This window comes from Bufo bufo, chromosome 2 (genome assembly GCF_905171765.1).
Source record: "Bufo bufo chromosome 2, aBufBuf1.1, whole genome shotgun sequence".
Classification (NCBI taxonomy): domain Eukaryota; kingdom Metazoa; phylum Chordata; class Amphibia; order Anura; family Bufonidae; genus Bufo; species Bufo bufo.
Window position 1 is genome coordinate 603,781,482 of NC_053390.1, and position 288,358 is coordinate 604,069,839.

At 42.1% G+C, this 288,358-nt stretch overlaps 1 protein-coding gene across 1 annotated transcript; it reads left to right on the forward strand.

Annotated features, from left to right (window-relative positions):
• Positions 1 to 59,053: 59,053 nt before the first annotated feature.
• On the forward strand, positions 59,054 to 228,665 carry COL25A1 (collagen type XXV alpha 1 chain). The gene is made up of 34 exons (XM_040419876.1): positions 59,054 to 59,107; positions 59,484 to 59,501; positions 64,825 to 64,851; positions 75,161 to 75,220; positions 77,419 to 77,535; positions 79,034 to 79,069; positions 88,038 to 88,064; positions 107,100 to 107,144; positions 109,895 to 109,921; positions 111,368 to 111,412; positions 116,645 to 116,677; positions 118,451 to 118,486; positions 125,522 to 125,566; positions 157,456 to 157,518; positions 158,686 to 158,754; positions 165,101 to 165,145; positions 169,236 to 169,280; positions 170,399 to 170,476; positions 171,026 to 171,049; positions 173,375 to 173,419; positions 175,289 to 175,333; positions 184,280 to 184,360; positions 193,680 to 193,742; positions 194,988 to 195,038; positions 198,748 to 198,774; positions 200,130 to 200,210; positions 202,107 to 202,142; positions 205,509 to 205,562; positions 205,990 to 206,043; positions 209,316 to 209,342; positions 209,879 to 209,932; positions 214,600 to 214,686; positions 220,335 to 220,373; positions 222,779 to 228,665. The coding sequence occupies exons 1-34, from the start codon at positions 59,054 to 59,056 to the stop codon at positions 222,779 to 222,781; spliced, it is 1,641 nt and encodes a 546-aa protein (XP_040275810.1). The 3' UTR covers positions 222,782 to 228,665.
• Positions 228,666 to 288,358: the final 59,693 nt, after the last annotated feature.

Genomic DNA, 288,358 nt, shown 5'->3' on the forward strand with positions numbered 1-288,358 from the left:
CTTAGGGCCCACCAGTAAAATTTATTTTGGGGGCCCACCGTACAGATACATTCAAATCTAATAAATAATCTAACAAGTTTTTTATATAAAGCTAGGCTGGTTGAGGTTTTGTATATTGAATATATGTATGTAGTGCAGTAAATCTAATGTTTTATGTGCCATGTGTGCAGGGGGTGGGGGACTAGGGACCCACCTTGCTCAGGGGCCCACCGGGAGATTCCCCTGTACACCTGTGGGCCAGTCCGAGTCTGCCGAGGAGGATCTTCAAATGTGCAGAAAGTAGTGGAATCAGCTTTACTGGTAGGCCAGCAGGATTCAGAGTAAAACTAACCATTTGTCAGGTCATAGCAGATCATATCTATAGTTGAGATGAAGTTTAAGTCCAACATATTAAGATTAGACCACATAGTACATTTGCAGTCATATAATTTAGTGTATTTCCCCAAAGGAGAATTAAGGATGCTGCACAGAACCCACCATAGTGCTGACAGGAATCTACTATAGTACCCTAGTTCTGTCTTTGATAGTGTGGCGGTAGGAGTTGTACTTGAAGCCACTGACTTCTGCACTGTAAAGTCTACTTTTTGTTCTTGTACTCTGTTGAAATCCCCTAGACACCTGTCACTTGGGCCCTCTTGAAATGATATATTTGTTGTTTTAAAGGGACATATGACAAGACTTTGAAGCATATACACAAGCCTAAGGAATGGTCTTAGTGTAAGTAGATAAGCAGCATGTGTTGCGGAGTACTGGCGTTCCTCACATGTAATATGCCGCTCTTAATCTGGTGGGATAGCATTTCCTTCTTGTCCATTCAATGTCGTCACACGTGAAATACAAAACCTAAGCGTTCAGTGAATACTTTCATCTATCATCATAACTCTGAAAGCCTGCCAGAGGAGGAGAGTGTGCAGATTTGCTTTTATGGCGGAAGTAATACTTATAATTTCAAGAACATTTTGCCTTTCCCTGTTGTTTTCACACTCAAACCTGTCAGTGTATTTAGCAGCGGGGAATGCAATTTTGTTTTATTGAAGCTTTTGCAGAATGTAAGGGACCAGGATCAATATTCAGTAAATACAGATACATAATTACTAAATATTAAACATATAAGCCTAAGTAGTGTAATTATGTTTATAGCCAATTATAGGAAGTTAACATTTCAGTGCCGTATAATGCTTTCAATTCTTCCCAATTTATTCCGAACCTCCAGGAAGATAATATAACATAAGTGATTGCTATTGTGGTTTCTTTCTTATTTTTATAGATTAAGTGTTATAGTCTTTGTTTTTTTCTTTATTATAAATAATTTACAATTGTGTTTTGCTTATTATTAACTTGGTAAGGCTGTAACTATACGATGGGGGTGCTGCTGGCCCTGATGGTCTGGGCACCTGGAGTTTGCACCCCAATACTATATATGTTGCCCAAACCTTTGAGAATGTATCTGCCCAGGATGAAGCTTCATCCCCCAGCTAATTGATTGGCCGGTGTTATTTAGCAACAGTGTGGCAGTGTTATTAGTACACTATATGACTCTATTATTTAGGTACTATAGGATACACCATAAGGAGGACATAAATAGAAGGTACTGCACCAGGGGCAGACCCAAGTATGACCCTGAATGTACAGCGTGGGTTTAAAGCTTCTGGAAACAGGGAAAAGTCAGTTGTCAGCTGTCAGTAGATGGCCAAACACCAGGGGGAGAACACAAAAGCAGTTCATTACCCCACGAGACTGATCAGATTGTCCTGTGTTCTTTTTGGTTCTCAATGGCACGTCCATGATTTGCGGGTTTGCATACGCCTCCACTTACAAGCATAATTTTCTTATTGTAATAATTGCTTGATTGTCACCATTGTCCTAATTGTCTTACTCTATTAAATGGGTTTTCCCAAGGTTCAGTCTTATCCTCTATCCACTAATCTTATCAGTGGGGGTCTGGACACCCCACAAGTCACAAGAACAGGTGTCTTCTGCCCCCCCCCCCATTATGAATAGAGCAAGGGTCAAGCATGTGTACTGCCGCTCCATTCATCTCTATGTTGTACTCAGCTATCTTTGGCAGTCCCATATTGAATGCTTAGGGATAGGGGATAAGTTTACCACCCCCTTTACTAAAATGTCCAATAATATGGCTATTTGGCTTGGTTTGGTCGAGGTCTCTCATATTGGGATAATTCTTCACAGTAAGAAAATAGATGTAAAAGTAGCGAATCCAGTCCACACACCAATGCCTTGTAATTTAAGATACCGAACTGTCAAAGCAAAAACAGAATATGTGTTGCAGTATGACAGGGCTTTTCTGCAGCTTTGAATGGGAAGGAAGAAAGAAAGCACACGCTTCCTGCTGTCTTTTATTATATGGTTGGATGATATATTTGCTGTAGGTGCTACTGCTTCTACATACGGTAGAAGAGTTTGAAAAGAGCCAACTACTGTTTCATATCTTTCAGGATGTGCTCAGGCTAATGCATAAAACAGAGCTTACAGCAATCCTTATGGGGAAACTGGTTTCTTTCTCCTTTTGCTTTTTGCCTCAAAACTCACTTAATGTTTTTGTAAATTCTTTTGACCAAAAAATAGAGATTCTGCTCTTCTAAGCTGACATTGGAAACCCTTGTTGAAAGAGTCATTCCAATAGACGTGACCATGTGAGGCAAACTTTCTGTGACATTACACGTACCTATACTTTTCTTACTATGATTAATATTTACAGCGGCCTTCCAAAATCTATCTATCTATCTATCTATCTATCTATCTATCTATCTATCATTTATCTATCTTATCTATCTATCTATCTATCTATCTATCTATCTATCTTTTATCTATCTTATCTATCTATCTATCTATCTATCTATCTATCTATCTATCTATCTATCTATCTATCTATCATCTAACTATTATCTATCTTATCTATCTATCTAAAAGTAAATGATGCGGCAGCACTCCAAATCCATGACATGCTGTTGGACCCGTATATTTCTGGGGAAATAAACATGTTCAACACCCGTTCTCTGGATTTGGAGTGCTGCCTCATCATTTACTTTTGGATCTACCAGCGAATTTTTTGTCTACACTCCCAGAGGGATTGCATCCAACAAAACTATTGACTGTGCTGCTGCTATTTTTTGTTTAATTGACTATCTATCTATCTATCTATCTATCTATCTATCTATCTATCTATCTATCGTCTATCCTTCTATCTATCTATCTATCTATCTATCTATCTATCTCATATCTATCTATCTCCTATCTATCTATCTCATATCTATCTATCTATCTATCTATCTATCTATCTATCTATCTATCTCTATTATCTATCTTCTATCTATCTATCTATCTATCTATCTATCTCATTTCTATCTATCTATCTATCTATCTATCTATCTATCTATCTATCTATCTATCTATCTATCTATCTCAGTTAGCCCGCACTTAGTTATTTCCCATTTATCTTCCCATAGTGCTTGCAGTGCACACAGTTATGCTCAGTCTCTACAGTTTGGATGCTTTCAGCAAAACACAATCTGGAAACAAACTGAGTGTTTGCAGATATTGTTTGCATATATATCATCCACAGTGCCAAGAATCATCTCTCCCACACACATTCTGAGTAATTTCCAAATCTAAAGTTTATATTTTTCATGCCAAGCGATAGAAGTTCTTATCTTGAGGAATGTATAGAAAATGTCACAAAGAATGATACCAGACTATTTTTCTTGCATTATTGTCTAAAATATATACAGAATATTTGCTGCCTGACATTCAGTAGTGAAATGCTATGTACATAGAAACTGCTTTAAAAAATGCAGGGATTTCATAGAGTAGTCATTTTAGAAAATGGTGCAGCACTGATTGAGAAGCTATTGGATGTACGTTTAGTACAGAAAATTGTGGTGGTTATATATGGGAAACAGCATAATAACTGTGGTGATATATTGGGTAATGATTTACAAGGAGCACAGTAAGTGTATGACTGTAACATTCTGTAAAAGTGTTGTCTATAAAAGCCGTTGAAGCCAGCCTGGGGATCTGCTGGTGATTTCCATGGACCCATCTAGAAATTCCAGGCACTGGTGGTCAACTGGATTTCTAAAGCTGTGCAAGTATGCCTGGCCCTACGTATCATTCACATGACACATTTGGCGAGCCATACCTGCACAGTCCACAAAAAGTCCATATAACACGTGCGGATATTGCCCCAGATTTGCAGCAGAATCTAAGAATGTGTTCTGGAATAAAGCAATGACGGACATCTCTGGTGGTGGACTATCATCAGAACAAAAGGGTTGGGTGTGTTGAAATGTAATATGCCCAACCTTTTTTCCCCCAGCCATCTGCTACTGCAGTAAAGTCAGGACACCTCCATACACATTAGGTGCTTGGCTCATTCAACCAACATTCATCTAATGTGTATCACCACCTTAGGTCACAAGAGTAACTAACTAAACTAGCCATTCTGCATCAATAAATTGCCTGAATTGTCTATTTACAGGACTTAAAGGGGTTATCCAGGGTTTGATATTGATCGCCTTTCCTTTGGATAGGCCTGTGATGGCCAACCTCTGGCACTCCAGCTGTGGTAAAACTACAACTCCCAAGAAGCACACTTGCTTGGCTGTTCTCAGAACTCCATAAAAATGAATCGAGCATGCTGGGAGTAGTAGTTTCACCACAGCTGGAGTGCCGGAGGTTACCCATCACTGTGATAGGCCATCAATATCAGATTGGCAGTGGTCCAATATCCCGCACTCCTGGCCATTCAGCTGCTACACTTACAGCCAATGCATTACAATACAGAAGTATTGGAATGCATTGTAAAGGGGATCAGACCCCCAAAAGTTGAAGTCCCAGAGTGGGACAAAAAATAAAGTGAAAAAAAGTAAAAAAAGAAAGTTTAAATTTTTTTTTTCAAGTTTCAAGTAAAAAAAAAAAGCATCCTTTTCCCAAAATAAAGTAAAATTTTTTTTTTTTAAAGCATAGGGAAAAAAAGAAAAGTAGACATCTGAGGTATGTCTTTGTCGACCGTCTCTTTAAAAATATCACATGACCTAACCCTTCAGATGAACACCGTCAAAAAAATAAACAAAAAACTGTGCTAAAAAAACATTTGTTGTCACCTTACATCACTAAAAGTGCAACATCAAGCGATTAAAAAGGCGTATGCCCCCCAATATAGTGCCAATCATCCCGCAAAAAATGAGCCCCTACCTAAGACAATCGCCCAAAAAATAAAAATAAATATGGCTCTCAGACTAAGGAGACACTAAAAAAGATTTTTTTTCAAAAATGCTTTATTATGTAAAACTGAAACAAACCCTTGCTTTATTAGTGGAAAAAAAATTATTAAAATGGAAAATTCAATTATTCATGATTTTTTTTTAATTCAATAATGCTGTTATTGTGTAAAACATAAATAAATTTAAAAAAGTATACATATTAGGTATCGCCGCGTATGTAATAACCCGCTGTATAAAAATATCACATGAACCCCTCAGGTGAATAGCATAAAAAATCTAAACGTGCAAAAAAAGCATTTTTTGTCACCTTACATCACAAAAAGTGCAATAGTGGGCAATCAAAAAGTCACATGCACCCTAAAATAGTACCAATCAAACCGTCATCTCATCCTGCAAAAAATGAGCCCCTAAATAAGACAGTCGCCCAAAAAAAATATAATAATATTGCTTTCAGAATATGGAGACACTAAAAAAATCATTTTTTTCAAAAATGCTTTATTATGTAAAACTGAAACAAACCCTTGCTTTGTTAGTGGAAAAAAAAAAATATTAAAATGGAAAATTCAAGTTTGATTACCTTGAGGGTATAGTTTCTAAAATGGGGTCATTTTTGGGAGGTTTCTATTATGTAAGCCTCACAAAGTGACTTCAGACCTGAACTGGTTGTTAAAAAGTGGGTTTTGGAAATTTCAAGATTTGCTTCTAAGCCATCTAACATCCCCAAAAAATAAAATGGCATTCACAAAATTATCCAAACATGAAGTAGACATATGGGGAATGTAAAGTAATAACTATTTTTGGAGTCATTACTATCTATTATAAAAGTAGAGAAATAGACATTTGCAAATTTGCTTATTTTTCCAAATTTTTGGTAAATTTGATATATTTTTATAATTAAAAATGAAAATTTTTGACTAAATTTTACCACTGTCATGAAGTACAATATGTGACGGAAAAACAATCTCAGAATGGCCTGGATAAGTCAAAGCGTTTTAAAGTTATTACCACATAAAGTGACAGATTTGCAAAAATCGGCCTGGGATTTAAGGTGAAAAGTGGCTTGGTAGTGAAGGGGTTAACGATGGATAAATAAATGATGGAGTGCATTAATATATATTTTATATAATGATTATATATATATATATCTGTAATTAGATTCCTGAAGGCCATGTATTTCATTCAGGGCTGAATTTACACAATGTAAAAAGAAGATATACAATACAGAAAACTCTTCATTATCACAAACAATTTATAAACTGCAAGGACTTTGGGGAAGCAGTAGACTGATAGCGAGTATTAGGAACACATTTTGCAACAAATGTGTCATATTTTACTTGGAACCTTAACAGCCTGACATTTGCCATCTGGAAACAATACTTTACCTTGCCATGGTGAGAGGCCTGTACATGTGCTTGATGAAATTGAAATACCTGTATGAATATAAATCACATTTTTGTGTTCTATTTAATAGTCATGCCATTTACTATACGTACTAGAATGAGGAAGCAATATGTTTTTTTATTTGAAATAGTTATTTTTTTCCGTATTTTCAAGCAATGTTTGTGAATCCATTGAGGCGAGCAGCTGAGATGTGAAGCTTAGGTATAACATAATTCCCTTGCTGTCCATAGTATAACTTGCATTCATTAATCTTTATAGAAACGGTCTATTCCCATTGGAACACAGTTTTTCTTTAACATAAGGGCTTGGAAATTGGAGTAGACACCCAAGGAACAAAATATTTCATAATGAAATGTAAGATTTCAATACTTGGCGCCAAAGGCTGTATCCTTGTCTTAACCGGCACATAAAGCAGTATAGTAGAAATGACATGCTATACTTTGGTAATCACAGAATTCCGGATTATGCTGGTAGTAAATATCATAGGGAAAATATTTGATGGAAGAATAAAGGTTATGTCTCTAACCTTGCTGTAAAAAGCAATGGTAAATGCCATTTTGTTGATTAGAAGTTTTTTTTTTTTTGCTTTCAAATTTACATTATGCAGTAGATGGATCTGAACTGTTAATGTTCTTGTGGTCATAGATCCAGGTTTTCATATCTAAAATGTAAGCATTCATCTTTTGTGTTCCTTAAAACTATGTTTATATCTGTAAGTAGATCTTGCAAGTTAGGTTGTTTATTTTGGACGCCTCTTGGCTGCCCTGGCTTGGGCCGTATTCACATCAAGTTTTAATACTGTGTTTGTCATATACAAAATATATCTGTAGGACTCCATTCACCCAACAGAACCTGGAACATATCCTTTGGCCTCCATCTGTCCAGTATGTATTGGTGCACCTTTTTTGTTTTTGTTTTGCTATTCCATACAAAGGTATTGCTCCCTTCTATCGAAGGTAAATGTTACGAGATTGTCCTACCATATAACTCCAGTCTAGGCACTTAATATGATGTCTTAACGTGAATCTTAACGTGTATTCAAGGATATACCTGTTATGCTGGGTAAACACCAGCATTCACTCCAACCGACGTGAATAGAGCTGAACAGATCCCAATGACTATATTGAGATCCATTTGGTTTCCGTTTGGGTGACTGCATGCAGGACTATTTTCTCCATTCTTTTTGACAGAATTTGCAATGCAGGCCACGAATGAACCCTCAGATGCAGACTTATTATGGAAGGAAGATGATAACTCACAATGTCCTCACATTTTCTTGAATGCTTGTCACCAGCCCTACCTACTATAAAAACTGTGACAGTTACAGGGAGAGAGCTTCAGCAGAAAGGAAATCCCTCTTGAGCTGTAATAAGGAGAGAGCTGCAGCAGAAAGAACACATTCTCTGTGAAAGGGCATGCCTTCTGAGCTGCCAATCTAACAGAGCAATTGAAGCAATGAGTTGAGAGAGCTCTAGAGTACACCCCTCACATTTTTGTTATATCTTTTACAATATTTACAATATTTTATTACATCTTTTCATGGGACAACACTGAAGAGATGACACTTTGATACAATGTAAAGCAGTCAGTGTACAGCTTGTATAACAGTGTAAATTTGGTGTGCCCTCAAAATAACTCAACACATAGCCATTAATGTATAAACCGCTGACAAAAAGAGTGAGTACACCCCTAAGTAAAAATGGCCACATTCTGCCCAATTGTCAATATTTTGTTTGGCCATCATAATTTTCCAGAACTGCCTTAACTATCTTGGACACTAGAGCTTCACAGGTTGCCACTGGAATCCTCTTCCACTCCTCCTTGACGACATCACGGAGCTGGTGGATGTTAGAGACCTTGCTCTCCGCAACAATTCTTTTTTCAGACCCTCAGACAGTTCTTTGCCATGAGGTGCCATGTTGAACTTCCAGTGACCAATATGAGAGAGTGTGAGAGCGATACCACCAAATTTAACCCACCCGCTCCCCATTAACACCTGAGACCCTGTAACATTAACGATTCACATGACATTGGGGAGGGAAAATGGCTAATTGGGCCCAATTTGGCCATATTTTAATTAGGGGTGTACTCACTTTTGTTGCCAGCGGTTTAGACGTTAATGGTTATGTGTTGAGTTATTTTAAGGGGACACCAAATTTACACTGTTATACAAGCTGTACACTGACTGCTTTACATTGTATCAAAGTGTCATCTCTTCAGTGTTGTCCCATGAAAAGATGTAATGACATATTTACAAAAATGTGAATAGTATACCGTATATACTCGAGTATAAGACGAGTTTTTTGGCACATATTTTTGTGCTCAAAAAGCCTCCTCGTCTTATACTCGAGTCTAGTCTAGCTCCGGTAATACAGGCAGTGCGGGGGGCGGCGCTCAATCACTGACGTCACGCGCCTGCGCCGCCTAGTGGGAGAAGGCGCGTGACGTCAGTGAGTGAGCGCCGCTCCCCGCACTGCCTGTATTACCGGAGCAAAGACAAAGTAAGAATACTGCTGTGAGCGTCGGGGAGGGGGATCTGTGTATGGCACTGTAGGGGGATCTGTGTATGGCACTGTAGGGGGATCTGTGGATGGCACTGTAGGGGGATCTGTGGATGGCACTGTAGGGAGATCTGTGCATGGCACTGTAGGGGGATCTGTGGATGGCACTGTAGGGGGATCTGTGGATGGCACTGTAGGGAGATCTGTGGATGGCACTGTAGGGGGATCTGTGGATGGCACTGTAGGGGGATCTGTGGATGGCACTGTAGGGGGATCTGTGGATGGCACTGTAGGGGGATCTGTGGATGGCAGTGCCATCCACAGATCCCCCTACAGTGCAATCCACAGATCCCCCCTCCCCTAAACAGTGCCATCATGGCACTGTTTAGGGGAGGGGGGATCTGTGGATGGCACTGTTTAGGGGGGATCTGTGGATGGCACTGTTTAGGGGGGAGATCTGTGGATGGCTCCCTGTATTTAATGCAGAGTGTGTGTGTATATAATGCACACACTCTGCATTAAATACAGGGAGTCACCCTCTTGCAGATGTGTGTATATACACATACACTCTGCATTATAGCTGCATTTCCCACCCTAGTCTTATACTCGAGTCAATAATTTTTCCCATTTTTTTGGGGTAAAATTAGGGGCTCGGCTTATACTCGGGTCGGCTTATACTCGAGTATATACGGTACTCACTTTTGTGAGATACTGTATGTGAGATACAGGGATGGTTCAAACTTAGAGATAGTCATGTACTACACGATCCCATGATGATTTCCATTTTTTACCTCAATCATGGGATAACCCCTTTACACAACTGAATTTGTATTGACTAATATGCAGAAATGATTATTATGCTTTTCAGTATAACTGGGCAAATCATCCATACATGAACTCAGCGCTTGTATCTCTCTATTGCATTAATTATGGGGGCACATTTTATAGTACAGTGTATGCCTTTGAATCCCATGAGACTAATATGTCATTGTATGGATGACATAGTGACACTGTGCCTTACAATCTTGGCATGTTGTCAAGCCGTGGAAGTGCTACAATGAGTCATTGTCAAGGCAAGTCTATTTTACAAACAGTGCTGCCTCTTGGAAATGATCTTTCTCTAAGCCATTTTGTGTTTGCTGATGGTATCAATCGTTCCTCCACAATAGAAAATTAATGGCATCTTGAAGCTATTTGCAGTAATCGCGGATATGATATCATTATATATATGTGTGTTCATTGAAATAGTCTACAAGAAAAACTACTATATGCAAGTGTGAGGTAGCTAGCCAGTTCATTTCCTCTACTTGTGTTCCTGAAAGGAGAATGACATTTTCAGGAACACGGCAATGAGCAGCCATTACGGAACAGTGTCAACATTGATGAGAGATGCTTAATTCATCTGTCCTTTCGAAAGTTTGCTGCTGTTTTTCTTCGAGAACTAATCCTTTGATTGCCAGAGACAGACTTCATTAGCCCACACACAAACGCAGCTTTGTGACATTTTAGGACCTTTGACAGGATTTTTGTGCGTGAAGCTATATCTGCACAGCTCCCTCAACTGCAAACAGAAGCTGCCTAATCTTTTCAGCAGCGAATGCCAAAACTCCCCGTTTCCACCTTCCACGAGGTGCCCCGTTGTTCCGTTCAACACATTGCTTCCTGTAGACTCAATAAAAATGAAAGCCACAATGAAAGAAGAGTTAGGAAAGGCCGATGGGGAGATAAGAGTAGCAGGGGGATGGGGAGAAGAAGTTCCAGATACAAGAAGGGAAGGAGACTTTCATGAAAACGTTCCCACTAGAAGTAACTGTTTATTTTACTTTTTGGTATATTTTTTTTCCATTTAACATGACACCTTGTAGTGTATGATCAGGGGACAAGCGTGTTGATGGAAGTTCAGGAAATCATAACCTAGAACACATTTACACTTTTCCCTTACCAGCCTCCCTGTTCAATTTTCTAACTTTTTTCTCCTTTTGGACTCTTATAGTAATTCGTTCGTAGATCACAATGTATACAGTTGCAAGAAAAAGTATGTGAACCCTTTGGAATTATATGGATTTCTGCACAAATTGGTCATAAAATGTGATCTGATCTTCATCTAAGTCGCAACGATAGACAATCACAGTCTGCTTAAACTAATAACACACAAAGAATTAAATGTTACCATGTTTTTATTGAACACACCATGTAAACATTAACAGTGCAGGTGGAAAAAGTATGTGAACCCCTAGACTAATGACATCTCCAAGAGCTAATTGGAGTGAAGTGTCAGCCAACTGGAGTCCAATCAATGAGATGAGATTGGAGGTGTTTGTTACAGCTGCCCTGCCCTATATAAAACACACACCAGTTCTGGGTTTGCTTTTCACAAGAAGCATTGCCTGATGTGAATGATGCCTCGCACAAAAGAGCTCTCAGAAGACCTACGATTAAGAATTGTTGACTTGCATAAAGCTGGAAAGGGTTATAAAAGTATCTCCAAAAGCCTTGCTGTTTATCAGTCCATGGTAAGACAAATTGTCTATAAATGGAGAAAGTTCAGCACTGCTGTTACTCTCCCTAGGAGTGGCCTTCCTGTAAAGATGACTGCAAGAGCACAGCGCAGACTGCTCAATGAGGTGAAGAAGAATCCTAGAGTGTCAGCTAAAGACTCACAAAAGTCTGTGGCATATGCTAACATCCCTGTTAGCGAATCTATGATACATAAAACACTAAACAAGAATGGATTTCATAGGAGGATATCACAGAGGAAGCCACTGCTGTCCAAAAAAAACATTGCTGCACATTTACAGTTTGCACAAGAGCACCTGGATGTTCCACAGCAGTACTGGCAAAATATTCTGTGGACAGATGAAACCAAAGTTGAGTTGTTTGGAAGAAACACACAACACTATGTGTGGAGAAAAAGAGGCACAGCACACCAACATCAAAACCTCATCCCAGCTGTGAAGTATGGTGGTGGGGGCATCATGGTTTGGGGCTGCTTTGTTGCGTCAGGGCCTGGACAGATTGCTATCATCGAAGGAAAAATGAATTCCCAAGTTTATCAAGATATTTTGCAGGAGAACTGTCCACCAGCTGAAGCTCAACAGAAGATAGGTGTTGCAACAGGATACCGACCCAAAGCATAGAAGTAAATCAACAACAGAATGGCTTAAACAGAAGAAAATACGATTTCTGGAGTGGCCCAGTCAGAGTCCTGACCTCAACCCAATTGAGATGCTGTGGCATGACCTCAAGAAAGCGATTCACACCAGACATCCTAAAAATATTGCTGAACTGAAACAGTTCTGTAAAGAGGAATGGTCAAGAATTTCTGCTGACCGTTGTGCACGTCTGATCTGCAACTACAGGAAACGTTTGGTTGAAGTTATTGCTGCCAAAGGAGGTTCAACCAGTTATTAAATCCAAGGGTTCACATACTTTTTCCACCTGCACTGTGAATGTTTACATGGTGTGTTCAATAAAAACATGGTAACATTTAATTCTTTGTGTGTTATTAGTTTAAGCAGACTGTAATTGTCTATTGTTGTAACTTAGATTAAGATCAGATCACATTTTATGACCAATTTGTGCAGAAATCCTCTCATTCCAAAGGGTTCACATACTTTTTCTTGCAACTGTATGTGCTGTTCAAACGTAATGGAGAGGACTCGTGGGCGCATGTACAGCAGTCCTGACAATGTATTTCAACGCAGCTCTATGTTTCTGATATCAGGGGAACAGGAGGCAGTAGGAATATAAAAAATAGTGACCTGGACTCCATATCTGCAGTACTACTCATGTATTACTGTAGATGATGGTCCAAAATCAGCGTGACAGATTCCCTTTAAAGGATGTGGACATTTGTAGGCATCTGCATTTCCCGTTTAAGACCCAATTAGTTGGAAGTGAGTGCTCAACTTAGATTCTTAAAAAAATACCATGATGCAACTGTATTACATGTCATAAAGTACCACACATTAAGGCACCATGATATACAGCTACATCATGATGACCATGAGAGCACAGAAACTGTTACCATACAATCAGCAGCAGAAGCCCAGCTGCTGGATCAGAGAAACCTCTAGTCCTGGCTGTTTAAAGGGAACCTGTCACCGGGATTTTGGGTATAGAGCTGAGGACATGGGTTGCTAGATGGCCACTAGCACATCCGCAATACCCAGTCCCCATAGCTCTGTGTGCTTTTATTGTGTATAAAAACCGATTTGATACATATGAAAATTAACCTGAGATGAGTCAGAGCTTGAAAATATGACTTCTCTGGTCACACAAGTAAGATATGACTCTTATGTTAATTTGCATATGTATCAAATCAGTTTTTTTACACAATAAAAGCACACAGAGCTATGGGGACTGGGTATTGCGGATGTGCTAGTGCCCATCTAGCAGCCCATGTCCTCAGCTCTATACCCAAAATCCAGGTGACAGGTTCCCTTTAACCACTTAGATGCAACAGTTTATAGTGAGGTATCAGCACCCCATAACATGGTTGTAGGGTGCTGAATACTGATATATTACCATGGCAACTGTGGGCATAACAAAGCCCCTCAGGTCTGCCATGGTATCAGCCTATTTAGCTAGGCCAGAGGCAAATATACCGAAGAGCAGCAGTATTTGTCCGACCGCTCTTCGCCGGGTCACATTATAATGAATAAGGCCAGATGAAATGCCGACAGCACACGGCTGGGCCCAGTAAGGACGGATCCGACAGGTTGTACCCCAGATCCCATAGGCTGTTTCCGGCCAGAACAGCCTGCCGGATCGGTTTCAATCAAGTGTGAAACAAGCCTAATAAGTGCTAATTAATAAGTCATATGTACCTCAAAGTGATGACCTTGAAAAATACAATTCAGCCCCTAAAAACCAAGCTTCCTTACAGATTTAGAAAAATGTAAAATGTATGGCTCTAAGCAAGCAATGAGGGGCTGGTATACCTATGGAAAATAGCATTAACAGAACATTACATCAATGGCAGTATTTTTAATTAAGCAGGGGTCGGTAAAAAAATGTGATTTTTCACATTCATTGTATACTCGAGTGTACGTACATATTAAGCTAAAAGGACAGATTACAATTTTTTTTTCATATACTTTATGTATTTATGAATATAAATTTTATATGTTTTAAAATGCCAAACTTTAATGGCAGTCTGTCACCTCCAAAATCAGCATGTTTCCGTTATTTTGTTTCCGTGTCCGTTCCGTTTTTTTTTTTTTGTGGATAGGATGCAGACCCATTCATTTCAATGGGTCTGCAAAAAATGCGGACAGCACACTGTGTGCTGTCTGCATCCATATGTCCGTTCCGTAGCCCCGCAAAAAATACTTTTTTTTTGCCCTATTTTGTCCGTTTTGCGGACAAGGAAAGGCATTATTTTTAAAATAGATCTGCAAAAAAAACGGATGCCATAAGGATGTCATCAGTTTTTTTTGCGGATCCGCAATTTACGGACCGCAAAACACATACGGTCGTGTGAATGTAGCCTAATCCTGCTGACAGATGTCATCCGTGTTGTGTCAGTGGTTTTCACGGACCCATAGACTTCAATGAGCATGTTTGGTCCGCATCACTGACCAATGCACTGTATGTCTCTGTTGTTTTTCTTCACAATGAAGTCAACGGATCTGTGTGCTGTCCGTAGAGAACATGGACAGCATATGTCTGTGATTCATTGAAGTGTGAACGAGGCCTGAGCGCGAAAGACAGAGGATAGATCAACTATCACAGGCTCCTAGGTCTCTCCCTAACCTGGCATCTTACTAAAAAAAAGTCAGTCATATGCCTCTTTCCCATTACTAAAGTGCAAGATTGCCGTCACAAGTTTACAATTTGCAGATGCAAATTTCTAATTCATTAACCCCTTTAGCTATTATTTTACTCATGAGATTGACACATTACTTCAAAATTCAGCCAAGGATAAGGGTATTTGCACAATGTTTACTTTAATAACACAAAGTAGCCCATTAGTGTGAGAGAGGTACGGAGGATTAGCTAACCAAGTTTCCCACGTAGACCACATTTCCTGAGGAAAACCTACTAAAAAAATAAAACTTATCATGCTGATTTTAAGGGTGTTACAACTAGTAGTATATACCCTTGGGCATAACTAGATCTGCACCATTGTGTTCTTCCACTGATTACTGCTTTGCACACTGTAAAGGGAGAATATTGGTCACTAAAATTTATGTAAATATCAGTGATTAATATTCATAAATAGGAGGAGCCGTCTATTGATGACTCCGCCTATTTATACCTTTATATAATAAATACAATATTTTCACTATACCGTACGCTAATCACTAAGCTAACTGCATGCGCCTTACTAGACTAACTATCGCCAATAACTACACGCCACACAGATAGTTATAAACCAAACACAGTATTTATTAATATCAAACAATACACTATGCACACAATGCACTAACAATACTAAGGGCTCTTTCACACCTGCGTTCTTGTCTTCCGGCATAGAGTTCCGTCGTCGGGGCTCTATGCCGGAAGAATCCTGATCAGGATTATCCTAATGCATTCTGAATGGAGAGAAATCCGTTCAGGATGCATCAGGATGTCTTCAGTTCCGGAACGGAACGTTTTTTGGCCGGAGAAAATACAGCAGCATGCTGCGCTTTTTGCTCCGGCCAAAAATCCGGAACACTTGCCGCAAGGCCGGATCCGGAATTAATGCCCATTGGAAGGCATTGATCCGGATCCGGCCTTAAGCTAAACGTCGTTTCGGCGCATTGCCGGAGCCGACATTTAGCTTTTTCTGAATGGTTACCATGGCTGCCGGGACGCTAAAGTTCTGGCAGCCATGGTAAAGTGCAGTGGGGAGCGGGGGAGCAGTATACTTACCGTCCGTGCGGCTCCCCGGGCGCTCCAGAGTGACGTCAGGGGGCCCCAAGCGCATGGATCACGTGATCGCATGGATCACGTCATCCATGCGCATGGGGCGCTCTGACGTCATTCTGGAGCGCCCCGAGAGCCGCACGGACTGTAAGTATACTGCTCCCCCGCTCCCCGCTCCTACTATGGCAGCCAGGACTTAAATAGCGTCCTGGGTGCCATAGTAACACTGAAAGCATTTGGAAGACGGTTCCGTCTTCAAATGCTTTCAGTACACTTGCGTTTTTCCGGATCCGGCGGGCACCTCCGGCAACGGAAGTGCATGCCGGATCCCAACAACGCAAGTGTGAAAGAGGCCTAAACTACACTACACGTTCCTAAATTCCACCCACAAACTATCTATACGATACACACATTCAATATTAACAGCCCACCCACCTGGTACTATATACTATCCCTATGAGGTAGACGAAGGTTGACGGTGGTCTTACAGGGGTGTAAGCCGACCACAAAGCACAAATATAGTGCGGGAGGTGATCAGGGATCAGGGCAACAAGGAGTGTAAAGGGTTACCAGGGGTGTAGTATAGGGTTATAGGATTATCAGGGGTAATAGGGCTAATAGGTAGGGATATAGAGGGTTACCAGGGGTATATAGGGTAGGGTTGCCAGGGGTGTGTAGGATTACCAGGGGTGTATAGGGTTACCAGGGGTGATAAGGGGCAATAGGGATAGGGTAGGGTTACCAGGGGTATATAGGGTAGGGTTACCAGGGGTATATAGGGTAGGGTTACCAGGGGTGTGTAGGGTTATACAGATGAGGGGTAATAGGGAACAAGGGGTGTATAGGGTAGGGTTACCAGGGGTAATAGGAGGGTTAATAGGTAGGGATATAGATGATATATATATATATATGTATATATATGTATATATATAGGATACTTAGTTGCTCGTTCGTCCAGGGGTTGCTCGTTCGTCCAAGGGGGTCTCCTTCAGTGGTGGGGGGGGCGGCACGGCTCTTCTACCCTTGTGCTGGGTCCGCCGGATATTTATATCCGGCGGCCCGCACTGCCGTACCGATAACACAGGATAAACCAGGATAACACAGGATAAACCAGGTGCACTAGAGCACTGTGGGTGGGGGCAGTGCTCCAGTGCACCTGGTTTATCCTGTGTTATCGCTACTGGCTCTGAAATCTCAGGAACTAGAAACCAAACAAATGGTGCTAGATGACATTCCTGAGACGTGATGGTGCACCAAACAGAAAAGCCCTGCCCACAGTGCACCGAGAAACGTCTGTGCATAAAAACAAAAAGAAGCATTTGTCAGGATTGGAGGAAAAGCACGGTTATATTTCAAGGGAACCTTTCGTGCTGGCGCTATGCTAATTTTGAAGCCGATTTTGGAGGTGGATATATTTGCTATCTGCACAGATGAAACAAAAAGTTTATGATTACAGTATGTCAAGCTAACATGACTTCATATTGCTTAGTATCAGTGGAAGAACACAATGGTGCAGATCTAGTTATGCCCAAGGGTATATACTATTAGTTGTAACACCCTTAAAATCAGCATGATAAGTTTTATTTTTTTTAGTAGGTTTTCCTCAGGAAATGTGGTCTACGTGGGAAACTTGGTTAGCTAATCCTCCGTACCTCTCTCACACTAATGGGCTACTTTGTGTTATTAAAGTAAACATTGTGCAAATACCCTAATCCTTGGCTGAATTTTGGAGAAATGTGTCAATCTCATGAGTAAAATAATTGCTAAAGGGGTTAATGAATTAGAAATTTGCATTTGCAAATTGTAAACTTGTGACGGCAATCTTGCACTTTAGTAATGGGAAAGAGGCATATGACTGGCTTTTTTTTAGTAAGATGCCAGGTTAGGGAGAGACCTAGGAGCCTGTGATAGTTGATCTATCCTCTGTCTTTCGCGCTCAGGCCTCGTTCACACTTCAATGAATCACAGACATATGCTGTCCATGTTCTCTACGGACAGCACACAGATCCGTTGACTTCATTGTGAAGAAAAACAACAGAGACATGCAGTGCATTGGTCAGTGATGCGGACCAAACATGCTCATTGAAGTCTATGGGTCCGTGAAAACCACTGACACAACACGGATGACATCTGTCAGCAGATTTGTACCTGTGCAACTGGCTGACCTGTGATATGTGCACTTGGCAGCTGATGGCTTCTGTGTTGGTCCCATGTTCTTATGCGCTCACATTGCTGAGAAAAATTATGTTTTTTTATATATGCAAATGAGCCTCTAGGAGCAACGGGGTGTTGTCATTACACCTAGAGGCTCTGCCCTCTCTGCAACTTCCCTGTCCTCTCCACATTGATTGACAGGACCAGGTGTGGTGATGTTTCCCCTGCGTGGCCCTGTCAATCAAAGGGTAGAGGGCGCAGGAGATGCAGAGAGAGCAGAGCCTGTAGGTGTGATGGTAACGCCCCTGTTGCTCCTAGAGGCTCATTTGCATATATTAAAACATCATATTTCTCAGAAATGTGGGCACATATGAACATGGGACCAACACAAGATGCCTTCAGCTGCCAAGCGCACATGTAACAGGTCTGCCAGTGTCATGGGTACAAATCTGCTGACAGATGCCCTAAGCTTACCGTTTGTGCCAGAAATGATTATGTAATAGTGAAAAAACCTACAGTATTTTAAGCAGTATACTAATGAGCTACTGCGTGCGCCTCTCCCTGCCCCTTCCTCTCCTGCATAATTCACAGGGTCATGCATTATGATGAAGCCTGAGTCTGTCAGTCATACAGGAGAAGGAAAGCAGCAGATCTATAGTGCACTGAGGAGCGCGTTCCTGCCCTCAGTGCACTTTACAGCTCATTACTCTAAGGATCAAAAGCATTTTTTTTTAGCTTTACTGCATCGGTTCTGCCCCCAAAAAGATCAATTTATAATATGGGGAGGCAGCCTTAGAAAGCACTGTGGCCAGTTTAGAGCTATGGTGGTGGTCGGCTCCCTTTAAACCCTGGAAATAGTAGCTCAGGATTCAAATCCCTAAGGGTACTTTCACACTAGGGTTTTTCTTTTCTGGCATAGAGTTCCGTCCTAGGGGCTCAATACCGGAAAATAACTGATCTGTTTTATCCTAACGCATTCTGAATGGAGAGCAATCCGTTCAGGATGCATCAGGATGTCTTCAGTTCAGTCTTTTTGCCTTTTCAGGACGGAGATAATCCGGAACACTTGCCGGAATGCCGCATCCGGCATTTTTTTTCCATAGGAATGTATTAGACACTGGAAAGACGGATCCGACATTTCAATGCATTTGTAAGACGGATCAGGATCCTGATCAGTCTTACAAATGCCATCAGTTGGCATACGTTTTGACGGATCCGGCGATGGAACTGCCTGCCAGATTCCTCTGCCTCAAGTGTGAAAGTACCCTTAGTTAATCATGCAAATTTTCATACAGAATTTGATGCAGGTTTTTTTATACACAGATTTCTACATTTAGCTAATTTGCAATGTCCATGCAAATTCAGGCTATTTTCTGCAACATATAAATCAGGTTTTCTATAACCCTTATTCACATGCATTGCACGGTACATTGTTATGACGTTTAACATGGCCTTTTCAAACATGCCTATAGGTAATTGGGCCTAGTGGTCTTGATTGACCTAGTAATGTGACATTGTGAGCACCAGTGGAGACGGCTACCAACGTGAGCGCTTACATCTCCGCTCGGCACTGCACGGTGTGCGGTATAAATAATACAACATATTATTAGTTCTGTGATTAACACGTCCATATGTCCCAGTGTTCTGACATTTAAACAGAAGTGGCTCCTTGACTTTTCACATAGCCGTCCGGTAGTTTGGAGGTTACCTTGACAAGCTTCTCTTATGTGTTTCTGCTGGTTTAAATTTGCTGTGTACTTGTAGCCTGTAGGTCTTATTAAATTGCCTTTGGTATTTCAAAGCAGACTTCAATCTACATTTCATTCATAATGAATAATCCTGTGAATAATTGCTTGTCATGAACATTAAAAGTAAAGTCAAGAAATTACCTTAGAAGTAATTTCTTTGGCTCCGGCCTCTGCTAAAGCTTTGACTATAAGGTCATAAGGTTCAAGAATTGACAAGGTCAGATCATCACATAAAGCAGCCAAAGTTCAGTATGACTGTAGATCTGCGTAGCACAGCAAAATAATCATATATATATATATATATATAGGAAAAAAAGGAAACAATGCGGCAGCACTCTGCAAATCAGACAAAGTACAACAATGCTTACAAAAATTGTGGTGCTAATACTACGCTTAAAAAGCGAGATGCTTGGTCAATGCATTTTGTACAAAACCATCTAAGCCCGTATGCCAAACGTCAAGGCGATCTCTGTTACACGGGTCCTAACACTAAATACTACCTGTTATGCGCCATAATGACCGCCATAAAATTCAGGGAGTGTTGGACCTACATGCATGTTGGATCCACTCTGCCTTTTTCCGTTTTTTGTGCCAAATGGCCTCCATTACAAGGGATGCAGGTACCAACATGCATGCTGAGCCCACTCTATACCCTTCCTGGTGCTAAACAGCTTCCAATGAATGTAGTGAGAGCAGGCCACAGCTTTATACTGAAAATAATTAAAATCAGCCTATGGGGCAGACAGGCTAATCAGGAGTGCACGACTCGCTGGAGTGCCACATCTCCAGCATAGTAAATCTGCAAAAAAAGAGGGTTAGTCAGCACCTCCCAGTGCGCAGGTGCACGCCGCCATGGCAAAGACCTAGAGGAAAAAAAGGAAACAATGCGGCAGCACTCTGCAAATCAGACAAAGTACAACAATGCTTACAAAAATTGTGGTGCTAATACTACGCTTAAAAAGCGAGATGCTTGGTCAATGCATTTTGTACAAAACCATCTAAGTCAGCACTGGGAGGTGCTGACTAACCCTCTTTTTTTGCATATATATATATATATATATATATATATATATACAGGGAGTGCAGAATTATTAGGCAAGTTGTATTTTTGAGGATTAATTTTATTATTGAACAACAACCATGTTCTCAATGAACCCAAAAAACTCATTAATATCAAAGCTGAATATTTTTGGAAGTAGTTTTTAGTTTGTTTTTAGTTTTAGCTATTTTAGGGGGATATCTGTGTGTGCAGGTGACTATTACTGTGCATAATTATTAGGCAACTTAACAAAAAACAAATATATACCCATTTCAATTATTTATTTTTCCAGTGAAACCAATATAACATCTCAACATTCACAAATATACATTTCTGACATTCAAAAACAAAACAAAAACAAATCAGTGACCAATATAGCCACCTTTCTTTGCAAGGACACTCAAAAGCCTGCCATCCATGGATTCTGTCAGTGTTTTGATCTGTTCACCATCAACATTGCGTGCAGCAGCAACCACAGCCTCCCAGACACTGTTCAGAGAGGTGTACTGTTTTCCCTCCTTGTAAATCTCACATTTGATGATGGACCACAGGTTCTCAATGGGGTTCAGATCAGGTGAACAAGGAGGCCATGTCATTAGATTTTCTTCTTTTATACCCTTTCTTGCCAGCCACGCTGTGGAGTACTTGGACGCGTGTGATGGAGCATTGTCCTGCAGGAAAATCATGTTTTTCTTGAAGGATGCAGACTTCTTCCTGTACCACTGCTTGAAGAAGGTGTCTTCCAGAAACTGGCAGTAGGACTGGGAGTTGAGCTTGACTCCATCCTCAACCCGAAAAGGCCCCACAAGCTCATCTTTGATGATACCAGCCCAAACCAGTACTCCACCTCCACCTTGCTGGCGTCTGAGTCGGACTGGAGCTCTCTGCCCTTTACCAATCCAGCCACGGGCCCATCCATCTGGCCCATCAAGACTCACTCTCATTTCATCAGTCCATAAAACCTTAGAAAAATCAGTCTTGAGATATTTCTTGGCCCAGTCTTGACGTTTCAGCTTGTGTGTCTTGTTCAGTGGTGGTCGTCTTTCAGCCTTTCTTACCTTGGCCATGTCTCTGAGTATTGCACACCTTGTGCTTTTGGGCACTCCAGTGATGTTGCAGCTCTGAAATATGGCCAAACTGGTGGCAAGTGGCATCTTGGCAGCTGCACACTTGACTTTTCTCAGTTCATGGGCAGTTATTTTGCGCCTTGGTTTTTCCACACGCTTCTTGCGACCCTGTTGACTATTTTGAATGAAACGCTTGATTGTTCGATGATCACGCTTCAGAAGCTTTGCAATTTTAAGAGTGCTGCATCTCTCTGAAAGATATCTCACTATTTTTGACTTTTCTGAGCCTATCAAGTCCTTCTTTTGACCCATTTTGCCAAAGGAAAGGATGCACACCTAATATAGGGTGTTGATATCATTAGACCACACCCCTTCTCATTACAGAGATGCACATCACCTAATATGCTTAATTGGTAGTAGGCTTTCGAGCCTATACAGCTTGGAGTAAGACAACATGCATAAAGAGGATGATGTGGTCAAAATACTCATTTGCCTAATAATTCTGCACGCAGTGTGTATATATATATATATATATATATATATATATATATATATACACTGCTCAAAAAAATAAAGGGAACACAAAAATAACACATCCTAGATCTGAATTAATTAAATATTCTTTACATAGTTGAATGTGCTGACAACAAAATCACACAAAAATAAAAAAATGGAAATCAAATTTTTCAACCCATGGAGGTCTGGATTTGGAGTCACCCTCAAAATTAAAGTGGAAAAACACACTACAGGCTGATCCAACTTTGATGTAATGTCCTTAAAACAAGTCAAAATGAGGCTCAGTAGTGTGTGTGGCCTCCACATGCCTGTATGACCTCCCTACAACACCTGTGCATGCTCCTGATGAGGTGGCGGACGGTCTCCTGAGGGATCTCTTCCCAGACCTGGACTAAAGCATCTGCCAACTCCTGGACAGTCTGTGGTGCAACGTGACGTTGGTGGATAGAGCGAGACATGATGTCCCAGATGTGCTCAATTGGATTCAGGTCTGGGGAACAGGCGGGCCAGTCCATAGCATCAATGCCTTCGTCTTGCAGGAACTGCTGACACACTCAAGCCACATGAGGTCTAGCATTGTCTTGCATTAGGAGGAACCCAGGGCCAACCGAACCAGCATATGGTCTCAAAAGGGGTCTGAGGATCTCATCTCGGTACCTAATGGCAGTCAGGCTACCTCTGGCGAGCACATGGAGGGCTGTGCGGCCCTCCAAAGAAATGCCACCCACACCATTACTGACCCAATGCCAAACCGGTCATGCTGGAGGATGTTGCAGGCAACAGAACGTTCTCCACGGCGTCTCAAGACTCTGTCACGTCTGTCACATGTGCTCAGTGTGAACCTGCTTTCATCTGTGAAGAGCACAGGGCGCCAGTGGCGAATTTGCCAATATTGGTGTTCTCTGGCAAATGCCAAACGTCCTGCACGGTGTTGGGCTGTAAGCACAACCCCCACCTGTGGACGCCAGGCCCTCATATCACCCTCATGGAGTCTGTTTCTGACCGTTTGAGCAGACACATGCACATTTGTGGCCTGCTGGAGGTCATTTTGCAGGGCTCTGGCAGTGCTCCTCCTGTTCCTCCTTGCACAAAGGCGGAGGTAGCGGTCCTGCTGCTGGGTTGTTGCCCTCCTACGGCCTCCTCCACGTCTCCTGATGTACTGGCCTGTCTCCTGGTAGCGCCTCCATGCTCTGGACACTACGCTGACAGACACAGCAAACCTTCTTGCCACAGCTCGCATTGATGTGCCATCCTGGATAAGCTGCACTACCTGAGCCACTTGTGTGGGTTGTAGACTCCGTCTCATGCTACCACTAGAGTGAAAGCACCGCCAGAATTCAAAAGTGACCAAAACATAAGCCAGGAAGCATAGGAACTGAGAAGTGATCTGTGGTCACCACCTGCAGAACCACTCCTTTATTGGGGGTGTCTTGCTAATTCCCTATAATTTCCACCTGTTGTCTATCCCATTTGCACAACAGCATGTGAAATTGATTGTCACTCAGTGTTGCTTCCTAAGTGGACAGTTTGATTTCACAGAAGTGTGATTGACTTGGAGTTACATTGTGTTGTTTAAGTGTTCCCTCTATTTTTTTGAGCAGTGTATATATATATATATATATATATATACTTACAAGAATTGCAGTTAATAAATTAGGGGCATATAGACCCTGCCCTTGGAACACCTCCAAACCCATATGTGAGTGGGGAGTACAAGCCCTATGCATTTTTAGTCCACGACAGCCCAAATTTGCAGAAAATTAGAGATAGCCTGTTGGCAACTATGATCATATATATACATTATATAGTGTATACATATGTGTATGTGTGTGTATATATATAAATATATATATATATATATATATATATACAGGGCTTTTTTTCTCAAAGAAAAGGTGGTGGAACTCACCCCCCCTCCCCTGGCCATGCCCCTACCCACCCCCTAAAACCGCCCCTTTAGAGAACAGGGATGCAAGTAAAATTTGGGGGGGGCTATAAAAGTCCAGCCCAGCAAAGAAACCCCCCAGATGGGGATGGCACTGTTAATGGGGGATCTGGGGATGGCACTGTTATGGGGTGGAGGATCTGTGGATGGCACTGTTATGGGGGATCTGTGGATGGCACTGTTATGGGGGATCTGTGGATGGCATCCACAGATCCCCCATCCCATAACAGTGCCATCCACAGACCCCCCCACCCCATAACAGTGCCATCCACGGACCCCCCCACCCCATAACAGTGCCATCCACAGACCCCCCCACCCCATAACAGTGCCATCCACAGACCCCCCCACCCCATAACAGTGCCATCCACAGACCCCCCCACCCCATAACAGTGCCATCCACAGACCCCCCCACCCCATAACAGTGCCATCCACAGATTCCCCCCACCCCATAACAGTGCCATCCACAGACCCCCCCACCCCTTAACAGTGCCATCCACAGACCACCCCCACCCCTTAACAGTGCCATCCACAGACCACCCCCACCCCTTAACAGTGCCACCCACAGACCCCCCCCCACCCCTTAACAGTGCCATCCACAGACCACCCCCCCACCCCTTAACAGTGCCATCCACAGACCACCCCCCCCCACCCCTTAACAGTGCCATCCACAGACCCCCCATTGCCGCTCCAGTACAGTTATAAAATGTGTAATTCAATTAATAATGATTCATGCTGCCCCCTCTGTAGTATAACATTTAATATATCCTACTCACAGGGCTACTGTTATATCGTAATGCAGGCCGGCCGGGCAGACGAACGGCAGAGTGACTGACTGACGTTACGTGCCTGTGCCGCCTTCTTCATTCATAAAGTAGGCGGCGCAGGCACGTGACGTCAGTCAGTCACTCTGCCGCTCGTCTGCCCGGCTGGCCTGCATTACGATATAACAGTAGCCCTGTGAGTAGGATATATTGAATGTTATACTACAGAGGGGGCAGCATGAATCATTATTTATTGAATTACACATTTTATAACTGTACTGGAGTGGCGGGGCCGGAGCACAGTGAACGCAGCGGCCCCCAGCTCCTCCTCCCAGTCCCTCCCCGCTGATACATCGCAGCCTGCAATGCTGGAGCATGGCAGGCTGTGATGTGAAAAGGTGGCGGAACGCCGTTCCGGTGCGTTCCGCCAGAAAAAAAGCCCTGTGTATATATATGTATATATATATATATATATATATATATATATATATATATATAGTATTATTCATGCTGTTAATAACAACTGTCAAAAACGGCTTTTACATAGGTACGAAAGTTAACTGAATATTTCAATTTTTTTTTTATTACAGGTCCACCCGGCCAAAGAGGCAAGAGAGGCAGAAGAGGTGAACCAGGTAAGCATTTTTTACCATATTATAAACTATGAAAATATTAGGTTACATGCCCCGGTCTATCAAAAATCACAGAAAAATATGAAAATAATGCCCCTGTCTATCAGAATAGATTTACAGCAGAAAAAGAGGGCATGTATATGCACTATATTTATAAAGCATCCTGCAGTGTTGGTAGATCTTGAAGACCAAGCTTGACCACCACTGGTCTATACATACTTACAGGACCATCTGTTTGAGAGCCTGCATGTTACTGCAGCTATTTTCAGTAGTTCACTCCAAATACAGTGTAAATGCTTTTCAGTGGGCAGGTGAATTGTGGTATTTTTATATCATATATGAAGAATATACACTGTTGTTTTAGAGCTTTCTAGTGTATACTTGTATAATTTAAATATATATATATATATATATATATATATATATATATATACACTGCCTGTCCCAAAAGAAAAGTCACCACCCAAAAAAAAAAATAAGGTCACACACTCTAATATTTTGTTGGACCGCCTTTAGCTTTGATTACGGCACGCATTCGCTTTGGAATTGTTTCGATAAGCTTCTGCAATGTCACAAGATTTATTTCCACCCAATGTTGCATTAAGTTTTCACCAAGATCTTGCATTGATGATGGTGGAGTCTGACCACTGCACAAAGCCTTCTCCAGCACACCCCAAAGATTCTCAATGGGGTTAAGGTCTGGACTCTGTGGTGACCAATCCATGTGTGAAAATGATGTCTCATGCTCCCTGAACCACTCTTTCACAATTTGACCCTGATGAATCCTGGCATTGTCATCTTGGAATATGCCTGTGCCATCGGGGAAGAAAAAAATCCATTGATGGAATAACCTGGTCATTCAGTATGTTCAGGTAGTCAGCTGACCTCATTCTTGGAGCACATACTGTTACTGAACCTAGACCTGACCAACTGCAGCAACCCCAGATCATAGCACTGCCCCCACAGGCTTGTACAGTAGGCATTAGGCATGATGGGTGCATCACTTCATCTGCCTCTCTTCTTACCCTGATGCGCCCATCACTCTGGAACAGGGTAAATCTGGACTCGTCAGACCACATGACCTTCTTCCATTGCTCCAGAGTCCAATCTTTATGCTCCCTAGCAAATTGAAGCCTTTTTTTCTCACTGTTTAGTGGTTTTCTTACAGCTACACAACTGTTCAGTCCCAATCCCTTGAGTTCCCTTCGCATTGTGCGTGTGGAAATGCTCTTACTTTCATTATTAAACATAGCCCTGAGTTCTACTGTTGTTTTTCTTCGATTTGATTTCACTAAACGTTTAAGTGATCGCGGATCACGATCATTCAGGATTTTTTTCCCGCCACATTTCTTCCTCGAATACGACGGGTCCCCACTATCATTCCAGTTTTTAATAATGTGTTGGACAGTTCTTAACCAAATTTTAGTAGTTTCTGCAATCTTCTTAGATGTTTACTCTGCTTGTTGCATGCCAATGATTTGACCCTTCTCAAACAGACTAACATCTTTTCCATGACCACGAGATGTGTCTTTCGACATGGTTGTTTAAGAAATGAGAAGCAACTCATTGCACCAGTTGGGGTTAAATAACTTGTTGCCAGCTGAAAGATAATCGCCCATGCAGTAGTTATCCAATAGGAGGCTCATACCTATTTTCTTAGTTAAATCCAGGTGGCAACTTTTTTTTTGAACATATATATATATTTTCATATTTATCTGCCTGTAAGACCTTACAATGTGATTGCCTCCTTATTGAACTAACAGTAGCATAACCTAGTATTTTACCGCTCATCTGGCAATGCTTTGGAGGATATCAGTACGGATACGAGCTCCGTTTGACGTCAACCCTGCGTTTTTTGTTGTAACATCTGCTCTAGCCCCTACTGTTCATTATTGACTACAGACTCACTCTACTGTGGTCTGCACCTGACAATTTTTGGCAATAAGCTAGCTCTTATAAACCCATCTGCAAAATAATGTGGCATTGATATGCTACACCTTTATAGAAATAGTAATTTGTCCTTTAGCTCTCATAAAACAGATTTCGTGTTGCCGGGTGATATTTCTCCCACAACAACACATTTTACTGCGCTTGAATTAATGTTAGAATTAAGAAATTCAATATGAAAAGTGAATTACGGCTACACCTGTTGGAGATCATTGCACCCTTTTCCTGTCTTTAAAGAACCTAATTGAAAGCAATGACTGAAAGCTTCATTTAAGTGGAATACCCGCAAAACCCCATTCCGTTAGATTGGCACATGTTTTCGCGAGCCACCTATAAATAAGCCTTGTGTTAGAATGAAATACTGCTGCGTGCCAGAGATACAGCTGTTAGATGGCATAGGTATTGATGGGAAGGAATGCATTCTGTGCACAGTGTGGCGGAATATATTATTGCTTTTTATTATTAATGATAACTACTTGTATCACAGGTACAGTCTTCAGTATTGTGATACTTTAGGGATCATTTACACAGTCTCATTAAAATGTATGAAAAATTCATTTTTCAAAATGTAATGTGTTTTTGTTGGCATTTTTTATTTAGTGTAATTTTGTACATTTTCCCTGGCATTTATCATGTCCTAAACCCGTTGAAAAACACAGAAAATACTCCATACCAAGAGCAAGCTGGAATAAACGCTACTGACCTAAAAAAATAATCTAAAACAACACAAAAAAACATGCATCAGATTTTTTATTTTACTATAGATTTAAAAGTAACATATGCGGAACCATTCATTTGATAGGGTTCGTGAAAAAAAACTAAAAACGGAAGTTACTCCGCGTGCACTCCGTTTCTGTATGTCCGCATGTCCGTTCCGCCAAAAAATAGAACATCTCCTATTATTGTCGTATGCATGAGCCCTTATAGAGAGTAGAGCTATCTGCCTCTACTAATTCCAAAACTAAAATTCAAGCCTCTGCTCCAACCATCTTGTAGTTGGAGGCTCTTTACATAACTTATGAATGCTGTAAGTTGTGGTAAGATGATGTTATTCCATTACTAAACACGGACTATATACAGGTATATTAGGAAAATGCTATAACAAAAGATGTTAAAAAAAATATATATTTTAAAGGGGGTTGAATGCGTTTGGGGTAGAAAATCTTCTATTTTTCTAGCAATAGCACCACACTTGTCGAGAGGCTGAGTCAGGTATTACAGGCTATCCCTAATGAAAGAGAACCTAGCACCTCTCCTGACATGGCTTTATTATTAATTTCTGGTGCAGCTTTTGATTATAACCCTATGTTGCGCCATTCCTCTATCATTCCTTCTAGAAATGCATGAAGTAATTGCCAACTGGACGTTACTATTTGGGGTTTGTCCCTGGACAGTCTACCACTGGCATCACTGATTGGACAGAGTCAGACACAACTCCAACTGGTAACACCCAGTTAGAAATTATATCATCAAGAGGAATTAGAGTTAAGGCTAAGTCTACACGACGACATTTGTCGCGCGACAATAAGTTGCGCGACAGATAAGACACAACTACACTGCAACATTTGTCGCGCAACATTTTGTTGCACCAATGTGGCGCAACAATTTTTATAATGGCAGTCTATGTTGTCGCACTGCAACATGCGACATGCTGCGACTGCGACGCGACAGTCGCAGAAAAATTAATCTCGAATGGATTTTCAGCGACTGTCGCAGTCGCAGCATGTCGCATGTTGCAGTGCGACTCCATAGACTGCAATTATAAAAACTGTTGCGTGACATTGGTGCAACAAAATGTCGCGCGACAAATGTCGTCGTGTAGACCTAGCCTAAAGAATTTAGCCAGGACAGTTAATTAGTTCATTTATATTATTTCTGCTATGCAGAACACCAGTAATTAATGAGGCTGCCAAACTAGCAACATTTTAAGGCTCCATTCACACATCCGTGGTGTGTTGCGGACCTGCAAATTGCGCATCCGCAACACACCCGCCCGGCACCCCTATAGAAATTCCTATTCTTGTCCGCAAGCTGCGGACAAGAATAGGACATGTTCTATCTTTTGCGGAGCTGCGGACCTGAAGATCGGGGCCACGCTCCGCAAATGCAAATGCTGACAGCACACTGTGTGCTGTCCGCATCCATTCCGTCCCCATAGAAAATGAATGGGTCCGCACCCGTTCCACAAAATTGCGGAACAGATGCGGATCCATTTGCGGACGTGTGAATGGAGCCTAATTGCTTTGTGAACACAAGTGCATCACAACTGTGCTGTATGGCAGCAGTCTTAACTGACTGAGTTGAGAACTAAATTCCACATATAAATCGGGAGTCATTTTACTAAACCAGGGTTTTTTCACCCTAAGAACGTAATACATTTGTCGCATTTTCTGCTGTTCATGCTCCAGAACAGAATTGTACTTCAGCCGGGAGCTAGAGTAGATTACTGGTGTAGTATTGGCCAGATTTCTGATGCACATATTAGTAAATGAGCTGAGCTCCTTCCCGTGACCTGGCTCTTCCCACCCTCACCCCACCCACCTTTTTGAAAGTGGCAAGGGCAAGGTGCAATGACATTTAAAAAGTCACAAAATAGAAAGTTTGCAACTTTTGTACAATAGAAAACCAGAATAGCAGCATAGTAAAGGGGTTCTCCAGGAATTATTTAAAATGGGCACAGGCAACCTGTCCTACAATTTAAGCAGGACTTGTTGCCATCACTAGCAGAGCTGCTTAGGGGGTGAGGGCCTCACTACACTGCTCTACAATAGATGATAACGTGATCTGGCCTACGATATGCTATCATGGCTGAGCAGCCTGACAGGAACACTCACCAATATGTAGTATATGAAAGAGCCAGAGCGTAGTGTAGGGAGGCTCCATCCCCTTACCACCCTAGGCAGCTCTGCAAGTCCTGTTCACATTGTTGAAGAACCCCTTTAATGACCCCCACTGTGTTGAAGTTTGGTTCTCCTCCAAACAGAGTAGATTGGTTGTTTACATACAGTCAGGTCCATAAATATTGGGACATCGACACAATTCTAACATTTTTGGCTCTATACACCACCACAATGGATTTGAAATGGAACGAACAAGATGTGCTTTAACTGCAGACTGTCAACTTTAATTTGAGGGTATTTACATCCAAATCAGGTGAACGGTGTAGGAATTACAACAGTTTGCATATGTGCCTCCCACTTGTTAAGGAACCAAAAATAATGGGATAATTGGCTTCTCAGCTGTTCCATGGCCAGGTGTGTGTTATTCCCTCATTATCCCAATTACAATGAGCAGATAAAAGGTCCAGAGTTCATTTCAAGTGTGCTATTTGCATTTGGAATCTGTTGCTGTCAACTCTCAAGATGAGATCCAAAGAGCTGTCACTATTAGTGAAGCAAGCCATCATTAGGCTGAAAAAAAAAAAAAAAAACATCAGAGAGAAAGCAAAAACATTAGGCGTGGCCAAAACAGCTGTTTGGAACATTCTTAAAAAGAAGGAACGCACCGGTGAGCTCAGCAACACCAAAAGACCCGGTAGACCACGGAAAACAACTGTGGTGGATGACCGAAGAATTCTTTCCCTGGTGAAGAAAACACCCTTCACAACAGTTGGCCAGATCAAGAACACTCTCCAGGAAGTAGGTGTATGTGTGTCAAAGTCAACAATCAAGAGAAGACTTCACCAGAGTGAATACAGAGGGTTCACCACAAGATGTAAACCATTGGTGAGCCTCAAAAACAGGAAGGCCAGATTAGAGTTTGCCAAACAACATATAAAAAAGCCTTCACAGTTAGTTCTGGAACAACATCCTATGGACAGATGAGATCAAGACTTGTACCAGAGTGATGGGAAGAGAAGAGTATGGAGAAGGAAAGAAACTTCCCATGATCCTAAGCATACCACCTCATCAGTGAAGCATGGTGGTGGTAGTGTCATGGCGTGGGCATGTATGGCTGCCAATGGAACTGGTTCTCTTGTATTTATTGATGATGTGACTGCTGACAAAAGCAGCAGGATGAATTCTGAAGTGTTTCGGACAATATTATCTGCTCATATTCAGCTAAATGCTTCAGAACTCATTGGAGGGCCCTTCACAGTGCAGATGGACAATGACCCAAAGCATACTGCAAAAGCAACCGAAGTATTTTTTAGAGGAAAAAGTGGAATGTTATGCAATGGCCAAGTCAATCACCTGACCTGAATCCGATTAAGCATGCATTTCACTTGCTGAAGACAAAACTGAAGGGAAAATGCCCCAAGAATAAACAGGAACTGAAGACAGTTGCAGTAGAGGCCTGGCAGAGCATCACCAGTGATGAAACCCAGCGTCTGGTGATGTCTATGCGTTCCAGACTTCAGGCTGTTATTGACTGCAAAGAATTTGCAACCAAGTATTAAAAAGAGAAAGTTTCATTTATGATTATTATTCTGTCCCATTACTTTTGGTTCCTTAATAAGTGGGAGGCACATATGCAAACTGTTGTAATTCCTACACCGTTCACCTGATTTGGATGTAAATCAAATTAAAGCTGACAGTCTGCAGTTAAAGCACATCTTGTTCGTTTCATTTCAAATCCATTGTGGTGGTGTATAGAGCCAAAAATGTTACAATTGGGTCGATGTCCCAATATTTATGGACCTGACTGTATGTCTTACCCACAAAGTTGCTCTTTACTGGAAATACATGTACATACTGTATATAGATTTATGTATGTTTTCTGTCTTTTTAATATTCTACCCTGGACAAAATGTACTGTATGTAAAACATCAATGCAATGCTTCCATTGTAGTAAGATTTATGTGCAGCTAAATATATTGTCAAAGGAGTTAACATGATGAAGATGATGCTGTGCAGACGAACACTATTTTGAGTTACAGTATGTGAGGTTGTATATATTTTTTATTCACGGGTTCTCATAAAACATGAGCAATACAGTGCATGAGATGCAGCATGGAAGGCAGCTATAACAGAAGTGATAAAATGCTACACAGATCTTTCAACGTTTGCACCAATCTCTGATATAGCAGCATCACAGGCTTCTTTTGTGCTTATTTAATTTTCTAATTTTCAGTTTGTTTGTTTTTCATTTCCATAGAGTATGGACAAATGACCCTATTTCTAAACGAAATAACCCTAATTTTGATAATCTTTCTGGATACTGTAGTCCACCCATTCCAGTTATTACTTTAGTCGCCTCCTCTGAACCCTCTCCAGCTCTGCTATGTCTGCCTTGTTCACAGAAGCCCAGACCTGTACACAGTACTCAATGTGTGGTCTGACTAGTGATTTGTAAAGAGGCAGAACTATGTTCTTGTCGTGTACATCTATGACCCTTGAGGCAACCCATGATCTTAAAAGCCATGACAGCAGCTGCCTGATGTTGGTTGCTACAGTTAAAGCATACCCATACGTAACCTTTCAACAAATTTAACATTTATTAGTACAGCGTGTATACATGAGGAATAATAACACTGTGTCTGGTTATTATATGACTTGTATCTGCCATTTTTTTAGCAGTTTCCTCCTGTGCATGCTGAATGTTTAGTTTGCAATTCTCCTAGATCTGGTGGGTATAGACTAGCTGCCATCCACTGCGCACAGAAAGAAGAGGAAAGTCTGCTTTCTAACCTTCTCTTACTCAATTAAAAGCAGCCCCAGGATCATGGAAAAAGAAGTACTGACCTGCATGGTTATGAATAAAGCACTTTGGCTGAGATATAAAATTTCTATTTAGTTGCAGTGTTCTCTTGGTTGTCTCTCCTACAGTCCTGTCTCACTCGGTTCCTGCAAGTCCAAAGCAGGGCTGGCCTTAGGTGTTCAGGCGCCCTGTGTGAGCTAATCTTGTGGCGCCCCACTATATTTAAAAGAGAGACCCTTTTAAGTATAGATACAAAAGAAATGCAAGATTCGCAGCAGCAGTGTACAGATAATATGAATTTCCTAAATGTAGTACGCCAACATTTGCGCCAAATAAAGCATAGATAAACAAAATACCAAATAACATAGGGCTGCACTAGATACCACCTAGCGATCAACTGAATAATACATATAACCCTGTACTGCATGTATAGATCAACCCCTTCATCAATCCCTAGGATGCACCCCTTTATCAACCCTTTGCACCCCTTAATCAGACCCCTGCTCTCCTTAATCATACCCTGTCACCTTTACCCAGTCCCCTGCCCTTCTTAATCATACCCAGTGTCACCCTTACCCAGTCCCCTGCCCCCTCAATTAGATCCTGCCCCCTTAATCAAACCCAGTGTCACCCATAACCAGTCTCCTGCCCCCCTTAATCATACCCTGTCACCTTTGCCCAGTCCCCTGCCCCCCTTAATCATACCCAGTGTCACCCAGAGCCAGTCCCCTTCCCCCCTTAATCATACCCTGTCACCTTTACCCAGTCCCCTGCCCTTCTTAATAATACCCAGTGTCACCCTTACCCAGTCCCCTGCCCCCTCAATCAGACCCTGCCCCCCTTAATCATACCCAGTGTCACCCATAGCCAGTCCCCTGCACCCCTTAATCATACCCTGTCACCTTTACCCAGTCCCCTGCCCCCCTTAATCATACCAAGTGTCAACCAAAGCCAGTCCCCTGCCCCTTAATCATACCCAGTGTCACCCTTATCCAGTCCCCTGCCCCCTTAATCATACCCAGTGTCTGTCACCCTTATCCAGCCCCCTGCCCCCTTAATCACTTGGACGCTGCGCCTGCACCCCTAAGCTCCTCCTCCACGCTCCGGAACCTGACCTGGCGGCTGCAGGCTCGCCTTGCGCAATCTCGGGCCGGCCTGCTGTAAGAGACCGACTGCGAGCTGTGTCGGCCGCCGGGCGCCCCTGTTGCCATGGCGCCCTGTGCGGCCGCACAGCTCGCACACCCCAAAGGCCGGCCCTGGTCCAAAGTTAGTGTATTACTTTACACAGTTTAGCTGCGGACTAAAAAGTCGGACATGCAGGACTTTTTAGTCCGGTGGCTTTCGCGTGCACCGCCGTGCTACGACGGAGCTCCGCCCCAGTCCCCATTATAGTCAATGGGGACAGAGCGGTGGCACGGCGAAATAGCGGAATGACGGATCTGACATGGTGAACAGCCTGTCGGATCCGTCCTGCCGCAAGTGTGAAAGTAGCCTTACCCACATACAAACAATCTCCCAGTCCAGGCATTCTCATTTTATATACTAGCCTTTTATGTGGTACATTGTCAAATGCTTTGGAGAAGTCAAGATAGATATTTCAGAATTTACCGTATATCATGTTGCTAACAAAATGTTTCTTTGTTTTCTTTCCATGTCTCTTCGCAGGACCTCCTGTAAGTACCATTTAAATTTTTTTATCATGTTTTTTTGTTCTAGAAAGCTCTCTTGTGATCTTTTGAAATTGTAATTTGCTTTGAAGTGTTCTGCCAGTGAGAATAAATGAATGAGGATCTGCTCTTTGGAATACAATATTAATTTTAAGTCACATTATTTGCAGTGAATATGTGGAATGAGTGACAAACAAAACGTTTTCATTAAAAATGTTCTTTCCTTAACTGATTCCTATCTAGAGTGGGTGCTTTATACAGTTATACACACCACTGAATGTCTATCTCCTACCTTGTTATAAAAACCTTTAGATGTCCATACAAACTGTAGAACTGGAATCTTTTTTTTCGGAACCATTACCACCTTAGCTCCTCCAATGGGCAGGAATGGCAGGGACCATCATTGTCCTCTTGCCTGGCCCTATAATCTTGCAGATGCCCCATTATCAGCACATGTGTAGTACATCAGCTTTTGCTTGCCCAGCAGTGCAGATCAATAATGCACAGGCACCGATAGTCTAATGTACGCTGCAGGCGCTGGATTACAGAACCAGGCAAAAGGACACTAATAATGCCTGAGACTATCTGTCAAGGAGGGGAGTGACCATAGCTGGAAAGCAGAGGAGCTAAGGGGCACCAGAGGTTTGGGTCTGCCCCTTGATGCGCTGAAGACCTCATATGCATAAACATTAAAAGATGAATGTAACAGGTAAAATGCAACAGATCTGCATAAAAACATATACTATTACTCAGCCGGATCAACCCCACTAAGGCTACTTTCACACTTGCGGCAGAGTGATTCGGCAAGCTGTTCCGTCGCCGTAGGTGCCTGCTGGATCCGGCAAAACGTATGTCAACTGATGGCATTAGTAAGACTGATCAGGATCCTGATCAGTCTTAAAAATGTCTGATCAGTCAGAAAAATGCATTGAAATGCCGGATCCGTCTTTCCGGTGTCATCCGGCAAAACAGATCCGGCATTTATTTTTTTCACCTTTTTTTCGGTCTGCGCATGCGCAGAACGGAAGGACGGATCCGGCATTCCGGTATTTTGAATGCTGGATCCGGCACTAATACATTCCTATGGAAAAATCGCAACGCATTCAGGCAAGTCTTCAGTTTTTTTCGCCGGCGATAAAACCGTAGCATGCTGCGGTTTTATCTTTTGCATGATCACTCAAAAAGACTGAACTGAAGACATCCTGATGCATCCTGAACGGATTACTCTCAATTCAGAATGCATGGGGATATACCTGATCAGTTCTTTTCCGGCATTGAGTCCTTTTGACTTAACTCAGTGCCGGAAAATAAAAACGCTAGTGTGAAAGTACCCTAAGCATTGTGTCTGGTTTAATAGGGTTGACCCTGCTGCTAGATGCTCTTTAAGTTATGTCGTTTTCTAATAATTTGGTCCTTATGCATAAAATGCTTTGTGACAAATGTCAGCATTGTCAGTAGCGATCAGTCTGATTCCAGCTTTCATTTCCAAATGTATCAAATTGGAACCTGCTACATAATTCATTTGGCACAAGATGCTGTGCAGCCTCATGGCAATTGCCAGTATTTTGCACAAAAAGTAACAATTTTTATGTATATTTTCTTAATTCTGTTGTACATGTTTCAGAACAAGATACAGCATGAGACATGTCACTTTTTATTTCACACTACCTTTTCTGGTATATTTGATTTGATGAAGGTGTTCCTATGTAATGAGACAGGACTGTAAGCTTTACTTACAAAAAATCTGTAGGATCCCCTTCTATCATATGGTTGGCACATACAGTAAAATCTCATAATTTTATGCTGCTATACTGGCTCTCCATATGTTGTTATATATTTTAGGTATTAGTGTAGTACAGTTCTGGGGTGTTGCCAGGGTCTTGAAAGGTCAGGGGGCAAAAGCCCTAAAACATATACCCTCCTCTCCCCCCCCCCCCCCCCCCCCCCCCCAAAAAAAAAAAAAAAAAAATGTGTGAAGATACAGTAGTATAGCTATATAACAACTTTTCGACCAGGTAGGTTAATATTTGTAGTCTTATCTTATGTATATTAGTTAATCTGCTTTTTGTGTTTTCATTTTTCACTGCCCGCCTTCCCGGAGCCATAACTTTTTTTATTTTTTTTTATTTGCATAGCCATATGAGCACTTATTTTTTTGTAGGACAAGTTGTACTTCCTAATGGCACCATTTGATATTGCATATGATCTAGTTGGAAGCTCTAAAATTTTTTTTTAATAGGGTTGAATTAGAAATAAAAACACTTCAGTTACATTCCGCACCATATGGGATAAATACGTTAATATTTTAATAGTATAGGCATTTTGGGATACGGCAATGCCTGTAGTCTTTATTTTTTTGTTTATTTATTTTATATTAATTATGGGGAAAGGAGAGTGATATGAATATGCAATCTTCAGACTGCTTCTCCCTTAGGCCCCTTTCACGCATTGCACCCGCACTGAATCCGGACCTATTCATTTCTATGGGGCTGTGCACAAGAGCGGTGATTTTCACGCATCACTTGTGCGTTGCGTGAAAATCGCAGCATGCTCCTCTTTGTGCGTTTTTCACGTAACGCAGGCCCCATAGAAATGAATGGGGTTGCGTGAAAATCGCAAGCATCCTCAAGCAAGTGCGGATGCGGTGCGATTTTCACCCACGGTTGCTAGGTGACGATCAGGATGGAGACCCGATCATTATTATTTTCCCTTATAACATGGTTATAAGGGAAAATAATAGCATTCTGAATACAGAATGCTAAGTAAAATAGGGCTGGAGGGGTTAAAAAAAAATGAAAAATTTTAACTCGCCTTAATCCACTTGTTCGCGCAGCCGGCATCTCTTCTGTCTTCATCTGTGAGCAATAGGACCTTTGATGACGTCACTGCATTCATCACATGGTCCGTCACATGATCCATCACCATAGAGATGGATCATGTGACGGACCATGTGATTAGCGTAGTGACGTCATCAAAGGTCCTAGAGATGCCGGCTGCGCGAACAAGTGAATTAAGGTGAGTTAAAAAAAAATAATCTTTTTATTTTAACCCCCTCCAGCCCTATTGTACTATGCATTCTGTATTCAGAATGCTATTATTTTCCCTTATAACCATGTTATAAGGGGAAATAATACAATCTACACTACAACTAACCCAAACCTGAACTTCTGTGGAGAAGTTCGGGTCTGGGTACCACAGTCAGTTTTTTATCACGCGCGTGCAAAACATATTGCACCCGCGTGATAAAAACTGAACATCGGAACGCAATCGCAATCAAAACTGACTGCAATTGGGTACCTACTCGCACGGGTTTGCTGTAACGCATCCGGACCTTATCCGGACAAGCTCGTGTGAAAAAGGCCTTACACTGCAACAAATTAGCATTGCAGTGTATGGATGATTTGCTATGTTCCTAGGGAGCCCTGCCACTTGTAGGCCTCCATAAAAACTACAGCTTTAATAGCCTGGGAATTTACCTAAGGCTTTAGGCTATTACAAAAAACAAATGGCCGTTACACTCCCGACTACACAACATATGAAGGGCTAAATGTCTGCAATCAGTGTTATCGCAGTTCACAGACATTAGCCTCGGGTGTCAGCTTTTTAAAACTGCAGAAACCTGGCAGCTATGGCGCCTGCTGCGCTCTTGAGCAGTCACCATCTTTAAAGACCTGAAAAGCACCATGCATATATGGTGCTGGTCATGAAGAGGTTAAACCATACCTTAGTGAAGGCATATTTTTCCATTAATTCTGGGTTTAATTTTTATACTGAAATGTGTGCTCTAATACCTTTTTAAGGTGCGTTTACATCATGATTTTGCCATCTGTTTAAAGGGGCTCTGCACTTTGTTTAAACTGATGGATAGATCATCAGCTTCTGATCGTGGGGGTCCGACACCCGGGACCCCCGCCAATCAGCTGTTTGAAAAGACATCGGTGCTCCAGCAGCGCCGCGGCCTCCTCACTGTTTACCGCTGGCCCAGTGACGTCACGACTAGTATCAACTGGCCTGGGCACGGCTAAGATTCAGAAGCTGATGATCTATCCAGAGGATAGATCTTCAGTTTAAACAAACTGCAGAACCCCTTTAATGTATAAGTTGGGAAAAACGGATACAAAAGCGCTGTACACCAGTTATGTTAACATAAGCATATTTTTTTTTACAATGGAATTCTATGGTGTATGGATGCCACTGTCAGGCATCTGTCTGTATACATTAAACAGATGGCAAAAACATGATGTCAACCCAGCCTTAGATATATAAGATGTAGTAAAAAATTGACTTTCTCCTGTGACATACAGTGCCTTGCAAAAGTAGTCACCCCCCTTGACTTTTTTAGTATTTTGGTGCCTCACAACCTGGAATTAACATGAATTGTTTGAGGATTTGCATCATTTAATTTACAGAACATGCCCACAACTTTGAAGATATTTTTATTTTTATTGTGAAGCAAACAACAAATAGGACAAAATAACAGAAAACGTCAATGTGCATAACTATTCACCCCCCTAAAGTCAATACTTTGTAGAGCCACCTTTTGCGGCAATCACAGCTCCAAGTCACTTTGGATAAGTCTCTATGAGCTTGCCACATCTTACCACTGGTATTTTTGCCCATTCCTCCTTGCAAAACTGCTCCAGCTCCTTCAAGTTGGATGGTTTGCGCTTGTGAACAGCAATCTTTAAGTCTGACCACAGATTTTCTATTGGATTGAGATCTGGGCTTTGACTAGGCCATTCCAAAACATTTACATGTTTCCCCTTAAACCACTCCAGTGTTGCTTTAGCAGTGTGTTTGGGGTCATTGTCCTGCTGGAAGGTGAACCTCCGTCCTAGCCTCAAATCACGCACAGAGTGGTACAGGTTTTGCTCAAGAATATCCCTGTATTTAGCACCATCCATCTTTCCTTCAACTCTGACCAGTTTCCCAGTCCCATGGTGTTCTTTGGGTGATGTGATGTGTTGGGTTTGCGCCAGACATAGCGTTTATTTGATGGCCAAAAAGTTCAATTTTAGTTTCATCAGACCAGAGCACCTTCCTCTCTACATTTTGGGAGTCTCCCACATGCCTTTCTCGCAAACTCACAACGTGCCTTTTTGTTTTTATCTGAAAGTAATGGCTTTCTTCTGGCCACTCTGCCATAAGGCCTAACTCTATGGAGCGTACGGTTTATTGTCGTCCTATGTACAGATACTCCAGTCCCTGCTGTGGAACTCTGCAGCTCCTCCAGAGTTACCTTAGGTCTCTGTGCTGCCTCTCTGATTAATGCCCTCCTTGCCCGGTCCGTGGGCGGCTATCTCTTGGCAGGTTTGCTGTTGTGCCATGTTCTTTCCATTTGGATATGATAGATTTGATGTTGCTCCTGGGGATCATCAAAGATTTGGATATTTTTTATAACCTAACCCTGACTTGTACTTCTCAACAACATTGTCCCTTACTTGTTTGGAGAGTTCCTTGGTCTTCATGGCAGTGTTTGGTTAGTGATGCCTTTTGCTTAGGTGTTGCAGCCTCTGGGGCCTTTCAAAAAAGGTGTGTATATGTAATGACAGATCATGTGACACTGGTGGACATAATTTCATGAATTATGTGACTACTGAAGGTAATTGGTTGCACCAGAGCTTTTTATGGGCTTCCTAACAAAGGGGGTGAATACATGCGCTCATGCCAATTCTATGTTTTATATTTCTTAATAGTTTTATTTATATATTTTTATCATTTCACTTCACCAACTTAGACTATTGTGTTCTGATCCATCACATAAAATTCAGATTAACCAAAATACGAAAAAATTCAAGGGGGTGAATACTTTTGCAAGGCACTGTACAGGGAGTGCAGAATTATTAGGCAAATGAGTATTTTGACCACATCATCCTCTTTATGCATGTTGTCTTACTCCAAGCTGTATAGGCTCGAAAGCCTACTACCAATTAAGCATATTAGGTGATGTGCATCTCTGTAATGATAAGGGGTGTGGTCTAATGACATCAACACCCTATATTAGGTGTGCATAATTATTAGGCAACTTCCTTTCCTTTGGCAAAATGGGTCAAAAGAAGGACTTGACAGGCTCAGAAAAGTCAAAAATAGTGAGATATCTTGCAGAGGGATGCAGCACTCTTAAAATTGCAAAGCTTCTGAAGCGTGATCATCGAACAATCAAGCGTTTCATTCAAAATAGTCAACAGGATCGCAAGAAGCGTGTGGAAAAACCAAGGCGCAAAATAACTGCCCATGAACTGAGAAAAGTCAAGCGTGCAGTTGCCAAGATGCCACTTGCCACCAGTTTGCCCATATTTCAGAGCTGCAACATCACTGGAGTGCCCAAAAGCACAAGGTGTGCAATACTCAGAGACATGGCCAAGGTAAGAAAGGCTGAAAGACGACCACCACTGAACAAGACACACAAGCTGAAACGTCAAGACTGGGCCAAGAAATATCTCAAGACTGATTTTTCTAAGGTTTTATGGACTGATGAAATGAGAGTGAGTCTTGATGGGCCAGATGGATGGGCCCGTGGCTGGATTGGTAAAGGGCAGAGAGCTCCAGTCCGACTCAGACGCCAGCAAGGTGGAGGTGGAGTACTGGTTTGGGCTGGTATCATCAAAGATGAGCTTGTGAGGCCTTTTCGGGTTGAGGATGGAGTCAAGCTCAACTCCCAGTCCTACTGCCAGTTTCTGGAAGACACCTTCTTCAAGCAGTGGTACAGGAAGAAGTCTGCATCCTTCAAGAAAAACATGATTTTCCTGCAGGACAATGCTCCATCACACGCGTCCAAGTACTCCACAGCGTGGCTGGCAAGAAAGGGTATAAAAGAAGAAAATCTAATGACATGGCCTCCTTGTTCACCTGATCTGAACCCCATTGAGAACCTGTGGTCCATCATCAAATGTGAGATTTACAAGGAGGGAAAACAGTACACCTCTCTGAACAGTGTCTGGGAGGCTGTGGTTGCTGCTGCACGCAATGTTGATGGTGAACAGATCAAAACACTGACGGAATCCATGGATGGCAGGCTTTTGAGTGTCCTTGCAAAGAAAGGTGGCTATATTGGTCACTGATTTGTTTTTGTTTTGTTTTTGAATGTCAGAAATGTATATTTGTGAATGTTGAGATGTTATATTGGTTTCACTGGTAAAAATAAATAATTGAAATGGGTATATATTTGTTTTTTGTTAAGTTGCCTAATAATTATGCACAGTAATAGTCACCTGCACACATAGAATAGCTAAAACTAAAAACAAACTAAAAACTACTTCCAAAAATATTCAGCTTTGATATTGGCAATGAGTTTTTTGGGTTCATTGAGAACATGGTTGTTCAATAATAAAATTAATCCTCAAAAATACAACTTGCCTAATAATTCTGCACTCCCTGTATATACTTGAGGACAGATGTTAGACATGTAACAGCAGAAAGGATTTGGAGAATCCAGGAGTACATAACGTTCTGGGTTTACACTTGAATAGAATGTTCTGCAAAGTTACTAAAACAGTTCTTAAACTGGACAAGTTTAAAACACCAAGTATAGAAAGAAATCTAGATCTCTTTCCAAACTAAAGTATGTATTTTAGCAAGTTTTACATATGAAGCGTAGACAGACCAAGACCATAATGGACTTATAGAGGTTGTCTCATTTCTCAATTTCTAAGGCAAGATGGGACTAAGTGCTGACCACCACATGGCCAGGAAATAGTGGAGCAGGCTGGCACTCTGATGTTTCAGTAACTTTCATTGCAGTGCATAGCAGCTACTGTTTCCCAAACTCGGGCTAACCATACAGTGCAACAGGAGCTACTGAAATTGCAGAGTGTGACGGTTTCCCTGCCACCTGGTGGTCGGCGATTTCCTCCATCTTGCCTTAGTAACTTTGAGATGGGAGAACCCCTTTAATTGCAACACTAATTTTATTATTGGTATAGAAATAATAATAATCCTCTGGATAGATCATCAGCATCTGATCGGCGGGGGTTCGACACCTGGGACCCCCGCCGATCAGCTGTTTGAGAAGGCAGCGACGCTCCAGCAGCGCCGCGGCCTTCTCACTGTTTACCGCTGGCCGAGTGACGTCACGACTTCTATCAACTGGCCTGGGCGGGGCTAAGCTCCATTCAAGTTAGCAGAGCTTAGCCGCGCCCAGGCCAGTGATACTAATCATGACCTCACTGTGCCTGCGGTAAACAGTGAGAAGGCCGTGGAGCTGCTGGAGCTCCGCTGCCTTCTCAAACAGCTGATCGGCGGGGGTCCCGGTTGTCGGACCACCGCCGATCAGAAGCTGATGATCTATCCAGATGATAGATCATCAGTTTAAACAAAGTGCAGAACCCCTTTAAGATGGTTTGTTTACCAGGGGATCCCATCAGATTGGACTGGACGACTAGCACAGCCTGCAGATATATTCTTTTTAAACTGACAGACGGTGGAACCTGTTTTCAACACTGCCGTTCTCCATCATACCATATAACAGGTCCAGCATTCTATTTTGGTGTTTTCTGTGTTTTTTTTCTGTATTTCTCCTCCTTTGACAGAACACAAAATTTGAAGAGATACAGAAATGTGAACATAGGCTTACTTGAAAGTTGTTTCAGTATGTACACACATAAAATGCTTCTTTCCATGCCAACAGACCTATCTATGTCAATTCAGCACCTGCTAGTATAGCCACCCTGTACTTGCCAGCTAGGTATAAAAGGAAATGTATATGGGGAAGTCTGTGTGGATACAACTATGTGGTCACTGCTCTGTATGTGCAATTAGTGTCTTTTCATATGATGTAACACAGTAAGTATAATCTGCTCTAATGTCCTGTCTCGCTCTATTACCATATTTTTGGGTCTATAAGACACATCGAACTATAAGATGCACTCATGATTTAGAGGAAGAAAATACGGAAAAAACTTTTTTTTTTTTTCATCAGACCCCCAATCAGACCCTCATTTTTCATCAAACCTCAGATCAGAGCCTCATCAGACCCCCAAGTTCCATTAGCCTCAGATTAAACCCCCAATCTTTATCAGCCTGAGATCAGACCCCCATGAGCCTGAGATCAGACCCCCACCAGCCTCCAATTTGGCCCTCATGAGCCTCAGATCAGACCACCATGAGCCTCAGTTCAGACCCCCATCAGCCTCAGAGTACTCCAGGCGCACTTCCCTCACCGGTCCCTGCACCTCCTGCATGCTAATGAATGCTTCCAAAATTGATTTTTTTTTTAATAAACTTTTATTTTTTTGTTATATAAGAAACATATACAAAAATCAGACCATCCAAAGATCCATATTACATAATAACATTTTACCCCAAATACCCAGAGAGAGAGAGAGAGAGAGAGAGAGAGAAAATCCGGCCCTAGTGCAACAATTTTTTCAATATTTTATTAGTTTTTCCTGCTCTCTCATTATATCTCTCAGATACCCATTCCAATTTTATCAAATTAGTAACTGCTTCTTGCCATTGTCCCACTGTAGGGGAATCTCCATTTACCCATTTCCGAAGTATAAGAAGTCTGGCTTGAAATAGTACTTTACCTAAAACCAATCGTGTCTCCTTATTCAATTTAAGATGTTTTGTAGCCCCTAATATACAAACTACTGGGTCTTCACAAACTTGAACCCCCAGAAATACTAATATAATATCTGCAATCTCTTTCCAATACCTAAAAAGTTTAGGGCATCTCCAAAAACAATGTATAAGATCTGCCTTCTCTCCTCTACATTTTGGGCACATATCAGAAGTTCTTACCCCCATTTTCTTTAACGCCCAAGGAGATCGATGTAGCCTGTGAATTATAAAAAAATTGAGAGATTTTATGTGAGGCTCTTTCCAACACCATAATATAACTTCCGAGAGCATCGTTCCATTTTTCTTCCGTAAAAAACGGAAGCTCTTTTTTTCCCATTTTCCTCTGGCAAGTATCGTGATCCGTTTTCTTTTTTTCCTCCATCAAGATCCCATATCTTTTTGCCGCTGTTCCTTTTTTTTCTCCTCCGTTAGTAAATTTATGTATTCTATCTGATTGTTCTTTTCTATATTTATCTGAATTCATCGGTACCCTCATAGCATTCTTGAGCTGAAAATATTTATAACTATCCTTCTGGGGGATCCCAAACTCCCTTACCAAGGTGCCAAACTCCTTCAGTTTATCTTCCTCAAATACTTGGCCTAGATATTTCACCCCCTTTTTATCCCAGTCTATATAAGGCCTGATCATTTGCACTTTCTTTAAATTAATATTTTTCCAAATAGGTGTATACTGTAAATAACCTTTAATATCTAGTATTTTTTTAACTTCCACCCATATATATTCCATTGAATTCAATATTCTATTTTTTGTGGTGTTTTTCCCCAGTGTTCCTGACTCCAAAACCTCTAAGTGATTCATTTCCCCACTCCATCCCATTTTCTTTAATTCCTCCCTTCCCACTAAACCCGTTAAACGTCCTTTTATCTGACTATATTGTGTTATTAAATAGTAAAAAAAACAATTAGAACTGCTAATCCACCCTCTCTTACTGGGAGCTGAAGCACTTCTCTCTTTATCCTAGGAATGGACCCTTTCCAAATAAAGTCCCCCATTAAACTGTCTAATAGCCTAAAAATTTTCTTCGCCAACCTCATTGGGGCATTTTGTAAAACATACAGTATTTTTGGGAGAAAAATCATGTTTGTTAAGTTCACCCGACCCTAAATTGACAAAGGTAATCTTTTCCAAATGTGTATTTTAGTTCTAAGTTCTCTTATTAAGGGGAGTACATTTAACTTTTCATATTCTTCTATATTTCTAGAAATTTGTATACCTAAATATTTAAAACTCTCCTGTTGCTCAAGTACATGCACCCTTGAGCCATTCTGTAATTGCCCCTTCCCTTATATCGTCATATGGGATTTCCCCCAATTAATGTTTAAACCAGAAAAAAAAAATAATTATCTATTATATCTATTACTCTATTAAACTCATCCCCAGTGTTGTGCATAAATAATAAAATATCATCGGCATACATTAATAATTTTTCATTTCCTTCCCCGTATTGAAAACCTTTGAGCTCCCTATCATTTCTTATCATACTTGCCAAGGGTTCTATTGCAATAGCAAATAATAATGGGGAGAGAGGGCATCCCTGCCTAGTGCCCCTATGAGGGGCAAAAGGCAGGGACAAGCTCCCATCCACCATCACCCTAGACCTCGGATAGATATATATAAGTTGAATCCATCTTATAAATCCCTCCCCTATACCAACCCTTTTCAAAACTGCCCATAAATACTCCCATTCAATACAATCAAATGCCTTTTGGGCATCCAATGAGAGTATAGCTTTCTCACCATTTTCTGTTTTATTAGCTTCAATATTAAGATACAGCCTTCTTATATTTGAATATATCGTTCTTCCGGGTATAAAGCCTGTCTGATCTTCATGAATTATACCTTTAATCACCTTAGAAAGCCTACCTGCCAAAACCTTTGACAGGATTTTAACATCGGTATTTAACAGAGATATTGGTCTATATGAACCGGGGTCTAGTTGTTCTTTACCCTTTTTTGGAATCAATGTAATAATTGCTTCTTTCATTGAGTCTGGTAAATCACCTATTTTTTGGGCCTCACACAATGTCGCTCTTAATTCTGGTATTAACACCTGCGCGAAGGTCTTATATGTTTCGAAAGGGAGTTCATCACACCCTGGTGATTTTACTGGTTTCACCATACCTAAAACCTCTTCTATTTCTAAAATAGATATTTCTTTTTCCAGGTATTCCTTTTGGGCCTTAGATATCTTACTCAGGGCAACCTGGTCTAAATATTGGTCCAGGTCTTTTACTGTATATTGTACCCTCGACTTATAAAGTTCCTGAAAGTAATCCACAAAAACTTTTTTGATGCCTTCAGGTGAACTAACTATTTCATCCCTATTATCTCTAATCACCCCTATCCATGATTTCCCTTTCAGATTTTTTTACTATACCTGCTAAGATTTTCCCAACCTTTTCTCCCTCTGAGGCTAGCCGAAAGCCTTGGAAGAACAATTCTTTCCTAGTTCTCTCCATATAATATATTTTTAACTTTTCGTGTTCCTCCTCCCATTTCTTCTTATTATTACCAGTGGGGTTCCTTATACATCCTAATCTTGCTTCTTCAAAAAAAATTTCCAATAAATTCCCTTTTTCTTTAGTAGATTTTTTTCCAATAATTCACCTTTTCAAACAGAGATCCTCTTAAATATGCCTTGGCGGTATCCCAAACTATCAATCTATTAGCAGAGTTATTATTCTCCTGAAAGAAATTTTTTAACTCCACCAATATACTTTCTTTATTTGGGATTAACGATAACCAATGGGGATTAAATTTAAACATTGGCAAATTTTGCTTTCTGTTCAAGTCCAATTCCGTTACCACAGCACTATGATCGGATAAGGCCATAGGCAAATACTTTATCCCAATACTATTTTGGGTCATTAAGTTTTTATTTCCCAAGACCATATCTATTCTTGACCACGTTTGATGTGATTTAGAGTAACAAGAATTCATGGTTTCTTCCGGGTTCAAATAGCGCCAAACATCAATCCAGTTAAACTCCAAGGCCAGTTTAAAAAAGTCCACATTTTGTATTCATCCCCCTCTGCTAGACATTCTATCCCTGAGTGGATCCATTACAACATTATAATCTCCTACCGCAATCATTATACAGTACATTCTTGTCTATTCATCATAAATCTATGCAGCTCATACAACACATCTGGCTTATATGGTGGCGGAATATATATATTTGCGATTACCATTTTAACCCCTTCTATATTACATTGTAAGAAGAGGTACCTACCATGGTCGTCCGCCTCATATGCAACACACTCAAATTTAATCTTATCATATACCAGAATTGAAACTCCTCTAGAATAGGTAGTGTATACTGAATGGTAGTAATTGGAAAATGAGCGAGCACTCATACACTTGGCAACCAAATGGACATGTGCAGAAAATATTTATTAAATCCCCATAAAATACAAGTAATACAATTTATAAGAACAATGTAGCAATAATATACAACATTACAGTCACATATATTGTGGTAGATATGATCGCTACTATATTGGGACCACTGAGGAAGGGAGAGTGAATCTACCCGTAACACGTATGGTGAAACAAGTGATGTACCTGCATTGAAAAGCCTCCGATAATACTGTATGGCCATACAGAAGAAAATTTCTACAGTAAAGGATTAACTATTCTTATCGTCGAAAGCTGCACCAAAGGAAATTGCGGAACAGAGTGGCAACTCCCGCGATCTTTGGAACTCCCGCGAAATTTAAACCAGCTTGCTGTATGGAGCGACTGAATAAGCCGGCAAATATTTAAAGCTCCATTGAAGCAACAGGGAGACAACAGACGCTAGACGGTAAGCCAAATATCGATTTAAAGATTTCTTTGATTCAAAGCTCATATCGACCTTAAAAGGATATGCTATAAGAGACTTTTCACATTATCAGGATTCCTGTGGACACTTTATGAACATATTGCACTCCCAGTGAATACACCTACAACATTTTCAGTGACATTCAGTTTCCCAAATTGGGATAGAGCGCTAGAAGATAATACCCCGTCTTTCCCAAATAACAGCATATACTTGAAGTTTTTTGGTGTGATATATATTATTGAATTTATCGACTGAGTGGTATCGAATATTCTGTCGAATATTTCAACATTGAATTTTCTACCACTCAATTTATCGAATATTTCTATCGAATATATTTTTATCGAATATAGTATCGATCATATCTACCACAATATATGTGACTGTAATGTTGTATATTATTGCTACATTGTTCTTATAAATTTTATTACTTGTATTTTATGGGGATTTAATAAATATTTTCTGCACATGTCAATTTGGTTGCCAAGTGTATGAGTGCTCGCTCATTTTCCTATTACTACATTTGCCTTTAAGACAGGGTGGGGTGATTCCCTCTATATGAGCTTGCAGCACCATACCTTAACTACTTGCTAGTGAGCCACCACAACCTACCACTATTTTTTATACTGAATGGTACCCTTCCACTATCCATCTCTTCTCCAGCCACCTTAAGGATTCTTTGTCTAAGTGTGTCTCTTGGAGGCAAACGATGGCTGGCAAAAACCTCCTCATCCACTCAAAGATAGCATATCTCTTTATCCTTTCTTGCAAACCTCTCACATTTAATGAGAGAATCTTAATCATCTAGCAGAGGGGGAAGAAAAAAAAAGAAAAAAACTCTCTCTCCTCCAAGAAACCTCCCTCCCCACCCTTCTGAATAGCTCCCCCTCTGCTGGTCAGCAGTCGAGGCAGCTCCATTACATAGCATAATGGCTCCCTATCCCCCCTCCTACCCCACCCCCTCAAAAACCCATCCTATCCGCCCATTCGTTGGCTTCTATAGGGGTCTGAAAAAATTCAACCCTTCCTTTATATTCCACCCTTAGCTTTGCCAGAAAGAGCAAGCTATACTTCAGGCCTGCTTCCCTTAATCTAATTTTTACAGTTATGAACCCTGCGTGCGTTAGTATCTGCTGAGTAATCTGGAAAAAGTCTTATCTTTACGCCTTGTATCTAGTATTTCTCAGAGGTTCTAGCATCAGACAGTATTGTATCTCGATCCTTAGAAAGTAAACATTTCACCAGCATATGTCTAGGGTAATCCCCTGGCACCCTCTTTTTTGTGGTAACCCTATGTGCTCTTTCAATAGCGAACAGGGGAGAGAGGATATCCTCCTTACAGTTCTCCTTTATCCAATGCTCAATAAATTCTATACAATTATCCCCTTCTTGCCGTTCTGGAATCCCTACACATCTTATATTTGTTCTTCTCGATCTATCTTCTTGACTTATTAATTTTTGTTCCATCTTATTATTTATCTGTTTTAGAGATACAACCTCCTTCTCTAGTTTTTCGACCGTGCTCCAGAGACGGGATCCTTTTTTCCATCTCATGTAACCGCTGTCTTATTTTCTCCAGCTCACCGTGTATTACACTGACATCAGTTTGGACAGCCCCGATCTGTGTCACTATACTCCCCATTACATTTTCCGTTCTAGAGACGGTATGAAATATGTCTTTCATAATTTTTGCATCCATCTCTGCAGCTACCACAGGTGTTCCCTGTTCTCCTGTGACAACCACACTCTCATTCTCCTGTGTCAACGTATATATCTCGGTATCTATAGTTTTTTCTTTCTGTAGAGAACTAGAGACTGGGGAGATAGGGGTCAGGAATTTGTTTAGGCTGTGCTGTTTTTGCCCACTCTCTAACTGATCTCCTACCGCTGGTGGCAGTAAGGCCGCGCTGTTCCTCTTTTTTCTTTGGAGGCATTTTTATACTTTCCTTCCCCTTTTCCCCTCTCTCCTTCCCTTCCCTTCCCCTTCCTTTCTCTTTTTTGACTCTCAACTATTGCAACTATTACCCAGCACTTGTCGCAAAACTATAATTATCTTAATCACAAACATTAAACCAGATATCCTCGACTACTATCTGTAATGCGTTGATGTATTATCAACAAATAGTCCAGTTAAACAAGGCCATAAACTGCGCCTTAGTCCTGATGTTATTGAAGAAAATAAATAAATAAAATTAAGGCGCTCTACAACTTTTCTCCCAGTATGAAAAATACGGTATATGTAAGGATGCATTGCTGATATTCTCTTCCTTGATTACTTTGCCATGAAACTGAATTCTACAGCCAGGTCTACGAAGACATTGGGGGAATAAGAATTTCTGTACATTTGGTGAGAAAACTAAAGATGATCCGGGAGTACTGTATAGTTGTATGATTATCTACTATGTTTGCACAGGCAGAGGAGAATGTTTTAGCTATTGTATACCTTTTAGAGACTAGGGAATCTAATCACCTGGCTTTTCTACAGTTTGTGCACTATAAAACAAAATGTGCTACACCAACAGTACTCGAGGGACATGTAACTGGCTATGTAATAGCGTTAAGCGATCTATAGACCGAGTCAACAATATTTTTCCAGTCTGGTAAATTAACAGGCAATTAAATTTTACTGGTTCATATTGAAATTCACATACCAGAAATGTTAGAAATAGGAATATGAATTGGAATGATAATTTTGGCTCTGAGCTTGCTGGCACGCTGTGAATGTGGACTACTGTTATTGCTGATATCTTATTAGTATATAGTACTCAAATAAAATTTTAATAAACAGATCCACATAACTACAACAGCTCTCTCTAGCAGTGAATGAGTTACTTAATTAAGTTATCTTGGTAGAACACAAGCTTGATTTCCACAAGTGATGACTAATAGCTGCCATTACAGTTCCAACAGGACTTGTCCGCAGCTTTCTAGAGGTGCTGAGTGTTATATAAATCAGTGTAGTGATGTGGAGTTTCTCTCCTCAAAATGATTTAACCTGTCACCATGAAATGCAATGCAATCTGCAGATAGTATGTTATAGAGCAGGAGGGGATGAGAAGATAGATATATAATTTTGCGAGAAAAGATTCTGTAAAACCTATAATTTATACATTTAAAGGGCATCTGTCAGCAGATTTGTACTTATGAAACTAGCTGACCAGTTGTATGTGCACTTGACAGCTTAAAGCATCTGGTCCATGTTCATATGTGCCCGCATTGCTGAGAAATATGATGTTTTAATATACGCAAATGAGCATCTAGGAGCAACAGGGGCATTACCTTTACATCTAGAGACTCTGCTCTAGAGACACTACTATGCCTTCTCCACTTTGATTGACTTTAGAAGTCAGGGCCAGGCGTGATCACATTTACAATACCTGTCAATCAAAGTATAGGGAGCGTGGCAGTTGCAGAGAGAGCTTAGACTCTAGGTGTAATGGCAACACCACCATTGCTATGAGAGGCCTATTTGCATATAGTAAAACATAATTTTTCTCAGCAATATGGGCAACATGCGAACATGGGACTAACACAGATGCCTTCAGCTGCCAAATGCACATGCAACAGGTCAACCAGTTTCATCTGCACAAATCTGCTGAGAGATGCCCTTTAAGTCTCTGCTCCTTCTGAGCTTAGTTGTTCACAGGGTAGATGTTATCAGTGACTGACATCTATCTCTGTATATACACACATAGAATGCTATTAATCACTGATAACACCTCCACCGTGTACAGCTATCAATTATGTCAGCTATCTCTGTATATACACTTACACAGAGAATGCTATCAATCACGGATAACATCTCCCCATGTACAACTATCAATGACTGACCGCTATTTCTGTATACACACTTACCCAGAGAATGCTATCAATCACTGATAACACCTCCCCCATGTATAGCTATTAGTGATCGACAGCTATCTGTCACAGACTTTCCCGCGACAGGTGGCAGGAGATCGGCGAGACTGGCAATACGTGGTTTGATCTGACAGGTTTGCCCTGTGGATCAATAGGCGTCTGTGTTTCTGGTATGACCACACCCCTTGCCTCAGGTGTTGCTAATGTGGTCATTTAACCTTCCTTATTTATAGTTGCTTCTCCCACTATGCTGTGCAGTTTATAGCTTCAATTGCAGTTTTGGATTGCTGGTGTGTGGATTTCGGCGGAGTGCCTGGTGCTTCCATAGATCCTTTTAAGTCTTTCCTTTCCCTTCTTGTATTTTGTTTGGGTTCTGTATGTTGCTTTTCCCTATTGTTTGTATTCGGCCTAAGGAGACTCCTGGTCATCCTTCCATTTGGAGGAATAGGTAGTCTTGTCCCTGCCATTAGTACCATGGTCCTATAGGGCTAGATAGGACTCTAGGTATTCCTGTGTATGAACTCGCCTATCTTTGGGGTCTGTTCATACTGGTAGTCAGTCAGGATCTTGGCTAGGGTTTTACTAGGAGGTGTCCTTCTTCCTTCCCTAGTTCTGTTTCCCCCTTCCTTCTTATGCTCGGTGTGGTGTATCCCTCCCACACTAAAGCGTGACACTATCTCTGTATGCACACTTACACAGAGAATACTATCAATCACTGATAACACCTCCCTCATGTACAACTATCAGTGGCTGACAGCTATCTATGTATAAACACTTACACAGAGAATGCAATCCATCACTGATAGCACCTCCCCTGTGTACAACTCTCAGTAACTGAGCGCTGTCTCTATATACACACTTACACTGAGAATGTTATCAATCACTGATAACACCTCCCTTGTGTACAGTTATCAGTGACTGACAGCTATCTCTGTATACACACTTACAGAGAGAATACTATCAATCACTGATAACACCTCCCTTGTGTACAGTTATCAGTGACTGACAGCTATCTATGTATACACACTTACAGAGAGAATACTATAAATCACTGATAACACCTCCCTTGTGTACAGTTATCAGTGACTGACAGCTATCTCTGTATACACACTTACAGAGAGAATACTATCAATCACTGATAATACCTCCCCTGTGTACAGCTATTAGTGACTGACAGCTGTCAATGTATACACACTTACAGAGAGAATACTATCAATCACTGATAACACCTCCCTTGTGTACAGCTATTAGTGACTGACATCTATCTATGTATACACACTTACAGAGAGAATACTATCAATCACTGATAACACCTCCCTTGTGTACAGTTATCAGTGACTGACAGCTATCTCTGTATACACACTTACAGAGAGAATACTATCAATCACTGATAATACTGTACCTCCCCTGTGTACAGCTATTAGTCACTGACAGCTGTCAATGTATACACACTTACAGAGAGAATACTATCAATCACTGATAACACCTCCCCCATGAACAATGAAATCAGAAATATGTATGAGTACAGAGATATAAATGTATAAATTATACGTTTTACTGAATCTTTTCTCTATAACATGCATGCAACAGATTGCATTGTATTTTAATGGTGACAGGTTCTCTTTGAAAGAAGGAATAATTTATAGTATACCAGCAGAATCACAATATTCGCATTTCTTGATCCAACACATGGACCAAAAGTATTTTTTGTCAAATTTCAAATGTAAGCAGGAATAGAGCAGATGTTTAATTTGTTATAACCTTGCAGAGGTCTATGAGATCCTTTCAAGATTAATCTTCTAACAGTCACATTAAAATTGAAAAAACCCTCCCAAAAATGTCACCTTTTTTATCATAGATTTTTATTATGTGTCTGAAGTAAATCTTGTTGGGGCACAACTCAGGTGACACAATTGCATTTTTAACCCCTTAGTAACATAATAAATTTTAGCCTTAAGGACTAGTAACACTTTCTCCCTTTGTGTTCCAGAAGTCATTACATTTTAATTTTTTCTTCTAATTTTTTATTTTTATTTTGCGGATTTGTTGTAGGTTTTTAAGGAACCATTTTGGGGAATATATTGTGTATAAAATAACTTTTATTATTTTATTTTTAGGTGGAAAAATAAAAAAACTGCAATTTTAACATTATTTTGTGGAACTTGTTTTCATAACTTTATAATGTGACTCAGTACAATGATAATTATTCCAAATTTCTATACATTTTTTATGATTTTTTTTCCTCCTCCTGCAGGCTGTCAGCTCCCCAACTGCCTCGCCCCCACCCTCTTCAGACAGAAGGGGAGAGGGGCAGCTGCTTTAGGTGCTTATATTGCTGGAAAGGTATTGACAATACCAGAATGACAGTATTATCTTCACTACATAGGAAGATATCACTGTTAGAAATCGGCATGCAGTGTATGCAGCTGAAAGTGAAAGCAAAAAGGATTTTTACCACATTTATTCCCGACTCGATTTCTAACAGTGATATCTCCTGCTTATGTTGTGCTATAGTTGTCATTTGTGGAATGCCAGGTTTCAAACAAGACCAAGCCCATGTCCAATCAGGAGATTGGAGGCAGCTAAAGAACCCCCCCCCCCCCTTTCCCCTTCTGACCAAGCTTGGTTAACGCAAAACATTTAAATACTTTTCCCAAAGCCCAAGCTAAGCTCATGCAAAGATGTTAGATGGTTAAGCCGGCCATACACCTTAGAGGGCCTTTGGCCAAAAGATCAGTTTGGCCGAGAATGCCTGTGTTCCCAATCGGGAGAGGGTAGTAAGCAGCCCCCAGTCACTTGTGGCTTATATATCCTGAGAACAAATGAATAGAGAATGTTGAAGTCCGACTGCTCCATCCTTTCTTGGACATCTGGCCTCAGTCATAACACCAGCATACACATTAGACAATGAGCTCATCAGGCTCGCTCAGCATTGATCTTGATATTAAACAAATAAGTATGTCCACCTTTACTCACAGGTGTAACTAATAGGGTAATAGGTATTGCAGTTGCTGGGTGAGGGTCACCTTTCTTCAGATTTAATGGCATTTACCAATTATCAACATCTAGAACAGGGATGGGCAAACTCGGCCCTCCAGCTGTTGTAAAACTACAAATCCCATCATTTCCAGTCTGCCTATAGCTATCAGCCTACAGCAGGGCATGATGGGACTTGTAGTTTTAAAACAGCTGGAGGGCCGAGTTTGCCCATCCCTGATCTAGAACCTGTCCACAGGATAGGCGATAAATATATTATTGCTGGGGGTCCAGCTGCTGGGACCTCCAGCAATCATGAAAACGGGGGTCCCTGAATGGAGCAGTGATGTGCTTGGGTGACCTTCCTTTCACTTCTATGGTACTGCTGAGTACAGCATTCGGCTATCCTCAGGCCCATAGAAGTGAGTGGATCAGTGATCATGTTGTTTGGTTGCTGAGGTCTGGTTCGCCCTCCAGTGATCATATGTTTATTATCTATCTGTTGTTACCCCATGGATACTTCTTACCCCCTTGCCATTACTGCCAGTGCAATGAACATGTACCAAACAAAAAAAATATCACTTAGCAGGTGTTAGTTTTTTTGTAGTAGAACAAGGAACCTGCAACAGTACTACATCAGAGCTAATGATTAAATGGCATACATGTCACTAGGTAATACTGCTAGAACATAGAGCTGGAGCTATTCAGAGCAACCAGTTATACCATCATGGCCCTAACTATCAGAGGAGCAGGCATAGCCGCTGCTATGGGGCCCCAGCTGCACTCTGACATATGTGCAGTTTGTGATGTATATGGGCAATAGAAGAGTACATTACCTTTTGCATTATTTCTGTGCTGTGACATCACCGATTTATTTCTGTACATCATACTATTGGGATATCACTCTGAGCCTTATAGCTGTACCAGGACATCACTGTGAATGTTATTCCTGTGCCATAACTTCACTGTGTAAGTTGTCCCCTCATTGCGACATTACTGTGAACATTATTCCTGTGCATTTGAAAAACCAACATAATCTTAAGCTTCTCATATTCATGCTACTGAAGGTGGTCGTGGTGATATGGGGCCCCATTTTAAGTTTTGCCACAGGGCACCATAGGTCCTTGTTACGCCACTGAATACCATTCAGCTTGGCTGGCTCATTGACAAAAGTCCAGATATTTCCAGATAAGCCTCAATACTTTATACTTTTCACAGCCTGGCTGTCAAAGTCCATTTTTAAACAAATGGTATTTCGGTTAAAGTAAGGCTTTTAGGATCAGATGGTAAGCATGATACATTTCCAAGCCATCTTTGATCTGACACCATGTGGTTACACTGAGAACCGCTATATCATTTCTAGAGCGGGAAGTCATGTTAGCATTTCTCTACTCTTTACATACTGTTTATTGACCTAAGGGTGATGTTTGCACAAGCATGTAAAGTGCAATGACTTAAGAGTAAAAGCATCTGAGCAATAGATCTCATCATTCATCCCTAAAACGTGCGTGGCTTTGGCCTTCGCTGGGCAATTTGTCACTTTTTTCCACGGTCAGTCACATAGATTTCACAGATAATTCCCTGTGGGTAAAATCATGCAGATAGCTATCAAGTTGGAGATTAACAGTAGAGGCTTGAGGATCACCCCTTTGATCAGGCGCAGTATTTTATGTAGGTTCTGTTATCTTTATCAGGATTATGAGCAGGGGTAACAGGTGTCGCATTTCTCTACAGTGTTAACAGAAAGCATTAATACAACATCTCATTACAAGGCACATGCATCTTCTAGTAAGGAGTGCTTAGCCCCAATGCATATGGCACTGAAGACATCTATTCCATCCAAGATGCAACGGTCACAGTTTTATTTGATGTTTTCTTTGACTCTTTCTCTTATACATTCTTCTGCATTTTTATGTTTCCTCTCCATAAAAACTTTGTAATCCCAAGTATTTATGTGTGGGTTGGTAATATATCAAGCATTATTGCATCTATAATGTGTACCTGGCCCACGGCACCCTAAAACACTGTGAGAACTTCTGACTTTTCTCCTTCTTTGCCTTTATTCATGGAAATATTTTTATTCTATACTAGGGCTGCAGTAAACAAATATTTTAGTAATCGAGTATTCTATAGATAATTTTTTACGATCAATCGAGCACTCTAATAAGAAAAACCTTCTTAAAATAACGTACTCCTTAATAAAAAAACAATATTTTTATTTCTCAGAGTGGTATAGCAAATAATTGCACACACATAAGGCTTCTTTCACAGCTGCAATATACATTCTGTCAGAAGAACAGCCGGAATGTACCATATTGGGTATAGCTGGATACTGCCGGCTGCTGCAGCCATTGACTGTAATGGGGTCCGGCCTTGTTACAGCATTCACGCTGGGTTTTGGCCGGACAAAAAAAAAAAAAAGAGCTTTGGACAATACCCAGCATGTATGCCGAAACATTGCCAGATGGCCTTGGACCACATTATAGTCAATGAGAGCATATAGCTGGTTGTATCCGGCTATACCGAATACTGTATACTCCAGCAGGCTGTTCTTCTGCCAGAATGTGTATCTAAGGTTATGTTGTGAACTCCGTCAGTCTGTTCCGGTGGAGGAACAGACTGCTGGAGTTCACTGGCTGCCCCTTCCCCAGTGCCTCCATGCCTCCACCATGTCCCCCACTCCCCCAGATCAGCAGCCCCTCCATGCCAAATCACAGGTTTCCCCATTAACCCCTCTCCCCCCCTGCCAATAACTTAATACATGCCAAATCAGAGGTTCCCCCATTAACCCATCTCCCCCCTGCCAATAACTTTATACATGCCATTGCCAAATCACAGGTGCCCCCATTAACCCCTCTCCACCCCTGCCAATTACTTTATACATGCCAAATCACAGGTGCCCCCATTAACCCCTCCCCCCACCAATTACTTTATACATGCCAAATCAGAGGTGCCCCCATAACCCCTCTCCCCCCAAGCCAATAACTTTATACATGCCATTGCCAAATCACAGGTGCCCCCATTAACCCCTCTCCCCACGCCAATAGCTTTATACATGCCATTGCCAAATCACAGATGCCCCCATTAACCCCTCTCCCCCCTGCCAATAACTTTATAAATGCCATTGCCAAATCATAGGTGCCCCCCATTAACCCCTCACCCCCGCCAATAACTTTATACATGCCATTGCCAAATAACAGGTGCCCCGATTAACCCCTCTCCCCCAAGCCAATAACTTTATACATGCCATTGCCAAATCACAGGTGCCCCTATTAACCCCTCTCCCCCGCCAATAACTTTATACATGCCATTGCCAAATCACAGGTGCCCCCATTAACCCCTCTCCACCCCCCGCCAATAACTTTATACATGCCATTGCCAAATCACAGGTGCCCACATTAACCCCTCTTCCCCCCCGCCAATAACTTTATACATGCCATTGCCAAATCAAAGGTGCCCCCATTAAACCCTCTCCCCGCCTGCCAGCCAGCCAATAACTTTATACATGCCATTGCCAAATCACAGGTGTCCCCATTTCTCCCACCCCGCCCTGCCCCGCCACCGCTGGTGCTGCTAACTTTATACTTACCTTTCCTGGAAGTGCGGCGTGCGTGACACATGGAGTCCGCAGGAGGCGCGTCTTCATCCCAGCATGCACTGGGACCTGACGTCACACACAGCGTCAGCCAAGGCGCTGACGATGTGTGGACGCAAGGCCCTGCAGCGCGGTGCCGAGTCGGGAGGCCACGGAGCGGTGAGTGAGAAGCTTCATTTCACTCACGCTCCGTGGTCATGTGCCTTTAGAAAGTAGAACTTTGTGTCAATGTGAATGGAAAATGTTAAGACTTTTAGAAAGCAGGAATTAAAAAATAGAAACGAAAAATGAACATAGTTTGAGGTAAAAAAAAAAAAGAAGGTATCTGCTGGATAACCACTGTAATGATTGATGATTGCACCCATCGATGAGTACTCTCCAGGTTGCTCTGTATTTTACAAATAATACTGTATACTGTTATATAAACTTGAATAATTACGTTATATGGTTATGGCCATTATTGACAATCTAATTTTCTCTGTTAACTTATATTATCAGAAATTGTAATAACTTTATAATATTTATCACTTTTCAGGGTCAACCAGGACCACAGGTAAGTAGAACCACATACATTATTTCTTTTATGTCTTGATGTTGGCATTTTAGTGAACTCAGCTGTTCCTTTAAGGGTCTCTTTACGCACTGTTTTGTCCCTGTTGTTTTTGGGGCTGAAGAAGACTCAAAAAATGCCTGACTTTGAGGCATATTTACCCATATAGTGTCTTCCCATCTGGCATTTTATAATTGCATTTTTTGCATGGCTTTTTTGCAAAGCTTTATTTTTTTAGCACAAGGTATGTGCCCTTTTTGTCACTGCCTCTGTAGAACTGCATGGGAAGAAAACATTTGTAAAAATATACCGTGCAAAATGACATTAAAACCTCTAACACACAGGGAACATGCATTTTTAAAATCTGTAAAAAAAAAAAAAAAAACTATTGAGGTCTATGGGAAAAAAACACTAGGAAATGGGAGAAAAACGCCAGCAAAAAAAAGCACTGAAAAAAATGCAAAACGCCACACTCTGGATGCAGCACTCTGTTTCTCCCTGCAGCAGGCATGTGCTGAGGGAGATTAGCAGTGGGCTGATTGCTCAGCTGCTCTATTACTGTGTACTAGTGTTTCTGACTAATGGAGTGCCAAGTCAATGGGCCTATCTGATCCAGGGAATGGGGCAATCTATTTAAATCCCGTCCTGGCCATACACCATTGCCAGTGATAGTCTTGTTTAGTTCAGTAGTTAGGTTCCTTGTTCCCTATTCCTGCATTTGCATATTGATTCTTCTGTGCTTTTGACATTAGTCTTCTGAACACCCTCTGTCTCTTAGTTGGTACTGCATAGTCCATCTGGTTCTGACCTATTTCCATATGACTCTGCTTTGGTGTTTGTTCCCTGCCACTAGTGTGAAACTAGCCTTAGTATGAGAAAGATCACGTGGACAAGTCAGAAGGCTATTGGAACAATGTTCCCAGCATAAAAACCTCATCCGATTTATGAAACACAGTGGTGGTAGTATCATGATTTGCGTCTATTTTGCTGCATCTGGACCAGGATGGCTTGCCACCATTGGTGGAACGATGAATTCGGAATTATGCCAGCAAATTCTAAAGGAAAGTGTCTGTCCACGAGCTAACTCTCAAGAGAACGTGGACCATGCAGCAAGACAACGACCCTAAGCACACAAGTCGTTCTGCCAAAGAATATCTCTGGAATTCCATAGAAATTAATCTAGCGGCCTAGCGCATACCAGACCTGCCTATCCATAAATTTTTTGTGGCTCCTCAGCGTACGGGCCCCTGCTCTTATGATCGGTGGGTTTCCCATCGGTAGGACCCCTGCCAATCTAATAGTTATCTTTTATCCTGTAGATAGGGGATAACTTTATATAATCTGAATACCCCTTTAACACTGACTTCATTCTTTTGCTCTAAGACATTAGGCAAGTAAGATTATTTCTGCTTTATAGCACATTTGTATAACGATAAAAATTAAAGTCCTTGAATGATAAATAGACCTTGAAGTAAGCATTGATGTACCTAGTGAAGGACAATAAACAGCCGCTGTAACAGATTTTTTTACTAAATGTGCGTGATCTTCATTTGTTATGCTTTTTATTGAGCTAAATTCTGTATGAACAATAATACAAACATTCATACAAAAAATAGTAGCAGCAATATTCGGGTTCTATTACAACTGAGAATCACCTTGATTCCCATGTTGAAGGTTGTGTTCTTTGAAAAGCCATTAATGGAAGCAACATACTGCAAATAGCTTATTGTGTTCCTTAGATTACCTGATAAGGGTCTACTCCTAACATCAGATCTATAGAGGCCCGTATTGTTTTTTCCCATATTGTAATTTTAAGGTGAACAATGTGTAAATAATATGCGATAATATTACCTGTGTTACCATTGACTCGAGTTGCAGGGTTTGTTAGAGTACTTTCACACTAGCGTTATTCTTTTCTGGCACTGAGTTTCGTCCTAGGGGCTCAATACCAGAAAAGAACTGATCAGTTTTATCCTAACGCATTCTGAATGGAGAGCAATCCGTTCAGGATGCATCAGGATGTCTTCAGTTCAGTCTTTTTGCCTTTTAAGGACGGAGATAATACTGCAGCATGCTGCAGTTTTATCTCCGTCCAAAATTCCAGAACACTTGCTGGAATGCCGGATCCGGCATTTTTTACCATTGACATGCATTTTTACCATTGACATGCTGGAATGCCGGTTCTGGAAAAACGGTTCCGTTTTTGCGGTCTGCACATGCTCAGACCGCGAAAAATGTGAAAAAAATAAATGCTGGAGAGACGGATGTAACCACATATTATATAATAGACATAAGATTGCATAGGAGCTGTACACACAAGATAGCGGTAGATGTTTTTTAAAATCAAGACTATTTGCTAAGTTGCTTCATTTTAAGATGCACTGGATCAATAAACACATACTAGCTGCCACCACAAAGGGGTATATTAGAAATCAATTTTCAATAATCATGGAAAACAATTTTTTTAGAATCTTTGCTGTTTTTCTTTTCCATTTTGTCAGTACAATGCCATTTAAAATGAAATACAATATATTGTCCTTCTGTAGCAGTCAACACAGATAAGACCTTCTATATACATAAGAACCCCATTGTCGGTTTACTGCTGCTGTGATGAGAAGATGTTATCTGCAAGGTATAAATGTAGGTTTATCATTGGGATAACAGTATGACAGCTCTGTTGTTCTCTTGATAGGCTTAAATAAAGATGCCCACAGAAGTGCATTGCATTGATTTGTGAATTACTACAGAGGAGTGCTCTTTGATCTCAGTGATGGTCTGACTGAAAGAGATAATGTCCTTTTACCCAGGCTGACACAGCAGGCAATTATTGGGAATGAACCATCAGTTCCCGATAATTGGCTCATCATCAGAGGAGGTGAAATCTGAATTTACTGCACCCACATCAATCATCCCCTTGGAGACTTACGATCACTGCCCATAGAGATTGGGTGTTTCTGGGCTGCAGATTGCTGTTTGCTCAGCATGATCTTCCGCCCAGAAATGATCATTTACATGACTGCATCAGTGATGCTGCCACCTGATGAACGAAGGTTTGCTTGTTGGTCGGAGGACTGGCAGTTATTGGGAATGATTATTCCTAGGAACACTCCTTTCTGATAATTTCCACAATTTCAGTCCCATGAAAAGGGACCTTTAAGTGAGACTGTTTGCTATTCTAAACATCTAAATAAAGAGGAAGGGAAGTAGAGTACATGGAGTGACTTCAAAAAATAATATACAGTAGACCAACCACCAGTTTTTTTTTTATGACATAGATGATTCACATATAGGCTGTGATGAAGATTTTGATGGAAGTGTCCATTTAACTATATCACAATTTATACATGACTAAAATAGGAAAGTTCTATCTTCCAGAGCATTAGGACACTAGAGTTCTTAGAGGTGACATCAACTTTCATGGGTTGCATGGCTCTTTCCTTATTTCCTTGCATACCCAACATAGGGCCAACAAGCAGATTAGTTAGTTCATTGAAGTAAGAATACACAAAATCTGGGTAAATAAGAACCACCACCACTCAGATTCATCTGTCAACCAATATCTGCATGCAATCAGGACAAGTCTGATTACACAGGGACTATTGGGAGCAGGGCCGGCCTTAGGTGTTCAGGCGCCCTGTGCGAGATAATCTTGTGGCGCCCCCCCCCCCCCCCACCGTTTCACCTAAACATACACAAAGAGGAAAACAATCTTTGTAACAAACAGTTTCCCAGACAGTGACAGTGCCACTTTAATAGTATAATCCACAAGGTCAGTTTATGTATTGTAGAAACAAGAGCAATGTTGTCAGTACACTATATTTAACCATTTTTCAACACTAAGCATGTATAGCCTCTCCCTCATTTCTTCAACCCAAGTCTTTGTTTGGCCCCCTCTAGACAATTTCAGGCACACCATATGCCGCCTTCACCCCCTTCACCAAAACCCTTGGCCACTCCTTCAATAAAACCCCTGCCCCCTTCATCAGACACTGGCCCCCCTTCAACATATACTGCCTCTATTCATCAGACCCTGTCCCCTTCATCAATCCCCAGGCTGCACCCCTTCATCAACCATTTGCACCCCTTAATCAGTCCCCTGCCCCCCTTAATCATACCCAGTGTCAACCAGAGCCAGTCCCCTGCCCCCTTAATCATACCCTGTCACCCTTACTCAGTCCCCTGCCTTTCTTAATCATACCCTGTCACCTTTACCAAGTCCCCTACCCACCTTAATCATACCCAGTGTCAACCAAAGCCACTCCCCTGCCCCTTAATCATACCCAGTGTCACCCTTAGGCCTTATCCAGTCCCCTGCCCCCTTAATCATGCCCAGTGACTGTCACCCTTATCCAGTAGTCCTGCCCGGCTGCCCCCCTTAATTAGACCCTGCCCCCATTTAATGAAAGTCTTTCAAGATATTTGGTTTAAAAAAAAAAACACAATAAGAACAGCCAGGTAGGTACTCACTGACACTGTCTGTCTTCTGCGACTGCTCCCTCCCACCTGTCTGCAGAGGCGCACCGCCGGTCCGGCCGCAGTCACACATTGAGCGGCGGATCATTTCGCGGCTAGTCTCTGTGAAGGCGCAGGCTGCAGCACTTGGACGCTGCGCCTGCGCCCCTAAGCTACTCCTCCACGCTCCAGAACCAGCGGCTCAGCCTCAGCTCGCCACTCACCAGGCCCAGGCTCACCTAGTCGCCTCACCGCTAACACAATCTCGGGTCGGGCCGGCTGGCTGCTGTAGCCTGTGTAAGAGAGAGTAGAGAGTGACCGACTGCGAGCTGTGTCGGCCGCCGGGCGCCCCTGTTGCCATGGCGCCCTGTGCGGCCACACAGCTCGCACACCCCAAAGGCCGGCCCTGATTGGGAGTGTTGTGTTAGTTATTGAATTGTTTATGTGCCTTAGGGTTTTAGCATTATGGATGTGAGCTTATGACCTAAAGGGGATTGTCTCATTTCAGCAAATTACATTTATAATGTAGAGAAAGTTATTACAAGGCCGTTACTAATGTATTGTGAGTGTCCATATTGTCTCTTTTGCTGGTTTGATTCATTTTTCCATCACATTATACACTCCTCGTTTCCATGGTTGTGACCACCCTGCAATCCAGCAGCAGTGGCCATGCTTGCACAATATAGCAAAAAGCACCAACCTCTCTGGTGGCCGGGACTGTGGGAGGCCGCATAGGCCGGTGCTTTTTCCTGGTTGGAATCTATGGGAAATGCAATTTTTTTCATATTATATGATAATACTATTCATGGGAATATTAGGTGTCTAAGAAATCCATGCACTTTGAAAAATCCCATAAGTTTCTTTTGTTTTTCAGGGTCCTCCTGGTCCAAAGGGTGACAAGGTCAGTAGTGAATAATTAAATGTATATATATTTTATACGTGGAATGGCAAATCCATGCTGATGTTCAACTGGAGCATAATAATGCATAATTATATCTGTGACAAACAACCAGCATTTGTGAGAGAGTCACAGGGTAGCACAGAGTCCTTGTTAAAACTATCATCTCATCTTTCCCCTTTGCAGGGAGATCAAGGTGATCAGGGCCCTCGGGTAAGCACTTTCAAAAAATGTTGCACTGCTAAACACATTAGTTAAAATCTTAGCTGAAGCCAGAATTAACACAGTAGCCCCACTCTGTATCTATGTCTAATAACCGCATCTTCGCTGCATGCTCCAGTCACTACCTCAGCAAAGTCAGTGTATTGTCTATCTGTTGTGCACATAACCAACTAATGCTTCGTGTACCACCTACGAAAAGCAGAATGAGGACGATTCGTACAAAGGGCTAGTTAAAAATGGTATATATGTGCTGTAAATGGAAATGACTAAACTTGCATTAGATAAAAACTTCACTAGTGGTTCAGTACGAATCAAAGCATATCATCCAAAGTGCTACGATATTGTCATATTGTCTTTACAGTAGGCACAGGTGACATAAAACCCTACAGCATAGTTGCATATGAGTTAGAAATAACAAAGTCTGCCTTATTATATTAGGGTTATTAAGTATGTTAGCACAACTGGCCTATAGCTTAGAAAACTGTTGGCTAAAATGATTAGTTTTAATTCTATGTATGGAACATCAACAATGCACTGCCAAAGGACAATCTGAAAAAAACATCTACCATCAGACTGTTGTAACGTGCCGTTACATATGAACGACCAACCTGAGGCCAATCACCCGCTATAAAAGACCGTCTATGTTTCCGCTTTTCCCTTTGTCTGTTCATAGTAAAGCACATTTGTATCACTATGCACAGTGGCAGAGCAGGGCCACATGCCCCAGGTCTTTTCTCCAGTCACCACAATCAATTCCATGTGCATCCACGGCCTCTGCTAGTGTCTTCAGACTTTATCAATAACCTCTGACTTTGGGTCAAAAAGACAGTCATAAATTTGATTTATGATTTTCATCTCGTGTCTATTGACAACTTTAGCAACAGCTATTGGAGCTGAAGTATTTAAAGTGAACTCCACTCTATATGATAACTTGTTATTGAGTGCAGAATATTTAGTTAATATACTTGGTGGTGCACTACTTTTTTCTCTGAGTACTTGGTTCTGCTTATTCTTGGTCTCTCCATCGTTGCACTAAAATGGCCACCTGATTCTCAGACTACGGTATGCACATCGTACTTCAGTAGTCTGAGCCACTCCCTACCGCACTAGGATGGAGCAGCTGTGATGACGTCATGTCAGCCCTTTGTCCGTCCTGTATCTTCCCTGCCTGTAGCAACCCTGGCAGAAGCTGCATCCAGACATTGCATCGCAGGAAAAGATGCATACCTGCACGTGAGGACACAGGATGGACACAGGGATGGACACCGTCCTGACGTCAACAGCACTGGTCCATCTCTAGGAGTGTCTGACTACCAAAGCACAGTGTGAGGACGGCGATGAAGATTGTAGATCAATGAAGAGGAGCCAGCGAATAAGAAGAACAATGCCACACAAAATAAAGGGAAGTCACCAAGTAGGAGAGGAGGGAGATAGATTTTTTTTTTTTTTTTTTTTTAAGTGGATGAATTTCAGCTTTGCATGTCACTGACACCATGATTCTCAATATGGCTATGGCTACAGAATGTAAAGATGAAGGATAACAGTCAGTCACATTGAGGGTGATTACCATAGGGTCTTACAGCATACAGTCAGCGATATCGTTCTATATTAAAGACATTTGTTTACAATTAACGGCGCATCACTTTTAAAATAGCCAGTACACATTTCCAGATATCTGAAGATTACAATGTAGCGTAGTGTTATATCGTATTGGTCCAATCTTGAAATATAGCAAATGGGGACAATCCACTTTTAACTCTGTGTCCTGTCTGTATACTAACCATGCAATAACATTGTGTCAGTATATGCATTGTTGTTATAGAATGTAATATTTATACCATGGGCAGTGCAGAAGAATTTACACCGCGCAGTGTACGGTTTACAGTCATCTCCCTGCTACTGTCCAGCACAGGGAGGTGCAACCTGTGGCTCTCCAGCTGTTGCAAAACTACAACTTCCATCATGCCCTACAGCGTACAGCTATCAGGGGCTGCTGGGAGTTGTAGTTTTGCAACAGCTGGAGGGCCACAGGTTTAAAAGCCTCATGGGCAGTGAACATTTATCAGCCATTGATGTAGACAAGACACAGTGTAGATATATTAAGGCATGCAGGACTTTTGTCTCCGCTTAAAAATCATCTTCTGAGCGGAAACATAACGGACCCCATTATAATCTATAGGATCCTAAGGGCTCAGTTTGGCGTCAGTTATGTGCCTTTTCCGTCCTTTCCGTTCTCCTGCTCCTAGACGGAGCAGGAGAACGGAAAGCCAGAACGGTGATGTGAACGAAGCCTAAGACAGGGATGTTTGTAGGTTTCCGTGGGCTTTGTAATTATTTCTAAGTATTTGCATTTCAGCAGGACGTTCCTGATCTATCGCCCTATCTCCTAGGCAAATGTAAGGGAGAGCAATTAAGTATGGCACGTTCATAAACGGCGGTGCTATATTTTAGAAGATCAGCTCCTTAATTAAAATGAAAAGAAAGAGAATAGATCCATGCCCTCAGAACTGTGTGTTTTATATCTGTGGCAAGCGCACCCCTATGGTATAAATAATGTATGTGATGTCACGCAGTGTAATAGGGATTTTGTTATTCATGCTGAGATGGCAACTGCGAATAATCCGCTCATTAGACAAAATCTCTCAGCAGTAATATTAAAATCCAGATTTCACAGTGTGTGTATTGTAATCAATGTTTGTACACCATGCGTAGTAGATGTGTATATCTTCCCAGTACAAAGCATTTTATAACTCCCATTTCCATTTTACGTCTATTGACCAAATAAGAGTTAAAACCTCTCTCTTGTTTTACAATGCACTGGCTGACATTTTACTCTGTCCCAGACAATTGTTATCCTCATTAAATATAAATATCCCACCTCATTAAATCCTATGTTAGCGCAAACACATAGCCACGATATCTACAGTAATCGGAAAATAGAATATCTGTAAATGAGAAATCTATACAGTACAATAGAAGGAAAAACATGGAATTCAACATGATGGTAAATGGCATATTGCAAAAAAACAATATAGGTAATCTATTGCTAAAACAGTGTTCATAATTAGGTGCATATCTGTCAAAAAAACGATTGGCAAGAGAAAATACAGAAGTGCTCATTCATTTATTTCTGCATACATTTGGCGGTTCTCCCTTATCATAACACGTTAATGATATTTTATAAGGATTGATGAATAGAAGCTGTATCTTCTTTCTATTCTTTTAGTTTTTCAAGACAAACTCTAATTTTATATCAAGTCTGAGGTGTACTAAAGGAAAGCAGTCCTAATGTTCATGCAGTCCTATCTGTGGACTGCATATTATAGAGAAGGAGGAACTGAGCCAATTAATATATCGTTTTGTGGGGAAAGAATCAGTATAACTTGTATTTTACACAATTATATCTCTGCTTATTCTATGCTTAAGAGTCCAGTGGGCAGTCCTAATGAGTGATTACCAGCCTTCCCTGTATGAGTGTGAATACAGACTGAGCTGTCAATCACTGGATAGGACCGTCCACCGGACTGCTAAGCATGGAAAATATAGGGATTTTAAATAAAAAATGCAAGTGATATTGAATGTTTTCCCACAGAACTATACATCAGTCTGCTCAGCTCCTCCTGCTCTATAACATGCTACCTGTAGATAGCACTGCTCATTCAACATGACAGGTTCGCTTTAAAGAACCAGTCTAGGAGAAAAAAAAAAAAGATACTGTGTTACAGGCTAGAGCAGGGTCTACAGAGAAGTTTCAAAGAACACCAACGATACTCATGCCTCACCCCTCAGGCCCTGCACTGAAGTAGAGCTTATATGTATCAAACCAGGCAACAATTCATCAAGAGGGAGGGGCTAGCAGAGGAAGCAGGAGGAGCAAGGGTGCACAGAGTGGCTTGGGCCTGCCCTCAGTGCACTTAACTGCTCATCTGCATATTGATTACAAGCACTTTTTCTCCAGACTGAAGTGAAAGTTATCATTACATTCAGCTGAGCTAGCCCTAGAAAGCATTGTGTCTGGCTTAACAGTGAATTCGCTGGTGACAGATTGTCTTTAAGAAGCATCGTCAACTCTCAAGAAATGTCTGTTATACTAAATATATGTATTCTTTATAAAATAACAGTGCTAACTGTAGGGACAAGCATTTTGACTAGGGGAATAGTAAGGCCCAGTTATCAATTTATTCCTAACCTTCTAGGAGGAACAGCACAACACAGACTTAAAAGTAAAGATGTTCCACATTTACTAAAACAGACATATCAGAAGTCATGACTCCTTTAAAGGGATTGTCTTTTGTTATTTGATACAAACTTTTGGGAGTCTGTTATAATAATAATAATAATAATAATAAATAAAAATAAAAACTTATCTTATTTTCCTGAGCTCTCCACTGGGCTGCAATGGACATCCAGTTTACTTGAGACTCCTGAAGCCAGTGATTGGCTGCAACAGTATACAAGAAGTCACTGCTGCGGCCAAAGCAATGCATCGCAGCTGCAGTGCAGCAGAGAGGACAGAACAGCTGCACTGGATTGGAGGGGCCTCAAGAAGATAAAATAAGTTTGTCTAGATCTTCCTTTGCAGAGATGGCCAAACTTACTTTTCACCTACTTTGCATTCTTTTCGAGGAAGCAAGTACATTGCCCTCAAGAGCCTGGAACATAAATGTTACTCAGCATGAAATAAATGCTATATTAATAATTTTCATGTCTCCGACGCGTCAGTCAACAGCTGGTGTGTAATTAGTCTTGGTGTCTTGTTGCTGCAGTAATAGACCACTCAGGACACCCTCATAATCATTTTCATGCAATGATTTCCTCCTCATGGTGTTCTCAGAGTAAGTTACCTAACAGCTGGGACTGTATAGAAACAGATAGCGTCTTAAGAATGTTTTGTCCAGAAGGAATTCATTTACCAAAAAATAAAGAGAGTGTCCAGGAGTTTACTGTATTATCTTAACCTCAGCGAGCTGAGTGTTTCAGCAGATATCTCCCTCTGCTAGAACAGTTAATACTTCATGAACCACCTTCTATTAGTTGAGAAGCTTCCTGTTATTTTATACTTTGATGAACAGTGTACTATTGTGGTTTGTCCTGCAAGAGTCATTGGAGATCATGATTTGTCTTTGTAAACCAGGCTGAAGTTCCTGGCTATAAAGAAGTGTAATATTCTTTTTATGTCACATAGCACATTGCAGAGACCCGTTTTGGAAGCTTTAATGCTGTGTCACTGTCTACAATTGCGTGCTATGTCACGGCAGGTTTTATTCCCCTAACTTTTCACATCGAAAGGTTAATTCATTAAGGTAGTATGAGGTTTTTATATGCAATGTGCTCTAGTGCTCTTGAGGAGTATCATTGTATTGTATAGGCATAGGGATGTTGAGTGTAGTGTGGTCAAGGAGGAGAACCATCAGAGAGGAGACGTAATTATGAAAATACAAACAGTGTTCTGTAATGGACACTATGCTTTAGTGAGAGGCACAAATCTGACGCAATGTTCAACTTGACAAGTCATTACTAGACTGGCGATTCCTTGAAGGGTGAACCAACACTTCTCTCAGGAGCTTGCACTTTGAAATTCTGCAGCATACACTTTGTGGGCTTTTTCCTATGTTGTACTGGGCCCAGCTCAATGCCAGCTGCATGCCCCAGCTCACCAGCCACACAGGGGCAGTCAGCCTATCTAGCCTACTCATGTCACTGGTCTGGAGGAAGAAACCTGTGTTCAGTCCATGTGGACAATCTTCACACCTCAGCATCCTCACACTGGTCAAACTGTGAGGGTTTTCCAATCAATAATGGTGTCTGGGTCCAACACTCCCTAGAGCCATACTGACAGGGTACAAACCCACCCAAACGGATTTTCCACACCTGAAGCCATCCTGCATATATCATTTAAGAGTTACATAAAACATTGCAGCATGAAATAATGCAGTCAAATATTATTCCATACAACTCAATTGGAAGTTTTATGACTTTCTCTACACCACCTTACATGGGATGAGGCTTTTGGGGGGTGTGGAGTTGGTGTCTGAGGCCACATTATCACATAAGAAGACACCAGTTCTATAAATGGCACATGGGAGGTGGGGGGGGGGGGGGGGGGGGGGGGGGGCGCTATTACAGATTTTGCTTCGGGTCAGAAACTTCAAGTTCACCTACAGACAATTTTCACATCACATGATCTGTGCCACCAACTGCTAATGTTCCACCTCACGTGATTAGTTTTCCATTCTGCATCCTGTGACCTACCTACTGTCATCTTTACTACTATGCATTGGCTTTCCACCCAGTAACTTCCATACATTACAGAATGTTTTATGTGTTCCACACCACATATAGCCATGGACTCACACATTATATACTGAGTATTTCACATCAGATTCTCTCCTATACTCTACTTTGAAGTAGTGTCCTTCACTACTCATTTATCAGAGTGTTGCGTTAAGTGTAATCAGACACCATCAGCTTTCCATATTTTGTCTGTCTTCTGTTGTGATACATTTGATATATTAATATATGATACTTCTACAGCTTTGATACTTAGAATGATGTTTCAGGATGCAATTTTGTGTAACATTTCGTTCTGTAACGAGACATTTTTGTTTTTCGAATGGGCCATCCAGTAATTTCCATGCATACAACTCATGTCTCGCTCTCCTGATTTATTCCACCACAAATTATAACCTTGTCATTAATCACCTGTTCTACGACAAACAATACGATGGGTGTACTTACACATCAAAGGCTCTTTGTACTGCTCCATGTTACACTGTCTGTAATTGAATGTCATATTCTAATTATAATGACACATTTTGTATGGCTATAATAAATCTCAAGTAGTCTGCAGCTTGGTCAAAACCGACACGCACTGATCTCATGTATAACCACTGGAGGAACAAGGGTGACATTCCGCAATTAAGAATAAATAGCATGTAATTCACATTAAATCTGCTGTAACTAATAGAATTACCCAGTGTCATCCAGAGTAGAAGAAGTGTTTTTGAGTCTTGACAGTCTGATGTTATGCACGGGTTCCATACATCTCATTTATGAATGAAGCCGACTTGCCAAGTTTTTTCTAAATGACCTTTCACCTTGTACATTGCTTGGTTTTAGAGCTGAAGGGACACAGTGATTACAAAAACTGCTCCTTATGAGGAAATAAGGAAGAAATGGACCACAAGTGGACTTTTTGAGCTGAGACTTGTAACTCTCAGCAGGCAGTAGGACCTGTATAGAAGTATGGGCAGCCACACAGCGTCAGGCTAGCTCTGGCTAGAAGCCTATGTGAGGCAATGTGTAATAGCAGCAGCTGGCTGTAACCTAAGGAAGTGCAAAGGAAGCAGCAGGTGGCGGTTCTTGTCGCCATGCGTTCTTTGCGAGCACATAACCTTATGCACAAACTCTATTGGCAATGCATAAAGGTGAAAAAAGTCTCAAAGAAGCTAAAAAATCCCCAACATATTAGCATCTTTCGCCAACTTGTTATTAAAGGCTGCCTCATGTAATACTCCAGGATCCTGTAGAGATCTCAGAGTTATTGTAACCAGTGGTATATTTTGAAAGCTGGGATTAAATGACTACCAAGCAATTCATATTAATTAAATCATGTCTATAGGGAAACTTTGTTTCCCATTTTCATGTCTAATTAGCCTCCCCAAATGATAACTTCATGAGAAGTGTTTAATAGGCATTAGCAAAAAATAGTCTGGCAGTTGCCTAGCAACAGATATCACCGACAGTAGGTGACACTGTTTGTTGGCTATACTCCTCTGGAAATCCAGCTTTCTGTACTGAGGAAAGGATGGCGGTAGCTATTACATTATTATGGCAGCACCTTTACTCTCAGCTCCAGAGGGGAAGGTTGGCCTCAAGGATAGGCTGTGTGTTTTACTTTTGATCAGTGCGGGTCTGAGTGCTGAGATCCCCACCGATCACTAGAACGAGGAGAGAAAAGTGCTCACATAACATGCACTCTCTCCTCGCTGCAGCAGATGGAATAGACGGGCCTATAAGACTTGCTATTGAGCCCATCACCTGCAGCGAGGAGAGTGCGCTATAAGAGGGCTTCTCTCTCTTCCTTCTGGCAATCAGTGGATGTCTCAGCACTCAGACCCCCACTGATCAAAACCTTTGATATGTTGCTATAACATATCAAAAGTTTTTTTGAAATCTCAGTGACACTTTTAAAGGGTTTTCCAGGATTTTGATATTGATGGCCCATCTGTAGGATAGGCATCAGTATCAGAGCATTGGTAGTTCAACTTTTGGTGCCACAACACTTAAAGGGAATCTGTCACCAGTGACCTTCCTCTCCAGGTGTTTGTATAGACACATTGCTGTAGTTCACCTAATTAAAATACTTTTTTTTTTTTTTTTCATCCGAGGCTCCATTCCCGAATTATGATACTTTTTCTTAATATGCATACTAAGCTGTCGTTGCTCTTGTTGCACCCAAGCTCTACTCCTTTCTGTGGCCAGCCCCTCCCTCATTACTGTTTTTATTTTCAGATTTTTTTTATTTCCTGAAAATGATTATGTGGGCGGCCATCTTGCCTGAGCAGTTTTTAACAGCATTTAGAAAGCATTTAAAGAATTGCTTTACGGCAGCCACATGGTCTGTAGACACAATGGTCAGGAGGGACCTCATTGACTTCTATGGGAGAGTTTTCTAGGCATGCTCTGTGCCCTGTGCAGAGGTCATTGTACAAGCAAGGAGTAGATAAGCTTTGACAATCACCTATTGTCAAGGGTTAATCATGTGTTATCTATACACAGAGGTGATATATGCCATTGTAATCCCATCTGTAATGATAAGGAGATAACTGCAGTAAAGGGATCTATACAGACCAATAAGTGGCACCTATTATTAGGCTTAGTGACCAGTGCGAAAACTCTTTTAAATTAAAAATAACATCAACAATAATTGTTAAAAAAATGTTAATCATAAAAATGTGATTTAAACAATAGGTCATTTTCTTCCTTGTGTACCAGGCTTAGCTTTGTACAGTTTGCAGTGGCTGCTCTAGTATTGCAGCCTAATTCTGTTCACATAGAGCTGTGTATCATCTGGGGTTACTGTGAGTCGGACCCCCCACCCATCGGATATTGGTGCCAGTATAATGTCATCAATATCAAAGTTCTAAAAAACCCCATTAAGAGGCCAATGGGAGGGAGCAACAAGAGGACTGTTGATTTGATCTTATTGTAGCTTAGATACAGTTTGGCTGTATGTATGAAAGCACAGATGTGTTGTGTTACACTTATTTTTTTACATCTACTTAATCATACAATAATCAGCGTGTTGTATTAATATCTGCACATTTTGTGTAATGATAAGAAGGATCTTTTAACTGGATTATCCAACTACTTAAGTGTAAAAACCGCTCTGAATGGTATGAAATAATAAAGGAATTAATACCTTACTGATGCCATTTTTTTACCCTATTGGTGTTATACAGTATTAATATCCACCCCTTAAAATGAGTCAGCAAAATAAAAATGTTTATATCATTTGGATGTCTTTTGGATTCTTAGAGAAAAAAAACATCATACAGACAAGCATATCTGACGGACATTGTGCAAACAGCATAAGCATGAGGATGCACAACATGTATTCCATGTAAAATGAGAGAGGGGTTTTGGGTCTTATCCAAAATATGTTAAATAACGTAAAATGAGAGAGAGGTTTTACTTCTTATCTAAAATGTAATTAATAAAGTAAAACGAGAGAGGGGTTTTACTTCTTATCTAAAATATATTAAAGTAAAATGAGAGAGGGGTTTTAGATGCTATCTAAAATATACTAAATGAAGTAAAGTAGATGGAAAATGATGTTTAAAGTTCCCCAGATTGCAGTTCCCATTGTTTAAAGCTGCACTCAAGTATTCCTAAACCAGGACACATACTAGTAGATACATGCTATGGACAAAAGTTACACAGGGGAGTAGTTACCCACATGTTTCATTTACCATTAACCACACAGTTGCCACAATTGTACTTACTTTTGTTCATAATCCACTGTAAATTGTCTTTGTGTTGTATTTGTGTTGTTCTGTTTTGGTGCTATGTTATGTTGTGTCTCCAGGGTTTGCCAGGCTACCCCACAATGGCCGCTCTCCATAGTAATCAGATCCTCACCGTCAAGGTTTGTGGATGATGTGCCTATGCCCAGTCAGGAGTCCAACAGCATAACAGTGAACACAAGAACCAAACTCACAAAGCCCAGCAGCAAAAATAGCAGATTACAATTGTATGAATATTATAGCACCAAAGTCCCTGCACTCCGAGCATTGCGTAGTGCCAGGTGGAGGGCTTGTAGCACCAAAGCTGTCACCAGTTTTATTCAAACGAGGACAAACTTACCAGATTCTGGAAAATCGTGTCACTTGATGCTGACTGGAGCCTCTGACTGCATGGACAGTACTGCTGGCACTTTGTTCTGGGAATCTGTGCCAACCAAACGTGCTCACTTGGCAGCCTATTAAGAACATACACTTGAACTACTATTGAGCATATCTAATATAGTACAATAGTCAATAGTCATACAAATCCACTTGAAATATGCTATTGAATGAAGGCACAGGTTCCCCTCATGCAAGCTGCCAGTGTGTACTCTGCTGTACATTATATTTCTAATGCTTATGTCTCTATTTCTTTCTACGGGCCTTCTGATGTCTGTCCTTCAACTTTCTCATCTCTGAACTACAACCTTTGACTTCACTTCACTGATCAGATGGTGTTTCCTAAGATCAATCATGGCTTTCTCTCTGCTGATCAGCAGCTCATTAAACGCCGGCTGATTAAGGTAGTGCAAAACCGTTTTGGGAGATTTTGTTTTAATCAAGAGATTTCTCTCAACTTTTTTTTTTTTTTTTACATTTTTCAGCAATACAAATATTAATAGTTTTAAAGGGTTACAAAAACATGGCTGCTTTCTGTCAAAAGCAGTGCCACACCCGCCTACGGGTTGTGTTTGGTATTGCGGCTCAGCTCCATCCAGCTGAGCTGCTCTACCAGGTTGGACAGACGCTACTTCTGGACGAAAGCTGTCATGTTTCTTTCGAGTCATGTACAACACCTTTAATGGTGATATGTGACCTAATTTTATTAGATACGTAGGTAATTTACTAGAATATTTTTCATATACTGTTTAATGAGTCATAAGTAAGGACAGATTGTAGCTGTCCGGAACACTTAGACTGTATCTACCTTGCCTTGCCTTTTAATGGATGAAATAAAGAACACGTTTTATGGACGAAGTGCCGGTTTTGGAACCTTCTTTTGGACTGTTTAAAGGGCATCTGTAAGCACACTTCTACCTATAAAAGTGGATCACCTGTTGCATGTTCGCTTGGCAGCTGAAGGCATCTGTGTTGGTCCCATGTTCATATGCGCCTGGATTGCTGAGAATTAAAATTTTTTATATGCAAATGAGCCTCTAGAAGCAACGGGGGCGTTGCTGTTACACTTGGAGGCTCAGCTCTCTCTGTAACTGCCACCTCCGTCTCCAATTTGATTGACAGGGCCAGGCAGTGAAAACGTCATCACGCCTGGTCCTGTGAAAGTGCAGAGGGTGTGGCAGTTGCAGAGAGAGCGGAGCCTCTAGATGTAATGATAACGCCCCCGTTGCTCCTAGATGCTCATTTGCATATATTAAAACATCATTTTTCTCAGCAATGCGGGCACATATGAACATGGGACCAACACATATGCCTTCAGCTGCCAAGCGCACACGCACCAGGTCAGACAGTTTCTGCAGACAGATGCCCTGTAAATATTGATTAGAGAAGAAATATCTCCCGATCTCGTACGTGGTAAGTTGTTTCATGGAAGATGTTCCAGTTGAATCTTTGTCTTTTGTTACTTCTGCTGAACTTTGCTTATCTTATTGCATTCTTGCGCAGTGCATGCTTTATAATACCTCAGGCAAGCAGAGGTGGGATTGCAGGTGCTCAGAGTTTATCCACTACTTAAACCACAAGCAATAGATACCAAGCTGACAAATCTGTGTAGACCATATTACATTGTTTCTGGGCAGAAAATACAGGCAATATGTTTAGTATGCCTACAGTCTGTGCATTGAATTGAATTATGAGGTTAAGGGTTAACTTGGAATCCCACCTGTCTATATTCTCTCCTTGCCGTGACTGAACTATGGATTGTGATAAACAATACAAGATGCTTATGATAGCACTGCAAGAACCATCATGTTCTTTCTCTCTTATTTTATTTTATGGTATTTACTTGATCATGCGTCTTTCCATAGGCATTCAGTAAAACATTAGGAACCCTATTCTATCCACATATGTTGCTGAACTATAACTCTATCTTCTTCTTATTAAGGGTGATCAAGGACAGGCAGGGCCCCCAGGCCCACCAGGACCTCCTGGACCACCAGGTCCCAGGGGTCCCCCAGGTGACACTGGTAAAGATGGACCAAGAGGATTATCTGGAGTCCCAGTAAGTCAACACCTTTCCACAGGATCACGAAATCTATAAAGAAAATGCAATTAAATGTTTTTTATTGATGTCCAGCATTCATTTTAAGGGACATAAAAGTTAACAGAAAACATAAAAATATAAAATCTGCCACCTTTATGGTACATATTCATTATGTTTTTATTTTTCTGTTTTCTCTTACTTTGTAGTTTGTTTTTAGTTTATAGAAAAAAAATCTGATGCTACCTGAAAACCATCAACATGCATGTTAACTGCTATACTGAAAATTAAATACACAAGGGTGCCATATAATGAATGGCATTTTAACAACTGGGATTACATCATTGATGATCTATCCCCATGATATGTCATCAATATCTGATCAGTGGGGTTATGACACCCGACACCCCCGCCAAGCAGCTGTTTGAAGAGGTGGTGTTGCTCTAGGCAGCATACCAAGCTCAGCACCATTCATTGTATACAGTATTGGCTGTGCTTGATATTGTAGCCCAGGCCCACTCACTTGAATGGATATGAGCTGCACCTAGGCCATGTGATCGATGAACATGACATCACTGGCCTAGGAAGAGGCCACGACACTCAATGGAATGTCGCGGCCTCTTAAAACAGCTGATTGGAGGTGGTGCCAGGAGTCAGACCCCATCAATCTCATATTGGTGACCTTTCCTGAAGGTAGACCATCAATATTTTACCTAGAATATCACTTTATTATCCTTAGCTACCTTGAATTCATGTGCCAAAGAACCAGCCTATACTAGGTGCATTACTAAAGGCCATTCAGAACACTGCATCCTTGTGCACTTACTTTACTTAATAGAGACAATAATGCATATAATATCTGTCTACAGTAACTGGCCTGCTTCTTGACCTTGATGATGATTTCCAGGACTCCAAAGGAGGAAATTGTGCACTACGGATGGTGTAATATGTAAACAAACTGAAAAATAAGTGAAAAGAGCAAAAAGGCTAATGAAAATGTATTACAGATGTTAGATTTTATGTCTGGTGACTTGAATTTAGGTCGTAGTTATTCTGCATAACATAAGTTTCAACCCAATAGACATAATCTATTTACTATAAAAGTAGAAATATGAGTATGTGTTGGATTATCTTTGAATATGTGTTGTGTAACATTTTCTTATCTCTGTTAGCCAAACAGTGTTTAACATAAAGTTGTGATTTGGTTATGTACTATATATATGTTTTTTATACATGGAAAATTCCTTCCTTGGCTTTAAAAAGGCACGTTTTTATGATTTGTTCTTTGTCTGTGCGGAGACAGTAAACTATTCATGACTTCCCTTATAAGCATATAGATATTTGGACAGTAGTTTTCACAACAGAATTTCCGAATTTTTAAACCCATTGTAAAGAATAAAAGTAGGACCCTTAAATGAATGTCTGCTGGAGATTGTTCCCAATTCCTGGGGACTTGCCAGGTTCATACAATAATGAATCAGATGGTCTTATTCCTGTTTTTGTCCTCGTTGTCTTTAAGGGGGAACCAGGAATTCCAGGGGAACAAGGCTTAATTGTAAGTATACTGTTGCATCTGTTCTATTCGTGGTACCTTAGCTTTTAAAGGAGTCCTGTCAGCTTTATTATGTGAGGGAAGTGTAATATAGATAAATAGATAACAGATCTGCTGATTTCAGTGGTTTGTCAGTTACGTGTAAAAGTGCAGTAGTTTTGAGATCTTACATCTTAAAGGGGATTTCCATATTCAAGAATTTTTTGGCCAGGCCTGTGGAGATAAGCATACTTATCTGCTCCCCGCTGCTGGGTTCTGGCTCACTCGCTTCCCTGTCCCCACGTATCAACATCTGGCTTGATGACCACAGAGGTGATGCATCTCCTTTGCATCATGTCAGTGGGTCATGCAATGCAAAGGCATGCTTCACTGCTGGGGCCAGTGATTGGCTGCAGCAACCCTCCACCAGATGATGACACACAGGAACTGGAGTGTTGTGTAGGAGCCAGAACCCAGTGGTGGAAAGCAGTTAAGTATGAACCCCTCTGCAGGTCCAGCCATGTGAGTGGGTCTGCCCAAAAGGTCCCCAAAGGTGGAAAACCCCTATAACACAGTTGCCAGCAGTGCAGCAAGGACTCCAATGTATTCATGATGTGCAGATTCCCACGCCGACAGCTGCTGATTGACAGCTTTCTCCCTATACACAGTAGTAGGAAGAAAGCTGTCAGCTGCAGGGTGTGGGAGCATGCATATCATGAGCACATCTTACTGCTCACAGGTAATGCTGGCCAGATTCTGCAAGGATTAATATGTAAGTTCTTAACAAATACTGCACAAAAATACTGGCAAATCCGAGGGCAGTAGGAAGTGTCTTGGGCAACCAAATGCACAGTTTCCACCATGTAGTCTGAGAAGCAGTGTGACAATTTTGCTTGGCAGAAGAGGAGCTTGGGAATTAGCAGATCTGCAGCTGAAAACATGAAAAAGAGATCACTTTAACATGTGACAGACCTCTGAAATCAGTGGGTCCCATAAGCTAGTCTTGATCCCCTGCACCAGAAGCTGAAGTCCACAACACCCTGGAGCTGCATAGGCACTGCAGTAGGCAGTAACAGTGGCCAGATGGGGACAGATTTGTACAGTAGCATTTACCAGTGGAATCAGCGTACGGCAAGGCAGCCTGTGGTCTACTTTACATCACCGTCACGTGGTCTGTCTCTGTTGAATCATTGGTTTAACCTGTTCTCATTACAGTTATGTATAACCAGGGCAGGAACCTAAAACAAGATAAGGTGACAAAGGTGATGCATTCAATAAAGTCCACTAGTGGTGGTGTATCAGTTTGTAAATTCAACATATTTTTGGAGTTTCTCAGATAAATTATGAGGTATTATGACGATGACGTGAGTTTCTGTGCAGATACCATATGGTTAGGCACCATAGAATGATTGTTTACCGCACTACATTCCAGTGGTCTGATTGTAAGGTGTTAAGCTTCATAAAGCTCTGCAGGTTTAGTATGCTTACACAAGGCCAAAGGATTTTTTTTAGCTTCTACCAAGTGTATATTATTTTAATGGCCTTATTTATTTTGTGCTCTACTTGTTTTAGAACAGCAGAGCATTTAGCTTCTATCCCTTGGCAAGAGATTACAGTTTCCAGGTTTTAATTGATAATGTGTTTTCCTTACAATTCAGGTTAATATTGGCCAACCTCAGTTTCCTCAATGGAAAGGTTTAAAGCTGTTACATCTCAATATAATGTACTATTTGAATAATATTTAGAATATCTGACACTCACACTACTGTACACTGCTTTCTGTGTCCGTTCCTTCATACCAGTTTCCTTACTTTTTGTAGTCTGTAGACCAAAGCAGCTTGGCTTGAGAGCAAACATGTCTTATATGATCATTTAATTATTTGAGTGTTGGCTGGCCATCTTGCGGTAATTAAATGTGTGGTCAGTGGCCAAATTTTATTGATGTTCTCCTCTTTTGATTTATAGTAGATAATGTGAAGAAGCCGTTTTAGTTATAGTACAGCATAGTACATACTTGAAGATTCAAACCAGCACTGAGGATAATATTGAGGCATAAAATAATATGGGCATTAGTGTTATTTTAAAGATCTTTGCAAACTAAAAGCAGGCACCACCAAGAACATGCGTAAGCATATACTAAACATTGAGGGGCATCTGCCATGCCTGATGAAACCTACCATAGGGAAGTAAGCATATATGAAAGCATATATGAACTTCAGCAGTAAGGTAACTGGACCATTAATAATCTCTATTATCCCAAATTAATAATTTATACGTTAAAAATCTTTTTGGTTTGTCAGAACGTTACAGTACATCTGTATGGCATATTAGGCCCTTGTGATCTTTTATTTTGTTCTTGTAAATGGTCATAAAGAATATACTTTTTTTTTTTTTTAAATACTCTTGTTTACCTGTGAACTTTTTTAAAGGATAAACCTAAAGTCTGTATGATAAACCCACTTGGATCTTTTAATTAAAGACTGTGAAAATATATGAAATCTTAATATACCGTAGTTTGGTCCTCAAAGAGTACCTATTTCCATAAGTCAATAATACAAGCCTAGTTAAAGGGATATTCCAGTTATATTAAGTTATCCCCTAACTATTAGATCAGTGGGGATTTGAATGCTGGTACCCATTGATCATGAGAACATTGGCCCTGTAACTCACTGGCCCTCCCAAATGAATGGAGAGGCAGGTCAAACATTCTCATTGTCTTTCCATTTATTCTCTGTGGGACTGCTGGAGATAGTCAGTCTCATAGAGATGAATTGAGCAGTAGTGTGCCTGCCTATGGTATGAGGCCCCACAGGGTATGATTCCCCCACCGAGCTAATATGTATCCTCTATCCTGTGGACAGGGCATAACATGATATAACTGAAAGAGCCATTTTATTGATTTGTGGAAAAAATTGCAATGATAGTCATTCTTTTAGGACTTAATTTTATAAAGGGTCACAGCCCTTAATTAAAAGATCTATGTTGTTTTATCAGAAACCTCTGAAGAGTACTTTAAAAAGTTCACAGGTAAGGCTATTTTCACCCCTGCATTTCCTTTTTGGTTTTGAGATCCGGCAGAGTATCTCAAAACAAGAGGAAAATGCTTCCGTTTTGTCCCCATTCATTGTCAATGGGGACAAAACTGACTAAGGCTACTTTCACACCTGCGTTCAGGTGTCCGCTCGTGAGCTCCGTTTGAAGGGGCTCACGAGCGGTCCTGAACGCAGCCGTCCGGCCCTAATGCATTCTCAGTGGAGGCGGATCCACTGAGAATGCATCCGCCTGCCAGCGCTCAGCCTCCGCTCCGCTCAGTGAGCGGACACCTGAACGCTGCTTGCAGCGTTCGGGTGTCCGCCTGGCCGTGCGGAGGCGAGCGGATCCGTCCAGACTTACAATGTAAGTCAATGGGGACGGATCCGTTTGAAGATGACACCATATGGCTCAATCTTCAAACGGATACGTCCCCCATTGACTTTCAATGTAAAGTCTGGACGGATCCGCTCAGGCTACTTTCACACTTAGAAATTTTTCTAAGTTATAATGCAGACGGATCCGTTCTGAACGGATGCAAACGTCTGCATTATAGGAGAGGATCCGTCTGATGATACATCAGACGGACCCGCTCTGAACGCTAGTGTGAAAGTAGCCTAATCTGGAACGGAGTACACCAGAATGTATTCTGATCAGTTTTTTTGCATTCCCATGCCGGACACGATTTTGTGTGCAGCATGGGAAACTGAACATGCATTAAAAACCTGGTGCCGATTCTGTTTTTTCAGACACGTTGATGGACGCACGATGATATTTAATGCCAGATCCGGCATGTTCATCTTCGATATACTACACCCTGATCCGTTATGAACGGATACAGACTGTTTTATTATTCAAATGGATGTGTTTTCCTGCATTTTTGAGATCCTCTGCCGAATCTCAAAACAGGAAAAGGAAAACACAGAAGGGAAAGTAGCCTAAACAAGAGTATTTAAAAAAATAAATGTATATGCTTTTTGACCATTTACAAGTACAAATGAAAGATCACAAGGGCTTAATATGCCATATAGATGTACAGGTGCATCTCAATAAATTAGAATATCATTGAAAAGTAAATTGATTTCAGTAATTGAATTCAAAAAGTGAAACTGATGTTATATAGATTCATTACACACAGAATGATCTATTTCAAGCATCTATTTCTTTTAATGTTGATGATTATGGCTTACATCTAATTAAAACCCAAAAGTTAGTATCTCATAAATTAAAATATTATATAAAACCTACAAAAAAAAAGATTGTTAATACACAAATGTTGGCCTACTGAAAAGTATGTACGGTATATGCACTCAATACTTTTCATGAATGACTGCATTAATGCGGCGTGACATGGAGGAGATTAGTCTGTTGCATTGCTGAGGTGTTATGGAAGCGCAGGTTGCTTTCATAGTGGCCTTCAGCTCGTCTGCATTGTTGGGTCTGGTGTCTCCCATCTTCCGCTTAACAATATCCCATAGATTGTCTATGGGGTTTAGATCAGGCGAGTTTGCTGGCCAATCAAGAATAGTGATACAGTGGTTATTAAACCAGGTATTGGTACATTTAGCAGTGCGGGCAGGTGCTTAGTCCTGCTGGAAAATAAAACCAGCATATCCATAAAGCTGGTCAGCAGAGGGAAGCATGAAGTGTTCTAAAATTTCCTGGTAGACAGCTGAGCTGACTTTGGACTATAACACAGTGGACTAACATCAGCAGATGACATGGCTCCGCCAAACCATCACTGACTGTAGAAACTTCCCATTGGACCTCAAGCAACTTGGATTGTGTGTGCCTCCACTTTTCTTCCAGACTCTGGGACCTTGATTTCCAAATGAAATGCAAAATTTACTTTCATCTGAAAACAGGACTTTGGACCACTAAGCAACAGTCCAGTCTTTTTCTCCTTATCCCTGTTAAGACTCTTCTCACGTTGTCTCTGGATCATGAGTGGCTTGACACAAATAATGCGACAGTTGTAGTCCATGTCTTGGATATGTTTGTGTGTGGTGGCTCTTGAAGCACTGACTCCACCACAGTGTAATGACCGGCGTCACGTAAAGGGAGGGAAATGGGAAGGCCCTGTCCAAGGGAGAGGGAAAGATGGTGACCCCTGACTCACCTTGCGGCTGGCACCTGACTGCCCTGACGTCCCTAGACGGGTTCCTCACCCGTACGCCGATCACGTACCTAAACCCTGGCTTTCCCTAAGATGAGCCCTATGTAGTGAACGGGGCGGTGGGATCACTAGTCCGCACCACTGACACTAAGAGGAAAACACCAAGGAGAGGACAGACAATACAGACAAACATATAATCCCAGATGGGCGACAACAGCAGACCACCAAGGCCCAACAGGGATCCGGAGGGTAACGTTCTGGAACAACAACCAGGGAACACAGCTACACAGTTCCAGTGGGTCAGTATAGAAGTCCAGGCAGGAAGCTCTATATCTGGCAACCAGAGAAGTGAGAGATGGGAATATAAGGAGGTTGGGATTGCTGGACAAGAAACAGCTGAGGAGGAGAAGCTACGGATCCCTGAGTGAGCCAAAAAGGATTGCAAGGCAAACCCAGAAAGCTACCATTAGTAAACAGCACTGTCTTTAGACATAGAGCGCGCAGCCACCCGCTGCGACTTCCTGACCCCGGGTATAACGGAGTGAGGCGTGGCTCTTTACACCCTCGTGACACACAGTCCACTACTTGTGAATATTCCCCAAATTCTTTAATGGCTTTTTCTTGACAATCCTTACAAGGCTGTGATTATCCCTGTTGCTTCTGCTTTTTTTTCTACCACACCTTCCAGTGACCTTTTGTGGCCTACCCTCAATGTGGAGGGTGTCAATGACTGTCTTTTGGACAGCTGTCAAATCAGCAGTCTAACCCCAGATTGTGTAGCCTTCTGAACCAGACCAAGGAACCATTTAAAGGCTTAGGAAACCTTTTGGGGTATTTTGTGTTGATTAGCTGATTATAGTGTGACGCCATGAGTCTACAATATTGAACCTTATTTCACAATATTTTAATTGTCTGAGATACATACATTTGAGTTTTTCATTAGCGATAAGCCAGAATCATTAACATTAAAATAAATAAACACTTGAAATAGATCACTCTGTAATGAATCTATATAATATATGAGCTTCACTTTTTGAATTAAATTACTGAAATAAATTAACTTTCCAATGATATTCTAATTTATTGAGATGCTCCTGTATGAAAAATTAATATTCATGCCTTAATGGCCATCTCTGCCATTCAATAGCATAGCCTTCTATCATATTAATGTGATATTATTGCACTTACTTCTAAACAGATGTTACTGCAGTATTATATCAGGTCCTACTACATTTTGACAGTGCATTGCCCATTGAAAAACTTGCCAGAACAGACTATCTGCTTCCATCTTTTATCGGCTTCTCTAAATGCATATCCTGTGTTACCAGATACGTATTCTTACCATGCATGCACTGTGTATAGAATATCTTTGCCCACTAACACTTAACAGTGGGAAAGTTCCTGGTTGTTTCCAAGCATGTCATCAGAGGACAGATGAAGGAACCTCACTGGAATCCTTACAAATGAATGGATGCCTTCATCTTTCATGCAGTGCCAGCAAGCCCAACCCTAGACCACATGAAGTTGTTTCTGATGTCCTTCCAGGAGTTGAAGAAGACTAGGGAACCTTTCTATGATCTGTGCCACAGCGATGCCCGAATTTCACGAAACTTACAGTTATTTAGATGAATTATGCTATGTTGATATGTGGAGCTTGTCTCCACTGAAAGCGGTGTGCCTCTACATCCTGGGTCTTCTTTTGTGGCCCATTTGAAGAACAGTCTCTTGTTTGACCACATTGCATGTTTATTTTTTTTATTACACCGTGGTTTACATTGATCTGGAAATGACTTTACATGGTGTTCCTGTAAATTATACTGTTTACCAGAGAAGACAGAACATAGCGTGGCCTTGGTTAAATGTGGAAATATTTCAATGACCTTTACTTGTTTATGACTATGCTTGCACATATTTCAATTGAATAATCTACCTTCAGGTTTTATGCTAAAGGACTCTCACCAAAAGTGGATTATGAAAAGGAAGCATTGCAAAAATTTTAAACATTTTGCATTCTTTAACTAGTAAGCCTGTAACCATCCCTCATCCTTCCTGGCTAGACACATTTTCCATTTTTATATTATACCGTATGTGTCTTTAAGCGGCATAACGTTTTTTCAGTTAGTTAAATAATTTTTGTTCCTTTTCTTGAGGATAAACAGCGCTTTAGTTTTATGTCATTGTTATTTTAGCATTTCTTTTTTTTATTGATTATACCTGGGAAAGTATAAAAAAAGGAAAAATTATCCTTTTCACATTTTCTGTTTTTTTAATAGCAAAAAGAACAACTAAAATATCTATATTTTAAATATATCCTCTTTACAGTATGGTTATTGTGATATAGGGGATATATAGTTTCTAGTTGCTATTGGTCCGCTATAAGCTGCGAACGGGCTAGTGGTGTATTTTTATTTTTTTGTATTTTTTTATTTTGCCTTTGTTTTTGTTTTTCAGTTTGTACCCACTTAAGGTCATACAATACCTTTCTAGAGCATTATACAATATTTTTTTTTTTATTAGAGCTGATTTCTCATATAATTGGGGCTGACATATTAGCCCCAGTTACAGGGGGATACAGCCTGTGGAAGTTTTACAAGACTGTTGAGCCTCACTGCAGAGCAGATCTAGGTCTGCTAAGATCCAGCAGCTTGGACAGTTATCCGGCCCACAGCAATCACATGGTCACAAGGACCATAGCATTGCTGCTACAGCGATAAAGAAGGAATGGATGGTAAATCTGGAGATCTGCCTTCTCTATCAATTTCAGACTGACCGATAGACTATCTATTGAGTCCAGCTAGCTTCCTTTCCTGCAGTGAGGAGTGCGATATACAAACACATCATTCCTCGTTCTAACGACCCCTATCAATCAAAACCTTTGATATGTTTGTATGACATATCAAAAGTTTTGCGAAAAATCAATGGGCCAGATTTATCATTACTCTGACAGCTCACTCCACTTTCACATATGGCTAAAGTCAGTTTTAGCCAAATCAGATTTATGACCGGCCCTTTAAGACTGTAATAAATGGGGTTTGACGGTAGCAGTTTATCCGTCAGTAAGCAGCTTTACGAAAAAGTCGCATGTTCTATTAAAAAGTCTCATAAGATAAGCATGGTCCTCACTGGAGTGAAATTGCGCATTTTTTTGTGACTTTTTAAATAGTCGCAATATTAAATCTGTCTAGAGATTCATTTACATAAGAAAACACACCCACTTTCAGAAAACTGGAGAGCCTAGTGCAGAGCAGAAAAAAGTCGCTAGTTTTAGCGATTGCGCAAACATTTCCGACTTTTTCACTCCATTATTCTGACTTGAGCTAATGATAAATCTGGCCCAATGACTTTTAAATCCTGTGAGGTATCTACAGCACATTAGTCCCACAGATGTTTTCTTGATGAGTAGTCCTTAAAACAAAGATATAAAGTATGCAACTTACTAAATTCTTACATCATAATTAGCCACCTGCCAACTAGGCATGTAAAAGATTACATTCCTAGGTTTTCTGTAGCTGAAGCAAAATTTCTTTGGTTCTGATTGGACTCACTTCCATTTATTTGCCGTGATTGGAAACACGGAGCACAAGCTTAAATTCACACTGGCCTGCTCTATAAATGTGACATAATATAATGTACCATGCAAAGTAAACTACTGAGGAAGGGTTCATAGCTATAGAAAATGTCATTTAATGCAGCAAGTGGATTCATTTACTTTGTAATATGCTGCCATAACAAGTCCATTGTACTTTTGCATTGTATATTGGAAATAATTAGTTGAATATTGCATTTAATGCACATTTTCAGTAAGTTAAGAAATTATTAACCAAGTATACAATATTTCTTTTTTAGGGTCCAATGGGGCCTCCTGGACAAAAGGTAAGATACTAAACTGCAACTTCTGTAGAAGTCATTAGTTCTGTCCTCGCCAAACTAGATCCCAGGAAGGCTGTTCAGGAATGGCTACTGTAGACCACAATCAGGCTGTTAGTTTAGTCTATAAAGTGTGCTTTCCCAAAATGCTGCTGTTTAATGTGAGACTTAAGATTTCTAATTTCCTCCATCATGGGAACCTCAAGCAGCACAGAGCAGACTGTTTTCAATCTGTCTGCTAAACTGGAGGTTAAAAGGTTCCTTTGGTTTTTCAGCTCGACATGACAGGCAACTTGAGGAAATCAAACTCAAAACCTTCTTTTTCCTGTTAGATAAAATGTCTGATTGAAAATGTAATTTATCATTGATATATGATTATGAAAAGAAACCCCAAAAAATAATAGTTTGGCTATAAATGTTCATGATAAATGGAGCCTGCAAGTGTCCTCCTGATTCCAAGGTAACTAGAGAAGCTTCTTCCTGCTGCGCTCAGTGTCATTAGCACTCAGCAGGAACAGTGTCTGCTACATGTTGATGGAGCAGGCCCAGGATTTATTTGATAGCATTATCAATGTGCTACTAAATATACTTTAGTATAAAAACATTGATTTGGCAGTGTAGCAATATCCTATTCAAACAAAGTAAATCTTAAAGGGAATCTTTCAGCTCCAAAACACCCTACAAATTAGAGTAAGCAGTGAATAGTGTAAATGACATAGAGTCCGGTTATGTAATTTTTATCTTCATACTCGCTTGCATTCTGACGTTGTGCTCCCACAAACCAGCAGTAAAATGCATTGAGAGGACTCCTCAGCTCATACACATAATGGAGAGGACTCCTCTGAATGCATTTTAATGCTGGATTGTCGGAGCACAGCATCGGAACGCAAGTGAGTATGAAGATATAAATTTCATAACCGGACTCAGCGTCTCTTACACCCCTTACTCTAGTTTGGTGGGTGTTTGGGAGCTGACAGATTATCTTTAAAGGGCATCTGTCAGCAGATTTGTACCTGTGCAACTGGCTGACCTGTGACATGTGCGCTTGGCAGCTGAAGGCATCTGTGTTGGTCCCATGTTCATATGTGCCCGCATTGCTGAGAATGAGTCTCTAAGAGCAACAGGGGCGTCGCCATTACACCTAGAGGCTTTGCTCTCTCTGCAGCTGCCATGCCCTGTCCACTTTGATTGACAGGACCAGGCAGTGAAAACATCAATCAATCAAATTGTAGGTGGTGCAGCAGTTGCAGAGAGAGCAGAACTTCCAGGTGTAAAGGTAACGCCCCTGTTGCTCCTAGAGGCTGATTTGCATATAATAAAACATCATATTTCTCAGCAATGCGGGCTCATATGAACATGGACCAGATGCTTTCAGCTGTCAAGTGCACATACAACTGGTCAGCCAGTTTCATAGGTACAAATCTGCTGACAGATGCCCTTTAACGAAAATAAATTAGTAGTGCATCATAGTAGCATGAAAATGACACTTGTTAATATTCAGTTATCTTGACCTATTTCACTGATTTGTAAATGCTCTGCTGGGATTTTGGGAAACTTTTACTAAACTAAGCTGATTTATTTCTTAAAGTTTTACACTGCTACCACTTCAATCAGCTGATTGTTGAGGCATCGAGAGTCAGACCCCCAACAATCTAATGTTGATGGACTATTCTAGCCCTTATACAGTAACTCCATACACAATAACATATATATATATATAGATAGATATAGATAGATATAGATACAGGTGAAACTCGGAACATTTGAATATCGTGCAAAGTTCATTTATTTCAGCAATGTAACTTAAAAGGTGAAACTCATTACATGCAAAGCGAGATATTTCAAGCCTTTATTTGTTATAATTTGGATGATTATGGCTTACAGCTCATTAAACCCCAAAGTCACAATCTCAGGTACCCTTTGCTCAGGGGATATGGATTAATTAGCTGACTAGAGTGTGACACTTTGAGCCTAGAATATTGAACCTTTTCACAAAATTCTAATTTTAAGCTGCATTACTGAAATAAATGAACTTTTGCACGATATTCAAATTTTTGGAGTTTCACCTGCATGTTATGTAATTACATAAAATATTGAGTTGGGTGGATCCAAGATCACTTTAATTGATTTCACAACTGTGGTTGGTAAAGCCCAGTTTACAGCTCGGATAACTGATTGCGTGCTTAAAAAGCAGAGCAGAACTGGAGAATCGCTCCGTAATCATTTGTGACTGGCCATTTCTATAGTAAATGTGCTTTCAGTGAATTATTTTCTTAATTGGATTTAACAGTAAGGGTCATTAGTATTCTCCTGTATACAGCTCTGTGTGTACAGGGACCCAGAGGATTTTGGGAAAGTAAACCTGACAGTCCGTCCCATAGCCCTTCAGTTGTGTTTTCATCTCTCATGCTGCAGTGGCAGAGAGACCTAAGTGAAGAGGTGAGAGGAACTCTAACCCCTGTCACCACGGCAGTAATTTATTGGCCAGTTACAATGTGCTACTGTAGTAGAATACTGCCAGACAGGGTCTTCATGCCAAGTCTCTGGTCAGTAAAATCACAGAAGGAACATAGGTCGAGGCTTTTAAATATGTCTGTCTTCCCAGCATGACTGTATTTTTGTTGCTTACATGCCTTATGTTTTAATAATTGGCTATGTAATGTGAGCGTACAGTTACTTCCAGCCATCAGAATGACAATACCGCCACTCTCAGATATTATAATACAGACATTGCCACCTTCATTTCTGGAGGTTCTTATCGTGATAACCTCACTGGTAATATCCCTATGTAATTTTATTTTTAAAGGGAACCTGTCACCTGGATTTTGTGTATAGAGCTGAGGACATGGGTTGCTAGATGGCCGCTAGCACATCCGCAATACCCAGTCCCAATAGCTCTGTGTGCTTTTATTGTGTAAAAAAAAATAATTGATACATATGTAAATTAACATAAAAGTGTCATATCTTACTTGTGTGACCAGAGAAGAGTCATATTTTCAAGCTCTGACTCATCTCAGGTTCATTTGCATATGTATCAAATCGGTTTTTATACACAATAAAAGCACACAGAGCTATGGGGACTGGGTATTGGGGATGTGCTAGCGGCCATCTAACAACCCATGTCCTCTATACACAAAATCCCAGTGACAGGTTCCCTTTAAATTGAGGTTATGTCTATGATAACATTTAATACTGTGCCATCTTTATGCCACTTCTTCAAATGGATTTGGCAGTTATCTGTTTAATGGATCCATTTTTTTAAGGGAAATTATATAATGATGCCACAATGCCCGGACACCTCATATAGGTTATACTTATGTTTATGTAAATAGATCGGCACTCACAAACATGGGGGTCACGCAAATTCAATAAAAAATTCAAATTTATTCAATAAAATTCCATATACATAAAACTTGCACAATACGTATTGGCCAATACTCAAAAACTGATTCAGAAGGATTGTACAATTAATCAATCAAACTGAGTGGTTCTTGAAACAGCTTCTTAAATCAAATCAAAGGCTCATGTACAAAAACTCATGTACAAAAACTCTGGTTGAATCCGAACATACACATATTAATCATAAAGCTGGAGATTCTTCAAACATTATACTGGATATGTCAGTTATTCAGGCATCACACTCCATACATCAATGGCTATGTCTCTTTAAACGAACAGGACCAAAGCAGCTGGATGATATTCAAATAGCTACACAAGTTCGTTATAAGAGCTTAATTAAACATAAGTTTGATAAGGACTTGATAAAACAAAGGTTCAGTGTACACACTTGTTTAAACTCCCCTTATTGAATGATCGTAGTTGTTCATCGATCAAAATTTGCGTGATGTATTTATGCGAACTTTTTGATCCAAAAAATTTGATATAGACACTTAGTGTAGTAACGTTCATGAGGTGCAAAAAATTCTATATAGACACTTAGTGTAGCAACGTTCATGAGGTACTCACAATTTTTCAGCCTTGAGATTCAATTTGTATATTTCAAGGCATCCGAATTACCACATGGTATTGGCGTATGTAGCGTTCTTTTCCCGAATATCCGGGGTGTATTATCGCAAGATTACCTCCGTGTCTCACTTCCTGGTTACTGGATAACCTTAGCGAAAGTTTACTTTACTTTCATATCGAATCGATGCTTTCAAAAATGTTCACTGCCGGCAGTATTCTTAAAGTTTTTTCTTCAGATGGCACTGGAAACCAATTCTTTAAATGAACCAAACGCGTTTCGGAGTATAATTTTTCATCGTACTCCTTCCTCAGTGGTAATTTTATGAACCTCCATGTGCCTCTTTTATATCCTATAAGCTCCACCCAGAAAATGTAGAAAACCCAAAAACTGGGATGGAATTCTATTTAAACATGTTAAACAAATAATGATAAAATTATCCAAATACAATAAAATATATTCCCTATATCATCCTTATCCTCTGATTAGATGTTTCGGCCCATTGGTCACTTCAAAGACAAAAAAACGCATGTGCGATTACCATGCGTTTTTTATGTATGGATGCGTTTTTTTGCCCAATGCTGCAGAACACTTCAGAGAATTACCCCTATGAAGCATTTCTATGATAATGTTTGCCCAAACATAGAAACAAGGATTTCCAGATTAATGCATACTTAATCATAAAAACATGGAAAGCTTTCTCCAATGATGCAACTCAACCTCAGTGTTTCCCATGTCAATGTATTGACACAAGAATAAGGCCCCAGACTCAAGCTAAAACTCTACTTTTTGATTTTTTGTTGTTAAGTTGGTATACGGATGATATAAGGATGGGGCCTCAGAATCAAGGAAGGACCTCGAGGTCGGAAAAACACCTCCGAGGTCCTCCATCAATTCTGGAGCCCCACCCGATTCTTATAAAAATCCAAATACTTCCATATCGGCGTTCAGACCTTTTTGCCTGGGTGTTTCTTCCCAGTCCTTGAGGGCCACCTTATAGAACATAAATTGTCCTCCCTTATGTACCCTCCATGTACCTTTACCCTCATTTGTTGTATGTGTGATGTGGGTTTATGTTCTGGTTTTGTTGGTTGTTACATGTCTGGGCTGTTGTTGGTGTTGGTCCCTGCATGTATGCTATTCGTCACCCGGTATGTTGATGCCTTCGGAAGAGGGCGCAGCATGTGTTGCCTGCCGTTTTCTGGTGCACATGCTTATTCTCCGGAGGTAGGGTGAAAGGGGAATCCTGTTAACAGTGCGGTTCTCTGTATCAGTGGTTGCAATTGGTGTGATCCGGCACTTGTGTTTGGGTCTCCCCTCCTCCATTCCTCAGTGGTTCTGTCGCTTGTGTTGTGGTGGCTGGCTGCATTCCTTGTTCAACTGGGCTTGGTGTATGCTGGTGGGGGATGCATGCTGGCAGCGACTTGGTGTGAGCCGTTTCTGAGTGTGGACGCAGTGATCAATGCGGTCTCTCCTGGCTGTTCGTTTTCTGGCTGCCTGGTTTCTAGGTGGTTCCGGGGGCAGCAGTCCTGGGGAGACTTGATTGCACTGACACTGATTCTGCAACTTTTTTTTTTTATGGTTCACCCCTCCGGGAAACCAACCCCCTTCCGGAGAGACAACACCAACAACATCCCAGACATGTAACAACAAACAAGACGTACAACAAACCCTGACCATTAACCCACACTACACATACAACAAGTGAGGGTGAAGGTACATGAAAGGTACATAAGGAAGGACAATTTATGTTCCATAAGGTGGCCCTCAAGGGCTGGGCAGAAACACCCAGGCAAAGAGCAAAGCTCCAACACCAAGCAACGCTGTAGTACAACTGCACCCAGCCAGCAAGCCACAGGTATATATCAAGCCCACGGCCACACCCAGGAAACACCTAATCCCCACTAGCAAGAAGATTAACACTTTGCAAACTGCCAACAAGACGTTGCCATCGGCAACCAGTCTGCATGGCAACTGCGTCACGGTCAAACAACAATATGACCGTGACAGTCCTTTCCCAAAAACCTGTTGTAATTTTTGTACCATTTATAAGTGCACAAATGAGCGTACCTTAGTGCGTCAATAGCAGTGTATTGTTTGGCAAATTGGCCACTTTGAATTTTTTTTGCCGTTATGCCGTTGTATAAATATTTTTATGTTTTAATAGTGCAGGCATTTTTAGACACAGTGATTCCTGTGATTTTTTTTTTATTGTTTATTTTAATTTTGTGAAAAGGGGGTGATTTGGACTTTTATATATATATTTTTATTTTTTATTTTATTTTTTTGCTTTGTTTTTTACTCCCTTCATACCCTAGGTGGCTATAACAAGCAATGATTAGATTGCCAGTTTTATTCTGTAATGGATATTTATCTGTCATAGAATACAGCATTCAGTATATTCCAATGCAGTGCTGCCACCTGCAGGCCTGTATTGGAATATACAAGTGATAGGCATGGGAGCCTCAAGCAGGCTCCAGCTATCACTGGAATAAAACAGCTTTCCCAATCTCAGGGGGAGGCTGTTACAGTCCATGATGCACTAACATTTGACTAGGGCTGATTTAACAGTCAGTGTTTGATCATTGATTTCCATCCGTAATTGGGAGCCTACACAGAGATACGTTATATTGGAAAGATGTGCATCGTTCTGTGTTTTTGACCCACACCTGGTTTTGGCTCATAATCACTGATGGAAATCTCTGATCAAACACTGACTGTGTGAAAGCAGCCTAATGTCTCATGCTTGGTGTCCACATTCAGGTTTTCTGGTGAAATTTTTTAAGCCAAAACCAGGAGTGGATAAAAGAAAAAAGGCAATTGAAATGTATCAATTGTAAGGTTGATGAGTCTGACAATTTTCAGTGGGTATCTGAGGTTGAAAAATGAAAGGGGGATCCCACCTTATACATATACACAGTATATGTCATAAATATCTGATAGAGCTGTGTTCTACCTCTGGAATGGGGATCCCATCGATCGGATTGGAAGATGATCGGCAAAGTGGCTATGTACTGTATGTGTGTGGCTTTCTCAACTTACTTCTATTGAAGTTATGGAAACAGCTGTTCAGCAACCATTCTTCAGGCGACTGTTCTGAAGATGGAAATGGGTCCCAGAATTAGGACCTGCACCTACCAGATATTCATATCATATTCTGCAAATATGCCATAATTGACTAAGTCTTCTAGATTGTCAATTTTACTGACTCATTTTAGTGCATACGCATGCTAAAGTATAACGGTTCCCGAGGGAGAGTCACTCCCGTCAATTTAGTCTTTTCTGTGTCGTAAAATAATTTTAGTGTGTTCTCCATTGTAATCACAGAGAGACTGCATACAGATCTAACAGTGCTGGCAGCTGTCTTGAAAGTACTCCAGTGTGCCATCTTTTGTAATCTGTAATCTTCTCTTGGGGAGTTTAATCATTTTACAAATCAAGATAGCATCTGATTAGCAGACAAACTGTGCAGAATTTTTGTGAGAATAATAAAAATAATAAAAAACATGTAGCGTTAGAAACATTATATGAAATGTTCCGATTCTTTATAGCAAACTAGCAGAAGGACCCGGCTTCGCACGGGTATATTTCATCTATTTCATTTAATGTTTGTTTGTGTCGTTAAAAGATATCGACAGTATCCACTATAACAGTGACATCTACAGCACCCCGCCCCTGTAACAGTGACCTCCACAGCAGTTTCCCCTTTAATGCTAGGGCTACACGACGACATGTGTCGCGCAACATTTTGTCTCAACAATTTTTATAATAATAGGCTATGGTGTCACACGCCGCTGCCTTAACAGTGACCTCCACAGCAGTTGCCCCTTTAATAGTGGTACCTGCCCCCTTAACAGTGACCTCTACAGCGGCCTGCCCCCTTAATAGTAACATCCACAGTGAACTCCTCTTTAACAGTGACCTCCACAGTGCCCGCCCCTTTAACAGTGACCTCCACAGTGCCCGCCCCTTTAACAGTGACCTCCACAGCGCCCTGCCCCTTTAATGCTAGGGCTACACGACAACATGTGTCACGTGACATTTTGTCTCAACAATTTTTATAATGATAGGCTACAGTGTCGCACTGCGACATGTGACATGCTGCGACTGCGACACGACAGTTGCAAAAAAGCCATCCAAGATGGATTTTTCTGCGACTGTCACATCGCAATTGCAGTGCAACACCATAAACTATCATTATAAAAATTGTCGTGTGACATTGGTGCGACATTAATGTCGCGTGACACATGTAGCAGTGTGGTTGTGCCCTATGTGTCATGCGACTTATTCTCCTCGTGTAGCCCTAGCCTAAAGCTGACCTACAGCAGTGAAGAAAAATGGCTGGGTTGTTATGGAAACCTGGAGTAAAACTGTGTATGTGAAGACTAAGGGCCTGCGAGCTTCTATTGGCTGATAACAGACATGTGCCCGTGGTGTATGTCAGTTGGGATATGAAGAGAAAGACTTGCAGGCTTGTATTGGCTAATGCAGGTCATTTTTTAGGAATATCTCAGGAGTGGTACGTCCTAGGGAGCTGTAACCCCCACAAGATTTATTTCCAGGTAGCAAGGCATGTGTATACCAAGTTTCGTTGAAATTGATGGTTGCGTTTTTGAGTGATCGCGGAACATACATACACACATATATACGTCCTTCTTTATATATATAGATCAGATCAGATTGCAGTATTTCATCTTTATTTGCCCTTGTGACTTTCCATGAGGGCTTATTTTTTGCGGGACAAGTCCTTTATAATGGCACTATTTATTATTGCATATGATGTAGTAGGAAGCTGGGTGGAATTCGGAAGAAAAAGGCAAATTTGCCAGTTTTATGGGGTTTTGTATAGTGTTCCCTTTTCATTAAAATTTATCTGTTACCTTCATTATCCAGGTCAGTACGATTACAACAATGCAACACTTTAGTTTTAGACGCCAGTCTTAATAACCCCTATAGCTAACAGTGTGTAGATATGTAGAGGCATCCGTCTCTACATAACTTTGGGGGATCTACCGCCACTTCTAAATGTAAGCTTCCTTGCGGTCTTACATTTAGACCATTTTCTACTCGTAAACCGGGCGTAGAAAATGATGAATGAGATGGGCCTGTCGGCCCATCCATCTTCCCTGCCCACGCCACACCCACTTTTTTAGACCTGGCATGAGTGGGGAAAAGCCACTGCTCCAGAAATACGCCTGATATAGGCGTATTTCTGGTTAATAAATGACCCCCATCGTTTTTAAAGGGAATCTGTCACCACATATTAACCTTTTAAACTGTCCCCAGTGTCCTGTAGTTGACATACAATGTATCCCAAACAGAACTTTATTTCCTTTTGCTGGTTTTTATATCTTCTGAAAAATTAAAAAAGGTACCACTTGGAACCGAACCTGAGTTCGGGAAATGTTTTTTTACAGTACAAATTAATTTATGAAGTTATTGTCCAAAGTCTTGCGATACTTCGCGAAGCAATAACTTTGGCTCATCGGAGCCAATACATTCTAATACTGTACGGAGCTCCTGGTCCGTAAAGTATTAGAACAAAGTTTTATGTGAATCGACTTCTGATGTTTCATCTGAAGTCAATTCGCTCATCCCTAATCATAACCACTCCCATTGAAACCGTTCCCTGCTTCACATGCTCTGCACCTTTTCTACCCCTTCATCCACTCCCGACATCATCAAGCCTCCTCTTAAAATCTTGTGCCACTCTTTGGCTCACAACTGATGGAAATAACTGACAAAATAACTGATGTGTGAACTGAGCTTTATCTGTGCTACACAGACTAATGGGACATGTGCAGTAGACTTGATGATGTTGCCCACGGACAGAGCAGACATGAAGAGAGCATAGCTTTACCCCCGTGTGCGATTGCAAGAGGTGGCTTCAGGAGTGGAGGGCGTTGGAGAAAAGGCGCAGAGAGGAGGAGCTGGACTCTATTCAAATAGGAGCAGATAGGCTCCATCAGCAATAGGTACAGCGACTTGTGCTCTTTTCTTCTAATTTGCTATAAAAATCAATAAAAGGACATAACGGTAAATTTGGTATGGGATGTACAGTAGGTCATCTACAATTCACCAGTAACAGTTTAAAACATTAATATATGGTGACAGATTCCCTTTAATGCTGAACAAAGACAAGCGCTTCTCTAGTTCAGCCTGTTTTCCGGCAAAGTTAATCCAGATGAAGGCAAACTAAGACCGAAAAACTTAAAGAATATTTCCATCTACGATCACAGCTTCACCAGTTACTTCACTTCCTTAACATAAATTCCCAACTTTGAATCCATTTCTGTGCTGATTCATTTCATAATACATATTTTTATAGTTGGAGCTCCATTTTCTGAAATACATCGCTAAATCCTCTTTTCACATGCAGGCCCCACTGGGAAGAGGCTTACTGGAGAATTGAGGTCAAGGAGGGGGGCTGTAGAAGTCCATACATAGTAAAGTGCCCCTAGTGGCGGCTGAAGGCAGACAGAATTTTTTTTAAATAAAACAACCTTAATGTAAAAATGCAAAGCAACTGTTGTAACAGTCACTTTGCATATGATGTCTGCAGTAGAGGTATTTTCCTCTACCAGTAACACTTTCATTTAAAGGGGTTCTCCGGGAATTAAGAAAAAAAATTAAAATATTTAAATATTCCTTTATGATAAACATATTCCCAAATACCTTTCATGAGTTATAATGACTAGTTTTGTCTAGGGAGCAATCATTAGGAGAAATAAAATGGCCGCCGTCCTATTAGCACACACAGAACCCGTCCTAATCACACAGCAGGACAAGTTACTTCACAACACTGAGGTAAAGATCTGCCTTATCCTCCTCTCAGCCCTACTGGTCAGGTATTATTTTCCTGAATACAGGTGAATCTTTGTGGGAATGGAGATGATGAGGAGACATGAGAGGATTGTGGGGTGTGGCTAATGAGCAGCAGCACTTGTATGCAGTCTCCATTACCACAGCCACAGTCTGCCCTGTCCATCCTCTCTGTACTAAATTCCCCAGAGATTCGGCTAAAGTTCTTATTCACTGTATTTAGGATCATAATCCCTGACCAGTAGGGCAGAGAGGAGGATGAGGCAGCTCAGTGTTGTGAAGTAACTTGTCCTGCTGTGTGATTAGGACAGGTTTTGTGTGAACTAATAGGATGGTGGCCATTTTGTTTCCCCTGATGATTGCTCCCCAGACAAAATGAGCCATTATAAATAATGAAAGGTATTTGGGAATATATTTATAATAAAGTAATATTTAAGTATTTTCATTTTCTTAATTCCCAGAGAACCCCTTTAAGGAATAGGTCATTTTTTTAACAGTAACTACCCTTAAAAAGTGTCTACTGAAAATAGATTAGTGATGTACAAGAAACAAATCTTTACAGAATACAAGCAGTATAAAGTACTAGTATAAAAATGTTTCAATTACTAAATGATTAAAAACAGAAGCTCTCACTTCGTTATTCATTGCTTTGGCAATATCTCCTGTACTAGCCACTTCAATATAGCTCTGGATCACGTTACATATACAGTACATATTGATTACAGCAATCTGTATTGTTCAATACCTAGCAGTTTTCTGTTCCTAAATATTAAATAACTTGATCTAGGGTCTGCTCATGGTAATGACTGTTAGCTATGTAGACATGCCTGACATGTACTGTACTTACATGTTATATTTACATCTTGTTTCATGCATCTATATGGTATTTGCGATTGCTTGCAACCAATGAAAACTTGTCATTACTTCTAGGGTTCTGACGGAGAGTCTGGCGCTCCAGGACTTGACGGCGAGAAGGTAAAAAATAAATTACATGAAACATGTTACACTTTGCTGTCATTGTGTGAGGGTCCATTCACACGTCCACATGAATTGGTCCGCATCCGTTCCGCAATTTTGATTCATTTCAGTGGGGTCGCATAAGATGCGTACAGGACACCGTGTGCTGTCTGCATCTGTAGTTTCATTCCCCGCCCCCGCAAAAAAAGATAGAGCATGTCCTATTCTTGTCCACAGCCACAGACAAGGATAGGTATTTCTATCATAGTGCCCGCCATGTGCAGACCGCAAAATGCGGAACGCACATGGCTGATGTCCATGTTTTGCGGATCCGCAATTTGGGGACCACAAAACACTTGCGGACGTGTTAACGGACCCTAAGATGATGTACTGCCCGTTTATATAATTTATTGAAAGTTGATATTTGTTGAAGACTCAATTGACATTTAAAAGGTAAACACATTTTTCAGGAAGGGATACATTTTTTTTTTCTGTTTTCCATTTTCATATCGTCAGCACTATGCCACTGAAAATTCAATGCTAAGTATTGTCCTTCTGTAGCAGTCAGATGACCAGAACTTCTGCATAGATAAATACTCCATTACCAGTTTATTGCTGCTGTGAGTATAAAATGCTATCTGCAGGGTAAAACTCATAATAGAAGGTGTAGAATTGGGATGACAGTATAGCAGATTAATTGCTCTCTTAATAGGCCTAATTGAGTGACCACTCTGGTTGCAGCAATGGTCTGACTGAAAGAGTCAAGCGAGGCAGTTTGCTGTGCTAAAAGTCCAAACAATGGCAAAGTTACGAGCCAGGATAGGAAGTACAAAACATGGAGCCAATTCAAAAAATTATATTCAAGACACCATCCACAGTTTTTTTTATGAGCAAAATACATAGGATATTCACATAATATATGATAAAAAAGTTGATGAAATTAAATTAAAGAAGTAAGGCTATATCGTTGGGCAGTCCACTTTCATCTATAAGCATTAAAGGGATATTCCCACCTTAGACATTTATGGCATATGTGTAGTACCCCAGACCTTCGGGTACTACAATTGTATATAGTTATTAGTTTATATTGTTCTGCATTGTATGTTATTTGGCCATTTGTACGATTAAGGAATGGTTTGCAGGGAACAGGGCTAACCCTCCCTGTTCCTCCACTTTTGGTGTTGGGATGGTCCTGCTTCCTGCCAGGAGGAGGAGTTTCCTGTCCAGAGACAGAGGAGAAAGTAAGCACACTACAGAGCTCCTTTTCCTAGAAAGGTTCTCCAGAGAGAGATCAGCTATATCAAGTATTCAAGTGAATCCTTGAGAAGACAGACTGCAGAGTGGACAACTGCATCCAGCATCAAAGACACTGCTGTAAGGTTAGGGACTATGGCTAAGACACCAGACTAGACCAGTACAAACCTAGAGCTAAACTGTAGCCAACCAACCTGTCTCCATCACCCTTACTGGTGCCAGAAGATTGCACTTAAAATGAGCTGCTGCTCAATGTATTTGAAGTTCTATGTTGCAGTTAGTAAAAGAGGCTGTTATACATTTAATTCTGGCCTCATTCTTTATTACTACATTTCCACTGCACAGATCCTCAGGGAGCAATGGTCTGAAGGAGTACACCGTTACACAACACTTCATCAGGGCCTCTACCACTCTCATCCTCTGCAGGGGCTCCTGCCATTAATGTCTGATACATTTGGGTTTTACCTTTAGGATCCACACCTATTTCCAGAACTGGTGTCCTCCGACCTCTATCCTGCCTGGTGAGGTGGCCTCTGCATTCAGATAGAGAATAAATGAGAATGTGGTTGGCAGTGGCATACATAGAGAAGTAAGGCCCCAAACCAGGACAGAAGGGTTTCTGCCTAAACCCTTTTCAATGACCCTTAGGCCATTTTTCCTTTCCTTAATTTTGCTAAAAGTTGTTCCTTTAGATGAAGTCCTGTCCGAGTTTTCACCTCCAGTAGAAGAGGAGATAATCCCAACTAAGACTGGGCCCCCTCTTGCCCTGGGCCCCATAGCAGTCACATGGTCTGCTGCTATGGTAGTTACACCCCTGCTCAGTGGTTTACTTGATGTGACTGCTGAGGCCAGTGATTGGCTACAGATGTGTACATGATATTACTGCTGCAGCCAGGGGGAGTACATAGAAATCATGGGGCCCCATAGCAAAACTTAGTATTGGGCCCCAACCCGCCTCACAAATATAAAGTACAACATTTGTAACTAATTTTATCTATCTATCTATCTATCTATCTATCTATATTCTGAATCCAACCCCTCCCCCAGCTCTACTGTTAAAGACATGTGTGGATGGACATTACATACAGCGCACATACCTCTTACATCCAGTGATGTCTCATCTGATGTAGACTTTCTCTTTTGTCATCTTCTACATTCGGACCAGACTGCCATGACAAATTATTCAAGCCGTGTCTTGTCTCTGCAGAGTTTGACAAAAACAACATAGATGCCTCACTTTTCTAGCATCATCTTCCTTCTCCTTGTGCCCCAACATTGTCATTCTGCTGCTACCACAATACTGTGCCCGCTGTGATCCCCAGTGTCCCAAATGCTATACTGCAGAAATAACAGTGCCATACAGATAGTTGACCCCATAGTAATATTGCTCCCAGACTGCCCCAAGTAGTAACTGTGCCCCCTACAGTACCCTAAATAGCAACCCCGTTAGTAGTAATGCCCTCCATATTGTGGTCAATAATAATGGCCACAAAGTACCCACAATATAAAAAATTCCCCCATAGGGCCAGTAGTAGAAATATAGGCCCCAACAGTAGCAAGGTCCCTCTACAATGGACCCCTATAGAGCCCACAATAGTCATAAAGCCCCCTATAGTGCCCCAGTATTTATAAAGCCCTGCTGCAGTGTCCACGGTAGTTATAATGACCCCCTGTAATGACTCCCCAACTTAGTTCTGTGTCAGGCGCTTACTGCCGGAGATAGCGCAGGGACATGCTCAAAGCATATAAGGTGGAGGGGGGCCCAAAGCACAAGGAAAGCAGGGCCCGTCGGAGCCCCAGATAGGGACTCAAGACAGTAGCGCTGGCTGCACCACAGCAGCCATTGTTGTAATAGTGTAATTAGGGGGCGGTGCCTTACATCCACTCCGGGCCCACCCTCCCACGGGCTCCATAGCAGCCGCATACCCAGCCTCTATTGGCGGTACGCCATTGGTGGTTGGGCATGTGGCTATCTCCATTCACTTCTTCATTTACATCTACGGGAGTTAAGGAAAACAGTCAAGCGTGCCACATTGGTATGACAAAATTTCTCCTTCGACACTCTAAGAAAACCTTGTTTTCTTTGAATCCTACTTTATGTCAATAATTATTACTATTATAATACTTTAAGAACTAAGAGGACAGGCATATGTTTTACATTACATCAAGGAATATTTGGTGACAGATGAGACATTTGTGGCTCTTTTACATATCTGTCAGCTCAAGGTTCTCTCAAATCCAGCGTCTCCCTAAAGTGTTCCATTATGTGCCAAATTCAGTTTGAAACCTGATCCAGAAAGCAAACCTCTCCCCTTGCTGACAAGGAAAGGAATAGAGAGTTGATTTGGTATTTAAAGCTACAGACTGAGCCAAAGCTCTGTGGCTACTGTTTAACCACAGAGGAAAAGAGACAAAATGGAGTGAGGGCCAGCAGCCGTAGAAATCATGAGCTGTCTCCAGAAGGTAACACAGAGCAGACTACTGTTCATTTACGAAACAGGTAAAAGCCAATGAATCACTATTCAAACAGAAAACAGAACATAGACAGGGACATACAGATAGTTCAGTTTGTGTATCATCAGTCATTTTATTCAATAAACTGCACTTCTGTGTTTGCAGTCATGTCGTAATTATGAATTTTACAGCCAGTCAAATGTGATCTTCAGTTGTGTCCTATGGGAAGACCAAATTTATGAGGTCCTGTGAGTTTTGATCCTTTCTGATTTGCAAAACAATTGGTCAACAGGACATTAGTCCCTAAAAGGCCCATTGAGTTTTACACCACTGTGTACTTATATAGAGCTATAACTTTTAGAAAAGTATGAGGGTCCAAGTTTTGGATCATCTAAGCTCACACCTTGACTGAGGATATGACATTTTTATTTGCTTATTAGGGATGAGTAATTGGAGATGTCTCATTAGCAAGAGTTCTTCACCTACGAGAGGCTGTCCCCACAGGTGCGAGAGGCTATCTCCACCTGCTTGATGATTGACAGGGCTGAACATCTCGCTTGACCCTAACAATCCCATGCCTGCACGGCTGCTTCAAGTAGTGGCGCAAGTTCAGAGGCTCTGCTGCTGGGGTAGTGACTGAGCATGCGCCATTACACTTCCAGGAGAGCAGCAGCACAGGTGCGAGATGACAACAGGCAGGTGGACTTTTCACCTGTGGCGATAGGTGAAGCACTCTTGCTAATGAGACAAAATCAATTCACTCATCCCTGCTGCACATTAATAAACCTCCATCTAGGAAGATTCCATCATAGTATATTAAGCATAATTATCATGTCCCAGAATTCCCAATGTAAAGCAGCACCTGATACACTAACACTTCAAATAAGAGCATCTGTAAGATGTTAGTGAAGTGTAATATCAGAATTTAGCTCCTCTGGAACAGAATGTGCATGTGCTGGTCAGCACTCCCATGGAAGTATGTGTGGGTGATGGGAAGTCAACCATGTTTGTATTCTGAAAGAAGGATAAAGTTTTAAAAATAATTATATTTTTTACAAATACTAAATATTTGTCCGGCCCATTTCACTTTATGCATTGACTTTTTACCGATATTGTACATACACTTACCAGTGGCTTTATAATATATGTGTACTAACTGTATTTCACCAGTTAGAGATGTTTACTGAGTAAAGTTGCACTTTCTAGTACTTTTTATGGCAAGTAGAGTGTAGTCCACATCTTTGTTCTTGCCGTCAAACATTCAGGAACCCTGACATACCCCACTGAAGTCAATACCCGATCAAAATGGTTTAAATTTAAAGCCATGCCACTAGTGTGTACAGAACTTAAACCTTTTCAATAATCATTGCACACAATGTCTCCTTAGATCTGCTTAACTATGTAGAATAACTGTTGTGACATCTCGGGGTCATTTAGCTCTCCAGGATCGTCGTCTTCTCACCTTAGACGGTTGGCACACCTCAAGAAGCCACTGCAACACTGCAGGTTTGGTGCAAACTGCCGCGACCAGCTTTATTGTCACTTTAACAGCAGACCAAACATAAATCATAAACACAAATCCTAGGCCGTATGGCCACTGACTGCAAAGCAGTTCTCCCTCTCTATCAGAATCTGGGTCTACCACCCAGCTCCCCAAAACACAACACAGTGCTAACCCTACCCAGGGTTAGAGGGTCCTGTCTGTTTCTTCCCCAGACTGGGAGCCATGATTGAGGAGCTCAGCCCACATTTACCTGAGCTCCTCAGATGACTGCTAATTATCTAAATTACCAGCCTAGCTGCTGCAGACAGTGGGAAAAACCTATTTTCCCAGCCTTTCTTGTTCTCACCCAGGCTCCTCTGGGTGAGATACACCATTTCAATGGCCCTCATATGGCCCTTTAGCAGCTCCACTGCCACACTGTATATTAGAGGGAATTTATCAAAACTGGCGTAAAGGAAAACTGGCTTATTTGCCCATAGCAACCAATCAGCTTTCATTTTTCAAAGGAGCTTCGAAAATTGATGGTGGAATCTGATTGGTTGCTATGGGCAAGTTAGACCAGTTTTGATAAATCTCCTGCATTGTATAAAACTTATAAAAGGCTTAAAAATTTTTAAGTTTGATTCTTTTCAATTGGACCCTCGAGCTACTATATCTAGAAGGCCTCCATAATGTGGGAGCTGCACATTCCTCTTGCATAACCTAACTTATAGAAGTTCAATAAATTGTCTATACATTTTTTATGTACAAAAATAATGATTATTCAGTAGTACATTTTACTACATTATACATTATACTATTGCATGTTTGTCAATCCAAGTTGGCATCCTCATACATGCAGCTAAAACCCCAAAGCTGTCTGTTTGGTTTCTTAGTTGATATATTTCTGGCATGTTTGTAACGTATGGAAGAAAGGCCTAATATCTACACAAACGGGTAGGTCGAGTATAGTGAAGTATTACATCCTTGTTTCCCCCACGTGAATAATATATAATTGCGGTATCATGTTACCACAAGGAAAGCATTCACTGAAAGGTAGGGAAGAAACCATCAATGAAGGAAAATGCTCAGACACAATTGTTAGCCAGCTGGGAAATGTTGCTGAGAATTCTTGTCTAATTTCTCTTGGCTCGTAGGTCTATCCCTCCCCCCCCCCCCCCAAAAAAAAAAAAGTAACAAGATCATTTGCTAAAGGTGAAGAGCGGACCAAAGTAAGAATGAAATTAAAACCATAGCTCTTGTCTCCCAGCATTACATGTCCTACAGTCTAAGGGTTTCTGTGTAAACCCTATCAGCAGCAGGCTGTTCAGGCTCCGGTATTTCATCTTCCTGATAATTAATCATTAGCCGTGTCTGAACAATATGACAAACTTTAATCGGCAAGGAACTGCAGAAAGACCCTGAGCTGAGATATCAATTACAAAAATTTATTACGTGCGTACTTTATCGTTGACTTGTTGCAAGCCATCAGAGCATCACCTCATCGTCATCATCGCCATGACACATGGAAAATCAGAAGTTCAGCAAGTATGTTAGCACCACCTTACCTAATAAACTCTGTACGTAATTCTAACCCCTTCATTAGGATCCAGTAGACCGCGGTAACTCTTGTCTATCACCCTATGGCTATGATACCCATGCAGCCTCACAAGTAGAGAGATGCTGTATCGAATTTCCAGCCAAAATAACCCCTCCGTGGGTTCTGATTACAGCACTGATTGTACAGGTACATGCATATAAATCAGGATGACAATTTACACTTTGCTGGTGACCGAGGTAGCAGTTCTTCTGCTGGAGCAAGTTCTCAGGAAGGACATGAGGTTGAATTATGAAAGAAAATATTCGCTATAGTATCACTATGTGACATTTTCTGATGAGGCATTACAGGACATACTTCCATATGCCTCTGATTTCATACAGATTGTTTTGTGTAGGCTTCTATATGAATCTATCAAATGGATCTATTGTAGATGTATTTCTTTGATACTTCCAACTGAGTTGACCTGATTCTAACTTGCCATAATCTTTGTATTTATGGCTTTGGGTTCACACTTCAAAAATGTGCATCTTTTTTCCTTTTCTCTAGGGGGATCAAGGTGCACCTGGTTTAGATGGCATTCAAGGGATGAAGGTGAGCAAATAAGACACAGCCTCCAGCTGAAGAACAGAATATTATAATTACTCTAGCGCTATTGTGCTGTCACTTTTAATCTGCTGGAAGGTTGATTTATTCTTACAGCTCGTTTGACGTTTCTCCTCATGTGCTAGAAATCAATGCAAATACGTGTCCTGTCTTATCATAAATGTTCCGTGTAGAAATACTATACATAACCTGATCTTTCACCTCGATTTTCCTTTCATAAGCTTATATATCCAGGACAATTATTGTTTTTTATGTGTACAATCTGATTTATTTTGCCTTAGTTTATTGGTGTTACAGGCATTTACATTTAAAGGGTTTGTGCCACAAAAACTATTTATTATTTTTCAGCCCAGCATCTGGATCTGAATACTTTTGTAATTAAAATGTTTAAATAGCGACTGACTTATTCAATTAAAAGTATCTGCATAGTGCCATTTGCTGTTTGATCTTCTCCTTATTTCTTGTCCACCTCACTGAGGTGGTTGCACATGCTCAGTTTAAATCTTCAACTGTCACCATCCACAACTTCTGTTAGAAGCGGTGGCAGTTACAGGGAAAGAGCTACAGCACAAAGAACACACGGCCTGAGCATGGACATGCTTCCTGAGCTGCCAGCCTAAAAAGAATCTAGCAGAACAATTGAAGCAATCAGCAATGAATAGGGTTCCAGCTATATCTTCTGTTAGAAGCTGTGGCAGATACCGTAAAAGAGCTGCAGCAGAAAAGACATGCCCCTGAGTTGCCAGCCTGAAATAATCTAGTAGAACAATTGGAGTAATGACTGGCGAGATCTCTGGTTTCATGTGAGGTGCAGAGCTGGTTCTAGCTTTGTTATAAAGGGGTTCTCCGGGAATTAAGAAAATGAAAATACTTACATATTATTTTATTATAAATATATTTCCAAATACCTTTCATTAGTTATAATGGCTCATTTTGTCTAGGGAGCAATAGTCAGAAGAAATAAAATGGCCGCTGTTCTATTAGTACACACAAAACCTTTCCTAATCGCACAGCAGGACAAGTTACTTCACAACACTGAGCTAAAGAGCTGCCTCATCCTCCTCTGTGATCTGCTTGTCAAGGATTATGATCCCGAACATTATGATCTTCAGCTGAGTCTCTGTAGGAATGGAGTTCATGAGGAGACATGAAGTACAGAGGAAGAGGGGATGTGGCTTGTATGCAGCACTTGTATGCAGTCTCCATTCCTACAGGGATTCAGCTGAAGATCTTATCTTTATTCAGGATCATAATCCCTGACAAGCAGAGCAGAGAGGAGGATAAGGCAGCTCTTTACCTCAGTGTTGTGAAGTAACTTGTCCTGTGTGATTAGGACGGGTTCTGTGTGTACTAATAGGACGGCGACCATTTTACTTCTCCTAATGATTGCTCCCGAGACAAAACGAGCCATTATAACTAATGAATGCTATTTGGGAATATATTTACAATAAAGTAATATTTAATTATTTTAATTTTCTTATTTCCCGAAGAACCCCTTTAAAAAAGATTGTCATTAACTATATAATGTCTTATCTTAATTTTTTACATCAATCATGGCACTTTTAAATATAATATGCATTGTAAAGGGGCTGTCTAATTTGGAAAAATCATGTTCATATGCACTATTACTATTTGAGATAATGGGAGACATTTATCAAAACTAGTGTAAAAAAAACTGGCTTTTTTGCCCATAGCAACCAATCAGATCCTACCTTTCATATTTCAAAGCACCTTTGAAAAATGAAAGGTGTGTTAATGGAGTGGGATCCTCTGTTCATACTCTTTATTTCTGGAGCAGAGTGGTAGCAATGAGCGCCTTTCTCTCTCTTTCTGGAAGACCCATTGATTTCAATGGGCAGTGTGTCATCTATGTTGGCAGTGTAGAGAAATTGATCACTTTCTGCCAAATTTCCTCAAAGGAAACATCTAATCTCATGGAATACCAGCAGGGAGACACTTAGGGGGTCAATTACTAACCAGAAATACGCCTATATTAGGCATATTTCTGGAGCAGATTGCAGAGCAAAGATCCATTGCGCTGCAATCTGCGCCTGTTCCTCGCTCACATCAGGTCTAAAAAAGTAGGCGTGCATTGGTCGGGGAACCGGCCCATCTCATTTACCATTTTCTACGCCTGGTTTAGGAGTAGAAAATGGTCTAAATGTAAGGCAGCAAGGAAGCTGTCTTATATTTAGAAGTGGCTGCGGATCCGCCAAAGTTATGTGCAGGCCGGCGCCTTTACATAACTCCGGCGGATCCACCGCCAGCTATAGGGGATATTTAGACCGGCATCTAAAACGCCAGTCTTAATAAATGACCCTATTATTGTCAAAGGACCCATAGGGATTTTCCAAAGCGGATGACTCCCTAAACAAACTTTAGGCATCTTCATAACATGAACTAATAATTTACAAGTCACGACAACCATGGATTTTCCAGTTATTGTCAATTAACAGATCACAGTTTATTTGTACCAAGTTATAAACCGTCACATGTTTAACAATACAATTTCTTAAAATATCTGTACTCAACTGAAAGCCTTCCAAATGATGCAGAAGCCCCAGTGAAGTCAACATTATTCAATACAAGTCTCTACAATTTGTTTGTGCTGACCTTTCTTGGAAATGTTAGAGGGAGGACTGCATCAGAATGTTTTTTAACAATTTTGTACTAGTTTGAACAACTAAATATTGTCTTTATTTTTTATAATAATGGCAGCATATGTTTGCTTTCTATAGGGTGATCAAGGAGAAAGGGGGGAAAGGGTAAGTAGTAGCATGTTCTGATGAGGCTTGATGGAAATGAACAGATATGGTCACAGGCTAATATGTTGGTAAGATGACTATATGGCACTAATATATCCTTTTTTTGATATTCTGTGCCATTTGTTATATTTGATAAGCCATAAACCCTTGTTGGTTATATCCCCTGTGCTGTCCGCATAGAGGTCCTGTCCATAAGATGGCCGCTGATGGAGGGTCATGTGAGCAGAAACTTCACTCAGCCTCCTCCATTCAGACACAATGCACCTGTACTAAACTCCCAACAGTGCAAGTGTAGATGGCAGGTGCAGTTTATTAGAATGGAGGAGATATAACTTCTAGGTGATTTTCCTAGTCACATGACCCTCCATCAGCAGCCATCTTATGGACAGGACCTCTGTGTGGACAGCACCAAAGACTAGGCAAACAAGGGAGCATAGAATATGAAATATAGAAAATGGCAAAGAATTTCAACAAAACATATAAGAGTAAGTGCCATATAGTCATTTTACAAACATATTTGTCAACGGTAACCAGAAAGGGGCCAACCCCTTTAATAATCTTGGTGTTGTGCCAGTGTCAACTACAGGCATCCTATGCTCCCATTTTGTACCCCAGGGTGGCCAGTGATGGCGGCAAATAGGAGAGAAAGATTAGGTGAGCTCATAGCTCCCTATATTCAAGTCTGTGGTAGCTGCAGGATTGCAACTGTCTTGGATTACAAAATGGGTGTCGCAAAATATCTCTTCTTCGGATTGATTATGTTTCAACCCACCGATCACATTTATTTCCACTGTGTTACTTGCTGCTTGCTCTAGGTGTTATATGATTGAAATATTTCCTTTTAGAGTTCACAGCAACAGATAGATAGATAGATAGATAGATAGATAGGATATAGATAGATAGATAGATAGATAGATAGATAGATAGGATATAGATAGATAGATATATCCATGGATGTTTGTTTGAAAAGAAGGCAACATGAAAATGTCATAACTGTCATACCATTGTCTTGACATCATACAGGCTTTGGTTTACTTCTGTGACCTTTTATTAGATGGATTCTATGGTTACCACAAACCGCATGCTGTGAACAATAGAATCATTCTTCTTCATTAATTCTGCAATTCCTAAGTAGCACTGAACCACAGTCATCGACCAGTTTGTTTCTAATAAAACATAACATTTTGGCAAAGAAATTATAGAAGATAATGCACAGAAATAATCTGCCATTGATTACGCTATATACATTGCATTCCGTTAATGTATTAGACTTTCAAATTTAACCCTCAAACTATGTCTGCAAGATCATGCTGACAAATTGCTCGTAATTCAGAACATTGCATATACAGTCTCATCAACTGATTGATCAAAAATATAGCGTCTACAAACTTCAGAATCTCTTGTACCATGAAACAAAACTTAATATATATTGATATTTTCCTGCAGGGTGAGATGGGGGAAAGCGGTCCTACAGGTGGACCAGGAGAAAAGGTAAAGCTCCTACCTGCTTTGAATAAAGTTAAGCTGTGTTCATGTTCAAAAAGATGTACATATTAAATAGTGTAGTTTTTTTCTGGATTCTGCACAAGGGCAGACTGGCCATAGACAAATTTCCCGTTGAACAAATGCCCAGGGGACCGCCTGAACCTTCCTCTTGCCTACCAACTAGGAAAATGACGATTAGATGCTCTCAGCATTAGTTATTCACCTGACTGGTGGCTGCAGGTGCCCTCCTGAATTGAATTATATCGCCTTCCTCAGGACAGTGATAGGGTTAAATACTGTGGTGGGAGCGGCAGTATTTTGTACTGCAGAACTCTGTGAATGTACTTGAGTAGCCCAACTAGAGCCTTGACTCGAACCTAGTCAAATATCTCTGGAGAGACCTGAAAATGGCTGTCCACTGATGGTCCCCATCCAACCAGACTGAGCTTAAGGGGAACTGCAGAGAAGAGTGTCTGAAAATCCCCAAATCCAGATGTGCAAAACTTGTGGCATCATACCCAAGAAGACTGAAGGCTGTAATCTCTGCCAAAGGTGTTTTAACTAAGTACTGAGTAAAGGGTCTGAATACTTATGTCAATTCAAGATTTTCCTTTTTCCTTTTTAATTAATTAGCAAAGATTTCTAACAGTCTGTTTTCACTTTGTCATTATGGGGTAGTGAGTGCAGAATGATGGAGAAAAACTTCAAATTTTTATTTTTATTTGAGCACATGGCCACAACATAACAAAATGTAAAAAAAAAGTGCAAGAGTCTGAAGATTTCCAGAATGCACTGTACATCGATTACTGTATTTAATCACATTAAGCAAATATCACTTTTACATTAGTTACTCACCTCTCCCTTTGGATGGATACCAGATTGTAAACTAAGTTGGCTCTGCTTATAAACATCTAATAATATTTATTTTCAACTATGTTTTTTTTTACAAAATCTGTGATGTGCTCTGCCCCAAACTTTTATTTTATTTCTGTAAGTTATTTGAGAATGGGCTGCAGTTCAGGAAACTGTGGGAGGACAGATAAAAAGACAGAAAATGATTGTAGTAATTATAGTTAATATTTAATTAACCATCCAATTAAGTCATGCAGGGAACCCTGACACCGGAAAAAAGCACTCCATTGCAGCCTTATGTAAGATTTTGGTTCACAAAAACTGTGAACTGATAAAAACAATAAAGTACAGCCCCCACCTATGCTACCTTCACATGTAATAATTTCACAGCATGTGTCATTCGCATTTATTTTTTAAAGAATATCAATTATTATTCAGCAGGAAATTACATCTAATTGCTGGGATATTTCCCACTGAGCATACAAATAAAGTCATCACCTGTTAGGTTACTGTTCAAGCTTCCTAAACAGTGATTGCACTGGATTAGAAAACCAGAACGAGTATAGCGCCATACACACTTGCATGCCTGACCCCTTCTTTATGGGAGCACCATTTACTCTTGTTATTGTTAAGTAATGGACCATAGGACCTTGATGGGCCATTGAGTTTTCATCTACTGGTAAATATTAATCTTATGTTATCAATGAAGCATATATACATAGTCATTGATGCCTGGAACCCTTTACATCTAATGGCCTGTGTATTTTGTCTACACCTGAAACCATTTTTATGTATTTTCAAGCTACCATGCCAGAGTCTGAGCAAGTCAACTTTCTAAAAGAGGCCTCACACATTAAACAGAAGTAGATTGATGGTCGAATAGCTGGAGAACTACCGATCATCTGGTGAATGATCATTATGTAGACGCAACCATGCACATTTTAGGCCATGTTGGCTGTTGTTGGCCAGTCATTCCAACAGGCCATACATGTTCAATGACATGGGGTAAAGGATGAACAATGTTTATGAGTAGGGATGAGTGCGAATATTCGAATAGCGAAATATTCGTACGAATATTTCGAATATATTAAGATATATTCGTTATAACGAATATTCTTTTTTTTTTTTCCATCTGAACCCATTTGTCATATTAGTAATTTACTTTAATATCACTAAATTAGTGCTAGTAATTTACCATCACAAATTTTGTGATAGTAAAAATTACTACTATCACTAATGGGTTGGCTTGGTAGAATTGTCGAATACAGCGCTATATTCTCTATCTTTGTCTATTCGACCAAGCCAACCCAATAGCATATAGTAGCTTAAAGCCCTTATGCGACACGATTCACCCGTATATTTAATTGCCGATTTATCGCATAACATAAACTATCTTACATGAAGAGGAAAATTATAATTTATAATTTTCCTCTTCATGTAAGATAGTTTATGTTATTCGATAAATCGACAATTAAATATGCGAGTGAATCGCTTCGTATAAGGACTGTATGCTATTGGGCTGGCTTGGTCGAATAGACGAAGAAAGAGAATATAGCACTATATTCGCTATATTCCACAATTCTACCAAGCCAACCGTAAGCAACTGTTGTCGGCTTGGTAGAATTCTTGAATGTCGAATATAGCGCTATATTCTCTATCTTCGTCTAATCGGCCAATAGCATACAGCCCTTATTCGACGCGATTCACTCGCATATTTAATTGCCGATTTATCGCATAAAATAAACTGCCTTACATGAAGAGGAAAATTATAAATCAGTAACGATTCTCATTAATATTAGTAATTGTAATGAGAATCGTTACTGATTTATAATTTTCCTCTTTATGTAAGATAGTTTATGTTGCGCGATTCACTCGCATATTTAATTACCGATTTATCGCATAACAAACTATCCAACATGAAGAGGAAAATTATAATTTTCCTCTTCATGCAAGATAGTTTATGTTATGCGATAAATCGGCAATTAAATATGCGAGTGAATCGCTTCGTATAAGGACTGTATGCTATTGGGCTGGCTTGGTCGAATAGACGAAGATAGAGAATATAGCACTATTCGCTATATTCCACAATTCTACCAAGCCAACTGTAAGTAAAAGTAATTGTTGGCTTGGTAGAATTCTTGAATGTCTAATATAGCGAATATTGCGCTATATTCTCTATCTTTGTCTAATCGGCCACTAGCATACAGCTCTTATTCGACGCGATTCACTCGCATATTTAATTGCCGATTTATCGCATAACATAAACTGCCTTACATGAAGAGGAAAATTATAAATCAGTAATTACTAACATAGAAAATAATTTGACGAATATAACACGATAACTTTGTTTTTTGAATATTACGAATATTCTAAAATACTAAGTTATAGCGATATAGCGAACTTTCATATAATACACATAGACAAATAGCGCCATAGCCAACAAAGTGGCCTTTATACCTTATACAGTTAAAATAAAATCGCAATACGCGAAAAATTTAATCGCATATTATTCGCGATAACAAAATAATGTTGAATATTCGATTTCAACGGATAAAAAAAAGAATATTAAATCGAATATTCGCGAAATATCGCGAAATCGAATATGGCACCTCCCGCTCATGACTATTTATGAGAACATTCTTTCAAAGAGTCTTTCACCTGACCATAGGATGAAGACTTAAAATGCAGCCAACTTGTTTTCAGGCAATAACAGGCTGTCATCAGTCAGTTAAAACCAGCATTCATTGTCAAAGTGTCCTTGTGCTTTAAAAAACCCTTTTGATATGTCATAATGATATATCAAAAGTTTTGATTGGTGCAGGTCTGAGTGCCGAGACTCCCACTGTTTGCTTGAATGACTAGAAAGAAGCACTCACGTAGAGCGCTTTCTCTCTTCGTTGCAAAAGATGATCTCAATAAAATGTCTATGAGCTTGTCTCAAATCCGTTTCCTCCTCCTTGTTTTAGCAATTGGCAGGGTTCTCAGCACCCAGACCCCCAAAGATCAAAACTTTTGACATGTCACTATGATGTATGAAGAGTGTGGTTTTTAAGTACAGATATACTTTAAATCAGTCACACGACTAACAATCGTTTTGGTTTGAACAACTTTAGACTGATTTGTATGGCCACGTTTAGATAGGAGCATGTCACAAAATTCACCTCATCTGAATAATGAGCTTATGAGTAAATCATTGAACAATTATACCACTTAAAGTACTTTAGTTAGGGTGGTACATGGTGAATTCTGGCCGCAGGATGGACATGCAGGTTATAGATAACTGCCAGGCGTTACCTGTCTTTGCGTGCTGAATGTGCTAAGTGCTATCTTTTCAAATGGTAATTACAAATGCAGACTGGTAATTAGGGGTAATTCAAATGCAGATCCCGAGGCTGGACCGCACTACCGCTTTCATAGTAGAAGCTACTATGATCATTAAAGTAAGAGGATTAGACATGGATATTCTCTATCCTGTAATTTTATTACAAGCACAAAATGTAGCCAAGATGAGTTTTTCATTTGGCTCAACTTATGTAGACATCACAGTGTGGTTTTATAAGTACTGCATGTAAGGCTGCGATAACTGTTAGCCAAGCAGTAAAACTCTGCATGCAGCAGAACACAGCTTTATACATTAAGACACATGCAAACACTGAATAAATGGTTATTAGCACACAATTTGATCAAATGGTTTGAGCCCACCTACCAACGACAAGGCAACCTCTTCAGATAGGAATCTACACTACCACAGTGGGGTGAGGTTCTGAATAACATCGCCTTTTCACAGTAGCCTCATCAGTTCCATAAGAATACTGAAGTCACTGTAGAATAGATCACTTATACAGTAACTGGTAACACTGTCAACACTGGTGGACAACGTCTGAGTAAGTAGAGGCACAACCTATAGACAAGGAATCCCTTATTAATTAATTATTGCATTTCCAGGAGGAATATCAGAAGATATTGGGATTCATTTATCAATATCGGCGTTTGTTCCACTCCTTTTGACATGCACTGTGCCGCCAGGGATGTGGTTAATTTATGACAAGGGGTATGCCTCATCATAAATTTAATGCATCCTCCTTCATTTCACGTGCATATAATGAAATCTATGCCATCTTGTAGCTGCCATAAATTTCATGAATCATTTACTCCAGAAAACTGGTGTAAATCATGATAAATCTACTGAGGCCGTTGGCCCCACCTTCACTACACTCTGTCTTCGGAAACTGGCTAGAGCTGCATAGAAACAGTTGCAATGTGGTTTGTGACTTTTTTACGCAAGTTTCTGGCATAGGGTTCAATGGCTTTGTCTGCTGATGATGTTCCTCTAACGTTGCATTCTTAACAAATCCTTCATATATTTATTTTATTTTGCATTTTTAGGGTGACCCAGGATCATCTGCTGCTGGCATAAAGGTCAGGTCACTTACTATGTTAACTATTGTATAATGAAGGCCTCTTTATACTATACTAAATCTAATATATAAAGCTGAGTGTATGTGTGTGTGTGTGTGTGTATGTATATCCGCTAAAGGAATCCGCACGTCGCATTTACAATCACGAAAATTTGACACACAGGTACATCAGGTGTCCAGGAAAGTTTTAGACCAGGTCTCAGCTCTGTAGGACGTACCATTCCTGACATGTTCCCAAAAATTGCATTAGCCAATAGAAGCTTGGTCACATGACCCTTATCAGCCAATAGAAGCTCGCAGACCGTTAGCCTCCACATACACAGTTTTACTCCAGGTTTCCATAACAACCCAGCCATTTTTCTTCCTTGCTGTAGGTGAGCTTTAAAGGAAATCTGTCACCAGGATAATCGCTATTGAATTAAAGCCATGGCCTAATAGCACTTAGTACCTTATTTCAAGATGTGCCTTTGTTCCAGCAATAGATGTTTTTATCCTCTTAAAATCCAGTTTATTTGGTATGCAAATGAGCCAGTAAGGTGCCCAGAGGGGCGTCACTCTTGCAGGAAGGATCCCAGACACGCCCCCTGCCACAATGTGTCCACCCTCAAAAGACAAACTTAAAACCCCGCCCCCAGGTCCCGCTAAGCCACACTCCTGACCCGGTTCGGCCACACCCTCTCCCACTCCTCAGCTGACGGGGATTGAAAAAATGAAGGTAAAAATCAACTTCTGTCAGCTGCAGGGGTGGGAGGGAGGGTGACTTTCTCCCTGCAGCTCACACTCAGATAGAACAGTGCTGCTGTCTTAGAGTGAGCTGTTCAAAAGGACATGCCCCTGAACCGGTTAGGCCACGCCCCCTCCCACTCCTCAGCCGACAGAGATTGAAAAAATGAAGTTAAAAATCAACTTCTAGGTCCCGCTAAGCCACGGGCCGATCTGGTTAGGCCAAGCCCCCTCCCACTCCTCAGCTGACAGGGATTGAAAAAATGAAGTTAAAAATCAACTTCATTCAGCTGCAGGGGAGGGAGGGAGGGAGGGTGACTTTCTCCCTGCAGCTCACACTCAGACAGAACAGTGCTGCTGTCTTAGAGTGAGCTGTTCAAAAGGACATGCCCCCGATCCAGTTAGGCCACGCTCCCTCCTACTCAGCCGACAGGGATTGAAAAAATGTCGTTAAAAATTCAACTTCTAGGTCCCGATAAGCCACGCTCCTATCTGGTTAGGCCACACCCCTCCCAGTCTTCGGCCGACAGGGATTGAAAAAATGAAGTTAAAAATCAACTTCTGTCAGCTGCAGGGGTGAGAGGAACGGTAACTTCCTTCCTGCAGCTTACCCTCAGACAGCACAGTGCTGCTGTCTGAGGGTGAGCTGTTCAAAAGGACATCCTTGTGTCCGTCCAGGCCCTGCGCCAGACGGAGGACAGGGAGTCTGAAAGCCGGACTGTCCGGCTAACTGGACCTCTGGCCACCCTAGGGGCAGGCTGCTGTGGAGGTCACAGTTAAGGGGATGGTCCGCTATGGAGGTCAGTGTTAAGGGGCAGATTGCTGTAAAGGCCACTGTGGGGGGCGGGGTCAGTGTTAAGGGGTGGGCGGCTGTGGAGGTGACTGTTAAGCGGGCGGGGTACTGTAGATGTCACTGTTATAGTGGATATTGTTGATATCTTTTAACGACACACACAAACATTAAATGAAATAGATTAAATATACCCGAGCGAAGCCGGGTCCTTCAGCTAGTTATAATTATATAAATGACCTGATGCTATTTCTGTTACAGGGTGAACCAGGAGAATCAGGCCGTCCAGGGCACAAGGTAAACTTTACCAGGACTTTATCTGACAAACAGATGTGTAATGTGGGTAACAAAGTATTAAGTAATAGACATTCAACTAATAAATGTTAATGTAACGAATTATATCATTACTATTACTGTTACATATTTATTCTTTTTATGGTGTGCTCCAGTTCTTTAACAAACTAGCCTATAACATTAGTAGCTGCTATGTTGTTGCGAATGTTAACTCTGCATGTTTAACCAAGAAGCCGTGGTACTGTATCACACTTTGTTGTTTAACATCTTTTTAAGCCAGAGTGAAATGTCTGTGTATCGTGTATAACTGTCCCCAACATCCACCGAGATAGATATCAATAGTAATAGTAGATAAGAAAAGTCTAGTAATTGTATCCATTCATATTAAAATTATATTAATCTATGTAACTACATTTTAACAGCATTGACATATCTGGACTTTTACAAATGAGCCATCCGGGTCTCTAGTATCAAAATTATAATACTGTACCTAGTGACAACAGCATTTCTGAGCATCTCTGACTTGTAATTGTATGTGTTCATTTACATTTTTGACAGAGATATATTGCTCCCCTACTTATTACAGAGTGTCAGCCAAGAGGTTAGCAGTGAAATGTATGTCACGCCATATAAAGAGGGAGATTTATCAAGACTGGCTTTCCCATACACCAGACTTGATCCCCTGAGCACAGGAGTGAGATGCTCCTAATTTATTAAGAGTCAGATGCCTGTAAATAGGCCTGCGTCTCCGGCCCTTCATGCACCAGAAAGCTGAGGGCTGGTGTAACTTATTTTATAGTAAATCCAGTGGGCCACAGAGGCCCTGCCCTATCCTGCTAAGCCCTGGCCCTTTTCTTGCACTTTAAAAAAGTGTCAAAAAAGATCTATATGTTGTAAATTATAGAACAAATAGGGTGAGTGCCATAATTTGCGACTTTTTAACGCCACAAAGCGGTCTTAAAGCATTAATCACCTCCAAACTGTTTTGCAAAAATTAAACTCAACTGTAACATTTCGTCACCTGACCCCCTTCCCCAAGAACGGCCATGTGACTGTGACACATGCTGTTCCTGATCTTCCCTAGCAACCTAGCACGGACCGGAGCACAGGCTGCTGGGTGGAGGGACAGATACCACAGGATCATGGTTAGATACGTTTTAAATACCATCAATATTTCTGCGACTGATCAGGTCCTTTCACCTATATGGGGCTGTTTTGGCGGCAAGCACATGCATTTCTACATGCCTTATTCAGGTGGATGGAACTGAGTTTCAGAAGTTTTCTGCCACAAAATCACACGTCTCCAAAGGTACTTAAGAAGCTCTCAAGTGTCTAGGTCTTCAGGGCACCTGCTGCACATTAGTGTAAAGTTGATCAAAGTGGACAATTTCAACCAAAACGATCATTTATTGGGTGACATTCAGTGGCAAATGATCATTTCAGCTGAACAACTGTAATTACACTGCTTACCTCTGCGATGTCGACAGCGAGCAGGTAAACAATATAGGGAAGGCTGCGCTCGCATGGAGCTCGGCCTCCTCTTCAACCAGCTGACTGGCGGAGGTGTCGATCTGATATTGATGACCTATGCTGAAGATAGGTCATCAATATTAAAATCCTGGAAAACCCCTTTAAGAAATGTTCCTTAATGGCTTTATCCCAGCAGTTCATCAAAACCACAACTAACAATATAGGGTTATATGTATGCTTTCTCTTCTAAAATCTGCTTTCTCTTCTAAAATCCAAAGAATTGTATGTTATTCCTGCACTTTTGTGGGTTTCCACACAATGTAATGTAAAAGGGGAACTCCCAGCTCCCGTATAACTGATGATGTCAAGGAAGAAAAGAATCGGGCTCTTTTAATTTTAATATCTGATTCTTTTGTTCTCCAGGGAGATACACTGCCTCCAGAAGAGTCTGGCCTTCTCTCCTCTCCCCATTGTAAACACATACCCACTTGACCGAACTGAATGTGTATATGTATTGGGGAGTCAGGAGAGATAGTTGTTGGCTGAATGAGCGTTCGACCGACAACTATAGATGGGCACGTTTAAATTTTTTTGCTATAACATTTTTCTTGGACAGTATTGTTAGACCTGTGGTATAGTGTACATATTATAGGAAAGTACAGTCGTGGCCAAAAGTTTTGAGAATGACACAAATATTAGTTTTCACAAAGTTTGCTGCTAAACTGCTTTTAGATCTTTGTTTCAGTTGTTTCTGTGATGTAGTGAAATATAATTACACGCACTTTATACGTTTCAAAGGCTTTTATCGACAATTACATGACATTTATGCAAAGAGTCAGTATTTGCAGTGTTGGCCCTTCTTTTTCAGGACCTCTGCAATTCGACTGGGCATGCTCTCAATCAACTTCTGGGCCAATTCCTGACTGATAGCAACCCATTCTTTCATAATCACTTCTTGGAGTTTGTCAGAATTAGTGGGTTTTTGTTTGTCCACCCGCCTCTTGAGGATTGACCACAAGTTCTCAATGGGATTAAGATCTGTTTTGGTACCATTCTTTATTCATGGCTGTGTTTTTGGGCAAAATTGTGAGTGAGCCCACTCCCTTGGATGAGAAGCAACCCCACACATGAATGGTCTCAGGATGCTTTACTGTTGGCATGACACAGGATTGATGGTAGCACTCACCTTTTCTTCTCCGAACAAGCCTTTTTCCAGATGCCCCAAAAAATCAGAAAGAGGCTTCATCAGAGAATATGACTTTGCCCCAGTCCTCAGCAGTCCATTCACCATACTTTCTGCAGAAGATCAATCTGTCCCTGATGTTTTTTTTGGAGAGAAGTGGCTTCTTTGCTGCCCGTCTTGACACCAGGCCATCTTCCAAAAGTCTTCGCCTCACTGTGCGTGCAGATGTGCTCACATCTGCCTGCTGCCATTCCTGAGCAAGCTTTGCACTGGTGGCACTCCGATCCCACAGCTGAATCCTCTTTAGGAGACGATCCTGGCGCTTGCTGGACTTTCTTGGACGCCCTGAAGCCTCTTTCCTTGAACCTCTTTCCTTGAAGTTCTTGATGATCCTATAAATTGTTGATTGAGGTGCAATCTGATTGAGGTGCAATCCTTGCCTGTGAAGCCATTTTTATGCAACGCAATGATGGCTGCACGCGTTTCTTTGCAGGTCACCATGGTTAACAATGGAAGAACAATGATTTCAAGCATCACCCTCCTTTTAACATGTCAAGTCTGCCATTTTAACCCAATCAGCCTGACATAATGATCTCCAGCCTTGTGCTCGTCAACATTCTCACCTGAGTTAACAAGACGATTACTGAAATGATCTCAGCAGGTCCTTTAATGACAGCAATGAAATGCAGTGGGAAGGTTTTTTGGGATTAAGTTAATTTTCATGGCAAAGAAGGACTATGCAATTCATCTGATCACTCTTCATAACATTCTGGAGTATATGCAAATTGCTATTATGAAAACTTAAGCAGCAACTTTTCCAATTTCCAATATTTATGTAATTCTCAAAACTTTTGGCCACGACTGTACACTTGGGATAATGCACACATTTCCATGATGCTAACAGTTTTCAGTGGGGAAAAAAGTTCATAACATGGGAACTAATATTTGTATTTGCCCCTCTTCCATGGAAATATTGGGGGGGGGGGGGGGGGGGTTATCATTTCCCATATGCCAGTTTTCTGGCATTAAAAAGTCATAATCCCCAGTTTTGAGACTTTTTAAATGCCAGTGCGATTTTTTTTTTTTGTTGCAACTGCCATTTTTACGCTCTCCTCGCTAGTTTATGAAAAGGAGCATGGCGAAGGCGGGGTCCCGTCATTATTATCATTATTTAGGACTGGTGTAAATAATGACTGAAATCTATGACAGCTATGAGTTGGCGCATGGACTGCCAGAGGAAACATTTAATTTATGATGAGGCCTGCGCCTCCGGCAGCGCAGAGTTCATCAAGACCACCGTAGAACATGTGGGTCTTGATAAAAAAAATTAAATACTATTGTCTACTGATTTTCAAAGTTTAAACACCTCCACTATGCCACCTTGTTGATTAGGGTGGCTGAAATACCCAAAAGTATATAAATGGTATGGAAGTATTTTTCAACACTGTACTTACATCAGGGAGAAGCTTCTCCCTGATGAGTGCTAAAACTCCTTTCTAAATCAAGTCCACTTGATTTTAAGATATTGCTTCCAGATACCAGTACCCGAATGCCAACCTACTGTACATGGACACATAAAGGCAGGGTCCTTCATTGGGGAAAAAGGAGCTCTAGGATAGTCGCCCCCTTCTGTAGTCATAGCAGATCACAAGTTGCTATGCTTTGCCAAACAGTTCATTTTGTCAGGAAAAACTAAACAATATTGCCTGTCATTACCTTGGTATCAGTGTACACAGATTACTTTCAAATAACTTATGTTACTTGATGTGAAAATTATATTTGCTCTGCTCTTTGAAGGTGGCAATCACACATCGGGTAATTTTCTAAAATTAAAGCATTTTGAAAGTCATTGTATAGTAAAACAATTGACATGGAAAGCTTTGTTGTAAGGATGAATAGAGAAAGCTTCTGAAGGAAAAATAAAGCAACTAAAATGTTTAGACTGTCACTGCACTGAGGCCCCAAGACTATGACAAACCAACAGTGGTGACATGTATGGACAGCATGGTGGCCCAGTGGTTAGCACTGTTACCTTACAGTTTTGGTGTCCCAGGTTCAAATCTGATCTGCATGGAGTTTGTATGTTCTCCCAGTGAGTGACGACAATGCCTGTAAGGCGCTTCAGAATATGTTGGTATTAAATAAATAAAGTAAATTTAGACATACAGGAAAAGTTAGATGCAGACATGTTCATCTTTTTTCTTGGCAATAAGCTTATGTCAACAACTCCAGGCTCCCTTAAATTGTTTGAGGTTGTACAGTATAAATTATATCCATGCTGGGATTTTTTATCTGCAGCAATAGCCGTGATCTGGTGCTGTAAAAGGATGAAAGTTATACTGTACTTGGTAGAATGATATGAAGACTTGGACAATTATGAATGGGCTTCATTATATTAGGGTTATGAATTTCAGGATGGGTAATAAATTTATGATTTCTGGAGTTTAGACTGCTGGACCCCCTAGCAATCATGAAAATGCTGGTCCCAAATTAGCCTGTGTGAATGGAGCAGTAGTGCACATGTGTGACCACAACTCTATTCACTGCCTATGAAACTCGCAGAGATAGCCAAGAACTGTATTTGGCTATCTTTACCAGTGTCCTATAGACAATGAACGCAGTAGTGGTCTTGCATGAGCACAATCACTCTATTCGCACAGGAAACTTGAGGGCTCCATTTCTCATGATCAGTATTGGTCCCAGATGTCAGATCCCCACTGATCATACATTTTATGTTGCTAGAGAACAGCGAATTATGGGAACCCGGATGGCAGGCAGCTGTTAAATCACATAAATGTCTGCAAAGTGCAGATAGGAAGGGGCAAACATTTGTAAATTTGCAAATAAAACATCTTATATCAGTAAATGCTCAAAGTTATTCAACTATTTATGTAGGTTTTAATGTAAAATATTGTTCATAAGCCGAATCTCTTTTAATACAAGGATTATGTATGAATGTTGATTACATCCATGTGTAAATGTATATTACATTTTAGTAGCTATTACCTGCAAAATGTGGCCATTGGCATCATGTGACAGCCGGAGCATGTAAACCCAGCCTTAATATATTGAGAATGAGAAGTTAGTTGATCTATTAGTAAAGACTGGTTCCCGCTATTTTCAACCATCTTATTACAGCCGTTCCCGAAAATTGAGACTGTTTTTTATTGGGGATGTATGCTTCAGATCTCCGTACTTTTTACTTCTGTAACCACTTTCACAAATAGTTTCTCTTGACAGCCGTAGCCCCACCAGTTCTAATCACAGATTTCTGATCTTTTTTTTACTAAGAAAAACTAGCATTTGAAAAAATTGTGGTAAAGTCCTAAAAAGCAACAAGCTAACATAATTTTGTTTGTTTGAACATTTTGAACCACTGCTTTGAGTGATTTGGAAGGTTGCTTCATATTTAGGCATTTTTTGGACAAGTTGCAATAAAATGTGGACAGGGTTTTGTCCACTTACAGAGCTGTGTCGGGGTGTTAAGGAGGGTTGGGTCTCTGTTCATGAGCACTGCACTCCATTGCCTGCATTCGCTGCTGAGCATTCCTGTTAAGCTGCTCAGCCATGATGGAATATCTATTTATTAAATAGAAGGAACTCTGCTCTACAGTTAGTAATTATATAATCCTACCTACAACATGCCATCATGGCTGAGCAGCCTGACAGGAATGAAGAGCAGGATTGCATCATTCCTGACTATTGTAGAGCAGAGTTCCTGCTCTGTATTGGATAATAATGTTGTAAGCCCCTGTGTGCGATATTCTGTCATTGCTGAGCAGCGTGACTTGTGGGCATGGCCTATATTCCTCTACAACAGCACTGACAAAGGCCCCAAGGAAGTATTTACATTAGGAGGATCCACAGGTACCCCTGTGGGCAGAACTAACATTGCTGCTGCCAGATGTACAGAACAATGGTGGGTAATTACTGAAAGTACACCAAGTTATGAAGCATATCTAAGTTTCTCCTTAACTTCTATAATAGAGAAGAATGGTTGTTTAAGCTGGTAAAAACCTACATATTTAAAGTAATCTACTAATGGAAGTAGTGTAGAAAATTGATGCCTTGATACCTTGGCAGGTATGGCTATGGAGGTTTGTTTAACAGGTTGTGTGGAGAAAAAAATGAAAAGCACTTAAAAATTTCTTTTTGAAAGGCCATTTTTTTACAGAATCATGAAAGTATTTTTTTATTTTGCTAGGAGCACTCAATTGATATGTCTTTCTGCAGCAGGTAGACTTGTGAGTCATAGGTTGATGGCTATTAATACTGAATCCACAGTTTGTATCATCTACAAGTGAGATTCCCCCTAATACTCCATTTTATCTGCAAGTTGCTAACTACAGCATATTTTTCTGTATTGTAATGTAATTCTTCTTTAGGGTGAACCAGGACTGCCTGGGCTACCTGGACTTCCTGGGATAAAGGTAAATACGTGTACATTGTTTTTTAACATCATAGTTTTTAACTACTATGTAGGTTTTCTGTAACGCTTGAAGGATTTACTGATGTCGATATTAAGTATGTGGTTATTATTATTTAAATATTATTATACTAAAATAGTTTACTGTGTTGTCAGTATGTATAATTCCTGTAGCCTCTGACTTTGTGCCTATACCCTCTTGCCTATTCCGCATGACATATCTTTCTTCTTATTCCCGTTTTACTGTTCTTCTTAATTCTTCAATCACATCTGGTCACGATTCTGATCAATACATTTCTTATAGACTGGGGTGAAGTAGCAGGGAAATGTCAGTAGTTGATGATGATCTTCAGCCAACTGCATGTGTGGAAATGTTGAATTGCTCAGGGTCATGCCGTTGTGACTCTTCCACCCTACATTTCCTTTCTAGGCAGCAGTTAAACCAAGGAGAAATATTTTAGCCAACTGTTTCTCTTTAAGGTATCCTAGAACCTTATATACTTGATGTCATACTTACCTCCATTTTCTCCGTTCCTTTTATGTAGTCTCAATATATGCAAAATGTACAGGCTTATGTAAGTCCAACATAGCTAAATGTGATCTCTCTTTAAATAAATGGCTCAAACATGGTCTGAAATTACCCCTTCTTATTTCCATGATTTAGAGCCTCTGTCAATATCGTTATTCATGCTAGATACCAACTTTTCCACAATGGCAATAATGATTTAATTCCTTCCTTCCCTTGAAAGTCTATACAGCAATATCTTCTTGCTGGGTTTAGAACTTTGTTGAAGCAGAAACGTATCTACAGCAATATTGATTAAAACAAAGTAGTCTTGCTGAATCATATTTGTCATTATTCTCAAGCAATTTGGTGTTATTGCTTTTATATCATAAAGCGAGAGAACATTTGATTGTAGAATCGGTTGAGGATCTTTAAAACTGTGCACAATATGCTTTGCAATAAATAAGTTTCACTCAAAATGCAAGTGAAGGGAAATGTTTTTTTTCTCTTAGGACTTAGACAAATACTATTGTTAATAAGAGAACAAACACTTATAGTGAAGATGTCTGAGGAACAGCAAAGAGGATAAAGGAGGCTTGTCTTATGATTCATGGGGATGTATTAATACTGCAACCGTGGGCGATGATAACCATTAGCACTTCCATCGCACCACATTTGCAAGGCCTTCTTTTTGTGACCTTTTCTTCCTTTTCTTCCTTCTTTTCTATATTGACTTGTGTTCTATAAGAGGTTTACCACCTACATGTCTGGACAGTGAGAACAATACTAGCTGTCACTTCAAGTTGATCCTTTAAGCCACACTATTTACTCTTCCTCCCCGATTCGGCATACAGAATTCATTAGAATAGCATATGTGCTGGAAATAGATCAATTAACTCTTGCAGTACTCACTATAAATGGTGGTAGCCTAAAGGATCTACTACTGGGACCTGCACCGGTGACTAGACAGCGTTATATAGTTAGTGGACGAGTGTTATACAGGGTGGGCCATTTATATGGATACACCTTAATAAAATGGGAATGGTTGGTGATATTAACTTCCTGTTTGTGGCACATTAGTATATGTGAGGGGGGAAACTTTTCAAGATGGGTGGTGACCATGGCGGCCTTTTTGAAGTCGGCCATTTTGAATCCAACTTTTGTTTTTTCAATAGGAAGAGGGTCATGTGACACATCAAACTTATTGGAAATTTCACAAGAAAAACAATGGTGTGCTTGGTTTTAACGTAGCTTTATTCTTTCATGAGTTATTTACAAGTTTCTGACCACTTATAAAATGTGTTCAATGTGCTGCCCATTGTGTTGGATTGTCAATGCAACCCTCTTCTCCCACTCTTCACACACTGATAGCAACACCGCAGGAGAAATGCTAGCACAGGCTTCCAGTATCCGTAGTTTCAGGTGCTGCACATCTCGTATCATCTGAAGGCAATCGTCTATGCTGTGAAGATATGAGATGTGCAGCACCTGAAACTACGGTTTCTGGAAGCCTGTGCTAGCATTTCTCCTGCGGTGTTGCTATCAGTGTGTGAAGAGTGGGAGAAGAGGGTTGCATTGACAATCCAACACAATGGGCAGCACATTGAACACATTTTATAAGTGGTCAGAAACTTGTAAATAACTTATGAAAGAATAAAGTTACGTTAAAACCAAGCACACCATTGTTTTTCTTGTGAAATTCTCAATAAGTTTGATGTGTCACATGACCCTCTTCCTATTGAAAAAACAAAAGTTGGATTCAAAATGGCCGACTTCAAAATGGCCACCATGGTCACCACCCATCTTGAAAAGTTTTCCCCCTCACATATACTAATGTGCCACAAACAGGAAGTTAATATCACCAACCATTCCCATTTTATTAAGGTGTATCCATATAAATGGACCACCCTGTACATGGTGTACAGTAAATAATGTATATCAGTTAACTCTTGCAGTAGTCACTATAATTGGTGGTGCCTTAAAGGGGTTATCTTAGACTGAATAACCCCCCTACAATGCCCGGACCGGCAACACTGAGCATACTAACCTGGTCCCCACCGCCGGTTTCCTCCCGGATCGCTCTACAGCCATTTTCACATCTCCCTTGCCTACACCGCCGCGGCCTGCTATTGGCTGCACCCCCTCTGTTGATGGATGATGTTTTCTGCAGGCAGCGGAGATGTGAAGATGGCTGTGGAGCATACTGGGAGGAAACTGGCCTCAGGGACCATGTAAGTATTGTCAATATGGTGGGTCCAGGCATTGTAGGGGGAATTATTCAGTCTTGGATAACCCGTTTAAAGGCGTTGTCCGGAAAGAAGCAGGTGCCAGCAGCCTTTCTCTCCAAGCTGAAGATTCATAATTACCTGCCTCCCACTGCTCTGGTTCTGAACCATGCCTCTGGTGTCTTCATGTTCTGCTCCTGGAGAATTAACATCTGGCACAGCATGGTTATGGTCACATGCTCCACTGCAGCCAGTGAATAGCCTCAGTGGTGGCCATTGGCTGCAGCAGAACATGTGACTATACCCATTGTTTTTTCATGTAAAGTGGGGGTTGCAACTTGGCATTATAAATAAAAGATGTCCTGAGTGCAAGAATGTGATGTTTCTATTCAATATAGGAGATATGAAATCACAGTGCTCACAGAATAGACGTGTACACTAGCAATGCCTATTCTACTGTAGATTCTATGATGATGTAAGAATTTTTATAATTTGCTCCCTCTAGTGGCGCACAGAAAAAGTACAAGTGGAAATGTTGCTACAGTTTCAGTAGATAGGAAATGTTATCCCTCTATTCATGGTTAGGTGTCTGGAAAGAATGGAGATTGCATATCGATTGACAGAAATGAAGTAATTTAAAAACTAAGTGCAAGTAAATAAAATCTTGTATTCAGTCTCTGCAACAAGAAACAGCTATAAATAAAATATGAACTATGTCATTTTTTTTCATGATTGTGTGTCCTCTCTTGGAATTTGCCACTTCTGCAGTCTCTACATTTTTCTCCTTTCTTTTTTATCTCTTCATTGTCTTCTTCATATTGCATCTCACCTTTGCCATCAATATTTGTCATTTTCCATGCGTGACAAAGTTCTGTCTATAAATGATCTTATTAATTGGCCCTTGTTTCGGTGTGATATATAAATAGTCTCCAGGATAATTTAAGATTTCTAGGGTCTTAAAATTATTTTGCTATTTATAACATTTTGTCTATGTTGAGACTAGAGATTAGCGACTTGATTGTACACTATTTGGTCAGAAAACAGAGGAAAAGGTATCTGCTACAAAAAAGGACCATTTTTGGACCGTTTTTTAATTAAAAAAATCTGACAGTGCAGTCAGTTATAAAACAGACTGCTGGGTACCCCCACTGTTTACCTATAGCCATTTTATATGTCACTTCGACATTACTAATGCTGTCTTGGTGTTGAAGAACTTAAAGGGGGTTGGATACAGTCCTAAGAGACCTCAGAGTGTAATACATGACTTTGTATTGGGGCACTTTCAGTTTGAATTGAATTTGTTGGGACTAAAACTAATCTGATGACCGAGTCGATCAAATTCGCTGATCTCTGGCTGAGACTTATCCTTGACAGTTTAGATTAATATTGGACACTGGATGTAAATGGCATTGTATGGTAAAGAAATATCCTGGTGAAAATCTCTTATGCCTGGTTGCCTTCTAATACAGTATATTATCTTATTCATTATTCATATCTGTATAGTATCTTACACATACAGAACAGTCTGTCCCACAGATCATAACTACTCTAAACATGTCTGTTATATGTTACCTGCCACTTTGTTGGCAACCCTTAGTTGTCAGTCTGTGAACGTAAGCTGTGATTAAAAGGCTTCTTTCACATTTGCGTTAACAACCGGCAGGCTGTTCTGGTAGAGAATGAATGTTAGCGCAGTGCCTGCCAACCTCACTGACTATAATGGGATCCGGCAGAGATCCAGCAGCTACCGGCAAATATGCTGGACAAATACCACTATGTACAGCGTTATTTTTTTTTTACCTGAATCCAGGCATATTTCATTGGTAGAGACCGGATCTTCGCTAGATCCCATTATAGTCAAAAGGCCCATCGGGAATTGTGGTAACATCTGGCTATGCTGGATACAGAGGCTTCTCTTAGATCAGCGTGCCAGAGACTAGTAACGCTAGTGTGAAACTAACATAAGCTGGGAAGCTAGAAATTCACATCTTGTTCTTCCATTTGTGTGGTCAATTGAGCATGTCTATATTGTGTGTTGGCTTTGTGGCCATTTGCTTATCCCTTGTGGGAAGTGACTGTATAAGAGAGAGTAGGCTGCGGACACTGAGAAGTCACATCACACATTAGTCATTGCACAGGGCATAATGATGGACAGGTGTCTAAAATGCAAGTTCTTCAAGGGTGACAGTTCACCCCATGGCAGTGGATGCTGCACTGCAGTGACAAGCTCAGTCCATTACAAAGTTGACGGAGTTGTCAGCTTCCCGCGCCATAGCTTTTGCTGAACAGCTGATCAGCGGGAGTGCATGGTATCAGTCCCATACTGATCACCTAGTGATGGCTCATTCTGAAGATAGGCCAGGTGGACAACCCTTTTAATAGAGGAGGTGAAGTCATGCTAGCCATGTTGTAGTCCTAGTAGGAGAACACTTTACAACAGAAATGAGTGAGGGAAGACTATCAGAAAAATTACCAATTTCTAAAGAAAGCCAGCAACCAAGAATTACATGACTTCTCAAAACCCAACGGGTTCCATTTTAGCCCCAGTGCTTGCAAATGTATAACCGAATGCAAAGCAGATAGTTATACTTTCACTTTAAACTGAGAAGTGAGGCCACAACATTACAGATTTGCCAAACATCAATGTTCAAGATGTCTTAAAACAGACCTTAACAAAGCAAAATCCTGTAAAAAGTTTCCGCACTCACCGCACAGCACAGTGCAGTCATTTTCATATAAAGCCGGTCTGAGCGGGATATAATTGCAGGCTTATTTTAATGCAACTATAAATATGCATCCTTTTCTATAAAGCTTTGGCCACTGAGGAAATACTTTAAGAAATGAAAATATTCTTGGTGTTTTCGCTCTCGAAATGTTCCACTTTCCATTATGGAAAGGAAAGCAGTCTCTTTTTACTGCTGGGTTCAGCGTAATCCTCTGAAGCAGGTATCATGCTGATGAGAGCTGCTATTAGTCCTACAGTTGGAAGTAGGATGTAATAATAATACTTGCTGAGCGACGACGGAGCATTAATCTGAATTTTCGCTCGTTCTATTCACAGAAGGATTGACTTGAGTTTTTGATCAAACGAAAGGTAATAAATGTCCAAGAAATAATTGCTTCCCGGTTAATCTCTGTCCTACATTCCTGAGGTAGGGATCATGTCGTGGGGTAGTACCCCTCTAGGAACAGAAAAATATTTAGTATGCACTCGCTGTGATATAGCGCAATAACCATATTTCCTGCCATACTTTAGAACAAGGAGTTTTTTATTGCAGAGTTAAGGCTTATGTGTTTGCGGAGCTATATCTAGACCTCGGTTTTATTTTATATGTAGTATACCAGACACTTCTTTTAGTTTGCGCCCCATGAACATCTGTTAGAAACAAACACTCTTTGTGACCCTGCGGTTTAATTTAAGCAAATTTTGTAGCATTGGCACTGCACACTCCAGATGGAAGGCAAAAGGGACTCGTAAACTCGAGTAATGAGGCAATGAAATTTGCTCCATATTAGTTCTTCCTCCACTGCTAAAAGTGTTTGTTTTTGTCGGTGGGAACTATGGAAAGACGGCCACACATTATATGTGCTGGACTTCACTACTGCATATTACAACCCCAGGAAATGCATCATATACAAGGCAGTAACCTGAGACTTGCACCTGTTGATTCCCAAGATGTTTCCTATTTGTATAGTATTTATTTTCCTAACACCTATTTTCCATTTGTCTTTCTTTAGGAATATGTATGTTCAGTCATAATCATATTTCAAATAGTATTTTCTGATATACTGAAATCCAATATACCCGATCCCTGTGTCATACAATCAGCCGCTTCTATACACATTAGGCTGGGTTCACACGGGCATTGCGGGTGACATGCCGGAAAAGATGCGGGTGCGTTGTGGGAAAATGCGCAATTTTTCTCCACAAGTGCAAAGTGTTTTAATGCGTTTTGCACACGAGTGAGAAAAATCGACATGTTTGGTACCCAAACCCGAACTTGGACTTCTTCACAGAAGTTCGGGATTGGGTTAGGTGTAGATTTTATTATTTTCTCTTATAACATGGTTATAAGGGAAAATAATAGCATTCTTAATACAGAATGCTAAGTAAATTAGGAATGGAGGGGTTAAAAAATAAAATAAAATTTAACTCGCCTTATCCACTTGTTCGCGCTGCTCGGCTTCTTTTCTGTCTTCTTCTTTGATGAGCTGGGAGAAAAGGACCTTTGGTGATGTCACTGCGCACAACACATGGGCCATCACCATGGTGATGGATCATGTGATGGACCATGTCATGAGCGCAGTGACGTCACCACAGGTCCCTTTCTCCCAGCTCATCAAAGAAGAAGACAGAAGAGAAGCCGAGCTGCGCCAACAAGTGGAAAGGGGGGGTTTAATTATTTGTAATTTTTTTTAACCCCTCCATCCCTAATTTACTTAGCATTCTGTATTAAGAATGCTATTATTTTTCCTCATAACCATGTTATAAGGGAAAATAATAATGATCGGGTCCCCATTCCGATCATCTTCTAGCAACCATGCGTGAAAATCGCACCACATCCGCACTTGCTTGCGGAAGCTTGTGATTTTCACGCAGCCCCATTCACTTCTATGGGGCCTGCGTTGCGTGAAAAATGCACAATATAGAGCATGCTGCGATTTTCACGCAACTCACAAGTGATGCGTGAAAATCACCGCTTATGTGCACAAAATGAATGGGTCCGGATTCAGTGCAGGTGCAATGCGTTCACCTCACGCAATGCACCCGCGCGGAATTCTCGCCAGTGTGAAAGGGGCCTTTATTCTGGATCCACGGATATTGTAAATGTTTTAAGGACATATAAAATGTCCTGACCCTTGAAATATTGTTGCCCCCATTATTTATGTGCAGGGATCTGTTTTACAACACACAGAATAACGCTCCCATACTGAATTTATCACTGTAGAACTGATTACTGCACCAATCTTCTAAGAAATAGTTATAACTATGGATCAAATTTTCATGAAACTGATATCACTGTGCAAATAAGTATATTACAAAACCTCCATTTACACTGCAGGGCATAATATAAGTATATTACAAAAGCCTCCACTTACACTGCAGGGTATAATATAAGTATATTACATACCCTCCATTTACACTGCAGGGTATCATATAAGTATATTACAGAACCTTCCATTTACATACAGGGCATAATGGACCACAGTAAAATGCTGTCTACATATCAAACCCAATGTAAAGTAGCAACACGCCGAGATACAGTGGATTCGTACTCCTTAGCAAAAACTGATGGAGCACCAGTCCTTGATTAAATATATTGGAAAGAAAGGATCTAAATCCGTTGTACTGTCATATTATACTGTGATGTTACATAGCTATTGTAACGGATCTCCTAGCACCCCGACCGGGTACCTCCGTCGATAGATGCTCCTACTTGACACCGTAAGCACTTGCACTCCACTTGACACCGTAAGCACTGCAGACCCCACGAACCGCCAAAGCTTGGTTGAGGTCTCACCGTCTCCTACCCACCCTGGACCTATGACAAGGCTCCAGGCTCCAGTGGGTGAAATCCAGAGAGCAGGAACAGCTCTTACAAGAGCTAGTAGTTATGCCAGGGGAGTATAGCAAATCTTCAGCGTATAGCAATCCCCCAGTGTCGATCAGTTACCCAAACACCAGCCTCAACTTGGCAAAGGGTAAAAACAAGAACTCTTTATTGAGGGCTACCCACCCATATTTATGCAGGTCCCCATCTGGTGGACACTCTCCTAGGGGACCAGATGGAATATTGTGACACAGGACAGATATGCAGCAATTCAGGATACACAGACACAATACATTACCCACAATGCATCATGGTTTCTTCCTCTCTGCCCTGGAGACACCCGAGGAGTAATTCAATTATCTCTCAGGACAAAGGGAAATCGCCAATACACATGTGGGGACAACAGGACAGAAATCACCATTTAAACATACAATGTCACAACCCCTACAGTAAACACAGACATTTTACATATCCCCAGATAGCTCAAGTCTGAGTGCATATTATTAGGTGAATGGCACTCAGACTACACGAATACAATAAAATTAGCTATCTGGGTACCCTCACATAACATACAATAAAATTCCAAAGACAGATGGTTCTGTCACACACCTCAAAACCCCACATATCCCCATAATGTATACATCCATGGATAGCTCTGATCTGGGTGAACAACATATCCAAAAATCACCCAGATCCGAGCAGGGGTTCCCGAATTCCATGGAAGTCACATTTGGCCGACTGCAAGCATGGCTTTCCTGCCCAAAACAGTTCCACAGATTTAAGCTGTGCGGCTGGTCTGTCTTCTCCTTTAAAGTTAGTATGGGCCATAATCCTGAGGCAAGAGGCTGGTAGCCAGGCCCCTCCAAAACCCAGTGGCGAGGTTGGTTTCGCCACACCTCTCCCCCTCCCAGGGAAGACTAACCAGATACCTGACCTCATGCCGGTCAGTACCTGAGTTAGTCTGGCAGTCCACCCACAACCCAATACTGGACCTGTTGAATTTTGGGGCCTGGCTCTGTTCTGTATGTCACCAGCTGTTGAGGGGGCATCTGCTACTCCTTGCTTCCTTGGGGTTCTCTAGCTTGGAGCTGTAGGTACTTGGTTGGCAGAGGCCGACTGCGCTCTGCCCAGATGCCAGCTCTTCCGCTGGGGTAGCCTGTGGGAAGTCTGGCTCTGGAGAAGAGGATAGGGGAGGGCAGTGGCCAACTGCACTCTGACCAGATGCCAGCGCTTCAGCTGGGGTAGCCTGTGGGAAGTCTGGCTCTGGAGAAGAGGATAGGGGAGGGCAGAGGCCAACTTCACTCTGACCAGATGCCAGCTCTTCCGCTGGGGAAGCCTGTGTGAAGTCCGGCTCTGGAGAAGAGGATAGGGGAGGGCAGAGGCCAGCGGCGCTCTGCTCTGATGCCAGCTCTTCTGCTGGAGAGGGGTCAGTGGGGTTTAAAGCCTTACCCACTACCCCCAGTATTGGGCTGGGAGAGAGCTGTGGAGAGGGGCTATCACTTACCCCCTCTTCTGGATACCCCATCTGCCGCTGGGGAGAGAGACCAACTGTCTCCTCTCCCTGTAGAGTATACTGCCGCTGGGTAGTGAGACCGACTGTCTCCACTACTAGTGATTCTGGTTGTTGCAGAGATGAGGGACCGACAATCTCTTCTCCCTGTACTCCCAGTGGCAGTTGGGGATCTGGGCCGCCTGCCCAGCCACCCTGTTGGGCAGGTGGAGTGACTACGGTCCCATCTCGACCTGCCGACTGGGGTTCCTCCCAGTACCATTCTATGAAGTCCCCTACCTCCACAGTTGGTGAGGAAGTAGGGGATACCTCAGCTGCGACTTGCCAGGGGTAGGGCTGCAGGTCTGGGCCTGGTATCCAACTGTCTTGTATCTTGCGCTGGGCTTGAATGGAGCGAAACAACTGTTGATAATCTTGCTCCAGCTCCCACTCCCTTTGGACCAGAAAGGTCAGATCTGCCCTCACCCCACTAGTTGTAGGCCAATTGTGCAAGTCCCCCCTGTAGTCAGTAATGTCCCAAAATCTAGACTCTTCTGTGCTCCCAAAGTCAATGTCTTCAAAAGACTCCAACAATAAACCAGGACAGTTATATTCCTCACCCTCGGGCTTGGCGTACTCCTTCATCCATGGAGACTGTCGTACTGTGTCCCACCATAGTGCTTGGTAAGCGTCATCCAGACAGGTTTCCTGCCATACCAGTGTCTCAAGCTCTGACACCCACTCCGTCAAGGGTTGCTCTCCCAGTAGAGTTAGTTGCAGCGCCAATTGCATTCGTAATCTCTGCTCCTCACTGGGAAGACTCTCGCCCCTCCGACGCTGCACGTCCTCCAGGGCCTGGTGCCATACGCCTTTCCGCTCGGCATCCCTGTAATCCGGGTGATCTTCCTCATGGAATGCTGTGCAGGAACCAATGGCATCCATATTGCTGTAGCCAGGGGCGCTTTACGGATACTAGCGTTGCCCTCAATATACTCAACGAACGGTGTCTCCGAGCTGCTTCTCCTCACACTAGGACGCCATCCCACTGCTTGCCACCAATGTAACGGATCTCCTAGCACCCCGACCGGGTACCTCCGTCGATAGATGCTCCTAGTGCTTCCCGAGGACTCCAAGCACTCCACTTGACACCGTAAGCGCTGCAGACCCCACGAACCGCCGAAGCTTGGTTGAGGTCTCACTGTCTCCTACCCACCCTGGACCTATGACAAGGCTCCAGGCTCCAGTGGGTGAAGCTCTCCTTAATCCAGAGAGCAGGAACAGCTCTTACAAGAGCTAGTAGTTATGCCAGGGGAGTATAGCAAATCTTCAGCGTTTAGCAATACCCCAGTGTCTATCAGTTACCCAAACACCAGCCTCAACTTGGTAAAGGGTAAAAACAAGAACTCTTTATTGAGGGCGACCCGCCCGTATTTATGCAGGTCCCCATCTGGTGGACACTCCCCTAGGGGACCAGATGGAAGACTGTGACACAGGACAGATATGCAGCAATTCAGGATACACAGACACAATACATCCCCACAATGCATCATGGTTTCCTCCTCTCTGCCCTGGAGACACCCGAGGAGTAATTCAATTATCTCTCAGGACAAAGGGAAATCGCCAATACACATGTGGGGACAACAGGACAGAAATCACCATTTAAACATACAATGTCACAACCCCTACAGTAAATACAGACATTTTACATATCCCCAGATAGCTCAAGTCTGAGTGCATATTATTAGGTGAATGGCACTCAGACTACACGAATACAATAAAATTAGCTATCTGGGTACCCTCACATAACATACAATAAAATTCCAAAGACAGATGGTTCTGTCACACACCTCAAAACCCCACATATCCCCATAATGTATACATCCATGGATAGCTCTGATCTGGGTGAACAACATATCCAAAAATCACCCAGATCTGAGCAGGGGTTCCTGAATTCCATGGAAGTCACATTTGGCCGACTGCAAGCATGGCTTTCCTGCCCAAACCGGTTCCACAGATTTAAGCTGTGCGGCTGGTCTGTCTTCTGGTCTGTCTTCTCCTTTAAAGTTAGTATGGGCCATAATCCTGAGCCAGGCCCCTCCAAAAGCCAGTGGCGAGGTTGGTTTCGCCACAGCTATTATGATTGAAAAAGGTATATCTTGATCAAGTTCAACCAAGAGATGGGAGAGGATGTCGATAAAGTAAAGGGGGGTGGGTGAACTTTTCCAGTATTGACCTAGAAGAGTCAATCTGAAAAGTTTCCCTCCTATTGGTGATCAGACTTTTAACAGAATTTTATACATTCTATAATCTTTTTTCCCTCACTATGTTTCACTGCACCTTATAAAAGGTAGTACTGTACACGTACATTGCATATTTCGAAAGTCCTATAGTCACTGGAAGAGACTTGTACCTGTGGCATAGGCAGGCTAAAAAAATATAGACTGTGAGCTGTATATGTTTGGGTGATGAGTGTTTTTATCAACTTTTTTTATTACATGGCATCATTGTATAAAATACATAAAACCTAAATATTTATCAGAATCAAGGAATTCAGAAAATTCCACCATCATCATCATTCCCAATATCCTGAACTTTCCCCAAAAATTCCAGTTAGTTCTTTTTTAAGTAGTAAGTTTTCTCAAAATGTTTTAGGCTAGTTTCACAGTAGCATTCAGAGATCCAGCAGGCTGTTCCCTGCCGGAGCTCTCTGGATGCTGCCTGAATGCCTGCATTAACTATGATTCAGAGATCAGAGATCCTTCCGCAACCTGGCAAAACATGTCAATAATCAGTCAGACTAAAACCGTTGCATGTAGTGGTATTTGTCCAGCCAATTCTCAGCATATTTGCTGGGTTGCAGCCGGATCTCCGCTGGTTTCCATTATAGTTAATGGGGCTGGTGGGCATCAGGCAGTGCCCGGTAATGCTAGACCCTGAGGGCTCCGGCAGGGATCTCTGAACGCTACTGTGTGAACCATACTTTCCCTTTTACGTATCAGGGGGTTTTCCCTAACCCACCAAGTCCTCACAATTATTACCCTAGCTATGATGAGAACTTGTAATATCAGCATTATCTTTCCTTTCAGACTAAGCAATGCGCACTCAACCATTAATGGTAAATTATAGTTAATCTTATTCTGAATTATATAAAAAAATACCCTCCCAATATGTTTTCAGTGCTGGACATTTCCATGTATCATCCATAAAATCTAGTATACACTGTGAACAAACAGCCTCTTTTAACTTTAATTTCTGCAGAAAGGCTGGTACTCTGCCAATGTTTGCCAACGTTTTCATATAAATTACAGATTTATCCTTAGTCTGTATCCATGATTATAATAGTTCATAAAAATGAAAATAAGAACTGTGCTTAGTCCCATAGTTTTTGGGTCACGAGTTTTAGAATGTAAAATACAGTAATGGGACGAATTGCAAGGTAATGTAGGAACATACTGTAAATTCCAGTAATCATGTCATTGTAATGGATATGAAAGATGACAACTTATATTATATAGTAAGTGTATGTGTAAAAGTTTAGGTGAGTCAAGGACAGAACATAAAATGAAATTATAAAGTATATTAACCACCTCCGGACCGCCTAACGCAGATTCGCGTTCCGGAGGTGGCAGCGCTGCGCACAGTCACGCATATACGCGTCATCTCGCGAGACGCGAGATTTCGCTCCAAGCCGGCCCGCGCATGCGCATCGCGGGCCGGCAAAAGTTAAAGAACAAGTTAGTCACCAGCCTGCCAGCAACGATCATTGGCTGGCAGGCTGGCGATTTTTAAAAAATCCAATCACAAGCCATATAACAGATCATATTAGTAAATATGATCTGTTATATGGCTTCTCTGCTCCTGTGCTGGTCCTTTTCGTCGGTTGGATCCAGCACAGGAGCAGACTGAACTGTGAGTAGCACCAACACTACACCTTAGCCCCAGATCACCCCCCTGCACCCCAATTAACCCTTTGATCACCCCTTTGATCGCCCCTGTCAATCACCAGTGAAAGGAAAAAAAGTGATCAGTGTAAACTGTCACTTTTTTTTTTTCACTAGTATTGGCTGTTAGGTTTTAGGGATAGTTTAGGCCCCTTGGTTAGGTAGTTAGCGTCAGTTAGCGCCCACCCCACCGCACCGCAGTCACTTTTATTCGCTGAATAGCGTATCGCTAATCAGCATTTGTACTTTTATAGTATCTGTAAGTGATCAAAACTGATCACGGTCAGATCTATAATAGTATTAGTGTCACTTTAGTTCGCCCTCCACCCAAAACGCAGTGTTTGCCCGATCAGGCCTGATCGGTCGCCCACACGTGCGTTCACCCACGCCCGCCCCACCGCAGTGACAAAAAATATATATTTTTTGATCACTGCACATTCATTTTACACGCACTGCGGCGATAAAAAAATCAGTTTTGATATTTTTTATCAACCGCAGCGGCCTCCGGTACTTCGCTAGCCTCCCCTTTGTAAGACAGGTTTGCTTTTTTTCTTGGGTAGTCTCAGGGAATACCCCTAAATTTAGTAGTCCAAAATGTCAAACAGGGGGTATTCTTCTGAAGAGGCCTACAGGATTCTGACCCAGTCGGATGAGGAGTGGGAACCCTCATCTGATGAATCTAGCGGGTCAGAATATGAACCTGTGGAAAGCAGTGGCTCTCTGACCCAAAGTTCGGACGAGGAGGTGGAGGTCCCTGGCAGCACCAGGCGTACCCGGCCCCATGTCGCTAGACCACAGGTTATGCAGGATCCGCTTCAAGAGCAGCAGAGTGGGGCTGTCGCTGCCGGATCACGTGGTGAGGCATACACCAGCAGCGCAGCCCTCCCTGGACCTAGTACCAGCACTGCCGTACAACATGGTGACGTGGCGAGCACCAGAAGGGCAGTTGAAGCTGGTACGGTGGCACGTGCACTAGTTACCCCGTCGCAGCCACCGCAAAGACAGGCCCGTAGAGCCCCTAGAATCCCTGAGGTGCTGGCAAACCCTGATTGGCAGTCACCAACTTCAGCCGCACCTGTAGTTCCCCCTTTCACCGCCCAGTCTGGAGTTCGGGTTGAGACGGCTCAAATCGGTTCGGCCCTGGGATTTTTTGAGCTGTTCTTGACTGCGGAGCTCTTGGACTTAGTCGTGGCAGAGACCAACCAGTATGCCACACAATTTATATCCGCCAACCCGGGAAGCTTTTATGCCCAGCCTTTCCGGTGGAAACCAGTCCAAGTTTCCGAAATTAAAATTTTTTTGGGCCTTCTCCTCAACATGGGCCTGACAAAAAAGCATGAATTGCGGTCATATTGGTCAACGCACCCGATTCATCACATGCCCATGTTCTCTGCTGCTATGTCCAGGGCACGATTTGAGGCCATCCTCCGTTTCCTGCATTTTAGCGACAACACCACCTCCCGTCCCAGAGGCCACCCAGCTTTTGACCGGCTCCACAAAATTCGGCCCCTCATAGACCATTTCAACCAGAAATTTGCAGATTTGTATACCCCCGAGCAAAACATCTGCGTAGACGAGTCCCTAATACATTTTACCGGGCGCCTTGGCTTCAAACAGTACATCCCAAGCAAGCGTGCCCGGTATGGGGTCAAATTGTATAAGCTCTGTGAAAGGGCCACAGGCTATACCCACAAATTTCGTGTCTATGAGGGAAAAGATCAGACCCTGGAGCCGGTCGGTTGCCCTGACTACCTGGGGAGCAGTGGGAAGACAGTCTGGGACTTGGTGTCACCCTTATTCGGCAAGGGGTACCATCTTTATGTGGACAATTTTTACACAAGTGTGGCCCTCTTTAGGCATTTGTTTCTAGAACGGATTTGCGCCTGTGGCACCGCGCGAACTAGTCGCGTGGGCTTCCCCCAACGGCTTGTAACCACCCGTCTTGCAAGGGGGCAGAGGGCTGCCTTGTGTAACGAAGAACTGCTCGCGGTGAAATGGAGAGACAAGCGTGACGTTTACATGCTCTCCTCCATTCACGCAGACACGACAATCCAAATTGAGCGAGCAACCCGTGTCATTGAAAAGCCCCTCTGTGTCCACGACTATAATGCGCTCATGGGAGGGGTGGACTTCAATGACCAGATGTTGTCTCCGTATTTAGTTTCCCGCAGAACCAGACGCTGGTATAAGAAGGTGTCTGTATATTTAATTCAATTGGCGCTGTACAATAGTTTTGTTCTCTACAGTAAGGCTGGGAGAACACGATCTTTCCTCAAATTCCAGGAAGAGATCATCGAGAACCTCCTTTACCCAGGAGGTTCCGTGGCCCCATCCCCCAGTGTAGTTAGCCGTCTACACGAGCGACATTTCCCCAGTGTCGTTCCTGGTACCTCAACCCAACCGTCACCCCGAAAAAGATGTCGTGTCTGTAGCAGGAGTGGAATAAGGCGTGACACCCGCTATTTCTGTCCTGACTGTGCTGACCACCCTGCCCTATGCTATGGAGAGTGTTTCCGGAAGTACCACACACAGGTACACCTAGCATAGGGATTGCATCTCACAGGACAGGCACACAGGGCTATTAGGGCCCTTTTACTCTCAGCTGCTGCAAACCTCTCCTTTCACCTGGGATAAAGTGCATAACGTACTTCGCCACATCTTTGGGCGATTTGCGCTTTGCACATTGTCCCATGGGGAAGGAGAGGTTTGTTCTATAAAGGTAAAAAAAACTAAACAAAAAAAAAATTACCGGTAAGTAAAAAAGTTAAAAAAGTTTAAAAAAGTTAATATGTTCTGTTCTAAAGTTAATAAAGTTATTGCTTTGCGGCCTGGTTTTTTCTTTTTTGTTTTGTTTTTTTTACCTTCCAGGTGGACCAACCGATCGACCAGCTGCAGCACTGATGTGCATTCGGACAGAAGCATTGTGCTGCTGTCAGATTACACGCAAGTCGGTGTATGCGGCGCTGCAAGACGAGATTTCTCCTCTGCAGTAAAAGATATGTTTGCCGAGGCATATGAGCTGAGGAGGTGGCGGTGTTCATATACTTTGGCAAACACTTTGTATATATAAAAAAAAAAATCCCGGCAATGATTTATTCATCCACATCGATTGATGTGAATGGAGAAATCTGGTTTGCCAGGGCATACGAGCTGAAGTGGGTATGGATGTTGGGCGGAGCTCCTATGTCCTGGCAGACGCCTTTCCCCTCCTTTTTCTTTTTTTGGCAGAGATTTTTTCATCCACATTGATCGATGCGAATGAAGAAATCTGTGCCGTTCATTTTTTTCTTTCAGCCCAGAGGCTGAACGGAAAAAAAAAATCTCATTACCCGTATGCTCAATATAAGGAGAATAGCAGAAACTCCTAATGCTGGGCATACATGTAATGATTGCGGAGACCCTCAAATGCCAGGGCAGTACAAACACCCCACAAATAACACCATTTTGGAAAGAAGACACCCCAAGGTATTTGCTGAGGGGCATATTGAGTCCATGAAAGATTGAAATTTTTGTCCCAAGTTAGCGGAAAGGGAGACTTTGTGAGAACAAAATCCAAAAAATCAATTTCCGCTAACTTGTGCCAAAATTTTTTTTTTTCAATGAACTCGCCATGCCCCTCATTGAATACCTTGGGGTGTCTTCTTTCCAAAATGGGGTCACATGTGGGGTATTTATACTGCCCTGGCATTTTAGGGGCCCCAAAGCGTGAGAAGAAGTCTGGTATCCAAATGTCTAAAAATGCCCTCCTAAAAGGAATTTGGGCCCCTTTGCCCACCTAGGCTGCAAAAAAGTGTCACACATGTGGTATCTCCGTATTCAGCAGAAGTTGGGGAATATGTTTTGGGGTGTCATTTTACATATACCCATGCTGGGTGAGATAAATATCTTGGTCAAATGCCAACTTTGTATAAAAAAAATGGGAAAAGTTGTCTTTTGCCAAGATATTTCTCTCACCCAGCATGGGTATATGTAAAATGACACCCCAAAACACATTCCTTACCTTCTCCTGAGTACGGAGATACCAGATGTGTGACACTTTTTTGCAGCCTAGCTGGGCAAAGGGGCCCACATTCCAAAGAGCACCTTTCAGATTTCACAGGTCATTTACCTACTTACCAGACATTAGGGCCCCTGGAAAATGCCAGGGCAGTATAACTGCCCCACAAGTGACCCCATTTTGGAAAGAAGACACCCCAAGGTATTCCGTGAGGGGCATGGCAAGTTCCTAGAATTTTTTATTTTTTGTCACAAGTTAGTGGAAAATGATGATTTTTTTTTTTTTTTTTTTTTTTCATACAAAGTCTCCTATTCCACTAACTTGTGACAAAAAAAAGAAATTTCCATGAACTCACTATGCCCATCAGCGAATACCTTGGGGTCTCTTCTTTCCAAAATGGGGTCACTTGTGGGGTAGTTATACTGCCCTGGCATTCTAGGGGCCCAAATGTGTGGTAAGGAGTTTGAAATCAAATTCAGTAAAAAATGACCTGTGAAATCCAAAAGGTGCTCTTTGGAATATGGGCCCCTTTGCCCACCTAGGCTGCAAAAAAGTGTCACACATCTGGTATCTCCGTACTCAGGAGAAGGTGGGGAATGTGTTTTGGGGTGTCATTTTATATATACCCATGCTGGGTGAGAGAAATATCTTGGCAAAAGACAACTTTTCCCATTTTTTTATACAAAGTTGTCATTTGACCAAGATATTTATCTCACCCAGCATGGGTATATGTAAAAAGACACCCCAAAACACATTCCTCAACTTCTCCTGAGTACGGCAATACCACATGTGTGACACTTTTTTGCAGCCTAGGTGGGCAAAGGGGCCCATATTCCAAAGAGCACCTTTCGGATTTCACTCGTCATTTTTTACTGAATTTGATTTCAAACTCCTTACCACACATTTGGGCCCCTAGAATGCCAGGGCAGTATAACTACCCCACAAGTGACCCCATTTTGGAAAGAAGAGACCCCAAGGTATTCGCTGATGGGCATAGTGAGTTCATGGAAGTTTTTATTTTTTGTCACAAGTTAGTGGAATATGAGACTTTGTATGAAAAAAAAAAAAAAAAAAAAAATCATCATTTTCCACTAACTTGTGACAAAAAATAAAAAATTCTAGGAACTCGCCATGCCCCTCACGGAATAGCTTGGGGTGTCTTCTTTCCAAAATGGGGTCACTTGTGGGGTAGTTATACTGCCCTGGCATTCTAGGGGCCCAAATGTGTGGTAAGGAGTTTGAAATCAAATTCTGTTAAAAATGACGAGTGAAATCCGAAAGGTGCTCTTTGGAATATGGGCCCCTTTGCCCACCTAGGCTGCAAAAAAGTGTCACACATCTGGTATCTCCGTACTCAGGAGAAGGTGGGGAATGTGTTTTGGGGTGTCATTTTACATATACCCATGCTGGGTGAGAGAAATATCTTGGCAAAAGACAACTTTTCCCATTTTTTTATACAAAGTTGTCATTTGACCAAGATATTTATCTCACCCAGCATGGGTATATGTAAAAAGACACCCCAAAACACATTCCTCAACTTCTCCTGAGTACGGGGATACCAGATGTGTGACACTTTTTTGCAGCCTAGGTGGGCAAAGGGGCCCATATTCCAAAGAGCACCTTTCGGATTTCACTCGTCATTTTTTACAGAATTTGATTTCAAACTCCTTACCACACATTTGGGCCCCTAGAATGCCAGGGCAGTATAACTACCCCACAAGTGACCCCATTTTGGAAAGAAGAGACCCCAAGGTATTCGCTGATGGGCATAGTGAGTTCATGGAAGTTTTTATTTTTTGTCACAAGTTAGTGGAATATGAGACTTTGTATGAAAAAAAAAAAAAAAAATCATCATTTTCCACTAACTTGTGACAAAAAATAAAAAATTCTAGGAACTCGCCATGCCCCTCACGGAATAGCTTGGGGTGTCTTCTTTCCAAAATGGGGTCACTTGTGGGGTAGTTATACTGCCCTGGCATTCTAGGGGCCCAAATGTGTGGTAAGGAGTTAGAAATCAAATTCTGTAAAAAATGATGAGTGAAATCCGAAAGGTGCTCTTTGGAATATGGGCCCCTTTGCCCACCTAGGCTGCAAAAAAGTGTCACACATCTGGTATCTCCGTACTCAGGAGAAGGTGGGGAATGTGTTTTGGGGTGTCATTTTATATATACCCATGCTGGGTGAGAGAAATATCTTGGCAAAAGACAACTTTTCCCATTTTTTTATACAAAGTTGTCATTTGACCAAGATATTTATCTCACCCAGCATGGGTATATGTAAAAAGACACCCCAAAACACATTCCTCAACTTCTCCTGAGTACGGGGATACCAGATGTGTGACACTTTTTTGCAGCCTAGGTGGGCAAAGGGGCCCATATTCCAAAGAGCACCTTTCGGATTTCACTCGTCATTTTTTACTGAATTTGATTTCAAACTCTTTACCACACATTTGGGCCCCTAGAATGCCAGGGCAGTATAACTACCCCACAAGTGACCCCATTTTGGAAAGAAGAGACCCCAAGGTATTCGCTGATGGGCATAGTGAGTTCATAGAACTTTTTATTTTTTGTCACAAGTTAGTGGAATATGAGACTTTGTAAGAAAAAAAAAAAAAATCATCATTTTCCGCTAACTTGTGACAAAAAATAAAAAGTTCTATGAACTCACTATGCCCATCAGCGAATATCTTAGGGTGTGTACTTTCAGAAATGGGGTCATTTGTGGGGTGTTTGTACTGTCTGGGCATTGTAGAACCTCAGGAAACATGACAGGTGCTCAGAAAGTCAGAGCTGCTTCAAAAAGCGGAAATTCACATTTTTGTACCATAGTTTGTAAACGCTATAACTTTTACCCAAACCATTTTTTTTTACCCAAACATTTTTTTTTTATCAAAGACATGTAGAACTATAAATTTAGAGCAAAATTTCTATATGGATGTCGTTTTTTTTGCAAAATTTTACAACTGAAAGTGAAAAATGTCATTTTTTTGCAAAAAAATCGTTAAATTTCGATTAATAACAAAAAAAGTAAAAATGTCAGCAGCAATGAAATACCACCAAATGAAAGCTCTATCAGTGAGAAGAAAAGGAGGTAAAATTCATTTGGGTGGTAAGTTGCATGACCGAGCAATAAATGGTGAAAGTAGTGTAGGTCAGAAGTGTAAAAAGTGGCCTGGTCTTTCAGGGTGTTTAAGCACTGGGGGCTGAGGTGGTTAAAGTATAAATGGCAACAAAAATATCAGTAATGTGTGATTATCCTATTAAAACTGCAGCTAGATAAATGTAAAAGGACTTACATTTAACATGTTGATTTTGACATATTCTGTGTTGTATCATATGTATGTCATACAGTCATGATAGCCTACAGAACAAAGGCCTAAGTCTAAGCTAAACTGCGGTATGCCTTGTAACCGACCTCAACTACAGTATGTGAAGAAATAACACATTTGACATGTATGGTAATAAGACTTTGAGATTAGAGATAAGCAATTACTTCATCACGAAGCGTATTTCTTTGTAAGTAGCAGATGCAATTATGGGGAACTGCGATTACCCCCCCCCGTCATTGAACCCCTTAGATGCCGGGTCTCATCTGAGATGAAAAATCTGTAAAAAAAAAACAAAAACTCATCCATTTGAGTGCGAAGAGACCACCATGGCCATTTTGATTGAAGATCCCGCGCAAAATCTCACTCGGTGCGTGATGACGTGCGTAGAATCTTCAATCAAGATGGCTACAGCGGCCTCTTTGCACTTGCAAAAGGATGAGGTAAGTATACATTTTTTTAAAGCTGTTTCAGTGAAAATGGATTTGGTATTACGAAGCACGATGAAATTCGACTTCGCTGTGAATCAAATTTTTTCTAAAATTTGGGGACAGACACACATGGGGGGACACACACGCAGGGACAGACACACAACCAGGGATGATGAAATACACACAGGGACAGACACATACACACACACACACAGGGACAGACACATACACACACACACACACACAGGGACAGACACATACAGGGACAGACACACACAGCTAGGCCTCACCACACTCCAGCCAGGCTCTGATCTTTTTCTGATCCGTGCTGCACTGTGAAAGGACGTCGCCCGGAAGAAGACCAAGGAGAGGAGAGTACGGCTCGTGGAGTGCTAGACTCATTGCTCCCTGCACCTCCTGCATACTGATGACCGCTTTCATAATGGAAGTGGTCATTAGCAGTCGCTCTATAAGACACTACAATTTTTACACCACTTTTAGTGGAAAAAAAGTGTCATAAGGTGAAAATACAATAAATATGATCACCAACATATTTCCTCAAGAAATATATATATAGAGAGAGAGAGAGAGACAAGTACATGCATAGGCATAGACAATAGGTACCTATACACGTAAAGACACACATTTTACATATATACACACACACAGGCATACATAGCTATACAGTACAGACCAAAAGTTTGGACACACCTTCTCATTCAAAGAGTTTTCTTTATTTTCATGACTATGAAGGCATCAAAACTATGAATTAATACATGTGGAATTATATACATAACAAACAAGTGTGAAACAACTGAAAATATGTCATATTCTAGGTTCTTCAAAGTAGCCACCTTTTGCTTTGATTAATGCTTTGCACACTCTTGGCATTCTCTTGATGAGCTTCAAGAGGTAGTCACCTGAAATGGTCTTCCAACAGTCTTGAAGGAGTTCCCAGAGATACTTAGCACTTGTTGGCCCTTTTGCCTTCACTCTGCGGTCCAGCTCACCCCAAACCATCTCGATTGGATTCAGGTCCGGTGACTGTGGAGGCCAGGTCATCTGGCGCAGCACCCCATCACTCTCCTTCATGGTCAAATAGCCCTTACTTTCAAAGTTTTCCCAATTTTTCGGCTGACTGACTTCTTAAAGTAATGATGGCCACTCATTTTTCTTTACTTAGCTGCTTTTTTCTTGCCATAATACAAATTCTAACAGTCTATTCAGTAGGACTATCAGCTGTGTATCCACCTGACTTCTCCTCAACACAACTGATGGTCCCAACCCCATTTATAAGGCAAGAAATCCCACTTATTAAACCTGACAGGGCACACCTGTGAAGTGAAAACCATTTCAGGGGACTACCTCTTGAAGCTCATCAAGAGAATGCCAAGAGTGTGCAAAGCAGTAATCAAAGCAAAAGGTGGCTACTTTGAAGAACCTAGAATATGACATAGTTTCAGTTGTTTCACACTTGTTTGTTATGTATATAATTCCACATGTGTTAATTCATAGTTTTGATGCCTTCATAGTCATGAAGAAAACTCTTTGAATGAGAAGGTGTGTCCAAGCTTTTGGTCTGTACTGTATATAGATATAAATGCATACATAGATATATAGACACATATATACACATACATTCATACAGATACACACACACATATATATATATATATATATATATATATATCTCCATATATGCACACATGCATGCACAGATAAATATAGACACATACAGTATATACACACATACATGCATACATATAGACACACATGAATATATATACACAACCATACATAGATATTTATATAGATATAGATATGCACATTTAAACACACATGCATGCATAGATAAATATGGACACATATACACACATGCATACCTAGAGATATATATATATATAGACACATATATACATGCATTCATATATATATATATATATACACATAACAAATACAGATTGGTCACTTATCTTTCTACTTGGAGGTTGCAGGAGAGGAGCAGTCAGGAGGCACGGAGAAGGAGAGGGGGCACCATTGATAGCATGCAGAGAGGTTTTTTCTTCCTGACCTCTGCATGCTTCCGGACCGTTGGGCAGCATCAATCAACGTCAGCAAGCACACGTGTAGAGGCAGCTCCTCATTGGCTCAGCGTGCCTGCTGACGTGTAAGGCTACTTTCACACTAGCGTTCGGAGCGGATCCGTCTGATGTTTCATCAGACGGATCCGCTCCGATAATGCAGACGTTCGCATCCGTTCAGAACGGATGCGTCTGCATTAAAACTTAGAAAATTTTCTAAGTGTGAAAGTTGTCTGAGCGGATCCGTTCAGACTTTACATTGAAAGTCAATGGGGAACGGATCCGCTTGAAGATTGAGCCATATTGTGTCATCTTCAAGCGGATCCGTCCCCATTGACTTACATTGTAAGTGTGGACGGATCCGCTCGCCTCCGCACGGCCAGGCGGACACTCGAACGCTGCAAGCAGCGTTCAGGTGTCCGCTCACTGAGCGGAGCGGAGGCTGAGCGCTGGCAGGCGGATGCATTCTCAGTGGATCCGCCTCCACTGAGAATGCATTGGGGCCAGACGGATGCGTTCGGGGCCGCTCGTGAGCCCCTTCAAACGGTGCGCACGAGCGGACACCCGAACGCTAGTGTGAAAGTAGCCTAATGCTGCAGCCCTGCGGTCCTCCTGAGTGAGTCCGGACAGATATGCAAATAGACAGCTTTCTCCATGAGGCTGACACGGGTGTTCCACTGTGTGATCTGGCCAGATAGCGCAGGCCAGAAAATACCAGCAATTATCATTGCCGGAACAAATAAAATACTGGTAACCATGGTGAGCAGTGCACTGAGCGGACATTATAAACTTCTGAGCGGGGGCACAATAATTGCTGCGTACCCGCGCAGCTTAGAGGGGACACTGCTTGTGACCTCATACACTAGCAGAGTTGGACTGCGCACTTCACATGACAAAGCTCAGTTACAGGAAATAGCGATACCACCTGCAGCATTCGGAAACATACTGTACCTCCATGTGGCACTTTTATAAGACCTACATTTTGTGCTAATACGTTCCAGGCACAGGAAGCCGGACAGACCTGTGTAAAATGCTCATATATACTGCATGCTTTTAATATTAAACCACAGGATTGCCATATGAATAGCTAGAAAGAAGTTACAAAGCCAACATTTCTTTTCCAACTCTAGTGCAAATCCTTGAGTAAATTAATAGTGGTAAAAGTTATGTCCATGGCTGATGTGCCAAATGCTAGGAAACCCACTTTTTTAATACATTGGCAGTATAATGTAATATGTGTGCTATTGGACGGTGTAAAAAGTTTCAAGATTGTGCAATGAACTACTGTACTGTATAGCTCGCTGAGACATCAAATTGTAAATGTCGTAGTCCAATCGGAGGGTATAATCATCAAAGACTGAATGTAGAAAGAGATCCTTGTATTATTGTACGTAACAATTCATATGTTTCTGAACATGTGTGTAGAGCGTGGGATTATAAGGGTATATTACACATGGCACATTGCAGGTTGTGCTGTGTGCAAAACCCATGTGGTCCGATTCTGTTAAGATGCATTGCAAATATGGCAATGTCTGGTGGCTAAAGGAACATATGTGACCAACCTCATACAATTTACAGAGAATATAGAGCAGACAGATTTTAACTTAACCTTAAATTCTGGAAATCCCTGCTAAAAACAATGCTAATCCTCCATGCAAAATTCTCATCACATCAAGCTGACACGTTGTATACTTTGTGTTTGATCTTGTAACCCAGAAATCAGATTTCTGCTGATTGAGGCTATGGATAGTTGAGATCTTCATGGTCCATGTGCTTGTTACATAATACTTTGTTATTATTGAAGGCATTTTCTGGAGTTAGCCTAATTTGACAGACAATAATGCCTTTTCTGTTACTCTAAATCTGGATGAAAGATTGAAAGGATAATGTGGATGTTGGCATTGATTTCCATCTTGCACCTTAATGAGATCTCTTGTAGACCACTCAACATTGGAAACAGATGTGACTAAAACCATATGACTATGTCTAACTTCCATTTTCTTAGTCATGGGACACTTTGGTCTAGCGTATGTTGCCAACTTTGTATATGGTATTGCTAAAAAAAATTCAACCATTAAATGGGTTGTCCCTCTAAGAGTTTTCTACATACTGGATATGTAATAAAAAAATTAGTACAGACAGTGAGTTAATCAATAAAATTTATTTGTTTAGCACCACCTACAGTTCGTTCTTTTCCTTATTTCTCTGCCCACCTGGTTGAGGTGGACACACATGCTTGGTTCCATCCTTCAACTGTTACCAGCCATATCTACTGTTAGAAGCTGTGACAGTTAAATGGAGAGAGCTGCAGCAGAAAGCACAAGCCCCCTGAGAAAGCCCCCCCCCCCCCTTCCCAAGCTTCCAGCTTAAAATAAACCTTAGAAGAGCAGTTGGGGCAAAGAATGGGGAGATCTCTGTATCCATATGATGTACAGAACTGGGTTTGGCTTTGTTAGGCTAGGTTCACATCACCGTTTCATTTTCTGTTCTTCTGATCTGTCAGAAGAACAATAAAAAAAAAATTGGATCCTTGATTTTGAGCATTCATTTTTCTCAATTATGCACATTTTGCATCCGTTTTAGCCATTTCTGTCTGAGATCCATAATTTTAGATGGAAAAAAGTCCTCCACAGAGTACTTTTTTTCTGGCTAACATAATGGATCTCAGATGGAAATTGATAAAATGGATGCAAAATGGGCATAACTGAGCATAATGGATGCTCACAATAAAGGATCTGTTTTTTTCTGTTCTTCTGATGGATCTGATGAACAGAAAACAAAACAGTGATGTCAACCTATCCTTGTCTTGTACTATGTGATGTCTGATTTTTTCATTTTTTTACAACCCCTTTAAATGGCAACTATGCAGAACTTCATCGGAGCATATATTCATTTTCCATAAAAGTAATGTTGTGAGCTTAATATTACTCACCTTTAAGATAATCTTTTTATTCTTCTGTATAGACACTAAACTGAATGTGAGTGCTCTTTCATGTCTGAGATCCTCCATTGTAGACGTAGTGTATCTAAACTCCGAGCTGTGGAGCCATAATTGGAAAGCTGTAGTATTATGTGTAAGATGAGCTAAGGTCAATGGCTGTCAGCTTTAGGAGTGCAAGATTTGTGGATGATTCCATTAGTATAGCAGAGAGTGGTACAGCCGGGATTACAATTTGCAGACCTGTCAAGAAGGAGTGACCTACAACATAACTTCTCCCTGACCTGTACAATAGGTGTTAGTTAAAGAACATTGCTTTGACATTGCAAGAGTACAAGTAGAAGAACATAAAACTGACTGGCATCCACCACTGTGGTATATATTTTCAGCAGATCTGTTGCAGACTGTGTTTTCCATGCTGCAGAAACCCCCATTCATGTATATTTTTTACAAAGACATTTACATCTGCTGCGTGAACATGCTCTGAGGGACCTTATGCCCTTTGATTATTCTTACTTGTGAATTGAACTCAGGGGGACCAGGTGGAGGATGGGAGTGGTAGTGGCTCTGGCAATGATAGTTGTACATACGGATCACCAATACTCCCTAGGGCTGTGCAATTACAGGAGGGTGCACCCTTTTCATCCACACCCTGATGTTGGGGTGCCCTTGGTGTTAAGCGTTGGTCCTAGTTCAAGGCAGGAGGTGTAGGTGCAGTGGCCAGTGTATGGTGGAGTCAGTAACCAGGCCAGTTGTAGTAAATAAGTCACTCTTTACTAAAGTGCAAGATAGGAGTAGTAGTACATCCAACAGTAACAAGGCAAAGTTCCAAGCAAATCACAGCGCAGTTTCACCCCAATAGCAGTGTATGGATAGCAGCAAGAATGGGGGTTGTTGTACTCCTTCTCTCTGCCTTTCTCTCTCTAAAGTACTTTTAGAGTAGCAAATGCTGGGGATACCTCAGAGATAAAGGTTTTCAAAGCTCAGGCCTAGTTCTGAGGAGTAAGCACATGTCACTCCTCTCTCTTCCTCAGCTAAGCACAGAGTCTCAACCGACTGACTAACCAGTGGGTGGACCCAAGTCCATCTTCTAACAACCTAAAGAGTTCGAGTTAAGGTGTTAACCCTGACTTATCCATACAATGATGTTGGGTATACAATTACAGTAAATTTAAACATTTCACTTGGCAATACAACATTACAACAGTTAGCTTTTTGCAGTAACCCTGTTCTGGGGTGCTACACCTGCACATAAGCAGATTTCTCCTAGTGGATAAATTAGGAGATATGGGTGTACATGCTTCTTGCATACTGTTTTCATAAGGAACCTTATCTGATAAAATAAAAGCCGTTTTCCTCAAGCTGGACAATATAGACATAAAATACTGATACTTCTTGCGGTATAGAAAATAATAAGTCAAGCAATAAACAAAGTATACAAAAAACACCAAAAATTGGTGTACAAAAATTTACCAAAGTTCTCCATACTTCTGGAGGAATTCTTCTTAAATGAGCACTCCCACAAAAATATTTATTCTGGCCTGTTAGAAAGGTACATGATGCAAATTAAAGTGCATGTAATCGTCTTACTGGTGGCTGTATTTCCGATTTATCCACTCCATTCTGGCCCTCAAGTGTGTCATGTGACGGACACTCTGACTCTCCAACTGTCAGTCATGAGCAGAGAAACTGACTTCCTGTTCACACATAAGTGTTATCCTATTACGATGTACAAGAACCTTGAAACAGCTGTCTACGGATGGATATCTGGATTGGCTATATTCCCTTGTCAAATCGCAAGGCTTGTTGGAAAGTTGGATTTTGACTCATAGGGAACCCTGTTCGAGAGGTGTTGCTAGCGAGATAGTTCTCTTCCTTGGAAGATACCTCTTTGCATATCAGTTAGAGAGTCAAAATGTTGGTCACATGACAGAGCTGAGAACCAGAAGGCAGTGGATTACTTACAGCTAGAGCCACCAGTAAAAAGAAGGCAGATTTAGCAAAACTGGTGAAAAGGAAAACTGACATACGTAGTTGCCCATTGCTACCAGTCAGATACCACTTTTCAATGGCGTTCTGAAAAGTGAAAGGTGGAACCTGATTGGTTGCTATGGGCAACTAAGTCAGTTTTGAAAAATCCCCACCATTATCTTCATAGGACACTGGATATACTGTTTGTCTTCGTTGCATGTTGCTGAGGGTTAACTAATCAGCAGTATTCACCTATGAACATAATGTGCTCAACTAACTAAAGGCACCTTTACATGGGCCAATGATCAGGAAGGAGCATCCCTAGGAAAGCTCATGTCTGATAATTTCCCTGTCTAAAGGTGTCACGGACCAACCAATGAATGAACAAAAGCTTGCTCACTGGGTGAAAGCATCGCTGGTGCGGTCATCAAAATCATTCTCTCTGGGCAGTAGATCTTGCTGTCTAAATAGTGATCTGCTGTCTAGAGACAATGATTCTCTGCCTGAAGGGCAGGCAATTATCAGACAGTTCAAACAGTTCTTTCCTGATAATTGCTTGCTGTGTCGTCCCCTGTAAAGGGGACCTAATAAAGGCCAACATGTATCAAGTCACCTCTTAGCCAACCAACAGATTTTATGTCACCAATGCTGATTGTTACAGAGCATAGGGTGCACAACATCTGCAGTGATGAGAGTGAGGTTCCTCGAGAAACGGTCCAGTACATAGTTTTCGTTTTTTGAAGCATGTTTTTTCACAGACAGTAACTGTGTGGTTTAGTGTTCTTGGCAGAAAACAGTGTGTATATATATATATATATATATATATATTATATGTATTTTATATGACTTAAGCTACTTTCACACTGGCGTTTTAAATTCCGTTTGTGAGATCCTTTCAGGGTTCAGTTCAGCCCCAATGCATTCTGAATGGATAAGGATCTGTTCAGAATGCATCAGTTGCCTCCGTTCAGCCTCCATTCCGCTCTGGAGGCGGACACCAAAACGCTGCTTGCAGCGTTTTGGTGTCCGCCTGGCGATGCAGAGCCAAACGGATCCGTCCTGACTTGCAATGTAAGTCAATGGGGACGGATCCGTTTTCACTGACACAATATGGTGCAATTGAAAACGGATCCATCCCCCATTGACTTTCAATGTAAGTCAGGATGGATCCGTTTTAACTTAGACTTTTTTTTTAAAGAATAATGCAAACGGATCCGTTCTGAACGGATACAAGCGTTTGCATTATAGGTGCGGATCCGTCTGTGCAGATACCAGACGCAGGTGTGAAAGTAGCCTGCAGCTTTCTGCATGTGAAGATCAGTAATGACAAGAATACCTTAATATGATATTAATGTTACTCCTAGATATATTTTACAGGACAGTTTATGGAGTAAATGATTTTGTATTGCTGTTTACTTATGTCACATAAAAACATGCATTCTTGGTGAATAAATTAGGAATTGCATTGAAGACGGTGAGTGCTGCAGTATTTCTCCTACATCCTGCTGGGCTAAGGCCTAACACTGCTGGCACCGTCACTCTATGGACTGTCCAGTTTGAACCCAACAGTAGTGCTGTTTAGTTTTAGATATTATTTTTATTCCATACTGACTTATTGTCTAGTGTAAATTAGCAGAACATCAGAATTCCTTCATTTATGATCGTGCACAGTCCATTCTGGTTGCTTACATTTAAGGCCCCTGTTCATGTGTCCACCTGAGTAGAAAACATTGACATAGTATGTAATGTACCCTGAGAAAGGGATAATGCTGGTTAATGCTTGGAATATCACATAGCTTACTAACAGTTCTAAATCCATCTATGTTCTTGGCATTCTTGGGCTTTTGCATGCATCATGCTTTTTATCATAATGTTTTAATATATAGTAAGACCTTTTACCATTGCATTCATGTTTCAATAATCTTTTCTTATTTGTATATTATAAATAAAGTAATGAATTGTGCTACTATCTCTGCCCTAATTGGTGTCACAAGAGTGGTTACATTGGCCAAATTATTAAATATTATTAGATATTTATCTGCAGATCCCAACAATTTCAATCCACCAACAATTCAGTATCTATGCCTTGGTATGGCAGCGGCTTTGATTCTATGCTCTATTGACTTAAAGGGAACCTGTCACCTGGATTTTGGGTATAGAGCTGAGGACATGGGTTGCTAGATGGCCGCTAGCCCATCCGCAATACCCAGTCCCCATAGCTCTGTGTGCTTTTATTGTGTATAAAAACCGATTTGATACATATGCAAATTAACCTGAGATGAGTCAGAGCTTGAAAATATGACTTCTCTGGTCACACAAGTAAGATATGACTCTTTTTATGTTAATTTGCATAGAAGGCGGGAAGTACAAAAATGCATAATACTTATTGAATTTGTCTGCAAATTAAATTTAAAGTGTAATTTATATGTTTAGGGTAACACAATGAACATTTTAGTAAGGGTAGCATAATAGAGGTGACAGGTTCCCTTTAAGACGTACATTCAGTGGACCGATAAAGAGTTGTGATCAAAAACTGAATGGCACTTGTTTAAAGGGCATTTCACATGGCCCAAAGGGGAAAGAATGATCGTTATTGCGATTGTTTAGCCTTCGTTTACTTTGCATATTGCTGGCAGCACATCCAGAGCAATGGGCTGCTAACAAACGTTGATTTTTGGCACCGCAAGAAAGATACCATCAACTGACAAATATTAGCTCGGCTGCATGAGCCAGTTATTCAGGATGAGCATTTGCACGAATGTGTCTAAGCCATGCCCTCATTTAGGCAAAATGTATAATAAATGGGCTAATTGCTGTAAAAATGTATCATTTGCCAAACCTAGAATTAATTAAATGCAGTTATGGCGAAAAAGAGCAATGTTGGTGATTATGTGGTATCTGTGGCAAACATAGAGCAGCAACATACAGGGTTTTCATATGCAGTTTCTATAGGTAAGGCCTCATGCATACAACTGTATATTTAGTCAGTGTGCTATCTGCATTTTTTGCGGATAACACACTGACCCATTAATTTCAATGGAGCCATGCACACATCCGTGTTTTTTGTGGATCCGTGTGGCTGTTTTAAAAATTATAGAGCAGGTCCTATTCTTAATATAATATTGCGGACAAGAACAGCCTTTTCTTTTGATGGGGATGAGAAAAAAACATAATTTACAAAGAAGTTATCCAGAAATATGGACACAGCCATGTGCATGAAGCCTAAAGCAACTTGTCCATTTGTATCATTCATATTTCTCCATTTGCTTCACAGAATCAACCAATGATATTGCCTGTTACCTATACCAATATGAAAATTCCTCCTTATTTTTAGATTTACGTTTCTTAAGAAAATCTTTTAAGTACATTATTTTTCAGACAATTGGTCATTCATGGTATAATTCCCATGAATTTTCTAAGTGTGTTTTTTTTCCAAAGGGGGAACCAGGATTTCTCGGCCCTCCTGGAGAACCTGGATTGCCAGGCTTACCAGGGACAAAGGTAAGAAATAGCATCATTATTTATTATAAACTGCTTGTTTGATAGATGAAAGTGGATTTTACTGAAGGATTGCCTTGGCAGCCAGGGGCCTAACAGTGGACCTCAGGTCTGCCATGTACAGATGCCTATAAGGCCTTGCCTTTGACAGGACCTAATAGGCATTCTGTTAGTTTTACTGTAACAGATATAATACAGGACATTGCAATACAAAGTATCAGAAGATTGCATGTTCAAGACCCTTAGCGGGACTAAGAAAAATTGTTAAAAAATTGTTTAGAAAAATAAAGTGAATAAAAAAAAAACACCAAAACATTTATATGCAAAGCAAAATTAGAAAAAAACATATGGTATCTCTGCAGCCATAATGACCTGCTGTTTTTAATTCATTTCATCTCCTGAAAAATACAATAAAAAGTGATCACAAAGTTGTATATGTTCCATCATGGCACCAACTACTACAACTTGTCTTGCAAAAACACGCCGACAGAAAAATAAATCTTTGAGTGTGGCAGCACAAACATTTTATTTAAAAAATAAAGTAAAGAAACATTAAAAACAATATAAATTTGGTAATATAATAATACAGATCCACAGAATAAAGATATCATGTTGATCACACCATAAAATCATAACTCCCAAAAAAGGTAGAACTACTTTCTTTTTTTTTTTCACCATCACCCCAAAAATTTTATTATATAATACATTAGATGTGCCATTAAACTTGTCCCTCGAAAATATATCATATGGATATGTCAACTGAAAACTAAAATAAAAAAATTGCAGCATCCTAAAATCCAAACTGGTTCGAATCTTTATGGAGTTAAAGCGGATGTCTTATCGGAGACAACCCCTTTCAGACTATAGGCCTGGAATTCATTTTGCGGAGCAATATGTGACCAGCCTGACATTTTCCCTGAAATGGTGCAGGTAGTACTGCATGGTGGGAAGTCAAAAGGATATAATATGTAACACTTGGTCATCTTGAGTTCATTAGGACAAGATGCTCCAACAAAACAGCTACCCATTCTGTCTTACAGAGGGGGCTTGTGAGAGAGGGACCTACCTTCTCTGATGTCCATAGGCCATACCACTGTTCTTATGACTTCATAAGACTATTCCTTTAATGGTAGTTTAACATATGAGATATTTTTATATTTTCATTTGTAGGGAGAACGTGGTGAACTTGGACCTCCAGGAAGAGGAGAAAGGGGTATTCAAGGCGTACCAGGTCCAAAGGTATGTCCTACGAGTGTATACTGGATGTTGCCAGGCATATTAGTGAAATATAAATTATTTGTCATTCCCATAAATCATGCATGTGACTATGTTACGCTATTACTCTACAATAGATAATAAATATTTATTTTATTTTCTTCCCCCAGCATTAATTTTATCAGTTGAGATTTAGTTTTTATTACTTGTTCATAAATTCCCAAGATTTATTAAATTGTGCTCACATGTGTTATTAATAATTGTCTGGAAGACCACATTTTTACACCTTGTGGACCCCTGAAAAATTCATATCATAAAACCAGTGATAGATTAAGTGGCTTCCTTGAAATGCTGCACGCGTTTCAATAATTGCTTGTCTCCTACAATATTACTTTAATTGCAGTCCTGAACTTGTGCTATGAACTTTGCTAAGCCATACATCATGAGTGTGTGTACCATATTTTAAGTTCTATCATGGGACACGAGGAGATCTCATTCACCTTGTAAATTCCTGACTACATGATTAATACTATAAGATTTATTATATCTATAAACCCAACATGAACAACGATATTTAGATGAATGTTTTTTAATACCTTGTAGCAACAGCTGAACATAGCACCTACCACCATAGCAATATCGTAAGGAAATACAAAGAGAGGAGGGCTTCATGTGCAGTAGCGTTTATACATAGTCAAATCTATTGCTTGAGGTGGCTTATGTCTATGCACCCACCCAATGCAGTTGCAGGCACACCACTCGTAAGCAGATATCAAAGATATTCACTGCTATACTGGGATCAGAGATTATGATTACAATAAAACAAGAACAACCTTTTTGAGCTCTGACATCTTCACAATGTTGCTTTTTAAAGGGGAATTATTTAAAATGGCCACCAGCAGCCTGTTCTAGAATTTAAGCAGAACTGGTTGCCACCACCAGAGCTGCCTAGGGAAGGGGTCTGACTACACTGCTCTACAATAGACGGTAATGATGTGATCCGGCCTATGATATGCAGGGGAGCACCCAGGAATTTTCTTTAGGGGAGGTCCGAAAGGCAAAAAAATGCGGCATGTGTAGTGCGCTATGCTAATTGAATTTTTCAAAGCCCCCTTTATATTTAAAAATGCAGGGAAAGGGTGTAGTGTGTTGTGCTGATTCTTTTACTTGGCGATTCTAAAAGGCCTGCAGGAAAACAACAATGGGAGGGGGGAGAGCGGAGGAGCTTCCTGGCTGTAGCTTGTTATATAAGCAGGCAGTGCAGCCAGGACAGACCCTCCCCTCTCCGTATGATGTGTAGAGACAGGCCGCAACTATAGAATGTCAGCTGTACAGTGTTTGTTGGGAGTGGCCTATTATATGTAGGAGGGGCTTTTAATAATGGGCGGGGCAAATTTTTTTGGCCCCGCCCATTATTAAAAGCCCCTCCTACATATAATAGGCCACTCCCAACAAACACTGTACAGCTGACATTCTATAGTTGCGGCCTGTCTCTACACATCATACGGAGAGGGGAGGGTCTGTCCTGGCTGCACTGCCTGCTTATATAACAAGCTACAGCCAGGAAGCTCCTCCGCTCTCCTCCCTCCCCTGATCCTGCTCAAGGCCTGTGGTTCCCCCCACCATCTGCCACCCGCCCGTGGCCTGCTGCCCCCCTTGACCGTCCTCACCCAGCTCTGAATCCTCCTTCTACAAATGGCAGGGGGAGGAGCCGGAACATCTCCTCTCCTACATAGCACCACATACCTCTTACATCCAGTGATGTCACCTTTGTTGTAGACGTTCTCTTTCCTCATCTTCTCCATTCAGACCAGACCGCCATGATGATTTTTCAGCCATCTCCCATCTCTGCAGAGATTAACAAACAGACATTAGTTTCCCACATTTCCATCATCTTCACATCTTCTGAACACCCTTTCCTGCCACCCCCAATACTGTGCCCGCTGTGCCCCCAATACTATACTACAGAAACAGTCCCCCTGGAAATACTACTACCACACAGATAGTGCCCCCCTCAACAATTATTGGCACACAGTGCTCTAAAAAAATAACTGCGCCCAGACACTAATAGTATAAAGATAATGTCCCCCAAAAATTATTGTGCTAAGCTGATACTGTGGCAGGGTGCCCCCCAAAGTAACAGTGCTCCCCAAAATAGAAATAATTCTCTGCCAGAGCACACTTAGTAGTAATAATGCCCCTATAGTGCCCATACTAGTAATCATGTTCCTCATAGCCCCCCAGTATTAGCAAAGCTCCGCATAATACCTCCTAGTACTAATAATTCTCCCTACAATATGACAGTACATGAAATACCCCCGCTTAGTGCCCGCTGTTGAGCTAATGTCCCCATAATGTATGCCAGTATAAAATACCCCTATATAGTGCCCCAGTAAATTCCCTCATAGTGCTCCTCTCCCTTCCCCATAGTGTCCCCCATAATATGCCAGTAAAAAATGCCCCTTCTAAGTGCCACCATATGCCCCAATAGTGCTCCACTCCCCCATAGTGCCGCTCTCCCCTATAGTGCCTACCATAATGTGCCAGTAAAAAAATGCCCCCTTAGTGACACCAGATGCCATATTGCCCCCATAATGTGCCAATAAGAATAAAGGCCCCTTTAGAGCCCCCACTTCCCCTTAGTGCCCCCAAATAATGCCCCTATAGTGCAACCAGATGCCCCATAGTGCCATTCTCCCCTATAGTGCCCCCATAATATGTCAATAAAAAAAAAGCCCCCCAGATGCCCCCATAGTGCTCCTCTCCCCCATGGTGCCGTCCCATAAAGTTCCACCATATGCCCCAATAGTGCTCCACTCCTCCATAGTGCCGCCCTCCCCTATAGTGCCTCCCATAATGTGCCAGTGAAAAATGCCCCCTTAGTGCCACCAGATGCCATAATTCCCCCATGTGCCAATAAGAAAAAAAGGCCCCTTTAGTACCCCCACTTCCCCATAGTGCCCCCAAATAATGCCCCTATAGTGCCACCAGATGCCCCATAGTGCCGTTCTCCCCTGTAGTGCCCCCCATAATGTGTAAAAAAAAAAGCCCCTTTAGAGCCCCCATAGTGCTCCTCTCCCCCATGGTGCCCCCCAAATAATGCCCCTATAGTGCCACCAGATGCCCCATAGTGCCGTTCTCCCCTATAGTGCCCCCCATAATGTGTAAAAAGAAAAAAGCCCCTTTAGAGCCCCCATAGTGCTCCTCTCCCCCATGGTGCCCCCAAAATAATGCCCCTATAGTGCCACCAGATGCCCCCTTGTGCCGTTCTCCCCATAATGTGTAAAAAAAAGCCCCTTTAGAGCCCCCATAGTGCTCCTCTCCCCCATGGTCGTCCCCCCCCATAATGTGCCAGTAAGAAGTGCCACTTAAAAAAAAAAAAGAGTACCACCAGATGCCCCATAGTGCCGTTCTCCCCTTTAGTGCCAGCTCCCCCCCTCCAAAAAAAACAAAACAACAAAAATAAAATAAAAAATACACTGATACTTACCTCCATCAGCAGCGATGCGATGCAGGCTCTTCCGGCCTGTGTCCCTGCTGTGTGCTGCCCGGCTCAGGCGCGTGATGATGACGTCATCTCGCCTGAGCCGGCCTCTGATAGGCTGCAGGCATTAGTGCCTGCGGCCTATCAGAAGAACAGGGGAGGGACACGCCTCTCCCTCCCCTGCCGCAGCACAGCACAGGCATCTGTATCGCTGTCCTAAGGACGGCGATACAGATGGATTAGATATGGAGATGAGCGCTTCCACAATGGAAGCGCTCATCTCCTAGTACTCCCACTGCCCTCCCACCACCGCCACGGCCGCAATTACATCCAGGGCCGCGCCGCCTGTGGTGATCGGCGGTGCGGCCCTGAAGGATTAAAAAAAAAAAATTCGGTTGGTTGTTCTAGGGGGGGGGGGGGGGGGGGGGGTCCAGACCCGCTGGACCCCCCCTGTAGGTGCGCCACTGATGATATGCCATGATGGCTGAGGAGCCTGACAGGAAAATTCACCAATATGTATTGATTGTAGTATATGCATCTGCCTGAGCATAGCGTGTATAAGTCCCTGTCCCTTCACCCCCCAGGCAACTCTTAAAGTGGAAGCATCCAGTCCTTCTCACATTCTAGGACAGGTGGCTGGCAGGTATTTTAAATTATTCCCAGAGAACCCTTTTAAATTGGGTTATGCCCTGATTAATGTAAAAAAATAAAAATATGAAAATGAAATATCATATAGTAGAAGACAGTTTCTAACAAAATTAGAACCAGCCCTGTCCCAACATCATTGTTGAAACGTGTAGAGTGGTAATTTCCTGATAGCAGGAGTTAGCAGTTATTATACCACACCTCATAGCAGTGGTGTCTTTGAGAGGGGTTGGGGGCTTTTGGTATCGGACACCCACCTGCACAATAAGCTGGACGGCCAAGGTGCACCCCAGTACGCACACACCTCTAGGACACTGCTTTAGGGATTTAGGGACCTATACATTTGAGCACCCTCATATCTATAGGACTCTACAGTTACTCTGTTCTTAGGGTCAGCATCATAGGTGGGCTTTAGAGCTGTTTGCTTCACCAGCCTAACCTGTTGGATACTTGGTGCGCTGTATGCTACATGGCATGGGTGGTCCTGACTAACCGCCATCACCAGTGTGGACACCTACGTTTCACCTCCCACCTCCTTACTCCACAGGTTCACTTTCCTCACAGGAGGGTGTTCTAGCCTCCATGCCGATTGGCTGGTCCCCTTACATATATTTTTAATGGTTGATTTCACAATAAAGTTTTTTAGTTTTTTTTTGCCTTTAGCATTTTTGGGTGGCAGTGACTTGTATCTATTCTAGCAGAACGCTTACCCTATTATCCATTTAAGTGATTTCCTTTTTCATCTCAGCGAGTCGTACAAAAAACAAACAGCAGGTGGCGCTATACAGATACATTTTATTGAATAACTGAGTGGCCATGCTACATTTTTAATTACATGTAATTACAAAAGTATTCAGATCCAGGTGCTAGTTTGAAAACTGTAGAATATTTTTCATGGGAGCTAGGCGCCTCAACGGCGGAAACTCCGCCCACCCACAGTGGCCAATGGCTGCATGAATTTTTAGGTCATACGTCCGTTAACCCACAAATTAGTAAAGACATTTGCCACCATGGATGGGGTTGCAACCGTGGGAACCAAGCCTAAATGTTTCTTGCCTTTTTGTATTAGTGATCCTTAGCACAACAGTCTATAATATTACAGAACTGGCAGTATTGGTGTGACCTAGGTTTACATTATAATTTCAAAGTCACTGAAAATGCAAGGGTGATATAGTAGGGGCACAACATTTAGATTACAGTATGTGCAAAATTCCATCACTGTAAAAGTGCTGCAGGAAAAAAGGCCAAAGTGACATAAAGCTGCGGCGAGGAAGCCGGGAAATTCAGTCTCGTAAAGTCTATTGTATTTAGCTGGAGCTATGGGTGGCTGAAGGTCCGTTAACTCATAAAATTGGGTTAGTCTTATTTGCATGTAACATAGTAACATAGTACATAAGGCCGAAAAAAGACATTTGTCCATCCAGTTCGGCCTGTTATCCGGCAAGTTGATCCAGAGGAAGGCAAAAAAACCCTGTGAGGTAGAAGCCAATTTTCCTCACTTTAGGGGAATAAAACATTCCTTCCCGACTCCAATCAGGCAATCAGTAATAACTCCCTGGATCAACGACCCCTCTCTAGTAGCTATAGCCTGTAATGTCTTGGTTATTATCAAAGTGTATTATCTATACAGATATATTTTATACCACTGTACCACTTATTTGGATATGTTGCAGTGTCCTCAGCCCCTGTTATCAGCATATACAGTAAATACGTGGCATGATGATGTCGTTCTGTCCAGCGACATGCCGTGTCACCTTCTGTCCTGTCATGTCTGTTAAAGTAAATACTTGTATTGCCCATAAAGTAGCAATTTTAGCTAATGTTTTCTTACATATCTTCATTGTGCTATTTCTCTGTTATTCCTCCTAGAATTTTAGGAATCAGTTCACAATTGGGTGTTTCCTTTTCTCTTGTCAAACTGTCTCTCCACAGACTGATTCATTGGACACTGTCAGACTGTGGAGGGACATGCCCCCAGCTGATAACACCCAGTGGTCAAGTTATTCATAACCTTCTACAGAGGAACCAGAATTGTTATTTCATGGGGAATAAAAGTATTTACTAATGCAGACACCGCACCACTTTATCTGCTATAGACCCACAGACAGGGCTTCTACTTCACCTTTAACCCTTTCTAGCATGTTCTTCTGTTTTTATATCTCAGGTCTATAACTAGCTTATTCTTTTATTGCTATCCTAATCTCAGTCTATGCTTGCTTTTCTGAATTTTGCATGTCCCAGGGAGAAACTGGGGAACCTGGAAATAGAGGCCCAAAAGGGTCAAAGGTCAGTAGCTTGTTATTTTTATGACAGTATGCATATGTAAGGCAATAACTCTATGTAGATTTATTTGAATTACTATTAACAATCTGTATATGCAAGTGTTTTCTCCTGTGTATTTCAACCCTTTACAATGGCTCCATCTTGTGGCATGAGCATGAAATGACATCTGTTTCACCTATAAGTAATTAAAGGGGTTCTGCAGTTTGTTTAAACTGATGATCTATCCTCTAGATAGATCATCAGCATCTGATTGGTGGGGGTCCGACACCCGGGACCCCCACCGATCAGCTGTTTGAGACGGTAGTGGCGCTGCGCCTTTTCACTGTTTACCGCAGGCTCAGTGACGTCACAACTTGTATCAACTGGCCTGGGCGCGGCTCAGTCCTGTTCACTTGAATGGAGCTCCGCTAATATCTCAAACAGCTGATCGGTGGGGGTCCCAGGTGTCAGACCCCACCGATCAGATGCTGATGATCTATCCAGAGGACAGATCATCAGTTTAAACAAACTGCAGAGCCCCTTTAATGAAATCATTTCCATGATGAAAACAAGAAAAACTACCAAGAATAGTCTATGAATGGTTATCATGAATAAAACCATTCAGCGGCACAAATGACATAATTTACTAAACCATTATTTTAATTAGAGGTTACTTGTATATTGTGTGAAATGATGAGACGTGTAACAATGTGTGATTGTTGGTATGGAGATTGTGATTTAATTTTCTGTCATGTAAGCTAAATCTGCCCAGATTTCAAATAACCAGATCCACACTCTGCAAATCAAGTATTCCTTTTATGAGAACCAGTATCTCTCCATGTAAAACAAGAAAAATGCAAAAATGCTAAGAAAATCTGCAACAAACACAAGTTTTCTTATGGCCTACGTGTTCATACTATAGGATGGTGCATTTTCAATACCTCTAATTGTTTATGAAAAGCATATTTCTTATTTGCACCTTGATTATACAAATCTACATTAACTGGACTATATATTAATAAATCATGTGAAATAGTAACCAGTGCAGAGAAATAAACTGAACACGATACCTGAATCAAGAAGCAGTTATATACACAAGGCGCATATACTGTAAGCCTTGATAGAGTGTAATGCAAGAATGTTGAAAAAAGTAAGATAATGCTATGGTGTGTCCCAGCTGAATAACAATAGCTGCTTGGCACTCGTCCACCCCATTAAGATTCGGTATTCCCTTAATAATTTGAATCTTGCAGAGTTTAATTCTGCAAAACATATGTTCATCAGAGTGTTTGGTTTCAATAGAGAAGTTACTTATTTCGAATGATTAGTAGATTTTTAGAAATCCCAGTGCAATTACAGGACCATCAATTAATGTGATAGTTGCACAAGTCTTCAGGTCCACAGCTTGCTTGTTCACAGCACCACAGCTTTATTGCCTGACAAGTACATAGCTCCACACCTTCATTGTTCGACAAGTTCACAGTTCCACACCTTCAGTGTCCCATAGGTTCATAGCTGTACGTTTTATCATCCCCCAAGTTCAGAGCTTTATTGTCCCACATGTTTAGCTCTCCACAGCTTCAATATACAACAACTTTATAGCTCCATTTCATTTCCCCACATTTTCAGAGCTCCATATATTCATTATCTGTCAATTTCAGAGCTCCACAGCTTCGCTAAGGCTACTTTCACACCTGCGTTAGGTGCGGATCCGTCTGGTATCTGCACAGACGGATCCGCACCTATAATGCAAACGCTTAGATCCGTTCAGAACGGATCCGTTTGCATTACCATGAACAAAAAAAATATATATATATTATTATTATTTTATTTTTTTGTTCATGATAATGCAAACGGATCCGTCCAGACTTACATTGAAAGTCAATGGGGGACGGATCCGTTTGAAAATTTAGCCATATTGTGTCAACTTCAAACGGATCCGTCCCCATTGACTTACATTGTAAGTCTGGACGGATCCGTTTGCCTCCGCACGGCCAGGCGGACACCCGAACGCTGCAAGCTGCGTTCAGGGGTCCGCCTGCTGAGCGGAGCGGAGGACAAACGGTGCCAAACTGATGCATTCTGAGCGGATCCGCATCCACTCAGAATGCATTAGGGCAGGACGGATCAGTTCGGGGCCGCTTGTGAGAGCCTTCAAACGGAACTCACAAGCGGAGCCCCGAATGCTAGTGTGAAAGTCTTTCACATCTCAAGAGCTTTATTATCCCGCAAGTTCACAGCTCCATAGCTTCATTGTCCTCCAAGTTTAAATTTCCACAGCTTTTGTCCCACAAGTTTCAAGCTACAAAGCTTCACTTTCCAACAAGTTCAAAGTTCCACAGCTTCCTCGTCCTAAAAGTTCACTGCTTGATGGCATCACTGTCCCACAACTTCATATCTACACAGTTTCATTGCCCTACAAGTTCACAGCTCCACAGCATAAGTTTACAGCACCACGGCTTCCTTGTCCTACAAGTTCACAGCTCCAGAGGGTCAATGTGCTAGAAGTTCACAGCTCCACAGGTTCCTTGTCCTACAAGTTCACTGCCCAACAGCATCATTGTCCTACAAGTTCACAGCTCCACAGGTTCCTTGGCCTACAAGATCACAGCTCAACAGCATCATTGTCCTACAAGTTCACAGCTCAACAGCTTTCTTGTCCTACAATTTTACACCTCCACAGCGTCATAGTTTATAGGTTCACAGCTCCACAACTGCATTCTCTTACAAGTTCTGAGCTCCACAGCTTTATTGTTGTACAAATTCACAGCTCCACAGCATCACTGTCCTACATGTTCTCAGCTTCCTTGTTCCACAACATCTGAGCTCAAGTTTACAGCTCCACAGCTTCATTGTCCTACTAGTTCACAGCTCAACAGCTTCATTGGCCTACCAGTTTATGGCTCCACAGCTTCCTTACAAAGAGTAATGTCTTGTCACACAGCTCAGGTCATTGTCATGTTCACTATAGGTTAAATATCCACGGCACTCCAAAAAGTTTTTTTGCAAGAATAATTTCATTTAATTCTTAATAAACAGAATGCTGTTAATATACATCCAGTGCAAGTTCATTTACATATAGTAAGTATTTTATGCCATATCAGATAGAAAAATCAGGAACGTTTTGGTCTGTACGACCTTCTTCAGCGGGGTCTGAAGGCAGAGAGAATAGGCATCCAGCGCACGCCTATTCTCTCTGCCTTCAGACCCCGCTGAAGAAGGTCGTACAGACCGAAACGTTCGGGATTTTTCTATCTGATACGGCATAAAATACTTACTATATGTAAATGAACTTGCACTGGATGTATATTAACAGCATTCTGTTTATTAAGAATTAAATGAAATTATTCTTGCAAAAAAACTTTTTGGAGTGCCGTGGATATTTAACCTATATTGTCTAAACCACTCTCACAGGCACCCACACTGGACCCAAGGTGTGCAGAGTACATAATCATTCAATTGTCATGTTCACAGCTTGATTGGTCTGCAAGTTCATACCTCCAAATTTTCATTTTAACACAAATTCCCCTATGTCCTGGCATTCATAAAATTATTTTACTTCTGATACTTAATCTAATGTAAGGATACATGGTAGCTGCTGTTATGGTTCCATCACCCTTCTAGCAAATGTGTATACAGTATATACACTTTTCCTTTCTGCCCCTCTTAAGTTTGTTATTTTTTTACATTTTCACTTTAAACATTTCCTTATAAAATGGGAATGTTCTTATAGTGGTGATGATTTCAGTAAGGGACAGTAGAACACTAATCATGATGCACACAGAAGCCAGGTGGCCCTAGATGTCTTACTGGAACTTCACTCAGATACACTGACTAATTTCCACAGTATTTTCAATGTCTGTGTCAGCTGTTCCCAGGATTATGACATGAAGCCACCAGTACGGCTATGTTCACACACCATAGACAGCTGCTTAATCCATGATTAAGTGACAATGCTAGTCATGGAGCTGGTCGTAGGTTTACTTCTATGGGTCAGACGCTGTTTCTCCTTGCAGTATTTTGTGTTGCAGCATGACTTTGTCTTATATGATAATCTGCAAGTAAGTTTGATTTTTAAATAGTTTTTGCTAAGTTTCAGTTTCTGTCATTTTAGGGAGATTCCGGAAGCAGCGGTGATGCAGGTCCTACTGGTCCCAGAGTAAGTTTAATTTTGTTATTACATATGTTAATCTGGATTGCACTGTACAGATAATATTCCGGGGCCTTGAATATGTTCAAAAAGGTGGACAAACTTTTCACCTCACCTAACGTATTTCAGAAAGGAAAACTCTTACCTTGTGGTTTGACTTGTGTTTAGGTGGTTTCACAAATAAAAATTTTTAGGGAGAATGTTGTGTTTTTACAGAATCTGTTCTGAAGTTTTTTTCAGCATTTTTGCCAGATATTTTTTTTATTGAAAGCCAATGATGAAATAATTCTTCTCTTTAGGGCTTTTTGATAGATCCATTTTTTAAAATGCACACTATTGTCCCATAGGCCTCTCTATAAGCCTTGGAAAATGTCTAAGAAAAACACATGGCACAAATTGTCTAAATAAAAGGAATACAACACAAAAAAGCACAGACTTCTTAATACAGTTTGCATGTCTTATTCTACCCCTACTATGAGATGCTGCAGGTTTGTTATATAAGTTACACCAATTTTTAGCATACATTATAATTTGTTGGGCCATGAAAGTGCCACTGATTCTGCTAAACACCATGTTCTTTTTTGAAAGATTGCGAGAGCAGACATTTCAAAATTAAACTTTTTTTTTTTTTTTTGCAAAAGCAGTGTGCAGAAAAAAATCATTACTTTTTATGCCTTAAAACTGGTGCAAGTCACATATCAACTCCCTACCCTCATGTGTGAAGGAAGCCTAAAGCATAATTATGAAGAGCTTTAAAATACACTGGTAAACAGAGGGTTCATAAGAAAACAGATATGGCCTGTCTTCTAAGTGTAAAGGCCCAGTGTGTTTTCATTTTTTGCGTTTGCAGTGTGACTATTGAGTGGGTTTCCCCCCTACTTTTATGGTGCTTGTAGAGAGGAGGATGCTCCATAGGTAGGTACACACCTATCGTTAGGGAAAAGGAGTGGCATCTATAGCAATGACACCTTCTAGTCAAGGTAAAAGGTTCAAAAGTACAAAGAAATTATATACGGTATATGTCTGGCTTTTTTCTCTCTTTTTTTTTTATCAAGAGGGTTTTTGACATGAGAGACTGATGAATATATGTCTACAGTAATATAAGGGCAAATTATTTTTTAAAACAGGGACCCCCAGGCCAAAAGGGCGATCAAGGAGCAACGGAAATCATAGATTACAATGGAAATATTCAGGAAGCATTGCAGGTAAGACACTGGATGTTCTAGGCTAATGTATCTCTATTAGGGAATATTTGGTTTATGACCACTATTCTTTGGAGAACTGGGCTTCCTTTCATAGGTAGCTTTATCAAGTGTTCCTTCCATGAGAGTTCATGAATCACACCGACTTTCTGGCAGTCCTTAAACCATTCTGTCTCCTTTACTGTCTCTTTGAGTACTGTTGGCTGGCTGTAATATAGAGATATTCTCTCGATAATTGCCTGACATCATCTGCCGAGGACCCACATGATTTATTGCAAGCTTAAAATGCTAGTTAGTTTGAGCAGTATTTTATACATGACAGTTACAATTTTATTCCGGTTCACCTGGGAACAAGTGGTCGGATTAAACTCCATAGAAGGAGGTTGTCACCACGGGGGGCTGGAACACATCCTGTATACATTTATCATGCTGCCAAATTCTTAACTGCTTAATTATCGTCCATTTGTATTAGCAAAGAAAAGCTTTATATTATTCTAGCAGGATGTAATAATGAGAACAATGTTATTTCTTGTCACTATGGCTTGTCATCAGAGGATTACTGCCATTACAGTTACGGTAATCAACCTGCATGGAGTGGTCGTCTGTGTCACGTGTGGTTCTGCATGCTTGTTATCTAGCGACATTATAAAATCGCCCATCTCTGTAAATTCACTACATACTAAATGCCACTGCTGCTTCTAAGTTTAATGTCACTAATAAAAGGGCTAATAACACAGTGAAAATAGTAGATATAACTTACTAACTATTCAGGTCTTAAAGGTACATACATAGAAGCATCTCAGACTGGCTGATAATTACAGTACTGTAAAGGTTATGTACACCTTTGGGGGCATTTTTTATTATTATTCTATTGTACTCCTTTTAAGCTAAATATGATTTTTTTAATAGGTCATTATTAAAATTTAGAACCCCTGTCTCTATACAGACTTGAGATTCTCTAGTAGAAGGCTCTGAATTTTAACTCTGTTCCATCAGACAGCTTATCTCTGATCTCCTAAACACTCATTATAGCTCAATCCTTATCTTACTGATAAGAATGGGGCTTAAATAAGTGTTTAGGACCTTTTGGTAATTTAGATAAGGTTTATTAGATGACTGGCACAAGTGGCTCAATATTTTTAATAAAGACCAATTAAAAAGATGATTTTGAGCTCAAAATGAGTAAAATGCAATCATAAAAAAATTAAAGGTGTACATAGCCTTTAACTGTAATGTGAATTGTAGCCTAAGGGTGTATGTAGAGCCCTGGTACATGAAGGGGACCAGAGTCTCCTCTATATATAAAGACACTGATGTTATGTTCACACTACAGATCATTCAGGTTGGAAAATCTGCCATAGATTTGCAAGAGGCTTTACCTTGGATTTCTGCTGCTCGTTGCACTTTGTTGTGCCACGGGTCTTCAATGGGGTCAATCTGTGTGTGAATGCACACACAGATTCAGCATGGAATAAGCTTCAGTTTATGACGTGTTGTTTTTTTTCCACGAGACAGTTTTTAAATTTGCATGGAAAGAAATCTGCAGCATTTTAACAGCAACACAGATTTCCCATTTGAAATTAATGGGAGGTGGATTTCATGTGGATTTTAGTATTGAATCTGTGTGAAAATTCTGTTGTCTGAACGTATCCTAATATTATATGGTACATATGCGGTGATGGCCATATTCCATGTTTAGCATTTGGGCTCAGGAGCTTTAAAGGAAATGTGTCACCTATAATTTTTTTCTGCCAGTTAAAACCAGATCGCAACACACATTCTTCTTTCTAATCTGTTTTTATATTTTGTTTGTGGATTTTTCATCCCATTTCCTGAACATGATTATGGGGACTGCCATCTTGCCTGCGCTAGTCTTATCAGCATGTAGAGATATCCTCTACAGCAGCTACCAAAGGCCATAGACACAATAGTCTGGAAGGGACTCATTAATTTCTATGGGATAATTTTCTAGGCATGCTCTGACGTCACTTACATGTATTGTAAATGGTGGATTCTGTGTTATTTATGTATAGGTAATATCCATCATTTTCATCCTGCCTGTGATGATAATGACCTAAAATGAATTAAAAAAAAATTGATCATATCTAGTGTGATCTTATTCTTAGTTTAAAAAAATGATAATGTATTTTTCAGCTTGCAGTAGCAAATTACTAGTGATTTTTTTGGTGGTGGAGAGGTACAGACATTATAGTCTATGGGTATCTCGAGCAATATGTTTCAATACTTTTTTAGTGTTTACACATGTGTACGCCTTTCCTCTGGACCCTCAATTATGATGAGAATCGGCAAAACAAAAACCTCAGCACGCATTGGTTTTTGTCCGGCTGGTTCTCGTTATTCTTTGCCGGAACTGCCGGTCGGAACAGTTGGCTGCCAATGTTAAAGTAGTCTAAATAGAACAGAAAAGGCATGGAGAAAACACTATGGCCCCACATTAGGAAGCAAGGCTGACAACTGGGGCAAATATCGGGAAGGAGCGTTCCCAATAATTGCCCTGTGTGTTGCCGACCACCTGGTGATACAATCAGAGTCATAAATCACATAGCAATAATCAAGTCAACAAAAACAAGAGGATTGAGGGCCCTGCTCGCAAGAGCTTACAGTCTATGAGGAGATAGGGAATATTAGCCTATGTAACCCAGAGATGCACTTGTAAGTTAAATAAGCATCTCAACCACAAAAACTTTAAGGAAAAGATCTCTTTGTCCCATTTAAGACAAATGATAGAATTGTCTGGACTCCTCATTTATTGTCACAGCTACATGTGTTGCATTTAACACATTTCATGTCATTATGTCACCACCTAACCACATCTGCTGTTTCTGGCATTACAGAGTACAAAAATAGTATGTAATAAAAATGCTTTTTGTTAATTAACAGGGACCTGCAGGACCCCCTGGACCTCCTGGTTTGCCTGGATCAAAGGTGTTTTTCAGTATTTATTAATTGTTATAAACACAGTCATACACTTTGTGGATTTTGATTGTACAGTATACTTTAGGAGTATGTTCTTCCTTTGCATGATGTTGCTTTTAGTGCTTTGCTGCCCTCTAGAGTTGATTTTGTGCAGTACAATGAAACAACGCACTAATACTTTACTGATAGAGGTACAGTATTTAAAGGGGTATTCCCATCACATACAATGGAGGCATATCGCTAATATATGCCCCCATTTTCTGATAGGTGCGGGTCCCACCTCTGGGACCCGCACCTACAAGGAGAACGGAGCGGGGAGAGCTGTGACTGGAGGAGAGCTGTGGCTGGTCAGTCCACCACCAAGAGCTACCCCCATACAAGTGAATGGGAGCGCACCGCGCACGCATGGCCCCAGCTCCCATTCATTTCTATAGGGCAGACAGCCGAGCCAGCGCTCGGCTATTTTCGGCGGCCCCATTGAAAGAAATAGAGGGTGGCTGCACAGTGCGCCCTCCATTAATTTACCCGCTCCGTTCTCGTAGGTGCGGGTCCCAGAGGTGGGACCCGCAACTATCAAAAAATGAGGACATAACCTAGCGATATGCCCCCATTGTATGTGATGGCAAAACCCCATTAAGAACACAAAATAGGCTCCATTCCTTTCCTAAGGATAGTACATCAGTAGAAAATTCTTGAATCATCTGTTTAAAGGGGTGTTCCAAAATTTTGATATTGATGAGCTATCCTCAGGATAGGTCATTAGTATCTGATCAGTGGGGGTGTGACACCCAGGATCCCCGCCGATCAGCTGTTTGAGAAGGAATCAGCGCTCCTGTGAGCGCCACGGCCTTCTCCGTGTTACCAAGCACAGGGCAGTACATTGTATATCAGCTGTGCTTGGTAGTGAATGGGGCTGAGCGCGATGCCAAGCACAGCTGCTATATAATGTACAGCGCTGTGTTTGGTAAGCTGCGAGAAGGCCCCGGCACTCACAGGAGCGCTGATTCCTTCTTAAACAGCTGATCCGCGCGGACCCTCACTGATCAGATACCGATGACCTATCCTGAGGATAGCGCATCAATTTAAAAACCCCAGAAAACCTCTTTAAGGAAAATTATTGAAAAACTATTTAGACTCAACAACAGAGTCTTCCACAAAGCTCTATGCCTCTATATGCGCTATGCATCCTAAAAATTGCTCTTACTTTGGATACAGTTTTGTATTGTATTTTGTGCATGGTGTCCATGGGTTTGCAGCATTCAGAGCTTTATATTGCATTATTTACTTGACTCTTTAAACTGTTGATGATTTAGCTGCATTTGTGGCCTGTCTTATAGCTTATGGAGAGATGATGCTTTACAGTGCAACTTTCTCATTCTAATAAGTTTACAAATGTTAAATATGGAGAGATAGAGACCTTACCAGATCATTTCTAAACTAGCACTAATATATCATCCTTGTCAGTTTTTATACTTACTGTATGTATATCTAGCTATTACCCCTCCATGCATTATACAATAGGTTACATATAAGAAGTAGCACAAAGTATCAAATACATGTACAATTCAAAAGCAGCTACAAGTGAACATTGTGATGATAGGCAATGAATTTACCATTAGATGTTCGGATATCACTATTGGGAGTGGGATTTTTCCCATGGGGTGTAAACATGCAATTGTAGTCAGTGTAGGGCTGCTGTGTCAAGAGATTTCACATGAAGTGGTAGCAATAAAGTAGTAACATCTTTATTGTGCCCTCCTTCTCCTTTATATGACGTGGCGGTTTTACACTGATTTAGTGCCATGAAATCATCCCTCGTAATGTTAAAAGTGTAATGACAAAAGGCTAAGCTCACGGTAATCTACATTGTCTCTACAGGGAGAGGGAGGCCCTGTTGGACCTCCAGGAATTGATGGGGAGCAGGTAAAGCATTTTCTAATTTATCAATCACAAACTTTTGAAATCCTCATAGAAAAGGGGTTGAATAAGTATTGTCAGAATGAGGGTGGGCCATCCCCACTGGAAGCAGAAGGCATCAAAGGTTTTCATATGGTTTTAGCAGCCTTACTTTTGATTACATGAACCCTTTTCCCCGTGAACTGTGGGAGCAGGGTAACAATGCATGGGAAGGTACTCGCTGATACGAGTGGATGTAAATGTCTCGTGTTCAGCGGAGTAGCATGGGTTTCTTGCTCTATAAAAGGGTTATACAATTCCTTTATTTTAGTTTTGTGCTAAGCAGCAGGTCATTACTGGAACTTTCATTTTTAGTAGGGTAGATGCACAAACAGTAAAACAATATGCTGTGGCCAATCCACTGCAGGATCCACATGTGGATATTTCAGTGGATTTAACTCCTGTACAGTGAAAAGGGTGAAATGTGTGGTGAAAATCCGCAACAGAAAGTGACGATGCAGATTTTAAAATCCACACCGCAGGTTTGTTTGTTTTTCGCAAGAAAATGCCATACCATATGGATGACATTTGCTCAGATCTCCTATACATGGCTGGTCGTGTAATCCACTGCAGATTTTACATAGGCAAATACACGCTGAAAATATTAATTCCCCCCTGCCTTTACCTGTGTGCCCCCACCCTAATTTTGTCAGCTCTAAATTTTTTCAGACACATAATAATTTTGAATATGTTCACACATCATACTTAAATTTGCATAAAATACGCTAATAATCCACATCTCACGGATTTGAATGCGGTTTCCGCAACCCTGTTTACATGCAATGGAAAACTTCCGGTTGCGTTGCAGACCTGCCGCTCAATTGCAGCAAATAGACCAACAGACTGGGATTTGTGCAGCAGAAGTAAATAGACATCAGATTTGAATCCAATTTGGGGAGATTTGTGATGTCCTGTTCTGGAATAGCAGCTTTCACATCTTTAATCCCTTAGGGACTGGGCTCATTTTCACCTTAAGGACTAGGCCATTCTGAGATTGTTGTTTTGTCACATATTGTACTTCATGACATTGGTAAAATGGAGTAAAAAAAATGCATTTTTATTTATAAAAAAAAAATACAAATTTGCCCAAAATGTGGAAAAATTCGCAAATTTCCAAGTTTCAATTTCTCTACTTCTATAATACCTACAAAAATAGTTATTACTTTTCATTCCCCATATGTCTACTTCATGTTTGGATCATTTTGGGAATGATATTTTATTTTTTGGGGATGTTACAAGGCTTAGAAGTTTGGAAGCAAATCTTGAAAATTTTCAGAAATTTTCAAAAACACACTTTTTAAGGACCAGTTCAGGTCTGAAGTCACTTTGTGAGGCTTAGGCTACTTTCACACTTGCGTTCGGAGCGGATCCGTCTGGTGTCTGCACAGACGGATCCGCTCCTATAATGCAAACGATGGGATCCGTTCAGAACGGATCCGTCTGCATTATATTTCAGAAAAAAAACAGTCAGACGGATCCGTCCAGACTTTGCATTGAAAGTCAATGGGGGACGGATCCGTTTGAAATTGCATCATATTGTGTCAACTTCAAACGGATCCGTCCCCATTGACTTACATTGTAAGTCTGGAAGGATCCGTTTGGCTCCGCACGGCCAGGCAGACACCCGAACGCTGCAAGCTGCGTTTGGGTGTCGGCCTGCTGAGCAGAACGGAGGCCAAGCGGAGCCAGACTGAGGCATTCTGAGCGGATCCGCCTCCACTCAGAATGCATTGGGGCTGTATGGATGCGTTCGGGGCCGCTTGTGAGAGCCTTCAAACGGAGCTCACAAGCGGAACCCCGAACGCAAGTGTGAAAGTAGCCTAACATAATAGAAATTCCACAAGAATTTATGGAAAATAGAGATACAATTAAAAAATTTCACTTTTTTGGCATATTTTCCATTTTAATAATTTTTTTCCAGTTACAAAGCAAGGGATAACAGCCAAACAAAACTTAATATTTATGGCTCTGATTCTGTGCGAATTTTGCTGGACTGGTTTTTTGACACCATGTCCCATTTGAAGCCCCCCTGATGCACCCCTAGAGTAGAAACTCCAAAAAAGTGACCCCATTTTAGAAACTACACCCAAGGTATTCCGAACTGATTTTACTAACTTTGTTAGCCCTTTAAGTGTTCCACAAGAATTAATGGAAAATAGAGATACAATTTCAAAATTTCACTTTTTTGGTAGATTTTCCATTTTAATATTTTTTTTTCCAGTTACAGTGCAAGGGTTAACAGCCAAACAAAACTCAATATTTATGACTCTGATTCTGTAGTTTACAAAAACACCCCATATGTGGTCGTAAACTGCTGTACGGGCACACGGCAGGGCTCAAAAGGAAAGGAATGCCATACGGTTTTTGGAAGGCAGATTTTGCTGGACTGGTTTTTTGACACCATGTCCCATTTGAAGCCCCCCTGATGCACCCCTAGAGTAGAAACTCCAAAAAAGTGACCCCATTTTAGAAATTACGGGATAGGGTGGCAGTTTTGTTGGTACTAGTTTAGGGTACATATGATTTTCGGTTGCTCTATATTACACTTTTTGTGAGGCAAGGTAACAAGAAATAGCTGTTTTGGCACTGTTTTTATTTTTGTTATTTACAACATTCATCTGACAGGTTAGATCATGTGGTATTTTTATAGACCAGGTTGTCACGGACGCGGCGATACCTAATATGTATACTTTTATTTATTTATGTAAGTTTTACACAATGATTTCATTTTTCTAACTAAAAAAATCATGTTTTAGTCCCCTTTCACACAGGCGAGATTTCCGCGTGGGTGCAATGCGTGAGGTAAATGCATTGCACCCGCACTGAATCCGGACCCATTCATTTCTATGGGGCCATGCAGATGAGCGGTGATTTTCACGCATCACTTGTGCGTTGCGTGAAAATCGCAGGATGCTCCTCTTTGTATGTTTTCCACGCAATGCAGGCAGGCCCCATAGAAGTGAATGCAAGCAAGTGCGGATGCGGCGCGATTTTCACGCACGGTTGCTAGGAGATGATCGGGATGGAGACCCGATCATTATTATTTTCCCTTATAACATGGTTATAAGGGAAAATAATAGCATTCTTAATACAGAGTGCATAGTACAATAGGGCTGGAGGGGTTAAAAAAATCATATTTTTTTTTAACTCACCTTAATCCACTTGTTCGCGCAGCCTGGCTTCTCTTCTGTCTTCATCTTTGCTGTGCACAGAAAAAGGACCTGTGGTGACGTCACTACGCTCATCACATGGTCCGTCACATGATCCATCACCATGGTAAAAGATCATGTGATGGACCATGTGATGAGTGCAGTGACGTCATCAAAGGTCCTATTCCTCAAAGAATAAGACAGAAGGGAGGTCGGGCTGTGCGAACAAGTGGATTAAAGCGAACCTTTTACCTGCATTTCACTTAATAAACTATCAAAAGTACCTTATAGATCATCCTCATTGTGTTATCATACAGTCTTGTCCTGCTTTTCTGCCATGTATATGCATGAAAAAATCGCCTTATAAAGTACTCTTCTCCAGCTCCACAAGTCACAATAGAAGTCAAGGGTGTAGCCCTTTCCTCACTCCAGGCTGTAACTCCCCTGCCCTAACCCCGCCTCTATGCAGTCTAATTGACACCCGGCTCAGTTGCCGGGACCACGCTTGTACAGGCAGCGCATGCGCCGTCGGACTCAAGCGCGATCCTGTAACTGAATCGCGCATGTGCCGTCCCCGATGCCTGCCTGTCTTCAAGATAGCCATCTAATTAAATCTGGGGGTCACGGGACCTTCCCGCACATTGTCCCAGGGTGCCTGCTCAATGGTTTGAGCAGGCACCCAGTTCCGATCACCGCCCGCTGGGCGGCGGTGATCGGAACTACACATGACGTACCTGTACGTCATGTGTCCTTAAGTACCGGGACATCATGCCGTACCGGTACGTCATGTGTCCCAAACAGGTTAAGGCCAAGTTCACACTTCAGTTGTTTGGTCAGTTATTTCCATCAGTTAGGCCGAATGCACGCGGCCGAGAGCGGTCCGTGGTATGCCGGGCTGGATTCCTGTTGAGAGCAGGAGCGCACGGCGTCATTGGTTGCTATGGCGCGGTGCGCTTCATGCCGCCGCTGCACTACAGTAATACACTCGTATACACTCGCAACCAATGACGCCGTGTGCTCCTGCTCTCAACAGGAATCCAGACCGGCATACCTCGGACCGCTCTCGGCCGTGTGCATTCGGCCTTATTCTGAGCCCAAACCAGTAGTGAGGCCTACTCGGAGATCAGGTGTAATGGAAAAATCTGCACCTGTTCTGTGTTTTTGACCTGCACCTGGTTTTGGCTAACAATAACTGATGGAAATAACTGACCAAATAAGTATGAACTCAGCCTTACTGTTAATTGTAAGAAATTAATGATAATAACCCCACAACTTCAACACAGGAAAGTCTTTGAAGAAGACGACTAGAAATTTGATGTGGTTTCCACTACGTCATTGTTTTTTTTACATGCCATAGTCTGTTGTCATGTCTACCCATGCTATTGGGTAGAGTGTAACTGTTGAGACTCTCACTTGTCTTAAAAAGGAAATCCTTTAAAAAAAAAAAAAGGTATTACTTCGCCCATTGGAGGCCACCTCAAACCCTCTTGGGGATTTCTAAGACAGGCTGTAGACAATATATAGCGTTTTTGTGCCCTTGGGAATTCCACGCGTCACCTTGACTTTGTGACCATGCTAATGTATACCATAGTCACAATTTTTATGTAATGCAAATCAGTATTTTTGAAAATTGAGAAATTTTGTTTGCCCAAAATGAAAATTTTATACACATCCTATCAGTGATATTTGCCCAGTATTCTTCATAAATGTCCTTTAATGGTTTTCACAGGTTAATGCATCCTAATTTCAGACCTGCTAAACAACCATTACCTCTGGGTACAAATTTCCACCGTCTCTGCTATTACTCTTTCACATGTAGACTCATATTAGTCATGTACAGCCCCATTATCATCAATATATTAATTCCCATGACATGCCTTCAATATTAAATTCAGTGTAAGGTGGGAGCAGAGCATTTTGCGCAGAGTGGAAAGGTTTGAAGGTATAGAATTATTCATTACATAGATTTGGAAAATTATCATATGGAGATTGCATTTAATAGAGCATCTTTGCCATTTGTGGGATGATTGCTGTAAAATGATGGGAAATAATGCTATTCCCATCACTCTTCTTGCAGCAGATATCTCAAGTAGACAGTTGATATACTGGCCCGCATTTACTAATGCGAGTGCACATAGATTGTGGTGTAAATTGCTCCAAAATGTGGCACAATTTGGTTGAAACAAATGCATCTAGGTTTAAAGAAATTATCTGCGTCTAGGCCAATGAAGTCAATATAAAGTCATACAAAAGTATCTATCCCTGCACCAAATACATCATCCAGCCTGAGACACTTTCATAAATCTGGCCCCATGTTTGCCCCTCCTGTAGAAGTAGTAAATCTGCCCCACTGTTTTGGTTAATAGAAATGGATTCTTAGGATAATTCTGAATATAACTTCACAAATATAATCAAATACTGTACGAAATAAAACAACAGATGATGGGTCATAAAGTGTTACAAATGGAAAATGTTACTCAGAATTTTTGTTTATTCTAACAACATGTCTACAATAATTTAGTTTAATAACTGAATTATTCCTGAAGTGCTTGTGTCCTGCATGAGGTGATGTGAGTTATAAGGGCACAACTACACTGCAACATGGATTTTTCTGCGACTGTTGCGTAGCAGTGGCAGCATGTCGCATGTTGCAGTGCGACACCATAGACTGCCATTATAAAAATTGTCGCGCAACATTGGTGCAACAAAATGTCACGCGACAAATGTCGTCGTGTAGACCTAGCCTTAGAGATGGATTTTTCTGCGACTGTAGCGTCGCAGTCGCAGCATGTTGCATGTTGCAGTGTGACACCATAGACTGCCATTATAAAAAGTGTCACGCAACATTGGTGCAACAAAATGTTGCGCAACAAATGTTGCAGTGTAGTTGTGCCCTATGTGTCACACGACAATGTCGTCGTGTAGACCTATCCGAATGGATTTTCAGCGACTGTCGCAGTCGCAGCATGTTGCATGTTGCAGTGCGACACCATAGACTGACATTATAAAAACTGTCACGCGACATTGGTGCAACAAAATGTCGCGCGACAAATGTCGTCGTGTAGACCTAGCCTAATCCTTTTTTATAAATGCTTACGTTGATTTCTGGCTGCTGCAGACTGCATGGAGAGATTAGTCTTACCGGTCAATCCTCTGTGTAAATGGCTCTATCTCTTCACATCCATTCTTTTCATTACCTCCTATATGCAAGCTTTACTCTAGGTCCTATACATACAAATTGAGTTTGCAGAAATCCATGCACACACTTCAGAAATACCCCCATTAAGATTTATGGATCAGTATTTGCATGTGGACATATTATTAAAGAGAATTTAACATATTTCAGCTCCTTGGGATTGTATCACACTGCAATGTGAGACAGCATTTATATGCACCCTGCAAATATTCCATTTTTGATTTGATTATAATTATGACAATTATAGACGCATATATGCACTCAGCATTTTTAAAGGGAACCTGTCACTATGAAGATTCAGTGCAATCTGCAGGCAGCATGTTATTGAGCAGACGTTGCTGAGCAGACTCAGACTGATATATAGTTTTATGGGGAAAAGATTCAGCAAGACTTGTAATTTATACATTTATATCTCTGCTCATTGTGTGCTCAGTAGTCATGTGGGTGGTCCTAATCAGTGATCGACAGCCTTTCCTCTATGAAAGGCAGTGACCCGCTACAGCCAGTGTTTGGCTGCAGTGGTCACATGTCCAGGATGTCATCCCAGTCACCGGGCATCTTTGGAATGGGAACGATGATGGATTCTTAAGGTAAATATGCCAGTTTTTTTTTTTTTATCTTGCTTTTAAATATTTTTTACCCCTGATTGTCTCCTATAATATATATTCTCTTTTTACACCTTACTCTTCTCTCTCTTTGAAGACAACATTTTCTTCATTTTAATTTAGTTTTTTTCTGAAAGCCTAAACACTCAATTCTGTTCTATTCATGAAGAACTGATTGCCTGCCAATTACTAGGTTAAAGTATTCGTTGAGTCATCTTAACTACCTGCCTTATTTATTTTCATGTTTAATCACCAGTTACATTTCCTACATTAATTGCCATGACTGGACATTATATGAGTAAAACTAATTATGGGCTTTCAGTAACAAAATCCATTGGAATTGCATTAATCACCTCAGGTCACTTTAAATGCTTTTTTACATTTGATAAAAATAACAAGCTTTCGTCTTATGACCCAGTTAGGAACATATGACAATAACCATGATTAGTTGCCTGCCATGTTTAATGTTCTATATAGATTAGTAACTGATGAGCCAAGGTTACCAAAGAGAAGTGGACTAGAAGACAAAACTGGAAATAAGTACTAATAATGTGATGCTTAGTGTAGTTGGTTAATATAGAATTTATAGATTTAGCAAAACAAAACATAAAAGAGAAAATTTAAGCTAGTTGCCCCTCAAGGGTACGACCACACGGTCAGGTTTCTGCATGCAGTTTCATAAGCCAAAACCAGGAGTGAAGTCGAAAACGAGAAGTGGTACCTGCCTTTTATACCTTCTCTCCTCTCCTGATTTTGGCTTCCATAACTGCATTCAGAAAGCTGACCATGTGGCCCTAAGACCTTCTTTCACTGAGCACCTACTGACAATTATGAGATTGCTACGGGTCAGATGGCTAAAAAAGCCAGTTGATTGACTACCTCCAAAGTCCTGCAGCGTGTGAAACACATTTTTCTACAATAAGTCTTGCCTCTAACTAGACCACGGCACTAAAATATCATAGCTGATAAAGGCGTAAACTCTTCAGCAGCTTGATAAATGCCAGCTAGGTACAAATAACCATAGCAGCTACCTCAATAATCTACATGAACTAGCTCTGCTATAAACTGGCACTGAGTCCTGTTACCCACACGCAGTCTGAACTATGTACAGTCAAGTTCTGCAACACAAAGTGCAATCTAGGTTTACCAGCAAATTGCACTGAATTCTGGCCAATTTTGATTAGTAAATCTACCTAAGTATTTATTGGCCTTAAGCACAAAAGTGGAACATAGTGATTTGCCTCATCTGCCAAGTTCTCGCTTTCACTGTAATTCAGCCTTAACTTTTAGTTCTCCCTTGTCTTGTTGATTTGCCTGATCCTCTTCCTTTTGTTTGGGCCCTATAATTTCCAACCTTCTTCTATTCTGGCATTTTTGAACAAAAAGAGTATTATGTAATTAAAAAGCATCATGATCTAAAAAGTATTATATATTATATTTACATTTTAAACATAGTTAGAGTCTATCTATCTGCCTATCTATCTATCTATCTATCTATCTATCTATCTATCTATCTATCTACATTATTTATCCATCCATCTATTTATCTATCTATGTTTCTTTCAGCACCTGTTCACATGACAATATCTGAGGCTTAAATCGTAGTGCCTATATCAAATAATGCTATTAAACATACTAAATTTGCTCCGCTTTTAAGCAATGGTTTGTATAACGCATTCCTGTGATCAAACCCCAAGATATCAATAGGTATTGATTTTTTGGCATACAATATATTAGGTTCTCTTATCTACGGAATAACTTTACCAGAGGTTATGCAGCCCAACAGCAGTAGAGATGAGAACTGGAATACTTACTTCTGAGACTATTCAGTCTTGTGCTCTGAATCGTGATGTCTTTTCTCATCTCTAGTGTTCAGAAGTTATCATAGGATGTATAGTAAACTATTGACTTCATTTACGGTATTTTTAACAAGCCCTTTTAACATTTTTGTTGTGTTATACAGGGGCCTAAAGGTTCTAAAGGAGATCGTGGAGAAACTGGCATTTCAGGAGAAAAAGGGGGAATTGGTCTACCTGGGTTGCCTGTAAGTGTTACAAGCCAAATTAACACAGTTACCATTTCTGGCTCCTTTCCTTCATTTTCCTCTGTTGTTTTTTTTCACTTATTTTTTTGTTCATTTTACTCTGTTGCGGGGGGGGGGGGGCTCATTGATTAAACTAAAATACCACTATATTAGGCGTATTTCAGATGCAGATGGCGGCGCAACTAACCATTCTATTTCTCCTCACTCACGCCAGGTCTAAAAAAGTGGGCGTGGTATGAGCAGGGAAGGGGGCGGCCTGATAAGTCTCGCTCATCATTTTCTACGCCTGTTTTAGGCGTAGAAAATTGTCTAAATGTAAGACAGCTAGGAAGCAGTCTTACATTTAAACTGGTGCTGGATGCGCCGAAGTTATGGAGAGGCTGGCTCCTCTTCATAACTTTGGCGATCCACCACCAGTGCTGGAGCTTTATTAAGACCTATAATGCTGGTCTTAATATAAATGACCCCCTAAATCTTTTTGGTATTTGGAAAACATCAGGAATGAGCTGTGACTGGAGTTTAGATTTGTATCTCATTTATATGTTATTCACACTGTTTCAACATGCAAGGGGTAATAATCTGAGTAACAAGATGAATTACATACAGGCTAAAATAAGTTACAAAAAGATCCTTCACCAGCAACTTGAATATGCAGTTGAAACCAGAAGTTTACATACACTATGTAAAAAGACACATATGCATGTTTTTCTCAATATCTGACATGAAATCAGAATAAACTATTCCTGTTTTTGGTCAATTAGGATTACCATAATTATTATTTGCCAAATGCCAGAATAATGAGAGAGAGAGAATGTTTTAACGTTTTTATATTACTTTCTGCAATGTCAAAAGTTTACATACACTAAGATTACTATGCCTTTAAACAATTCTGGACTTCCCATATGATAATGTCATGTGTTTGGAAGCTTCTGTTTTACATCTGCGTTAATCAGAGACACACCTGTGGATATATTTAAATGCACACGTTAAACGCGCTGCTTCTTTGTGTAGCATCATGGGAAAGTCTAAAGAAATCAGCCAAGATATCAGAAAGAGAATTGTGGACTTGCACAAGTCTGGCTCAACCTTGGATGCAATTTCAAGATACCTGAAAGTGCCTTGTTCATCTGTACAAGCAATTATACACAAGTACAAACAAGATGGGAATGTCCAGCCATCATACCACTCAGGAAGGAGACGGGTTCTGTGTCCCAGAAATGAACGTGCTATGATCCAACATGTACATATCAACCCAAGAACAAAAGCAAAAGACCTTGTGAAGATGATGGCGGAAGCTGTCAACATAGGCTAAAAGGCCAGTCTGCCAGTAAGAAGCCATTACACCGAAAGAAACATAAGAAAGCCAGATAAATATTTCCAAATGCACACAGGAACAAAGACCTACATTTTTGGAGACATGTCTTGTGGTCTGACGAAACTAAAATTGAACTTTTTGTCCATAATGACAATCGTTTTGTATGGAGGAAAAAGGGAGAAGCTTGGAAGCCTTAGAACACTATCCCAACTGTGAAACACGGGGGTGGCAGCATCATGTTGTGGGGTTGTTTTGCTGCAGGATGGACTGGTGCACTTCACAAAATAGATGGCGCCATGAGAAAAGAAGATTATGTGGAAATACTGAAGCAAAATCTCAAGACATCAGCCAGGAAGTTAAAGCTCAGGCGGAAATGGGTCTTTCAAATAGACAATGAACCGAAGTATACTGCCAAACTGGTTACAAAGTGGCTTAAGGATAACAAAGGGTTCGGAGTGGCCATCACAAAGGCCTGATCTCAATCCTATTGAAAATTTATGGGCAAAGCTGAAAAGGCAGGTGCGAGCAAGGCAAACAACAAACATGGCTCATTTACACCAGTTTTGTCAGGAGGAATGGGCCCAAATTCCGACCAACTATTGTGAAAAGCTTGTGGAAGGATATCCAAAACATTTCACCCAAGTCAGGGTCGGTACAGTTTAAGGGCAATGGTACCAAATATTAATGAAATGTATGTAAACTTTTGACTTTGCAGAAAGTAATAAAAATGCACTAAAACATTCTCTCTCTCATTATTCTGGCATTTGGCAAATAATAATTATAGTAATTAAAGATGAGCGAATCGAAGTTGACGAAGTGGAATTCTATCTGAATTTTAGGAAAAATGTAATTCGCACCGAATCCAAATTTCCTCATGCTTCGTGGTAACATGGAGGACATGGAGCAAGGAACTCTGGGAACGAGGGATCACCCACAATGCCATGCATGCAGCCAATCAGCAGTCAGTCAGTCCTGTGATGTCACAGCCATCTTGGATTCAGACATTTTCCAGTGTACTTAGTGCAGGGAGGGACGTCAGCAGGCGCTAGGGACAGTGGTAGAAAAGACATTTAAAACTTTTATTTTGCTGTATATAAGTTCAGGGAAAGGATAGGGAGGAATCATTCCACAGTATTGAACCAGAACAGGGTTCAGTAGGGGAGTTTACAGCCTGGGTAATAGGAACAATCCTATTACACCTTGCTGCACTGACTGCAGATCCAAATTGCCATTATACAGCTCTATAATTCCAGCAAACCGTTTTTGTTATTGTGGTGCAAGTTCAGGGTTTATTACAAGGAAATATTTATATGTCTTATTTGCACTTATGCGGTGCAGTTATATGTTCTAAAGCATTTGTTGGCTTGTATTAGTGGGAAAAAAAGGGGCTTATTAGCAGTTGTGTGGTGAAGTGAGAAAATTACAGCCCTTTTTGGCGTGTATTAGTGGCAAAAAATATATATTATTTGCCGTTGACCGGTGCAGTTATATATGTTCTAAAACCATTTTTGGCGTGTATTAGTGGCAAAAAAATATATATTATTTGCCGTTCAGCGGTGTAGTTATATGTTCTAAAGCCTTTTGTGGCGTGTATAAGTGGAAAAAAATAAGGGCCTATTTGCCGTTTAGCGGTGCAGTTATATGTTCTAAAGCCCTTTTTGGCGTGTATTAGTGGCAAAAAAATATATATATTATTTGCTGTTCAGCGGTGCGGTTATATGTTCTAAAGCCTTCTTTGGCATGTATTAGTGGAAAAAAAGGGCTTATTAGCCGTTGTGTGGTGAAGTAAGAAAATTACAGACTTTTGGGAGTTTTTTAATTTCCTTTTTATTTATTTATTTGATCTAACAGTTTGTCAGACAGAGAAATGCCAAGCCCTGCACAGGGGAGTGGCAGAGGCCTAAATGTTTCTGGCACGGACACAGGTCGCAACAGAGTAAGGGGGCGTGGCAGCGAGACACCTGTGCTCCCGGTGTCATCTAGCAGTCGTGTCTTGACCAGCAACTCAGCGGTTCTTGAATGGTTGACTCGGTCATTCACTTTGTCCCAAGTGGCATCAGACACCCCCAGCCAAGAATCGGTGGGTTCGTCAGACACAACCCTTAGTTGGCATGGCCCTGGAGCAGGCCCTGTGCCCTCACCTGTCCTCAACCTGCCTCTGTGCTTTTCTGTTCTCTCAGCCAGAGAAGTATTATATGCTGTGGGCTCAGCTCCACTATACAGCTAGGACGAGCTACTAGAGGGCAGTCAGCAGCTACTGGACAGTCAAGATGTGGAGGAGACACCCATGGCTTCCTCCGGTAGGCGGGCAAGTAGTGATGAGGAGAGTGGTGTGGGAGGTGGTGTTGCGAGCTAAGGAGGACATCAGTGACATGCAAACAGTACTCGATGATGATGATGTAGCTGATCGCACTTGGGAGCCAGGTGGATTAGGGGCTTCATCATCATCGGGAGAAGAGGGTGGCAGCTTGTCCATGAGGCAGCGGCGGAGCCAGTAAGTTGCTAGCGTGGCCTGGAGTCAGCAGGGTGGCAGCAGTGGGAGGTTGGGAGTCAAACGTGCCCGGGGTAGACCACCCGCTTCGCAGGAGCCTATCTGCCCAGCAACAGGTGGTTCAGGGGTTCACGGAAGCAGCAGCAGTAGCAGTCAGTCAGTGTGGAGTGTTGTGGGTAAAATCAACTACTCGGCGCTGTGGAATTTTTTTGTTAAGCCGCCGGAGAAGGTGAACATAGCCATTTGTAGAATCTGTGGGCAGAAGGTGAAGCGTGGCTAGGGTGCCAATGTCGGCACCACGGCCCTGCGTCAACATATGCAGCTTCACCATAAAGTGGCCTGGGAGAACCGTGGCTCCGATGTGGTGGTCCAGCATGCCGCAGCATGTGCTGCATCACCCAGTGGCACACACCCGATTTCAGGCAGTCAAGGCTCTACCACCTCAGCCGAAGGGAGCTGTCTGTCCTTCCCATCATCTGCTGGTCCTGATGCTCCTGCTCCTACTCCTCGTCAGTCATTCCGTCAGCAATCGATCACCAAAGCGACTGCCAAGAGACAACAGTATGTGTGCTCCTGTCCAAGTTGCTGGTGCTGCAGGCCCTCTCTTTTCAATTGGTGGACTCCTTTCACAGAACTGATGGCTTGTGCCGAGCCGAGGTGGAGTGTCCCAAGCCATCATTTATTTGGCAAAAAGGCAGTACCAGCCCTGCACACACATGTAGAACAGAAGGTGGGCCAGTCCTTGAGCCTGTCTGTGTCTGCCAAAGTGCACGGCAGCGCCGACTTGTGGAGCTGTAACTACAGTCAGGAACAATACATGTCCTTTACGGCCCACTGGGTGAATGTGGTTCCTGCACAGCCACACCAGCAACTTGGCCAGGTGACGCCGCTTCCGCCTCCATGTTCTCAATCCATTGGTCCTGCGACAATGTCCACCTTTGCCTCCTCATCCTCCACTATGTCCTCGGCTTCCATTGCAGGGACAATTCACAGTGCCCCTCCAGCATACCACATGTGCAGGGCACGGCGGTGTCATGCTGTTCTGCACCTCGTTTGCCTGGGCGAACTGAGTCACACAGAGGAGGAACTGCTCTGTGTCCTTCATCAAGAAATCGAATCCTGGCTTTCTCAGTGAAAACTCAAAATCGGAACCATGGTGACCGCCACGGGAAAAACATGGTGTCAGCGCTGCGACAAGGAGGGCTGAGCCATGCGTCCTGCATGGCACACGTGTTCAATCTGGTTGTCAAGCAGTTCCTGAAGTTTTCCACCCATCTGCAAGACATCCTAAAAATGGCCAGGAAACTTTGCATGCACTTCAACCACTCATATACACCGCAAAGCACACCCTCCTTGAGCTGCAGCAGCAGAACGGTATCCCCCAACATAGGCTGATATTCGATGTTTCCACCCATTGGAATTCCACCCTCCATATGTTGGACCGACTATACGAACAGAGAAAGGCCATAAACGATTTCTCCATGATCCAAGCGGACAGGAGTACTCCCCTGTGTAAATTCGATGTCAGCCAGTGGCAGCTCATACGTGACACCTGCCCTTTGAGGAAACCTCGTTATCTGTCAGTCCCCAGGACCACGGGTTGAACAACATCATTCCACTGCTTCATGTCCTGGAACAGATGCTGGTAAATCTGGCTGGTCAGGGGACTGGAGACGTAGCGCCTAGATCTCACGACCACATGAGCCCTGTGGGGGCTGATCTAGAGGAGGAGGACATTTGAGCACAAGCAATGTGTAGCAAAATGGGTGGTTTTTCTACACAGGTGACAGGAGAGGAGGAGCAGAAGCAGGCAGAGGAGCTACAGAGCGATGAGGAAGGCGAGGCAGAGGACTCAGACACACTGTGGCAGTATGCAGTGGAGATAAAGGCAGGGAGTCCCTCTGAGTCACTTGCACAAATGGCCCGATGCATGCTCACTGAGTCTAAAGTCACTGATGAGCAGCTTTCTTCACCCGCCTACTGAAGAAACTACTCACCAGCAGCAGCAGCTAGACCTGGAGCAGGATCTGAACCAGCAGGTGGTGGCATACTTGGAGAACACCCTGCCACACTACATTGAAGATCAGCTGGACTACTGGGCAGCCAAACTGGATTTATGGCCACAGCTGGCAGAGTTTGCTCTGGAAAAGCTGTCCTACCCGGCCCGGCCAGTAGAGTAGCATCAGAGCGGGTGTTCAGTGCGGCGGGGGCCATAGCTACCCCAAGAAGAACTCACCTGTCCACCCAAAATGTGGAAAGACTGACCTTTATCAAGATGAATCAGGCGTGGATCAGCCAGGATTTCCACCCACCAATGCCTGATGCATCAGACTAGATCATCCATGGTGCCACACCAACACTTTGACAAAAGAGACTGGTTTATTCTGGCTACCTGCCTCAGCTACTATTCTGATGCTGCCACACGCCTGATGCCACACATCTGATACCAAGGGCTCCTTCTTTCACCCACCATCTTCAGCTGGTACTGGTATTGCCACCCACCTCCCCACTCTGTCACCGGATCACTATGTGGTCTCCTGATGCTGCTGCCACCTCCACACTATGTCAACTTGCCACTCTGTGGTCTCCTGATGCTGCTGTCACCTCCACACTGTCGCCTTGCCACTCTGTGGTCTCTTGATGCTTCTGATACCTCAATACTATGTCACCTTGCCACTCTGTGGCCTCCTGATGCTCCTGCCACCTCCACACTGTCATTGTGCCACCCCGTGGCCTCCTCCTGATGCTGACGCCACCTCCACACTCTGTGATTGTGCCACTCTGTGGTCTCCTCATGCTGCTGCCACCTCCATACTGTCATTGTGCCAGCCTGTGGCCTCCTCCTGATGCTGCTGCCACCTCCACACTGTTGCCTTGCCACTCTGTGGTCTCTTGATGCTGCTGATACCTCAATACTATGTCACCTTGCCACTCTGTGGCCTCCTGATGCTGCTGCTGCTGCCACCTCCACACTCTGTGATTGTGCCACTCTGGTCTCCTCATGCTGCTGCCACCTCCATACTGTCATTGTGCCAGCCTGTGGCCTCCTCCTGATGTTGCTGCTGCCACCACCACCTCCACACTCTGTCATTGTGCCGATCTGTGGCCTACTGTTGCTGTAACCTGCACACTGTCATTACGCCACTCTGTGGCCTCCTGATCATGCTGCTGCCACCTCCACACTCTGTCATTGTGCCACCCTGTGGCCTCCTCCTGATGCTGATGCTGCCATTTCCACGCTGTGTCATTGTGCCACTCTGTGGCCTCCTCCTGATGCTGCTGCTGCCGCCACCTCCACACTGTCATTGTGCCACTCTATGGCCTCCTGATGCTGCCGCCACCTCCACACTGTCATTGTTACACCCTGTGGCCTCCTCCTGATGCTGCTGCCACCTCCACACTCTGTCACTGTGCCACTCTGTGGCTTCCTGATGCTGCTGCCACTTCCACACTGTCATTGTGCTACTCTCTGGTCTCCTGCTGATTCTGCTGCTGCCACCTCCACACTCTGTCATTGTGCCACTCTGTGGCCTCCTGATGCTGCTGCCACCTCCGCACTGTCATTGTGCCACCCTGTGACCTCCTCCTGATGCTTCCACCTCACCACTATGTCATAGGGCCACTCTGTGGACTTCTCATGCTGTTCCCACCCTCCCCACTTCATGACTGGGCCACTATTTTGCCTTTCGGCCTGCCTGTTTTTTTTGGGCTTTAGCAATACTGATGGATTACTGACCAAATGCTGACCAAGTAAAGGCGGATGCTCCACAGACAGGACCTGTTTTTTGGGGGTTATTGTTCTGACAGATCAGAGGAAGGGCAAAATAATCCTCAATGTTAACTACAATTATGATTTTGGGAAGTATGTGATATAGAATGCTATCCTCATAGATTGGTTAGAAAGCATACATATGTTATTGAATGCAGTGTTTCAGATTACAGCGGAAAATAAGGTGCTTGAGAAAGTCACACTATGTCCACACACAGGGACCATGGGAACATAAAGCCTAACCTTGGTTCTGTATTCAGTTATCTATTTAGTTATACCCACCGCAACCTGTAACTATATATAGTAGAAAAGGATGAAAATATTAACTTCCTAAAGGTAGCCTGATTGCAATAGGACATTTCACTTGTATTCCTGTTTATCCAGGTGCCATTCAATAAGTGACATAGGGCTGAAGACTATGAGAGTTTTGGACATATAGAAATTAATAAATAAATGTTTTTGTTTGGCTGCCAATACAGATATTTGGCTTGTATTGTAACAATGTAATAAAATGTTAAATGAGAACTGTACAATATATTCATCTACATACCGTATGTTTATACATATTTGAATATATACATATATATATATGTGTGTGTGTGTGTATATATATATATATATATATATATATACAGTGCTGCCCATAATTATTCATACCCCTGGCAAATTTTGACTTAAAGTTACTTTTATTCAACCAGCAACAATTTTTTTTGACGGTAAATGACATAGGTAATAAGACGATGTACAAGAGGCATTATTGTGGGGAAAAAACATTTTTCAGCTTTTATTTACATTTGAGCAAAAAATACAAGATGTTCCGCACTGTGGAAAATCTCAAAAGACGTGGTCGGAAGCCAAAAGTGACACCTGTGCTGGCCAGGAGGATAGTTAGAGAGGTGAAAAAGAATCCAAGGATCACCACCAAGGCCATCCTGGTGAATCTGGTCTCTGCTGGTGGCAATGTCTCAAGGCAGACAATCCAACGGACACTGCACACTGCTGGGTTCCACGGATGCAGACCAAGGAGGACGTTACTTCTCCAGATAAGGCACACAAAAGCTTGCTTGCCCTTTGCAAAAGCTCATCTGCACAAAGAAGACTTCTGGTCTTCTGTGATATGGTCAGATGAAACAAAAATTTAATTGTTTGGTCACAATGATGTTTCCTTCATTTGGAGTCCAGGCTTGAATCCAATTGAGAATCTGTGGAGGGAGCTAAAGATCAGGGTGATGGCAAGAAGACCCTCTAACCTGAAAGATTTGGAGCTCATTGCTAAAGATGAATGTGCATAAATACCTGTGGAGACATGCAAAAAGCTGGTCTGCAATTATAGGAAGCGTTTGATTGCTGTAATAGCCAATAAAGGCTTTTCTATTGATTATTGAGAAGGGTATGAATAATTTTGGACTGGACACTTTTTGCTCAAATGTAAATAAAAGCTGAGAAATGTTTTTTTTTCCACAATAATGCCTCTTGTACATCGTCTTATTATCTTTTGGGAGACACCTATGTCATTTCCCGTCAAAAAATTACTTGCTGGTTGAATAAAAGTAACTTTAAGTCAAAATTTGCCAGGGGTATGAATAATTTTGGGCAGCACTGTATATATATTTAGCAAAGATGGTTTGTCACAGTTTTTTTCACATCTTTTTGAGATAAGATAAATCAGTAGGTTTACCATAGTTCATTGTGAAATTAGGACTACATTGTAGTTGATTTTCCTTTAAACATTATTTTTTGGCAGGGTGCAAATGGAATGAAAGGTGAAAAGGGAGATCATGGTGCACCTGGTCCTCATGGGGCTTCTGTGAGTAGATATAAAGCTGTGACTAATGAATGCAGATAGGTGACTACACCAATTCAGAAATTATCCACCTTGCATGTCACTGAGCCTATACATTGTTCTGTCATGTTATTATTACATCAGGTCCCCATTGATTTAATGCTATCAGTTAGGCCGGGTTCACATGTTCAGGGATTGTGATCTGCATATGAATCCTTCAAACATAAAGCTCCAATGGAAGCCACTGTATACCGTATCTGTAGCCTCTGATGCTAAATCATACATACATATTCCTGCTGTATACCTTTCTGCAGTGGCCTACAGCAGACTACACGTAGGCTAGTTTCTTATCTGCAGCACAGCCTTCCAGCAGGCTGCTCAGGAAGGGAACAGCGTGCCGGAGTTCTACTGATCGCCGGATATATACCAGAATTCCCATCGGCTCTATTATCTATCATGGGGTCCGGCGGAGATCCGGCATCAACCTGGAAAATATTCCTATAATCGGCTTGACAGAAACTGCTGCACGCAGAGGTCTTTGTCTGGATGATTCCTGCCTGAAGGCTGCACCGCATATATTTAATTAGCCTTAGATAAAAAGTGTACCAACATATACCTGCTTAGTGGTTGCCAAAAGTACACTCTTTTGCCATCTGACAGATCTATAGGACTCCATGGACCTGTTCAGTGTATGTGCCAGGAATATCTGGTAGTGAAGGCAGTGTGAACAGAGCCTTAGCCTGTATAGCCAGACAATAACATCTCCAGTAATTATTGGTTTTTAGAGAGGCCATGCCTGGCCGGCTTCTATTTAAAAGGGTAGTCTACATGAGACAACTCCTTAAAGGAGTATATGTTACAGGTATAATAACAGGTGGGGTCCACGGCTTATATAGCAAGCACAATAGAATAAGTAACATGCTTTCATACAGTAATATTATACCCTCATGTAATTTGGGATTACTCTCATCACTGAGATACCACTGCTACTTCTCAGAGTACACACACCTAGCTCCAGTCTGTTCTTTTTGTTTGTAATGTAATGTGGTCTTCTGACTTGGACACCAGTTCAGCCTGAAGGCTGAAGAGTTAAGCCATTGTGCAGATTATGCAGATGTGTTTGTTCAAGTGTCTTAAAACATCCTTGGTGATTGCAGCAATAATAATCTTCCACGCTGAACCATTTCTAATGATTTTAGTGCTGCAGGGATTTTGGAGATGTGAATATCTGTAATTTTACAGCACTCTTAATTTGCCATCTTTTCACAGATCATAGGTCCTCCTGGTCCACCAGGTCCTCATGGTCCCCCAGGCCCGATGGTAAGTTAATCGTAACTGCTTACTATATTATCTTTTACTATATGATTGAGGAGAGAGAGCATTATTTGCGATTGTACTGTGAAATTACATATAAAGGCCAACTCCAGGAAACCTAGTTTTTAATTAAACTCTTTTCTCAATCGGAATGGGCCCCTGCCTGCCTATAGATTCCTCATTTGTTATGGTTGAACCAGGGAACCAAATAATTACAATAGGCAGAAAAGTATAAGGAGATGTGGTCAATGGTCCTCATTCAATTCACAGTGCAATGAAATATTTTGAGACTGTCAAAAGACTGGAAGGTAGTGGGAAAACCAGCAAATTATGGGTACCTATGTATATGAATGTCCCCAACAGCCGGCATATTGTGGACCAGTATCAGTTCAGCGACTTTCCCTTCTCTTTTTTTAATTGAGGTGAAAATTGTAGAAAGGCACAATTATATCTTTACAATTACAATATTGTTATGGGGCTTGGAACTTTGGAGTGTCTTATACACCAGAAGACCACTGATATCACATGGATGTTACAAGTCCAGGTGGAACTAAAAAATCTTTATGCTGCAATAGAACAGAGTGTGTACTCGTTTGTTGGCTGATCACTGACTAGTGATTAGGGACAAATGTTCCTTTCAGCCTATCATCAGCACGTGTAAAAGGCACCTTACAGTTGCAAGAAAAAGTATGTGAACCCTTTGGAATGATATGGATTTCTGCACAAATTGGTCATAATATGTGATCTGATCTTCATCTAAGTCACAACAATAGACAATCACAGTCTGCTTAAACTAATAACACACAAAGAATTAAATGCTACCATGTTTTTATTGAACATACCATGTAAACATTCATAGTGCAGGTGGAAAAAGTATGTGAACCCTTGGATTTAATAACTGGTTGAACCTCCTTTGGCAGCAATAACTTCAACCAAACGTTTCCTGTAGTTGCAGATCAGACGTGCACAACGGTCAGAAGTAATTCTTGACCATTCCTCTTTACAGAACTGTTTCAGTTCAGCAATATTCTTGGGATGTCTGGTGTGAATCGCTTTCTTGAGGTCATGCCACAGCATCTCAATCGGGTTGAGGTCAGGACTCTGACTGGGCCACTCCAGAAGGCGTATTTTCTTCTGTTTAAGCCATTCTGTTGTTGATTTACTTCTATGCTTTGGGTCGTTGTCCTGTTGCAACACCCATCTTCTGTTGAGCTTCAGCTAGTGGACAGATGGCCTTCAGTTCTCCTGCAAAATGTCTTGATAAACTTGGGAATTAATTTTTCCTTCGATGATAGCAATCTGTCCAGGCCCTGACGCAGCAAAGCAGACCCAAACCATGATGCCCCCACCACCATACTTCACAGTTGGGATGAGGTTTTGATGTTGGTGTGCTGTGCCTCTATTTCTCCACACATAGTGTTGTGTGTTTCTTCCAAACAACTCAACTTTGTTTTCATCTGTCCACAAAATATTTTGCCAGTACTGCTGTGGAACATCCAGGTGCTCTTGTGCAAACTGTAAACATGCAGCAATGTTTTTTTTTGGATAGCAGTGGCTTCCTCTGTGGTATCCTCCCATGATATCCATTCTTGTTTAGTGTTTTACGTATCATAGATTCGTTAACAGGGATGTTAGCATATGCCAGATACTTTTGTAAGTCTTTAGCTGACACTCTTTACCTCATTGAGCAGTCTGCGCTCTTTCAGTCATCTTTACAGGATGGCCACTGCTAGGGAGGGTAGCAGCAGTGCTGAACTTTCTCCATTTATAGACAATTTGTCTTACAGTGGACTGATAAACAGCAAGGCTTTTGATACTTTTATAACCCTTTCCAGCTTTATGCAAGTCAACAATTCTTAATCGTAGGTCTTCTGAGAGCTCATTTGTGCAAGGCATCATTCACATCAGGCAATGCTTCTTGTAAAAAGCAAACCCAGAACTGGTGTGTGTTTTTTATAGGGCAGGACAGCTGTAACCAACACCTCCAATCTCATCTCATTGATTGGACTCCAGTTGGCTGACACCTCACTCCAATTAGCTCTTGGAGATGTCATAAATCTAGGGGTTCACATACTTTTTCCACCTGCACTGTGAATGTTTACATGGTGTGTTCAATAAAAACATGGTAGCATTTAATTATTATTAGTTTAAGCAGACTGTGATTGTCTATTGTTGTGACTTAGATGAAGATCAGATCACATTTTATGACCAATTTGTGCAGAAATCCATATCATTCCACAGGGTTCACATACTTTTTCTTGCAACTGTAGATGAGACAGTCTGAAGATAGGGCAAATTTAAAGTAGTTCTCCAGGAATTAAGAAAATAAAATTAATGAAAATACTTAAATATTACTTTATTATAAATATATTCCAAAATACCTTTCATTAGGGTCCATTCACATATCCGCAATTCTGTTCCGCATTTTGCGGAACGGAATTGCGGACCCATTCATTTCTATGGGGCCGCACTATGTGCTGCACGGATCCGGAATTGCGGATCCGCACTTCCGGGTCTGCAATTCCGTTCCCGAAAAAAATAGAACATGTCCTATTCTTGTCCGCAATTGCGGACAAGATTAGGCATTTTCTATTAAGTGCCGGCGATGTCCGTGTTTTGTGGATCCGTGGATCCGCAAAACACACATGGACGTGTGAATGGACCCTAAATTATAATATTTTTTCCCTAGTTTTGTCTAGGGAGTAATCATTAGGAGAAACAAAATGGCTGCCATCCTATTAGCACACACAAAACCTGTCCTAATCACACAGCAGGACAAGTTGCTTCACAACACTGAGCTAAAGAGCTGCCTCATCCTCCTCTCTGCTCTACTTTTAGGGATTATGATCCTGCATACAGGTGATAAGAACTTCAGCTGAATCTCTGTAGGAATGGGGTTCATGAGGCGATGTGGCTAATGAGCAGAAGCACTTGTATGTGTCATGGTAGATGGGGATACGAGGAACACCAAGTAAACAAACAGCAACAGGAAAACAGACTAAGCCCCAAAGCTAGGGAGGAGAGAATGGTAACCTCCTAACAATCCCTGAGCCTCTCACTGACTGCTGACAGTATGAGCAAGTCCTGATGGTGAACGAACTCATACGCTGGAACCTAAGCCCTGCTGACACTGTCTCAAACACTAATGTACTTGGCCGGGAGCCGCAGTTGCCCTCCTGACTCCTGAATTTAACTGTATTACCCTCCCGAGGCAACTGTGTTAGGAGGACAGAATGCTGTAATGTGGTATTTTGCTCTGCTGAGGTGGTATTTTGTGCCAAAATATAGTATTCCTGACCCCGCCAACTTGTGTTGCCCTGCCTTCTGTCAAGTCGCACCCACCTACAACATGGGGTCACTTTTAGTTTTTTTCCAGGGCACTTTAACTTCCCAGTCTGCCCCTGGTAGGACTTGTTCATAAATCAATTGATTGCTATTGGCAACTTTAACACCTTATTCACACAGTCAGTGTTTGGTCAGTGATTTCCATCAGTGATAATAAGCTAAAACCAGCTGCCGGTCAAAAGTACAGAACAGGTAAAAGTCTATCCATAATACTTTATCTCTGTATAGGATCTACTCCTTGATTTAGCTCATAATCACTGATGTAAAACACTTACCAAACCCTTACCGTGTGAATAAGGCCTTACACATACAGTATATCTATGACCCCTGCCCTATAACTTTTTCCTGCATTGTGTTCACATATTTCTAGGGTCCACATGGAGTTTCAGGTCCAAAGGTATGTGCGAATGGACTAATGTCATTTTTAAGGAATGCATGCAGCATGTATATGTATATTTTGTGTATATAACTTTATATACAGTGCATGCTTATATGTATGTCCTGTAATGTCTGTTTCGTGTTCTATGTTTGAAAGCCTTAAAGCTCAGGCACAGACTACTGGGAGAAATCTCATGCTAATTCCATTGTTACACAGACATTTCCATAAATTTGAGTTATCAGCCTTTTAACTGTGAGTCTTATGAAGCCTTATATTCATTTACTATTACTGAGCTTGAAGGTTTTCTGTAAACAACTGGAAATTCCAATATCTTTTCTGTATTATCTGACCTAAACACCCAAAACCTCTGTTTGTTACAAGAGTAAATTATTAAGAATATCATTAATTTTATTATTTAAAGGGGAATTCCACCACAATTAAAACAATGCTCAGTGGCCTGACAATGGTAAAAATTAAAATAAACAAGCTTATACTCACCTCACCGCTCCATCCTCACTGCACTTCCTACTCCTGTTCTGTAAATGGCTAAGAATGCCACTCAGCCAATCACTATCTGCAGCAATGACCCGCCCCTGAGCAGCATTTCTAGTCACTTCCTGAAGCAGAGCAAGAAGTGAAGGGCAGCGGCGACATGAGCACTGCCAGAACAGCATAAGCATTGGATCGGCAAGGTGAGTATTGAGTTTTTTTTGTGTTTTTTTTTAACCATTGGCAGGCCATTGAATTTTGTTTTAATTGTGTTTTAAGACTAAATGTTTTATATAGTTATGTACATTCCCATATGTCATAATTTAAAGTATGTTAAGTTGAAGGAATCAATTAAGTGATAACAGTTTTCATATGGGACCAGATTACTAAAGCTATTTCACACTTGCGACAGGGAACTCCAGTAGGCTGTTCCAGTAGACAACACCCTGCCGGAGTTCTCCGGATCCGGCAGTGCCGGATACTACTGCGTTCCCGCCAGACCCCATTGACTAAAATGGGGTCCGGCAGGGATCCTCCTGAATCCCAGCATTGCCAGCCTGAACACCCAGCTTCAGGTGTGAAAGAGGCTTAAGTAAGGTTGATCTTGATAGACTTATGTCTTATCTATGGTAAATTGTATTGTGTCTTGTAGACCCAAGTATTAGACTTTAACATTTCATCATGTGGCCATATGGCTATATGCATTTCTTGGGTTCTGGTTGTTTTTGTCCTGTAATGAATACGTAGTAATGTAACGCTAATATTTTGGGTGCTTTTTGGTACTATAATACAGAGTGGGATTTACAGCAGTGTCAATCAGTGAACCTCCTCTGTACCAGCGTGCACGGTCATCAAACAAAACTAGCATCTACTTTTACATTTAGGGTGAACCAGGGTTAAATGGTCTTAAAGGATTGAGGGGTGAGCAAGGTCAAAAGGGTGACAGAGGACCACTGGGTCTTCCAGTAAGTAGAACAATCTATTCAATTTCACCTCAGTCCATATGCTTCTTTTATGTTTTTTTTATTATTATTTCTGAGTCCAGTGAGTGGCCTTCATCAGTATTATATATACATTTTTATGACAAGATGCTGGCGCAGAATCACATGATCATATATATAATTACCATATATCGTGTGCTTACGCTCACATAGCATTGTATTCAGTTCTTGATTTTTATACACAATTAGTATCTGTATAGCATGTCAGTAATCTGTCTGCTTAACATCCATGTTATTGGTGTCTGAGTCAATCACATGTAATATGTCTGGGTTACATGTTCTGTAAATGTGATTCTGTAATATGATCTCACACCATAACTGTGTGCATTTTCTGTTTGCTTTCACTATAATCTACTGGGCAAATTTCCTAATGTGTTCTGTATGATTTTGATAAACTGTTCTTATTTCTATCTACTACTGTATGAACATTTGTATTAGAATGGCAGGAATCTTGATGCCCACAGGCACTGTCAATCCGATACCAACCATAAATGAAAGTATCTGTATTTCATGTCCAACATTGTCCACAATGCTTCTTCATGTTTAATCCTTTTGTTTGGTTAGATAAAAATCTGATAGTTTATGGAATTATTCTGGTTATTATAATCTTGATTTCTGAGGTCTCCAGCAGATGGCGTGATACTTCAGACTCATGTAATATGCTCCATGATTCATATACAGTATAGCGGAGATTGAAAACCTGGAATACAGTTCTTGTTTATTCTACTTTTTGTAGAAAAGTACTTCTGAGGCTTCCTCCACCAGACCACACATCATGTAGCCTGTTGGATTCCACTAAAGGAAATTCTGTTGTTTGAGCTGTCCAAATCAATTCATTCTCTATCCTCTAGATCACTTTATTATTACCTGTATTAAGAGACCCTGTCGCCACTCCTGACATGATTGTTTTACTAAATAATTATATTCTATATGAATAGCAGTTCTGGAGCATCATGTTGTGCCATTCCTCTATTATTCCTGCTAAATGTGTATGAAAAAAATAAACAACTGAGTCTTAACATTTGTGGGGGAAGGGGTCCAATCAGTGCTGCCAGTCACACTCTGCAGGGACATGCCCCCAACTAGTAACACCCAGTTGGATATTTATTCATAAGATACTCCAGAATTGTTATTGCGTAGTTTTTGAAACAGTCATGTCCGGAGAGGTGAGACTTCCTTAACTTCCAGCATCAGCAATGGGACCATTCATAGGAGACAACTCCTACACTTGACTGTGAAGGAAACCCCAAATGACCACTTTAAAAAGTGGTGCAGTTTTTTAAAATAAATGATTTCAGAGCAAAAAGTGATAGGCACTAAACACTGATAAACCATTTAACATAACTGTGTACTAGGCACAAATACTATTCTCATTCTTTAAAATCATGGCTAAAATATTGAGGCTGTATCAGAAAAGGGCCTATTTTCGTTTTAATTCGCCATTCCTATGTGTTTTGACTCACCATGAAGACCATATTTGCATTTGTCCAATGATCTAACCCCTAATACAACAGGAATCTGGTACATTATTCACTGGGCTGTTAGGGTGCGGCCACACAGTCATGCTTCTTGAAGCAGTTTTGGAAGCCAAAACCAGGAGTGAATCCCAAAAAAATGAGAAGTCGTATCTGCGCTGTATACTTGCTGTCCTTTTATGATCCACTCCTTCACCAGGAAACCTGATTGTGTGGCCGTACCCTTAGGACACTCCAGTAATGAGTGGAAATCACCAAGTCATTTCATAGTCTGCGTGGCCACTTGTATTGTGTTGTTGTTACTCCATGTTCTCATTACCCACTAATCTCACGTTCTTGTCACCTATGTTATACCCATCGTCTGTACCTCCACCTAATCAAACAGGGAGCATCTGGCTTAGACGGAAAGCCAGGACCCAGGGTGAGTGTTTTGTGTCTTTGTCACCTGTTCACAATTGAAAGATGACCAAACATAGGAATCCTGAAAAAGAGCATATTCATAATAATGTAGGTTAAGATGTTGCAATCTTAATAGATAATTCCTTACTAGATATTGAATAAACTGCCCATTCAGTATAGTGGATCAGTACAATTCTGATACATGATTTTTTAACAGTAGGTTTCAGTAAACTTTTGACACAGATCAATAGAAAAAAAGTATAATGTCAAAGTGCAAACAAATCTCCATAAAGTAATCTACACTTATAATAATTATAGAATACATAACTGTACACGTCCACCACTATTACTCTGATACACGACCCACGTCATTTAATGTCATGGCTAATGGTGTGCAGTCAAGTTTTTCCAGTATAAATTTATCTGTATAGGGAAGGACCAGCTGTTGATGAATCCATTTATTGGGCTATTGGGGTTAGACTATCAGTGGCAATGCAAGGAGAGAAATAGTGAGATAGGTCACCAAAAAAGAACTATCAAATCTCTGAAGTTCATATGGCTGAGAGAGGAGACTGTGCACATAACAGTTGCATATGTGTTTCAACAGGCACAGATTAAGGAGGTTGTGCCACAAGAAATATTCTACAAACCAGCATCTGGATCTCAAAACTTTTGTAATTGCATGGAAGTAAAATGTTAGTGTAGCCACTGAGCTATTCAATAAAATGTATCTATATAGCACCACCTGCTGTTTGTTCTTTTCCTTATTTCTTGTCCACCTCACTGAGGTGGTTGCACATGCTCAGTTTAAACCTTAAAATGTCACCATCCACAACTTCGGTTAGAACCTGTGGCAGTTACAGGGAAAGACCTACAGCAGAAAAACACACCCCCTGAGAATTGAGAATGGACATGCTCCCTGAGCTGCCAGTCTGAAGAGAATCTAGCAGAACAATTACATAGTAACATAGTATATAAGGCTGGAAAAAGACATTTGTCCATCCAGTTCGGCCTGTTGTCCAGCAAGTTGAGCAATCAGCAATGAATGGGGTTCCATGTGAGGTACAGGGCTATTTCTAGCCTAGAAAGAGATTTTAATTTTCATTTTTTTACATTCATTATGGGATAACTCCCATGAAAGTCACTGTTGAAAACAATCTTTAAGCCACAATTCGCCAAAAGGCATGTGGCAGACCTGAGTGGGTGAAGTGGAAATGGACTATGAGATGAGCAATACTTGAGGATTTTGACTCAAAAAGGTTTATATTTGGGGTAAGAAAACAATATGCACTAATAAAGCACAGTAGGGCAGATTTATTAATTCTGTAATAGTCTACAGATTTATCATAGTGGCTCTATAAATTTGGTGCATCTTTCTAGAAGATAATAATATTGCTTGGCTTACTTATATTGCTCACTTACGTAGTCATTTTTTAAGCCATTTCCCTTTTAAGCCGTACACTTTCTCACAAAAAGCACAAAAAGTTCTCAAACACATAACAAATGTGGTGTGAGGTGGGTGCCAGTTATAACGTAGTAAATCTCCTCCACTATCTCCACTGTAGAACATAGTAGGCAGACCTGAGTGGGTGAAGTGGAAATGGACTATGAGATGAGCAATACTTGACGATTTTGACTCAAAAATGTTTATATTTGGGGTAAGAAAACAATATGCACTAATAAAGCACAGTAGGGCAGATTAATTAATTCTGTAATAGTCTACAGATTTATCATAGTGGCTCACTAAATTTGGTGCATCTTTCTAGAAGATAATAATATTGCTTGGCTTACTTACATTGCTCACTTACGTAGTCATTTTTTAAGCCATTTCCCTTCCTGTTAAGCCATACACTTTGTAGCTGAAAGCACAAAAAGTTCTAAAACACATAGCAAATGCGTTGCGAGGTGTGTGCCAGTTATAACGTAGTAAATCTCCTCCACTATCTCCACTGTAGAACATAGTAGAGAGTTTTATGCTGTGGCAGCTCCTGTGCAGCAGGGTGTGGAATGCTTGTGAAGGCAGAGGGTGAATAAATATACCTAGCAGAATATGGAAAAATCCAAATGGAAAACCTGCTGCAGGCTGCAAGAGAACCAACAGATTGGAGACCAATGTATACAGACTCAAATGCTTCCAAAAATATCCCTTGGCTTGCGTGAAGCAGGTGAATAGTTATACGTGCTGTTATTTTATAATAGTAGTCAATTAGTTTGAAGAGATTTGTTTTCACACTGGCATTACCTTTGGTCAACAACACTGCACTGATTCATTGTTGATGCATAATCAATAAGAAAAAATCCAAATAATTATTATATGCTTTTCCAGCTGTCAGATCTGTTTCACGCATATGTGAAACATGCCTAAGGCTTCTTTCGCATTTCAGCTATTAATTTCCATTGTACAGTTCAGTTATAGAAGCAGAACAATAAAAATAACAGAAGTGTCTGATTGTGCATATAACTGACCTGAAAGGAGCCAAACAGATCCCATTGATTATAATGGGGTCCATTCGGGAGTTCACTTTTTTTAGCGGAAAAAAGTCTTGCATGCAAGACCTTTCTTTCTGCCATTTTTGATGGAATCTGCGACCAGTGCTCCGAATGGAGTTTCAACTGTAGAACAAGCCCTAAGATGCACTAAAAAAAATCTAAATGCAATAAGTAAAAAAAAAAAAACGTAGCCATTGTGGAAGTGGATATTTCTATACAATCTTGACAATCTTTACAAGAACACATCCATCTTTCTCCATCGATCTTATGAAAAGAAGTAAGAAGTAAGAATGAACAAACCCAATATACTGAAGAAGGAAGTCCATTTTAGTTGCAGGCCTCTGTTATGGTCAGGGAGGATATATGCTCTGAATCTGCCATATAATGACATGTCTGTCACTCTAATGAATGAAAATATGACAATTTACTGTACATTTAGAACACCTTGGAATGGCCTCCTCCCACTCATCTTTCATCATTCAGTTCTTCAAGCATGATCTCCTTTTGTACAGGCATGCATCTTTCTCTTCACTGGCTCTGGATGCCAAGTTCCAATCAGTCCATCTCTGGTCTGGCTGAAATTCTACTTTTGAATTGATCCTGATTATTCAGAAAAAAAAAATATATATATTTCTACTGTATGTTCTGAAAACATGATAATTTATTCATGTATGTTCCTGTTTTTACCTTGTCTTGTTTCATGTATTCTGGATTGTGACTTTAACATACTATAAGCCCTTCTATATGCCACCTCTGCATGACACCTTCTAACATGATTTCTTTCTCAATCAGTCCTTTCATTTCCTGTGTTGCTGATGAACAGAGAGGGAACCGATCCACCACTATGGGTGTTCTGATCCATAAATGAACTCACTGTTCTATTCTGATTCTTTTTTAGGGTACAGATGGGCCACTTGGTCCTCCTGGTCCAGCAGGTCCAAAAGGTGACAGGGTATGTAACTTATTATACAACACTGGACCACATCTGTCTTACAAAAGTCACATGAACATTGGTTATTGTAAATTATACAGCATTTAGTAAGTATTGATGCAATGAATAGTACAAGTATCTCCATACATTATCATTTAGAGATGAGGGATGTCAATGTTGCTTTTTAATGCTAGCCATAATTTTTAATGACGGTATATCACACTGATGTATAAACAGTAACCCCTGCAATAAACTTTGAAAACTCAGACAATCACGTTTGTAGATGCTTTGGATGTTTAAAGAGTCAGCCGACTTTGTGGACAAACAACTGGCTTTGTCATATATTTTTTAATGTTTTTTCAGTTACACCAATGTTTTTATGTTTTTACAATTGACTGTTATTTACTATCATAAATTTGGGAGCAATATTATGAATGTTGTTTTTTAGGGAGAAAAAGGTGTTGTTGGCGATCCAGGGCCTAGAGGACCATATGGTTTACCTGTGAGTTGGAAACATTTTAATTCCAGTATAAAGTGTTACTTTTGTCAATACTCAAGTGTAGAAAGTAAGAACGCTAAGGTAGAGATGGTAGAATCAGTGTGCCAGGAGAGTATAAATGGAGACTATAAATTTAAAGGGAACCTATCACCACCATAATGGCCCCAACCACTGGGAGTACCTCACAGCTCTGGTCATTATATCCACAACAGTGTTTTTGGTTACTTTGATGGATAACTTTGCTTCAAAACCACTTTATTCCCCCTATGCACAGTATGCAGATGGGTCATTTGAATTCAAGGGAACAGCGGTCTTGACACTACAAGTCAAGCTTGTCATGCCCTTGTACCCACTTATTCACTCTAAATAGCTGAGCTTGTGTACGTCAGACTAGATCTCAGTCGTGTTGTGTCTAACATACATGAGATCAGAGATATCTTTCAAGAGTAAAGAAGTGGAACGAGGACTCAGAAGGATTAAGACTGCTGCCCCCTTGACTTTAAATGCTCCAGTTGCATACAGAGTGAGAGGGGAATAAAGTGGTTTTGCAGCAAAGTTATCCATAAGAGAAATTACTCGAAAACATCATTGGGGACATCATGATGACCAGAGCTATGAGGTACTCTGGGCAGTTGGAGAGCAATTATGATGGTGATGATTTGTTAATTAAAATTAAAGGGAACCTGGCACGGTGAACATAGTTCATATATAACATATATAGTTTTATGGGGAAAGAGTTAGTATAACTTGTATTTTATTCATTTAAATCGCTGCACTTTTTATACCTGGTGGTCATTTGTACAGCCGTAATCAGTGATGGACAGCCTTCCCTGTATGACTGTGTATGCAGAGATGTATGTCAATCACTGAGTAAGACCATGTACTGGACTTTCCGTGTACTGAAAGAGCAGGCATGTATATGTATAAAATACAAGTTATGCTGAATATTTTCCCAACAACACTATACATTAGTGGCATACCGTCCATGGGTGCAGACCACACAACAGCTATGGGGCTGATGTGGCAGGAGGGCTCGGCATTAAACTCCTTCTTCTATTCCTGACATGAAAACACTACATTTTCATGTAGCTTCCACTAGAGAAGCTCAATGCAAATAGATTTTTACAGATTCCTTTACAGTGAATAGTAACTGTATACATTCCTGTGCACTGATGGCTTCAGTTAGACAGCTTTATAATACACAGAGAGAAGCCCCAGACATGAAGCTGTATGGGAGGAGATTTATCAGTGTATTTATGCCAGTTGTAAATGCATTGAAAAATATGGTGTTCAGAATGAGAGCCTTATTTTATTTTTTGAGCACCTGTTCCATGTTTTCCAACATAAAAGTTGGATAAAGTGGGAGGTGGAGGGTGACTGTTTTTATTAGTTTTTTAAAATTTAAATTTCTTCTGCTCAAAAAAAATATCATAATTTTGTCAGAAATCTGGGGAGTCGTGCTTTGCATTCTATGAAACCTAGGAGTGTTTGTTGCACTGGGAAACTCGGTGAGGCAAGGGTCCATGCTAAGTTTTGCTATGGGGCCTCATGAGAACTGTGTACGCCTGCTATATATCAATCCACTCAGCCCCTCCTGGTCTATGCATTGCTGCCTACAGACAGGACTGCATTTACATTGTAATAAGTTCCCTTTAAAGGGAATCTGTCAGCAGTTTTATGGTGACAGAACTAAGGACAGCATGAACTGTTGACAGGGCTATTTTCTCTCATTGACCAGCTGTTTTGCTGAAATCCTGTACTGAACAGCTCAAGCACTGGAACTGTTCAATACACAGTGAGTCCTGATATTAAGGAGACCTGCCTTACCCTGTCCGCCGACCCCCACGACTAATACTGCTTGTAGTAGGAAAAAAACTGTCAATAAGCAGCAAGGGGTGATGACAGCTAGATCCTCATAAATATCAGCACTCATCGGCTCACACTGTGTACTGAACTGTTTAGTAGCAGATTCTAGAATAGCAGCTGGGTCCATTAAAGAAAGTGACCCACTGTTTTGCTAAGGGGACTTGTCACTAGTTTATGCGGCCCTTAGGACAGCAAAAAACTGATGATAGATTCCTTTTCAAGAGGTTGTCTTATTGTTACAGACCCTTCTGAAAATTAAGTTGGCGAGTCCATCTTATGACTACCCTGGCAATACCAGCTGGAAGTTGCTGCCTGCCATACATGCCAGCTTCCACATGATACATGAATGGGCTAGGTTAGCCAGAGTGGGAGCCACTGAAAACAAATTCAGAAGCACTCCACTTTGCCTTATAAAGAGGGGGCCCCTCAGTTTAGAAAATCCATTCTAATTAACTCTATTAGGGAATTCTGAGTTATTCTGAGGAATTCAAAGTTATCCTGTTTCTATCCTTACTTTTTTGCCAAAGTGAAGAGTGATTACAAAGAGTGTCTGATATGACCTGTCTGGCATTACCCAGACATCTCATTGAGTTGAATAGAAACTGTGCAATGTTTAGTGTCTCCTGTGGTGGCGCTGCAGGGAAACTGAAAATGTACTGCCATATTTCCCCATAGATTGAAGCTGATTCCAGGGGGTCCCTGGGATACTTTGTGGTCACTACCAATTAGAGAGGTGGAGGACCCTTTTAACACATTAAGGCTACTTTCACACCTGCGTTCAGGTGTCCGCTCGTGAGCTCCGTTTGAAGGGGCTCACAAGCGGCCCTGAACGCAGCCGTCCGGCCCTAATGCATTCTCAGTGGAGGCGGATCCACTGAGAATGCATCCGCCTGCCAGCGTTCAGCCTCCGCTCCGCTCAGTGAGCGGACACCTGAACGCTGCTTGCAGCCGTGCGGAGGCGAATCCGTCCAGACTTATAATGGAAGTCAATGGGGACGGATCCGCTTGAAGATGACACCATATGGCTCAATCTTCAAGCGGATCCGTCCCCCATTGACTTTCAATGTAAAGTCTGGACGGATCCGCTCAGGCTACTTTCAGACTTAGAAAATTCTCTAAGTCATAATGCAGACGGATCCGTTCTGAACGGATGCAAACGTCTGCATTATAAGAGCAGATCCGTCTGATGAAACATCAGACGGACCCGCTCCGAACGCTAGTGTGAAAGTAACCTAAATCGCCTTTGTGCACATGTATGTGGGATGCATTACAAGATATAAGTATGATATTATATACTGCCTGCCTTAGCTAGCTGCATACAGGGAACAATTCTGGATTGGAAAGAAAATAATCATTGTACAGTATACTCGTACTGTCATTAATGAGAGATGTCACAATCTTTCCCACAGGGCAAGGATGGAGAACCTGGCCTAGATGTAAGTCATATGGATGAAGCATGGCTGTGCATGCTTTATGTAAATACCAGAAACATTTCACTTTCATGTTTTTTTTTCTTTTCCCATTATATATATATATATATATATATATATATATATATAGTATATATATATATTATTTTTTTACAGCTAAAACAAGGGAAATAAATGCGCAGCTATAGGATATTCTAACTTGGCTATGAACTTTAGTTTGAAATATTGAAGCATAAATATAAAGTAAGAAATTACCCAGAGTTAGAGCCAAAGCTTAGTGTACATGATTTAGTGATAGGAAGCCAAATGGTACCAACATCAAAAGAGTATGTGTATATAACCTAGTAACATAAGAGTGGATCAAAAAGACATGTCACTAATCTAATAAATACACAGCCCCAAATATTCAATTATGCAGAGTGAGATTTCCACACGATACTGTGAAACATTTGCAGAAAATACATCTCTGAGTCGTAACCCCCTGTAATGCGTCCAGGTCCAGTGCATACAGTCAGACAAGATCATTTTGTATATTGTTTCAGGGTTTTCCTGGTCCTCGAGGAGAGAAAGGAGACCCAGGAGAAAGGGGAGAAAAGGTGACCAAAGTGCAATGTGGATGAATATTGCAAGTGTGTTCCTGAATTAACGTATCATAGGGTCCATAAAGCCAAACTTTTTCCTGTGTGCCAAACTCCAGTGAACACTTGGACTATGAGCATTGCACTTAAACCTTTTCCTTCTCAGTTTGCTTAGTCATTTATACCTACTGACAAAGCTTACTTGGATGACCAGTTATTGTTATTAATAATACTAACTACAAAGTATTTTATTACCATGTCCACAAATTAATGATTTCTATAAAAAAATTACTCTCATACGTTCAGCTGAGGGCAAAACATGTCTCTTCCTACATCTGCTTCTCCTAGTAAGGCTGCCCATACACTTATGCCCCTTTCACATGAGCGTGATGGATTAGGTCCGGATGCGTTCAGGGTGCGTTCAGTGAAACTCGCACATTTTGCAAGCAAGTTCAGTCAGTTTTGTCTGCGTTTGCGTTCAGTTGTTCAGTTTTTTCTGCACAGGTGCAATGCGTTTTGATGCGTTTTTCACGTGCGTGATATAAAAATGAAGGTTTGTTTACAAACAACATCTCACAACTTTCCGTGAAAAACGTTTTTCACGCTGCCCTATTCACTTCTATTGTGCCAGGGCTGCGTGAAAAATGCAGAATATAGAACATGCTGCGATTTTCACTCAACGCACAAGTGATATGTGAAAAACAATGCTCATGAATGGGTCCGGATTCAGTGCGGGCGCAATGCGTTCGCATCATGCGTTGCACTGGCACAGAAAACTCGCTCGTGTGAAAGATAGCTGTTGGTCGAACTGAAAAAATATCACCTTGGATTTTGTAAGTCAGAAATTTTGGTGCATGCATCATTTGCTCAAAATGTGCAACTTTTGGCAGTTTTCCACTACTCACATAATATTCCTGAAAAGTTTAAAGAGAATAGGTGAGGCCTAGGATGAGGGGGCATGACCTTCTGCACCCCAACCAGTTTACTATAATTTAAGCAATTTAAGAAACTGCTGTAAATTATAGCTCCCTAGCTGGCATAGTTTTGACTTCACGGAGGGCCATAACTGTGCCTAATTTATTAAGAAGCACCTGCCTCTTAATAAATGACTGTAGGTGCATCTTACTCTAGCAGACAATGGATCAAGACTGGTGTTGCTAATGCTTGATAAATCTTCGCCACTATGCTTATATGATTATTACTTTTTTAAAGTGAAAAATCATAAAATGTTAGCTTGTCATGGATGACATGTATTGCAACGCTAATTTGTCTTTTCTGATGAAATTACTTGAATGAATTATTGAATGAAGTGCCTACAGTAAATTATATATATAGGGATTTTAGCTAAAATGACCAACATATCATAATTAAATGGGACTTCCCATCATAGAAAGTAATGACCTAATACCAGGATATGTCCTTACTCTCTGATTGGTGTTTAACTGCAGTACTGTAAATATGCCATTACCTTCTATGATGGGGAAAACTGGGTCTATTTTGGCAAATCAATTACTGAGCTGTATGTCACAAAATAAAGATTAGTGGACCACTGCTGCCCCCATCACTACTCCTGTGGATAGTGATGTCAGGTCCATTTACAACTCACATGACTATAGCAGTCAGTTATAGCACAGCACTGTTGACGTTACTATTGGGAGGACTGGTGGATGATGATGGAAACAAAAAAGAATTTGTCAATAGACAATTTGTGTCAACCATTTGTGTCAGGTTATCCCCTATTCATAGGATAGGGGATGTTATAGTGACAACCTGTGCTTGTCTCTGTTCTGCACCTGGGCATGACCGCTGCTCTGCTCATCTGCTCCCCACTCTGCAGAGGATCTGACCTGCCTGTATCTCTACCACCTGTCTTGATTCTCGCAGGCTGCGGCCAGCTTCTTGATTGCATTCCTCTCCTACAGGCATGCCTACTCATTCTCTGCCTACAGGGTGCATGTGCATGCACCTTCTGCCTGTTAAAGGGCCAGCGTGCCCACACCCTAATCTTCACCAGTCAAAGGCTTTCCACCCTGGGATCCCATAAGGCAGCTTTCCCTATGAGAAGGTGCCTATGCAATAAGTTCTTGTTCGCTAGTGTCCTGCAAAGCTGTACTGTTTTTACATTCATCTGCCCATGTACAGACTTTTACCTGTTTTCTGGATTTGACCCTTTGCTGACTGACCTGACCTCCGCCTGATTTCCGTTCTGACTCTGAACTTTCCACGCACATACTCTGTCTGACCTCACTTTGGCCTGCCCCTGACTACCCTTTTGCCTGGGGGCCACTTAAGTAACAGGACCAAACAACACATAAGACACTATTATTCTAAGTGGCACATGAGATTTACAGATTTTTTATGGGCCTTCACATTATGAGTCTGATATAATATGATTAATCTCTTTTCTGGTACAATTAGATTCTTACAACATAATATTAACATCAGTCATAGTCATGTAGGTGGTGGACTCACCAGTTTGGTTTTTATAAGGCTGAAATTATCAAGCAGCAATAAAATCCCAAGTTCAAATTTGGGACGCATTTATTAAGACGGGCGTTTAAGACGCCCGTCTTAATAAAGCTCTGCACTGGCAATGGATCCGCAGGAGTTATGTAGAAGTGCTGGTCTCTATATAACTTTGGCGGATCCACCGCCGTTTCTAAATGTAAGACAACTTCCTAGAACAGACGTAGAAAATGGTAAATGAGACGGGCCCATCCCCTTCTCCACCCAAGCCGTGCCTACTTTTTTAGACTTGGCGTGAGGGGGGGAAAAGTCGCAAATTGCGGAGCAAACGATATGCGCCAGAAAGACACCTTATATAGGCATATTTCTTGTTAGTAAATGACCCCCATAATCTACATTTTATATGTCCTCCCTATGTGTCCTTACGGTTATTCCAAGTATTCTGGTTTCCTCTCACACAAAAAAAATATACTGATAGGTCAAGCTATGGTTGGCACGCAGGAAAAGATTTTTGTTTAATTTTTATAGAATAGTAATTTTTAATAACACTACTTAATGTTACAGCTACATTAGAGTAAATGATGGTTTTGTGTAAGGTTATTTCATTGCTTTCGTTTTGTGTTATTTATTTTTATCATAAACCATCTTCATTTACCACTGACTGATCAGGAATGTTTTAATGCCTTGTGTTATGTTTCCTTTCCAGAGGTGCATTCCCTTCTCCTCCTTCACCCTACATGTTCTTTCCTATAACTTTACTTGCTTACTTTTTCCCTTAAAGCTTTCCTTTCCCTGAACCTAACTGGTTTATTTGGTGGATAACTGTGAAGTCCTGAATTTAACAGTTCATATTACATTGCACATTCTGTGCCTAAAGTTCACAGTGTTCTCAGAATAATCCCCCAGTCTTTCCTTGACTGCTATCCATCATTCTACTAATTTTGTGGCCTCCTCCTCCCTTCCTTAGTAATAAAAAACAATTTCTGCTTTTATCGTTTTTTTACAGCCTATTGATGGGTATGAAGGACATTTACTTTTTTCATCATAGAATACGCTTTTAAATGCCATTATTAGGAGCAGGTCTAGAGATATTCTTTAAGCTAAAATTGCATAGTTTTTGAACGAGTCTCCAATGTGTATTTCCTATACTTTCCTGATAAGCAAGTGCACCTTGCATGTCATATATAAAACTGCCAGGTGGAAGATGCAACGATATATAGATGCATGTTAAAGGGAAAACCCAACAAGAGCTGATCTTCTAACATCTCATAGTTGGTTACATGAAGATGACTCATGTCTATATGCTTTATTAGGACATATAGACTTCATGGAGAGGGCTGCCTTGTTCAGGACACCTCTGTGAGCCACAACATTCTGGCAGACTTCAACCATCCATGGACAGCAATGTGAGGCCTAGTTCACACTTCAGTGATTTGGTCAGTGATTTCCATCAATGATTGTGAGCCAAAACCAGGTGCAGATTAAAAATACAGAACATGTGCGAATCTTTCCATTATACCTTAGCTCTGTATCAGCTTCACTTCTGGTTTGGGTTCACAATCACTGTTGGAGATCACTAGCCAAATCACTGAAGTGTGAACTAGGCCTAATACTTCATTTCTGCCACTGGGAAAATGCCTAGCCATAACAAGCTTCCCTACCATAATTGGCAGTTTGCTTGGGGTGCCTATAATCCTTGCATCACCACAGTGGAAATCTCCTGTAGTTTGTTTTAAGCAATGTGCCATTTGTATGGTACCTTGCTTAGATTGTTGAGATGGAGACCTAATGTAATATGAGTCTGCAGACTATCCCTTTTCATCTTGGAAGCCCAGGCAGACATGTTGTTATGACATGTGAGAAGGTATGGATGGAAGGTAAGATATATATCTGCTATAAAGGCCATGTGGTTGGTTGGTTGGTTCTTCGGATACAGTTGGTATGTATACATGTAATTTTTAGAATTTTACGGAATTTATTAGGAAAAGGTGCTTTTTTGCATAAACTTGTAAGACTACTCTAGGGCATAGTCTATTGCTATTCACTAAATTATAATTCAGTATATTTTTTTCAGTGCTCACATTCCAAAATACAAACTATTACAGACTCGTGTTCATTTCAACAAACATAGCAGGCAAAACTTGGTAAATGTCCCTTCAAACCTCTCATCTGCTGACACTTTTGATATTTTTTTTTTTTATAAACCATTGTATTCACAGGGGGAAAAGGGAAAGAAAGGCAAAAAAGGGCCTAAAGGGGAGAAAGGAGAACAGGGTGCCCCTGGATTAGATGCACCTTGCCCGTTGGTATGTCTCAGAAATCCAGTAATCACGCGATGAAATCTAATATGTGCTGGAAAGAGCAAACATTTAGAGATCTCACCAATACAAAAAAAATCTTTGTACCTTTGCACAGTAAGATGCCTAACAACATTTTAGTAATTTCTTAAAATTCAACTTGTTGCATACATACAAGCTACTACAGTTTAGCATCTGTAGTACTCACTGACCGTAAGTTGGATAGTATGTGGCCATAGGTGACTTTCGTATGTTCTTATGATCATGGTAGAAAATAAATGCTTGCTCTTTCCTGTTCTCTCCTTTTGTTTTAGTTTCAAACAGGTTTGATCATTTTCAAGGTTTTTATTAATAAGTAACATTGCAAGTTAATTTTTATGAACAGGGTTTCCGTGGATTAAAGGGGGAAAAAGGGGAACCAGGTCAGCCTGGCCTGGATGGGCTGGATGCCCCTTGCCAATTGGTACAGTATTTCTCTTTCCTATCCTTCCCTGCATGTGAGTCCTTGTCGTAGTCACCGATGTAAAGACCACGCTAGAAACATTTGCATCGGAAAAAATTTGCATGTTCTTGCATGGATCAAGTTATCACATGACTAATTGAGTATTTCCTATGCTACTGATAACCCATGTAAGTGCTAACACTGTATGTCCTTCCACTGTATTTTTCCTCAGAATCTTCTGCAAGTAATCAAATATTGGTGTATTAGCTTATACAGACACACATAACCTTGCAGTATGTGTGGATAACCGCTATAAAGAACCTACCTTAGCAGCTTGCGACTGTCTACAGTTTAGACAGTCCTTTATCACAGAACAGATAGGTAATGTATGTAGTGATGTAATAGCCTGCAGCCCAATCCTCTCTACACACCCTTTATAATAGCTTAGACACCTTGTGAAACTTACTTCACCTTCCCTGTAGTTTTCTTCACAGCTTCCTCTCCTCAACTCAGCATGAATCTAAAATCCTGCCCATACTAAAAGTATACTACAAATCCCTTTCCTTGTACCAATATGGCAAACATACCGGTAGTTATTTTATCTCTGTAAAGTCACAGAAGAAAAAGAACAATCACCAAGGTCAGGAAAAAGTTGTGTTTTAGGATCTATTCACACTACTGTTAGGGTCCGCTCCACCGGGTTCCTGATCCTCTTTAAGACTAGTATATTACAGTCATAAAAACCTGATGGATCCATTAGCGTCAGTGGAACCATTGGTTCCAATAATAACTAAAGCCATGACACTAGTGTGAACAGAGCCTGAAGAATTCAACAGAGAGCAAAAACAGGGTCTGGAGACGAGTGCGTTCTTTGCATAAATACAGACATTTTATGCTGTTCTGCTGGGGAAAAATGAAGCATGCATATTGTGTAAAACATCTGTTATTTTATCTTTACTGTGTGTGATTTATATCTGGAGGATGCAGAACTCAGTTTAATATATTTTTACAACAATTATCATAGTAAAATAAAAAAATACATTTACATATGAGCCCTTTATGAGCCTTTGTAAACCCATACAAACCTTTACATGAGCCCCGACTTGTGTAATGTTTTTATAGTCTTTTGGACATTTCTAAGCAATCATGATCTCTACACTAATGACCTCAAAATAGGAGAGCACATAATTTACAGTTATATTCCTTTGGTGCCGTGGTTGCTACTGACCATGGCATCTAAAGGTGTCCATACACACTAGATGAACATCAGCTGAACTCACTGATTTCAGAGAACTGGCTGACCATATGATGTGCACAGGGGTGTCTTTGACTCTACCTCAATGGCAGACATTTTTTCTCACAGGAGGTAATCTGCTGCCAGAGGAGACTCCATGCCTAAATGGCAAAAAGCTTGGTGGCCATTTGTAAGGATATTACAAAGCCTGCCATTAGTGGATGTCACAGAGCATTCATTACTCATGTAGGGGGTGAAGATTGCTGAATAGACTACTAAAAGACTTTATACAAGACGTTACACATTTTATGTTCTCTCTGTGTGAATTTTTATGGGTGGAGGAGTGCTGTAAAAGAGGTCCTGGCACCACCCTTGACATGTCTGTTTTAGTAAATACTTCTATTCCCCAAGAAAAATTTAAAGGAGTTGTCCAGGCTACAGATATTGATGACGTATCCTCAGGCACCCCCAAGAAGCAGAAGGCTCACTCCACAATGCTCAAGTGAATGGTCTAGATATCAGAGCCCTAACTGTCTGATATTGATGACTTATCATGAAGCCTTTATTAATTTTAGAACATCTTTTCTTTTCCTAAATTTCTTCCAGAAATGTATGAATAACTTGATTGCTGGGTGTAACTATTCTCCTTTTCAAAGGTGACATGACCGTACACAGTCTGCCACTGCCAGCACTCATTGGACAGTGTCTGAAAGTGTAGGGAGACACCATGACTGGTAACAGTTATCAATTTATTTATCAATTTTAGTAGAAATAATAGAGGAATGGCACAATGCAGATTTATAAGAATAGGTGCCTCGAAATTGTAATTTCATGTGGAATATAAGGAGCTGCTGTACATGTGTGCCTATGCACGCTCCCACGGTCCCGTCCACCAGAGAGGCTGGCACTTTTTCCTATAGTGTGCAAGCATGGCCATCACTGCTGGATTACAGAGTGGTCATAACTAGTTTTGAGCGAAGAGAGCTTCGGATCATAGATCTGAAGTTGCTCTGGTCAAAACTTTGTTTGAATGTTGTAAGGAGATCTGTCTCCATACAGCTTAATGAATGGACTCCGCCAAGATGAAATTCATTAGTGAATAACTTCGGACTTCAATTTTTCAACTTGAGAACAATTTTAAAACTGGGATCTGAAGTTCGAATCCCAGTTTTAAAATGGTTTTTAATTAGAAAAATCAAATGCCGAAATTATTCATCGAAGCCTTTCGCAACTTCAGATGTAATAAATTTCACTTTGGCGGAGCCCATACATTTGAATGCTGTGCAGAGACGGATCTCTGTACAGCATTCAAATGAAGTTTTGACTGAAGCGATTTTGGATCTATGAAATGAAGCTCTCTTCGCTCAGCACTGGTCATAACCCCCGGAAACAAGCAGTGTATAATGTAATGGAAAAATTAATCCAGCCAGCAAATGGACAACCACAATACATTAGTAAGTGCCTTGTATTAACTTCCTCTACATGATAAATGCCATTTGCTGAAGTGAGACAACCCCTTTAAAATATAACAGGGCAGGGCATTCTGTTGTCCTTCAATTTGCACAGTAAGCAAATAGGTAATTCATTCCCCCTCCTTCAAGTAATGGAAATGTGAGTCTTCAGGTGACCATACAAATTAGTTAAGTCAAGTTGATCAAAACAGATGATTTCAACCAAAATGATTGTTTGTCAGGTGAAATTTAGCAATGGCTGATCATTTTAGCCAACCAATGACACCATCATCATCTGAAGAGTTGTCTGTCTTTGAAATTTTCTACAGATGAAAGATCTTTCGTTCAAAGAATGATCATTTATGGACATATGATTTGTCTTTGAAAGATTGTTCCCAGAAAGATCTTTCATCATGGCCTGTTTGAATAACTGTAATGGCCAATATGGACTAAAATGTGTAGACGGAATGGACATTTACCAGATGTTTGTTTGTTCAATTACTAATCAAGCATCAACCAACTTCTATCTAATGTGTATGGCCGGCTCTAGACAATATTATTTCATACTAGCTATGCATTCTGAAACAATGAATAATATATAGATCTACATTTTAAATCCAGTGTTGCAAACTCCAGATATAAATAACTATTAATTTCTAGTTACCAGTTCATGAAATCAGCCAAATTACTGGTAAGAGACTGGTGTGACTGGAAAAATATGTTTATGTATTCTGTATGAGAGCATGCAATCATCAGATCTGTAAATTACAGAACATATAAATGATAATGCAGTAATATTCTGTAAGATTAGCACAACATTATGTTATATAAAGTGGCTTATTATAAATAACAGCAATGAGTATAACAGGTACTATCACTATAAACATGATTTTCACAGATATGTATTACATACAATATTGGTATGCCTATGAATTGAAGATGTAGCCAGTAGCTTGTAGCTTTGGTCCAATGCAAAAGACCATGTATTACAGAGCTGTGAAGTCAGATTTCAGACAACAACATAGTGAAATAAAGGTTAGGACGGTTATTATTAATATGTGAAAGCGCCATTAATTCCATGGAGCTGTACATCAAGAGGGGGTTACACATACATAATATAAGAATACAAATACGATAAACATGAAACTCTTAAACGACTGGACCGTGCCTGCAAAAACTTACAATCTACAAGGGAAGAGATTAGGAAGTGTTTTTGTTTGTGGGTTGGTATGCTAGTATCTGAAAGCCTTAAAGGGGTTTCCCATGAATCATTTATATCCCCTATCCACAAGCTAGAATGTGGGATCCGTAGAGCAGTGGTCATGCATCTCCACCTCCACTCCATTCAATTCTGTGGGCTGTGTAAGGCCTCTCTGAAGTCCCATAAAGTTGAATGGAGCAGGGGACAGGAATACCCCCTCCTTCTTATGATCAGTGGGGGTCCCAGCAGTTGGACCTCCACCTACCAGTTATTTATCTCCTGTCTTGTGAATAGGGATAAGTATTGTTTGTGGGAAAATCCCTTTAGGTATATAGGGAGTCATTTATGACCAGATATACGCCACTTTTGTGGCGTATATCTGGCGCAGATTCTGTTGCATGCCATGGTGCGGCAGAATCTGCGACTTCTTTCCTGCTCACATCCGGTCTAAAAAAGTGGGCGAGGCGTAGGAGGGGAAGGGGACGGGCAGGCAGGCCCATCTCATTCACCATTTTTTATGCCTGGTTTAGACACCCCTACATAACTTTGGCGATCAACTGCAAGCTATAGGGCTTATTAAGACCGGCGTCTAAAATGCCGCTATTAATAAATGTGCCCCATGGTCTTAGACTCTTGAATCAAATCTCCATACATGGAGTAAAAAGAGGGCAACCACAGGAAAATCTAATTCCCCATGGTTGCCTATAGGACCTGCTTCTGTTAGTGTAATAAAAGTAGATTAGTCTTTCAGCCTGTTACTGTGGGCACTTTAGTCCCTGTGGCCAACTGTTCTCCCTCTCCATTTCTTGTTGTCATCTCAGGGTGATGACAATTTTTATGTGCTCACATGACCATAACAACCAGTCACTGACTGCAGTGGTGTTATCACCATGGACAGCATGTTAGCACTGTGGCCAACTACTGGCTGTCAATCCATGCCCGGCTATGGCATCAAGATGCCACTGGGTACCCTATTACTGATGAAAATATGCATTTAATTTAAAATATGAATTTTTTTCATATATATATATATATATTTTTGGGCTCGAGCAACTAAGGTGTATGTTATTTCCTCAAAAGAAAGAAAATAATAGTAACATACAGTAAGTGAGATAAAACTGTAAGAATATTTTAAAATGTGTTGATTTAAAAATAATCAGCTCTGCTACTTTTTGATGAAGTATGTGAAAAGTAGCAATAAATCTTTCATGTGTAATATTTTCAACTTTTTAGTTGTATCAGTCATCTTTACGTAGTGAATCATTTTTTCCATCACGTATGTATCATGTGTAATGTTGACTTCTGTTGCATTCTTGTATGCTTAAACAGGGACCAGATGGACTTCCAATGCCCGGCTGCTGGCAGAAGGTGAGAATTGTCTAGTCTAACACTGTATACTTAACCATGAAGTTGTTAATAAGAATAACACCAAATAGACTGCATGATTTATTGTACTTTGATCAGCTAAAATTTACTATTGGGAGACTGAACATTTTAGGTTACAGTTTGAAGGAGACTTGTGCTGCTCCTACTTATGAAATTACAATAGGGATTGTAAAGTTGCAATGTGGTGTTTGAAAGATTTGGAAGTCATGTAAATCACATCATACACCTTAAAGGGGTTTTACCGTGATTTTACTACTGATGATCTATCCTCAGAATAGGTCATCAGTATCCAATCGGTGGGGTACCGACTCCCGGCACCCCTGCCGATCAGTTCTTTGAAAACGCAGCGGTGTTCGCAGTAGCGCTGCGGCCTTCTCTTACCTTTCCCTAGTCTGTGTGATGACACATTCATTTGTCAAGTGGCCTAGGCGCAGCCCAGCCCTGTTGAAGTAAATGGGGCTGAGCTGTGATATCAAACACATCATGCTATACAATGTATGGCACTGTGCTTAGTAAGCTGCAAGAAGGCCACATCGCTCACGGGAGCGCTAGTGCTTTCTCAAACAGCTGATCAGTGGGGGTTCCAGGTGTCGGACCCCATCAATCAGATACTCATGACCTATCCTGAGGATCTCAGAAAACCCTTTTAAGGCATGCAACATTATGTCAGACATGGGGCGCCACGAGATTCTGAATAACCCTACAGTAGCTTTGATGTCATCACAGATCTAAAAAATGCACAAATGTTTCTATTGTTATTTTACTTACATAGCGCTGACATTCGACAGCACTTCACAGAGATTGTCATTACCCAATGTCTCACAGTGGAGCTCACAATCTAAATTAATCCCTATCAATATGCCTTTAGAATGTGGGAGTTAACCCACACAAACACAGTGAGAACCTACAAACTCCATAGAGATGTTGTCTATGGTCAGATTTGAAGCTAGCTGCATCAATGCGAAACACTGAGCCTCGGTGCTCCTTTATTTAGGCATGGAATTGCTGTGTAAAGCAGGGGAACAGTGGGGGAGATTTATCAAACTGGTGTAAAGTAGAACTGGCTTAGTTGCCCATAGCAACCAATCAGATTCCACCTTTCATTTTCCAAAGGAGCTGTGATAAATAAAACGTGGAATCTGATTGGTTGCCATGGACAACTAAGCCCATTCCACTTTACACCAGTTTGATAAATCTCCCCCAATATTTCCTCATTTTCTTACATCTTGTTATATCATTACTATTGGATATGCCATTTTCTTGGCAGGAGATATTTGGTGTTCCTAATGGAGAAAACAAATTAAATTATACTATACATCACATATAGTTCCACAGGCCAAAAAGTTTGTTTTGTATGAAATGTTTCATTTCCTAAATTCCTAAATCCTATTGAGTGTAAAAACATCCTAAAAAATTAATATGCACATCAAAGGTATATTCAAACACCTCAATTCCAGGCCCCTGTAAAATTGAGTTTCTCCAGGGTGAACCAAAAAAATTGAACAGGAACTCCATCCTGTTGGATCCTTGCTTTTGGCAGCCCCAAAAAAATGTAATCTTTGTGGCCAGAGATATATTAAGGAGCATGCTGTAGCTGAATATATGATGTACGTCAATAAGCCCTAACATAATAACCACTGACAGGTGAAGTGAATAACATGGATAGTCTTATCACATTGGCATGGGACATATTAGGCAGCGAGTGAACAGTTAGTTCTTAAAGTTGATTAGTTGGAAGCAAGAAAAATGGGCAAGCTTTAGACAAGGACCCAAATGTGATGACTAGACAGCTGGGCCAGAGCATCCCTAAACAGGATAGTTCAAGGAAGGACAATCAATCAACTAGTGAAAGAACCATGGGCACGAAATGATCATTGATGCATGTATGGGTTAAGGCGAGCCTTTTTTGGTCCAATTCCACAGAACTACTGTAGCGCAAATTGCTGAAAAAGTTACTGCCGGTTTTGATAAAAAGGCTTCAGAAGAAACGGTGCATCGTAGCTTGCTGTGTATGAGGTTACATAGCTGCAGACATTGCAGAGTGCTAATTTGACCCCTATCCACCTCCGAAAATGCCTACAATGGGCTTGTGAGCATCAGAACTGTGGAAGAGATTGTACTAGGATGCACTATGGGATAAAGACAGGCAAGGAACTGCTGCTAACATCTTGGTGCGAGATACCACAGGACACCTTCTGACATTTTGTGGAGTCTAAGCCTCAGTGGGTCAAAGCTCTTTTGGCAGCACGAGGCCGGTGTTTTAAATGTTACGGCTGATTGGTGTATATAACTATATTTTAATATTTTCACAGCAGGTTGAAGTCGCTGGAGTGAAATATGATGGCATGGAACATCTACTAACAATGTTTTTTTATTTCTCTTTGCAGTGACAAATCTAACCATGCAAGCATGAAGTTGTATATAATCAAAACTTTGTATTTATAGAGAAAAACAAGATGATTTCATATGTTTACATATACCTTCTTCTACTTGTCCATAAGTCCATCTTTTACCCACTTGCACAAGCTATTTGGCAGTAGTCAATGCTACTGTTGGAATCCCCAGGATTGAAGAGATTCTTATTGCTTTACTTGTAGACATATTTCCACAGACTTGATGATCATCTGGGAGTCGGACCAGTTCACTGGATACATAATGTCGATTACATTTCCCTGCTCATGCCAAATAGCACCAGTGACTTGTGTCATTTAACATGTTTGTACAGACTAATGGCTTGCATGAATCATGTCTAAGAGTTTGCTGTGTGGTTGAACCTCAGCTAAATGATTGCTCTTTATTGGCTACTTAAGTAGATCTCTTAATATCTTTTATTCATCCTAAGGGAGTGACGCCATGGCTTGTAGCAAGGAAGAGATAAGGCTGACATAACAGTAACTTTGCTCAAATTCGGAGATCCGACAGTAGATGTTTAATCTCCAACCTGGCAAGTCATTCTTCTACTGAGGCATAAAGGTCCTGATTGTCTTCAGCATCTTTGCATTCCATGCTACCCAGTGCCCCCCCGGAAGTAGAAGATATATGGGCATATGATGGCTACTGAATATGTTTCTACATAGATTGGAGTTGAGTTGTAAAAGCTTAGGTCTGTGGGAATGGAGAAGCTCCACTGAAGGAATCATATTGTACCTGTACAGAAGTCCTTCACCATGCAGTTTCTCAGAAGCTAAGCAGTTATGAAGATCCGCCATGCATAATTGTATGACAAGAGTTTGACACCCACACGTTTAAAATGTACGCACCTCTATGACAGGATTGGAATCTATATTATGTTCATGTTTTTATGTTATTTTTATTAGAATGTTTTATTACATTCAAAAAATGTGCTACATATGTTTATTACACAGTGTTAGGATTGCCAAATGGTCTTGCTATGTGCCATTGCCTAACATGCTGATAATCGGTAACCATGCCTTATTTTTGCTATTGTGCTTTTGTTCTGGAAGCCTTGCCAAAAGTGTCAATCTTTCGTAAAGCAATTAGATGTGCATACAGCAGTTACGCCATTATTGTGTGACTTCTGTTTATCTACATATTCCAAACATGGGAAGTGGTTACGAGTATAGCTGCTTATACAGTTATAGATGTAATATATTATTCATGTCTACTTGTTACAGAAAAAAATGTTTATTTTTGGTTTTATTCTACTTTAAAAAAAAAAGGAAAAAGAACAAAAAAAAACATTCTGTTCACTGAAAGTTAAAAAACGTTATTTCGGGGCTGTGTGTTTTCAAATGAACATTTCACAAGTAGACATATACAGTATATATGTCTTTAGTCGGTGTGCTACCTTCTGATTTTATTTTACTGAGTCTGAAAGCTACTAGTTTGTTGCTGACGTTAAAGCACAAACTGACTTATCTTTGTACGATGACTAAAAGCTCAACGTGACCCAGAAGACTATGTAGTGGCAACAGACTTCATTTTATTACTGATATATTATGAGAAGGATGTGGATACAGTTTGTTAATTCTGTTCTGCTATAACTCCATTCTGTATGGAAGGGATTTTCCTATCCCCTAGCCAACAGAATCCACACAGGTTTCACATTCTGTGTGGCAACATTAATGCCATCATTTTGAAGTGTTTATATGAGATTAGGTGACTAAAATATATATTTTTTACTGCCATGTAAGTAATTATTAAAATTGAAGGAAGTTTTTGCGTACACTTAAGCCAAATGATTTGATGTCCCCCGAAGCATATGTTTGTTCTTAATGAAGTAGGGTGGCTGTTTTTTTTAATACATTTTCTGTCATTTTCTCTGTCATTTAAAGGGAACCTGTGATATTGAACATGCGGCCTGATCAGCTGGCAGTATGTTATAGAGCAGGAGGAGCTCAGCAGACTTATAGAGAATTTTATTTGAAAAGATTCTGTATAACTTGTGATCTATTCATTAAAATCTCTGCTCATTCTGGGCTAAGGAGTCCAGTGGGCGGTTCTGTTCAGGGATTGACAGCTATCTCTGTATGTCCACTGAAGTGGGGATGGCTAGGAATGATTGAGTGAGATGGCCCACTGGACTTCTAAAGCATAAAACACAAGTTATACTGAATCTTCTCCGACAGATATATCAATCTGCCCAGCTTCCCTAGATTTACACCATATTGCCTATAGTTTTAGACTAGTGTTAGACAGTAAGACATTTTACACGATTCTTCCACATGTTCAGTGCTCAATTTGTTGGAACATGACGTCATTTTGAGAAATTGTTGGTGACATTAATTCTCATAGAAAAGGTTGTATTTTTTACATATGTTTGCCAATGTGTGATATTTTACTATGTAGTTCTACTAGTTGTTTAACCAATTATATAAAGTTGGTTTTGTCATTGTCTCTATCTACATCAAATGTTGCAGTTCCTGGAAATATTGCTGTATTAATATTGATGAGGTTTATTTAGTATGGAGTATTCATTCACAATAGTTCAACTTGTATACTAGGGAGTAACTATAGGGGGAAAAGAGGCTACATGAGAAAATTCCAGTAGTATAAATGGCATGTATCTTCAGGGGTTCATGTTATTAATCCACTCTTTCCCTGAGTATACTACATTAGTCTAATCTGACTGAGGCATTAGTATAGATGAGTAAGGCGACCTGCTAAGAAATAAATACAATTGGAATTGCCTTCACAGGCACAACAATGGTACACACTGGTAAACATTTCTGATGGATTAAAGGGGTTCTCCAGGAATTATTTACAATAGCCACCAGCAGCCTGTCCTACAGTGTGAGTAGGACTGGTTGCTTCCATTTGCAGAGCTGCCTAGGGGAGTGAAGGAGTGGGACCTAACTACATACTGCATTGGCACTTGAATATACTACGTATTGGTGAGTGATCCTTTCAGGCTGCTCAGCCATGGTGACATATCATAGGCAGGATCACATCATTATCATCTATGGTAGAGCAGTGTAGTGTATAGGGAGGCCATGGCCCCTCACCCACTAAGCATCTCTGCAGGTGGAAGCAACCAGTCCTACATAGTAGGATAGGTTGCTGGCAGCCATTTTAAATCATTCCTGTAGAACCCCTTTAACTAGATCTACATTACAAATGTTTACCAGTGTGTACCATTGTTGTGTCTGTGAAGGCAATTCCAATTGTATTTATTTCTCAGCAGGTCTCCTTACTCATTTATACTAATGCATCTAATACTAATACAAACTTTCTTCTATAGGCCCGTTATGTGAAATTAAGGTGGGTTTGCAGGGCCTGCTGGGTCCTGTAAAACCAATTCAATGTATCTGATGTCTGACCATTATATAACTTGTATTCTTCATTAATCACCAGTTTTCTCCTCTGCAGACTCTATCTCTAATTGTCAGGTGTCCCTGAGATAGTAGGTAGAGATAAGTTGCTATATCCTCTTCACCCCCTATGAATTCAGCACTGCAGTGAGATAGTATGCAAAGAGGTACCTTATCTCCCAAGGAAGAGAACCATCTCACTTCTGTCGCCTCTTGGAAGTCGCTCTCTATATGAGTCGATAATTTGACTTTCCAACAATCTTTGGATTTAACAAGGGAATATAGCCAAGCCAGATATCCATCCAGTATAGCTTGGGCATATTCCCTTGTCAAGTGCCAAAGCTTGTTGGAAAGTCGGATTTTAACTTATAGGGAGCCACTTCCAAGAGGCGGTACTAGTGAGATGGCTCTCTTCCTTGGGATATAACTGTTGGCATATTTATTTCCCATGAAGCATTGCCACTAAGTATCCATAACATGGAGTACTTCCAGTACATTTCCATACAGGACTGGTTTCTTTAAGGAGATCCAGCACTATGCCTAAGCTGCAGTGAGACAGAAAACACTATACTCATCAGCAGCATCTCTGTGTGTCTCTCTGCCTCTCTTACCCTCTGCAGCTGCTTCTTTCATCTATCTCACTCTCTCCATAGACTTCTATGGGTAACATGTAACTCGATCCCTCAGTGAGCTGGTTGTCCAACTTTCCTGTCAAGATGGATTTTAGCTGTGAATTCAGAGGGATTTATCAGTGCGGTAGGCAATGGGGAGGATAAAAAGTGACTCATAAGTGAAGAAAGGCATCTTTCTCAAATAATATATGTTCCAAAGCTTCTTCACATATTGATTTATGCAAAGTTTTATGCAACGTTTGTTGAATTAACGGTTCCTTTTACATTTATTTATTGATTGCCTTCCATTCTTGGATTCGTTCCACACCACTACCTCCATATAAGCTACCATTTGTATTTTTTAAGACTTATATCTTATACAGGAGGAGTATATTATACAGATCAAAATATATCAGTAATTAAAAAGTTGGAATTGAAAAGTTCTTTAAGATTTGAAACCCTTCACCCAAAATGTACTAATATATGATAATTTTATGGGAGTGTCTGAGATTAGAAAATGAGACCTCCATTTTTCCCAGAAATCACACTTTTCCCTACAATTAGCCCTATAAAATGTACAATGACATACATATCATGAGTTTCATTAGAAAGTTAATATTTGCATTTTTTATAATAAAGTAGATACATTTTCATTCTGTATATTTTTATAGCATATTAGCACATTTTTCTTAAAAATGTTACTTAAAGGGGTTCTTCCATGATTTATGTAAACAATGATAATCAGACATCATCTAATACATGATGATCTCTTCTATCAAAACTAGAACCAGTCCTGTACTTCATATGGATCCAGAGATCTCCCCATTAATTATTCCAAATGATCTGCTAGATTTCTTTCAGGCTGGCAGTTCAGGTGTGTGTGCTTGTCATTTCTGCTGCAGTCTCTAACAGATGATATAGCTGGTGACAGTTGAAGATTTAAACTGAGTCTGTGTGACCACCCCAGTGAGGTGGACAAGAAATAAGGAAAAGAACAAACAGGTGGCGCTATACAGATACATTTTATTGAATAGCTCAGTGGCTATACTACATTTTTCATTACATAAAATTACAAACGTATTAAGATCCAGGAGTTGGTTTGAAAAATGTACAATATTTTTTGTGGAATAAACCCTTTAAATAGTATTATCCGCTTGATATTCTAATAGGAACTATGTTCAGTGTATAACTACTTATACAGGTGGCTGGTACTTATGCCAGCCACAGGATTGAAGTTACAGACATTGTAACGCTTCAATGAATTCATACTGTTAAAGCATTTTAAACCATAGCCTTTACTTCCTTTGTGTTTGATGGATTTCTTATTCGCTATCTATTCACAGCAGTCTGCTAAGTGCAGCACTCCAGTGGCTAACAAGGCATGTTGGGAGTTGTAGTTTCCAGCCACACAAGAGTCATAGTTTGAATGCCACCGAGTTTACCATTTTGTTAGATAATCAGACAAGTGTACCTATACTGGAAATGTATATGTGAATACAATGTAGTATATATTTTTTTGTCATTTTTGAAAGATGTATGTATGTTCTTATTCTTTATGTTGAGGTATACATATTTTGTGTATTTTCAATTTTTGTACCTTTTTTTAAACACTGTTGATTTTATTGTTTAGATTGTTAGTTTTTTTTATTTTATTTTAGAATGCAGCAAGATACTCAACATATTTGGCTGTGCTTTTCAGTATTATGCTGCTATTGTGAAAAGGTTCGATGTTGTAACCATTCACATTGGAAATTGACCATTGTACTATGAAGAAATAAAGTTGGATGCAAATAGCCTTATAAAATCTCAAGCAGACACTGAGACTTATTAAAGGGGTTTTCCCATCTTGCTAATTCATCATCGCCTGCAGCCAGCTCTGCTGTTCACTTCCTGGTTTCCTGCTTCTAAGGCTGGGCGGGCTTAGGCAGTTTGAGTGAAGGCCAGCCATGTCTCCTTATGACACCACACTGAGAACTCAGTCCTTGTGTGCTCCTTCATGTGGATAGTATGAGTCATCAGTCTGGCAGCCTGCAGTGTCTGTGAGGCCCCTCCCCCTGCTGGGAAATCATCAGTCAGAGAGCCATGGGAAGTGAGCGAAGACAGTAACATGTGGCTGTCCTGCGTTCTAATACAGTTTTACACACAAAACCCATTCTGAGCAGCAAAACAATAATTCACTACTATACATCAGCCCAAAAAGCATGTTAGCTAGTTGCCAAATGATCTGTGCTTTTGCCTCCCCTAAAATATTACCATTCCCCACCCACCAGCACTGATGCAGATTTGTTTCCATTACAGGTCTACTACAGTTGTGTATACACCTTAGACCATGTATCTGTACAGATGCATATACAGCTCTGCTACATCTGTCTTTCCCATTTCCCTCTAGCACTGTGGCTGACCAGTTTCCTATACAGCTCTGCTACATCTGTCTTCGCCAGTCCCCTCTAGCACTGTGGCTGACCAGTTTCCTATACAGCTCTGCTACATCTGTCTTCCCTAGTCCCCTCTAGCACTGTGGCTGACCAGTTTCCTATACAGCTCTACTACATCTGTCTTCCCTAGTCCCCTCTAGCACTGTTGAAAGTAAGAGTTGAACGGCACTCCTCATTTTGTGTGTGGATGGTGCTTAATATAAGTATAATACCAATGTTGATAGGAAGACCACGGCATTTAAAAGAGAATATTGCATAAATATCTTGTTTATTTTCATATATTTTCTTTTATTTTTTTTATTTATCCATCCGGAAATAAATTAATTAGTTCATAGTGATGCCATCCGATGCCTCTATTACCGACAACACTCAGGCCGTGAACAACGTCTTGGATAAGACCCAAGCGTTGGCCAGTATACCACTATGAACTAATTTATTTATTTCCGGATGGATATATAAAAAATATAAAAGAAAATATATGAAAATAAACAAGATATTTATGCAATATTCTCTTTTGAGTGCCGTGGCCCTCTAGCACTGTGGCTGACCAGTTTCCTATACAGCTCTGCAACATCTGTCTGCCTCTCCACTACCAACACTGTGGCTGACCAGCTTCATATACAGCTATGCTACATCTGTCTTCCCCTCCCCTACAAGCACTGTGGCTGAACAGCTTTTAATACATCTCTACTACATCTGCCACTAAATAAAATTGTCCCCCAGCGTCCCTCCACTAAATTAAATTGTCCCCCAGTGTCCCTCCACTAAATAAACTTGTCCCCAGCATCCCTCCACTAAATAAACTTGTCCCACAGTGTCCCTCTACTAAATAAAATTGTCCCCCATTGTTCCTCCACTAAAAAAACGTGTCCCCCATTGTCCCTCCATTAAATAAACTTGTCCTCCATTATCCCTCCACTAAATAAAATTGTCCCTCCACTAAATAAAATTGTCCCCCATTGCCCCTCTGCTAAATAAAATTGTCCTCCATTGTCCCTCCACTAAAAAAAATTGGCCCCTATTGTCCCTCCACTAAATAAACTTGTCCCCTATTGTCCCTCCACTAAATAAAATTGTCCCTCCACTCTACTCCAATCGCTCCAATGCACACCCCTTCCATGCGGTTCTATACGGCCGTGGAGTGGTGGCCGTATCTATGGGTTGCCAAATGTCAACAATGGGGTAAGAGGGAAGTGTATTTCTCTAAATTGGTGCATTATAAAAAATAGAAGCTATTTACAAAAATGATGTATGGTACCAGTGTAAACTTTTAAAAGATGATCTTTCAGATGGGAATACCCCCTTAAAGTATTGTAACCCAGGAGCAGAGAGTGACGTGAGCTCCCAAACTGATATTAGTGATGTCACTCTGCCCAGTGTGGTGATGTAGCTTAACTTGAGAAGTAGAGATGAGCAAATAGACTTCGGATTAAATATCCAAAGTGGATTCGTATAGAACTTCGTTAGAATACTGTACGGAGCGAGTGAGATTTCAGGTAATAACTTCAGAAATTAATTTCTACTGTTAAAAACCTTTTACAGAACTCGGGTTCGGTTCCAAGTGGTACATTCTAATACTGTAGTATTCTAACAAAGTTTTATGCGAATTGACTTCGGATATTTCATCCGAAGTCAATTAACTCATCCCTAGTGAGAAGCTCATTTGATAAGCTAAATGGTAAAGGTTGTTCATAGGAGATTATAGGGGTTGTCTGAGACTGGAAAAGGGTTCACATTCTTTAGAGAAACAGTGCCACTCTTGTCCATAGGTTGTGTCTAGTATTGCACCTCAGTTCAATTAACATGAACAAGACAGAACCCCTGCAACACAGTATTATATCTTGCAGCACTTAGTATCATTGTATTTAAAAAATCAAACATGGAGTCATTAAGGAAAAGCTGTTTGGATTTGATTGACGTCTTTATTCTTCATAGTTACAACTATCAAGATGTGATGACTTTGTTTCAGCACTCACTGGGTTTCCAAATACAGATTTTAGCCAAACAGACCAATATCAACCTTCAATGGTGCGTAGAAATTGCCTGTTAACATGACTGAAATGCGTTCATTTGCCATAAAATGCATTTCAGCTTAAAAAGCTCTGTTACCATGAAACTTTACTCTGGTTTGAGAAAAGAGGGGGACCATTGTCTCCTTTATAAATTGGTCCTAACAAAATCTTAACGGTCAACTCCGACAAAGCATCCAGATATTGATATTGGTCCAGTTTATCAAAGTTTGTGTGTGTAACCTCAGCCATACATATAGGGGGATTTTCGTCTTGATCTTTTTGTTTTTAGTCAGAGACTATAAAACTTTCAAGACATTTGCCTGAAGTCTCACTGTGTCAGGACTCAGTTTTACTGTTTTCTTATGTATTCATTTGTCATCAGGAAACATGGGTTTCATGTGTTATTCCTCACCATAGAACTGATTTATGCTGTTGGATTTTTGTACTTTAGTTTTGATTTCATGTTCATGGTGAGAAGTTGATCTTCACATTTATTTTTACACTATGTATGACATATTTTCATAATGTAAAAAGTGTGTAATTAAAATATTAATCCTCTCCACACTAATGTTCTTTTTTTTTCTCGGTACCTATGTGCTTACAATGTGCATTTTTTATAGCCTACTCCAAAAAGGTGGCATTTGTAACATGAAGTACACTAGAATTGCAAAAATAAACACTAATCTATATACTGAATAGTCAGGGAAAATGTAAGAAAACAAAAAGTCAACTCAGCTGATGTATTTCAGAAAGAAAACCAGACAACCCCAGGAACTGTCTGAAATAAAGAACAGGTAAGTATTTACCTCACAAATCCTGTGACACATCTCTGGTTTTCTGGGCCAGGCTCTATTTACCTGCCTGCAGCTGTGATGTCATGTTGTCAACACATGACGACTGCAGCCAATCAAAAGGCCAGTGATTGGCTACAGCCATCACATGTAGTCACCATTGCAGGCAAGTGAATAGAGCCTGGCCGAGAGAACTGGATCTGTGAGGTAAGTACTTACCTGTTCAATGCAGCACAGGCCTTGAAAAGAGTCAAATCTACCTGAGAAGAGTCATGGTTATTCCTAATCTCCTGCACTATCACCCATCTGCTGATGATTGGCAGTTCTCTCCTAGAGAGAAAGGGAGGAAACTAGGTAGAAGACCGTCAATCATCAGCAGGTGGGCAGGGAGAGCAGGAATTTATGAATAACTATGACTCTTCTCAGGTGGCCATGACACTTTTCCAGGCCTAGTCTGCAATGATTGTGATAATGGTTTTTGGCAACCACTTACTTTTAACTTTTAAATGAAAGACAGCTGAAATCAACTCACCTGTCTCTACTTTATGCTGCCGTTAGTATGGGCATCATAAAGTTGATGACAGGTTCCCTTTAAACAAGCTGACTCTTTCAGGTTGACTATTAGATATCAGGTTGACAGTAGAGTTGAGCGAACACCTGGATGTTCGGGTTCGAGAAGTTCGGCCGAACTTCCCGGAAATGTTCGGGTTCGGGATCCGAACCCGACCCGAACTTCGTCCCGAACCCCATTGAAGTCAATGGGGACCCAAACTTTTCGGCACTAAAAAGGCTGTAAAACAGCCCAGTAAAGGGCTATAGGGCTGCAAAAGGCAGCAAAATGTAGTTAAATCCCCTGCAAACAAATGTGGATAGGGAAATGAATAAAAATAAAATAAATAAAAATTAACCAATATCAATTGGAGAGAGGTCCCATAGCAGAGAATCGGGCTTCATGTCAGCAGAGAATCAGTCTTCATGTCATAGCAGAGAATCAGGCTTCACGTCATTCAACACTGGAACAGTCCATTGTCAGATATTTAGGCCCCGGCACCCAGACAGAGGAGAGAGGTCCCATAGCAGAGATTCAGGCTTCATGTCATAGCAGAGAATCATGTTTCACATCACCCAACACTGGAACAGTACATTGTCAAATATTTAGGCCCCGGCACCCAGGCAGAGGAGAGAGGTCCCATAACAGAGATTCAGGCTTCATGTCAGCAGAGAATCAGTCTTCATGTCATAGCAGAGAATCAGGCTTCACGTCACACAAAACTGGAACAGTCCATTGTCAGATATTTAGGCTCCGGCACCCAGACAGAGGAGAGAGGTCCCATAACAGAGATTCAGGCTTCATGTCAGCAGAGAATCAGTCTTCATGTCATAGCAGAGAATCATGCTTCACGTCACCCACCACTGGAACAGGCCACTGTCACATATTTAGGCCCCGGCACCCAGGCAGAGGAGAGAGGTCCCATAACAGAGATTCAGGCTTCATGTCAGCAGAGAATCAGTCTTCATGTCATAGCAGAGAATCATGCTTCACGTCACCCAACACTGGAACAGTCCATTGTCATATATTTAGGCCCAGGCACCCAGGCAGAGGAGAGAGGTCCCATAACAGAGATTCAGGCTTCATGTCAGCAGAGAATCAGTCTTCATGTCATAGCAGAGAATCAGGCTTCATGTCACCCACCACTGGAACAGGCCACTGTCAGATATTTTTAGGCCCCGGCACCCAGACAGAGGAGAGGTTCATTCAACTTTGGGTTGCCCCGCAATATAATGGTAAAATAAAAATAGGATTGAATGAGGAAGTGCCCTGGAGTACAATAATATATGGTTAAGGGGAGGTAGTTAATGTCTAATCTGCACAAGGGATGGACAGGTCCTGTGGGATCCATGCCTGGTTCATTTTTATGAACGTCAGCTTGTCCACATTGGCTGTAGACAGGCGGCTGCGTTTGTCTGTAATGACGCCCCCTGCCGTGCTGAATACATGTTCAGACAAAACGCTGCCCGCCGGGCAGGCCAGCACCTCCAAGGCATAAAAGGCTAGCTCTGGCCACGTGGACAATTTGGAGACCCAGAAGTTGAATGGTGCCGAACCATCAGTCAGTACGTGGAGGGGTGTGCACACGTACTGTTCCACCATGTTAGTGAAATGTTGCCTCCTGCTAACACGTTCCGCATCAGGTGGTGGTGCAGTTAGCTGTGGCGTGTTGACAAAACTTTTCCACATCTCTGCCATGCTAACCCTGCCCTCAGAGGAGCTGGCCGTGGCACAGCTGCGTTGGCGACCTCTTGCTCCTCCTCTGCCTTCACCTTGAGCTTCCACTTGTTCCCCTGTGACATTTGGTAATGCTCTCAGTAGTGCGTCTACCAATGTGCGCTTGTACTCGCACTTCTTCCTATCACGCTCCAGTGCAGGAAGTAAGGTGGGCTCATTGTCTTTGTACCGTGGATCCATCAGGGTGGCAACCCAGTAGTCTGCACACGTTAAAATGTGGGCAACTCTGCTGTCGTTGCGCAGGCACTGCAGCATGTAGTCGCTCATGTGTGCCAGGCTGCCCAGAGGTAAGGACAAGCTGTCCTCTGTGGGAGGCGTATCATCATCGTCCTGCGTTTCCCCCCAGCCATGCACCAGTGAAGGGCCCGAGCTGTGTTTGGTGCCACCCCGCCGTGAACATGCTTCATCCTCATCCTCCTCGTCCTCCAGTAGTGGGCCCTGGCTGGCCACATTTGTACCTGGCCTCTGCTGTTGCAAAAAAACCTCCCTCTGAGTCACTTCTAAGAGACTGGCCTGAAAGTGCTAAAAATGACCCCTCTTCCTCCTCCTCCTCCTCCTGGGCCACCTCCTCTTCCATCATCGCTGTAGCGGAGGGGTAGCACGATCCACAAGGTCTCCGCTGGTAGACAGGAAAAGCAGGCAATGATCCAAATAGGCCGGTACAGCATACAATCCTTCACTCCCAAGAACTGTAACGGAACGCCTAGCACCTCGACCGGGTACCTCCGTCGATAGATGCTCCTAGTGCTTCCAGAGGACTCCAAGCACTCCACTTGACCCCGTCAGCACTGCAGACCCCACGAACCGCCGAAGCTTGGTGGAGGTCTCGCCGTCTCCTACCCACCCTGGACCTATGACAAGGCTCCAGTGGGTGAACCTCTCCTAAATCCAGAGACAGGAACCAGGAGCAAGCTCTTACAAGAGCTAGGAGTTATAGCCAGGGGAGTATACAGCGTATAGCAATCCCCATACACATGAGACGAGGCTCTATATTGAGTGTAAAACAGGAACTGACTGTACTTTACGTACAGCCTCTTTTATTCACAAACCAAAAACATAGTACTGCCCACAGGGGTTTGAAATACAACCAATCAATATATTACAACACATCCCCACAAAATCCTCCCCTCTGTCCGTGATAGAATTACCTCACTGGGTTGATGCAATCATCACAGACAGACGAATACACAATATCCTCTGTCCTGGAGACAACCGAGAAGTAATTCAATTATCTCTCAGGACAAAGGACATCGCCAATACACACAGAGAGACAACAAGACAGGAATCCCCACCCAAACACACAATGTCACACCCTCCCAGCAAACACAGACATTAACATATCCCAGATAGCTCAAGTCTGAGGGCATATCATTAGGTGAATGCCGCTCAGAATACACAAATACAATACAATTAGCTATCTGGGTCCCCTCACATAACAACATACAATTGCATGAATGCTGGCGGTTTTCATGCAGCCAGCATAGGAACGTTACAGCCCACCTGAACCATATTACACAAAACATATATATGCTTGGTTCTTTAACCCCTTAAGGACGCAGGGCGTATCGGTACGCCCTATTTCCCGAGTCCTTAAGGACTCAGGGCGTACCGGTACGTCCTAACTTGAAATCGGCATTCCGGCGCCCCAGGGGTTAATCGGAACGGGATTTCGGCTGAAATCATTCAGCCGGCATCCCGTAACAATGCAGGGGGGGGTCATTTGACCCCCCCGCATCGACGATCGCAGAAAACCGCAGGTCAATTCAGACCTGCGGTTTTCTGCGTTTCCGGTCCATTCGGGTCTCCTGTGACCCGATGAACCGGAAAAAGACTGCGATCGGTGGCGTAATTTTACACCACCTATCGCAGTCCGAGGATTTGGAGAGGCGGTGCTGGCCCTGGTGCTGAACGCCGCTGTCCAGGGTGCTGATTGGAGCAGGGGAGAGAGGCGCGAGATTCAAACTTCCTGCGCTCCTCTCTCCCCTCCTCTTCCTGTCCAGCACCCTGACCGTGCAGCACCGTCCAGAACGAGCTCCTGTGTCCCCACAATCGGCATCCATCACCCTCCTGCACCCATCGCCACCCAGGTAGGTTAGGGTCAGTGAGGGAGAGGCACCGTTAGGCAGGGAAAGAAGGGAAAAGTTAGTTAGAAAAAAAAAAAAAAAAAAAAAACTTTTATTTCCAAACTTTCTTTGATCCATCCATCAGACCCCAGATCCCCCCCTGCCACTTGCCCCCCCCCCACCAGACCCCCCCACCACCAGACCCCCACCCCACCCCCCTTCCCCACCACCAGCCCCCCCCCTCCCCTGACCACCAGCCCCCTTACCACCACTTTTTTTTTCTGCGTGCGCTGACTGGCCGGCACTTTTTAGCGTCCGTCCAGTGTTAGCGCATCGCCCGCCCCACCACCCCACCGACCGCTGATCAGCGTTGTACCGCTGATCAGCAAGTTTGAACTTTTTTTTTCCTAACACTTGCCCTTTCTTTTTTTGCCTTTTTTAGTACGCGAACACCCGTTGCCCCCACACACACGCACATATAATAAAGGTTTCCACACACGCACACATACACGCACACACACCCATGGCCCGCCGGATGTTCTCGGCCGAGGAGGCATACGCCCAGATTGCCTCCGACTCTGAGAGCCCCAGTGAGGATGAGGATGACCCCACGTTCCTTTTATCATCCGCATCCTCCTCATCATCATCTGATGACGATGAGCCACCAAGGCGGCGGAGACGCCGCCAGGCGGAGCCAGGGGCCCCACATGCTAGGGATCCTGTGGCCCACCCTAGTACGAGCCGCCCTGGGGTTCGTACTGGTTTCCCCGGCCCACCAAATAAGTCCACCGGAGCCCCCTGCCGATGAACTTAGCTGGTGTCCCCCAGTGGACTTTGAGCCTGAGATTCCGGATTTTGCTGGCAATCCTGGAATCCAGATTCCCACAGTGGGGTTTACTGAAATAGACTATTTTAGTTTTTTTTTCAGTAACCCACTGGTGAATCTGATGGTGGAGCAGACGAATCTGTACGCCCAACAGTTCGTCGCTCAAAACCCAGGCTCATTTTTGGCTAGACCCGGTGGCTGGACGCCGGTCAGTGCAGCCGAGATGAGGACATTTTGGGGCCTCGTGCTGCATATGGGTCTAGTCCAAAAACCCAGTGTCAGGCAATACTGGAGTGGGGACGTCCTATACCAGACCCCACTGTACAGTATGGTCATGACACGTCCCCGGTTTGAGGCCATCCGGAAATGTCTGCATTATTCCGATAATGCAGCATGTCCCCCCCGAAGTGATCCTGCCTATGACCGGCTGTACAAGATACGGCCGGTCATCGATCACTTTGGGGCCACATTTCAGCAGGCCTACGTACCTGGAAGGGAGGTCGCGGTTGATGAGTCTCTCGTTGCGTTCAAGGGGAGACTCAGTTTCCGCCAATATATTCCCACAAAGCGGGCGAGGTATGGCGTGAAGCTATACAAAATTTGTGAGAGTACCTCAGGGTACACTTACAAATTTCGTGTGTACGAGGAGCGAGATTCCCGGATTCAACCCCCAGAATGTCCCCCCACTCTGGGTGTTACCGGGAAACTCGTGCGGGACCTTATGTACCCACTGCTGGATAAGGGTTACCACTTGTACGTGGACAACTTTTATACCAGCATTCCCTTGTTCAGGTCCCTTGCCGCCAGATCCACGTTCACTTGTGGGACCGTGCGGAAAAATCAACGCGGCCTCCCTGCCTACCCCCTCCAGGTACCTATCCCCAGGGGTGAGACCCGTGCACTTACCAGTGGAAACCTGTTGCTGGTCAGGTATAAGGACAAGAGGGATGTCCTTATGCTGTCCACAATCCACGGTAACGGCATCACCCCAGTCCCTGTGCGAGGTACCGCGGCAACGGTCCTCAAGCCCGATTGTATCGTCGCCTACAATCGGTATATGGGAGGAGTTGATCTCTCGGATCAAGTCCTCAAGCCATATAACGCCATGCGCAAAACCCGGGCATGGTACAAAAAAGTTGCGGTCTACTTGGTGCAGGTTGCCATGTACAACTCTTTTGTACTATCCCGAAGCGCTGGCAGCACAGGGACATTCCTCCAATTCTATGAGGCAGTCCTCAAGGACCTGATCTTTTCGGACCGGGAAAGAGCAGGCCGGAGTACCTCGGGAATTGGAGGCGCCCGGATCGTCCCTGGCCAACACTTTCCAGGTGTGGTCCCCCATACTGGAAAGAAGGGACGAACCCAAAAAAAGTGCAGAGTGTGTCGCAGGAGGGGGATACGGAAGGACACCACCATTCAGTGCGACACTTGCCCCGATCATCCGGGCCTCTGCGTTATCGATTGCTTCAGGGAGTATCACACTTCCATGGAGTACTAAATTTTTATAATCCCCAACAGTCCACTAGAGAACATAAAAAACTATGGCTCTCAGACTTTGGAGACACGGAAACATTTTTTTTTTCCCAAAAAATATTAGTTTTAGTGCAGGCATCCTCAAACTGCGGCCCTCCAGATGTTGTAAAACTATAACTCCCAGCATGCCCAGACAACCTACAGCCATCAGCAGGGCATGGTGGGAATTGTAGTTTTACAACATCTGGAGGGCCGCAGTTTTTAGGATGCCTGCTTAGTGTCTCCAAAGTCTGAGAACCATACATATTGGGCATCGTCGCGTGCGTAAAAGTCGTCGCTATAAAAATAACTTTTGCCCAAACGCCTCGGATGAACGGTGTTAAAAATATAAAATAAAGGGGCGTGGCCAGGAAGCCGAAGAGTATGGACGCTTGAACCTAGAGCTCCTGCTCCAGCAAAGCGTATACAGTAAGCAGAACCCTCATCAAAGCAGCCACTGAGCTAATATCGGTACCGACCGGTACCGGAGACGTCCCTGATGATGACGAGAGGGAAGAGAGGAGTCAAGAAACAAGGGAAATTAGAGTTTTTCTTCTCTCAGGATCGGGACAAAGATGGCGCCGGCACACGAGGCGCGCAGGCGGAACCCTCCCCCAGCCCGATATCTTCGGCGAATGCTCCTTCCCCCCGACCATCTGAAGATGGTAATTCGACTCACCGGAGCCCGGAGAGTGCACCTCAGCATACAGAAAAGGGTGAGGAGATGTTGTTTAGAGATACCGGGGTCGGAATGGGGCGAGAGGTGCCTGCTTCCAGTAGCTGTGCGGGACAAAGCTCCCCTTCTATGAGCCCGGAAAAGCAGAGGCCCAGGTTGCAAGATCAGGCTATAGAGGTCCATGAGACCGGCGAAGTTCAGGACTTACAGAGCAATGGGTCCTTTAAAGAGGCGATCCTTAAGTTCCCTATGGATGACAAACCAGCGTCCAGTGCTTTACTCAAAGACATGTTCTTAGCCTTTAATCATTCAGTCACCTCTCACATGTCTCAACTATTAAAGCCCCTTCAACGGGATGTAACAGATCTAAAAAGCAGAGTACATCATGTCGAACACAAGATGGGCGAGTTCGCAGAATCACATAACAACCTCATAGATTCGTGTGATGCACAATCAGAAGAAATTGCGTACCTAAAAGCAAAGGTTGCAGACTTAGAAGATCGTTCCCGCAGGAACAACCTAAAATTGAGAGGTGTACCAGAATCAGTTCCAGCAACAGATCTGCAGGCGTATATTAAAAGGTTGATCACAATTTTACTACCTAACAGCACTGAACAAGACCTCATCATAGATCGGGCGCATAGAATTGCTAAACCAAAGCATCTCCCTGATGACACACCGCGGGATGTTTTAGCTCGCATTCACTTCTTCCATATTAAAGAAGAAACCCTGCTGGCAGCGAGGAAAGTTGATACTTTACCAGACCCGTACCAACAGGTGAAGCTGTTCGCAGATCTGTCTATAGCAACCCTTCAAGTACGTCGCACGCTCGCGCCCATCACCGCGGCGCTGCGATCACATTCTATCTTATATAGGTGGGGATACCCAGTAAAGTTGCTCATCCAGAAAAACGGGGTGCTAACTGTTATCCGATCGGTGGAAGAAGGAAAGGCGGTGCTGGCTAACTGGAACATTTCAGTGGAGGACGGCCATACGGCAACTCAGCACCAGCGGATACCTGAGGAAGGAGAATGGCACCGGGTCGAAAGTCGTCGTCAGAAAAAACACAGATGAGAGGCTCTCCAAGTATCTTGCTTTCTGCAGGAGCGGGGACATGTTCTACCTATTTACATTCTTCAGGTGGTAGGCAGGACTGTTTTCCCCCAAAATGAATCACAAGGGATTGTGAGTTTTAACCCTTGTGCTATCTTATTTCTGCCCTTTTATTCGAGCAGTAAGTTTTGGTTTAACAGGTTAATGTTTCTATTCTGTTATTATTTTAATTTTCCCAGGTCGGGTCCTTTTTTCACAGTACAAATGAATGTTTTGCAACTAATATGGTATGGTTCTCCTCACGTCATCTGGGCATCTTCACATAAGCATACTCTCATGTATCAAGATGGTGCTTAAACTAGTCTCATTGAATGTTCGAGGCCTAAATAGCCCATACAAGAGGCGGATGATGTGGAGAGAAGCTCTTTTGACCAAATGTGATATATTCTGCGCACAGGAGACACACATGATTGCAGAAGATAGGGAGAGGTTGAGACACCCAGCTTTCCCGACAATTTTACAATCCCATGGCATTAGAAAAAAAAGAGGGGTATTGCTGGCGATCAAAAATTCAGTTGCTCACACAGAGAAAAAAACGTTGGTGGATGAGGGGGGTCGTTACATAATTCACGTATGCTGTATCAACAATATCCCTTATACTTTGGTGGGCGTGTACGCTCCGAACGTTAGGCCCTTGAGGTTTTTGAATAAGGTTTTCAAAAAAGTCAAATTGGTGAAGGAGGGCAGAGTTATAATTTGTGGAGACTTTAATATGGTCCTTGACCCACTTCAGGACTCCTCCTCTACTACAAGGAATAACCACGCCTCTCTTGCGCAGTCACTACTGGCCAACTCCTTATTTGATGTGTGGCGTATTCACCATGCATCGGAAAAGGACTTCTCTTATTATTCGCCTGCGCACAAATCCTATTCACGTATTGATCTGATCTTAGCCGACAGAATTTCCTTGGAAGCAGCTACAAGCTCCTCCATAGGGACAATTACGTGGTCGGATCATGCTCCAGTATCTGTGGAGCTGACAGAAGAATTCATTTCCCAACCGAACCCCTTGTGGAGGGCTAATGAATTTATTCTGGCTAATAATAAATATAATCCAGAGGTATCGGCTGCACTGATAGAGTACTTTAAATTTAATGCTAATTCAGGCCCGGACCCCTCGATAGTGTGGACGGCCCACAAGGCATATATAAGAGGAATATTATTGAAAATTGGTCATAAACACAAAAAAATGAGAGAAAAACACCAGAACGACCTCATAGCACAAATTCAGTCTATAGAAACACGGAACAAGTCCTCTCCCTCAGTTGAACTTTCTGATAAACTCAGATTACTCAGACTTCAACTAAGAGAAAGTTACTTACATTCCTATGAGCTCTCGCTTAAAAAGACAAAGGCTAGGTATTATTCTCAGGCTAACAAAGCCGGGAAATTGTTGGCAAGCAGAGTAAAAGCAAGAGCCCTTAAATCAAAAATACCATTCTTGTGGGACCCCTCTAAGTCACATAAATTGTATGATCCTAAATCTATAGCTAATAGATTTATGTCTTATTACTCCCAATTATACAATTTGAAGGCAGAAACTGGTTTTATCCCTGCCTCTCCAGAAAACATTGATAACTTTCTAAACAGCTTATCAATCCCCTCTCTAGATGACGCTCATAAGTCCTCTCTCTCGGACCCTATCTCACAAGAAGAGATCTCTAGAGTAATTAAAAATTTGCCACATAACAAAAGCCCAGGGCCAGATGGTCTCCCAAACTCGTACTATAAATTGTTTAAGGATAGCCTACTTCCTCATTTACATGCGGCCCTGTCTCGTGCCATGGCAACTGGGAAAATGCCTAAAGAAATGCTGGAGGCGGTCATCGTCACTTTGCCGAAACAAGGGAAGGAACCTTCAATCCCTCAAAACTTCCGCCCTATCTCCTTACTCAATACGGATCTAAAGATCTATGCAAAGATTCTGGCGGCCCGATTAGCAGACATTATCCCCACCCTGATAGATCCAGATCAAGTAGGGTTTGTGAAAGGGCGTCAGATTACAGACAACTCCAGAAGAATATTAAATCTAGTGGATTTTGTGAATCGTATGAGGACCCCGACAGTATTAGTTACACTGGATGCCGAGAAGGCTTTCGACCGCGTGAACTGGTCGTTTGTCTTCTCGGTACTCCATAAAATGGGCTTTCCTGAGCCTATAATACGTGCCATTCAGGTTCTGTATTCTAATCCCTCGGCTAGAGTATTGGCTAATGGAGTATTGTCTGATCCGTTTGCGTTGTCTAATGGCACGAGACAGGGTTGCCCCTTATCACCACTGATATTCATACTATCTTTAGAACCCTTGGCACAGGCAATCCGCCAGGAGGCTGAGGTGACAGGAGTTAGTATTGGGAGCAGGCAACATTGCATATCCATGTATGCGGATGATATAATATTGTCATTAACAAATCCTAGGGAGTCTTTGAGGAAGGTGATGGATATCATTTGTTCCTATGGAGCCCTTTCATATTACAAAATAAATGAAAGTAAATCCCAGGCCCTCCCGCTAGGTATCTCTGATCCGGTACTGTCCTACATGAAAAAAGAATTTGCGTTAGATTGGCAAGAATCGTCAGTCCAATATTTAGGTTTTAAGGTAACGACTACCCCTCAAGAATTATTTAAGGCGAACTTCCCACCTCTCTTGCAATCTCTCCAACCGGAGCTTATCCAAATGGCCAGATCTGAACTATCTTGGTTGGGACGTATTGCGGCGTTTCAGCAACATATACTCCCGAAACTATTATATCTGTTCAGAACCATCCCTATCCCTATTCCAATAGCATTCTTTAACTCAGTCAACAAAATGCTAAATAGTTTAATTTGGAATAAGACTAGGCCAAGAATAGCAAGAAGCATTATGTATAGGCATAAAAAATCGGGTGGTTTAGGGCTGCCTAATATTTATGATTACTTTCTAGCCTCTAGAATTAACCAACTTAAGGAGTGGTGGAAAGGAGAGGTGGAAAAACACTGGGTGCATATAGAACAAGCGCAAACCCCGGGACGAAACTTGCGTGCTCTCCTAATAGCTGCACTGCACGAAAGCTATTTGGGTATTCAACCTGCATACTATATATCCACTTCACTGGCATTATGGAAAACATATCATGAAAAAGGTCCATCTACAGTGGTACCATTAGCGCACATTACCCCGATAGAATCTCTCCAATGCTTTTCCAATGATCTTAATTTAAGAGGATGGAGGGACAAAGGGATTAAGATAGTAGCAGACCTAATATCTGGTACGGCCTTAAAAACGTTTGATTCCATTTCACAAACCTTCCATATTCCCCCTACTGAGGTTTTTTCGTATCTTAAGATTAGACATATTTTAGGGAGCAACCCGACTTTTAGCCTTAAAAGTCATGTCCAATTATTAAATAGGTGGTCTGCATCAAATGCAGTATACTCGGGAATCAGATTCCTATATATGTACTTAGGGGACAAGGATAAGTTTCTTAAGACGGCCCCAATACTAGCTTGGGAAGCAGATTTGAAAAAACCATTTACTTTATCACAATGGAAAGCCGCAAACAAAGTCGCCACCTCAACCCTTAATTGTGCCTCACATCTGGAAGCTTATATAAAAACCATACTTAGATGGTACTTTACCCCAGTTAGGCTACATGCATTTTTTCCCAATGTGAGCGTGCTTTGTTGGAGGGGTTGCAATTGTAGGGGGACATTGCTACATATCCTGTGGTCCTGTCCGAGGGTCCACACTCTTTGGAAGCAGGTATTTAACAAGATATCTGAGATAGTGGGTCATCAGATCTCTCCAGATCCAGCCTTGGCGTTATTGCTTATGGATTTAAACAAATTCCTGCCTAAATACAGGGTCATCTTAACCCATTTTTTGATTGCTACCAAACTAGCAATCACAAGAAATTGGAAAAGTGATAACATCCCTGATATACAGGAGATTGTTGGAATGGTAGATGTGACTAGATCCTATGAGTACATGCTAGCACACCAGAACTTCCAAGTGAGTCGTCACGTCCGGGCTTGGGAACCCTGGAGAGGTCTAGATCCGGCGGTGTCGGAGAGATCAGGGATAGGATAGTTCTATCAAAAAGAGATGATGGTGAAAAAATTCCGCTTAGCGGTACCCTGCGGGAATAAACTGAACCATGATACCTCCAGTGTGTTAATGTATTTTGATGTGGAAGATAAACTCGACCTTGAGTTGTTTGTTTGGTGTTAATTTTATATTATTTGCTGTTTTTACCCAAAACAAAAATGTGGAGTTATTTGCTTGAATTTTACTGTAAAGTCTAGCGAATGTACAAGTGTATTATTGAGCATTTACTCTGACAATAAAAACTTATTGAAAGTAAAAATATAAAATAAAAACGGTGCCAAAACACTCATTTTTGGGCAAAATTTCCATTTGAATCCTTTTTGCCGGTAATAAAGCAAGGGTTAACCGCCAAACAAAACTCAATATTTATGGCCCTGATTCTGTAGTTTGCAGAAACACCCCATATGTGGTCGTAAATGGCTATATAGCCGCACGGCAGGGCATAGAACGAAGGGAACTCCATATGGTTTCTAGAAGGCAGATTTTGATGGACAGTTTTTTTTTTGACACCATGTCCCATTAGAAGCCCCCCCTGATGTAGCCTAGACTAGAAACTCCAAAAAAGTGACCCCATCTAAGAAACTACACCCCTCAAGGTATTCAAAAGTTACTTTACAAACTATGTTAACCCTTTAGGTGTTCCACAAAACTAAATAGCGAATGTAGAAACAATTTTAGAATTTTTTTTTTGTTACATTGCCTCAAAAAAGAGTAATATAGAGCAACCAAAAATCATATTTACCCCTAAAATAGTCCCAAAACAACAACCACCTTATCCCGTAGTTTCCTAGATGGGGTCACTTTTGTGGAGTTTCTACTCTAGGGGTGCATCAGGGGGCTTGAAAGGGTACATGGTGTAAATAAACCAGTCCAGCAAAATCTGCCTTCCAAAAACCATATGACGTTCCCCTTCTTCTATGTCCTGCCGTTTAGCCAAATAGTAGTTTACGACCACATATGGGGTGTTTCTGCAAACTACAGAATCGGGGCAACCCATTTTGAGTTTTGTTTGGCAGTTAACCCTTGTTTTACTCCTGGAAAAAATTGATTATTTTGGAAAATTTTCCAAAAAATAGAAATTTCAAAATTGTTTCACCATCTGCCATCAACTCTTGTGGAACACCTAAAGGGTTAACAAAGTTTGTAAACCCAGTTTTGAATACCTTGAGGGGTGTACTTTCTTAGATGGAGTCACTTTTTTGAAATTTCTATTCTAGGGGTGCAACAGGGGGCTTCAAATGGGACATGGTATAAACAAAACCAGTCCTGCAAAATCTGCCTTCCAAAACCCATATGGTGTTCCCCTCCTTCTATGTGCTCCCGTTCGGCCAAACAGTAGTTTACGACCACATATGGGGTGTTTCTGCAAACTACAGAATCGGGGCAACCCATTTTGAGTTTTGTTTGGCAGTTAACCCTTGTTTTACTCCTGGAAAAAAATTGATTATATTGGAAAATTTTCCAAAAAATAGAAATTTCAAAATTGTTTCTCCATCTGCCATCAACTCTTGTGGAACACCTAAAGGGTTAACAAAGTTTGTAAACCCAGTTTTGAATACCTTGAGGGGTGTACTTTCTTAGATGGAGTCACTTTTTTGAAATTTCTATTCTAGGGGTGCAACAGGGGGCTTCAAATGGGACATGGTATAAACAAAACCAGTCCTGCAAAATCTGCCTTCCAAAACCCATATGGTGTTCCCCTCCTTCTATGTGCTCCCGTTCGGCCAAACAGTAGTTTACGACCACATATGGGGTGTTTCTGCAAACTACAGAATCAGGGCAACCCATTTTGAGTTTTGTTTGGCAGTTAACCCTTGTTTTACTCCTGGAAAAAATTGATTATATTGGAAAATTTTCCAAAAAATAGAAATTTCAAAATTGTTTCTCCATCTGCCATCAACTCTTGTGGAACACCTAAAGGGTTAACAAAGTTTGTAAACCCAGTTTTGAATACCTTGAGGGGTGTACTTTCTTAGATGGAGTCACTTTTTTGAAATTTCTATTCTAGGGGTGCAACAGGGGGCTTCAAATGGGACATGGTATAAACAAAACCAGTCCTGCAAAATCTGCCTTCCAAAACCCATATGGTGTTCCCCTCCTTCTATGTGCTCCCGTTCGGCCAAACAGTAGTTTACAACCACATATGGGGTGTTTCTGCAAACTACAGAATCGGGGCAACCCATTTTGAGTTTTGTTAGGCAGTTAACCCTTGTTTTACTACTGGAAAAAATTGATTATATTGGAAAATTTTCCAAAAAATATAAATTTCAAAATTGTTTCTCCATCTGCCATTAACTCTTGTGGAAGACCTAAAGGGTTAATAAAGTTTGAAAAAACAGTTTTGAATACCTTGAGGGGTGTAGTTTCTAGAATGGGGTCATTTTTGGGAGGTTTCTATTATCTAAGCCTCACAATATGACTTCAAACCTGAACTGGTCCATAAAAAGTGGGATTTTGAAGATTTCAGAAAATTTCAAAATTTGCTTCTAAACTTCTAAGCCTTGTAACATCCCCAAAAAATAAAATATCATTCCCAAAATGCTACAAACATGAAGTAGACATATGGGGAATGTAAAATCATCACAATTTTTGGGGGTATTACTATGTATTACAGAAGTAGAGAAACTGAAAGTTTGAAATTTGCTAATTTTTCAAAATTTTTGGTAAAAATTGTATTTTTTTATGCAAAAAAATTAACTTTTTTGACCCAATTTTAGCAGTGTCATGAAGTACAATATGTGACGAAAAAACAATCTCAGAACGGCCTGGGTAAGTCAAAGCGTTTTAAAGTTATCAGCACTTAAAGTGACAGTGGTCAGATTTGCAAAAAATGGCCAAGTCCTTAAGGTGAAATAGGGCCGAGTCCTTAAGGGGTTAAAGTGGCATACACATATGCAATAACATCGTACATACAGGAATGACAATATACAGTGGCTGGGTTTGCCACAATCGCCCTAAGTGTTTTCTCAAGGAGACATAGAAGTGGTATTGTAACGCTGATAACGGCGTCATCGCCACTGGCCATGTTGGTGGAGTACTCGAAACAGCGCAACAGGGCACACAGGTCTCGCATGGAGGCTCAGTCATTGGTGGTGAAGTGGTGCTGTTCCGCAGTGCGACTGACCCGTGCGTGCTGCAGCTGAAACTCCACTATGGCCTGCTGCTGCTCGCACAGTCTGTCCAGCATGTGCAAGGTGGAGTTCCACCTGGTGGGCACGTCGCATATGAGGCGGTGAGCGGGAAGGCCGAAGTTACGCTGTAGCGCAGACAGGCGAGCAGCGGCAGGATGAGAACGCCGGAAGCGCGCACAGACGGCCCGCACTTTATGCAGCAGCTCTGACATGTCGGGGTAGTTGTGAATGAACTTCTGCACCACCAAATTCAGCACATGCGCCAGGCAAGGGATGTGCGTCAAACCGGCTAGTCCCAGAGCTGCAACGAGATTTCGCCCATTATCGCACACCACCAGGCCGGGATTGAGGCTCACCGGCAGCAACCACTCGTCGGTCTGTTGTTCTATACCCCGCCACAACTCCTGCGCGGTGTGGGGCCTGTCCCCCAAACATATGAGTTTCAGAATGGCCTGCTGACGTTTACCCCGGGCTGTGCTGAAGTTGGTGGTGAAGGTGTGTGGCTGACTGGATGAGCAGGTGGAAGAAGAGGAGGAGGAAGCCGAGTAGGAGGAGGAGGCAACAGGAGGCAAAGATTGTTGCCCTGCGATCCTGGGCGGCGGAAGGACGTGCGCCGCCACTACATTTACCCAGTGTGCAGTTAGGGAGATATAGCATCCCTGGCCGTGCTTACTGGTCCACATATCTGTGGTTAGGTGGACCTTGCCACAGATGGCGTTGCGCAGTGCACACTTGATTTTATCGGATACTTGGTTGTGCAAGGAAGGCACGGCTCTCTTGGAGAAGTAGTGGCGGCTGGGAACAACATACTGTGGGACAGCAAGCGACATGAGCTGTTTGAAGCTGTCTGTGTCCACCAGCCTGAATGACAGCATTTCATAGGCCAGTAGTTTAGAAATGCTGGCATTCAGGGTCAGGGATTGAGGGTGGCTAGGTGGGAATTTACGCTTTCTCTCAAATGTTTGTGAGATGGAGAGCTGAACGCTGCCGTGTGACATGGTTGAGATGCTTGCTGACGGAGGTGGTGGTGGTGTTGGTGGTACAGCGGCAGGTGCCAACGTTCCTCCAGAGGCGGAGGAAGAGGCCGAGGCGGCAGCAGCAGAAGAGGTAGCAGGGGGAGCCTGAGTGAGTTCCTTGTTTTTAAGGTGTTTACTCCACTGCAGTTCATGCAGGTTGTGCTAAGGTTCAGAACGTTAATGCCTCGCTTTAGGCTCTGATGGCACAGCGTGCAAACCACTCGGGTCTTGTCGTCAGCACATTGTTTGAAGAACTGCCACGCCAGGGAACTCCTTGAAGCTGCCTTTGGGGTGCTGGGTCCCAGATGGCGTGGCCAGTAGCAGACGGACTCTCTTGGCGGCAGGTGTTCTGCTTTTGCCCACTGCTCCCTCTTTTGCAATGCTGTTGGCTCGGTCTCACCACTGCCTCTTCCTCCGAATTCTGAAAGTCAGTGGCACGACCTTCATTCCATGTGGGGTCTAGGACCTCATCGTCCCCTGCATCGTCTTCCACCCAGTCTTCCTCCCTGACCTCCTGTTCAGTCTGCACACTGCAGAAAGACGCAGCAGTTGGCACCTGTGTTTCGTCATCATCAGAGACGTGCTGAGGTGGTATTCCCATGTCCTCATCATTAGGAAACATAAGTGGTTGTGCGTCAGTGCATTCTATCTCTTCCACCCCTGGGGAAGGGCTAGGTGGATGCCCTTGGGAAACCCTGCCAGCAGAGTCTTCAAACAGCATAAGAGACTGCTGCATAACTTGAGGCTCAGACAGTTTCCCTGATATGCATGGGGGTGATGTGACAGACTGATGGGCTTGGTTTTCATGCGCCATCTGTGCGCTTTCTGCAGAAGACTGGGTGGGAGATAATGTGAACGTGCTGGATCCACTGTCGGCCACCCAATTGACTAATGCCTGTACCTGCTCAGGCCTTACCATCCTTAGAACGGCATTGGGCCCCACCAAATATCGCTGTAAATTCTGCTGGCTACTGGGACCTGAGGTAGTTGGTTCACTAGGACGTGTGGCTGTGGCAGAACGGCCACGTCCTCTCCCAGCACCAGAGGGTCCACTAACACCACCACGCCAAGTCCGCGTCCGCGTCCCTTACTAGATGTTTTCCTCATTGTTACCGTTCACCACAATAATAAAAAAATTATTTGGCCCAATGTATTGAATTCAAATTCAGGCTTTTTTTTACAGGCACCTAACACTATCTGGCTATCTATTTAGGTACCGTATTACACTAATACAGGCACAACAGTAACGACAGATTGAGCTGAATATAAATTGTAGGCCTAGTATTTAGGCGCTGGGTGACAGGTATACGTTTACGGACAGAATTATTTAAACTTGGAAATGCACGGTAGCGTGTGAAGTTATTGAGGATGACACTATCCGCACCTTCAATCTAATATACCCTTTTATGGATCAATTTAAACTTGGCCTGATACAGCAGAAAACAATTATTTAGGGGATTGCTAAGTTGGGAATTGTATTCAACCCAGAACAAAAACTGTGCTTCGGCAGACAGCAGACAGTATTACAATTGGCTAGCCACAGCTGAAACACCAGATTTAGGGTACTACTATTTTGGCCAATTGTATTTTACCCCTCAATAAAATAGCAAGCACAGCCAAGCCCCTGATGTAGGATATAGCAAAAAAATAACCACACTATTGACGGTTAAATGGACTTGGTGGCAGCTTGTGCTGGCGCACCACAAGACACAAAATGGCCGCCGATCAAGAAAAAAGTGACATAAAAACGCTCTGGGCAGCCTAAAAACAGTGAGCAATTAAATAGCAGCAGTTCAATGATCCACAGCTGTAGATCGATCACTGAATTAAGTGTTTTTGCTGAGTAAATCCCTGCCTAATCTCTCCCTAACAGCAGCAGCTGCAACCTCTCCCTACACTGATCATAGCAGAGTGACGTGCGGCGCTACGTGACTCCAGCTTAAATAGAGGCTGGGTCACATGCTGCACTGGCCAATCTTGGGGCAAGTAGTATGGCCTCTTGGGGCAAGTAGTATGACTCTTGTTGATTGGCTGCTTTGCAGCCTTTCAAAAAGCGCCAAGAAAGCGCCGAACCCGAACTTTTACGAAAATGTTTGGGTTCGGGTCCGAGTCACGGACACCCCAAAATTCGGTACGAACCCGAACTATACAGTTCGGGTTCGCTCATCCCTAGTTGACAGCCCACCCTTTTAAACTGGAGGCATGTGTATAATATGTATGGCCAGCAGATGGCCATATTTGGACTTAATAGGGCTTCTACAGAGGTGCATGAGTCCTCCATTGTACCTTCATGTGCCTCTGATTTCATACTGAGGGATACCATGTGCTGTGTGAACAGCGTGAATTGGATAGAAAAAAATAACATGCTCCATTAGACATTGTTAGGGGAAATTTACTAAAACCAGTGTTTCATACACCAGTCTTAGTACAAAATCAACAGGCATATGATGTGCCAAAATTATTATCAATTTTGGTGCTTCTCTGACAGTTTTTCTGCCAGAAGTGGAAATCTGGTAGAATTTACTCCAGTTTTATAGCTCGAGTAATATTAACTTTGTCAGGGTGTTTAGGCCCGACTGCCCCTGCTCATGTCACACCCACTTTGAGAAATGTGGTGAGAGGTGTAAACGGGGGGATTACACGTTTTTGCACAATACAGAACTTGTGAAGAAATTTGAAAGTTATTTTTATATCAGAAAAGCAATGAAGGATTCCCCCTGTGTGTACTTAAGTATTCTTGAAGTCAGGGCAGAGTACCAAATAATGGTCCTTTTTCACTAATACCTTCTGCAGGATGAGATCCTCCTGTTCAAGGTGCCATCAGCTTATAATGCTTGTACGTAACACAGGAGAAGGTTTGGCAGGTAAAGCTTGACTGTTTGCTGTGACACACCTGTACATGCTGTGATCAATTGTGACCACGGCATCTGAAGCGGTTTTCAGGAGCACAGAGCAGCGATCGGGAGAGTCGTTCATTCCTTGTGATAGCCTAGGTTCCTCTGAAATAAAAGGTTTTTAACCACTTACCGTCACGCTAACGCCGAAAGGCGTCATTTCTGCGGCGCTCCCAGGTCACACTAACGCCGATTGGCGTCATCTCGCGTGAGCCGAGATTTCCTGTGAACGCGCGCACACAGGCGCGCGCGCTCACAGGAACGGAAGGTAAGAGAGTTGATCTCCAGCCTGCCAGCGGCGATCGTTCGCTGGCAGGCTGGAGATGTGATTTTTTTTTAACCCCTAACAGGTATATTAGACGCTGTTTTGATAACAGCGTCTAATATACCTGCTACCTGGTCCTCTGGTGGTCCCCTTTGTTTGGATCGACCACCAGAGGACACAGGTAGCTCAGTAAAGTAGCACCAAGCACCACTACACTACACTACACACCCCCCCCCCCCCCGTTACTTATTAACCCCTTATTAGCCCCTGATCACCCCATATAGACTCCCTGATCACTCCCCTGTCATTGATTACCCCCCTGTCATTGATTACCCCCCTGTCATTGATCACACCCCTGTAAAGCTCCATTCAGATGTCCGCATGATTTTTACGGATCCACTGATAGATGGATCGGATCCGCAAAACGCACACGGACGTCTGAATGGAGCCTTACAGGGGCGTGATCAATGACTGTGGTGATCACCCCATATAGACTCCCTGATCACCCCCTGTCATTGATTACACCCCTGTCATTGATCACACCCCTGTAAAGCTCCATTCAGACGTCCGCATGATTTTTACGGATCCACTGATAGATGGATCGGATCCGCAAAACACATACAGGCGTCTCCCTGGAGCCTTCCAGGGGGGGTGATCACCCCATATAGACTCCCTGATCACCCCCCTGTCATTGATCACCCCCCCCTGTCAGGCTGCATTCAGATGTCCGTATGATTTTTACGGATCCACGGATACATGGATCAGATCCGCAAAACACATACGGACATCTGAATGGAGCCTTACAGGGGCATGATCAATGACTGTGGTGATCACCCCATATAGACTCCCTGATCACCCCCCTGTCATTGATCACCCCCCCCTGTCATTGATCACCCCCCTGTCATTGATCACACCCCTGTAAAGCTCCATTCAGACGTCCGCATGATTTTTACGGATCCACTGATAGATGGATCGGATCCGCAAAATGCATACGGACGTCTGAATGGAGCCTTACAGGGGCGTGATCAATGACTGTGGTGATCACCCCATAAAGACTCCCTGATCACCCCCCTGTCATTGATTACCCCCCTGTCATTGATCACCCCCCTGTAAAGCTCCATTCAGACGTCCGCATGATTTTTACGGATCCACTGATAGATGGATCGGATCCGCAAAACACATACAGGCGTCTCCCTGGAGCCTTCCAGGGGGGGTGATCACCCCATATAGACTCCCTGATCACCCCCCCTGTCATTGATCACCCCCCCTGTCAGGCTGCATTCAGATGTCTGTATGATTTTTACGGATCCACGGATACATGGATCGGATCCGCAAAACACATACGGACATCTGAATGGAGCCTTATAGGGGGGTGATCAATGACAGGGGGGTGATCACCCCATATAGACTCCCTGATCACCCCCCTGTCATTGATCACCCCCCTGTCATTGATCACCCCCCTGTAAGGCTCCATTCAGACATTTTTTTGGCCCAAGTTAGCGGAATTTTTTTTTTTTTTTTCTTACAAAGTCTCATATTCCACTAACTTGTGTCAAAAAATAAAATCTCACATGAACTCACCATACCCCTCACGGAATCCAAATGCGTAAAATTTTTTAGACATTTATATTCCAGACTTCTTCTCACGCTTTAGGGCCCCTAGAATGCCAGGGCAGTATAAATACCCCACATGTGACCCCATTTCGGAAAGAAGACACCCCCAGGTATTCCGTGAGGGGCATATTGAGTCCATGAAAGATTGAAATTTTTGTCCCAAGTTAGCGGAAAGGGAGACTTTGTGAGAAAAAAATAAAAAATATCAATTTCCGCTAACTTGTGCCAAAAAACAAAATTTCTATGAACTCGCCATGCCCCTCATTGAATACCTTGGGGTGTCTTCTTTCCAAAATGGGGTCACATGTGGGGTATTTATACTGCCCTGGCATTCTAGGGGCCCCAAAGCATGAGAAGAAGTCTGGTATCCAAATGTCTAAAAATGCCCTCCTAAAAGGAATTTGGGCACCTTTGCGCATCTAGGCTGCAAAAAAGTGTCACACATATGGTATCGCCGTACTCAGGAGAAGTTGGGGAATGTGTTTTGGGGTGTCATTTTACATATACCCATGCTGGGTGAGAGAAATATCTTGGCAAAAGACAACTTTTCCCATTTTTTTATACAAAGTTGGCATTTGACCAAGATATTTATCTCACCCAGCATGGGTATATGTAAAAAGACACCCCAAAACACATTCCTCAACTTCTCCTGAATACAGAGATACCAGATGTGTGACACTTTTTTGCAGCCTAGGTGGGCAAAGGGGCCCATATTCCAAAGAGCACCTTTCGGATTTCACTGGTCATTTTTTACAGAATTTGATTTCAAACTCCTTACCACACATTTGGGCCCCTAGAATGCCCTAGAACTCACTATGCCCATCAGCGAATACCTTAGGGTGTCTACTTTCCGAAATGGGGTCATTTGTGGGGTGTTTGTACTGTCTGGCCATTGTAGAACCTCAGGAAACATGACAGGTGCTCAGAAAGTCAGAGCTACTTCAAAAAGCGGAAATTCACATTTTTGTACCATAGTTTGTAAACGCTATAACTTTTACCCAAACCATTTTTTTTTTACCCAAACATTTTTTTTTATCAAAGACATGTAGAACAATAAATTTAGAGCAAAATTTATATATGGATCTCGTTTTTTTTGCAAAATTTTACAACTGAAAGTGAAAAATGTCCTTTTTTTGCAAAAAAATCGTTAAATTTCGATTAATACCAAAAAAAGTAAAAATGTCAGCAGCAATGAAATACCACCAAATGAAAGCTCTATTAGTGAGAAGAAAAGGAGGTAAAATTCATTTGGGTGGTAAGTTGCATGACTGAGCAATAAACCGCTAAAGTTGTGGAGTGCCGATTTGTAAAAAAGGGCCTGGTCTTTAGGGGGGTATAAACCTGTGGTCCTTAAGTGGTTAAACATATAAAAACTCTAATTACATAATAAATGTAAACATTAGCAATAAAAAATAAAGATCATTTGCATCCCAAAACTTCTGAACTATAAAATTTAAAAACATATGTATCCTGTATGGTGAACCCCGTAATGGAAAAAAATAATCAAAATGGCCAATTTTATATATTTTTGTCAATTCACCTCCCCCAAAAATTGAATAAGAAGTGATCAAAAAGTCATATACACTTCAAAATTGTACTATCAATAAAAGGTTCAGAACACGCTGCAAAAAAGGAGCTCTCACGCAGCTTAGTAGACATACCTATACAAAAGTTATGGGGGTCAGAATATGGCAATGCAAAGCAAAAAAATATTATTTTTTTTTCATCTTTATTTTTCCCCCAGTATTTTTCAGTAACACCGTAATCATACTGACCCGGAGAATGAAGGTAACAGGTCAGTTTTTCCCCATAAGTAACGCCATTAAAACGAAATCCATAAAACTGGTGGAATTGTGTGTTTTCTTTCCAATTCTAGCCCATTTGGATTGTTTTTACAGATAATATTCAATGGCATTAAATAAAAAGTGCCACTTGTCTTACATGAAAACAAACCTTCATATGGTTAGGTGAAGAGTGAGAAAACTCACTTTTTGCAGGGCAATCTATACTTTTTATTGATACCATTTTGAAGTGTGTTTGACTTGATCACTTTATAAAAAATTTTGTGGGAGGTTGAAGTGACAAAAATACAGCAAATTGGCCATTTTTTTTTTTTTCCTGTAACGGCATTCACCATAAAGAATAAATGCGTTTATATTTTAATAGTTCATGCATTTTGGAATTTAGTGGTGTAAATGATCTTTATTTTTTATTGTTTTCATTTACTTCCAGTGATGTCTCTTCTAATGTAGATGTTCTCTTTCCTCATCTTCTCCATTGGAAGCAGACCGCCATCATGACATATTTCAGCTGTGTCTCGTCTCTGGAGATTTCCACGCACACATCTTAAATTTCTCAGTTTTCTCTCATCAGCCCCCCCAACCTTTCTGGTGCCTCAACACTGTTATTGTGCTGCTACACCCAATACTGTGCCCCCCTGTGCTCCCCAATGCCCCTAAATGCTATACTGAAGAAATAACAGTACCAAACTGATAGTCCCCCACACAGCAATAGTGCTCCCAAAAGTCCCACCAATTATAATTCTCTCCCAGAGTGCCCTCATTACTAACAGTGCCCCCTACAGTGATAATGCTCCCTCATACCTTTCAACTTTAGAAAAGAAGGAAGAGGAACACTATGTGCGGCTTGCAAAGGCAATTTTTTTCAGCACAAGGCCACACTTCTAACTCCGCCCAAAACATAACTAAACACCTAGTCCCCTAAATGCCCCACATATTAATTATTCCCCCTTTATGCCACCACACAGTAGTTATGCCAGCATTGTGCCCCCTTCACAGATTATGCCCAGATATGTGCCCCCTCACAGTAGTTATGCCCAGATATGTGCCTCCTTCACAGTAGTTATGAACAGATATGTTCCCCCTCACAGTAGCAATGCCCAGATATGTGCCCCCTCACAGTAGCGATGCCCAGATATTTGCCCCCTCACAGTAGCGATGCCCAGATATGTGCCCCCTCACAGTAGTGATGCCCAGAAAGGTGCCCCCTCACAGTAGTTATGCTCAGATATTTGCCCCCTCACAGTAGTTATGCCCAGATATGTGCCCCCTCACAGTAGCAATGCCCAGATATGTGCCCCCTTACAGTAGTAATGCCCAGATAGGTGCCCCCTCACAGTAGCAATGCCCAGATAGGTGCCCTTTCACAGTAATATTCCCAGCTGTGCCCCCTCACAGTAATTTGCCCAGCTGTGCCCCCTCACTGTAATATGCCCAGCTGTGCCCCCTGACAGTAATATGCCCAGTAAACTGCCCCCTTCACAGGCAGTAAACAAAAAACAAATTCCACATACTCACCTCATTCCCCAGCAGCAGCAACGGCAGGACACACGGAGCTGCCAGTCGGCCCCGCCACCTGCCCAGACCTGCAGTGCACAGTGCAGACAGACGGGAGGAATGATGGAGCAGGGAGCTGACAGCTCTTGCTTCATCAGTACAGGCAGCTGTCTCTACTTCCTATGGAAACAGGTACAGCTGCAAGAGAGCGGGACATACCTCCCCCATATCGGGATCGCGGGGAAACCACTGAAATCTGGGACTGTCCCGTCGAATCCGGGACGGTTGGGAGGTATGCTCTCTGTGTGTGCCCCTCTTTGTAGTAGTAGCCTCCATATTGTGCCCAATATTAATGCCTCCTCACAGTACCACCAGTGGTAATAATACTCAACAGTATCCTCAGTAGTCTTAAATAGTGTTGATCGAGCAGTGCATTGAGATATTCGGGTGCTCGACTGAGCACCCGAGTATAATGGAAGTCAATGGGAGAACCCGAGCATTAAACCAGATACCCCCTGCTCTGAAGAGGGGAGGGTGCCTGGTTCATGTCAGAAATTGTTGGTAACACCACTGAAATGGTTCTGTAACAGCATGGGGAGGATGTATGGATGCATCTTGGACTCGCCGGTCGCTGCTGGGAACTATGTTGTCCCAATAGTACGCCACTTTTGCATAATGACAATAATACGCACAAAACCAAGGTTAAAAAAATCAATTTTAGAGGAAAAATTTATAGAAAACATTCTTTCCTGAATATTTAGTTGTATATAAAATGCAAGTGCTGCCAAAAATTACAAGGAAGAGGCACTCCGATACACCCTTAGTTACACATAAAGGAGCGCATCATACACACCCTTTAAAAATTATGATTGATGGCCTGCTGGTGACCCTCAAAAACATTAGGAGCAATCGCCTGCTGATCTGACCATCTAAAACATTATGGGCGGTGGCCTGCTGCCGCTTTGGTGACTCTAGTTAACCTGGGGCTGATGGCACATCCCCGTGACGGCAACGATCCATTCGGATGTCTGGACTATCAACTTTCTATGTAATTGTCAGCTCAAAACCATTGTAAACTACGGATAACGGGGAATCAGTGTTTGAATCCAGAGAGGGAGCCTGAGAAATGGCTATCACATCCAAGGAAGGCAAGCGGGTGGCGCGCAAATCCCACACTCCCAACTCGTGGAGGTAGTGACGATAAATAGCAATACAGGACTCTTAAGATGCCCTGTTATTGGAATGAGTAATAAAAAATTACAGAGAATGTCACTGCAGTATTTTGGATGAGGAAACGTTATACAAGATCGGCCCTGCTGCCGCTTTGTTGATTCTAGATAACTTCTGCTTGATTGCACGTCCCCGTGACGTCCACGATCCATTTGGATATCTTTCCTATCAACTTTCGATGTAACAGCTCAAAACCATTGTAGCTACGGGTTACGGGGAATCAGTGTTTGATTCCGGAGAGGAAGCCTGAGAAACGGCTACGGCTACCACATCCAAGCAAGGCAGCATGTGCGCAAATTACCTATTAGGTATAATTAGCTGAGGGCCTGCAGGTGAGCTGACACTTTAAAAGATTTGAGTTGCGGGCCTGCTGTTGAGCTGAGGTGGAACCGACAAACCCAACTTGATTTTGATGGCTGCATTAATCTGCAGGTGACCGTCATACAGCTCTACAGATTTGTTTCCATCTGCATCTTTCTCAACAATCTGTGGCCTCAGTCTTTTATCCAGACTCTGTCATTGTGCCACTATGTGGCCTCCTCATGCTGCCATCTCCACACCATGTCACCTTGCCACTCATTTTTATCACCATGATGCTGCTTAACCCCTTAAGGACTCAGCCCTATTTCACCTTAAGGACTTGGCCATTTTTTGCAAAGCTGACCAGTGTCACTTTAGGTGCTGATAACTTTAAAACGCTTTGACTTATGCAGGCCATTCTGAGATAGTTTTTTCGCCACATATTGTACATCATGACACTGGTAAAATGAAGTAAAAAAAAAATCATTTTTATTTATAAAAAAAATACCAAATTTACCAAAAATTTGTAAAAAATTGCAAATGTCTAAGTTTCAATTTCTCTACTTCTATAATACATAGTAATACCTCCAAAAATTGTTATTCCTTTACATTCCCCATATGTCTATTTCATGTTTGGATCAATTTGGGAATGATATTTTATTTTTGGGGGATGTTACAAGGCTTAGAAGAAAATCTTGAGATTTTTCTGAAATTTTCAAAAACCCACTTTTTAGGGACCAGTTCAGGTCTGAAGTCACTTTGTGAGGCTTACATAATAGAAACCACCCAAAAATGACCCCATTCTAGAAACTACACCCTCAAGGTATTCAAAACTGATTTTACAAACTTTGTTAACCCCTTAGGTGTTGCACAAGAGTTATTGGCAAATGGAGATAAAATTTGAGAATTTAAATTTTTTGTCAAATTTTCCATTTTAATCCATTTTTTCCAGTAACAAAGCAAGGGTTAACAGCCAAACAAAATGCTATATTTATTGCCTCGATTCTGTAGTTTGCAGAAACACCCCATATGTGGCCGTAAACTACTGTACATGCACACAGTAGGGTGTAGAGGGAAAGGTGCGCCGTATGGTTTTTGGAAGGCAGATTTTGCTGGACTGTTTTTTTTTACACCATGTCCCATTTGAAGCCCCCATGACGCACCCCTAGAGTAGAAACTGCATAAAAGTGACCCCATCTAAGAAACTACACCCCTCAAGGTATTCAAAACTGATTTTACAAACTTTGTTAACCCTTTAGGTGTTGCACAAAATTTAATAGAAAATACAATTTCAAAATTTCACTTTTTTGGCAGATTTTCCATTTTAATATTTTTTTTCCAGTTACAAAGCAAGGGTTAACAGCCAAACAAAACTAATTATTTATGGCCCTGATTCTGTAGTTTACAGAAACACCCCATATGTGGTCGTAAACTGCTTTACGAGCACACGGCAGGGCGCAGAAGGAAAGGAATGCCATACGGTTTTTGGAAGGCAGATTTTGCTAGACTGTTTTATTGGACACCATGTCCCATTTGAAGCCCCCCTGATGCACCTCTAGAGTAGAAACTCCAAAAAAGTGACCCCATTTTAGAAACTACGGGATAGGGTGGAAGTTTTGTTGGTACTAGTTTAGGGTACATGTGATTTTTAGTTGCTCTATATTACACTTTTTGTGAGGCAAGGTAACAAGAAATAGCTTTTTTGGCACAGTTTTTTTTTTTTGTTATTTACAACATTCAATTGACAGGTTAGATCATGTGGTATTTTTATAGATCAGGTTGTCACGGACACGGCGATACCTAATATGTATGCAATTTTTTTATTTATGTAAGTTTTACACAATGATTTCATTTTTGAAACAAAAAAAATCATGTTTTAGTGTCTCCTTAGTCTGAGAGCCATAGTTTTTTCAGTTTTTGGGCGATTATCTTAGGTAGGGTCTCATTTTTTGTGGGATGAGATGCCGGTTTTATTGGCACTATTTTGGGGTGCATATTACTTTTTGATCCCTTGCTATTACACTTTTTGTGACGTAAGATGACAAAAATTGCTTTTTTTACACCGTTTTTATTTTTATTTTTTTACGGCGTTCACCTGAGCGGTTAGGTCATGTGATATTTTTATAAAGCCGGTCGATACGGACGCGGAGATACCTAATATGTATACTTTTTTTTATTTATGTAAGTTTTACACAATGATTTCATTTTTGAAACAAAAAAAATCATGTTTTAGTGTTTCCATAGTCTAAGAGCCATAGTTTTTTCAGTTTTTGGGCGATTATCTTGGGTAGGGTATGATTTTTGCGGGATGAGATGACGGTTTGATTGGTACTATTTTGGCATACATGTGACTTTTTTCATCACTTTTATTACCTTTTTTGGGAAGTAAGGTGGGCAAAATTTCAATTTCCTCATAGTTATTATTTTTTTATTTTTATGGCGTTCACCGTGCGGGGAAAGTAACATGACCGTTTTATAGATCAGGTCGTTACGGACGCGGCGATACCTAATATCTGTAGTGTATTTATTTGTATTTTTTTATTATTCAGTGATAAATTAGTTTTTTTTTTATCTTAACTTTTTTCACTTTTTTTTTGACCCAGACCCACTTGGTTCTTGAAGATCCAGTGGGTCTGATGTCTGTATAATACAGTACAGTACACTATATAGTGTATTGTACTGTATTTTACTTACACTTTGTCTGAACAGATCTATGCCTTTAGCACAGATCTGTTCAGCACCATGGACAGCAGGATGCCTGAGAAGGCGTCCTGTTGCCATGGGAACCTTCCCCGTCTGCTCAGTTGTGGCCACAACTGAGCAGACGGGGAAGGGTAAGGAGGGGGACCCCTCTTACTGTTAACCTTTTCCCTACAGCGGTCCGTGCGGACTGCGGTATGGAAAAAGGGTTAAACGGCTGACATCACAGCACAGATGTCAGCCGTTTATACCAGAGTGTCAGCAATGTGCTGACACTCTGGTATACGACTGGACGCCAATGAATATTCAAGAGGAGGCAGGCGGGGGATCCAGCACCGCCTGCACTACTTGCAACACCCCCCCTGCACCACCCGCCGGCATAAAATTATTCAGGGGTGCAGGGGGGGTGAAAAAAACTTTATTTGGGGTATTTTGAAGTCAGAATCGGCAGAAAGCGCAGCAAACCGCAGGTCTGAATTGACCTGCGGTTTGCTGCGATTGCCGATACGGGGGGGGTCATATGATTTCAGCGGGCATCCTGTTCCGATTAACCCCCGCAGCTCAGCAATCTCGTTTTAAACTCATGATGTACCGGTACGTCATGGGTCCTTAAGGACTCGGGAAACATGCCGTACCGGTACGTCATGCGTCCCTAAGGGGTTAAAAGGCCTTAAACTGATCACCAGGCCCACAATTTAATTAAGGTTTTGGAATCGATAAACCCAACTTGCTTTTGTGGGCTGCATCAGTGGCATAGCTAGAAATGACTGGGCCCCACAGCAAATTTTTGAATGGGACTCCATCCCACAGTAATTTTTTAGCGACTCCTTCCTTTTATGCCGCCCTGTGGCTAGTAAAGATCGCTCTCTCAGACCAAGGCCGGCAGCTGTTCCATCCGTTTTATACACTGTCTATAATGTCACTGTATATAATTTCATTGTGTAATACTATTGAGGGGGCCCTGACCAAATCCTTTAGTCCTCCTCCTCCTGGATGGGCTCTTCTGGGTCAGGGCCCCAAAGCTGCAGCTTCCCCTATAGCTTCGCCCCTGGTCTGCATTAATCTGCAGGTGACCGTCATACAGCTACACAGATTTGTTTCCATCTGCATCTTTCTAAACAATCTGTAGCCTTAGTCTTTTATCCAGACTTTGTGCCAGGTCATTGTGCCACTATGTGGCCTCCTCATGCTGCCATCTCCACAGTATGTCACCTTGCCACTCATTTTTATCACCATGCTGCTGCTGCTGCTGCTGCTGCTGCTGCTGCTGCTTAAAAGGCCTTAAACTGATCACCAGGCCCACAATCTAATTAAGGTTTTACGCACAAAACCAAAGTTAAAAAATCGATTTTATAAGAAAAATTTATTGAAAACATTCTTTCCTGTATATTTACTTGTATATAAAGTGCAAGTGCTGCCAAAAATTACAAGGAAGAGGCACTCCGATACAACCTGTATATCACATAAAGGAGGGCCTCATTCACATTGAGTTGCGGGCCTGCTGGTGAGCTGACCCTGTAAAAAATTTGAGTTGCGGGCCTGCAGGTGAGCTGACCCTGTAAAAGATTTGATTTGTGGGCCTGCAGGTAAGCTGACCCTGTAAAAAATTTGAGTTGCGGGCCTGCAGGTGAGCTGACCCTGTAAAAGATTTTAGGTTTGGGCCTGCAGGAGAGCTGACCCTGTAAAAGATTTGAGTTGCAGGCCTGCAGGTGAGTGGACCCTGTAAAAAATTATATGTGAGGGCCTGCTGGTGAGCGGACTCTCTAAAAAATGATATGTGAGGGCCTGCTGGTGAGCGGACTCTGTAAAAAATTATATGCGAGGGCCTGTTGGTGAGCGGACCCTCTAAAAAATTATATGTGAGGGCCTGCTGGTAAGCGGACCCTCTAAAAAATTATATTCGAAGGCCATATATGTAAGGGCATTATATGTGACGAATAAGCAATGCATGTTGATATGACGGAAGAGGAGGAGGAGGAGGATGAGAAAAGGAAGATTCAACCATATACCCTTGTTTGTGGTGGAAGGGGTGCATGGGAATACAGTCTATTAATTACATTAAAAACAACACATGTAAAGTGCCTTTATGTTCAACAGCATTCCTCTGGTGGAGTTGAGAAGTCATGGTTAATCCAGGCCTTGTTCATTTTTATATGAGTCAACCTGTCAGCATTTTCAGTTGACAGGCGGATACGCTTATCTGTTATAATGCCACCAGCGTGCAGGGCAGGCCAGCACCTCCAAAGTGTAGAGCGCCAGTTCGTGCCACGTGTCCAGCTTGGACATCCAGTAGTTGTAAGGCACTGAGGGATCATTGAGGACGGTGACATGGTCTGCTATGTACTCCTTCACCATCTTCAAAAATTTTCTCTCCTTGTGGCAGTAGGCCGCACATCAGGGTGAGGGTGCTGGCGGGGTGTCATGAAACTGTCCCAGGCTTTTGAGAGTGTTGCCCTGCCTCTGTTGGAACTGCTGTGTGTTCCCCTTGTCTCCCCTCCTCGGTTGGCCAAGGAAGTATGGACAATGCCGCCAGCGTTGTTAGATGGAAAATTGGAGCAATTTTTCAACAAGGATCTTCTGGTATTGCACCATTTTGCTTGTCCTCTCCACCAGAGGAATGAGAGATGAGTCCTCTTTGTAGCGGGGGTCGAGAAGGGTGAACAACCAGTAATCAGTGTTGTTTAAAATGCGTATAACGTGCAGGTCGCAGGAAAGGCAGCCTAACATGAAGTAAGCCATGTGTGCCAGAGTACCAACAGGTGAGACTTCGCTGTCGTCATCAGTAGGATCACTCCCAATCTCCTCATCCTCTTCTGCCCACCCATGCAGAACAGATGGAATTAAACTTCCATGGGTACTACCCTCTGTAGCTGAGACAACTGTCTCCTGCTCCTCCTCCTCCTCTTAAGCCTCCAATTCGCGCTGAGAAGACGAACTGAGGGTGGTCTGGCTATCATCAACCTGTGTAATGTCTTCCCTCATTTCCACCTCTTCCACATGCAAAGCGTCGTCCTTAATTGTGAGCAGCGAGCGTTTGAGAAGACACAGAAGTGGGATGGTGATGCTGATAATAGCGTTATCACCGCTCACCATCTGTGTTGATTCCTCAAAGTTGCGTAAAACCTCACAGAGGTCAGACATCCATGCCCACTCCTTGCTTGTGAATAGCGGAAGCTGACTGGAAAGGCGACGACCATGTTGCAGCTGGTATTCCACAACTGCCCTCTGTTGCTCACAAAGCCTGGCCAACATGTGTAACGTGGAGTTCCAGCGTGTGCTCATGTCGCACAACAGCCGGTGAGCTTGCAATTTCAAGCACTGCTGCAGCGTTGACAGACCGGCTGAAGTTGTCAGTGACTTGCGGAAATGTGCACACAAGCGGCGCACCTTCACCAGTAGCTCAGGCAAATTGGGGTATGTTTTTAGAAACCGCTGAACCACAAGGTTGAATACATGGGGAAGGAATGGGATGTGTGAAAGTTTGCCCAGCTCCAAAGCCATTTTGGCCATTATCAGACACAACCATGCCTGGTTCTAGGTTGAGTGGCGAGAGCCACAGCTCAGTCTGGTCTTTTATCACCTGCCACAGCTCTGCGGCGGTGTGCTGTTTGTCACCTAGGCATATCGGCTTCAGCACGGCCTGTTGCCGCTTCCCCACTGCAGTGCTACACTGCTTCCAGCTACCGACTGATGACTGAATGGTGCTGCATGCTGATAATTCGGAGGTGGAAGTGGAGGAGGAGGCGGAGGAGGAGAAATGGGGGTTGGAGCCAGTAACGTAGGGTGATGGTGGAAACCCTGATGGAATGGGAGCCCGCAATCCTTGTCGTCGGTAGCACCTGTGTCATCCCAGGGTACGAGTCGCTCCCGGCCTCCACAACATTCACCCAGTGTGCCGTCAGGGAAATGTAGCGTCCCTGGCCGAAAGCACTTGTCCATGTGTCTGTGGTTAAGTGGACCTTCCCAGTAACTGGGTTGGTCAGGGCACATGTGATGTTAAGGGACACATGTTGGTGTAAGGCTGGCATGGCACACCTTGAAAAATAGTGGCGGCTGGGAACTGCGTAACAAGGGACGACCGCCGACATCAGGCTGTGGAAGGCCTCAGTGTCCACAAGCCTAAATGGCAACATTTCCAGGGTCAGTTATTTGGAAAGCTGCACATTTAGTGCTATGGCCTGTGGGTGGATGGCTGGGTATTTGCGCTTGCATTCAAATGCCTGGGGTAATGACATTTGGACGCTGCGCTGGGACAGGGAAGTGGATGTAGTCACTGATGGTGCTTGCGAAGGTCCAGGTGCAGGGCGGAGGCATCCGGGCCTGCGTCTTGGACAGGGGCTTGGCCAGCACGTAACACAGGGGAAAAGGAGGCAGTGGTGTGACCCGCAGACACAGATTGTGGACCCAGGTGTTCGGCCCACCTATTAGGGTGCTTTGATGCCATGTTCTGGCTCATTTTGGTGTGGCACAGGTTGCAAACTACTATTCTTTTGTCGTCCGCACTTTCCTGAAAAAAGCGCCATACTGCCGAACACCTGCCCCTTGGCAAGGGAGGTTCTCCATGGAACAGTTGTGGGCCTGTTTGGTGGTGCCCACCTTCTACCTTTTGCCACCCCACTGCCTCTTCCAGCCTGTTGCAGTGCTGCAGATCCCTCCCCCTCTGTACTGCTCTCCTCGCTCGTCTTGTTGCCACCTTCCCAGGTTGGGTCAGTGACCTCGTCGTCCAGCACCTCCTCTTCCACTTCCTCACTCTGCTCATCCTCCTGATTTGTTGACCTAACCACAACCTCAGTGATTGACAACTGTGTGTTATCCTCTTCCTCAACCTCTTGAGACAGTAATTGTGGTTGAGTCATTGGCAACTGTGTCTCATCATCATCCACCACTCATTAAACACTAATTGCCGTTCCCCAGCATCATGTTCTTGTGACTCTGGATGCTCAAGAAGCTGGGAATCGGGGCATAAGATCTCAGGTCCCTCTTCAAGCGTGCTTGGCGAGAGGGCCAAATCAATTAATGGCGATGAAAAGAGGTCCTCAGAATATCCGAGTGTGAGGAAGGAGGATCAGGGTGAGGATTGTGTGAACCAGACTCCTGGCTACTGAGACTGAGACTTGGTGGAAGACAGGGTGGTGCTTAACCGACTGGAAGCACTATCTTCTGCAATCCAACCGACCACCTGCTCGCACTGGGTTGACTTCAAGAGTGGTCCCTGCAAACTGGGACATAAAGCTAGGTATCTTGGATGATTGTTTTTCTTGTGCTCTAGCAGCAGGCACAGTTTAACGCACCCAGGGCCAAGGCCTCTGCGTGACCATCAGCATCACGGTGACTTCCCCGTCCCTTAATGCTCGCCTTCTTCATATTAAATGTTATATGCACGCTTGACACACAAGATGTGGCAAGGATGTCACAGTTCACAGGAAGCACAGTATATGGAAAAAGTGCGTAAAAGTGTGGAAAAAAGGAAAATAGTTTTCACTTATATTTTTACTAGTGATGGACGAACATCTGCCGGGACGGTTCGCGATCGCGCGAACACGATCAAATGTTCACGAACCGCAAGTTCACGGCGGGTCCCATTCATTTTAATGGCAGGCGAACCTGAAACACCTTCAGCTCATATTTGCAGTCAAGAAATAATTACTAGAAGTGCACAAATAGTCCCACAACATGGACAGTGGCATACCAGATGTATTATTCGAATTTGCGATCTCCATTCATTTTTTTTACAATGCGAAATAATGGCAATTAAATTTTCGCGTACGCGCATGCGCAAGCGCAAATGCACTATACAGTACCGAAATGCACTATAAAGAAAGTATATTGGTATATAACACCCCGCTTCAATCAGTTTTTTTGTGGGACGACTGATATATCACACCAGTAGAAATTATTTGTTCCAATAACGCTTGTCCCTCTATATACCTGCAGTATCGCAGCAGAACCGCACACAACTGCCGCACAATACAAATGCACTATAATATACTTTCTAACATAGAAAGTATATTATAACATTGTACAAGGAAGGCAATCCATTAGAATATACATGAAGATAAAACGTAACCTTTAAGAATTTTACTATGAGGGTCCATTCACACGTCCGTAAGTGTTTTGCGGATCCGCAAAACACGGACACCGGCAATGTGCATTCCGCAATTTGCGGACCGCACAACGCCGGCACTATAATGGAAAATGCCTAATCTTGTCTGCAATTGCGGACAAGAATAGGACATGTTCTATTTTTTTGCGGAAACGGAAGCACAGATGCGAAAGTGCGGATCCGCAAATGCGGATGTGGATCCGCAAATGCGGATGTGGATCCGCAAATGCGGACAGCACATTCCGGCCCCATTGAAAATGAATGGGTCCTCACCCGTTCCGCAAAATTGCGTAACAGATGCGGACCCATTTTGCGGACGTGTGAATGGAAAAGATATCCCTCAAAATGAAAATATATTAAATTATTAAAGTTAACCAAAAAGCATAGATTGGTAGGCAATAACAAGTGCTCGGCGGCACTAAATTAGGTGCTCGGCGGCACCAAATCAGAAACCATATGTCCTACCACAATCCGGGGGGTTCCAGTGCACATCGATGAATCCAGGAGGGAAAGCAAAAAAAACATCCATCCCTGGGCTAGATGATGATGTGGTATTGAAGGACAGGTTGGGCAAAGAACTGTCCCTGATATTGCCCTACAGGGGGTGCTATTCTGGCCCTGATAGCCTAACCACAGACCACCCGCCCTGACAAGAGTGACCCCGTCCGGAACCTTGCCCTATATAAAAATGGCCCTAGTAAGCCCCTAGCCCCCTGACTTTCTAGATCTATTTATGTGTTTTTGACTCATTATAAAAGTATATTATAAGTATATTGCACACCTCTGTGTATCACACATATCGATAGCACACCTATACTAGTGCTTAAAATGACTTTTGTGGCCCTATTAGCTAGTGTTTGGTGTCCCTAACAGCCTGTCCCTGCTCCACACAGCAACCTCTCCCTACACTGGCAAAACACTGAATGTAAAATAAGGTAGGGGGTATGTCCATGTGCTGAAATGTCTCAATTGGCTGTCCTGTAACACCTGATGGATGTGTCATGGGTTAAAGTTCTTCACAATGTAAAAGAATATGGTGGGCGCTCATGTTCGGCGAATCGCGAACACGCAACGTTCGCCGCGAACCGACCGCCGGGGCGAACCGCAAGGCCATCTCTAATTTTTACTATCTCTTGTCCTGACACACACACGCTATTGCAGGACAGATGTGACAATTCACTGCAAGGACCGTTTATAGGAAAAATGTGGATAACTTATGGAAAATATATATTTGTTGTCACTAATATTTTTCCCAATATCTGGGCCTGACACACACACGCTATTGCAGGACAGATGTGACAATTCACTGCAAGGACCGTTTATAGGAAAAATATGGATACATTTTGGAAAAACTATAATTGTTTTCGCTAATATTTTTCTCAATATCAGGGCCTGACATACACGCGCTATTGCAGCACAGATGTGACAATTCACTGCAGACACCCTTAATAAATTATGGAAAAAATATAATTGTTTTCAATAATATTCTTCCTGTCTCTGCACCTGACACACAGAAGGTAGTGCTGAACAGATGTCACAAGTCACTGCAGACACCCTCTATATAAAAATAATTGCAAAGTATCGAAAACAAAATAGGACTACTTTGCAAGATTAAATTGCTACCACCACACACAATAGTCCTTAAAAGGACTTTTGGTTCTTTGAAACATTTTAAAATTGAATAAATTGTGATCACAAACTCCCTACACTATCTGTCCCTTCCTAAGCGCAGCTCTCCCTGACTCGCAATGAGCCGAACCCGCGTCATCGGCCAGCCAATCACTGTTATGCCAGTAGCCAACATGGCTACTGGCATTACAGTGATGGCAGTACTTACCTGCATGTTTATTGGCTGCTTAGCACCCACGAAACGTGCGGAGAGGAGATTCGAGCATGGCGCTCGAGCACATGCGGTACTTGGCCGAGTACCGCCATGTGTCGAGCATAGCGATGCTCGAGCTGAACAGGTATTCGGTCGAGCATGCTCACTCAACACTAGCCTTAAAGCTTGCTAAAGTGCCCCCAGTAGTAATAAGATGCCCAAAGTGCTTCGAGTATTATTTAGACCCTCTAAAGTTCTGCCAGTAGTAATAAGTAAAATTTCATAAGGCCCCCTGTAGAGCCCCTAGTAGTAATAAGGCCCCTCTGTAGTGACCCCAGTAGTTATAATGCCCTCTATAGTGTCCAAATAGTTATAATTTATGTATGATGCCCCCAGTATTGTCCCATTACTTATAATACTCCTTGCAGTGTCCCTAGTTGTTATAGTGTCCCCCTGTAGTTCCCCCAGTAGTTTCCCCCCTGTATTGTCCAAGTACTTATTTCCCTTATAGTGCCCCAGTAGTTATAGCGACCCTCTGTATTGCCCCAAAAGTGACAGAAAAAAAAATACTCATGCAACTGCACATACTCCCTGCCTGCCACTCACAGGTGAGTCAGACCACAACCAGACTCAGGCAGCTGATGATGGTAGGTCCACAGTGAACAGCAGACTCTCTGATGACGTAAGCATCCTGTGATCTGGCAATCAGGATGACTCCCTGGATCAATAACTCTTGTCCAATTATCTAATAACTATAACCTGTTATTTTTGTACTCTTGTATTGCTAAGCTAAATGTTGTGATTTGTTATATTAGTGTACAGAATGGCACTGCAAGGACAAAGCCTTGGTTTATCCTGTTAAGTGGCCAGAAGATAGACTTGGGTTAGGAATTACTTTATATGTCTTAGTTACACAGTATGTCTTAGTTATCTGCTTATTTTTTTCTTTTTGAAGATAAAGTCAGAAGTAAATTCAGAGAGAGGGGAATACTCAGTCCTTGCTTTATAAATGTGCTTTGCTTATACGTCAGTGTTTGGTCAGCGATTTTCATCAAGGATTGTGAGCCAAAACTAGGTGTGTGCCAAAAACACAGAACAAGCACAAATCTTTCCATACCTTATTGTGGTGGAGGATCCACTCCTGGTTTTGGCTCAGAATCTCGGACCAAAGACTGACTGTGTGAATAAGGCCTTAGACCTCATTCAGAAGTAGTATTTTAGTCAGCATTTTATATCAGTATTTGTAGCCAAAACCAAGAGTGAGTTAAACAAAAGAAAAGGTCCACTCCGTCAAAGTTTCTCTCTATAGGTTCCTTCTTAGTTGATTGACAAATACTTTATGATAACACCAAATACTAAGTGAATGAGGCCTAAATGCATAAGCGTAACTACAAGGGTAGCAGACATAGTAGCTGATATCGAACCAAACAACTATGGGGGCCCATCTCAACTCAAAAGGGGCAGTTAGTGGTGAAATGCACGTAAGGTGGCATAGAAAACTGAATGTGTTTCCATTCTAAATTTTACATAAATTGGCATGGTTACCCTGTGTGCAGGGTGTCTATTATCCCGGTACTGTGACATCATTGTGTTCATTCTTTCTGCACTGTGACTTCACTATTCATTATCACTATACTGTGACATCACTGTGTGCATTTTCCCAGTATTATTAATTCACTGTCTGCATTATCCCATTATAATTACATCACTGTTTGCATTACCACATTATTATCAAAACAGTGTGCACATTATCCCACTATGATTATATAATTATCCCTCCACTATGACATCACTGTGTGCATTAGGGAAACCAATCATAAACCTTTATGAAGTTGATGCTGAATGTGGTCATGGTGTGGTGTGAGGCAACATTCCAAGGTTTGCTAAGGGGCCCCATGGTTATTTGTTATGTCCCTGCCTAAGTGTTATAGCCGATCGATGTAAATTAATATGAGAGCCACACAGTTGATGTTCTATGACATTGCAGTCTACAGTGGAATTTCAGGGTGTGGTATTATGGAGACAATGTCCCAGGCATGCCATGAAACAAACACTGGTGTTTAATAGATAAACATGTAAAACTCTTCCTAAGCCTGGCACTGCACCCGTTATGGAATGTACAAAATGTTCTTTTGGAAAGCGTTAAATATCAGCACTGGGATATGACATCTTAGTCAGCACAGGGATTTCATATTCTCATTTCTAATACTTTTTGGGAAAACAAGTAAATGATGGCTGTGCTATATTTTACACAGAAAATATTCAACTTCCATTACCATGTGACCTTGTGCATGGGCCTAGCAAGGGAGAGGTCACTGTACTTCAGGTTCTCGTTGTCGTGGGGGGAGCACCAACAGCCCATTTTGCCTTGTCCAGGGTTTTTAGATACAGGGTCAGGCCTCATTCACAAGTCCATGTCCATGGTGACAACATGGTCAGTGGCAGGGGTGCACCACCAATGAGGCCAGGTGAGGCGATCACCTCAGGCAGCACCGGGTAGGGGCATGATTGGGTTATTGGTTATTCCCCAGGGCCTCTCACATCACTAAGGCTGGTTTCACACGGGCGTTGCGGAAAAAGATGCGGGTGCGTTGCGGGAACATGCGCGATTTTTCCGCGCGAGTGCAAAACATTGTAAGGCTACTTTGACACTTGCGTTCGGGGTTCCGCTTCTGAGTTCCGTTTGAAGGCTCTCACAAGCGGCCCCGAACGCATCCGTACAGCCCCAATGCATTCTGAGTGGATGCGGATCCGCTCAGAATGCCTCAGTCTGGCTCCGCTTGGTCTCCGTTCCACTCAGCAGGCGGACACCCGAACGCAGCTTGCAGCAATCGGGTGTCCGCCTGGCCGTGCGGAGCCAAACTGATCCGTCCAGACTTACAATGTAAGTCAATGGGGACGGATCCGTTTGAAGTTGACACAATATGGTGCAATTTCAAACGGATCCGTCCCCCATTGACTTCCAATGCAAAGTCTGGACGGATCCGTCTGACTAACTTTCACACTTAGATTTTTTTTCTGAAATATAATGCAGACGGATCCGTTCTGAACGGATACCATCGTTTGCATTATATGACCGGATTCGTCTGTGCAGACACCAGACGGATCCGCTCCGAACGCAAGTGTGAAAGTAGCCTAATGCGTTTTGCACACACGTGAGAAAAATCGGCATGTTTGGTACCCAAACCCGAACTTCTTTACAGAAGTTCGGGTTTGTTAGGTGTTGTGTAGATTGTATTATTTCCCCTTATAACATGGTTATAAGGGAAAATAAAAGCATTCTTAATACAGAATGCTTAATACAATAGGGCTGGAGGGGTTAAAAAAAATAAATAAATAATATAACTCACCTTAATCCACTTGATCGCGCAGCCCAGGTTCTCTTCTTTCTTCTTTCTTCAGGACCTGGGTAAAGGACCTTTGATGACCTCACTGCGCTCATCACATGGTGGATCACATTATTCATCACCATGGTGATGGATCATGTGACGGACCATGTGATGAGCGTAGTGACGTCACCACAGGTCCTTTTCCTGTGCACAGCAAAGATGAAGCCAGAACAAGTGGATTAAGGTGAGTTAAATTTTTTACATTTTTTTTTTTAACTCCTCCAGCCCTATTGTACTATGCATTTTGTATTAAGAATGCTATTATTTTCCCTTATAACCATGTTATAAGGGAAAATAATAATGACCGGGGCCCCATCCCGATCATCTCCTAGCAACCGTGCGTGAAAATCGCACCGCATCCGCACTTGCTTGCGATTTTCACGCGGCCCCATTTACTTCTATGGGGCCTGCGTTGTGTAAAGAATAGAACATGCTGTGATTTTCACGCAACGCACAAGTGATGCGTGAAAAACATCGCTCATGTACACAGCCCGATTGAAGTGAATGGGTCCGGATTCAGTGCGGGTGCAATGCGTTCACCTCACGCATTGCACCCGCGCCGAAATCTCGCCCGTGAGAAAGAGGCCTAAGAAAGATATCCTGAATCAAACCCTCTTACCCAAAGAACACTCACAGCCAGGGTTGGATTAAATCGGCCACAGCAGCCGTTTTATTAATAAAATAAATAAATAAATACATAACATGTTTATATAAATGACAGTAACATACCCCCTGACGAGGGAGGTCATAGAAGCCCCAAATTCTTAATCATATATATATAAAACCCCAACACGGCAATTCCATCTTGCCTCCAGCCGCAAAACTCCAGCTCGGAGACACCAACTGATGGACGCCTCTCCGAACCAACCAAATGCCTCAACTATGAGAGTCCAGCCCCCACCATGGAGGCCCTCCCATTTTCCATACCATCCAATACCACCAGCTTCTATGACCTTCCACCACCAACAACACGCAGCTTGACTCTCACGCCTCAAACCTGCGCGTTCCTCCAAACAACTAGCACCCTCTCAATACCTCCCTGCAGGCCCAAGGACCACAAATCAATCCCAACTGCGTTCAAATGAACGCCATCAGCCTTCCAAAAACCTCCGGTATCTGCCTCCAAATCAGTATGCCGAACCACCACAGCCCCATTCCTGGCCACAAACTTACCAACCGCCCTATTCACTTTAATCCGCGCCTTATTCAAACGCTCCACTGACCGCGCGTCCCGCCACGACTTCCGATATACGATATCCGACCACACGGTTATTAAACCCAGGAACAATGACCACAACCGCAAAAGGTCAAATTTTATGTCCTTAATCAACTCCCTACAAGACCGAACTCCCAGATCATTGCCCCCGACATGCAGCACCAGGATGTCAGGGGAACGATCTAGACGAGCATGACAGTACACCTCCCCATCACATTCCCCCACAACATACCTCTACGCCCGATCCATCTTATGATCGCCGCATCCCTCCCGATCCCCAACTGTCGCCCATTCGGCCTTACGTCTGCCCGAAGAGCCCCCCAAAAAACGAACGAGTGTCCCAGAATCCATATTAAAGCAGCAGCACCACCTGGAACGTAAAGGAGAAAAAAAGGGGACAAGACACAGCATTAATAAACAACAACGCCTTACAAACCCCCCAAACACACGTATGACTTAAAACGATCAGATTCCCACCTCCCAATCTTCTTGATCACCTCATCACCCAAACCCAGCGCTGTCAAGCATTTTTTGAAAACTGCCGCAAACTGAAACCTTGACAAAAACGACCCGTCCTCATGCCATAATAGAGTACCCACACCAACCCCGCTAGCCTCCGATCTATAATCCCTCAAACAACTGACCGGGCATACCAAGCACCCCGGCACCGCATACAACGACACACTACAACCCTTACCTTCCCTGTCAGTCTTAGATACCTGAAGTCGTACCATCACCCTATCCCCAAGCAAATCTACATCCCCCCCAAACCCCCAGCACTGCCCACAGTCCTGCTCACTAATTCACCTAAACTAAACGCCCCAAAAAAAGGCCAACGAAAACGCCAACCTAAATAAAGGCACCTCATTTGCTGACCTACACACCGAACCAACACAAACCCCCATCCGCAACAACAAAGCAAAAGAGACCGGCCTCCTACTGTCGGCCAATCGCCCACCCCGCCTAAAACCCTTTAACACCTGCCGCACTAAGAACGTCTTCGTAACGTCCAGAAGGCCCCGCAATTTAAAACCAAAAACCAAACCGGCCAAACACCTATTCACCCTCGCCACCGACCAACCCTCTTCAACAATATGACCCAAATACAATACCAACGGAGTTTCACCCCCATCTACCCCCACCCCCAAACGAACACACCATTGCTCCCAACAACGCCAAGCCTTACGGTAATCCAACCACGTACCCGCACTCAACGACTGTCTAAACAAACCCGCTATGGTACCTCCAAGAGATCCCAGAGCCAAACCGGACACTCCAACCCCTCCGTCTCCGCCTCTGGCGCCAGCTGACGAAACCGATCCAACTGTAGACGAGAAAGAGAATCAGCCACTCCATTAGCAACGCCCGACACATGAACCGCCAAAACCCAAGCATTCAAAGGCAAACAAAGTAGAACCAAATGCTGCAACAACCTGACAACGGGAGGGGAAGATGCCGTCAGACTGTTGACCGCCTGCACAACACCCAAGTTGTCACAATGACACCGCACCTTTTTGTTCCTGAACTTGTCACCCCAGAGTACGACAGCCAGCACTATGGGGAACAATTCTCGCAAAGCAACATTCTTCAAACAGCCCTTCAAAACCCACGACTCAGGCCACTTTCCCGCACACCACTGGCCATCACAATAGACACCAAAACCAACCCCGCCCGCTGCATCCGAAAAAAACTCAAAACTCTCGACTGTGTCCCCCATGACTAACACCCTACCATTATACTGTTCCAAAAACCCGTCACAAACCTCTAAATCCCTTCTCAACTCCTTACCCAGCCGGATAAAATGATGCCCTGAAACCACACCTCCCGTGGCAGCCGCCAGCCTCCTACAAAAAATTTGACCCATCGGAATAATCCGACAAGCGAAATTCAACTTCCCCAACAAAGATTGCAAATCTCTCAAACGAATTATTGGCCCGCCTCTCGCCGTCCGCACCGCAGCCCTCAGGTCCCCCAACTTGTCCTCAGGCAACCTACACTCCATCCGCACCGTGTCTAATGCTATACCCAAAAAACATAATTCCGTAGTAGGCCCAACTGTCCTCTCTGCCGCTACGGCACCCCAAACGACTTAAACACCGACTGCAACGACGCCAACAACAACCCGCATACCCAAACACAGGAAATCGTCCAAATAATGAATAAGTGAGGTGCACCCGGACACGTCCTTCACCACCCATTCCAAAAAGGAGCTAAATTTCTTGAAATACACACGAGACAGAACACCCCATTGGTAAACACCGGTCAACAAAATAACCCCCATTCCAAAAACAACCCAACAAATGCAAACTACCCGGATGAACGGGCAACAGACGAAACGCCGCCTCAATGTCCGTCTTTGCCAACAGAGTACCCGACCCCAACTTCCGCACCCAACCAACCGATGTGTCAAAGGACGTATTCACCACCAAACACAGCTCCGGATCAATCCCATCATTCACCGAAGCCCCCTTTGGGAACGACAAATGGTGGATCAAACGAAAAGCGTTCGGCTCCTTTTTTGGAACCACCCCAATGGAGAAACCCGTAAGTCCGCCATAGGCAACTCCTCAAAAGGCCCATCCATTCTCCCCAAAGCAACTTCCTTAGCTAATTTTTGCATCACCACCTCCAGGTGCACCAAAGTAGAACGCAAATTTTTAAGCTTCCTGTCTATTGTTTCCAAAGGGGAAGATGGAATATCAAAACCCTCCGCGAAACTCCTCCGCAAAAACTCTGCCACTGCCCGATCAGGGTATCTACTTAAATACCGCCCCATCACGTCCACTCGCACCGGCGTCTGACCCTTTTTCAACCACCTCCCCAACCCTTGGCCTGGGGCCCCGGAAACGACTGGCCCCGTGACTTCCCCCGCAAACAGAGCTCTCGTGCTTGAACTTGCATTTCTGTCCAAACTTGCAACTACCCTCATTGAACAAGAAACACAAACCCCTGGCCGAAGCCACCGCAAATCCGGACTGACCCTGCTACCCCCGAAAAAGCTGCCCCTGCCGCACCGGCACCATCACCCTCATCCACAACCCAATGTCTTTATGGTCCCACCGCATGTTGGGGAGGACCGCTTTCCTCTGACGAAACTGTTCGGCATACCGCAACCACCCTGAACCACCGTATACCCTATAAGCTTCTCCTATAGCATCCAGGTAGCAAAAAAGAGAACAACTGTCCGGCGCCCTTTCACCAATCACACTTGCCAAAATAGCGAAAGCCTGAAGCCAATTCCCAAAGGTGCGTGGAATCAGCCGATACCGCCTCTTCTCCTCCTCCTTCTTTTTTCCCACATCCTTCCTAACAACATCCAAATTAAACCGCTCTAAAGGAAGAAGCGAGAAAATATCCACGTATTCCACCCTCCATATCCTGTGCCTCATCTCCTGTTTCAAGTGCGCCCCCAAGGGGCCCTCAAAGCACACGTACACCTCCCCCCTAGCCGCATCATCCACCCTGGGCCTATCCTCCTCACCCCCCACCTACGTTTGCACCGATACCCCCCCACCAACCGCAGTCTCTCCCCCATCCCCCGTCCTAAACCCCCAAGCTTGCAAAGGCCCTGCCCCTACGGACCCCGACCCCACGCCCGCCAAACCACATGACAACCGACCCAACCCTCCAATCACTTCAGACTGACCACCCCCACATCCCCCCACACCAACACCCTGAAATAAAGCAAGAAGCATCCCCAATGTTGTCTCACCTGGCTGCCCGGGCGCTGTGAACCCCGCAGCCGTTGATCCGGACTCCCGCCGCTCCACTTCAGACCGCACCGACACAAACCCTCTTGACGGTGATGACGATTCACTGTCTCCCGGCGTCCCAGCATCTTCTGCGCTGGATGCGCTCTGTGCTGACCTGGATCCTACGCCAATCGATAAACCGGAAGGACCAGCCAGGGGCTGTCCGCCATCTTGGAGGGGCCTGTGCACCGGCGCCACCTTCTGGTGCACAGTCCCGTGTTTCTTGCTGTTGCAGGCTCTCCCCCGATGAGCAGGCCTCCCCCAACCACAGAAGGGGAGGGGCCTGCAGTACCCGGTTCTTCAGCCCTGCCGTCTGCTGCTGCACGCTGGGGGGTCCCTTCCCCCGCCTCTCACTGAGTTCCACCGCACGCCTGGATTCCTCCCGAGCCTGGAGGACTTAGGAAAGGGATCAGAATGTTCCCCCCGGCCCGGAGGGTCCCCGGAGGTGCTCCTTACCTGGCGCTGGACTCTGGGGGTGTCCTCCATTATCAGGCGCGCCGGCGGCCTTGCCCGCCGCGGCCGTCTTTCACTCGGTATTTGGTCAGTATTTTTGCATTAGTATTTGTAAGCCAAAATCAGGAGAGGGTCCAAAACACAGAAGATGCACAAATATTTCTATTATACCTTTTCTCTGTAGGTTCCACTGTCATGGTGCGGTTCACCGTGACGTGCTTTGTCGTGCAGGCTGGCTGCACGCCTTTTGCGTACTGGCTGCGGGTTATTCCGTGTAGGCTGGTTGCTTTTGGCTGCGTGCTGGCTGTGTTATCTAGTTTGTTCCTGCCCATGTGTGTGTACCCCCTTTGGCTGTATCGTCTCCCTGTGGGTATTTCAGGTATGTTGCATACTGGCTGCGGTGTTCCGTGCAAGCTGGTTGCTAGGGGCAATGTCCTGTATCACAGCTAGGTATGCTGTGGTTTCTGGTGGCCCCTGACCTGATTTGGTACCTCCCTGTTTGGTTCTGATGGGGTTAACCTCCCCTGGTCGGTTCCTGGGTGTGTCCTTTCAGGTGTGCTCGTTAGGCTGCTATTTCTGCCTTTGAGCGTGAAGTGTTGGGGTCAGTCTGTTCTGTCTTGGCTTGTCGGTGTTTCACCCTTCTGCTCTGTGTAGTCTGTCTGTCTACGTTCGTCTTGCCAGGTTTTGCCCTTGCTGCTGACCCAAGGGGTCCTACCATCTACACCTCGGTGTGTTCCGCCTGGTTCTGTATTGTTGTCTTCTGCCCTGTACCTTGCCTTCTATATGTCCTGTATTAGTATAGCCTAGCAGAGCTCATCTGCGTCTGGATAGCCTAGCAGAGCTCATCTGCGTCTGGATAGCCTAGCAGAGCTCATCTGTGTCTGGATAGCCTAGCAGAGCTTATCTGCGTCTGGATACCCTAGCAGAGCTTATCTGCGTTTGGATAGCCTAGCAGAGCTGATCTGCGTCTCTTCCTGTTCATGTCTGTCTGGCAGTCCTTACTGCTTCTGGTGTTCCGTTCTTGTCTGTCCATGTCTGCCTTCGGAAGAGGGTTCCTGGTTTCCCCAGAGGGGGAATGCCCATTCTCTGTTCTGTGCAGCTCTGCCTGCGGCAGCTTAGCTTCTATTGCCTGCGGCGCAGGTAACTGCTTCTGTCTCTGCTCTGCCTGTTCTGTGCAGCTCGTCCTGGGATCGCCTTGCTTCTATTGTGCTTGGGGTGCAGGTATCTGCTTCTGCCTAGTTTCCGTTCTGCCTGCCTGTGTGTGGACTCAATGTACTGTTGCTACCTTGTCTGGTATCTCTGTGCCGCCTGATCCTACTGCCACTGACTCGGTTTACGCTCTGGAGTAGCCCCTGGCAACTACCTACGACCCAAGCCTATCCTCACCATCTGAGGCTCTAGTAAAGACCAGGTAGCTGCTAAGTTACGCCCCTCCAGAGTATTGCTAGTCAGTGGCGCAGTGGGTACATGGAGGTCTTTTGTTATATTCATTGTCACGTGTCTTGGTTCCTTTGTAATAAATTATGTGTTTCGTGGTCCTTGGCCTGTTTTCCTTGTATCCTGCTTGCATGGCTTCCCAGAGGTCTGCCTGGGGACCTCCGGCACGTGACATCCACTTCTAGTTTTGGCTTACAAATACTGATGCAAAATAATGACCAAATACTGACTGTGTGAAACAGGCCTAATTGTTAGAACATGTACAATGGTTTCCTTTTGTGCCCCTAACCAAAAAATACCTGATGTTCTAATTTATAATTTTAGAAATGTGTCATATCCTGCATCATTTCAGTCAAACTTCATCCACACATGTAAAGGGCCATTCTACCACATGGCTTTTATAGGGTGCACTGGCTGCTGCAGCTCCCCCACCCAGATCAATTTTTCACCTCTATTATATATACACTATTGCACTTTGACAGGCACTCAGTGTGCAAATTGTAATTTTTTTTCTTAATCCATATAGCATAGGCAGGGGGTCGGTGCCAGAGAGCCCCCCCCCCCCCCCCCCACTTCCTGGCCAATTGGGAAGGGGGACTTAAAAGGGACAGAAGAGTTCTGGGATCAAAAGACATTAATGCTAGAAAGAGAATGCTCAGAGTACCAGACCTGAACCTACAGAGACCCATTGACATGTGTAGAAGCCGCCCGTGAACTTACAGAAATGCAAATACAAGCAATGAAAGATAGCAAAAGTGAAACTGAAGCTGTAAAATATACTACTAAAACTACAAAAAACAGCCCATGAAAGAAAGCAACATGAAAACAAAAACATATTTTGCTGACATCAGATACAGTATAGCTAGTGTGTAAGCAACCACCCCTGGGGCAGAGACCACTGTCCTGCATATGGAGAAACTTGTAGTAAATACAAAAAGAAAAATACATTTTTCTAGAGCAGGCATGCTCAACCTGCGGCCCTCCAGCTGTTGCAAAACTAAAACTCCCATAATTCCCGGACAGCTTACAGCTATCAGCCTACAGAAGGGCATGGTGGGAGTTGTAGTTTTACAACAGCTGGAGGGCCGCAGGTTGAGCATCCCTGTTCTAGAGTATGCAGGCAGAAAGCAAATGCCAGAATACATATGGCGGCATTGTTCAAGAGTGACAGCTCGGAAGAATCAGTATTCACAATTATTCATTAAATAGGAGCAGTAAGTAGAGTTGAGCGGACACCTAGATGTTCGGGTTCAACGGGTTCGGCCGAACTTCAGAAAAAATTTCGAGTTCGGGAAACTTGACCTGAACTTGACCCAGAACCCCATTGAAGTCAATGGGGACCCGAACTTTTGAGCACTAAAATGGCTGTAAAAATGTAATGGAAAGGGCTAGAGGGCTGCAAATGGCATCAAAATGTGGTTAAGAGCATGGCAAGTGCTCTGCAAACAAAAGTGGATAGGGAAATGACTTTAAATAACAAAATACGTAAAAATAATAAATAATCTTGATCTAGGTCCATATGGAGTAGGAGGTTGAGGAGGCTGTGGATGTGACGGTAATAGGTGGAAGCGGTGGTGGAGGAGGAGGAGGAGGTAGCCTACACAGTTTTTTTTTGTTTTGTTTTTTTGTTTTAAATTTATTTTTATTTTTTTAAATTAGGGTACACCCCAAAATATTGGGAAATATAGACATAGAAACATAGAATGTGTCGGCAGATAAGAACCATTTGGCCCATCTAGTCTGCCCAATATACTAAATACTATGGATAGCCCCTGGCCCTATCTTATATGAAGGATGGCCTTATGCCTATCCCATGCATGCTTAAACTCCTCCACTGTATTTGCAGCTGCCACTTCTGCAGGAAGGCTATTCCATGCATCCACTACTCTCTCAGTAAAGTAATACTTCCTGATATTACTTTTAAACCTTTGCCCCTCTAATTTAAAACTATGTCCTCTTGTAGCAGTTTTTCTTCTTTTAAATATTCTTTCCTCTTTTACCTTGTTGATTCCCTTTATGTATTTAAAAGTTTCTATCATATCCCCTCTGTCTCGTTTTTCTTCCAAGCTATACATGTTAAGGTCCTTTAATCTTTCCTGGTAAGTTTTATCCTGCAATCCATGTACCAGTTTAGTAGCTCTTCTGTGAACTCTCTCCAAAGTATCAATATCCTTCTGGAGATATGGTCTCCAGTACTGCGCACAATACTCCAAATGAGGTCTCACTAGTGCTCTGTAGAGCGGCATGAGCACCTCCCTCTTTCTACTGGTAATTCCTCTTGCTATACACCCAAGCATTCTGCTAGCATTTCCTGCTGCTCTATGACATTGTCTGCCTACCTTTAAGTCTTCTGAAATAATGATCCCTAAATCCCTTTCCTCAGATACTGAGGTTAGGACTGTATCACTGATTTTATATTCTGCTCTTGGGTTTTTACGTCCCAGGTGCATTATCTTGCACTTATCAACATTCAATTTTAGTTGCCAGATTTTTGACCATTCCTCTAGTTTTCCTAAGTCCTTTTCCATTTGGTGTATTCCTCCAGGAACATCAACCCTCGATTACATTTAATTTCATCCATTGACCTCCCTTGGATGTGGTATCTCTTTCTCAGGCTCCCTCTCCGGCCTGGATTTAACCTGTGATAACCCCCTCCAGTCGTGCTAAACACACATTCAGACAATACACTGGCTGCAGGGCAGGCCAGCACCTCCAAGGCTTAAAGGGCAAGCTCAGGCCCTATAAGACGCACCTAGGTTTTTGGGGAGGAAAATAAGAAAAAAATATTTTTAACCAAAAGGTGTGCTTTTGGTGGGTTTGGAACTAATGGTGGTCTGTGGATGGCACTATTACTGGGGATCTGTGGATGACGCACTGTTATGGGGGGATCTGTGACGGACACTGTTATGGGGGGATCTGTGACGGACACTGTTATGGGGGGATCTGTGGCTGACACTGTTACAGGGGGGATCTGTGGCTGGCACTGTTACAGGGGGAATCTGTGGCTGGCACTGTTACAGGGGGGATCTGTGGCTGGCACTGTTACAGGGGGATCTGTGGCTAGCACTGTTACAGGGGGGATCTGTGGCTGGCACTGTTACAGGGGGGATCTGTGGATGGCACTGTTACAGGGGGGATCTGTGGATGGCACTGTTACAGGGGGATCTGTGGGTGGCACTGTTACAGGGGGGATCTGTGGGTGGCACTGTTATGGGGGATCTGTGGGTGGCACTGTTATGGGGGATCTGTGGGTGGCACTGTTATATACAGGGAGTGCAGAATTATTAGGCAAGTTGTATTTTTGAGGATTAATTTTATTATTGAGCAACAACCATGTTCTCAATGAACCCAAAAAACTCATTAATATCAAAGCTGAATATTTTTGGAAGTAGTTTTTAGTTTGTTTTTAGTTTTAGCTATTTTAGGGGGATATCTGTGTGTGCAGGTGACTATTACTGTGCATAATTATTAGGCAACTTAACAAAAAACAAATATATACCCATTTCAATTATTTATTTTTACCAGTGAAACCAATATAACATCTCAACATTCACAAATATACATTTCTGACATTCAAAAACAAAACAAAAACAAATCAGTGACCAATATAGCCACCTTTCTTTGCAAGGACACTCAAAAGCCTGCCATCCATGGATTCTGTCAGTGTTTTGATCTGTTCACCATCAACATTGCGTGCAGCAGCAACCACAGCCTCCTAGACACTGTTCAGAGAGGTGTACTGTTTTCCCTCCTTGTAAATCTCACATTTGATGATGGACCACAGGTTCTCAATGGGGTTCAGATCAGGTGAACAAGGAGGCCATGTCATTAGATTTTCTTCTTTTATACCCTTTCTTGCCAGCCACGCTGTGGAGTACTTGGACGCGTGTGATGGAGCATTGTCCTGCATGAAAATCATGTTTTTCTTGAAGGATGCAGACTTCTTCCTGTACCACTGCTTGAAGAAGGTGTCTTCCAGAAACTGGCAGCAGGACTGGGAGTTGAGCTTGACTCCATCCTCAACCCGAAAAGGCCCCACAAGCTCATCTTTGATGATACCAGCCCAAACCAGTACTCCACCTCCACCTTGCTGGCGTCTGAGTCGGACTGGAGCTCTCTGCCCTTTACCAATCCAGCCACGGGCCCATCCATCTGGCCCATCAAGACTCACTCTCATTTCATCAGTCCATAAAACCTTAGAAAAATCAGTCTTGAGATATTTCTTGGCCCAGTCTTGACGTTTCAGCTTGTGTGTCTTGTTCAGTGGTGGTCGTCTTTCAGCCTTTCTTACCTTGGCCATGTCTCTGAGTATCGCACACCTTGTGCTTTTGGGCACTCCAGTGATGTTGCAGCTCTGAAATATGGCCAAACTGGTGGCAAGTGGCATCTTGGCAGCTGCACGCTTGACTTTTCTCAGTTCATGGGCAGTTATTTTGCACCTTGGTTTTTCCACACGCTTCTTGCGACCCTGTTGACTATTTTAAATGAAACGCTTGATTGTTCGATGATCACGCTTCAGAAGCTTTGCAATTTTAAGAGTGCTGCATCCCTCTGCAAGATATCTCACTATTTTTGACTTTTCTGAGCCTGTCAAGTCCTTCTTTTGACCTATTTTGCCAAAGGAAAGGAAGTTGCCTAATAATTATGCACACCTAATATAGGGTGTTGATGTCATTAGACCACACCCCTTCTCATTACAGAGATGCATATCACCTAATATGCTTAATTGGTAGTAGGCTTTCGAGCCTATACAGCTTGGAGTAAGACAACATGCATAAAGAGGATGATGTGGTCAAAATACTCATTTGCCTAATAATTCTGCACGCAGTGTATGTGCCATCCACAGACCCCCCACCCCATAACAGTGCCATCCACAAACCCCCCAGCCCATAAAAGTGCCATCCACAGACCTCCCACCCCTTAACAGTGCCATCCACAGATGTTCCCCATAAAACTGTTTTTCACAGATTCCCCCCCCCCCCGCTGCTCCAGTGCTGCAGTATACAAATATAAAATGTCTCATTCAATTAAAAGTGATTACACATGCCCCCTCACTCCTAATATTACCGTACATCCTAACAGCTTATGTACAACCCAGGCAGGCAGGCCGGGCGGCCAGCGCGTCACTCACTGACGTCACTTGCCTGTGCCGCCTGCTTCATTCATAAAGTAGGCGGCGCAGGCACGTGACATCAGGGAGTTACGCTGCCACCCGTCCGGCCTGCCTGCCTGCATTCTACAGAAGCTGTTAGGATGTATGGTAATATTAGAAGTGGGGGGGGGGCATGTGTAATCACTTTTAATTGAATGAGACATTTTATATTTGTATAGTGCAGCACTGGAGCGGCGGGGCCAGACTACAGTGACTGCACCGCCCTGCCGCAATTGCCGGGCCCCCAGCTCCTCCTCCCAGTTCCTTCCCGCTCTCACATACATCGCAGCCAGCGATGTAAAAATGTCAGCATTCACCCCATAAGACGCAGGGGCATTTTCCCCCCATTTTGGGGGGGGGGAAGTACGTCTTATGGGACGACAAATACGGTATCTTCTCTATCAACTTTCGATGTTCTTTTATGCGCCTACCATGGTGATCACGGGTGGCAGGGAATCAGGGTTCCAGGCCGGAGAGGGAGCCTGAGAAAGAGATACCACATCCAAGGGAGGTCAATGGATGAAATTAAATGTAATCGAGCGGAAATATGGGACAAAGTATTGAAGCATAAGCTTCCAAGTTAAGGAGGGGGCGCGCAGCAATTACCCACTCCCGACTCGGGGAAGTAGTGACGATAAATAACAATACAGGACTCTTAAGATGCCCTGTTATTGGAATGATTCATGAAAAATTAAAGGGAATGTCACTGCGGTATTTTGGACTAGGAAACGTTAGACAGGAGAGGCCCTGCTGCCGCTTTGTTGACTCTGGATAACTTCTGCCTGATCGCACGTCCCTGTGACGTCCACCATCCATTTGAATATCCTCTCTATCAACTTTCGATGTTCTTTTCTGAGCCTACCATGTTCATCACGGTTATCGACGAATCAGGGTTCCACCCCGGAGAGGGAGCGTGAGAAAGAGAGACCACATCCAAGGGAGATAAATGGATGAGTGCCAGGCTGCCCAGAGGCACTTGGTTGTGCAGGGAAGGGATGGCTCGCATGGAAAAGTAGTGGCGGCTGGGCATGACGTACTGTGGGACAGCCTCAGCCATAAGGCCTTTAAAACTCTCCGTCTCCACCAGATGGAATGACAGCATTTCAAAGGCCAGTAATTTATAAATGCTGGCATTCAGGGCTAGGGATCGCTGGTGGGTAGGGGGGTACTTCCTCTTCCTCTCCAGTGTTTGGGAGATGCAGAGCTGAACGCTTCCGTGGGACATTGTGGAGATACTTGGTGACCCAGGTGGTGGTGTTGCTGGCAGATCCTCTGTTTGCGGGGTGGCACTGTCACTCCAGAGGAGGATAAAGAGGTCGAGACTGCAGCAGAAGAGGAAGCAGGAGGATCCAGAGACCTTTCTTGGTTTTTGAGGTGTCTACTTCATTGCAGCTCGTGCTTTGCACTTAAATGCCTGGTCATGCAGGTTGTGCTCAGGTTGAGAAAGTTTTTGCCTCGCTTCAGGCTCTGATTGCACAGCGTGCAAACCACTCGTGTCTTGTCGTCAGCACATTGCCTGAAGAACTGTCACGCCAGGGAACTCCTTGGAGCTGGCTTTGGTGTGCTCGGTCCCTTGCTGCGGTGGGCAGTAGCAGGCGTACTGTCTAGGGGATGGCCGCTCCGCTTTTGCACCCTGCTCCCTCTTCTGCTGTGTTGGTGGCTCTGTGCGACCACCGCCTCTTCCTCCAAACTACATAGGTCACTCGCATGACCTTGATTCCATGTGGGGTAGAGGACCTCATCGTCCTCCACATCATCTTCCACCCAGTCTTCACCCCTGCCCTCCTTGTTAGTCTGCACACTTTCGAAATCCCCAGCAGTTGGCACCTGTGTTTCGTCATCATCCGAGACGTGCTGCGATGGTCCTCCCATGTAATCATCTTGAAACATAAGTGGTTGGGCATCGGTGCACTCAATATATTCCACTTCTGGGGCAGGGATAGGTGGATGGCCCTGGGAAACCCTGCTAACAGAGTCATCAAAAAGCAGAAGAGAGAGCTCTGGCTGCTGAAGCTGATGGCGGCATAGTGCCGGCGCTCCTGCATAGACGCCGCTAAACAGCGACTAATTTACGGCATAGCGCACTCTCACCACCCCAAACTGAGAAGGACACTGAGAAGGACAGTGCTTTTAAAGCTCCAAAGCAATGACTGGGCGCAGGAAACGGGTGGTCAGGCACCCGAAACTTACCAAATTCTACTTCGGTAGAGATCACCCCAGTGCACCGCTTCTCCGGACCGCCCAGGAAGCCCAGGTGTGTCTGAACTTCGCCGCTCCTATTCTGATCCTGTGCAGCTGAAAGACACAGACCAGAGAAATTATTCTCCTCGGACGGCAGTAGCAGTGCAACTCTCGACTCAGACCGACACCCAGGACCCGGTGAATGGCGCCTCTGCCTCCCATTCCTCCTCGCCTGCGGCCCTTTCCTTACCAATAGGCGATGCCGCACCTTCTAACACCAGGCGGGCGTCGGAAGACAATTCACAGGCTGCATTATACTCCATCCAGCAAGGGTCTCCTGGGGTCCCATCTCTGTTACTGCAAGGCCTTGCGCCATCCAACAAGCAGCAGGTTTTTGAGGCCTGGGGGGGAAATGTGCCACACAATAGTGCCGCAGTGGAAGTTGCAAGTACTTCAGCGGAAGATGGAGAGTCGCCTCTTTTATAATATCAAATCTCTGACACGGCCCTAACAGATACGGCCATGCGGAGCATGTTGCTTGTACAGAGACGTTCTATGTTGATGGATCTAAAGTCCTTTATAGCACCACTGCGTTCTGATATTGACGATTTAGGTGCCAGAACTGATCATCTGGAAAATAAATTCGGAGATTTTGCCGCCTCACATAACTCTCTTATTGATGCTCATAATGAGTTAGAGGAAGAAGTGACAAACATGAAAGCTAAATTGGCCGATCTTGAAGACCGCAGCCGATGTAACAATATTAAGCTTAGAGGGATCCCTAAATCTGTTCTTCCCAAGGACATTCCCGAGTTTGTTCAGTCTCTTCTTAAAGCTATTCTTCTGAATTGTTCAGACCACGATTTAGAGATTGATCGAGCGCACAGGGTGCCCCGTCTGCGACATTTGGATGAGTCGGTACCGCGAGATATACTCGCAAGAATTCATTTTTTCAAGATCAAAGAACAACTAATGTCTACTGCCAGAAAAAATGGAGGCCTACCTGCTCCGTTCCATAAAGTTCTTCTATTTGCGGATCTGTCGGCATCCACTTTACGTATGAGGAGACTCCTATCACCGATCACGTCCGCTCTGCATAAAGCCCGAGTGCCTTACCGCTGGGGATTCCCAGTTCGTTTGCTGACCCACTACAAGGGAGAATTCCACGTGGCGAAAACCTTAGAGGAAGGTCGCACACTTTTGAAAGGATGGAACATTCCAATCATTGCCCCGGAAAATGACCAACGCTCTGCTCCAGCGAAAGTTTCCAAGGACTGGTCAAGAGTGCGCTGAATTCCATAGCTTTTAGTGGGTTCACCCCACTTTCAGGTGTCGTATGTTTTGATAGATATTTTTCTTAATCTGTTTTGCTTTTAGGTTACAGACAAGAACTTTTTTTTTTTTTTTTTGCCCTTCCATGTACCAGAACGTGCCCTAACAGGCCTGGAACGTTCTGTGTTTGTTATTGTGAGTTACTGTTTTATTTTCCTCTGACTCACTTGAGAGGATATGTGTGTTGATGCTTATTTATTGCCTATAGATTCTTATGCTGCCTATGCCTTGGAGATATGGACGCCCTCGCTGGGATGCGTTCCATACCGTATCTTTACAATTCCAAAAGCTGGTTACAAAATGCTTTTTATTCTGATATACCATGGTGATAACATTTGCTAGCTTAAATGTTAACGGATTGAACAGTCCAATGCGGAGGACACATTTGTGATGTGCTAGGTGTGCAGGAGACGCACTTGCTGCAGCGAGACGGCTTTCGATTGCGACATGTGCATTACTCGCATATCTATCAGTCTCATTTTCAATCCAAGTCCAGGGGG

Excerpts from the sequence above, each read along its gene's own strand:
- COL25A1 (XM_040419876.1), top strand. The coding sequence starts at position 59,054 with ATGTGTGGACGCAAGGCCCTGCAGCGCGGTGCCGAGTCGGGAGGCCAC. Across the intron at positions 75,221-77,418 it reads ATCAGATCCTCACCGTCAAG|GGTGATCAAGGACAGGCAGG; the intron begins GTTTGTGGATGA and ends CTTCTTATTAAG. Across the intron at positions 107,145-109,894 it reads ATGGCATTCAAGGGATGAAG|GGTGATCAAGGAGAAAGGGG; the intron begins GTGAGCAAATAA and ends TGCTTTCTATAG.